The sequence below is a fragment of the Ovis aries genome, chromosome 2, assembly GCF_016772045.2.
Source record: "Ovis aries strain OAR_USU_Benz2616 breed Rambouillet chromosome 2, ARS-UI_Ramb_v3.0, whole genome shotgun sequence".
Classification (NCBI taxonomy): Eukaryota; Metazoa; Chordata; class Mammalia; order Artiodactyla; family Bovidae; genus Ovis; species Ovis aries.
The window spans coordinates 57,970,646-58,259,003 of NC_056055.1; positions in this window are offsets into that span (position 1 = coordinate 57,970,646).

The window sequence follows — 288,358 nt, forward strand, 5'->3', positions numbered from 1 at the left end:
CATAAGAACCACCAGAGCTTGCACTGGGGTTTTATCACCATTTTAAGGAGACTTTCTAAAACAAGCTTCTTTTTCTGAGGAACCTAGACCTGCACCCATATTTGGACCTTGAGGAGTATGCAAATTTGTCCTTCTTTTAGCCAGTGAAGTCTAGTGGAAGAAGAACTTGCTCATTATGCATTCCTCCTTTTGTTGTTATTGTTACAAGTTCAAGCTAGATTCCCCTTTTCAGATTTCTCCTTAGTAAAGAATGGACGTACACCTTGTGACCTAGTCCTATACTCACTTATGAAGTACTGATAGAGAAAATCACATCTAGCCATGCAGACTGATTCGTTAAAGATGCCTTTGTGCCTCAGCCAAATGTGAGACAGAGAACTATAGGATAAGTGCTCTGTGCAAGTTCACAGGAGATTAAAGTGTTAGGATCAATGGAACTTAAATCTGAATCTCAGCTCTACCATTTCCTAACTGTGACATTTTATGCAACTTACTCTTCAAGACTAAGCTTTAGTTTCCCATTCTTTATTTCCTAAAGAAACTTGTTTGAAATTTTTGAGGTAAATTTAACTGCTCATTTTCCTTCTTTTTTTTCTCTTTTTTTAAACCAGGCAATAATATTTAAGACAATGTCTCCAGCAGCACTACTTACTAGGCATGATAAAAAGACCATATTTTTTTTTCATTTTCTCTTTATGTGTCATATCCATTTAATCATATTTTCTATATGTTTTTATTTCAATATTTTCTCAATAAAATATTGATATATCAATTTTACTTCACATTCTAATTTAATGACTTCTGCTTTTATCATATTCTATTTTCTTTAGGCAAGTTTCTTATATTTCACATAACTTCTTGAAATAAGCATTTTAATCCCTTATATCACTGTTTATTTTCAAACAATGAAAATATGTAAAGCTATGCATTTTTATCTCTATGCTAAGTTGGCCACATCTCATAAATTTTGATGTTTAGAATTTAAAGTTTAATTATTTTCTAAAATTATATATTCCTAAATTTATTTTTGTCCCAATAGTTATTTAAGATCATGTTTATTTTATTTTAAAAATGTTTGTTACATTTTCAGTGTTTTATTAAACTTTTTGTTTATTTCTAATTTATAAATTTTAAAACTATCTGTACATATTTTGGTGGCCTACCATATGATCAATTTTGAAATGTTTATAAAATTTTAAGAAAAGTATGTAGTTTCTACTAGTTACAAGAATGTTTGTGTGTATGTGTGCAGATATAAAATTGCTACTCAGTTTTTTAACCTCATTAAACTCTTAAGCAATAATTATGCTAGAATCAATTACTCTTTGTATTTCTATTTTGGCTTTTGAATTATTAATGCTCTGTTGCATGATGAAGTACTATTCTATACAAATTATGAATTATATTTTTTATTATTTACAGTTTTAAACATATATTGTTTTAGGACACAGACTCAAGAATTGTCATTTGCATGTAAGGATTATTCTGTATTCACTTGTCTTTTCAACCATTGCTACCAAAATTCATAATGGTATCTTTTATTTTAAATTTTACTCTTTCATGTTCTAAACCCAAAATAAAACCTTATCCAATGCAAAGCTAATTATTAAAGTTAAAAATGATTGCCTCCTATATAAAACCAGGCTTCCCTGGTAGTTCAGTTGGTAAAGAATCTGCCTGCAATGCAGGAGATCACCTGCAATACAGGAGACCCGGATTGATCCCTAGGTCAGGAAGATCCCTGGGGAAGGAAATTGCAACCCACTCCAGTATTCTTGCCTGGAAAATCCCATGGACAGAGGACCCAGGTGGGCTATAGGCTCACAAGAGTTGGACACATTAACTAAACCATGATCGATTTTTATTTCTATCTACAAACTTCCCTTCCATTTTATGACTTGTATTAAAACAAATCTGGGGTTAGAATCAAATTATAGTTTTAAATTACTTCTCCATACATATGTATTATTTTCAGAGTAATTTCAAAATTAAAACTATATTTGTAATTTTTAATCAAGTCTAACTAGTTTCACTGCTAACCAGACAAATTTAATGCTAACACCTTTTTTTCTCCCCTTGCCTCTGTACAAAAATCTTGGAAATGGTAATGATCCTAGAGATAAGAGTGTACTCTGGCATTATAGAAAGTATTTTCTTTGCATTAGAAAGATAGCTGCCATTTTTCTAGATAGTGTGAAGAAAAGATCTTGCCTTTCCCCAGGAATTGGCAATACATAGCTGATGAAAGATCATCTAATTGCCTTTTAAGATAGCAACTATGCAGCAGAAGACAGCAATGTTTTGTCAGCTCTATTCTGAAGACCTAGTTATAAGTGGGCATCCCTATTTGGAGTATGATGATTGTCACTCAGAGTTGGAATAGTGTTGCAAACTTTCTTCTCTTTTTCCCCTATTTTCAAGAGGGTTTTGTTTAGAATTTTAGAGCCAGGCACCAGTGATTGCTAGCCTGGTGCTAGTTTTTAAGACACAGTTTTAGCCACCTTTCAATTCAAGTTGTTTAGCAGAGTACCTGAAAATTTACCTTCCCTATCCCTCTTCAAGCTTGTGGATGACAAGAAAGCACTTAGACACCCTAGGCCTGAGTCAACTGGGGAAAGCATCCAACTATTAGATAACTAAAATTAAGAATGTGTACTGGTCAAAACTAGCATCTTTGATTTGCAGACAAGTTAGGAGCTTGAAAGAATAAAAGTAAACTTTAAAATCATGTAAGATTTTAAACCATGTCGGAGCTGCTACATGCTCGAAGGACATTAGAATAAAAAGTGGATAAGAAAGTAAATTTAATTCAGGGCAGGTTAGAAATAAGCAAGTTCTGGGTAGTGCAGAATTATTACCGCAAAAGTATTTGGACTGACATCATCTTAACTTTATTAGTCAATAGATACTTGATAAGAAGTATTTTCAGGTGCAGAGTTAGAAATTCATGGCCTATAGTAGTGTTTCAGTATCTTAGCTCAAATTTTCAAAAAGCAGACCCTGAGGTGAGGGTACCTGTGCAAATGATTTATTAAGAAAGTGGTTCCAAGGGAGATCAGTGAGAAAGGGGGACAATAGACCAGGGAAAGAAGCCAAGAAACAATAGAATTTGGGGTAATTTCTGCTAAGTTGCTTCAGTCGTGTCCGACTCTGTGCAACCCCATAGACGGCAGCCCACCAGGCTCCCCTGTCCCTGGGCTTCTCCAGGCAAGAACACTGGAGTGGGTTGCCATTTCCTTCTCCAATGCATGAAAGTGAAAAGTGAAAGTGAAGTTGCTCAGTCGTGTCCGACCCTCAGCGACCCCATGGACTGCAGCCTTCCAGGCTCCTCCGTCCATGGGATTTTCCAGGCAAGAATACTGGAGTGGGGTGCCATTGCCTTCTCCAGGGGTAATTTCTAGACCTACCTTAATTTTACAAGAAGATCTAACATAAATGATTTCATAGTTTGCCCTGCCTCAAGCAAGGAGATAGATTTTTAAACCTGCCATCAGTCAGTCATTTGACTATAGGCTGTCCTTGAAGGGTTGTAATTGTTGAATGAATGACCAGCAGGAAAAGTTTCAGGATTCTAGGCAGTATGCAGTGTAGTCAAAAGGGAACAGTCAATTTTGGGGAGATTAAAAAAAAGTGGGAAAAAATATATGACTAAAAGACAGAAGAGGCACAGAAATAAACCTTATCTTCCTCAAAACTATGCCAGATTATTGACAAACTGCCTTACACTTTCAAAGTAACACTTTATATGCTGATTTCTTCCCTAACTCAAAAACCTGTCCTTAATTCCTAGAATTTGCTTAAAATAATATTAATGTCCCTGTAACAGGATTTTTCAGATCAAATCCATTTACTCTGCAAAATTCCCTTTTTCATGTCTTTTCTTGTAGGCTACCCATATCAAAACATATTCTAAATTGATAGATAAATTTTCTCTCTACTTAGGGCTTTACATCACCAAATCATTGCAGGTTGGAATACCTCATGATATTCATTCACTCATTCAGTAATTCAATGATGAATATTTATTGAATCTCTCTTGTGAGACAAGGACTAAGAATATAACAGGAAATAAGGCTTTCTCCTTATCTTACATTGCTTACAGAGACCTCTCTTCAACAAATTTATATCATGAATTTATTCAAAAGTTTATTGAACACATACTAGGTCAAGATTGGGAAATACAAACTCAATTTATCATGGATATTACTCCTTAAATTGTTATAGATTATTTGGAAGTCTGAGAGTGGTAGCTAAGAGATATTAGACACTTTCAGCTGAATCTCTGACTAACAGATAAATTGATAATAAAAAGACATAGTAGGTAAGGTTAGTATTTTTGACCATCTATTATACGCCAGATTGTGCTAAAAAAGAATCCTTTATTTATATTATGTCACTTGATATTAAAAACCTGTTATTGGAGTATTTTTATCTGCATTCAGTAAATTAGGGAACAAAAACTGAAAAGATAAGTCATTTGCCAACTTCATACTATAAGTGGCTAAAACTCTTCAAACTGAGATATTTGACCACAGCCTATGTTCTTTCTATACCACCATGTTGTATGTTGGGGACTATCTTAAATAATACCCTCCCAGAGAAATATTTTTAATGAATCTTTCTGTTTAAGACTTCCCTAGAACATTTGGGCTGCAATTTCAGAATGGAACCAAGAGAAAAAGTACAGAAAGGAATTTATAAATGAGATAATTAAGGGATTTTTCTTGAACAAAAAGCCTGGGATAAAGAAAAACAAATACCACTAAGAAAACAATTCAGTAATAAGGACAAAATCTTCAGTGCTTTCCCTTCACTCCTGATGAACATTCAGGCTTGAGTACATGAAACTCCAGCAAAGCACTGAACTTCCTGAAGTTCAACCACTACTAATGATTAGTCATACTAATAAATATAGGGTCTGGGTTATCACACTTCCACCATGTGTGGGAGAAAAGTCAATAATATCAGCTTCATATTAACTGCAAGCCCTTTGCCTCTCAAACGTAGCCTAAGGGCAAATGTGATTATGAACTGCAAGAGTGGTGAACTTGGTGTTGGTCCAGGGGTCATCAGACTCAAGATATTCCAGAAACAAATACTGTTTATCAGTTTCTACTGAATATATCCTACCCAGGTCTTAAAAAAAATATGTCAGTACAATACAGCCACCCTTCATGGAGGAAGAGGTCAGGGCGTGTGCCCTTGGAGTTTGGACCGCTTAGTTGTTGAATTTCACAGGCACACTTAAGCTCATTAAAATACACTACTGATCATCCAATATACACTTGGTATGTATGCTTAATATGCACTAGGTACTGTGGGAGACACCATGATATATCCTTTAGAGGCTTTGAATACAACTAGGAAGATCATTGTGAATATCAAAATCCCATATTTTTACAATGGATCCTCATTTTTCATTCATAATGTATGAGTACCACAGAAACTACATACATACATATATATGTGTGTGTGTGTGTGTGTGTGTGTGTGTGTGTGTATAGGCATGGAAACCCACTCCAGTATTCTGGCCTAGAGAACCCCATGGACTGAGGAGCCTCACCAGTTACAGCCCATAGGGTCACAAAGAATCAGACATGACTGAAACAACACGTGCATGCATGCGTATATATATATATATTATATATTCAAGCTGCACAATGTATGTTAAGTGACAAATGCCTCTTAAATGCCTGTTAAATGCCTCTTGAATTGATCCATTTCTTGCCATTTCAATTACCAGAATTTACTCCTGGCAATCACCAATTATTTTTCTTGGATTTCAGTAACAGACATCCTTTTAAGTCTGGAGAAAGATCTTCTGAGAATGACAGTCTTTGCTGGAAAGACATTCCCCATCGTTAGGATAAGTTCAAACTTCACAACATACTTTACAAATCCATCCAAGAGTCCTACCATTGCCTACCTGTTTAGCCTTATCTGGTGGGAATCTCTCTCTCACTCCAGTGTTTCTGAACTCTTCCAGCTCTTTCATCACTGTTCTCTCTGCCACATCTTAGTACATGATGCTCCCTCTTACTAGAACTTCCACCCTTCCCTCCCCTGTCCCTGACATACATATTTTAGGCAACATAGACATTTTCGAGATAACTTGCACTCTTCCATCAGATCTCATCTTGAATGTCGCTTATTCAAGGAGGCTTCTTTGTTTTCTACGCTACATTAAACTGCCTGCAGTGTGCATCCATAATGTTCACACTTTTTCCTGTCAAAGCCATCATCATATTTTATTATTTGTTAATAATGTTTTCTGTTTGTGGTCTAAAGATTGTATCTTACTCAGCGATATAGTAACAGTACAATGCCTGGCACATTTTAGGAATTTGTTCATTAAATATGTTGACAAGCATGGGGTGAATTCAAATTATGAAATGACTAGTTTGGTAAGGGCACCACTTCTCTGATGCTTGAGGGCATTACAGTTGAAATAAGCCCTGAACATGTGACCTTGAGGAGCTGTGACTACATCACTGCAGTTTAGAGTAGTCAGGCAGGATTTTATGTATAACGAAAGGTATTTCTGTTATAAGAGGTCTGCTTATGAACATGAGAAGTGCGGGCCTTTTTCTCTAGTGTGGCATGAGGTTGGGAGGGCTAAAGGGGCATGGAGCATTTGACTGGATTAATGACTATATGCACTATGCCTTGGATGCAGAAGTACCACCTGGAGAGTGACAAGAAGTCTGTGCCATGGTGAACTGTTCTGAGGAGTAACAGACACACTTCTTGGAAACAAGCCCAAGCATCTCTTCCCTCTGTCCTCTGGGTAAGCATCTGATCAACTGAACCAACTGGAACATACCCGCATCCCGCATCCAATCATTTCCTCAGTGTTCATCAATATACACAGGATATCTAGCCAAGCCCTTGACTATTAACTCCCCAAAATTTGAAACCGTAATTATATCTAATTTGTTCTGGATTTGAAGTATCTGGTACATTTCACTGAAGTCTTACAGAAATGTATTTTTCTCTGGGAGTTTCATTGGCTGAAATGGCTGTAATATCACCATTGCTTGATGTGGAAGAGGAATGGAACATAAGTCTTCAAGACACTGAGAAGGAGGAGATACCGACATTCAAAATGGAAGCTTCCCCCATAATACTTAGTTATCTCCTGATGGAGTGAACCATGTGTGCATTTTCTTTTTAATGAGAGAGAAATTGACCTAAGACATCAAGTGTGTAAGGGTTAAATAAAGAACTCATTATTAAATTATAAGGTTTACTTGATTATGAAAATCTATACAACTTTATGACTCTGAGTGTAAACAGAGAAAACAGTCTTCTTTCAGTATTCATATATTATGTCTGTTTGCAGATGCTAAAGTGAATTTGACACAATGGTAAGTAGTTCTAATGATCTATATTGCTGGGAGCTTTTTCTCACCAGAGACTGATTTTCTAGCACCATCAGCAGCAAGCCTAGAAACACATTCCTCTTTTGTTTACTATCCTGTATGCCTGGGATATTGTAATTCGTACAATCTTGAAGACATTAAGCAAAATTTTAGATATTTACCTGGAAAATGAATGGATTATTTTATTCTTCATTGTGAAATAAGACTAAATTATGCTAAATTTCTAGTCACTAAGAAAAGTTGAATTTGAGTAAGAAGGAGAATCATGAGATAACTGGCTTAAAACTCTCAACATTCAAAACACTAAGATCATGGCATACGGTTCCACCACTTCATGGCAAAAAGATGGGGAAAAGATGGAAACAGTTATAGACTTCATTTTCTTGGGTTCCAAAATCACTGCAAATGGTGACTGCAGCCATGGAATTAAAAGACACTTGCTCCCTGGAAGAAAAGCTATGACCAGCCTAGACAGCATATTAAAAAGCAGAGACGTTACTTTGCCAAAAAACATCCATCTAGTCAAGGCTATGGCTTTTCCAGTAGTCGTGTATGGATGTGAGAGTTGGACCATAAAGAAAGCTGAGCACCAAAGAATTGATGCTTTTGAACTGTGATGTTGGAAAAGACTCTTGAGAGTCCCTTGGACTGCAAGGAGATCAACCCAGTCAATCCTACAGGAAATCAGTCCTGAATATTCATTGAAAGGACTGATGCTGAAGCTGAAACTCCAATACTTTGGCCACCTGATGGGAAGAACTGACTCACTGGAAAGGACCCTGGTGCTGGGAAAGATTGGAGGCGGGAGGAGAAGGGGTAGCCAGAGGATGAGATGTCTGGATGGCATCACCGACTTGATAGACACAAGTTTAAGCAAGCTCAGGGATTTGGTGATGGACAGGGAAGCCTGGCATGCTGCAGGCATGGGGTCACAAAGAGTCAGACATGACTGAGTGACGGAACTGAACTGAATGAATATTACTATGTTGTGTTTACAACAGGCCACTGAGGAAGACAGCACTTCCCGATAGGAATTTGAGTAGAGGGGTTTTAGTACTGAGGATCTGTTCCCAAGGAGCTAGAAGGCCTGAAGGCCTCACAGTGAGGCAAGTGACAAAACCGCAACAATAGCAGAAAGCTTTTATTATCCTAGGGCTGGAGAGACAAAACAAGATGTGTTTACCTGAATCAATGAATAGAGGCCACCCCGTGGGTACTGGAACCATAGCAAGAGCTACACACTTGGAACTGCAGTCATGAAGGAGATGACACCCACCTGGAGTAGAGAAAGAAAGACAAACCCCTGCTCCTTCCTTCCTCCAATATTCCACCTCTGGATACATCAGCTAAATCTCAGTTGGAAGCAAATGGACCATGGAGCCTAGGAAATCTAGCTGACATAACCCAGTCCCTTGTAATAAGGAGCAGAGTGAGAAAGAGGTAGGAAATGAATCCTAGAGCAAACAGGAAGATAATCTGAAACTATAGAAGAAGAACACATGAGAAGACAGTGTCATGACAGAAATTCAAAGGTAGGCCTATGACTAAGGGGGGTCTCACCGTAAGTCCAAATAAACTTGAAGTCAGACCACTGATAGTACTGTCACTTTTGGTGGTTCATAAAAATTGGAGAAGGAATGAAATAAAGAGAGAAAGAGCTGGGGAAAGGAGGAGAGAGACTCCTATCATATAGGCCATAGACTCCAAAAGTAATTGGATATTGAATGAATACATCTGAATACATCAGGTATATTAAGAGGTGGAAATTGCTCCATTAAAGTCTTTTAATTAGAGAAGTGACATAAACAGACCTGTGTCTTGGAAAGATCGATCTGATGGCATCACATCTCTAGGAACCAAGGGACCAGGCTTTATCCTCCTGAGGACATATCCCATTCCAGTTACTATGAGAAGAGAACTCAGATCTCTTGGTAGTAGTGGTGAGAAGTTACAGCTTTGGTATAATTCTTTCCATATACCTGGCCCCAAATTAAGTCCAATTGTGGATCTAATGTGGATCTAATGGGCTCCTATCAGTCAATCCCAGAACCATCACACACTCTGAGGGAGATTCCACCTGATAAGAGGCAGTTCTCTACATGCCAGGCTCTGCTTTTTCTGTCCCGTTAGAGAGCCTATAGATTTAGCTCTTATTCGCCTTGGTATCTTAGCATAAGGAAGTAAGAAAGAGCACCACAAAATTCTGCCATCATACCTTAAAATATAACTCAAATTTATGCCAAAAGGTATGCTGTCTCAGAGTTCAGCTCCTAACTTGGTCCTAAATTTGGGGAGATAGTTACCTTGTTTATATTAGCGTAAATTTAAGAAACATGTCTTTCTCCCTAGGGTGTTTGAATAATAAACTTTATATCCTATTATAGCATGATGAGCTTTATCCCCCGAGGAATTTTCAGGGAAGAAGAAATCTCTTTTGGAGTCCAGGGCTTTTAATGTATAAGGCTAGCTCCTTCTACACTTCTTTGGATGAAATTGCAGACCACTTACTGACTTAAATGTGATATTCTCAACTGACATTATAACAACAACATTATATTCATCCACTAAATTTTCATTCTCCACTTTAAATTTATAATATGAAGAAAAATGCAAAAGAATATTCAAAAGCAAATTTAATGTGTTTTTTTTTTTCCCTCCTTGAAGACCAGGTTTTTTTAAAATAACCTTGAAAACTTCAAACAATTTGCTTTCAAGGTGTGAAGAACTTTGGTGGAAGCAGCTGATTTTCTGAAAGCTGTTGCAGACTTTTATAATGGTTTTGAATTCATTTGAAATAAACTAAAAGGGAGGAAAATCCAAATGAGAGGAAAATTTTAAATAATAAATTCAGTGATCATGCATAGTATCCTTAGGTTTTGAGCAAGCATACTGTAAGTTAGAACAGATTGTGCTTTTAATGTTGAGTTGTGTAGTAAATGAATGATTTTTATGACAAAGAGTAACTAGTCTCACTGAATTGTTTGTGATAACTTTCCTCAATTTAGGCCGGTGACATAATACCAAAGACTTGTCCTGAAAGAGCAATTCTATATGGCTAGATATTTAAATTCTTTAGGATTGCTGGGTCATAAGGTAGTTCTATTTGCAATTTTTAAGGAATCTCACACTGTTCTCCATAGTGGCTGTACTAGTTTGCATTCCCACCAACAGTGTAGGAGGGTTCCTTTCTCCACCCTCTCCAGCATTTATTGCTTGCAGATTTTTGGATCGCAGCCATTTTGACTGGTGTGAAGTGGTACCTCATTGTGGTTTTGACTTGCATTTCTCTAATAATGAGTGATGTTGAGCATCTTTTCATGTGTTTGTTAGCCATCCGTATGTCTTCTTTGGAGAAATGTCTATTTAGTTCTTTGGCCCATTTTTTGATTGGGTCGTTTATTTTTCTGGAATTGAGCTGCATAAGTTGCTTGTATACTTTTGAGATTAGTTGTTTGTCAGTTGCTTTATTTGCTATTATTTTCTCCCATTCAGAAGGCTGTCTTTTCACCTTGCTTATATTTTCCTCTGTTGTGCAGAAGCTTTTAATTTTAATTAGATCCCATTTGTTTATTTTTGCTTTTATTTCCAGAATTCTGGGAGGTGGATCATAGAGGATCCTGCTGTGATTTATGTCTGAGACCTTATGTTCAGATGAATGGATAAAGCTGTGGTACATATACACAATGGAGTATTACTCAGCCGTTAAAAGAATTCATTTGAATCAGTTCTGATGAGATGGATGAAACTGGAGCCGATTGTACATGCAAGACAGGGTGGGATGATTTGGGAGAATGACATTCTAACATGTATACTATCATGTGAATTGAATCGCCAGTCTATGTCTGACGCAGGATGCAGCATGCTTGGGGCTGGTGCATGGGGATGACCAGAAAGATGTTATGGGAGGGAGGTGGGAGGGGTTCATGTTTGGGAATGCATAAGAATTAAAGATTTTAAAATTAAAAAAAAAGTAAAAATAAATAAATTCTTTAGGAGTATTAGCTTTAACTTAAGCAGAACAAAAGTTTCCTAGAACTACATCAGTACATGGCACTGGAAGTTGTTCTGGGAATGGGTATCAAATGGGAAGAAAATAAGAGATGAATGGTTGGAGACAGGGTTAGTTCTTTCTTTAGTTGTCAAGTGTTAAACTAAGTCTGCAAAATTTGAATGTCTCATAATTGCACATCAATGATTTATATACTGGCAAGGGCAAAATTAGTATACCCCAAAGAATATGTGAATCTACAGTGTGTTCATGACCATTATTGGCATTTACTTATAATGCAAAATTTGTCAAAATACTTCTGTCCAGTGAAAGTACTAATATTTAGCTATGACAAAAATGCTACAGGTAACTATAAAACATTCAAACTGATTTTTGGGCATACTTGAAAAACAAAATTGGCATTATGCTTATTCTAATAATGTTACTACTCTTGAAGAAATTTTTCAGAACTAACTAATCCACATCTAGTTTATTTTATAACACATTTGTTACTTTTAGCAACATATGATTTTATTTTACCAAAAAAAATTTGACACAACTTTATTACCCATGCCATTTATTAATCTATTTTTCAAATAATTTATGACTACTTGCAAAACTATAGTCTATCTTCAAATAAATAAATTGGTTGGCAATTATCAATACCACTTAAAATAATAGTGTGTGTTTCAAGCACCAGGTATTTATATGAAATTTGGGATGTGGAAAAGAATCTGCCTGTAATGCAGGAAACTGGGGTTTGATCCCTGGGTTGGGAAGATTCCCTGGAGAAGGGAAAGGCTACCCACTCCAGTATTCTGTCCTGGAGAATTCCATGGACTGAATAGTCCATGGGGTTGCAAAGAGTTGGACATGACTGAGCAACTTTCATTTCACTCACTGGGATCTGTCAAGTACCATAGGCAGTGCTGGGGATACTGATATTAATAATGAATAATGGTTGCCTTTCTTGGTGGCTCAGTGGTAAAGAGTCTCTCTGCTAACTCTGGAGACATGGGTTTGATCCCTGGGTCAAGAAGATCCCCTATAGAAGGAAATGGTAACTCACTCCAGTATTCTTGTCTGGGAAATCCCATAGACAGAGGAGCCTGGCAGGCTATAGTTCATGAGGTCTCAAAACAGTTAGACACAACTTAGAGACTAAAGGAAAAAAATAACAACAAGGTCATTACATATTACTACCTCCTTGTATTCAAAAACTTATTTTACTGGTCTGCGCAGGGCTGAAAGATTACTGCATATAGTATAAATAATATAAAAGCAATTTTATAAATAAATTTTATAAATAATATAAAAGCATGGAAATATGTGGGAGGTTAGTCACCTAAAGTGACTAAAGAACAGATGAGGAAACACTTCCCAAAGATATTTCCAGAGCTGAATTTTGAATAATGCATAGGATTTGGCCAAGTCAAGCCAAGGAAATCAGCTCACTTATTGGGCACCACAGGTGCAAAAGGCATGGAGGCAAAAGATAGCTTGATGCTTCTAGGGAATAAGAAAGAATTAGCGCATAGAACAGAGGGTCGAAACGATGACGGAGATCACGAGAATGGACAGTTCACAGAGGAACTCAGGTGAGAAGTTTCAGCTTCTGACCCTTAGAGGAGTGAGGCACTGTCCTGAAGCTGTAGGGCGAGGAATGACATAAACAGGCCAGCACTCTAGAGTCACAATTCTGACAGTAGGAGGAAAAGAAGAAGAAGAGATGGTGGGGAAGTGACTAGAAAATGGGCGATGTGTTTGGATGCTATGAAAGCAATCCAGCAAGAAATGATGGGTGATTCTAAAGGGCTTTCAGAGCAATCTACAAAGAATGCATTGAGAAATGGCAGCTCTATCCAGGAGCATGCAGAGCTTCCCTGAAGAGTACCTTGAAGAATTTGGAACTCATTTAGAAGAGAGTGCAGGCATTTTTGCATCTGTGGCAAGGTTGACTTTCCAAACAAAAGTCCTCGAATAGAAAATTCAGTCCTTGGAATGTGCTTGATACTTATCACCACAGAGATCACTTTCTCTAAACCCTTCAAGAAAGAAACTACTTCATCCTGAAGATCCCTTTATAAGCTCTTCTGTTTCTTAAGGAGATACATGAAGCCCCAGAGGTCACCAGCGGGGGATATTCTCTTTATCTCCATCCAGAATTCCACTGAGTGGCACCTGAGATTGACCCTAGCACAGGAGCAAGAACTAAAGTCAATTGATGCCTGCCCCATCCCACAGGACCATTCCAGTCAAGCTGCTGCACAAACCTACTCTGCAAATATACTGAGTACTGTGATTTGCTGCTTCTCAGAGCCAGGGCTCCTCTGTCAGGCTGGAAGACTCATTAACATTCACATCTTTCCAGATTCATTATCTCGCCCAGATGTTTCGTGACTGCCCCTTTAAAGCATCTCTGTCTATATTTTATTTACATTTGTTTGGCAATATTGATGCTTAATGAATAAATGCACTAAACTGTCAGTACTGGAGACTAATTAAATCTATGTATGAGCCTGAAAAGCTGATTGAAAAATTTGCAGTAACTAAACTGGGTTCAAATAAATACTTTAGTGTAGTGCTTTAATTACACTTTAGTTTGTAATGTAATTTTTGGCTGTTTAAACTATGATTTAGGCTGAGCTAATTACAAATGATTTTCTACTCTGTAATTAATAATAACAAATTGTAATTAGACAGCTGCTCCAGATCAGGGCGACAGTTTGTGCTGGCTCATAATGTTCAGTCTGGCAGAGACACAAGATGCACTTGGGACTGGGACAGCCTGCACCTTTCACAGGTTAATTATTAAAGACCAAGACCAGAGTGTCCTGGTGAATTTCATTATCTCCACTGATGCCCAGGCAAGAGGTCTCTAATTTGTCAGATTAAGGGTCCACAGATACTCTCTGTTCTGAAGCTTCACTTCTGAAAAAAACACTCATGATACCATATCTCCTTTACCTCCTGTAGCTTCTAACTCATTCACCTTTGCTTTTTCCAGAGATTAAATCAGGTGATATGAGTGTGTTTTCCTAAGCCAGACTATTATACTAATAATTACTGTCATATCTTAGATTTTCTTACATTTATATTTGCTGCATAACAAACACTCCCAAACTTTAGGTTGTAAAACAATAACAATTTCATTACGGTCAATGATTCTCTGGGTCAGAATTTGACCTGGGCCAGGACAAGTGAGCATGGCTGGTGTCTGCTCTATGATGTCTGGGGCCTTAGCTGAGAAGACTAGAGTGAGTGATGGAGGGTAGGGTAAGAATCACTGGGGACATCTTCATTCCAAACCTACCCAGGGCCTCCCCTTGTGATCAGTGTTTCTGCAAGATGTGGCAACCTCGGTAAGTTGGACCCCCTATGTAGTAGCTCAGGGCTCTCATGAATGTGTTCTAGAAACAACGCAGAATCTACATCACCTCTCATGACCTAGCCGTGGAAGTCCCATGTCATCACATCTACCTACTCTACTGGTTGAAGTAGTCACAACCCAGATTCAGGGGAGGGGATCAAGATCCCCATCTTTTGGTAGGAGAGTAGTAAAATCACATTGTCACAGATGATGTGGAATAGGAGATGCTACACAGCCATCTTTAGAAAGAGTAATCTACCATAGTGTTGCAGAGTTTACAATTTTTGAATTGGATATTTAAACTGCATGATCTAGGCAGGACAGTAAATACTACCTTCACTCCACCAACTGAGGCCTGTGAAAGGTAAATAATTAGTATTCAGCCTTCTGGTATGTGGTCTGTGTGGGATAGGAACCAAAATCTGACTATTAACCTGAGTCATATAAAAACAAAGCTCTGGTTCTTGGTCTCTGATCATAGACATGAATCTGAGTAATTTATGTCACTCATTTCCACTTCCACGTCTCCATCCAGCTCTTTACCTGGCTGCTTCCTGTCCTCCTTTCATGCCCCTCTTTTACAGGCCCTACCCCTTGACCACATCATTAGAGTTGTAATCATGATGGCCTTCTTCAAATGTCAATTAAGCTGGCAAAATTAATTTGATGAGTGATTCTGGGCAAATTTATTTTGGGAATTGGGAGTAGTGATAACCTCATGTGTCAAATAAACCAGAACAGAACTTCTAAACCTCTCTGCCTTGCTCCTACTCCTCCAGTATCTCTATCACACACACACACACACACACACACACACACACACACACACACACACACACACCCCTCCTTTAAGTGAGACCTCAAATTCTTCTAATAGAGACACAGTTTTTCACAAAATAATGGTGCTCTGTTGGGGGTTATAGAAGAAATCCATCCATTGTCTATTAGGTCTCAGTATTAACATGTATACAATCATGAATAAGTGAAGACTATGTATAATTATGTATGGAGAAGACAATGGCAACCCACTCTAGTACTCTTGCCTGGAAAATCCCATGGATGGAGGAGCCTGGTGGGCTGCAGTCCATGGGGCTGCAAAGAGTCGGACACGGCTAAGAGACTTCTCTTTCACTTTTCACTTTCATGCACTGGAGAAGGAAATGGCAACCCACTCCAGCGTTCTTGCCTGGAGAATCCCAGGGACAGGGAAGCCTGATGGGCTGCCATCTATGGGGTTGCACAGAGTCGGACACAACTGAAATGACTTAGCAGCATGTATAATTATCAAAATGCATGAGGAAAGTGGGTTCATAAATTCAGATAGACACATAGCAATGAGAAGAGGAAAACAGACAGATTTCATGGAGAATTTTGGTCAGATTTGTATCTTATTCTGCCTGAATTGAATATGCTAGACTATAGAGGAAAACACTTTTCATGGGGAAGAGACCAACATCAGTGAGAACAAAAAGGAGAAAGCAAGCACGGCATGTAGAGATGAATGTTTAAACATTATGTATAATGGCAGGAACTGAAAACAGTCCAACTGTTCAATCGTAAGGGAGTGTCTAAATAAATTAATGCCTATCTACTTAACACATTCTAACATGTATACTATCATGTGAATTGAATCGCCAGTCTATGTCTGACGCAGGATACAAAAATAATAATATAATATTCTCTTTGTATTAATATGATATGCATATTGGTGAGGAAAGACATCCAAGCTATATTATTCAACTAAAAATCAGAATATAATGTATATGGAGTATGATTTCATTATGTAAAAGAAGTATAAAAATAGATATGACTGTAAATATTAGGGTACACATCAAATATTATATAAAACATGATTTATTATATATGAAAAGTTTGATGAATACTACTATCCATATATGAAATATTATAAATATTAGGATATAAATAATAAATAGAATTATATTATAAAATTATATACTATTAGATATACATATTATAATATGCTATATATACTGCTTGGTATATGTCATAATATTTATAATAGGATACTTCTTTTTTGAACAATTTTTATTTTATTTAATTAGTTATTTTTGGCTCTGTTGGGTCTCTGTTTCTGCACAGGCTTTTCTCTAGCTGTGGGAAGCAGGAGCTACTCCATAGTCGCAGTGCACAGACTTCTCACTGTGGTGACTTCTCTCGCTGCAGCGCATGGGCTCTGGGGAACAAGGACTTTAACACCTGTGGTTTCCAGGCTTTAGAGCACAGGCTCAGTAGTTGTGGTGCATGGGCTTAGTTGCTCTACAACATGTGGAGTCTCCATGGCCCAGGGATATAACCTGTGTCTCCTGCATTGGCAGGTGGGTTCTTTACCACTGAGCCACCAGGGAAGCCTAAGAGAACAACTCTTCTACTACATCATTTATTACACGCACATATATCCTAGATGATAGTTAGAGATTAGGTCTCTTCTACATACTCTGATTTTTTAAAATTAGCACTTAATATTTTAATAATTGGGGGAGAAAACAAAAGATGATCCTTACATCATTTATTATATGTACATATATCCTAGATGGCAGGTTAGAGATTAGGTCTCTTCTATATACTCTGATTTTTTAAAATTAGCACTTAATATTTTAGTAATTGGGGGAGAAAACAAAAGATGATCCTTCAGAATGGCAGTTTAAATAACATAATTAGAATGCAAGACTTTTCTTAAGAGTATTGTTTTAACTCTTTTTTTATATTGGACCATACCCTGTTAACAATATTATGATAGTTTCAGGTGGACAGCAAAGGGACTCAGCCATACATATACCCATATCCATTCTCCCTTAAATTCCCCTCCCATCCAGACTGCCACATAGCATGAAGCAGAGTTCCCTGTGCTATATAGAGTGGACCTTGTTGGTTATGTATTTTATTAATAAATACAGCAGTATGTGGGCTTCCCAGGTGGCACTAGTGGTTAAAGAACCCTCCTGCTAATGCAGGAGATATAACAGACATGAGTTTGATCCCTAGGTCTGGAAGATCCCCTAGAGGAGGGCATGGCAACCCACTCTAGTATTCTTGCTTGGAGAATCCCACAGACAGAGGAGCCTGACGGGCTACAGTCCATAATGTCACAAAGAGTCAGACATAACTGAAGTGACTTAGCATGCACTAATCCCATGGGCAGAGGAGCCTGGTAGGCTGCAGTCCATGGGGTCGCAAAGAGTCAGACATGACTAAGCGACTTCACTTTGACTTTTCACTTTCCTGCATTGGAGAAGGAAATGGCAACCCACTCCAGTGTTCTTGCCTGGAGAATCCCAGGGATGGGGGAGCCTCATGGGCTGCTTTCTATGGGGTTGCACAGAGTCAGACATGACTGAAGCGACTTAGCAGCAGCGGCAGCACACATAGCAGTGTGTATTGTTGATCCCAAGTTCCTCAACTATTTAAAGAGTGAATGAAAAGGAAGTTGAAACAGTACACATAGCCCCATCATTTGCGTAGTTGAACATAAAACGAAATGAAGATATGGCATAACAGCATACTCAGCTGAAGATTTCATTTCCCAGCTTAAGGAGAACTTTGTATGTTCAAAGAAAAGAAACCAGCGCAAAGCAGGAATGAAGGGTGCAGTACAAAAAATGAAATAATGGCTAGCTTATGTCATTTAGAGAAGTAAGAAGGAATGTGATTGAGGGTTAGAGTGGGACTGGGATTTGGGGAGAAGAAAATGTTTGGTTTTCCTGAACTGAGAAGGACGAATAAACAGGTATAGAGACATTAGGGACAAAGGCAAACGTGGAAGGATGTTCTAATAGTTAACAGAAATAGAAGAAAAAGCTCTGCTTAAAAAGGAACGCCTAGAGGTGCAATATGTTTTTGAGAACATCTTTCTCCAACTTAATTGTATTCATTAGAACACAGGTTGGGCTACTCTAACAAAGTCCCAAACACACAAGATTGAAGTGTACTTCTCTTTCATGACAGTCTTAAGTGTGTAGGTGATTGGCAACTCAAGGATGTAGGGACAACAGGGTCGTAGCATCTTAATGCCCTGCCCTCCCACTGTGCCACACTGATGTTCTCCATAGTCCAAGTTTATTTATCACCATGACCACGTTTCAATCACCAGCTATAGAATGAAACTGCAATAGGGGGGTACAACCTTATTTCTCTTTGAAGAAGTTTCATGAATCTCTTTTAATTGTACTGCATTGGCCAAAACCTATTTGTATGACCATATTTAGCCAAGAGGGAAACTGGAAAAAGCAGTCTTTAATTGGACATCTATGTAAACAAGATGTAAAATTATAAAGGGAGAAAAGGCTACTGAGAGACAATAAGGAGTTCCTGCCACAGCAGCACAGAACATTCAATACAAGGAACAACCAAAAATATTCTACAAGGTTAAGCCTCTGTCTATCATTAAAACACTCTTTAGAATCACTTTATAATCAGAATTGTCTCAGAGTTAAATGTAGGTAAGCCATCTTTAGGTGAAAAATAAACACACACACACCCCATGAATTAATGAATCCCCAAAAGTGCTGGTCCTAAGTTGCATAACAAACTTAGACACATAAATAGTAAATGCAGCAGAAGTATTGAATTATAATTATGTAAAGAACTTGAATTACATATTCCAGCTGATGCTTTATGAGTAAGACCTCAGTTGAAGCCTATATGCTCTCTCTCCTGAGTGTTTGTATGTTACTTTAGAAGTTTCATATCAATTTCTGAATATAAGTTCTCATCTCCATTCATTTCCTTTATTCCTTCACTCTCAGCTCATAACACCCTTTCAAAAATTTAACATTTAACTTTTCCTTAAACTTCTTATCTTCTTTTGTTATGCACATATTTATTGTCTCTCAGTCAAAGGATGGGTTTCATTTTATTTTCTGTCAACATTATTAATGATATTAGCATATCTCTAGATATAAAGGGGCAGGGTTCTCAATTATATTTTGACTATCCACCACTCTCTTCACTTACCAAGTTTTGTAATGGAAATATTTTTTTCTTCAACCTGACTTGCAACTTTGAGATTTTTTTAAAAATTGATGATCTTATTTGGCTCAAACATATTTTGTATATCCCAAATCCTACCAAGTGTTTTAAGCTTCTCAGAAATCCATCCCATCCTGCCTGATCCCTTTGCTGCTGCTGCTGCTCCTGCTCCTGCTGCTGCTAAGTCACTTCAGTCGAGTCCGACTCTGTGCGACCCCATAGATGGCCGCCCACCAGGCTCCCCTGTCCCTGGGATTCTCCAGGCAAGAACACTGGAGTGGGTTGCCATTTCCTTCTCCAATGCATGAAAGTGAAAAGTGAAAGTGAAGTTGCTCAGTCGTGTCCGACTCTTTGCGACCCCATGGACTGCAGCCTACCAGGCTCCTCCGTCCATGGCATTTTCCAGGCAAGAGCACTGGAGAGGGGTGCCATCGCCTTCTCCGGATCCCTTTGCTACCTCTACATATAATAACTAGTCCTAAAATTATGATTCCTTTCAAAGCAGTTCACCTAAATCCATCAATGTTCTACTGTCTACATTTAGAAATCACACTCTTCAACCTTCCAGGCCCTCCATGATTTGTTTGAAGCCAGTCTTTCCCATTTTACTCTAATTCACCATGTTAAGCACTTGGCCATCACTACTCAAAGTTTGTGCCCTAACCAGCAGCATCCACCTCATCTTAGAGACTTACTAAATCAGAATCTGCATTGGAACAAGAAATACCCACTTCCCAGGTGATTGGTGTTCACTGGGTTTAGCAAGGAAATGGCAACCCACTCCAGTACTCTTGCCTGGAAAATTCTGTGGATGGGGGGAGTCTGGTAGGCTTCCGTCCATGGGGTCACAAAGAGTCGGACATGACTGAGTGACTTCACTTTCACTTTCCACAAAATAAGACTTTAGTTGATGTTATTATTATTGATGTCCTTCTGGTCATTTCCCTGTTTCTTTGTTATGTGCCATTACTCTGAGTAGAGTGTTATTCACTCATCTTATCACCCATTTTTTTCCTAAAAGCCAGTTCAACTTTTACCACTAGAAAATCTTAATGCAGTAGATATTTGATTGCTAATAAGATTCTTTCCCAGTATAATGTTAGCATAGAGCATACCTGAGGTTTGGGCTCTCATGATCGGAGAGATTTCTCATTTTGTTGGCTCCTGACACCATGGAAACTAAGTTTGTGTCTGAGATGAACAAGGCAGGCATCAGGAACCAACATCCATTTACTTATACCTTTGACTTTTTAATCTGTCATTTCCTTTGCTTGTTTGCATATCTGGCTATATTTCAAAGTAAAAATAATTTTAATTTTTCCAATTTTGTATTCCAATCAATTTATAGTCAGAGCCCACTCAAGATCTTACTTCTGTTTTTTCTTAAAACTTAAACCTGGCTCTAGACATACTCAGCAATTAATAAATAATTAAATTGTTAACATTGAAATCTAGTGTGAAAAAAGAAAGAAAAAAGCATACTCATTTATGACCTTGTATTCAGTAACATTTATACAGTAAGATGTCAGGTAAAAATATGACTATCATTATTGTTACTGTTTTTATTGTAATTACAATTTAAGACCAAGATGTCATCATCTAGAACAAATGGGTGAAAGCTGACTTTCTATCCTACATTGATAAGTCAAGGCCAAGACCGATGATCTATTAATAATAATCTCCATCCCAAAGAGAATAAGCTTTTAGGGAAAGTCCCTGATTCATTTTACTCGAACTATTTCTATAAGAGGATAAGTATGTTATTTCATTATAGCTGTATAGTGATAGCCACAGCTTGCTTATAAAAGCAGGTAAAATGTCCTGCCTGTTTTTAAAACAAGCAAAAATTATAATTATGCATGGTTTTATGAATAATGCTTTGAACTCACAACTATACAACATACTTTAGTATATTTAGCTGTTAAAAACATTAAATGCTATCACTTTTGAGTAAATTCATATGGTAATAACATCAGACCTCAAATCACAGTCTCTGGGTCCATTCAGTCCCCACCATGTTCTCCCAAACCCACTCCAATCATGCTTTTATGCATGGAAACTACTCTAATAAAAGTCTACATGTTACCAAACTCAATCAAAATCATTAATCTTCATCTTATTAAAATTTTAACATCATCTGACATACTTTATTGTTCCTTCCTTCTTGAGACTCTGTCCTCTGCTGACGTCATAACATTAAGTTATTCTGGTTTTCCTTCTGTTTCACTGGCTTCTCCTTTTAGGCTTCTTTTTGTCACCTCTTTCTTCACTTTCTAGTCTTTAAACATTGAAGTTCCTTGGATTTAGTCCTCAACTTTTTCCTTCTCTATCTGTCTCTATCAGATGAACCTTGCTGTCTCATGATTTTAAATACCACTCATGCAAACATTGCTGACCGTTATATTTACGCATGTATTTCTCCTAAATTCTAGACTTTTGTAGTCAATAGACTACCTGACTTTATTTGAGTTTCTAACAAACATAAAAACTTAACACATTGAAAACAAATTGATTTCCACATCAGTTCTTCTTTTAGCATTTGTCATCTAGTAAAGTGAAAGTGAAGTCGCTCAGTCGTGTCCGACTCTTTGCGACCCGTGGACTGTAGCCCACCAAGCTCCTCCGTGCATGGGATTCTCCAGGGAAGAATACTGGAATGAGTTGCCATTTCCTTCTCCATCTAGTAAAAGGCAACATCAATTACCTGGTCACTCAGGGCAAAAATCTTATAATAAATAATCCATGGCTTCTCTCTTTTTCTCATGCCTACATCATGCATGCATAAATCATATTAGTTCTATATTCAGAATATATCCTAGTACAATTACTTGTAACATCTACCAGTGTGTGCAAGCAGGCTAAGTTGCTTCAGTCATGTCCAACTCTTTGCGACACCATGGACTGTAACCCACCAGGCTTCTCTGTCCAGGGATTCTCCAGGCAAGAATACAGGTGGGTTGCCATGCCCTCTCCAGGGGATCTTCCCAATCCAAATCCACCAGTATCACCTTCTAATTCTATCTCCAGAACTTGCACAATGACCCTTGAATGGTCATCCTGTTTCCATTCTTGCCTTCCTACAGACTGTCCTCCATCTGGTGAGAGGGATTCTATTAAAAACAAGTCAGATAAAAAAGTCAGATCATGTCACACAGTTCAATACTTCCAATGACTTCCCTTCACACTTGCAATATGAAATAACATCACTTCCGTACTACCCTGGGGTTATGGGTCAAGCTATTTGCCTGGCTTGTTCCCTCATTTCCATTGCAATGATGCACTTAGGTGAGATGATAGAAAGCTCAGCGCTACCTCTGGCTAGAATTCATGATGGCAGCACTCATTTCAGGGCAACCATTAGAAGACATGCATTAGGGTAACTACCTCCTCCCAGTTTGCCTGGGATGACCCTGGTTTTAGTATTGAAAGCCTCCTTGTGTTATGGGACACCTCTCAGTCTATGGACACACTAACAGAGTTGCTCACCTTACACCATGTTCATAACCAGTGATTAATAAGTCCACTTTCTCAGAGTGACTCAATTAAGTCACTTTCTCATTTAAATCATGGATTTAGATAGGCTTTGGTGGGCTCTAATCACAATTTTACTGTAGACTACAAACAACCAACTACTCTAGATTATAAACAACTGATTTTCAAACTGATATCATGTATAACAATGTACATTTTTGAAATGAAGTATAGATTTACAATTTTATATTAGTTTTTAGGTGTACAACATAGAGATTCAACATTTTTATAAATTACACTCCATTTAAAGTTATAAAAATTTTGGATTTATTTCCTATGCTGTACAATATATCTTTAATAAAAGTCTTTAAATAAAATAAATATAAAATACATAAGTATAGAGCTATTATTTCCATTATTTTCTACCCATAAGAAGTGCTTTTTGCATTGAAGAAAACCAACAAAGAAATCCTTAGGGGTTGCAATTAAAGATAAGTTTTTTTATGATAATATTTCTGTATTTGTGGCTTATTTTGTCATTTAATTATTTCTGAATTTCATAAATCATATGAATGTCTAGGATACTTGTGTTGTTAATCGATATCCTCATTTTGGGCAATATTTGTGTACATGCTATTTTGTTAAGTGAGTCTTACAATTACTAAATTTTTTCTAGTGAATTTTTTTCATTCATCTTTATTATTTTTGGTTTTTGTCAGAAACATTTTTTTTTTTTCCTATGGTGTCAGGGTGGATTTCTATTTTGTGTGATTTTTTTTAGTCCTTAATCTCTGCTCCTTTCTTTCTTATTCTTTTCCATTTTCATTTCTCTAGAGGGGACATCTATCAACATTGAAAATGGGGCAAAACAGACAAACTATGGGCACATAGTTGATATCATTCAGGCTGACACACTAACAGAGTTGCTCAGTTCATATGATTAATCTCAATTAAGTTGGATGAATCTAATTCAAACTAGATTTAAACTGTTTTCAGTGTTATTAGTTTTGCATTAAAGGCTATAAAAGTCTTTAAACCCATAAGAAGTGCATTCTTGAAAGCAATTAAAGGTTATTTTGGCAGTTTAACAATTGAGCTGAAAAAATACACTGATTCCCCTATTTTCAAATATATAATATTAAATAAAAACAATGCAAATGAGATAATAGATATTTGTTCCCAGACGATGAAAATATTTCTGTATCATTTGTGTAAAATGCCTATTTGTAAAGCATTTATTATTACAATTACATGAATAGAAACCATTGTTTATAATACTGCCTTATAGGTCAAATCAAATTATTCATTTTAGGGAACTTTTTCTTTTAAATTTTATTTTACATAAATCTTCAAAATATTTTTTGGTTGAAAATGGCACCTTAAAACATTTGTTAAACAAAGCATATATGGTCAATCTCTCTTTCCATTTAAATAAGCTGATAAAAAGGTCTAAAGTTGATGATACAATCTATGGTCTTTGCTGATTTTTGCCTTACTGGCTTATCATCTTTAGCCAGTGAATAATTCTTTCATTTTGAGCTCATCTTGTCCCTTATGACCCAATTATTGCTACTGGGTAATGACCCAGTCAGATCTTATTTAGAAGGAAACTTACTCCTAAATAGCATATAGTGATGTCTTTTTGACCTCAAAGAAGTCACAAAGGACACCTGCATTATCATACAGAGTAAAATGGGTCCAGCAAAATTAGGTTCCAGCTGAGAAGAAAGCTTCCTGAAGGCATTTGGTGCCACAGAATCACTGTCTAGATCAAATGTTTCATTGGAAATTGTAATTGGTTTCATTCTTCATTCTCCCAGATGTCATTCATAAGAAATTGTTAGGTTGTCATATTTTCACCACAAGGTAGACTTTTAGCAACCTTGAATCAGCTCTGTTAATTGACTAAACAATGCTCTTTAAATAGTCTCCTTAGATGTTTTTCACTCCTTCATCATTACTCTTTGTGTTCTTATTATTCTGTTTCTGTTTTTCAAATTTTAAAAAGCTAAGACCCAAGCTGGATATTGCAAAAATTGTTTTCTCAGGGCACTGGAGAGAAATGCTCTTTAGTGTAGAATACACAGAGGAAGAAATACTTAACTATTTTTTAGTTATGAGGAAATCACAGCTGGAAAAGGCAGATTACACACACAAAAACTTTGATTTATCTTTCTTTATAATTCAGACAATTCAAGCAAAAAAGCAAGATAAAGTTGAAACCAAGGAGCACCATCTGGTTATTGGAACAGTTGATGTATTTAGAGTGTGAGGAACCTAGCAAAAGTAAAAGCATGGAAGAAAACTAATGTTGGTAGAAGAAAATGGAGAATATTGATGAGCTGGGAGGGATGATCACAGGCCAGGCAAGATCTATATGCAGCAGTAAGACCATGGGTTCCAAAGGGAAACTCAGTGCCAATTCCTTGATTTTTAATGCTACCTGTGGTTTTCTGTTTTCCTTTCTGCCTTGATAAGAACTAACCTACAGCCCTCCCCTGCTCCCACCTTTTAGCACATCCTACTAAAGGAATAAGCAATTAATAGTTAGATGCCATGACTAAATCATGAATCTTTCTGTGGAAAAAGGTGATTATAACTAATTTAACCCTAGTAATTTTCTGTTCATCTTTTTTGTTTGGTTAAAGGTTGTCTTTTCATCCCTAACTCATGATGAGTAAGTGCAAAGTCTCCTACTCTCTTTGCTGACATATGGCTAATTACCCTGAAAGGACAAAACAAATCATAATTATTGGCAAGGTGAAGACATTTCCTTCCACCTCTGATCAAATTCATTTCTCTTCTTCTTCTTATAACCTCATAACTCCAATTCAAGGTGTATGTTTCAAAAGAAGGTCATGCTCTAAAATACAGCTTTGGGCCCATAGATTTTACTCAATTGTCTCATCATGAGCAAGAACACTTCATAAATCCAAGTATTATTGCTGTTACCATTAAATCATGTTGATGGCCTGAGGCAACATTTCTCAAAGTGTTGTCACCCAATCAGCACATTAACATCGTCTGAAAACTTGTTAGAGTACAAATTCTTGACCCCAACCAAGACCTACTGAATTACAAACTCTGGGGTAAGGTCCAACAGTTTGTATTTTAACAAGTCTTCCAGGTGATTCCGATGTACCCTAATGTTTTGACAACTACTGTCTTAAGAAGAAACACATAAAATATTAGACTCAGGCAATGGAGGTTAAGCGTCCGCATTTTCTCTCTTGTCATAAGTCTCACACTTTATATTACCCAGCTCTCTAAGAAGCAGAAATGCATTTAAAAAGTTCCTCAACTTGTCCATTTTGATGAATGATGCAGCAGAGATGAGAAAGCCTTCTTTGTTTCCAAAGCATCCCAAAGTAATGTCCTACTCCCAAAGCATCCTGCTATCTGTATAAATGTTTACTCTAAGTTGTTCTCTAGTTTACTCACTCTAGATGTTGCAAAAAGCTTTGAGATCTGTGCTGATTTTATGTCACATAGAGAAGTCTATTCTAAAGGAGAGATTAATTTGTGAGAGTATAATCTTGCTTCATAGCCTTCAGTTTCAACTTAAATCCAGTAAACAATAAACCTTCATTTTCAACAAAAATCTTGATAAATATGAGCAAGGTACACAAAGTTTTCTATCTTGGGTAAGACAACTGAATGTTCCCTTTTCATTTTAGGGGCAGGAGAATGGAGAACAGCAGGATTCTGGATACTGCAACAATGAATAGCAACGTGAGAAGGAGAAAGTAAATAGAATCTCAAGAGGTTAATCACATTGCTGAAAAGTATTTTCCTTTCCCAAAAAGTAATGAAATGATTTTGTGTGAGGAACCATGAGGTCAAACGGGTTACCAACAGCAAGTTTAGCAGAAGCATCGATAGATGCTCTAAGACAAAGATAAGCCTCGCAACCAGGTCAAGTGTAAAGCTATTGCAAGTGATGGATTTTTAATGGCACCAATGAGGTTGAGCTAAAATCCCAAGCATTGCCCAATGCAAATACACAAATAGACAAAAGGGCCTTTTGCAGGGTAGGAAAGACATTGATGTTTGGGCTTCCTAAGGAGAGGACCTCTTACTGATGATGTGGTCAATTCACAGAGTTCCTTCAATATCAGAAAAATCTGACAACCATTACCTGCAATGTCCAGATGAGCCTAGAAATTCTCTTAACTATCAGTCTATGAGGAGCCTACAGTATGTTTGCATAATCTTTAGTCTATTCAGAGAGGAAAGCACCTTTCCCTCTTTAGTTAAGTCACACTATAAATAACTAGATTATGTTTTGGCAAATTTGTAATTTATCTTTTGAGACTTTATGTTCTTTTTCTGCTAAGGTTGAGAGCGAGTAAATGCAATATTTTTTACAAGCTTTTTGTTCTTTGAACATATCATCTACGTATTATATCAGAAGTGAGTCATAAAGGAAACATAAGTCTTCTAAGTCTTGAATGAAGGTTTGGAAAAAGAGAGGGGCATCAGTGAACCCTGGATCATAACTTTCTAAATATATTGCTGTCTGCCATGAGTACTCAATGTCCTGGGCTAAGGGCACACTGAAAAGAGCTGAGCAAAATTCTACTATGGTGAAATAGATGGCTTTGGGCAGAATTGATGCTAGGATGGTATTTAGTTTAGGTACTGTTGGGAAGAGAAAGATAATTATTTTTAATATTCTGAGACCTTTAACAAATGATATCTTAATCTATTTGGTTTCTTTACTGGCAGGATGAGAGTGTTGCAAGAGCTATTGCAGAGTATGAGATGGTCTTTGGATATAAGGATTACAACTGTAAGTTTCAGTCTTCACTTCAGGGACTATCAGGGAAGTTTGTGTAACCGTTCAGTAGGATCCATCTGAACTTTAATGAGTTCTGCTTAAATTATTTTTCCTATGTCAGTGGAATGTTTAGTTCATAGAGTGTCTGGTATGATATCAAGGTCCTTAACTGGGTTTTGTACTAAACACAATGAAAAAGACAAAGGTATATGCAGAGCAGACACAACTTGACTCTGAATATGAGAGTCCTACGGAACCTCAAGAAATTGTCTGGTGGGCATTTAATATTACAATTCCATTAGCAAAGTAAATCTCTCCTATTAAATTTTCATGGGTGGTATTACAGAGCAGGAAGTAACACTGTTTTAGTCAAAGGTCCAAGAGTTACACTTAGAGGTTAAAGGAAAGCAAAAAAAAAAATAGTGAATTATATTAAATACCTAGAACCCATGTCCTATGTTGACTCCCAGGAAGAAGCTGAGCAGAGATACCAAAGCTTAATGTAAATAGTAGTGCCAGGAACATCTACCTGGAATTGATGAGGTTGACCGTATATATTTATAGTTCATTCGTCTTGAGTGTTTTAAGGGTAAGGAAAGATACTGAATCATTCTCTTTCCTTGGAACATTCTCTTTGATCTGAGTTGAGAGATTTTCTTTGTCTTGGTATATCTTTTGTAAAATGGAGTAGCTTTTGCTCAAAATATCCCTACTGTTCAAAGTCTACAAATGTCCTAGTCAACAGATGGTCTGATGGGAAATATGCCAACAACAGTTCGATCTTCAGGGCCATAAGTTTATTTTTGAGTCTTGTTTTGTTGTTCTTCAAAAGCAATATCAAAATGTTCTGCCAGGTGTTACAACGCCTGTAATTCAGATAAAGGGACAGTCCCCATTTTAACTTCATGTTTTCTCTATTTGCATAAATGGATTATGGTCCAAATGATTTTTACTGGAACTGTTTCAAAATGGCTTTTCTGATGTTTCCTTACTTTGGGGAGCCTTTTGACCCTCATGTTTATTGCAGAAATGAGGTCTCTTTTTGGATCAGATATTAAGTCTGAGATTAATATCTGAGATTCTAACCAATATGTGCACTCAGAGATCTAGGGTCAGGCAACCTTGGATCCTATGCATCCAAAAGAATTCTAGGTTCTCCTACAAATATTTGCTGGTCTTCTCTGGGTTTAGGAAACCTTTAATAATAGCTTAAATTTAACATGGGTTTAAGATTTGACTTCTACAGTCGACTAGAGACACAGCTTATAGGACAGGTATACCATTAAGAGGCAACTGGCATTCTGAGGTCTTAGGAGAGTCACTGGGAAAAGAAGAGAGAGGGCCTGAACAAGAGGAAGAGAAGGGAGATGTCAGTGGGAGCATGGAAGAAAAATCAGAAGGCAAAGGGGAAGAGGAGAGCCAAATGGAGGACAAGGAGAAGAAAGATTTACAGGGGAAATGAGTAGTTTGTTATTCCCCAAGTTTGTCAAACTGCTTGTTTGACTTGAACAAAGAACTTTTAAGCAGAGCAATTTTTCGAATCAGAATTTTGTTTGTTGGCACTTATATACCAATAAGTACCCTTATTTCCTTTATTTTATAAGATGATTCTCAGGTGATCAATTTTATTTCAGTCAACCTTTCCCTGTATAGGTCCATATAGTCAAAGTTATGGTTTTTACAGTAGTCATGTATGGATGTGAGAGTTGGACCATAAAGAAGGCTGAGTGCCAAAAAATTGATGCTTTTGAACTGTGGTGTTGGAGAAGACTCTTGAGAGTCCCTTGGGTTGCAAGGAGACCAAACCAGTCAATCCTAAAGGAAATCAATTCTGAATACTCATCAGAAGGACTGATACTGAAGCTCTAATATTTAGGCCACCAGATATGAAAAGCCAACTCACTGAAAAAGACCCTGTTACTGGGAAAGTTTGAAGACAGCAGGAGAAGGGGATGACAGAGGATGAGATAGTTGGATGGCATCACCAACTCAATGCACATGTGTTCGAGCAAGCTTTGGGAGATGGTGAAGGACATGGAAGCCTGGCGTGCTGCAGTCCATGAGGTTGCAAAGAGTCAGACATGACTATGACTGAACAACAACAAACTTTCCCCAGAGTAGACAGTGAAGGCCCACATCATTCTTGGTGATGTTATGCAGATGATGTTATGCTAACATTGAAACAGATAGACACAAGAAGTAGGATGTAAGGGGAAAACACATAAGAAACAGGAGTTTTTTCCTTGAGGACAAGAGGATTCAGACTTAGATGATTCTCTGAGAGCTAGCAACAGTTAGTCATAAGTGATGCCTGTGCTGTTTGTGTTGGAATGGGGAAGCTGTAGGTGAGCTAAGTAGTTATAAAACATCTTATATGATTGGTTTCAGAAGCATATCTGTCTGTCTGTCATTGCTTTCTGATCTGGAAGTAAGGCAAAAAATAGAGAAGTTGATAGTCATTGATTCAGTCAGTTCAGTTCAGTTGCTCAGTCGTGTCTGACTGTTTGCAATCCCATGAATCGCAGCACACCTAAGTCCTGACCACTCTGGACTGATTGCTACAGATACTGTGATTTGGCTCCTTGAACTAGTTGCTGCCAAGGTTGTAGGTCAGAGTTCTATTGTCATATATTAACTGACTTATAATTTTTATCTTTGTTTTATGCTTTTGAACTGTGGTGTTGGAGAAGACTCTTGAGAGTCCCTTGGATTGCAAGGAGACCAAACCAGGAGAATAGAGAATGAAAACAGGAAGAGAAGAATAGAGAAAGAGAACAGGAATGAAAACAGGAAGTAGGGATAATGAAAGTAATTATTAAATAGCAATAGACTACTAATAGATCATTCTTTGACATGCTTTCTTCCCATTGAAATGACTAGCCACTGACTAAAGGGTGAAGAAAATGACAAGATTGATAATTCTAAATTTTTAGCAGCTCCAGATTAACTCATATTTTATCCCTTATTTTTATGTTATGGACCTCATTCTATCATATACCAGAAAATTCTTAGGACATACACATAGTACAGAGGTGAGAATACATAACAAAGAATGCAACAATGTACTCTTTTCACTATATGCTTATTCAGGGAACCTTTCCCCCACTCCTTCATTCCACTCAAGCATGTGTACGTGAATATACATGAGGATTTTGAGTCGTTTCACCTTCTGAATCCAGTCCCAAGTTTGTATATTCTGTTTTCTCTGGATCTATGATCTCTTATGCTCCCATGCTCTGGAGACAATTTATATCTTGAAGCACCTAGAATTCTTTTCCTAAGTAGCCTCAAGCATGTTTCCAGCGCCTGAGTGGGCACTGTTCCCAGGTCGATTCCCTCAAGGGTGGGGAGGGTTATAGGTGTGAAGAGTAGCCAAAGAGCTATTTGCATATACTAAATAATAGGGCTTGAAAGGGCCAGTCAGAATACCCTCACATGTGCATACAAGGCTCTTTGGCATTTCATTATAAATATGTCTTGCTTTTGTCCCTTGCATATATTCAAATCACTGAAAGGTTCAGAAAATCAAAGACCTCCCCTTGTTTTACACTGTCTCCTTACTTATGATATTGTCTAATAATCAGCAGCATCACCTGAGAGCTTGTTAGAAATGCAGAGGCTCAGGTCCCAACCCAGATCTATTTAATTACTTATCATTCAATTCAATAATCATTTTAATAAGACCTACCCACCCCTCTTTCCAAGGGATTCATATGATCATGAAACTTTAAACACTCCTCCTGAACCTTAGCTTTCTTCTTTCTTATATTTACCTTGGATTGTTGGCCTGTTATATGTTCAGGAAGGGCATGTTTTATGCCATCTTACTTTTCTTTGATATTTCGAATTACCTGACTCTTAATGTTAACTTTTAACATTAAATGAATTAACAAATTAATGTAGAATCTAGACAATGAGTCTATATAAAATCAATACACTTACACTGACTTTCAACATTCATCTGTTAGGAAATTTAAAAATTACCCATCTGAATGTCACAATGCCAACTTCTGCATTGTAAGTAGCTAAGAAGCTGGCTGACCTTGACTAATGCATGACCTTCTGAATAGTTTCCTTGACAGGGTTTGTTGAAATGAGGTGATCTTTAATTTTCCATGTGCTATTCACAATAAAATATGCCTATGAACACCTGACAGTAATCACAACTACTTTCTACCCTAAGAACGTCAGTAGGATACTAATACATAAAAGCAAAGTTCATCTGGAAATGATAAATATGTCTAAGCATTTTTCCCTACCACATAACCAGATTTATGTAGCTCTTTTGTACTAAGTGGGTAATGTAATTTTTTAATATAATAAATACTATGTCTCTCCTTTAGTTTCATGCAGTATTCTAGATGATAAGATGATTTGTTGCTTCACACTGCTGTTGCTCTATAATCAGCTTATTTACCTAGAGTAAAATACTGATTTAAGGTAACAAACCTAAAGTATGCCTCAGTTTTAGCAAATTTCATTAATCTATCAGTTTATTCATGAATTCATTCAATGAGTATTAACCATAATGCTTTTTATTTACAAAATACTACACCAGTCAATGTGGATAATTCAAAGCAAAATACAATGATCCCTGCCCTCAATGGGTCTCCAACTTTTTTCTATACAATTCTGCTAGGATGATTATAATGTTATTGTTTCATATTGAAGAATTCCTGAAAGTAATTATATATATGATGTGTGTTACCACTTTATTGTTTTTATGTTGATCAATTTATGCATTCATTCAATAAACAGTAATGGTTGGAGACATAGTAAATATTAACAAGATGTGTGCACAGATGAACCAGACCAGCAATATTACTAGCCTCATAAAACTTACAGACTTGTGGTAGAGAGACAGGAATTGAATCAAAAAACTGTAAATAAGGAGAAGGAAATGGCAACCCACTCCAGTGTTCTTGCCTGGAGAATCCCAAGGAAGGGGGATCCTGGTGGGCTGCCATCTATGGGGTCGCACAGAGTTGGACATGACTGAAGCGACTTAGCAGCAGCACAGAAAGTGACAAATTCCATGAAAAAACCTATCAAGACAATAGAAATGAAAATCACCAGGGGACATGGGTTCTTTAAGGCAGGGCAGTCATGCTTTATCAGATGAAATAAAATTTAAGGAGGGATATAAATAATAACAGGAAGCCAGTCATATATATATCTGGAAGAAAGATGAGCCAGGCAGAAGAAACAAGTATCAGTTCAGTTCAGTTCATCGCTCAGTTGTGGCTGACTCTTTGCAACCCCACAGACTGCAGCATGCCAGGCCTCCCTGTCTATCACCAGCTCCCAGAGATTACTCAAACACATGTCCATTGAGTGGGTGATGCCATCGAACCATCTCATCCTCTGTCATCCCCTTCTCTTCCCGCCTTCAATCTTTCCCAGCATCAGGGTCTTTTCCAATGAGTCAACTCTTTGCATGAGGTGGCCAAAGTATTGAAGCTTCGGCTTCAGCATCAGTCCTTCCAATTCATGGGGTCACAAAGAGTCGGACATGACTGAGTGACTGAACTGAATTGAACTGAACTGATCATGTTTACTGGCCTACTTGAATCTGTATCTATATACCTTCTCTACTGTTGTCACAAATGGACTGTCTCTGCTCCCAGTACCAACTGTTCCACTTATACACAAACTGGATCTATAGCTTCTTTCTCATTCAAAGATACAGTTTCAGAAACTCTACCTTTCTCTCAGTTCAGTTCAGTCACTCAGTCGTGTCCGACTCTTTGCGACCCCATGAATTGCAGTACGCCGGGCCTCCCTGTCCATCACCAACTCTGGGAGTTCACTCAAACTCATGTCCATCGAGTCCGTGATACCATCCAGCCATCTCATCCTCTGTCATCCCCTTCTCCTCCTGCCCACAATCCCTCCCAGCATCAGAGTCTTCTCCAATGAGTCAACTCTTCGCATGAGGTGGCCAAAGTACTGGAGTTTCAGCTTTAGCATCATTCCTTCCACTGATTCCAAATAGGAAAAGGAGTACGACAAGGCTGTATATTGTCACCCTGATTATTTAACTTCTATGCAGAGTACATCATGAGAAATGCTGGGCTGGAAGAAGCACAAGCTGGAATCAAGATTGACGGGAGAAATAGCAATAACCTCAGATATGCAGATGACACCACCCTTATGGCAGAAAGTGAAGAGGAACTAAAGAGCCTCTTGATGAAAGTGAAAGAGGAGAGTGAAAAAGTTGGCTTAAAACTCAATATTCAGAAGATGAAGATCATGGCATCTGGTCCCATCACTCCATGGGAAATAGATGGGGAAACAGTGGAAACAGTGTCAGACTTTATTTTGGGGGGCTCCAAAATCACTGCCAATGGTGACTGCAGCCATGAAATTAAAGGACGCTTACTCCTTGGAAGGAAAGTTATGATCAACCTAGATAGCATATTCAAAAGCAGAGACATTACTTAGCCAACAAAGGTCCGCCATCTAGTCAAGGCTATGGTTTTTCCAGTGGTCATGTATGGTTGTGAGAGTTGGACTGTGAAGAAAGCTGAGCGCCAAAGAATTGGTGCTTTTGAGCTGTGGTGTTGGAGAAGACTCTTGAGAGTCCCTTGGACTGCAAGGAGATCCAGCCAGTCCACCTTAAAGGAGATCAGCCCCGGGTGTTCTTTGGAAGGACTGATGCTGAAGCTGAAGCTCCAGCACTACCATCAATGTTCCATATGCTTCTGGATTATCTCCTTCTGCACAGCAAAATGCTATGGTATATGCCCTTTCGAAAAATATAAAAATGTAAACAAGCTCTTGACTTCAGCCTTGTCTAACTACTTTTTATATTTATTTGTATAGATAAACTCAAGAGATTTTCTTGGTGTAATCCTTCTACCTTTCTTTTCTTTCCTGAATCTGCTCTAATCGGATCTTATATCCACATTACTTCATCAAAATGCCTCTTGTCAAGATTATGAATAATCCTCACATTGTCAAGACCAATGGCAACTTCTTTGTCCTCTTCTTACTTGACTAAAGGGCAGCCATTTAGGCCACAGGAGATTATGTCTTTGTTCTTAGAACACATATTTTATTTGGGCTCCAGATAGCACTCACTCTTAGGGTTCACTTCTAAACTTATCAGCCTTCCAGCCTTCTTTGCTGGTTTATATGTATTTAACAACCTATAAATTTTGGAGCACCCCAAGGCTCAGTCCTTGCATCTTTTTTTTTTTCTCACTCCACTCACCCCTGAAGTGAACTCAAGTCTTATGACTTTAAATACTGTATATATCCCAGTACCTCCCAATCTGTATTGCCAGACTAATGAACTCTATACTGATATATAATAAATTCAACTGCATTTGAATCTCATAGGTATTTTTTTAACTTGATATATTCAAAAAGACACCATGTTTCTCCCCAGTTCAAACTTATTCCTCTGAAGTCCTCTTCATCTCAGTATAAATGAAAACTTCATCCTTATCATTGAAAATATGGCTCTCAAAAGATATTTACACATAGGTGATGATATGTTAGCTGGAAACGTCATAGCATTTTATGTTTGTGTTTGTTTTGATTTTTGTAAGTTGTTGAATTATGATATTCTTATAATTTTTAGCTGGTTTCATTGAGCTTTTTCAGGCTGACCATCATAGTATTCACATATTTCCCATGCTGACTTTTTACTTCTTTGCAATATTAAAACTCACTTATTTTGTTTTCTGAGTTATCATAATAAAAGTTCTAGAATGATGTTAAATGATAAAATTTTAAAAATTAATTGATTTATAAATTTTGTTTTTTAATTAATCAATTTTAATTGGAGGCTAATTACTTTGAAATACTGTGGTGGGTTTTGCCATGTATTGACATGAATCAGCCACGGGTGTACATGTGTCCCCCCAATCCTGAACCCCCTCCCACCTCCCTCCCGATCCCATCCCTCTGGGCTGTCCCAATGCACCGACTTTGAGAGCCCAGTTTCATGCATCAAACTTGGACTAGTCATCTGTTTCACATATGGCAATATACATGCTTCAGTGATGTTCTCCCAAATCATCCAACCCTTGCCTTCTCCCACAGAGTCCAAAAGTCTGTTCTTTACATCTGTGTCCCTTTTGCTATCTTGTATATAGGGTCATTGTTATCATCTATCTAAATTCCATATATATACATTAATATACTGTAATGATACTTTTCTTTCTGACTTACTTCAATCTGTATAATAGGCTCCAGATTCATTCACCTCATTAGAACTGACTCAAATGCATTCTTTTTTATAGCTGAGTAATATTCTACTGTATATATGTACCACAAATTGCTTATGCATTCATCTGCCAGTGGTCATCTAGGTTGCCTCCATATCCTGGCTATTGTAAACAGTGCTGCAATGAACATTGAGGGTACACATATCTCTTTCAATTCTGGCTTCCTCAGTGTATATGTCCAGCAGTGGGATTGCTGGGTCGTATGCCAGTTCAATTTCCAGTTTTTTAAGGAATCTCCACACTGCTCAACCTCTTGAGAAATCTGTATGCAGGTCAGGAAGCAACAGTTAGAACTGGACATGGAACAACAGACTGGGTTCCAAGTAGAGAAAGGAATATGTCAAGGCTGTATATTGTCACCTTGCTTATTAAGCTTATATGCAGAGTACATCATGAGAAACGCTGGGCTGGATGAAGCACAAGCTGGAATCAAGATTGCTAGGAGAAATATCAATAACCTCAGATATGCAGATGGCACCACCCTTATGGCAGAAAGCAAAGAAGAACTAAAGAACCTCTTGAAAGTGAAAAAGTTGGCTTAAAACTCAACATTCAGAAAACTAAGATCATGGCATCTGGTCCCATCACTTCATGGTAAATAGATGGGGAAACAGTAGCTGACTTTATTTTCTTGGGCTCCAAAATCACTGCCAATGGTGACTGCAGCCATGAAATTAAAAGTTACTTGATCCTTGGAAGGAAAGTTATGAGCAACCTAGACAGCATATTCAAAAGCAGAGATATTACTTTGCCAACAAAGGTCCATCTAGTCAAAGCTATGGTTCCAGTAGTCATGTATGGATGGAAGAGTTGGCCTATAAAGAAGGCTGAGTGCCGAAGAGTTGATGCTTTTGAACTATGGTGTTGGAGAAGACACTTGAGAGTTCCTTGGACTGCAAGGAGATCCAACCAGTCCATCCTGGAGGAAATCAGTCCTGAATATTCATTGGAAGAACTGATGCTAAAGCTGAAACTCCAATACTTTGGCCATCTGATGCAAAGAACTGACTCATTTGAAAAGACCCTGATGCTGGGAAATACTGAAGGTGGGAGGAGGGGACAGCAGGGGATGAGATGGTTGGATACATCCCTGACTCAGTGGACATGACTTTGAGTAAACCCTCGGAGTTGGTGATGGACAGCAAGGCCTGGCATGCTGCAGTCCATGAAGTTGCAGAGTCGGACACGACTGAGCTACTGAACTGTACTTACTGACACTGTTCTCCATAGTGGCTGTACTAGATTGCATCCCCACCAACAGTGTAAGAGGTTTTCCTTTTCTCCACACCCTCTCCAACATTTATTGTTTGTAGACATTTTAATGGCATCCAGTCGACTGGCATGAGATGGTATCCCATTGTGGATTTGATTTGCGTTTTCACTACGAACTAAGCTAGTAGAGGTAATGGAATTCCAGTTGAGCTATTTCAAATCCTAAAAGATGATGCTGTGAAAGTGCTGCACTCAATATGCCAGCAAATTTGGAAAACTCAGCAGTGGCCACAGGACTGGAAAAGGTCAATTTTCATTCCAATCCCAAATAAAGACAATGCCAAAGAATGTTCAAAGTATCACACAACTGCACTCATCTCACATGCCAGTACTCTTGCCTGGAAAATCCCATGGACAGAGGAGCCTGGTAGGCTGAAATCCATGAGGTCACAAAGAGTCGAATACAACTGAGCAACTTCACTTTCACTTTTCACTTTCATGCATTGGAGAAGGAAATGGCAACCTGCTCCAGTGTTCTTGCCTGGAGAATCCCAGGGATGGCAGAGCCTGATGGGCTGCCGTCTATGAGGTTGACAGAGTCGGACACGACTGAAGCAACTTAGCACATGCTAGCAAAGTAATGCTCAAAATTCTCCAAGCCAGACTTCATTAATACATGAAACGTGAACTTTCAGATGTTCAAGCTGGATTTAGAAAAGACAGAGGAACCAGAGATCAAATTGCCAACATCCACTGGATCATCAAAAGAGCAAGAGAGTTCCAGAAAAACATCTATTTCTGCTTTATTGACTATGCCAAAGCCTTTGACTGTGTGGATCACAATCAACTGTGGGAAATTCTGAAAGAGATGGGAATACCAGACCACCTAACCTGCCTCTTGAGAAATCTGTATGCAGATCAGGAAGCAACAGTTAGAGCTGGACATGAAACAAAGACTGGTTCCAAATAGGAAAAGGAGTACGTCAAGTCTGTATATTGTCACCCTGCTTATTTAACTTCTATGCAGAGTACATCATGAGAAATGCTGGGCTGGATGAAACACAAGCTGGAATCAAGATTGCTGGGAGAACTGTCTATAATTTCAGATATGCAGATGACACCACATTTTTGGAAGAAAGTGAAGAGGAACTAAAAAGCCTCTTGATGAAAGTGAAAGAGGAGAGTGAAAAAGTTGGCTTAAAGCTCAACATTCAGAAAACGAAGATCATGGCATCTGGTCCCATCACTTCATGGCAAATTGATGGGGAAACAGTAGCTGACTTTATTTTGGGGGGCTCCAAAATCACTGCCAATGGTGACTGCAGCCATGAAATTAAATGCACTTACTCCTTGAAAGGAAAGTTATGACCAACATAGATAGTATATTCAAAAGCAGAGATATTACTTTGCCAACAAATGTCCATCTAGTCAAAGCTATGGTTTTTCCAGTAGTCATGTATGGATATGAGAGCTGGACTGTGAAGAAAGCTGAGCACTGAAGAATTGATGCTTTTGAATTGTGGTGTTGGAGAAGACTCTTGAGAGTCCCTTGGACTGCAAGGAGATCCCACCAGTTCATTCTAAAGGAAATCAGTCCTGGGTGTTCACTGGAAGGACTGATGGTGAAGCTGAAACTCCAATACTTTGGCCACCTGATACAAAGAGCCGACTCATTTGAAAAGACCGTGATGCTGGGAAACATGGAGGGCAGGTGGAGAAAGGGACGACAGAGGATGAGATGGTTGGATGGCATCACCGACTTAATGGACATGAGTTTGGGTAAACTCTGAGAGTTAGTGATGGACAGGGAGGCCTGGCATGCTGCAGTCCTTGTAGTTGCAAAGTCAGACATGACTGAGTGACTGAACTGAACTGAACAACTACTCCCGAGTTTATTAGTCAACCCTCCATTGCTCCATTTATTCTGCATGTGGATAGGTCAGGGTGTATGAGCACACAGGCACAGAGATTCATTCTCTCTGTGTTCCTTTTTAATATGCCCCCGGGAATTGTACAACACATCAAGGTTGAACATAGGAGTATCACTGAATACAGTGGTGAGACAGACTAGGAAAAGCAAATTTCCTCTCCTGTTGCTTTAACAATAGTTCATTTATTCACTTGGCACGCATGTGGCCACTAAACATTTAGTCAAGACATCACTGTTCGAAACATGGCATGGCCATATGATGGATATTACAAAACTCATTTACACTTCATGATCTTTCTACTTAGATTTTATTCAGGAATAATGCCTTCCATATACAGTATTGTGAAGCTTGGTTTGGATTAAAGTTGTGAAGCTAAGTAACTATGCTCAAATGCTCAATCAGTATCCACAGAATCTACTGCAGAGTTGAGGCCCTATACCCATTAGAAAACAGGAACATAGGTCAAGCAAAAATGGATATCTTTTCCTTCAGGGTCATTTTCCTCTACAGATTTGCTCTGGGAGAATACAATCCTTCGTGAATATATGAAGTATGTAACTAGGCAAATGAAATGGGAAACTATCACTTTTGCACAGTGTCTCCACTCCACAACTTGAGATATACTACATCCCAAATATCAATGTGCAAGTACTGAGCCAGCTACTTCCAACTTTTTGAATTCTGTCTGCATTACCATCAAAGTATATACATCAATCAGTATACGGCTAAGTGAAAAATACTATATTCAAAATACGCATCATATGAAGTTATACAAAAATGCATGTTGTGTGTTAATCATTCACACACTTTTAGCCTTCTCAGATTGGAACCTGCTTCCAATCTTTGATTCCATCTTTCTCATATTAATACGCCTCTAAAACTCAGCGCATACACTTTGTGTAAAGTAGGTGCTTGATAAATATTTGGCTTATAGAAGAGTGACCAAATAAAGCAAAGTAAATAAATAACGATGATAAAATATATATGTATGAGGCATTGTGTCCTTTGAAGGACTTGAAATAAAACAATGAATCTAGGGAATTTTAGTAATATGATTGGGGTTGTAGCTATGAGAGAGTTGTACACACAGAATCAAATTATAAGGCAAGTGGCAGCAGCAGCCTAGCGGGAAAGAACAGTCGTGCTGTCCAGATGCAGAACAAATACGTTTGGGGAAATATGGTAATTGTTATTACTATGAAATTGACAAGAGAATGGGGAACCACCATGACATTTGATTACTACTTAGTCAATATTCAAGTTCATAAAAGAGCGAGCAGATGTTAGCCAAAGCAGATGTGAAAATGTATCTAATAAAATAAAGACTAAAGGGATTTGATTGCTTGCTTGCAACATACATTCATTTGATGGGGGAAAAAAAAAAGAAACCTTCAACCTTAACCAAACAAAAGTGGCACATTTGGTTCATTTCCTTGAATTTTGCTCTATTTCCCTCTAACAAAATTTATCAATTGTCTCAGTTCAGTTCAGTTCAGTTCAGTCGCTCAGTCGTGTCTGACTCTTTGAGACCCATGAATGGCAGCACGCCAGGCCTCCTTGTCCATCACCAACTCCCGGAGTTCACTCAGATTCACGTCCATCCAGTCAGTGATGCCATTCACTATCTCAGACTCTGTCGTCCATTTCTCCTCCTGCCCACAATCCCTCCCATCATCAGACTCTTTTCCAATAAGTCAATTCTGCGCATGAGGTGGACAAAGTACTGGAGTTTCAGCTTTAGCATCAGTCCTTCCAAAGAAATCCCAGGGCTGATCTCCTTCAGAATGGACTGGTTGGATCTCCTTGCAGTCCAACGGACTCTCAAGAGTCTTCTCCAACACCACAGTTCAAAAGCATCAATTCTTCAGTGCTCAGCCTTCTTCACAGTCCAACTCTCACATCCATACATGACCACAGGAAAAAACATAGCCTTGACTAGATGGACCTTAGTCGGGAAAGTAATGTCTCTGCTTTTGAATATGCTATCTAGGTTGGTCATAGCTTTTCTTCCAAGGAGTAAGCGTCTTTTAATTTCATGGCTGCAGTCACCATTGGCAGTGATTTTGGAGCCCACCAAAATAAAGTCTGACACTGTTTCCCCTTCTATTTCCCATGAAGTGATGGGACCGGATGCCATGATCTTCGTTTTCTGAATGTTGAGCTTTAAGCCAACTTTTCACTCTCCACTTTCTCTTTCATCAAGAGGCTTTTTAGTTCCTCTTCACTTTCTGCCATAAGGGTGGTGTCATCTGCATATCTGAGGTTATTGATATTTCTCCCGGCAATCTTGATTCCAGCCAGCGTTTCTTTCAACCAATCTTTCTTCCAACTCAGCATTTCTCATGATGTACTCTACATCGAAGTTAAATAAGCAGGGTGACAATATACAGCCTTGACGTACTCCTTTTCCTATTTGGAACCAGTCTGTTGTTCCATGTCCAGTTCTAACTGTTGCTTCCTGACCTGCATACAGATTCCCATCTCTTTCAGAATTTTCCACAGTTGATTGTAATCCACACAGTCAAAGGCTTTGGTATAGTCAATAAAGCAGAAATAGGTGTTTTTCTGGAACTCTCTTGCTTTTTCCATGATCCAGTGGATGTTGGCAATTTGATCTCTGGTTTTTCTGCCTTTTCTAAAACCAGCTTGAACATCAGGGAGTTCGCGGTTCACGTATTTCTGAAGCCTGGCTTAGAGAATTTTGAGCATTACTTTACTAGCATGTGAGAGGAGTGCAATTGTGCAGTAGTTTAAGCATTCTTTGGCATTGCCTTTCTTTGGGATTGGATGAAAACTGACCTTTTCCAGTCCTGTGGCCACTGCTGAGTTTTCCAAATTTGCTGGTATATTGAGTGCAGCACTTTCACAGCATCGTATTTCAGGATTTGAAACAGCTCAACTGGAATTCCATCACTTCCACTAGCTTTGTTCATAGTGATGCTTTCTAAGGCCCACTTGACTTCACTTTCCAAGATGTCTGGCTCTAGATTAGTGATCACATCGTCATGATTATCTGGGTCATGAAGATCTTTTTTGTACAGTTCTTCCGTGTATTCTTGCCACCTCTTCTTAATATCTTCTGCTTCTGTTAGGTCCATACCATTTCTGTCCTTTATTGAGCCCATCTTTGCATGAAATGTTCCCTTGATATCTCTAATTTTCTTGACGAGATCTCTAGTCTTTCCCATTCTGTTCTTTTCCTCTATTTCTTTGGATTGATCGTTGAAGAAGGCATTCTTCCTTGTCTAACTCAATGAAACTAAGCCATGCCCACAGGGCAACCCAAGACGGGCTGGTCATGGTGAAGAGGTCTGACAAAATGTGGTCCACTGGAGAAGGGAATTGGAAACCACTTCAGTATTCTTGCCTTGAGAACCCCATGAACAGTATGAAAAGGCAAAATGATAGGATACTGAAAGAGGAACTCCCCAGGTCAGTAGGTGCCCAACACGCTACTGGAGATCAGTGGAGAAATAACTCCAGAAAGAATGAAGGGATGGAGCCAAAGCAAAAACAATACCCAGCTATGGATGTGACTGGTGATAGAAGCAAGGTCCGATGCTGTAAAGAGCAATATTGCATAGGAACCTGGAATGTTAGGTCCATGAATCAAGGCAAATTGGAAGTGGTCAAATCAATTGTCTAAGATGATGCAATTGACAAAAGCTTTCACTACTCGTGCAGCTCTGTTGTCCCAAATCACCCTTCTCTTTCTTGTCAGGGCCCAAGTAGGACTTATGTGGGAAATTTTCATTTATAACAGGGAAAAATATCAAATAGGATCAGAGAGCTAAAAATATCAAGGGCTTAAAGTCCAGAAGCCAGAGGGTCACAAAGCATCAGCATTTTCCCCCAAAAGTACAGGTAAGTATAATTTACAGGTAATGCTTGCGAAATACTGGGTTAGAGGTAAAGATTCATGTTCCCAGAAGCTTATAATGGCGACTCGAGACCTAAATTTTCAGCCGTTCCTTGGGACCTACCTTGAGGAAAAGGAAACGGCAACAAATATTTCAATATATCAGTTCTAGTCTAGCAAATTTGATTTCAGATCCAAGCATTGGTCCTACTGAGGACAAAGATAGAAAAGAAGAAGGAGGTGAAGGAGAAGGAGGAGAAGAGAAAGAATAGGAAACCAAACAACCTTGTGCGATTCATGGCTCCATTCTCTGGAAGAAGCTACATTTTCCAGCTTTCTATTTGGCCACAGCTGAAATAGACACTGGTAACCTTGTGCCAAATATTTTTTATTCTGTTTCCTGCTTGTAGGATGTTAGGGACTCATGACTCATGGTCTCCAACAGTCAATATAGCCTAGTTCATGGTTTCTTTGACAGTAAAACAATCTCAAAAGCTTAGTAGACGTCTTACCTGACTGACGGTAGTCAGTTCATGAGCCAGAAGCCTCATTCAGTATTTTCTTTTTTTTTTTGACAGACTTCTTAATTTGCTATATTTGTTTTTTTTTACCCACTTACACTTTTAGTTGGTGGTGATTACGTTGGGCTCACTAGCTTCTATAGAAGAGCTGTATGTTCAGTCTTTTTTCTTTTCTAGCTGTTTTTCCAGTTGAAATCATTTGTCCCACAGTGAGTGGGCAACTACAGTCTCAATTTGATTATTGCAACACATCTCAACTTTAATTTAATTTTATCTCTCAAAGCATTTCTATTTTTAGTTTTACTGTTTGTTGTTGAAAGTGAGTGCCTTCCAATTCCACATATTGCCAAACTTAAGAACACTATCCAATCCCTTTCATTCATGATTACAAATCAGGAGATTCTTTTCTAAGGTCAACTCTTTGTATAATATTTTATGAAAAGTAGCCAACATCCATCAACATATACTACTAATCAACTATACTTCAATAGCATACATTAAAAACAAACAAACAAAAAACACTACTCACATTTCATTTTCCAGTGTCTTTCCCTAGGGCCACGTATTCATTAGTTACCTGATCTGACTTTTCTATCAAAAACTTTATCATATAACTTGCCATTGCAAACCATGAACTATCATCCTTACAGGTTCTGATTAAAGTCTTGCTGTCCACATCCATTTCTAAGACAGTATTTTTTGTTTGTCTTTAGTTATGGCAGCATTCTACTTTGAGTTACCAGTTAACTACCTTAAATTCAAATGATCAGTGTTTCAAACTGTATGGTTTATTTCTCACAGTTTACATTCACTGCCAGTCAGCCAGGTGCTCTGCTTCATGTGATCTTCACTCTTGATGATAAAGCAATCACTCTCTAGATTCCTGTCAGTTGCTGTGCAAAATTACAGTTTCACACACAGAAATCAAATTCGCCAATTTAAAAGTCAATCATGTTCATGTTTTTTGTAATACATTGATCAATATTAGCCAAATGGCTCCACCTACAACAGGGCCAGGAAGTGTAACCTACCATTAGTTGAACAGAACTACAGAGTACCATGCCCCTACAGTCTAATCTCTGCACTACATGCTAAGTTGCTTCAATCATGTCTGTGTCCAACTCTTTGTGACCCTATGGACCATAGCCTGCTAGGTACCTCTGTCCATGGGATTCTCCAGGCAAGAACATTAGAGTGGGCTGCCATTTCTTTCTCTAGGGGCTCTTCCTGACTTAGGGATCGAACCCACAACTCGAATGTCTCTGGCATTGGCAAGTGGATTCTTTACCACTAGTGTCACCTGGGAAGCCTCAGTCTCTGCACTACAGCCAAGGGAATTGATTAAATTTGGTCAGATACGTCATTACACTGCTCAACTCTCCAAAGGCTTCCCACCAGTCAGTAAAAGAGCCAAAGTTCATACAATGGCCTCCACCCTCACACTCCCCATTATTTGACCACTTATTACTTCTCTGCCTCAGCTTCCACTCCTTTTTCTTCTCTCACTCTGCTCCATTCCTACCAGACTCTTTGCTGGTTCTTGTACATGTCAAGCTTCCAACTGGCTCAGGTTTTACACTTGGTGCTCCTTCTACCTGGAATATTCTTTTCCCATGCATGTCCTCTCTAACATCACCTATCAGAGAAGCCTTTCCTGATAACCCTGCATAAAATGACATCCCACACCACTGCTTCTATTCTCCAACTTCCTTATTCTGCTTCATCAATTTCATTGCTGAGCAATACCTGACATAATATATACGTGTTTAATATCTATATTCTCCCAGAAAATATAATGTCTTGAAAGAAAGACTTGTTTGTTTATAAGATCTTCAGTTCAGTTCAGTTCAGTTCAATCACTCAGTCATGTCCGACTCTTTGCGACCCATGAATCGCAGCACGCCAGGCCTCCCTGTCCATCACCAACTCCCAGAGTTTATTCAGACTCATGTCCATCGAGTCAGTGATGCCATCCAGCCATCTCATCCTCTGTCATCCCCTTCTCCTCCTGCCCCCAATCCCTCCCAGCATCAGTCTTTTCCAATAAGGAGCCTAATATAAGGCAACCACCTAGTACATACACAATAAATACTTCATGAATAGATAAATGAATTTATCAGTGAACACAGTGCTGGTCCTAGGGCAGCAAAGCACCAACTATGCTACAATATATGTGAAGTAGTATCAGATTTGGGGAAGAAAATAGAGAAAAGATATGAAGGAAGTTATCAAAGACAAAATTTTCTTCTTCCCAGTGTCTCCTAAAACTCATCTGGGTTTGTAAGAGAAACAAATTTGAAAGAATATTTTTTTTTAATTTAAAAGAATAATTTTTAATTTTTTGAAAGAATATTTTTTATTTAAAAGATTTTTTAGTGAAAGAATAATTTTTTTGTTTAAAAGAATAATTTTTAAAATTTTTTATCTAAAAGAATTTTTTAATTTAAAATAATATAATTTTCTGAGGAAAATACGTGGACCTAAATTTCTTCTTCCCTCTCTTCATCCTCTTGCTCTGACTCCTGAACTTCCATTGGCTTTAGAGGATATCATATATACATTATTAATAATAAAATAGAATGTTTGTACAAAATAGAGAAGAGTTGAAAACTAAGGGGAAAAACAGTGAACACATGAAAATAAAGCACGGAATGAGGAAATATTTTTTGCCTTGAAAATCCATCATGAAACTTTCAACATGTAGTATAGGGAGATCTAGATGAAAAAGTCATCCATCTCCCTAACATACCAGGTGGTATTTCCCCAACTCAACAGAATAGGAAACTAAGTCACAGAGCAGTTTAATTAATTGCTTAGAGTCATAGTCTTATGCACAGCAGAAGCAAACCCAGCAGAAGTAAACTGCTAGAGTTTCTTATCCCTGCTTTGCTTGTTCCTTTCCAGTCCGATAGTACACATATATTAGATATCATTCTAAATTTAGCTCGAGGCAGGAATACGTAAATTGCTCTTGACAACAGAACTTGTGTTTAGAAAACCACCATCACATTCAAACATAATAGATAAAAATATTTCATATAAGTATAAATGTCAAATGCAAATATCCACACAGAAAAGAAATTGGGAGAATGTCTGCAAATGAATAGTTTTATATCTTGGTTTTTCTAAGACAGCAAAAATGACTACAATTTTGTTTATTGTTTATCTTCCTTTCTCCTTCTTGACAAGAGGCTAATTTTCTACTAGGCCAAAAACTGACCATAAATATATACCCATATGAAAGATTCAGAGACTGTTTGGTCTAGTGTTTCTTGAGCTTTTTAATTCACGGTTCCCATTCACATGATCTTTTAAAACATGAACTTTCATAATCATTTCTAATTTTTTGTGGTATCCAAAAAATACACAAATTTAGGTTAAAAATTTACTTTGTATACCATGACCAAGCATGATTTATCCCAAGTATGTAAGGCTGATTTAATGTTCAGAAATAAATTAACATATAACATAATTATCACATTAATAGACTAAAAAAGAAAAGCCACAGGATTGTATCAAAAAATACAGAAAAAGGTTTTGACAAAACCCTACATCCATCGATGATAAAAAATCTTAAAATAATAAACTAGACATCGAGGGGAACTTTCTCAACTTGATAAAGACTATCCACAAAATCTTACAGCTAACATCATACTTTATGATGAGAAACTCAAAACTTTTCTTTCCACTAAAATATGGTAAATGCAATGATGGCCCCTCCCACAACTCCTTTTCAATATCAAACTGATAGTCCTTGCTAGTACCATAAGACAAGGCAAGGAAATAAAAGCTATACAGAGTGAGAAGGAAGACAGAAAACTGTCTCTGTTCACAAATGATATGATTATCTTTGTAGACAATCTGAATGAATCAACAAATAAACTCACAGAACTAATAAGTGATTACAGCAAGATTGCAGGACAAAAATCAATTACTTTCTGATATGTCACAAGTGAGTAAGTAGAACTTCAAATCAAAAACACAATGCCATTCTTGCTATCATACAAAAATATTTGGTTATGAATCTAACAAAATATGTACAAGATCCATAGGAGGAAAGCTACAAAACTCTGATGAATGAAATCAAAGAACTAAATAAATGGTGAAATGGTCCATGTTCATGAACAAGAAGACTCAATAATGTCAAGACGTCACTTCTTCCCAACTTGGTCTATCAATTCAGCTCATTTCCAATGAAAATCCTAGAAAGTTAATTCATGAACATCAACAAACTGATTTTAAAGTTTATAGGGAGAAGCAACTCTTCTTCCATCAAGAAGAGTCAGTTCAGTTCATTTCAGCCTCTCAGTCATGTCGGACTCTTTGCAACCCCATGAATCGCAGCACGCCAGGCCTCCCTGTCCATCACCAACTCCCAGAGTTCAGTCAGACTCACGTCCATCCAGTCAGTGATGCCATCCAGCCATCTCATCCTCTGTTGTCCCCTTTTCCTCCTGCCCCCAATCCCTCCCAGTATCAGAGTCTTTTCCAATGAGTCAACTCTTCGCATGAAGTGGCCAAAGTACTGGAGCTTCAGCTTTAGCATCATTCCTTCCAAAGAAATCCCAGGGCTGATCTCCTTCAGAATGGACTGGTTGGATCTCCTTGCAGTCCAAGGGACTCTCAAGAGTCTTCTCCAACACCACAGTTCAAACGCATCAATTCTTTGGCACTCAGCCTTCTTCACAGTCCAACTCTCACATCCATACATGACTACTGGAAAAACCATAGCCTTGACTAGACAGACCTTAGTCGGCAAAGTAATGTCTCTGCTTTTGAATATGCTATCTAGGTTGGTCATAACTTTTCTTCCAAGGAGTAAGCGTCTTTTAATTTCATAACACAATGTTGAAGAAGAACCAAGCTGGAGGACTGATGCTACCCAACTTCAAGACTTACTATTCAAACATAGTAACTAAGAAAGTGTGGTATTGGCAAAATAACAGACAAATAGATCAGTGGAAGAAAGATCTTGGAAATGGACCCCTGCAAATAGAGTTATTGATCTCTGACAAAGGAGAAAAGACAATACAATGGGATAGTCATAGTCTCATCAACAAATGGTATTAGAACTGGATATCTACATGTTAAAAAGAAAAAAAAAAAAGGTCCAGATAAAAATCTTACCTCCTTCATAAAAATTAACTGAAAATGAATTACAGATTTTAATGTGAAAAACAGAAGTATAAAACTTCTAAAAGTTAACAAAGGAGGAAATCTATATGACCTTGAGTATGGTGATTTTTTTAAAATAAAATATCAAAGACATTATCAATGAAAGAAAAAATTTGATAAGCTGAACTTCATTCAAATTAAAAGTTTCTGCTCTGTGAGAAACAATATCAAAAGAATGAAAAGACAGCACCAGACTAGGAGAAAATATTTGTAAAAGACATATCTGATAAAGGACTGTTACACAAAATATACCAAAACTTTTAAAACTCAACAATAAGAAAACAATAACCCATTTTAAAATGAGTAAAAGGCCTTAAAAACACTTCAAATAAGATGTATAGATGGCAAATAAACATTTTAAAAGATTCTTCACATCATATGTCAAAAGAGAAATGAAAATTAAAACAATGAGATACCACTGCACAGCCATTAGAATGGGCAACATTTGGACAATGACAACCCCAAACGCTGGAAAGGATGTGGAATAACAGAAATTCCTATACACTGCTAGTGGAAGTGCAAAATGATGTAGCAACTGTGGAAGATACATCGGCAGTTTCTTATAAGAGTAGATATACTCATATGACCCAGTAATCATGCACCATGGCATTTATTCAAAAGGGTTTAAAATTTATGTCCACACAAAAACCTATACATGGATGTTTATAGCAGGTTTATTCATAATTGTTAAAACTTGGAAGCAACCAAGATAGTATTCAATAGGTAAATAAACAAACCATGATATATCCAGACAATGAAACAGTATTTGACACTAAAAGGAAATGAGCAATGAAACCAGGAAATGTTATGGAAGAATTTTAAATTTATATTGCTAACTGAAAAAGCCAACATGAAAATGTTTGAACTGTGGTGTTGGAGAAGACTCTTGAGGGTCCTTTGGATTGCAAAGTAATCAAACAAGTCAATTCTAAAGGAAATCAAACTTGAAGACTCACTGGAAGGACTGATGATGAAGCTGAAGCTTCAATACTTTGGCCACCTGATGCAAAGAGCCAACTCATTAGAAGAGACCCTGATCCTGGTAAAGATTGAACACAGGAGGAGACGGGGACAACAGAGGATGAGATGGTTGGATGGCATCACTGACTTGATGGAGATGAGTTTGAGCAAACTCCAGGAGATTGTGAAGGACAGGGAACCCTGGTGTGCTGCAGCCCGTGGGGTCTCAAAGAGTCAGACACGACTGAGTGACTGAACAACAACAATGTGAAAATACTACATACTGCATGATTTTAACTATAAGATATTCTGGAGAAGGAAAAACTATGGTGACACTTCAAAGATTACCAGTTGCCAAGATGGATGAGGTAAATAGGCACAGGACAGAGGCTCTTTAGGGCAGTGAAAATACTCTAGATGACAACATCATGATGGATATATGTTATAATATAGATGTCCAAACCCACAGAACATACTAAACCAAGAGTGAACTGTAAATAAAGTGTGGACTTTGGGTGATTATGACGTGTCATTATAGGTCCATCTTTGATTTTAAAAAAGGTATCATTTTGGTGAATGATGTTGATAATGGGGGAGGCTGTCTATGCCTGTGTGGGTACATGGAAAGTCTCTATCTTCCTCTCAATTTTGCTGTAACCCACCAACTGCATTAAAAATTGTCTTAAAACATAAAAACGATCCTATAAAAATTCAAGTTGTAGATTAGTAGCAATTTTATTATTAACATATAACATATTACTCAATATTATGAGTAATATATAATAGAACCCCAACAAGAGGATATACAATCTTTTCAACCATGCCTAGAACATTCTCAGTGGAGAAGGCAATGGCACCCCACTCCAGTACTCTTGCCTGGAAAATCCCATGAGCAGAGGAGCCTGGTGGGCTGCAGTCCATGGAGTCGCAAAGAGTTGGACAGGACTGAGCGACTTTACTTTCACTTTCACTTTCATGCATTGGAGAAGGAAATGGCAACCCACTCCAGTGTTCTTGCCTGGAGAATCCCAGGGACGGGGGAGCCTGGTGGGCTGCCGTCTATGGGGTCGCACAGAGTCGGACACGACTGAGAGACTTAGCAGCAGCAGCAGAACATTCTCAAAGATTGTCCATATGTTAGTCTGTATAACAAAAAAGGCTTAACATATATAAAAGATTGAAAGTATACTTCCCTGGTGGCTCAGGCAGTAAAGACTCTGCCTGCAATGCAGGAGACCTAGGTTTAATTCCGTAGGTCGGGAAGATCCCTTGGAGAAGGGAATAGCAACCAACTCCAGTATTCTTGCCTAGAGAATTCCATGGACAGAGGAGCCTGGTGGGCTACAGTCCATAGGGTCATAAAGAGTTGGACACGACTGAATGACTAACACTTTCACTTTTACAATGAAACTAAATAAGAAATCAATAGCAGAAGGATTTAGGCTATTCACAAAGAAATGGAAATTAAACAATGGACTCCTAACTAACCAAATAGGTCAATAAATTACAAGGGCAATTAGAAAGCATTCTGAGATGAAAGAAAATGACTGCACAATATACCAAAGCTTTAAGGGATGTAGATAAAGCACTCCTCAGAGGTTACATAGGTAGTGACTAAAGGCTTTGAGCCTAATAATGAACTAAGATGTGAGAATACTTCATTGCAACTAACTGCCCTGTAAACATAGACATGGTCAGCCTTAACCTGCCCTATTTAAAGGAACCCATTATCAGCCTTAATGACTTGAACCACTTCCATCCTTTGAGCCTTTGCAAACTGTTGGTCTTGTCCAACAAAGTCAATCTGCACATAAAGAACCTGAGGTATAGAGAGAATGCCACTTGTCTACTGTCACTCAGATGAGTAGTGATAGAACCAGTGTGTAAAGCCAGGCTCTGAGTGCCCTTTGCATCAAACCGTGCTTAAACCAGTCACATTTCACACATACACTGCCACCAACTTGAAGTTGCTCAGTCGTGTCCGACTTTTTGTGACCCCCATGGACTGTAGCCTACTGGTCTCCTCCGTCCATGGGATTTTGCAGGCAAGAATACTGGAGTGGATTGCTATTTCCTTCTCCAGGAGATCTTCCTGACCCAGGGATTGAACATGGGTCTCTGGCATTGTAGGCAGACACTTTACCATCTGAGCCACCAGGGAATGACTTTGATAATGTTAGTGATGGAACAGAAGAATATTTACTATGTTTATTTCCACAACATAGAGACAAACAAAACTGTGAAGACATTCAGATATAAATCAGGTTCAGCCTTGTAAGTTTATTAAGTCACCATAAGTCTTCTTGTAGGATTGTCCTCCTTTTCTTGGTTTCAGAAATAACTTTCCTTCAGTTGAACTCCTTGGGATGGATACTTGCTAAAGCCATGATTGTATACAGGGCTATAGATAAAATGTGTCCTGAAATTTGTCCAATTGCACTTCTGTGAAATGATCTTTGAAGTTAATCATCCAGCATCATGCCTGAATAAAGACTTAAGAATAAAAATATATGTCTCCTATCACTAATAACTATGATAATTGTGTTTTGAGCATGCACAGTGAATGTAATCCTAAAGTCTATCTAATTCTTTGCTCTTTTCTATAGAGTACAGATGCCATGGTCTGCTATATGAGATTTATCTCTCTTCTTTGAGGAAGGCTCAAAGGATGTATAGTAAACATAGACTAGTTAAATTAGGACAAAGTTGTGTTTTTACCTACATATAAGAAAGAGGGTAAGCAGAAACTATGTGGAGATTGGTGTCAGTCCTTCTAGAATAACCCACTGTGAGTTTCCTATTGCTGCTTTCAGTGCAAAAGCCATGAATGTCTTCTCTCCAGCATATATAAAAGGTCAAAAATGTATTGATTTCTGCTTCTGCCCATGAAAGATAAACAGCTGCAGCAATTTTCCTCCCACAGTAAACAACTAGAAAACTGAATAAATTACATTAAATAACTGTTGTCAGGCATTGGACCTAGCCAACTCAGGACAGCAATCCCTGAGAAAAGGAAGATGAATAAGATGAGCCCAAAGATTATACCACCTTCCTGACTGAAGAGTGTTTCTGACCACAGCACAAAGAGTGGGAGTCCAAAGGAGCCTAGGGTTCTCAATGAGCTGAGGAAGTAGAGGTGGCTAGAATTTGTGGGTCAGTATCTCAGAGAGGAGAAAACTGTACAGAGAGCAAGTTCCCCCTGAAGCCTTAGATAATGGCTACTGATCTGTGAACACGGGAGAGAAACTTACCTGACGCCAGAGTAAGGACGATGGGAAAGGCAGTAGGAAGAGCAATGTCCAGAGCTCACATGAGCCTAGAAGCAGTTCACTCTTGAACCAGCTAGAACTGAAAGACATTGCGATACATGAAGCACTGATAGACTCCTCAGAAAAGTAGCATCTTAGTAGAGACAAAAACACTAGACTAAAGGTTACCTTATGATCACCCTAACAAAGCTTGAAAAAAGGTTTCAAAAACATCTAACTGGTTCAAATTAATTTAGCTATGTACTAAAGCAAAACCCAATAGTCTCTGAAGGAATACAACATAATCCAGCAACCAATAACATAAAATTTACAATATACAAAAATTAACTGCATTTTCCTACCAGCAATGAATAATTAAAATTTTAAATTAACAGACACCTTCGTAAGTCAAATACTACCATTACAACAAAAGTACAGAATATTTTGAGATATGTTTAAAAATACATGTAAGTGCTATTCACTGAAAACTATAAAATAAAAAAACTATAAAATATTGCTGAAAGAAATTAAAGAAAACTAAAATAAATAGAGAGCTATATCGTGTTCTTATATCAGAAGATGTCTGCTGTCCCCAAATTGACATACAGATGCAATTCAATCCCAAAGTCCCAGCTGGCTGTATTGTAGAAACTGTGATTTTAAAATTCTTACATAGATGCAAAGAATCTAGAATAAGCAAAATAATTTTTAAAAGAACTAAATTTGGGAGGTGAGAGAGACGTTCAGGAGGGAGAGGACATATGTACACCTATGGCTAATTCATGTTTATGTATGGCAGAAATCAAACCAGTATTGTAAAGTAATCATCAATCAATAAAAAATAAATACAACTAAAAAAACCACAAAATTATATATATATATACGCATATATATATACATACATATATATATATACACACATATATATACACACACATACATATATGCAGCAATGGAACAGAATAGAGTTAGGAACAGATATACATACATTTGTGTATATATATATATATATATATGTATATATATATATATATAAATACATACAACTAATAAGTCAACTAAAGCACCAAAGCAATCCAGTAGTAAATAGATAACTTCTATCAACAAAAGACATTGGAACAATATGCATTTGAAAACAAACACACACAACAACAAAAACAAAGATACTTATTTTGCACAGTATACAAAAATATTAATAATTTAAAATACATCAAAGACCTAAATATCAAAGCAAAAATAAAATCTTTAGAACAAAAAGACAAAAGGCTCTGAAACATTTTATAATGCAAAGATTTCTTAGTTAAGATATAAAAATCATAAACCATGAAAACACTGATAAATTGGCCTTGATCAAACTATAACCTTAATTTCTTTGAATGTTTTAGGAAACAAAAATCAAGCCAATGACTGACAGTTAATATTTTCAAAATGTACATATGACAAAGGGTTTGTTTGCAGAATATATATGTGTAAAAACCTGTTAAGGGTAATAATAAGAAGACAAATTACACAAGAACAACAAAAGCAGAGGTTTTAACAGACACTTCAACATCAAAGATATGCACATAAGTGAAAAATTGTGAAAGTCCTTTCAGTTCAGTTCAGTTCAGTCGCTCAGTCATGTCCGACTCTTTGCGACCCCATGAATCGCAGCACACCAGGCCTCCCTGTCCATCACCAACTCCCGGAGTTCACTCAGACTCGCGTTCATCCAGTCAGTGATGCCATCCAGCCATCTCATCCTCTGTCGTCCCCTTCTCCTTCTGCCCCCAATCCCTCCCAGCATCAGAGTGTTTTCCAGTGAGTCAACTCTTTGCATGAAGTGGCCAAAGTACTGGAGTTTCAGCTTTAGCATTCAGAATGGACTGGTTGGATCTCCTTGCAGTCCAAGGGACTCTCAAGAGTCTTCTCCAACACCGCAGTTCAAACGCATCAATTCCTTGGCACTCAGCCTTCTTCACAGTCCAACTCTCACATGCATACATGACCACTGGAAAAACCATAGCCTTGACTAGACGGACCTTAGTCAGCAAAGTAATGTCTCTGCTTTTGAATATGCTATCTAGGAGTAAGCGTTTTTTAATTTCATGGCTGCAGTCACCATAATGCAAAATAAAACCACCACAGAACGAAACTACACAGCTACCACATTAAGACCACCATAACAGGGCAGGTGGTATGGTAAAGAATCCACCTGCCAGTGCAGGAGACATGGGTTCGATCCCTGGTCTGGGAAGATCCCACATGCTGTGGAGCAACTAAGACCATCATGAAAGTCACTCAGTTGTGTCTGGCTCTTTGTGACCCTGTGGACTGCAGCATACCAGACTCCCCTGTCCTTCACTATCTCCCAGAGTTTGCTCAAGTTCAAGTCCACTGAATTGGTGAAGCTATCCATCTCATCCTCTGCCACCCTCTTTTCCTTTTGCCCTAAATCTTTCCCAGCATCAGGGTCTTTTCCAGTGAGTTGGCTCTTTGCTCTTCGAGGCCAAAGAACTGGAGCTTCAGCTTCAGTGTCAGTCCTTCCAATGAATATTCAGGGTTGATTTCCTTTAGAATTCACTGGTTTGATCTCCCTGCTGTCTGAGGGACTCTCAAGAATCTTCTCCACAACAATTTGAAGACACATGAGTTTCCAAATACTGAACTTTAGAATGGAATGGACATTCCCACCCTGTTTGACAGCAGTTCTGGACCTGGGAAGACTATTGATGAAAGGGGCCAAGAAGGGTTCTTGACCTTTATAACCAGATGCGACCACTAGAAATAAAAGGGGGAGCTAGGCCAAGAAAATTTGACTTTTTCTTCAAAATTTTATCAATTTGGGAAATCATTATACCTTCCCTAGGGCAGAGGGAGTAAAAAGTAGAGGAAAGTCAGGAGTGTTACACAGAGAAAAGGTGGCATCAGGAATGGGACACAAGCATCCCATACCAAGAGCATCCACTTTGTTATAATCTGTAAGATATCCTACCCCACAGAAGCTCATTTATTAGACCAATTTCATATGTATAAATAATATGTGTGCATAAATATATGTATAAATTTCATATATACAACTCACATGTTTTAATGTTTACATCCAGACAACTCTGCGATCTACACAGATAACATATTTCTTGACAAACAATTCAATCAGACTCCTGATACACCTGCTGCAGGCTCTGATCATCCTTCTGCAGGAAGTCATAGTCAGGAACTTGTGCCACCAATGAAAGCATCTGGGTTCTTTATCACTGTGACTTTGGTGTTTGAGGCCATCTCCTTTTAAAGACCTGATCAAAACAGGAAGGTAGCTGTTGAGTTGGCCAAAAGGTTTGTTCATTATTCAATACAGCTCTTGGTGAAAATGAAAAGGGAGTTTTTTATATTTATTTAAAACGGAATTAACTTTGAGGCCAACCCAATATATCGTGTAGCCTTCAGAGCGCCAGGACAAAGATAAAGGCCAATGGCAGAGTGAGAGCTAAGGCAATTGAGAAATGTCTAGATAATGCTAATATCTTTGTCCCAGCCAATGGAGGGGGATGCCATAAATCAAGGACAATCACTGTTTGAAGATACATAAAGGTGTGATGAAGCATTTAGGAATGGTGACTTATTTTTGAGTTAGCAATTGCAATGCTGGATTTTTCCATCTTGTGGTTCCTTTAAAATTAATACTCTCAAATCTGCTCTCTCTTTTATAACTTCAACTCCTCCTTCCTTGTCATTTGGGAATTGTCTTGGACTACATACAGGCTTTCAGGTGCTTCCTTTGGATCTCAGATCACATGTCTAATTTTCCTAAAGTACAAAGAATTCTTTCTCATTTCTCTTTGCCTTGCAGGTTAGTAAACTATCTCTATAACTCCTTAAAAATGATGTTTGGACCTTTTCTTAAAGAAGAGAGCAACATTTCTACTCTGAATTGATAATAGAAAAATATATTTTTAATTAAATACTTAAGGTTAGAAAAGGATGTCACTTGTTTTTCTAGTGTGAGTGATCACAGAAGATAGCATTTCTGTTGGTATTAGCAGTATAGCTTCTCTCTAAATATCTGAGTTATTTGGGTAACTATTATAAAGACAATTCATCCGTAACTACAAGGAAAAAAAGAAAAGTTGTATCACAAGATCTCTGAATGAATAAGATTGTTGAGACTTTAACATTTCTCGGTTTAAAAATTCATCTTTCAATATATTAGTAAAGACTTCAATATGACCAAGAAAGCTACATTATGTTCAGTAACTTCTAAAATGGGCACAATTTAGTTTGTATAGTCATAGACCACTGAAAGTAGAAAGATTTTATTGGGCCATTCTAGCCACACTCTGTCTCTGATGAAGATCTTCACCAACATCCCTGGCAGGCATTAAGCAATTAATTAGACAGATTACAGTCCACAGCTCCCAATCCATTGCATTAGAAAAGGTAGATATTTTTATCTTACTATTATTTAATCTTTTCTATTAATTTCTAATTTTCCTAATTGTATCTTATGAAACAACAAAAAAAGTAATTCGATTCTTTCATTAACACAAGTGGTATCTCATTTCTCTTAAGCCTTGGCTTCTTCAAGTTAAATATTCTTTGTTTCTTTAACTGCTCAGGAAACTCAAATGGTAGAGTCAATATCAGCTTGATTTGGGGGGGGGGGGTGTAAATTAAGTGTTTTTAATTTTATATTCCTGAAAAAATCTTTTTTTTTTTCAAAGATCTAATTTCTCTGAACCACTTCATTTTATCTTATCACTTTTCATTCTATTTCTTCAAGATAGTAGGGTTTGACTGATACATGCATCTATTTTTCTGGCATTCTTTGCAAACTTTTCTCTTAATTTGGGGATTAATCATTCCAACTTTTTTGATTTTCCCTTAGAGCTGTAACACTACTACACTTTAACTCAGTATCATTATATATATGTGTGTGTATTTATAAACATATATGGTGGAGACAGGGGAGTCTGGTGGGCTGCCATCTATAGGGTCGCACAAAGTCGGACACGACTGAAGCGACTTAGCAGCAGCAGCAGCAGCATGGTGGGAGAGACTGATGACAAATACCTTTTCTGTATTTATATATATATATATGTAGATTAACAAATATCCTTTATATGTTGATATTGATGCAAGTTTGATTTCTGGTCACAGAACTAAATTTATCTTACCTCTTCATAGCAACATTATGTCATTAATATATTATCATTGGTTCAAATATGTCCTCTTTCTATGTTTTATTTCATATTCTCCCCCTCAAAGTCAGCCATTTGTATGTTTGTACTTGGGATCTACCTCCCACAAACTTTATTTTTTGAGTATATGCATATCAATGTATCATTTCTGTTTAGTGTAATTATTTTTAAAAACTTTTAATGTTTAGTGTAATTATTTTTTAAAACTTTTAATTTTATATTGAAGTATAACCATTTAACAATGTTATGATAGTTTTAAGTGCACGTCAGAGTGACTCAGCCACACATATACATGTATCCATTCTCCTCCAAACTCCCCGCCCACCCAGGCTGCCACATAACATTGAGCAGAGTTCCTTGTGCTGTATGGTAGGGCTGCATAATTTTCATTTATTTACTTAAACAGCACTGAGCTATAAGTCATTCAATTTACTGTTAATATATTGATCTATTGTGTCAGACATGACAGCGGCTGAATAACAGCAACATTCACATTAATATATGTATAGTAAGTCTTTGGAATCCTATGGAGTAGACCCTCATAAGAATATTTTACATTTTACACATATTTCTTTTTATTCATTTCTAGTTTGTTTTCATCTCTTTGCTGCTTCAAACAATGCTATCAATAACATTCTCCTACCTGGGCACTATGTACCTGGTAACACTGTATACCTGAGCAAGATATTTTCTCAAGCAGACACTTGACTGCAATTACTGGGCATATGTTCAATATGTACATATTCAATTTCTCTCAATATTGCCAAATTGTGCTTCAAAATAGCTGCACCACAGAAGTGCATGAAGGTTCCCATTTATCGACATCCTCCTTATCCCTTGGTTTATCTTATCCTGGCATTCTTTATTCCTCGCTGGTCACATATTAGTTATTGAAATCACTTTCATAATTGGGGTTTTGTTTTCTGAGTTGTTGGTCATGACTATGATCATACTTTGTCTCCTCAGAAAGCAATTTCCCCCAACCAGTCTCAGGTGGTGACTGACAGCCTGCCTCATTTCTTACTTAATTCCATTTGAAATGTATCACACTATCTTTTCAAGGAAGAGAACAACTGTATAAATGGTGCAATTTCCTGTGATAACACTTCCTAAAAACCTATGAAAAAAGATCTTTAAACTTCTCAAACTCTTGCTAACAGCATTTTTCTCTAAATGATCTTTTATGATTTATCATTTTTTATTGAATGATTCCCTCATGCTTCATTTCCTTCATTGTACATAATGCTATTTGACCACGTGTAACATAAATTCCCCTAGCAAAGAAAAAATAAAGGCAGCAGGAAAATTAATTTTATTTTTCCAGAAATCACTTTGCCGCATCTTATGGAGCAGACGTGTATAAAGTTCACAGGATCTCCAGCCAGTCTGGGGGTCTAGGGCATGTTCCCTTTCTATCTTGGAAGTGAAACAAAGGAAATAGCCCATCTTGTTAAACACTCATTCAGATTCCACTCTCTCTGTGATAGTCTTTCTACAACTGCAGCTAAAAGTGCCAATTGAAACCAACCCTGTCATAGAGACTTGTACAAAATATGAACAGTGCTAAATACCTTAAAGTGAATCGATTTTCACTGAAAGTGTTTTAACCTCCTTTTAGGTCAAGAAATAGCAATTTTCTGAGCTTCCCTGTAACCTGAGAAATAATCCTAAGAGGCAGGTGTGCACTGCATACCTCATTGATAGCATGAAATACATTGAAAATGCCTTTGCACAGGACAGTCCTCAGAACCCCTTTCCCAGCCTTCAGGCTGAGGTGTGCTGTGGTCTAGGGAAGTAGAGTGACTCTTTTATGGTATTCTTTCACATCAGAGACTGCTAACTTGTTACTTTTCTAAAAGACGAAATTGGGTTAGACTCAGGGCAACGCAAGATGTAAGCCTATTTCTAATTTATTAATATAGAATGGACACTGAGTACATTTTACAAATGAGTAAACTGAGGCCCTGAGAGATTTAAGACTTTAGCAAAGATTCACAGTTGGGGTTACAATGGTGCTAGACCTGGGCATAGGGCATAGTCAATAAATGAAGGAGAAAGCACATGGAAAAAGAGGTTTTAGGGGGCAAACATCTGATGGGCACTAGTAGTTACTTCCAAACTGCCTATGTTCTGTCTGGATGACATCTCTGAGCGGAGAGGTCCCAACTATGATCATTTCTATCATGAAAAAGTCACAAGATGATAATTTTTGTCATTAACAATACGTGAGCGCTTTTTGTGCCAGAAACTATGACTATTCCAGATAGTCTATTAGTTTATATAATCCTCACAATTCTATGAATTAATATACCCATTTTCATGACAAAGAAGCTCAGAGAACTTAAGCAAGTGATCCAGGATGGCACACTAAGCAGCAGAGCTCAGTGCATCATCACAGGCAAGTATCAGTGCTGCACGCTTAAGAACTATCCTCTTGGGACTTCTCTGATGGTCCAGCAGTTAAGAATTCGCCTTGCAATGCAGGCATGTCGGTTCGATCGCTGGTTGGGGAATTAAGGTCCCACGTGCCATGGAGCAACTAAGCATGTACGCCATAACTACTGAGCCTACACACCACAACTAGAGAGTCTGTGCACCCCAACAAAAGATCCCACATGATGCAACAAAGATCCTGAATGCCACAACTGAGCCCTGATGCAGCCAAAGAAATAAATTATTTTTAATGTACTCTCTTGTCTCCACAGCCTAAATAACACCACACATAAACCCCTCTTCACGTTTTCTTGGCAGGAGAGGTATTCCTGTCCAAATACAGACAGTATAAATCACAGTTCCTGAAAACATAGCCACCTGGAAGTTTTGCTTTATGATTCAGAATCAACAGCTCCCCTCACCCCCCCCCCCCCCCCCGCCCCCATGTCTAGAGCCACTAAAGTGCATGGTTCAGCTTTTCCTTTCTCAAATTATTTTTTAAAAAAAGGAAGAGCACTGCATATTTTTCTTTGATTTCACTCTTCATTAAATAATATTAAACAACCATTTCAGAATTCATTCAGGACCCGCACTATAGAACAACATCTTGGCTTATTTCTACACTGAGCTCTGAAATATGTTAATTAATAAAAGTCTTCTAGAACTGACACCAGTAGAGAGTGTGAATCACCCGTGGAATGAGATGTCAGCCATATGTAGTCAGGCAGCCCCTTGACCACCCTCCCGCCCCAGTTCTCAGAGGACTTTTGTTCTCTCTGGTACATTACGTCATTTATTTTTCTTCTGAGTGTGATGCATTTACTGATCACTAATATAATTCTTTGTTCCTGGGTCAAGGAAAACTTTATGCTGACATATTGGTTGGGAGAAGGAATGGGAACAATTATTTATTTGGAAGAATGACTCAAACTCTCACTCATGTTTTCATTTATTTTTTCCACTGCTCTAGCCAAAGTTCTGAAATGATACCCTAAGAAGGCCATTGGGGCCAACAGACACAAGTTATCTCTGCTCATTGCTGTCAGTTCTATCTTTCTCCTTTCATTTACTCACCAAAGAATAACTCATTCCTGACCCATATGCAGGAATCCAACAGAATAAGGCATCTGTGTTGCACCTGGGAAAACAGAATGTGAAAAGTAAAGCACTAAGGACGATGAGATACTTATTCTCCAAAGCAACTAGAGAGAGAAAGCCTTGAAAGTCCAAATAAATAATGATTATTTTCATACAGAGGGTGACAGTAGTGTATAGCATTTTTTTTTTTAAGAACAGAAGACACTGCCTATTATCAGTGCAGGCCTACAAAGACCTAGAAGTATGTCTCACTCCACCATGACACAGGTACTGAAAGTCTCTAGAATGATGCTGCATCTCATGTGTAAATCTACCCCTCATGCAACTTCTGAGCACTTAAAGTGAAAAATAGGTAGTACATGGGCCAAATTTGGATAAAACTGGGTTCTGACACAAAGATGCACACTTGGCAATGGCAATATTTGAGGGAACACAGCTGATTCTTTCATCCTTCTGAATTTTTGAAGGAAAACAACACAGTGCTTAAGATTTCATGCACACATTCCAGAATGCATAGGATCAAATCCTGGCCCCACTTTGCATAACTTATTAACCTTGGGAAGGTTATTAAGCCATATTGTTCCTAAGTGTTTCATCTGCAAAATGGTAGAATGATAATAGCAGCTGCCTTCTAGGGTTGATGTGGAAACTAAAGTCACCAAAATGAAAAGCTCACTAAATAGCTAGAATTTATTGAATGGGTAGCAATTCATTAATTATTAGGTAATAATGATGTTTGATGATTTGGAGGGGAATTTTCAAAATTATAGGACCTGATATTTTCATATAAGGGTAAGTGGGTAAATATGGATCACAGACTCTTTCTCCTCAAACTTTTAGCTATGTCATCCATGACTGCAACAAAAACCTCATTAATGGGACTTCCCTGGTGGTCCAGTGGTTAAGAAACCACCTGCCAGTGCTGGGGACACAAGTTTGATCCCTAGTCAGGGAAAATCCCACATGCCTTGGAGCAGGTAAGCCCATGATCTGCAACTGCTGAAGCCCATGCACCCTAGAGCCCATGCTGCACAACAAGAGAAGTCACTGCAATGAGAAGCGTGCACACCTCAACTAGAGAGTAGCCTCTATTTGCCACAACTGGAGAGAGCCCACATGCAGCAAAGCCAAAAACAAACTAATGAATTAATTAAATCTTTACAAAAAATCATTAGCAGCAACTACAAAAAGAGACATTATTTATTCCATAAATGGAAAGAAACAAGCTTCTAGATTGCCATAGTGTATCTCACAATGTTCTCACTTCTCCTTTCTACTACCAAGAAACAGTACTGGCAAACAAGAAAAAAAGTGACCCAGGAAATGAGAAGTGAACTTAGTAGTACCTATATATTTTCATCATCTAACTCAGGACATTGCGCTGAATTTCTGGGGTAAAAAATCACAAAAATGGAAAAACTGAACAAACAGGCTGAATTTTGCTGTCGCGATGAGCATTCTCAGAAGAGACCATAGATGTCAGGCTTTCCCTCTACACAGAAAAATAGACTGCAGATCCTTGACGAGATATTATGAAACCTGGAATGCAAAATTCAGCAGAACTTCACAAGAGAAAGCAAAGCCCAGATCTTCTACCACAGTCTCCACTCTGCTCAAATGAGCTCCTCTGCTACACTACAGATGAAGTAAGAAGTGTCTTACTTTCAAGAGCTGTTGCAGATTATCCTTTTAAACTGGCTTTATTTCCAGGTCTAATTTTTACTTTGTAACATCTACTACTTTGAATTAACAATAGTTCTTTGTGTTGTAGATTTATTTCTTCAACAAATCTAAAACGAAAGGGCATTACAAAGGCCATATCCTTCATATCTAGGAGATATTCTAGGAGGAACTCCAGAGAAAGTTGCTTTAATTCTGAGTACTTCTTTAATCCAGCTGGACTTCTTTTCTTTTCACTTTGTTAACATAATTGCTCAGGATGGTCTGTGCTTTTATTTTAGTTGCTGTAACCAGCTCTGCTCCAAAGCTGGAGACTTCCTGATTTGTGCACATTTGTGACCATGAGGGTAAAAAAGAAAGTCTGATGAAATCAATATGATGCTATTTGTAAGGTCAAGGTATTTGGGGAAGATGGGAAGCCAGAGCACTGGGGATGAGGTGAGTTATCTGAGGAGTCCAGTGCAGCACGAGGCTCTATGGTCTGGGAAGTAAACCAGGGTATACTACCAAGCCTGCAGTTCTGTTCCCAACAGCTGTGAACCCCCCACCCACTGTGCCCAATTCAGAACTGCAAGAGGCTGCAGGGAGCCTTGCTGCTCACAGAGGACTGAAGTCAAGGACAGGCCACAAGTTTCAATGTGGGGGTTATTTTAGGTCGTGGACTACAATGATTTAGCAAGAAATTCAGAAGACACCCTGACAAGTCCAATCTGTTTCTTCATCGACTTTGATATTGGCTGTGTCCCTCAGGCACTAAAGGAAGCAGTCTTTGTTCTCTGCCAGCATTTGCTCTGCCGAAAGCCAAGAGAGGAGATGAAAGTCAGACGAGCAGAAACAGCAAGTCCTGAAGCAACGCTGGTGCTTTCAATCATTCTCACCCTGATTTCTAGCACCCAGCTTCCCTTTCCAGGCCCATTACCACACCCTTCTTCATCAGAGCTGACTTTTGGATGAAAAGTCAGGACTTAAGAGATTGCTTTCCACTCTGAGGATAAGATTCTGCTGATTGGAACTCATTTTCTCCTGCTCTTCAGAGAACACTACAGCTCACCTCCTCATCGTTCCCAATGTAGACATCTTTATCTGTATGAAGCCTCCAGGCTTTCCTTCCTCTGTCTACGCCTGTATGTCCTTCAAGGTCCTACTCAATTCAGGCCCTGTCTCTGTACTGGAGGCAGTCAGCCATGAGTTCAGATTTGGGCTCCATTACTTCCTAGCTGTGAAACCTTGGGCAAGTTACTCAACCTGTCTGGGCCCATTGTTAATACATAAACCTATCACAGTCACCTCATACGGTTGTTATGAAAATTACATGAGAAAATGTGTATTTAGTGCCTGATGCCTCTCTGATTATTCCAGACACATTTATGTCTCATCTGTTGTTATAGATGAAAGCCACTAGTCAGGGAGGATTTTAGCCCTTAAATCATTTAAAAGAGGTCAGTTTTTTTTTTTTTTTTAAGACAAGGATAGACTATGTTCCTTTTTATTTACTATCATCATCATGATAAAACAGCATTAAAAACTACTATCTAATAAACACTTTCACTGTCCCATGTGATGTTTTCAACAGCTTTGTGATAGGTCTTTTGACTATTTGTTGAAAATATTCCCAAACTTGGCAGCTTAAAGCAGCAATGAATTTAATATACCTCCTGAGTTTGTGGCCAAGGAATTTGAACAAGGCTTGGCTGGGCAATTCTCCTGCTCCACAGCTGTCCACCGAGGTCACTCAGGGTTTTGAGTTGGTGGTCAAACTTGTTTGAAGAATCCAAGGTGGCTTCATCCCCATGCCCAGGACATTGGGACAGCTGGAGGAATGAGATCTGTGGGGACAGTCAACTGAGATGCTGACATAGCCTCTCCAGTTTGGTAATTTCAGCACAGTCAGACTTCTTAAATGGCATCTCAGAACTCCCACCAAGTCAGGAAGTAGACGCTGACCATCTTAAAGCCTCTGCTCAGAAACTGGCACATTCTATCATGCTATCATCTGCCATATTCTATCATTTAAAGCAGTCACGGAGCCCACTTAGATTCACAGGCCTCATCTCTTGTTGGGAGGAGTGTTTAAGAATGTGTGGTCCGACATAGACTGGCAATGTGATTCTTACATGATAGTATACATGTTACAATGCCATTCTCCCAAATCATCCCACCCTCTCCCTCTCCGGTGATGACCCAGAGAGATGTTATGGGGAGGGAGGTGGGAGGGGGTTCATGTTTGGGAACGCATGTATACCCGTGGAGGATTCATGTCAACGTATGGCAAAACCAATACAGTATTGTAAAGTAAAATAAAGTAAAAATAAAAATTAAAAAAAAATAAAAAATTAAAAAAAAAAGAATGTGTGGTCCTATTTACTCAAACTGAGTAGCAGTATTATTTTCATATTACAAATACAGTCCAGGTTTCATAGTAGCTGTTTGACTTGCCTGAGGTCACACAACTAGAGGTGAAATAACAGTTCAGAAATGTCTAGCTCTCATTCCTACTCTTAAGTCTTAACCAGTCATTTGTACTAATTTGCTCTTTCTCTCTCTCTCTCTCCCACACACACACACACACACTCCAGCAGAGCTGGAAATGAATGCTCATTCAAACAGTTCTGCTACCTTCATGGAGGAGTGCCGTGGGAATTGTAATTGCACTTGGTTTCCCCACTGCAATTGGAAAGTTGGTTAATGTATTGGCACTAATACAGCGCCTCTTCCCATCACAGCAGAATTGGCTGTTACTGTTATAGTTGGATTATGGCCACTTCTTCCTCCTTTGCAAAATTTAAGTCTGTGATGTTCTCATCAAGGGAAACGATGATGGAGTTACAGCAGGCCAATGATTAAATTTGCTCAGCAACAATCCGTAAATAACCTACACATTCCATTTGATGGCTTTGATTTGGTCCCTCACTTATACAAAAGGGCTGACTTCCAGGTATTGCGATGGAAAATGAGCTGGGTGTGGGTAGGGGGCCAGAGTGGCTGGGAAGCAGGGGGAGGAGAGGGAGAGCCATGTGGGAGCCAGATTTGTCTTAGAACTTCAAGGAAAAGCGATAAGCAGACAGGCATCTTAAGAAACCTCACCTCAAAATTTAATCAGTTGTCCTCTTTCTTGCCCTTTTCAACTGTCTACCACATGTTGCTTCCTGCCTCTGTCCATGCTTTGCCTGTGGCAGGTGGGCTGGGATGGCTCATGTCTCTTCTGCTGGAGTCTGATTGTGGAATCCACACTCTTCTCTCTCTCACTGCAGGTAGTTTCAATGGATGGAGGAGAAGATGAGAGATGCAGTTATTTCTGGATGAGATTCTAGGAATCTTATTATTGTACTATATTGGGGATTCTCCTCAAATTTTTGTTCTTTCATTGTATAGGGTGGTCTGAAACTCTTTTCCAAATTATATAAAGAAAATACATTTATTCCCTTGCTCTAAATGCCACCAAACAGTTACTGAGTGATGAGAAAGAGTGAGAGAACTAAAGAGAGCTAGACTGAGAAAAGGGAATTTATACCATCCAAAAACGTACTGATAGAGAATGCCTGCCAGTTAGCACAGGTTCAATTCTTTCCATAAAATAACAACCGTGGGGGGGAAAAAAAAAAAAAGGACTTCACAAAATCCCTCCATCCACAGTCTCAAATTTTCTTGGTCTTTTAAATAATGCTGTCCTTTTTGTCTGTTGTTTCAAGAAGAGTTAACTCAGGTGAATATACTTTCTTTTAAAGACATAAATTTATTGAGATATACTGTTTTGTTTCATGCCATAAAATTCACCTTTTAAGCGATACACAATTTAACAATTGTTAATGAATTCAGAGTTGTGCAACCATCACCACAGTCTAATAGTAGAAATGTCTATCACAACACTTGCAGTCAGTCTCCATTCACAGCTCCAGCCTCAGACAGCAACTAATCTACTTTTTGTCCTTCCAGATTTGTCTTTCCTGGACATTTGATATAAATGAGATTGTGCAATATGTGATCTCATGTGCCTGGCTTCTCATATTGCATAGTGTTTTTGAGCCTCAACCGACAGGTTCAACATTATGTTTCAGGATTTCACTCTTCTTACTACAAATAGTATTCTATTGTACAGATATATTACATTTTGCATATCCATTCCCCAATCAATGGACTTATGGGTTGTTTCCACTTTTTAGTTATTATGAACACTTATGTGCAAGTCTTTGTGTAGGTAAGAATTTTTAATTCCTTGGGTAGAGACCCAGGAGCAAAAAAATGCTGGTGACATAAATATCTATGTTTAACTTTTTTTTTTTTTAACTTGCCAAACTATTTTCCAAAGTAGCTGCACCGTTCAAATTTCTCTGAATACCCACCACTGATTTTTATTGCCTGATTGTTTTTTTCTTTTTTTTTTTTAGCCACTCGCTGGTATGTAAAGCAGTAGCTCATTATGAGATAAAAATTCTTAAGATTCTCAGATAAGTAGCTTAATATTACTGCCATAAATCAAGAAGATGGAAAATTTTCACGTTTTAATGAAAATATCTGTCTCTTTTTTAAGCACTTAGAGACTGAAAGGAGGATTCTCCAAACTTTGGGAATTAACTTTAATTCTCTCAGCAAAGAGGTCAAAGACTTACGCTTGATGAATAGACTTGGGCCTTACTGCTAGTGTTATTAGGACATGTTAAACAAGTAACATTTGCATAAAGCAGTAAACATACCTCATATATAGGGGAGATATTGCAGTATCTCCTACCACTTCCTACTCAACGTGCCCATAACCCCTTGTGTTATTTTGTCACATGTTATAGAACTCTGACTGTAGACGGACTTCTATTCCAGGTAACTAGTGGTCATTCAGAAAATATTTGAGTAAGCTAAATAAATGCTAGAAGGTAATAGAAGCATTATTTTTAATAGCCAGGACATAGAAGCAACCTAAGTATTCATCAACAGATGAATGGATAAAGATATGGGGTGTGTGTGTGTGTGTGTGTGTGTATATACATGCACACATACATATCACATCTGGAATATTACTCAGCTATAAAAGGGTGAAAATTTCCCATTTGCAACAGCATGAATAGACCCAGAGGGGAGAAGGATTGGGAGAGAGGCAAGATTGGTAAAGGGGATTAAGACTTACAGACTATTGGATATAAAATAAATAAATTATAAGAATATAAGGTATAGCACAGGGAGTGTACCAATATTTTATAAAAACTTTATATGGAGTATAATCTATAAAAATACTAAATCACTGTTATAAATATGAAATTAATATAATACTATAAGTCAACTATACTTCATTATTTTAAAAGGTAATACCTAAAGGCTCCCCTGGTAGTTCAGTCAGTAAATAATCTGCCTGCAGTGCAGGAGACCCAGGTTCAATCCCTGGGTTGGGAAGATCCCCTGGAGAAGGAAACAGCAAACCACTCCAGTATTCCTGCTTGGAAAATCCCATGGACAGAGGATCCTGGTGGGCAACAATCCATGGGATTGAAAAAGTCAAACATGATTTAGCAACTAAACCACCACCACCTAAAGGAAAGACCCCGTAATGAATAAAAAGCAGTATCATTATAATATGAAATCATTAATTAGGAAAATGACTAAAAGACAGATAAAGCTAACCAGCAATGATGGAGACAGGAAGCACTGATTTTAAGCAAACTGCAGAAACAGAGGCTTGAACTATATAATTTGACCTCATGCTGGTAAGATGAAAACAAAAGCACGTTTTTGGTGAACATTCAGCAAGAAAACTAGCAAATGACATAATAGTATCATTAGTAATACTTATCCATCTAACAAGTATTTGTGTCTTGTTAATTTAGGGTGACCAACTGTCCCAGTTTGCTGGAGCTGAGGGGTTCCCCACAATGCAAGATTTACAGCGCTGAAATGAGAGTGTCAGACAGACCGGTTAGTCACCCTACTTGTCATCAAACAAGGAGTTCTGTGAGGAAGGCATATGAGAAATTTTGTGCAAAAGTCTACCCATCTAGGAGTCAAGATATCTGAGGTTTTGTGCTTTAAACTATCCTAGTAACAGGCTCAGACTTAAGAGGTAGCTTGGTCCCTCTGATCTGGAGGAGATTAAGTAGGGTAACTCAAAGAACTCTTCTAACTCTGATATTTTATAATCCTATAGATGCGTATGATTATAAGTACAACTGTTTTCTTTTGCTGATCCAAAGTCAACAGTCAGTAGAATCAGGAAAAAACATATTTAGGTACAGAAATATGACATTCAAAAATTCAGAATTTTTCCACTATAAAGATATTAAGTAATAAATCATCTGTTGCACCCCCATGCTTACTTTCCACCTCTTATAACCCTATAAGAGTGAATGCTGCTGCTAAGTCGCTTCAGTCGTGTCCGACTCTGTGCGACCCCATAGACAGCAGCCCGCCAGACTCCCCCGTCCCTGGGATTCTCCAGGCAAGAATGCTGGAGTGGGTTGCCATTTCCTTCTCCAATGCACGAAAGTGAAAAGTGAAAGTGAAGTCGCTCAGTCGTGTCTGACTCTTTACAACTCCATGGACTGCAGCGTACCAGGCTCCACCATCCATGGGATTTTCCAAGCAAGAGCAATGGAGTGGGGTGCCATTGCCTTCTCCAATAAGAGTGAATAACATTATTCTATTAAAATATATGAATCTTTTTCTGATTCTGGAATTTCTCAAAGAATCCAAATTCTAATTCTGAGAGGCTAACATTTTTCTCATATGATCCAAAACAGACTCTGGCTTTAGTTTCAGAACTTAGCACAGCACTTTATCACAGTCCCTGGCACATTGAAGGAGCCTTGTAAATATTTGTTGAATTCAAATGAACTAATGAATCTTTGACTTTATAGTCAATATGCAAAAAGAGCTGGGGATGTTTTTCTTGTCTGCTCATCTTTTCATTTTTAGAAAGATTTCAATAAGAAGTAACTGACACTGGATTTTTAAGCATTGAGTGGGAAAATGTATTTTAAAATATCTTATAAATAATAATACAATGTACAAATATACCACATTAATGTCTTCTTACTAAAAAAAAAGAGAAAGACACTGAGTTTATAGACACTGGACTATATAGTCCTTCAAACTTCAATGATGTATATGGGAATTCAATGGCACTCTGAATTTTGTATTCTGAGAATCATAACAGTTTTGAGATTATAAAAATCTCTGATTATTTGAATGTACATCTGTAAAAATAAGATTGAAGAAATAAAATACTGATATAGCTCAATTGCATCTAAACTGAAGGACTAATACTGAAGCTGACACTCTAATACTTTGGCCACCTGATGCAAAGAGCTGACTCATTAGAAAAGACCCTGATGCTGGGAAAGACTGAAGGCAGGAGGAGAAGGAGACGACAGAAGATGAGATGGTTGGATGGCATCACAAGTTGATTGATATGAGTTTGAGCAAGCTCCAGGAGATGGTGAAGGACAGGGAAGCCTGGTGTGCTGCAGTCCAAGGGGTAGCAAAGAGTCAGACACCATGGAATAACTGAACAACAACCTAAACCCAGAAGTTTAAGATATGAAATGCAGTTCAAAACAATGATAACCACAGTAAAAACAAGCAAATACACACAAACACACAAACATACAGACACCACCACCACTACCACTCCATCAAGTAATTACTTAGAGATAAATTTGATCCAAACTTGAAAGTCAACTCAGAAGACTTTTTTTTTTTTCAACTTTTTAAGGCAAATGGTACTTATTTTGTCATGTACCCAGGATTTCTTAGCTTTTGCACTATTGGCATTTGGCTGGATAGTTCTTTGTGATTGAGGTATTGCTTATGCATTGCAGGATATTTAGCAGCATCCACAGCTTTACCCACTAGCCACTAACAAACATCTGCAAAGCTCCCTTCTCCCTCCCATGTTGTGACAAACAAAAACCAAAACATCTCTATACATTGCCAAATGTCTCATGGTGGGCAAAATCACCCAGGGTGGGGACCCCTGATCTAATCTGAGGGTATCTGAACTAGCTCTAAGAAATATAACCACTAAGATGTTGAGATATTTTTATAACTATTCTATAATAGTTACCTACATTTATACTTATCATCAAATAATGACATTTTTGCCCTTAAACAAAATTGATACTTTCTGCCTGTCCCACCTTTATCTTATAGAAAAATGTTATTTTTTTGACCTCTGTTCTCAGCTGTAGTTCAAATGCAGCTTTGTTTACCAACGTCACATTTGGAAAGGCAGCCACCTGTAACAAGCAGTCAGTCCTTCTGGTAATGTTTGCTATTTCAAAAGGTTTAGCCTGTCAAGTTTTAAAACTTCTCTTATATTGAAACTCCTCATCATTGTTTGTGAGTTTTGTTCATTATACTTGAAACTTCTGCTAAAAGAGGAACATTTACTCCTCACAATGAGTGAAAGATAAATATTTTTACTTTCAGTGTGTTTAATCCAATATATCATGAGAAACTGAGGCGAGGTGGTTGCAAGAGTTTCTGCAAAGCAATGAAAATTGGTGGAAGCAAACATTTCCTGAAACATTATACAGATCTGTGGCTTTTTCTCTTCCAGTAAACCCCCTCATTCCTATGCATAACTGGTTGATGCCCATTTACCAGAAGGAGTTCAATGAAGTTATTAAGAAAAGTAAGTGTTAGTCACTCAGCCATGTCTGACTGTTTGCAACCCCATGGACTGTAACTCTCCAGGCTCCTCTATCCGTGGAATTTTCCAGGCAAGAATACTGGAGTGGGTTGCCATGACCTCCTTTAGGGGATCTTCCTGACCCAAGGATTGAATCCACATCTCTTACGTCTCTTTCATTGGCAGGTGGATTCTTTACCACTAACACCGCCTGGGAACCCCTATTAAGATAAGATTGTTAAATATAAGTATTGCCTAAAGCATGATATGGCTTCAACTTCACCTACCCAATTATATACTAGACAACTTCTCTCAAAGAATTAATGTCTAAAATTCAACCTTGTCAAAGAGGAAGAAAGTGTCTGTGCCCTCCAATTGTTGCCTCTTTTCTGAATTACTTGTCTCAGTGAATTCAACCCTTATTCCTTCTCATCCAAGATGGAAGCCTCAGAACTATACAGACCCAACGTATTTCTTTTATGCATCTCCATCTTTCCATCCATGAATTTAGTCCAAGTTTAGCTTCTGTAATTTTGAAAAAATTAGTAGTGTCCTGTTATTGGCTGGGTTGTGTCCCCTCCAAATTCATATGCTGAAGCCATTAAACCTCAGTGCCTCGGAATGTGACTGCATTTGGAGAGAGGAGCTTTAAAGAGGTAATTAAGTTAAAATGAGATCTCTAGTAATAGCTGTAACTAATACAACTGGTGTCCTTATAAAAAGACATTAGGACACAAAGGGATGCCAGTGACATGTGCACAGAAGAAAAGGCCATGTATAGATACAGAGAGAAGATGGCCATGTGCAAGCCAAGGAGAGCTGCCTCTGAAGAAACCAAACTTGCCAACACCTTGATCTTGGACTTCTAGCCTCCGGACTGCACAAAATAAATTTCTACTGTTTAAGCTCCTCCGTTTGGAGACTGCAATTGAGGCATGTATGCAATAATCTTTATCCACATCCAAGGCCAGCTTAGAGGCTAAAATACCACTTAGCTTGGCAGGCCAACAACTCCACCATCAGACTTATGCACCTCTGCCACTCTCCTCAAGGTGTCAGCTCTTGGACACCACACTCTAACTGTACTCATGGGTCTCTGGGGATATGTAGTTCCATGACTTCATTGCTCAGCTTCTGTTTCACTTCCTGCTAGAAATACACTCACCATGTCATTCACCATTTGGATATCTACTTCTATTTCTAAGTCCAAGTTGTGCCTTTTTTTTTTTTTTAAGGAAACATCTCAATTCTTCCCCAATAAGGAAAATCACACTTAGATTTTGCCTCATTTTGCTTAAGGTATCCCGACCTCAATGGCACATCCTTGTGCCTTGTCCTGACACAGATGTCTATCCCATTGGACAATAAGCACCTTAACCTCAGGAGTCATGTTTCATTCATCTCTGCAGTCTCCTGTGCTCACTTAATGTGCTGAAAATACACAGAGTGAATGAAAGAATGCAAGAGTACATGAACATAGTAGAGCTTTAGGTGAAGAGAGGGATAAACATTTTTCGGGTAAATATTTACAGAAAATTATTGTGACACCAAATCAGAAGGGTTTTCACACTTGTAAAATACAAGAAAGGCTATTAATATTAATAGCCCTTATTAATATTAATAAGTGAGTTTAATTCATTGCTAGGGAAAAGGAAACACCAAATTTACAAATGTCACCCCTTGGGCCAGATGTCCTCAGGCACACTTTCGTTCTTTGATCACAGTGAAATGGAAATTTCAAAACATCAGGAGAAAGTGACCACCAACCAAAGTGGTTTTTATTAATCCTTCACTATAGCTCTCTAACAAGCTGAATTTCTTTTAACATCCCAGTAAACATGAAAACTCAGGCTGACTTAACTCTCTTGACCTTGGGTGTAATGAAAAAAAGGGTTTTTTGTTTGTTTGTTTTTCAGGCCATCCAACTGGGCATAAGAGGGAGGCTGCTTCAAAGTTTTGTTTTTTTTTTTATTCCTATCCTGGAACATGAACAGTAACATTCTGTACAGATTACCTCCTTTGGAGCACAGGCAAAAAATATTTTTTCTTTGTAAAATGGGAATTTCCATGAAATTTTGTAAATGTGTCATGTTCTTTACTCGTCTCATTATTTCCAATTTATCTTCTTGAAAGAGGCCCACACATCTTAGTGAACTTGCTTAACACTCAGCTTGTTATTTTTATATTCTTAAGAAAAACGACAAGTGGTATTATTACATGGTGAAGTTAAAAGGCCTCCTAGGCAAACAAACCCTCTAGTTTCCTGAAGTTTCACCTCCAGCACACACTGAAGGCACCTGCACAAGGTAGGGGGGAGTGAGTTGATACCAAACTCTGCGCCCGCACTGCCCTCATTCCTGTATTTCTCTCGCTACTCAGGGGACAATAGCGGCTGCGGAGAGGCAGCAGACTCTGGGAGGGCAGATACCCACCACAAGGAAGAGCTGGTTTATGGATCCAACATAGTTCTCAAAATTACACCAAATAAAATCTGAAGGGTCCATGTTTTAGATGTGCAAGAATTGGGCTTTACTAAGACAAAAGGAGAAGTTGTAGCTTCTCAGAATTCCCAAAGATGGTTTTTTAAATATCAATAACCAAGCTTAGAAGACTGAACAGAGTTCATATGAAAACCCTTAGAGCAAAAAGAAAGCATACTCCATGAAACAATCTACCTTCCTCCACCCTAGAAGGAAATGAATGGTCAACCAGCAGGCAGGAAACAAAACCAGATGGAGAGACTGGAATAAAGAGGTTGGTGCTTTTCTTAGGAGCTCCTCACCAACTCCTTTACCAAACTCTTCTTAGACACAAAGAAAGATGGCACTTATATATGAATCTAAAAAAGCAATACAAGTGAACTTATTTACAAAACAGATTCACAGACTTGAAAAACAAACTTATAGTTACCAAAAGGGAAAGCACTGGGAAGGAAGATAAATTGGGAGATTGGGACCGACACGTGTAGGAAAACAAACTTATAGTTACCAAAATGGAAAGCACCAGGAAGGAAGATAAATTGGGAGATTGGGACTGACATGTAAACACTGCTGTTTTTAAAATAGATAATAAGCACCTACTGTATAGCACAGGGGACTCGGCTGGATAGTCCATAGTAACCTAAACAGAAAAAGAACTTAAAAAAAGAATAGATTATGTATAACTGAATCACTTTGCTATACATCTGAAACTAATACCACATTGTAAATCAACTACAGCCCAATACAGAATGAAATATTTTTAATAAAATGATAGCAGAGTGAGAGAGACACCCAGTGCAGGGTTGCAGGCATTAGCGCTGTGCTTCCCAGAGCTTACTCAAGGAAAACTTGATGCCTCCATGAAAATTATGAGTACGGGGCTGGGGGCAGCCTAATGCACAGATCTAGTAATGACTTAGAGAAAGTCTTAAGCAGATCAGCTTGAAGGGGAACTCTACAAAGTCCCTCACACAGAGCCACAGGACATTAGCTGAGAAACCCCAAACTGCCAAAATGCTGATAAGGGGCTCAGGGGACCATAAACTAGGAACATCCTGAGTTTGAACTCAAGATGCAGAGCTCATGGGCCGCATATACTGAAGGCGATAGTAGGAACCAGAGTCAGAGCCCAGGCAGATCTAACCACCTCTCCTGAAAGTTATTGGGTATCAAAGTAGCCCAAGAAGCTACTCCTTAAATGCCCCCTGGGAACAGATCATGTCTGAGAAAGGAAGCTGAAGTAGGACAAATTTTCAAATTTAACAGAATAATTATATTAAAGATACAGAGTTTTAAACCAAAACCATCCAAGTTTTCCTTGGAAAGGACTGATAGTTTCCCAACAGCAATGTGCATGTTGACCTGAAAGCAAATAAAGACTAGTAAAGAAAATTACCTTTTGTACACTTAGGTTGGTGCTGCAAATCTAAATTAGCTGTGTATAAAACTGTACATATACAGGCAGCGAGAGTATGCTCCTTTGGTCTGAGCAAGTTTCACTAGGCATGTCTCAGTAGGTGGTCCTCTAGAGCTCATGTGTCTTGGTTAAGGGTCAATGCCAGAAAGCCTAACATGCAGTCACAGCGCTCCTTGCCCCTAGGATCTCACTTTCTAGCTCAACCTAGACTTCAGGTTTGCTTCTACTATCCCTCTGCTCCAAGTCCAGCTATTATTAGGGCTGAAAGTAGTCCTGGTAACCTAACCAAATGTCATCACTGTGTTCAATGCTTGAACGTTGAGATGGATAAGAAAACAACTCATCTTCAAGAACCTCAAAATTTTCTAGAGCCAAGAGTGGTGAGGATATGAAGCAAACTAGAATCCTCATTCACCTCATTTGGCAGGAGCAGAAGTAGCAATGACTCCAAATATCTGTTTGACAATATTGATCCAGGATGACCTCATCCATAACCTGTGGTCCAGCAAGTCTAGCCCTGGGTATATACCCAACAGAAATATGTATGTGTGTCCCTTGAAAGATCCATACAAGAATATCCAAAGCAATATTGCTTGTGGGAGCCATAGACAGCCTACACATCCATCAAGAATCATAGTGGGAAAATATACAACAATGCAGATGAATAACTTGAAATACGGTAATTTTGGGTGGATCTTATAATGTTGAGTGTAGGATGCCAAACTAAAAAGAGGATCTGTAGTACGATTCCACTTATAGAAAGCACAAACACACAAAATGAATCAAGAAGACAGGGAGTGGCTACCCTTGAGGAGGAGCTGGAAGAAGGCAAGAGAGAGGTTTCTGGGTTGTTATTTCTTTTTCATAAGGTGTTACAGAGGTGTGTGTCCAGTCTGTGAAAATGTATAACATGCATACTTTTATGTTTATATAATATTTTATATTATGTTATATTATATTATATTACATATTTCACTATTATGTTAACACCTATCATATTCCAGCAAAAAGTTTAAAAAAATTAAATTTCCAAAATCCCAATGTAAAGTAGTAGAGGATTCCAGAACTATATCCATGATTTATTAATGCAGAAACCAAGTTTGGTTTTTTCCTGAGATTCCCCCAGTTTCCAACTAAAACTGTCAAAGTTTTCTACAGCCAGTTGCATGAATATACAAAGGTTCTTGGAAGCAAAAATAAGTAGAAAATGTCAGAATACTCATATTGTACTTCCTGCCATCCCCTGTTACTGACTTAAAAAAAAAGTTGAGAACCCCAAACTGAAATTCCCCCTTTCTATCTTCAGTGCTCTAAAATCACAGTCTTAAAAAGCATCATTTCAGAGAGAGACAGGCACCCCAGCAGGTGCCATTTCTAATTCCTCAGGCTACCGTCTGCACTAAGTGCTGAGGGATAAAAGCAGTGATGAGAGCATTCTTTCCCCAATTTCATATTCATGGAATTTGTTGTTACTTAACTTTTCACAAATCATTAAGCTGAAGTACCTCTCCATTTTCCCCCCAAATAGTGTCATTTGACCTGGTATCCAGCTTAATACAGCCTTTGCTTTTGAATAGATTTCCTCACAAGTGGCAATCTCTAATAAGGTCATGTCGAGAGGCAACCCTCTGCCTGCTACCTAGTACCTGGTAACGTGATGAGGGTAATTTCAAATGGCATTCAATCAAAAAAATCTGAAAGTTTTATTATTGAGGTTGGGGACTTTCTCATGTTCAGATGAGGTTCACTGCAGCTTGACTTTGACATTTTCAACTAAGACTTCCAAGGATGAAATTTTTTAAACTGTGCACGTATTCAATGGTCCACATTGCCTTACAGATCAAATAGTTGTGTGTGTTTTTAGAATACTGAATGCAAATTTCTTTTCTTCTTCCAAAGAAATACAGTTGATCACTTGCCACATAGTTATCAAGGTTGAAATCTAAATATAGGAGATAAGTTCAATATTAAACAATGAAGATCAAAACGAGTGTTATTGGGGAAAAAAATACTATTTCTGGGTTGCTGTTAAAAACATGCACCCAAATTTAATTACTGCATATACTGTTATTTCAAGATAGAGCTGCTTGTGTGAGAAATGAGGCCTAGAAGGAATTTGGGAGGCTGGAATGTAGTTGCTTGCCTTTCCAATCTTTTGGCAGTTAAAAGGATAGGGTCTTGACTTAAAAGGAATATATGCTGAAATTCAGTTCAGTTGAGTGGCTCAGTCATGCCCAACTCTTTGTGACTCCACGAACTGCAGCACATCAGGCCTCCCTGTCCATCACCAACTCCTGGAGCTTGCTCAAACTCATGTCCATCAAGTCGGTGATGTCAATCAACCATCTCATCCTCTGTCATCCCCTTCTCCTCCTGCCTTCAATCTTTCCCAGCATCAGGGTCTTTTCCAATGAGTCAGTTCTTCATATCAGGTGGCCAAAGGATTGGAGTTTCAGCTTCCAGCATCAGTCCTTCCAATGAATATTTAGAACTGATTTTCTTTAGGATGGACTGGTTGGATCTCTTGCAGTCCAAGGGACTCTTAAGAGTCTTCTCCAACACCACAGTTCAAAAGCATCATGTCTTCAGTGCTCATGTTTCTCTATGATCCAACTCTCGTATGGACAAGACTACTGGAAAAACCATAACTTTAACGAGACAGACCTATGCTGAAATTAGGTAGTATTACTATGAAGAAAACCAGTGGAAGTAATGGCATTCCAGTTGAGGTATTTTAAATCCTAAAAGATGATGCCATTAAAGTGCTGCACTCAACATGCAAGCAAATTTGGAAAGCTCCGCAGTGGCCACAGGACTGGAAAAGGTCAGTTTCATTCCAGTCCCAAAGAAGGGCAATGCCAAAGAATGTTCAAGATACTATGCAATTGTGTTTATTTCACATGCTGTCAAGGTAATGTCCAAAATCATTCAAACCAGGCTTTAACCTGAACTGAGAACTTCCAGATATACAAGCTGGATTTAGAAAAGGCAAAGGAACCAGAGCTCAAATTGCCAACATCCATTGGATCACAGAAAAAGCAGGGAATTACAAAAAAACACCTACTTCTGCTTCATTGACTATGCTAAAGTCTTTCACTGTGTCGATCACAACAAACTGTGGAAAATTCTTAAACAGATGGGAATACCAGACCATCTTACCTTCTGAGAAACCTGTATGCAGGACAAGAAGCAATAGTTAGAACTGGACATGGAACAACGGACAGGTTCCAAATTGGGAAAGGAGTATGGCAAGGCTGTATATTGTCACCTTGCTTATTTAACTTATATGCAGAGTACATCATGCAAAATCCCAGGCTGGATGAAGCACAAGCTAGAATCAAGATTGCTGGGAGAAATATCAACAACCTCAGATATGCAGATGATACCACTCTAATGGCAGAAAGTGAATAGGAACTAAAGAGCCTCTTGATTAGGGTTTTGAAAGAGGAAAGTGAAAAAATTGCCTTACAACTCAACATTCAAAAATCTAAGATTATGGCATCCTGTCCCATCACTTTAAGCCAAATAGATGGGGGGAAAGTGGAAACAGTGGCAGATTTTATTTTCTTGGGTTTCCAAATCACTGTGGACAGTGAATGCAGCCATGAAATTAAAAGACACTCACTCTTTGGAAGTAAAGCTATGACCAACCTAGACAGCATATTAAAAAGCAGAGACATCACTTTGCTGACAAAGGTCCATCTAGTCAAACTTAGGGTTTTTGCAGTACTCATGTACTGATGGGAGAGTTGACCATAAATAAGACTGAGTAGCAAAGAATTAATGATTTTGAACTGTGGTGCTGGAGAAGACTCTTGAGAGTCCCTCAGACTGCAAGAAGATCAAACCAGTCAATTCTAAAGGAAACCAATCCTGAGTATTCATTGGAAGGACTGATGTTGAAGCTCCAAAACTTTGGCTAACTGATGCATAGAATCAGTTCATTAGAAAAGACTCTGATGATAGGAAATATTGAAGGCAGAAGGAGAAGGGGATGGCAAAGAATTAGATGGTTGGATGGTATCACCATCTCAATGGACTTGAGTTTGAGCAAACTCCGGGTTCAATGAAGGACAAGGAAGCCTGGTTGTAGTTTATGGGTCACAAATAGTTGGACATGACTTAGTGACTGAACTACAACAAAGCACTGAAATAAATAAGCCATAATGCCTTGGTTGAGTTTGGGAAGATGATGATGGATAGTTGCCTTTTCTGAGTATAAAAATGTTATCACTTTTCAAGAAATCAATGGATAATCTAGACAAACCACCTCTGCAGTCCTTTCCCTGCAAATGAAATTTAGGAAGCAGGTGGACATCAGAAGAAGCTCTAATATCAAGGTCAAATAGGTTCTAGAGAGCTCTTCCTTCCATTTGTGCCGGGGGCCAGCGTGAGGAACTCCGCCCATGGCAAAGGTCATGAGGAAGGAGGCTTGGCATACGCAAAGGCATGATCAAGCCTCAGGAAACCCCCTGTTCCCGAGCATCTAACCCCAAAACCAGAGTCTGTTTGATGCTCTCACCTACACCTCTGACTTTACGGGGGCTCTCCCCCATAACCGTTTCTCTCAGAGAAGGAGTAAACTTGCAGCTCCAAGGCAATAAAAATTCCTGGGCGTGACAAGAGTGTTTCAGATTACGGACTCCTCTGAAGGTTATCTAGCCCACCTGTATAGGTTTGTCCGGCCACTGTGATTGTTTACAGCCTCCCAACCTGAGAGGCATGAGATGTTTTAGACTTATTAAAGGCGAATTCTTTTGGGGAGTTAGAAATTATTAGTATAATGGGTTGGTTAGGAATTATATTGGTGAAGGGTTTTTCATTTGTTGTGTCAATAATTGCTGCTAATTCCCTGCTCTGGGTAGGACAAGGATGTCTCAGGTCAAACCTCTCTGCTGACAGACTAGCTTGTGTGACAGGATTATCCATACTCCTGCCACATGATTGTTGACTACCTCTTAACCATAAACAGCACAGAGTTTTGGAGTATTTTGAAAGTCTTAATTAGCATAGGGCTTTTTCTTCTTCTTGAGTCAATGATTGCCGCCAGGCCTCCATATCCTTAGGCACTTGGGAATATATTAATCAATGTATTTGGAATATAGCAAAGGAAATATAGTAGTTTTTGATGTTAGCAATACTAGACTTTTTGAGTTAATGGATTTTCTCTTTTGTAATAGATCACTGTACTTTGTTATAAATCACTGTGTCCTTGCTATGTAAAAATGTAACTCTATCATATCTTAAGACTAAATAGATCTTAAGGGGAGCATTGGTGAAAGGATTTTCATTTGTTGGGCTGATGTTTGCTGCTGAATCTCCATGTTCCCTACCCTTATAATGCATATAACTAACATATAGGAGAAATAAGTATTAACCTTTAAGCATATAGGAGAAATAAGTATTAACCTTTAAGATTAATCATGTTAACCTTGCGTTAAATAAATTCCTTTCTTGATTGTAACTCACTACACCCTCACCCTATAGGAATGTAACTTTATTTGGAGGGTGGTGCCTGGTTTAAGAAAAAACACCCTTGGAAGAAATAAGTTTTTGGTTATCAGAAAGAAAGGATCATAAAATGTCAGCAGGTCTCACTCATGGCTGGAAGATGATGTAATATCCCTAAAGACCTTTTTTTATACATTTATGTGAAGCACCTGATTTTGATAAAGGTCAGGACTGCTGACCCCCATGTGACTCTGTATTCATCCATATGTGTAACAAAAGGTATATAAGCTAACCCAAAAATAAAGACATCGGATCAGTTTCCAGAAAGACTGATTCCCTCATGTCGCTTCTTTCTTGCTCCCGTTTTTCTGGCTGAATTCCCATCTGGAGCATGGATGCTATTCCATGTAATCCAAGTTATTCAGCCTCTTTTTCTCCACTAATTTTCCTACTACACTATCCATTTCTAATCTCTCTATATCTGTGATTAAATATGTATTTTTCCAAAGACGCCGACTCCGTCCCCCCACCTTCGAATCACCCTGGATCCACCGGGGCTGGACCCCGGCACATTTGCCCTGCCCACCTTGCTCCTTTCCACACAAAAGAATGACACTTTTCATTGATCCAAGTCAGTTTTGAGGGTGTTCTTTATCCCTGAATTTTGAGTGTATGCTATTCTGGAATGCCTGATTTCCTCCTTCTTTCTAATCTAGCCTTGCTTTTCCCATGAAACCCAAAATCATATCACAATTAAAAGATGGTGAGAGCAGAAGAGGAAAGGGATAAAGGAAAATGGATGTAGGGAGAAGTGATCAACACTGAGATTCCAGCTTGGAAAGTTTTATCTTGGGAAAACTTTTCCATATGTTCAAGAATAAAATTATAGTCATTTATTTATCTAAGTCTTATTTTACTTTGAAGTCAAGTGGGCCTTAGAAAGCATCACTACAAACAAAGCTAGTGGAGGTGACGAAATTCCAGTTGAGCTATTTCAAATCCTGAAAGATGATGCTGTGAAAGTGCTGCACTCAATATGCCAGCACATTTGGAAAACTCAGCAGTGGCCACAGGACTGGAAAAGGTCAGTTTTCATTCCAATCTCAAAGAAAGGCAATGCCAAAGAATGCTCAAACTACCAAACAGTTGCACTCATCTCACATGCTAGTAAAGTAATGCTCAAAATTCTTCAAGCCAGGCTTCAGCAATACGTGAACCATGAAATTCCTGATGTTCAAGCTGGATTTACAAAAGGCAGAGGAACCAGAGATCAAATTGCCAACATCCGCTGGATCATGGAAAAAGCAAGAGAGTTCCAGAAAAATATCTATTTCTGCTTTATTGACTATGCCAAAGCCTTTGACTATGTGGATCACAATAAACTGTGGAAAATTCTGAAAGAGATGGAAATACCAGACCACCTGACCTGCTTCTTGAGAAATCTGTATGCAGGTCGGGAAGCAAGAATTAGAACTGGACATGGAACAGACTGGTTCCAAACAGGAAAAGGAGTACGTCAAGACTGTATATTGTCACCCTGCTTATTTAACTTATATGCAGAATACATCATGAGAAACGCTGGACTGGAAGAAGCACAAGCTGGAATCAAGATGGCTGTGAGAAATATCAATAACCTCAGATATGCAGATGACACCACCCTTATGGCAGAAAATGAAGAAGAACTAAAAAGCCGCTTGATGAAAGTGAAAGAGGAGAGGGAAAAAGTTGGCTTAAAGCTCAACATTCAGAAAACGAAGATCATGGCATCTGGTCCCATCACTTCATGGCAAATAGATGAGGAAACAGTGGAAACATGGAAACAGTGTCAGACTTTATTTTTTTGGGCTCCAAAATCACTGCAGATGGTGATTGCAGCCAAGAAATTGAAAGACGCTTACTCCTTGGAAGAAAAGTTATGACCAACATAGACAGCATATTCAAAAGCAGAGACATTACTTTGCCGACTAAGGTCCATCTAGTCAAGGCTATGGTTTTTCCTGTGGTCATGTATGGATGTGAGAGTTGGACTATGAAGAAGGCTGAGTGCCAAAGAATTGATGCTTTTGAATTGTGGTGTTGGAGAAGACTCTTGAGGGTCCCTTGGACTGCAAGGAGATCCAACCAGTCCATTCTGAAGGAGATCAGCCCTGGGATTTCTTTGGAAGGAATGATGCTAAAGCTGAAACTCCAGTACTTTGGCCACCTCATGTGAAGAGTTGACTCATTGGAAAAGACTCTGATGCTGGGAGGAATTGGGGGCAGAAGGATAAGGGGACAACAGAGGATGAGATGGCTGGATGGCATCACTGACTGGATGGACGTGAGTCTGAGTGAACTCCGGGAGTTGGTGGTAGACAGGAAGGCCTGGCGTGCTGTGATTCATGGGGTCGCAAAGAGTCAGACACAACTGAGCAACTGAATTGGAACTGGACTATTTTACTTTATCTATGTCTTATCTAGAAAAGTAAGTGTATATCCTCCAGCAACTGGAATGAGCCAGCTCATTTTCTAGTTGCATTTTTTAATTAAAAATTATTATTAGAATCACTTATTTACTTTTAGTATTCATAACCAACATCATAAAAAAACTCAGATTTGAACAGTTAATGGAAATAATTAGAGAACAACTTTAGATTTTTTTTAATTGCTTGCATCCTATTAAGCAAGCGGCAATATTGTGAAATACTGGTGTCTACCACTGCTGTTTGTTTAAAAACCCATGTCACCATTTTGTTTTATTGTTTATGCAGAACGTTTTGACTTTCAGAGAGAAGAGATTTTCACAAATGCCAATAAAAATGCTTTGTGAGGCAAGATTATTTGGAGCTGAAAAACTAAAAGTGTGGCTTAGAGAGACAGTTAAGTATGCCTTAAAGAAAGTAAAATAAGGATTCCATCACCCCAAGCACGGCAACAGTCTCTGGATGATATCTCTCAAAAAGGTGGATTTTAAAATAATTAAGCCTGCATGTGTAATGGAAACCAAATTCTCAGACATGTGGGATCCAGGGCTTTGTTAGAGCAGTGGCCTTGTAATGAACAGATGTTATGTGGTTTTCACAGTTTCATACAGAAAGAAAGACTATGACGCCTCTTGAGAGGAGTCCATCAGCCATTAATCCCTGAGTATGTGTGCCCCCCCTCCCTTTCAAGCACCCACCATAATATTCAAACACATTGTATAGCAAATTTCACAATATAGATCACTTCTTTCCAAAGCACAAATGCATGCTAACAAATATCCATTTGTATCTTCAAATATTTCTACATAATGTTTTCTTCAGTATAAAGATGTGGAATTTCAGAGCACCTAGGAATTTCTTTCCATATTCTTATGTAAAGCCAAGAAGTAAATATTATGACCAACATGATGAAATCTTGAGGTCAACTGACTGTTCTACATCTCATAGCAAAACCGAGACAGAACTAAATTTGACTCAAGTCCCAGTTTTCTTCTGTCAACTCTTGTGCTACCCACTGGGGCCCGTGATAAAAACTTAGATTATGTAAGTGATGGGTTACATTTCTCTTATTTATTGACCAGTGATTCTCTCACCACCCTTTACCCATTCTCATGCCCACAATAAGTGATAACTGACAGTATCATCTCCCCATTGTGTACCAAGTAATTTTTCATATTTTATCCCACTGAATCTTCAAAACAAATCTGTAAGATAGTAACTTTGTTCTCCATCTTATGGGTGAACTAATGCTATAGCATAAAATGATTTAATAAGATAAAAAATTATTGGGCAAGAATTCAAATATTGATATCTGTAATTTGAAAGCCTGTGCTCCTTCATCAGGCTACGGAAAGAGGTTGAATATCTTCCCTTTTCCAAAGAAGTGTTTGTAACACGTTCAGAATAATTCCTGGTAGATATCAAGCTATATGGAAATTTCCTAGCAAGTGGTTCTACAGTTGAGGACACATTCATTCTCACTGTAGAGAAAAGGTCTCAGTAGACTGGTGTTAGGGCTTCCCTGGTAGCTCAGCTGGTAAAGAATCTGCCTGCAATGCAGGAGACCCCAGTCTGATTCCTGGGTTGGGAAGATCCTCTGGAGAAGGGGTAATCTACTCACTCCAATATTTTGGGGCTTCCCTGGTGGCTCAGATGGTAAAGAATCTACTGCAATGTGGGAGTCCTGGGTTGGAAAGATCCCCTGAAGGAGGGCATGACAACCCACTGTAGTACTTTTGCATGAAGAATCCCCATGGACAGAGGAGCCTGATGAGCTACAGTCCATGGAGTCACAAATAGCTGGGCATGACTGAGCAACTAAGCACACACAGAGACTGGTGTTAGGGATTTGAATATGTTAAATGTAGAACTTGTATTCTTCCTCTCCTAAATATTCTAACCTATCTTCAAGAGGATGAAAATATAGTATATATCTCAATATACAGCATCAACTTTGTTATTCTGTTACATACTTTTCTGGTTATCTGCCTACTGTCTATTCTCCTCTTCCTTCTTCCAAATAGAACCCAGTTTTTTCAGCTACCATGTCTCCTTCACACTATCTCAGAAGGATAAATGCACTCATCTCATCTAAGGGGTGGCTGCAAGTGGTCTAAGAATTATTCTACCCTTTGCTAATGATTGGTTAAGGAATGTTCTTGAAACAAAGCCATTGAGACTGATCTTTTAAGAGAAATATTTTTAATTTTAAGGAGAAAGACAGGAAAATGAGGAAGGCATCAATAGCCCCCTGTTGTATACTTCATCAGGACATCGATAGACATTGGATATGCTCAATATTTTTATATAATTATAATTACATGTTGGGAGAATCAGGGGGTTGGGAGTGCTTGGATTACTTATCTCAGAGAAAGAGAGCTTTGATTATTTATCAGTTAGAGTTAATCACTCTCTAAATGCTTTTCTTCCAAAGACAGTTCCTTTGGAGTCAGGACAATATGAGAAGATCTCTTGAGAAAAATCATTCGGGTTTGCCAATGTTGTAGACATCAAAGAAATATAGTAAGACTGAAAATACTATGAAATCAAGTTTCAAGTGTCATTTACTCATTGTGGAACCTGAGCAGATTACTTTTTCTGACCCTGGTGGCTCAGATGATAAAGAATCTGCCCATGTTCAATCTCTGGATGGGAAGATCTCCTGGAGAAGGGAATGGCAACCCACTCCAGTATTCTTTCCTGGAGAATTCCATGGACAGAGGAGTCTGGTGGGCTACAGTCCATGGGGCCACAAAGAGTCAGATATGACTGAGTGACTTTCACTAACACTTTTTAATTTTTGCACATGGTTAACCATCTTCTCTTCAAATTCAGTTTCGTCCTCATCCTATTTGTTCATCATTGTCCTTGTGCTTATGATATCTTTAATCAAACTTGTTATCTAAACCAGGACTTCCACAGCTCCCACCCACTGGCTGGCCTTGAGCCTGGAAAGTAAGACACAGCAATAAACAATACCACAAACAACACTCATGTTCTGCTTTAGTTTACAAAATGCATCACCATACATCCTCAAGTCAGTTATCATAACAGTCCCACAAGACTAGTAGTATCCAACTCACTTTACAGATGATGAAAATGAGACTCAGGATGATTTTCTCAAGACCACTAAGCTAGGAAAGGCAGATCGGGATAAAAGTCTAGTATGCTTGACAAAAATTCTGTCTTCTTCCTGGGAGCTTGGAAGTCAAGACCCCCACTGTGGAGGCTGGTCCTGTGGCAGACACTCACTGGTGCCCTGTCTAGACTGGCTACAGCTGGTTGCTGCAGGCATTCCCCTTGCTTTTGTGAGAGTTAGCTTCAACAGCTAACACACTTGTCCTGGGGATTGGCCTCTGGCAAAATAAACTGCCTTCCATCAGAACATACCTGTGAGGTTATGCTTTCTTCCCCAGAGACAACCAACAGCCATAAAGGATGAATTCTGAGATTGCAATTTTCACCGCCATGCCTGAAGATGGGACTGCTCTGTGGTGTTACTCATATTCCAGAGCTCCCTGTGCAATCAGACTGAGGCTACACTTGAAGGGAACTCACATCTTTGCTTGGCTTCTTTCCCCACCCTACCCTGCTTGGCTCATTCCCTTACAGATTTCCCCGGAGAGCATGCCTTCATAAAACTGTTGCCCAAGCAACTTCATCTCAGGATATGCTCAAGAGAACTCAGTCTCAGGGAAGAAAGGGCTCTATCTTTACATTACCTCGGATTATATCTTAGTTCCGAAACTTATTAGCTGGGTCACCTTGGGAAAATTATGTAACTGTTGTAAGCTTCCATTTCCCCATTTGACATACAAAGATAACAGTAGGATCTACCTCTTAGGATGACTGACAGTCTAAACTGTAGAAATCAATGAAAAAAGCTTCTCTCCATCCCTGGGAAATAGTAAGCACTTAATAAATGTCTATGGGTATTTATCATTATGATTATCAACATCCTCAATCCATGTTAGTCCTTTAGAGATACAACTTCCTTAGCCCTACTGAACAGGGATGCTAGCTGTAGGAAAAAATATGCAAAAGAATGGCATATGCAGTGGTGGCAGCCAGGGGATTACAACAAAATGAGGATAAACAGAATGATATACTTCGAGAAACATCTAGACGTCCTGATTCTGCTTATCCAAATCAATTTAGTAGACATTTATGGAGTGCCATGTGCCAGGAACTATGTTAGTTTCTAGACATCCAAGAAGGGAACCTATTTCTCTCTCGACAAGCTGACACTACAGGAAGGGAAGGTTTTTCATTTTGTGATGTACTAGCAATCCCCTCAAGCACTGCATACATAAATGTATAAATGTTGGCTATTAAGTCATAATGCATTTGAAAGTCTCAGATAATTGCCCAGGAGGTGAAAATAACAGACTTGGGGATAAATCTAGTTGTAATATAATTGTTAGTTATATAAGCTTTTAATGGATTATATTTTTAAGTACTATTACTTGTAAACTTTGGCTTTTAGCAAATTAGGTATCATTTGAACACACTGGCTGAGACCTAATAAGAATCAGAATTATATTTTGCTTGTTATGTAAGTAAATATCTTGTTACATGCCTGTTTAATGCTTGCAAAAACCATTCCAAACAATCTCTTTAGAATAAGAGTCTAATTACACATTTATCATTAAAATTACAGTGAGCTAATTGCCTTGGAGATATCTTTATCTCTCTTGCAGCTTGCTTAATCCTAATGCATGTTTTCAATAATCATTTGTTACTTAATTAACTAATTAACAAACAATACCTGTCCTATGGAAAATCCTAAATTAAACACATGAGGCTCTTTAATTGAATGCTCAGTAACCCAATATAGGCCTTAATATTAGAACTTTTAAATATTGCAAAGATTCTATTGAATCATAGTAGTTTGCTTCTGTTATCTTTGGGGCTTAATTGGTAGAAAAGGGGCAGTTGATAATACACAAGGGGTAGTCAGCACAGCAAGACTCTGATGAAATAGAAAATATCCATGAATAACTGCTGAACAACAGCCAAAGTTGGCCAGTCACACCAACCTGTAACAAAGGCAGACCATTCATTTAGATACAAATGTCCTTGCCCCATGAAATTAAGAAGCAGAGTGTGGAAGGTAAGCACATACAAGTCCCAAAGTTAACAGTTTCTGATGCAAAGCGTCTACATCTGGTATCTTGCCCCCTCTTGCTGCTTCTTTTCTAGATATAGTGTTTCTGACAAACCTAGACAGCATATTAAAAAGCAAAGACATCACCTTATTGACAAAAGTCCATATAGTCAAACCTATGGTCTTCCCAGTGGTCATGTATGTATGTGAGAGTTGGACCATAAAGAAGGCTGAGGACCAAATAACTGATGCTTTCAAGCTGTAGTGCTGGAAAAGACTCTTGACAGTCCTATGGACAGCAAAGAGATCAAATCAGTCAATTCTAAAAGAAACCAACCTTGAATATTCATTGAAAGGACTGATGCTGAATCTCTGATACTTTGGCCACCTGATGCAGACCCAACTCATTGGAAAAGACCCTGATTCTGGGAAAGATTGAAGGCAAAATGAGAGGAGGGTGCAGAGCATGAGATGGTTGGATAGCGGCATCGATTCAGTAGATATGAACTTGGGCAAACTCCGGGAGATAGAGAGGAACAGGGAAGCCTGGTGTGCCGCAGTCCATGGGGTCACAAGGAGTTAGACATTACTTAGTGACTGAACAACAATATAGTGTTTATAGGTGGCCTCAAGAGTATTCCTTTGGACTATATTTGTTTACATGGTTTTCTGAGTCTCCAGTCTAGCCCTTCCTTATTTAACACTGGAAACATTGCTAGAGGGATTTCCCTGGCAGTCCAGTGGTTAAGATTTCACCTTCTAATGCAGAGGATATGGGTTCAAACCCTGGTCCCACATGCCTCATGGCCAAAACAAGAAAACATAAAACAGAAGCAATTATTATAATAAATTCAATAAAGATTTTTAAAGGGTTTACATAAAAAAAACAATAAAAAGAAAGTACTAGAAATCACTTTCTAAGACACAGATCTAATTATTAACCCATGAATTGTTTCCCACCACTTTCTAAGGATTGCTTTCTAGCAGCTGTGATGTCAGCAGCTTTCTGAATCCTCAATCCTGGTTTCTTATTGATTTCCTGATCTCTCCAGCCACCACTTCCCGTACCTTGCTATGCTTTGCTTGGTCGCTCAACTGTGTCCAACTCTTTGAGACCCCCTGGAATTTAGCCCACCAAGCTCCTCTGTCCATAGGGATTCTCCAAGAAAGAATACTGGAGAGAGTTGCCATCCCCTCCTCCAGGGGATCTTCCCAACCCAGAGATCGAACCCAGGTCTTCTGCACTGAAGGTGGATTCTTTACCAACTGAGCCACCAGGGAAACCCAAGAATACTGGAGTGGGTAGCATATCTCTTCTTCTCCAGGGGATCTCCCAACCTAGGAATTGAACTGGAGTCTCCTGCATTTCAGGCATATTTCTTACCAGCTGAGCTATCAGGGAAACCCTTCCTGTACCTTTCGTTCCATTAATATTTACTGTATGCCTTTACCTTAAGTCTTCATGCTCATCTACTTGGTGCATTATTCTGTTCATCTCCCTGCCTGTCCTATTCACCCTCCAATCTTTCAAAGAATTCCCTGCTCTCGAAACCTGTAGTCAAACTTAAAACCACCTCTTTCCATGTTTCCTATATTATCTCCATTATATAGTACATACCAAATTGTACTTGAATCATTTGTATGTGTATCTCCCAACTTAGACTGTGAAGTAACATGTGAACAGTGAAAAGTACACATTACACAGCCCAGGAAATATTGGTTCAAATGTTTGTTTCATCACTAAGCTAAGTTTAGAAGGAAAATATTTAACTTCTTCTATCCCGGTTTTCACATGTGTAAAATGGAGAGAAAACTTGTCCTTCTCTCATAAGGTTATTATAAGGATTAAATGGTAGGTCAGCTGGTGAAGAATTTGCCTGCAATGCAGGAGACCTTGGTTCAATTCCTGGGTCATGGAGATCCCCTGGAGAAGGGTAAGCTACCCAGTAAACTTGGGCTTCCTGGTGGCTCAGTCAGTGAAGAATCCACCTGAAGCACGGGAGACCTGGGTTTGATGCCTTAGTTGGGAAGATCCCCTGGAGGAGGGCGTGGCAACCCACTCCAGTATTCTTGCCTGGAGAATCCCCAAGGACAGAGGAGCCTGGCAGGCTGCAGTACATTGGGTCACAAAGAGCTGAATATGACAGCTATTAAGCATGGCACAGCACAAATGGCATAATGAATATGAAGTGTCAACAATAATGATAAATGATAAGCTACTGTGAGTTCATTTTAATGTTATTGTGTACACTTAATATTGTATTTTTTGTGCCCAGTACAGCTGTGACACACTGCATGTTTATAAACCCCGTAAATGTTGCAGGGGGATTATATGAATAAACTATGTGAATGCTTGAAGCAGAGAGAGAAACACTTTGAAATAATATAGTTTATGTTTCTTGTTTTTCATTTTAAAATTTATTTTAATTGGGGAAAATTGCTTTAGAATTTATGTTCATTTCTGCCATATAGCAATGCAAATCAGCCATAATTATACCTTTATCACCTCCCTCTTGAGCCTCCCTCTCCTTTGTTTTTCATTTTTCTATGATGGTCTAAAGTTGTCTATTTATTCTTCATGGCTCCAACTGATTATGCAACCTATAGGTTTTATTGCTACTGTGAATAAGATATTTTTCCCCAAATACAGGGAATAAACTATAAACCATCATTGGTTTGGCACAACTTTATTTCTATTTCATTTTCAAATCAATTTCCAGATTAAATGGTAATAACATAGACCACTGCAAATGTTCCTCAAATGTATCTATAAGTTCAATGTTTCTGTGATCAAACTCTCAAAAGGGATTGATAAACTAATTTTTGAGTTATAATTGACCTATGTCAATATATTAGTTTCAGATACACAACAAAATGATTTGATGTTTATATATATTGCAAAAATGATCACAATTAGTCTAACATCCATCACCATATGTAATTATAAAATTTCTTTTTCTAATGACGAGAATTTTTAAGACCTATTCTCTTAGCAACTTTCAAGTGTGTAATATAGTATTATTAACTACAGTCACCATGCTCTATTTTGTATCTTCATGACTTGTTTATTTTATAACTGGAAGTTGGTGCCTTTGAACTTCTCCACCCACTTCTCCCATCCCTTACCCCACCACCTCTGGCAAGCATATATACAAGTGTTTATATATATTTGAAATTATGTCCTATAGCAAAGGGATCAGTATGTTTCCATCTGGTCAAGGAGGGAGATCCATGACCATAAAGTAAATCAACAGAGAGGGAAAGACAGGATGAATGCTAAAACGTTCTTTAAAAATTCTAACTTTCCCTTTGTTCAAGCAGAGACCAAACAACAAAACTGTTGGAGGACTACAGATGAGGGCCTGGATTCAGTTCAGTCAAGCAGTTGTGTCCAACTCTTTGAGACTGCATGGACTGTAACATGCCAGGCCTCCCTGTCCATCACCAACTCACGAAGCTTGCTCAAACTCATGTCCATCGAATCAATGATGCCAGTCAACCATCTCATCCTCTATGGTCCCCGTCTCCTCCTGCTTTCAGTCTTTCCCAGCATTAGGGTCTTTTCCAATGAGTCAATTCTTTGCATCAGGTGACCAAAGGATTGGAGTTTCAGCTTCAGCATCAGTCCTTCCAATGAATATTCAGGACTGATTTCCTTTAGGATGGACTGGTTGGATCTCCTTGCAGTCCAAGGGACTCTCAAGAGTCTTCTCCAACACCACAGTTCAAAAGCAGCAATTCTTTGGTGCTCAGCTCTCTTTATAGCCCAACTCTCACATCCATACATGACTACTGGAAATTAGCTTTGACTAGACAGACATTTGTTGTCAAAGAAACGTCTCTGCTTTTTTAATATGCTGTCTAGGTTGGTCATCGGAGAAGGAAATGGCAACCCACTCCAGTGCTCTTGCCCAGAAAATCCCATGGACGGAGGAGCCTGGTGGGCCGCAGTCCACGGGGTCGCTAAGAGTCAGACACGACTGAGCGACTTCACTTTCACTTTTCACTTGCATGCCTTGGAGAAGGAAATAGCAACCCACTCCAGTGTTCTTGCCTGGAGAATCCCAGGGATGGGGGAGCCTCATGGGCTGCTGTCTATGGGGTTGCACAGAGTCGGACACGACTGAAGTGACTTAGCAACTTAGCAGGTTGGTCATAGCTTTTCTTTCAAGGAGCAAGTGTCTTTTACTTTCATGGCTGCAGTCACAATCTGCAGTGATTTGGGAGCCCAAGAAAATAAAGCCTGTCACTGTTTCCATTGTTTTCCCATCTATTTGCCATGAAGTGATGGGACCAGATGCCATGGTCTTTGTTTTTTGAATGTTGAGTTTTAAGCCAGCTTTTTCACTCTCTTCTTTTACTGTCATCAGGAGGCTCTTGAGTTCCTCTTTGCTTTCTGCCATAAGGGTGGTATAATCTGCATATCTGAGGTTATTGATATTTCTCCCAGCAATCTTGATCAGCTTGTGCTTCATTGAGCCTGGCATTTCACATGATGTACTCTGCATATGTGTTAAATAAGCAGGATGACAATATTCAGCCTTGATGAACCCCTTTCCCAATTTGGAACCAGTCTGTTGTCTCATGTCTGATTCTAACTGTGCTTCTTGACCTGAATACAGATTTCTCAGGAGGCAGATAAGGTAGTCTGGTATTCCCATCTCTTTAAGAATTTTCCACATTTGTGTGTGTGTGTGTGTGTGTGTGTGTGTGTGTGTGTGATATCCACACAGTCGAAGGCTTTGGTATAGTCAATAAGGCAGAAGTAGATGTTTTTCTGAAGCTGTCTTTTATGTGATTATGTGATATCAAATACCCTTATGTCTCTATCATTCTCTGACTCCATTTGAAGTTCCTAGCATCCTATATGTTTTACAAAAGAGCATGTGTTCACTGTTCTATTCGGTGTAGCATTCATTCATTCATCCCCTATACTACTCAATATTCAAAGCTATTAAATCATTGTTAAGATTCCAATGAGCCTCTTTTTAGGCTTTCTGAGTGACTCATTTCAGGGAGCAGTAGCCGTAGTGACCCTACAGTTACACTTTGTTTGCATTGTCTATAGTTCAGAAAACCTTTGGAAGGAGTCTGAGCTTCTTCACTGTGTAAAGCAGACACAAGAAATGGTGTATATTAAGACCTTGCCTTTGGCCTATCTCTTTCCTTGTAAAATATTTTCAGAGTCTATTTTCTAGTTTTGATATTGCTGTTTACATTTAGGGGTTTTTTCTGTTGTTTCAGAAAATGGAGATTAAAATCTCCCACGTTTGGCCCAACAATAATTTCACATAACTTTTTAACAAAAATTTAATGGAACTTTTTTTTTATGGTTAGGCTGAAACATTAGAAAATTAACAGCTTAGAAAACATTATCAGTTGGAAATGTCATACTTGGAAAGTGAGGTACAACAGGAAGTGAAAACCTTCCACCTCACACTGAAAGATTTGGGGAGACAGGGCCCTGAGAAATGGCTGTCCATAACAGGCTCCTTCAGGGAAGCACCGTGTCCTACACCAGTCTTCACCACTTTGTAATTAACATCACTATCTATGAGACAAATGATAAAGTCATTGCCCTTCAAAGGAAGGAGGAGTAGCCTCCTTCCCTCTTAATAGTTCAACCCTCAATTATAAAAATAAAAGCCCCACAGACAGTCTGAACTTATTTCAAATTAACTTTATGCTCCAAAGTTTTGCTGCGAATTGTTCATAATTTACCTGTCAGAGATTGTGAAAGACATCATTATAACCCAAATCAAAGAACTTTCTTTTGCTTGTGTTTAGAATGATATCTCCAAGTTTCAGTAATGTTTTTGCTAAATCACATAGGGCGAGAAATAATAATAGGATATCGCTTAATTGAATATGTCATCATGACAGGAGGTACAATACTCCCTTTAAAACACGATGGAGCTTGCTGGCTACCAAGTTGGATTGATTGCCCTCATTATGTACATAGTCTGCATTTCCCTTTCGCCTGCTCCACCCTCAACAGCAGCCCAGCTCCACTGAGCTGTTGAAATCCTGTATTTCAAATTAGCTGTGAGCTTTCCATTCGTAAGCCTTTCTGCACTCAAATTGTTGGTACAATTTCAAATGCCAAGAGACTGAACAGAATTCTGAAAATGTACATTGAAAGCTATTTTTTAAATAATTTAGCATAAGGATCACAGCCTTTTCACCAAGGTAGCAATTAAGTCATCACTGCTGCTGGCCCTATAAAAATTGATAGGGCCTGTTTTTATCACCCATACCTTCTGAACTGCTTTCTTGTACAATCTGACACCAAAGTCAGAAATCACGCAGTGAAAACTAGTACCAGGAAAAGAGAGAAAAGGTCATTAAATAAAACTTATATTTTTTAATATGTTCCACTGGTATTAACCCTGCAGAAAATGACCAGGCAGATAATATTTCAGGTACCTGTGTAATTATCATTGCTAAAGACATTTATCTAATCAAATGTATTTTTTCCTATTCAACCAGGAAAAATACACTAACTTGTATTTCAGGGACATCTCATTTTTCAGGACAGCTCAGCTGGGAAGACCTTTTCTTGCCTATTTTTAAAAATTCTACATTTGCTTATGAGCAATATTTATACACACTAGCCTTTCTGACGTGTCAAATCTCCTGTCTCCCACCCTCCGTTGCCTCCTCCTCTCCTGTGAATGTCTCTGTCCTATTGTATAACAAACTTCCCCTGGAAAACCTGCCTATTATCCTGGCAGGTGTTAAGCTCCTGCTATTCCATGGCAGCAGTTCTCCATTTTGTAAATTCCGTGGCTTTCAGAGAACAGTCAGCAAAGAACATCAGCTGAGGCCTAGAGCCTGGACCTCATGCTTGGGTAACTTCCAGGTTCAGCTTTGCTGTGATATTTACAAACACACAGTTCTCTTGCAGTGCTGGTGCAGGTGAGAGGATGGCTGGGTACAGGGTGTTTACAACAGTTAAAGGCTTGCATTTGACCACAGAGAAAGTTAGATGGGCCCACCTTGCTCAAGAATACCTCCAAAAGGAGTAGCTATCACTTAATGAACACTGACATTTATCTGGAATTGTGGATGCTGCTTTTCTTCTATTTCATCTTGCAGTCCTTATTATAACCCTATAACATATATCTTGTCAGCTCCATTTTTCAGATTGGAAAACCAAGATTCAGAGATGAAAAATTGCATTCCCCAAAACCCTGAAATAGAAGAAAGTGACTTCAATCCACCATGGTACAAACCAATGCTTCTCAAAATTGGATAAGCATAGGAATCACCTGAGGATCTTGTTGAAATGCAGCATTTGAAGGTCTGGGATAAGGCCCAAGATTCTGCATTTCTAACAAGTTCCTGTAGATATCAAGCAGCTGGTCCCTGAGCCACACCTTGCTTAGCAAGAGTATACATTATCTGTTTTTTAATGGAGGAAAACTTTTAGTGGTGAATACAAGAAGACTGGTGCAAGGATGCCATGCACTGGCTCTGTGGGCACATTAAAATCTTGAATCTGTGATGCCAAACAAGGTATAGGCAGCTTGTGTGGGGAGTCTGCCAGCATTCATGTCCGACAGGCATTTTGCTTTCTGCCAGCAAGTTCTTTGGCAGTAGTGTGAAATACACATTTCTTCCTGGCCAGAATTTGAGATATTTTCCTCCCTATTTTGTCCCACTGATTTACAAGTGCCTTTTCTACTTACAGATAACTCAGTGTCTTTAAAGGAGTTGTTATATAAAGAAGGTAAAACAGACAGAGAGTGAATTCAGAAGACCTAGGTGTCATTCCCATTAATGTCATTTTCTAGCTGTATGATATGTAAGAACATTAAATCTCTCTCTGATCAGCTTCTTCCTTTGTAAAGTAGGGAAAATAATTTAATACACATTTACTCTCAGACAGTAAAGTGTCTACTTGCAATGCTGGAAACCCGGGTTTGATCCCTGGGTTGGGATGATTCCCCTGGAGAAGGAAATGGCAACCCACTCCAACACTCTTGCCTGGAAAATCCCATGGATGGAGGGGCCTGGTGGGCTACAGTCCATAGGGTTGCAAAGAGTTGGACATGACTGAGTGACTTCCTTTTCTTTTCACTTTACTCTGTGGTGGGTTTAGGGATACTTTTTAAATTATTAAAAATAATTAATTAGTTAAATAAATAAAAGTGGGCTATGCTTGTACAACCACTTTGCAAAAGTTTGGCGTATCTTCTAAAGCTAAAACTCAGGCCCCATGCCAGAGAGATGCCCCCACAACTTCACCTCTTGGTAGATTCTCAAAGGAAATGAGAGCATGTTGTCCACAGACCCTTTACTTCTGCTTTACTCACGGTAGCCAAAACAACAGAAACAACCCAATGTCCACCAGTATCTGAATGGATAAATAAATTGCCACATAGTCAAATAAATGGTGCTAGCCAGCAGTAAAATAGAACACAATACCACTCTATCCAAAAACTTAGATGAACTTCACGTATATGTCTTTATGTGCTTAGTCGTTCAGTTGTGTCTGTCTCTTTGCGACCCCATGGACTATAACCCACCAGGCTCCTCCTGTTCATGGGATTCTTCAGGCAAGAATACTGGAGTGGGTTGCCATTTCCTTCTCCAGGGGATGGATCTTCCCAACCCAGGATCAAACCCAGGTCTCCCACACTGAAGGCAGATTCTTTACTGACTGAGCCACCAGGGAAGCCTGAATTTCATGTATAAACATGAAAAAAAAAAAAAGAACATTGGTCAAAAGAGTATGTACTATGTAATTCCACTTATATAAAGTTTAAGAACAGGGGGCTTGCCTGGTGGCTCAGACAGTGAAGAATCTGCCTGCAGTGCAGACCTGAGTTTGATCCCTGGGTCAGAAAGATTCCCTGGAGAAAGGAATAGCTTACCTACTCCTGTATTCTTGCCTGGAGAATTCCATGGACAGAGGATCCTGGTGGGCTACAGTCCATGGTGTTGCACAGAGCTGGACATGTCTAAGGGACTAACACAAGAGGCTAATCTGTGTTGATGATATTCAGAATAGCGGTTTCCTCTAAGTTGGGAGTGGGGGTGAGTACTGATGGAGGAAGACATGAAGGAAACTTCTAAGGTAATAGAAATGTTCTGCATCTTGGTTTACACTGTGGTTATCGGGGTGTCTACTATGAAAAGTTAATCACATGGTTTTGACTATGACTTGTATATGATAATGGTGCACCAAAGGCAGGTCCCAGGTTCAGGCAACATGGGGTGCGTCATACATAGAGAATTTACAATAGTAACACTGACTCACTCAGTCATGTCTGACTCTTTGCAACCCCACGGGCCTGTCATGCTCCCCTGTCCATGGGATTTCCCAGGCAAGAATACTGGAGTGGGTTGCCATTTCCTCTCCAGGGAATCTTCCCAACCCAAGGATCAAACCCAGGTCTTCTGCACTGCACGTCAATTCTTTAGCTACTGAGCCAACAGGGAAGTCTGACCAAAAATGAAGTCTTTATTTTTATTCATTCCCATGTCCTTGAAATTCTAAACAATGCCAGTGATAAAATACTTCTTCCTATTGTGGCCAAACAGTTCCCTCAACCTTGCTTTCAATGTGTCACTGGGGCATTTCACTGTAGGCCAGGCAATCTAACAACAAAAGTGATAAAGAAGCCACTATGTATGGACTGAGGAAGACCCTCACTAATTATTGCACATGAAGTACAATAAGAAATAAAATAACTAGCATGAGAAACCTGTATGCAGGTCAGGGAGCAACAGGTAGAACTGGACATGGAACAACAGGCTGGTTCCAAATAGGAAAAGGAGTACATCAAGGCTGTGTATTGTCACCCTGCTTATTGAACTTCTATGCAGAGTACATCATGAGAAATGCTGGACTGGAAGAAACACAAGCTGGAATCAAGATTGCCAGGAGAAATATCAAAGAAATATCAATAACCTTAGATATGCAGATGATACCACCCTTAGGGCAGAAAGTGAAGAGGAGCTAAAAGCCTCTTGATGAAAGTGAAAGTGGAGAGCGAAAAAGTTGGCTTAAAGCTCAACATTCAGAAAACGAAGATCATGGCATCTGGTCCCATCACTTCATGGGAAATAGATGGGAAAACAGTGGAAACAGTGTCAGACTTTATCTTTTGGGGCTCCAAAATCACTGCAGATGGTGATTGCAGCCATGAAATTAAAAGACACTTACTCCTTGGAAGAAACGTTATTACCAACATAGATAGCATATTCAAAAGCAGATACATTAATTTGCCAACTAAGGTCCATCTAAACAAGGCTATAGTTTTTCCTGTGGTCATGTATGGATGTGAAAGTCGGACTGTGAAGAAGGCTGAGCACTGAAGAATTGATGCGTTTTAACTGTGGTGTTGGAGAAGACTCTTGAGAGTCCCTTGGACTGCAAGGAGATCCAACCAGTCCATTCTGAAGATCAGCCCTGGGATTTCTTTGAAGGGAATGATGCTAAAGCTGAAACTCCAGTACTTTGGCCACCTCATGTGAAGAGTTGACTCACTGGAGAAGATTCTGATACTGGGAGGGATTGGGGGCAGGAGGAGAAGAGGACGACCAAGGATGAGATGGCTACATGGCATCACGGACTCGATGGACGTGAGTCTGAGTGAACTCCGGGAGATGGTGATGGACAGGGAGGCCTGGCATGCTGTGATTCGTGGGGTCGCAAAGAGTTGGACACAACTGAGCGACTGAACTGAACTGAACTGATAGAGTTATGATCATCAGAAGAGACTATGTTTTTAATATTTTTAATTGAGATATAATTGACATGTAACAGTGTGTAAATTTCAGATGTATATTGTGTTGATTTTATACATTTACATATCACAAGACAATTGAAATTAAGGTTAGCTACCATATCACATAATTATCATTTATTTTGTGGTGGGAATAATTAAGGTCTTTCTCTTAGAAAGTTTGATGTCTATAACACAGCACTGTTGTCTAAAATCATTATGCTGTGCATGAGATATCCAGGATTTATTTATCCACAGTTGCGAACTGTACCCTGAACAGCATCTCCCCAATTCTCCACCCCCAGATCCTGATAACCACCATTCTACTCTACTTTGCCAAGTTCAGTTTTTTTTTTTAGATTCCACATATAAGTGATATGCTACAGTATCTATCTTTCTCTGACTTATCTTACTAAGCATAATATCCTCAAGGCCTATCATGGGTGTTTTTTTAAACAGTAAAGGATTTATAGATGTTCTAAAAATCAGAGGATTAAAGCTGCACTGAGAGAAGGAAATGGCAACCCACTCCAGTGTTCTTGCCTGGAGAATCCAAGGGATGGGGAAGCCTGGTGGGCTGCCATCTATGGGGTCGCACAGAGTCGGACACGACTGAAGCGATTTAGCAGCAGCAGCAAAGCTGCACTGACATCTCATGTACCACATATCTCCCTGTTTGCTTTTGTTTTAACCATGGAAACAAGGAATATAACTGGGGAGGAGTGTGTCAGGAGAAAGCCTCCCCCTGAATGCATAGCTCCCTTTATACCTGCAGTCTTATTTGAGGAATAAGTCACAGATCCTCATTCCTAAATACCTTATCTTTTGGGGATTAACGATTCTAACAGATGCCATGGGGACACAAAAGAAAAAAGAGGTAAATGTGTGGGGAGAAGAGGTAGGTGAATGGGTTTCTGGGGTCCTACTAACATACTAATATTTAAAGACACATATTGAGAGCTTATCTGAGCAACATTAACCCAAACTTCTCAATAGTTCTCGGAGGTAAGGGCAATTGTTACCTTCATTTTCTTCAGTTGAGGAAACTGAGACAGAGAAGATAAGGAATGATATATTTCCTATAGTCTCTTGACTTGGAAATAGTGAAGGCAGAGTTTGCAGTCAGGTGGTTTGACTCTTGAATCTCTTCTGCTTCGCTACCAGGTAGCTCTAAAGTCTCCAGACAGATGCAACACAAATGCTTGTACAAACCAGCAGAGTTCTTGAACTATTTTTAGTTCAAGATCTCACAGATCCACCTTATGCCATGATCCCTGGATCTAAATCCTGTACCTTGGGGACTTTATCTCTGGAAGAAACCAATAGGGGAGGGGAATGGGAGTGAGGGCCAAGAGAAAAAGGATATTAATATAAGCACACATACAGCTGATTCACTCCATTGCACAGCAGAAACTAATCCAACATTGTAAAGCAGCTATACTCCAGTTGAAAAAAAGGGATGAAGTCAATAACTACCTCCACCCCCCGCCAAAAAAATATACATATAAATCAATGGAAAGTTTTGACAGAGTGTTCTCAACCATTTTGTATTTGCCAATCATTAAACACTTCATCAGCAGAGGTGAATGGATTGAAAGACTGAAATAACACTCAGCAGAACCTCAACAGTTACAACCAATGAGTTTTTCTAATGGTTCATGGCACCTCCGTTTGTGGTTTATCTCACTCATCATTTCCTGTACTGGCTGTAACCATAAAAGACGCAATTTAACAAGAGAAGCCAGATTGCAGAAGCAGGTAGGTGTAGGAACTTTGGAGAAAATCTTGGATTCGAATCTGACCTCCTCTTTTTTTTTTTTTAATAGTTATTTTTATTTTTATTTTTTCATATTTCTTTTCTTTTTTTTTATTTTTAGTTTTTTATTTTTTACATTTTAAAATCTTTAATTCTTACATGCATTCCCAAACATGAACCCCCTCCCACCTCCCTCCCCATAACATCTTTCTGGGTCATCCCCATGCACCAGCCCCAAGCATGCTGCATCCTGCGTCAGACATAGACTGGCGATTCAATTCACATGATAGTATACATGTTAGAATGTCATTCTCCCAAATCATCCCACCCTCTCCCTCTCCCTCTGAGTCCAAAAGTCCTTAAAAATTGACCTCCTCTTGCTTCCTGTACAGGCTGGTGGGGGGTGGGGGGTGGGGTGGAAATGGAGAGAAGCTCTTTGGTGGTACAATCTGCATCTAACAGATGAATAAACCTGGAGATATAGTGCATAATAGAGTGATTATAGACAATGATGCTGTGTTCCAGACTTCAAACTTGCTAAGAGAACAAGTCTTAATTATTCTCACCACCAAAAAGAAACGATAATTATGTGACGTGATAGAGGTGTTAGCTAACACTACAATGGCATTGTGGAAATAATTTAACCTCTCTGTGCCACATGTGTACAACACACACAAGTATGCTTGCTCATGCAGGATATTAGAAGGAATTATTTAATTCATTTATATTTGTAAAACATTTAGATAAATACCTGGCACATTCTAAGCAATATACATTTTTCACAAATAAATGTTACATGTACCATTTTTGAGGGTATCAGCTTTTAATTGATGCTATGCATCTTTCCATTACTTTCAAAAATTATACAGAGTGAAGTAAGCCAGAAAGAAAAACACCAATACAGTATACTAACACATATATATGGAATTTAGGAAGATGGCAATGACGACCCTGTATGCAAGACAGGGAAAGAGACACAGATGTGTATAACGGACCTTTGGACTCAGAGGGAGAGGGAGAGGGTGGGATGATTTGGGAGAATGACATTCTAACATGTATACTATCATGTAAGAATTGAATCGCCAGTCTATGTCTGACGCAGGATGCAGCATGCTTGGGGCTGGTGCATGGGGATGACCCAGAGAGATGTTATGGGGAGGGGAGGTGGGAGGGGGGTTCATGTTTGGGAACGCATGTAAGAATTAAAGATATTAAAATTTAAAAAAATATAAAAATAAAAATTAAAAAAAAATTATATCCCACTCTACATAATCTACATAATCTAATGATAATCCACTCAATACAACATTCCCATGTGATAGAATAAAAATCATAGCAGCAGTATCAAAGCTCAGGAAAAATAATGTTATATACTTATCAAAATCTTAGGGCATATATCAGAGAAGGCAGAGATGCCCTGCTGAGATGAATACAGACCCACAGGCCTACTTGGAGCATTTAGGGGAGATGCTGGGAATAAGCCTTATTGACACTATCCCCACCTCCCTTGCCGGGAGCCAGTGTGAGGAATCCCGCCAGTGACAAGGTCATGAGGAAGGAAGCTGACATACGCAAGGCGTGCTCAGACTTCAGGGACCCCTCTGGAAATTCCTAAGCATGTATCCCAACAAAAATCTGCCGGCTTTTGTGCTCTGCTTTTCCACTCTTCTGGCATTTTCTGGAAAAAGTCAATTCAGGGCTTTAGTCTTCTGCATTTGAAAGAGTGTTTCAATCCAAATACCCCTCTGATGGCTTTCTAGCCTGCCTGCAGGACTCCTACAGCTGCGCGTGTGATTGTTTGAGGCCTCCTGACCGCAGGAGGCACAGGAAGCTTAAAACATCCTAGGAATGTAGGGGCTTCCGAGGAGTCAAAATCTTTAGAATAGGACTGATTAAAGGTTTCATTTGTTGAGTCAATGCTTGCTGCCAAATTTTCATATCTTTTATTTGTAGATATAGTTGGTATATAGAAAAACAAGTAGTAGACCTGGTATTAGCAACATTAGATCTTTGAGTTAAGTACCTTCTTTGTTATATCCCACTGCACCTTTGTTCTGTAGAGATGTAACTTTAATGCTTTAAGGAGATGCAGATTAAAGAAAAACACTTCAGGGGAAACAAAATTAACATTCATTAAGGAAGAGAGCCAAAAAGTGTTAACAAGCCTCTTGGCCAGAAGATAATGTGAATCACCTGAGACCTTTTGTATACAAAATGATATACGGAAAGAATCTGGGTTGCGGACGCTACATAATTTTGTTACCCATTGATCTCCATGTTTTATCAAAAGCATAAAAGGCCTTCTGAACAATAAAGGATGGGACCAGTTTCTCGGACCAGTTTCTTGAACTAGTCTCTCGGCCTGGTTTCTTGGGACTCTGGCTCCCCCATGTCTTTCTCTCTCTTTCTTCTTCTCTCCCTTTCCTTCTCTCTGCTCTTTACTTTAACTTCAGGCTGAATCTCCACCTGGGGCGCGGAGGCTCGCCAGGTCTACTTACTTGCCCTGGCTGTTAAGACCCGCGAGAAAGGGAGCTTAAGGCGAGGCACCCTTAGATATTCAAGCGGGCGCCGGTGGCCCAATGTAGATGGTGCAAATTCCTTGTCTGGAATTTTATTGGCCTTCCGCGTAAACCAAGCTATTCAGCCCTCTTCCTCCACTTAATCTTCTTACTACACTATAGTTTCTTAATCTAATCTTACATTAATAAATAAACAAGTCTTTCCATGCCAATGCCGTCCACCCTTCGAATTCCCTGGATCCACCGGGGCTGGACCCCGGCACTCCCTTCCCCCTGCATGGTTGCCTGGACTGTAAAACCACCCATTCCTATTTCACAGCCACCCTCTGCTGTGCCATACTATTTCTACTTCACCCAAGCCGCAGATCCTAGAGGCATTCTCAGGAGTTTCTCATTCCACTGATCCTCCATTGAACACCTCCACTGAGCATCCCAGAAACGTCCATCTTTTCAGTCTTTGTCCTCCATTGCATTCCTGCTATATTTTCGCTTCAGTCCTCCCCGGCCTAGACTACCTGCCATTAGCACCTACCCTAAGGTGGACCATCATCCACATTATCCATCAGTTACATTCCTGGCTTTTAAAAATCCCATTCCAAGATTCTCTCTTAACATCTGGGTTCCCCGTTCATTAATTCTTCTGCTCATTCATTCAGAAGATATTTATTGAGCACCTACCATGCGCCACGTATTACATGAGGTTTGATGGTTAAAAGGATACAGATAGGACCTTGACCTCATCTGAGACCTCTTGGAATGTGACCTCTTGGAATCTGCCTTCCTAGTGACATTCCTTAGGATATCCAGGCCACAGCCCAGTGGTCTTTGAGCACACAGTGCCACAAGGACTTTGCACACACTCTCTGATGCCAAAAATTCACTTCCATTCCATTTTCACCTGCTAATTTCCTACTCAGCCTTCAGGGACAGTGTTTCTCAGCTCCTGAAACAGAATTCAGATTCCTTCTTCTGTCGACTCCAGCACCTCTAGTTGCTCTTACTACTTTATTTATTATGATACATTGTAATTATATGTCTGTGAGTTGGAGGAGACTATAGTCCAGACACTGTCATCTTTTGGTTTGTTCCTGTCATTCTGCGTGGCACTTCCCGGCTAAGATATGAAAAGGAAGAGTAATTACCAAGTTTGTATTGTAAGCAGTGGAGTACTATGTTGGAAATTACAGGTATTTATCTCCTAGGGATTGGAACTTCTGAAGCCAAGTATCATTTCTGGGTACAGGAATATGTGGCCCCTAAGTTTTCATATTCCTGAGGAACACTTAGGCCAGGTACCTGGGGAGTATTCTCAAGTCTTCACTTAGAGCAGCCAGTCGCTAAGGAGAATGAGGCTGGGAGGAAGGATCCCCTAAATTAGGATGAAGCAGCCTCTCCATCTAATGTCCCCTGGTACAAATAGCTCCAGGAAATGGGCAACAAGTTGAGGCCATGTCCATTTTCACCAAGCAGGTGGCCACACGTGACACAAGCCCTAGAGGCTCCCACTGGCCAAACTGCATGGCAAATATAGAAGGGTCAGTATATTCAAAGAATATAATTAGGTCCTCTGAGTAATAACCAGGTCTCATTTTTACATGGGAAAAAATGCCATATTAAAAAAAAGTAAAAAGACAACTAACTGTAGGCTTTTCTGAAACTATAAGTTGTCACTACAAACAGAAATCACATTAACTGTCCTGGTTTGGGGTATTTTCCCAGGTCCAGGTGACTGATACATTTAAAAAGGGAAACTAGTAAACTCTAGGCTAAGGAGAGAGAGACAGAGAGAGAAGGAGGAGAAGAGAGAGGGGGAGGAAGATGCAGGGAGAGGGAGGAAGACTTGGTGAGGGATGGAAGGACACAGGGAGGGGAGGAGGGAGAAACATTCACAGCTTCAAGGAACAGAGCTTGTGCACCAGTCCCCTGGCCGTCTCCCAGCCATCTCTCTGCAGTCTTGGTTACTCCTATCCAGCCTCCTTTCTCCAAAACAACATAACAAAAGGAAAAAAAAAATAATGTCTTAGGTACTAATACAGGTTTGAGGGTGAGAAAAAGAAAAGATTATCTTCCTCAACACGAGTTTTTAAGTCTGCAAACTCCTGCTAGCAATAAGCAAAATCCTCCAGGGTCACGGGAACAAAACGCAGTGAAGGTCCGTTCTTTCAACCTGTCATGAAAGAATAAGCCTCCAGGCTCTTCCCACATGCCCAAGAGAGAAGGTGGAGACCCACCACCCCAGCTGGCCTGGTTTACCTTGGGGTGTGAAAAAGCAGGCAACTAGAGAAAGTCATTCTTCCAGGGACAGATCCTCTGGGGGGTCTCCGCTCGACCCACACTCCCTTTCCCCCTAATTCCCAAGTATCCCATCTCTCCCACCTCGCCGGCTCACTCCCCACATGTATGGTCAAGTTTCCCTGACCCTGGGTCTTGGCAGAAACTGTCCCAGGAGCACACCTCAGGGTGACTGGGCCACAGGGAGGGCTAGGGGTGTGAAAGGGCAGTAGGGTTCACAAGTCAAGTCATCCCAAATAACTAGGCTGTTCCAACATCTACTAGCCAGCCAGGGAAGCAGGGTGCCCTTTCAAATCAGGTATCCCAGCTCCAGCAGCTGAAATAACTGGTCACGGAAAGCTGCAAGCAAATTGCTTTGACAAGGCTGTTTCCATCGTAAGGGTTCAAGGGTGCTGGCCACTAGGTCAATGGCTGCCAATCAAGCAGACAGAAAAAGCCGCTCATGGAGCCTGTGATTTCTACCTAGGCCGCAATTATCCCCGACTATTCCTGTACCTCAGCAGCTCCTCTGATTAAACCTGCCTCCCTTTTACATCTCTTTCAGAGTGCGCTTCACACACTAATTAGTTGCCCGCTCTCCACTGAGATGTCAGACCCTCTGTCAATTTATCTCTATTTCAGCCTGCTCAGAGTGACTTCCCCAGTTATCAAAATTTAATCATGCCTTCAAAAATGTTGAAAAGTGGTCATTAGAGGCAAAAGGCCACAGGATACAATATTCATTTTTCTCTATCTTCCAGCCATCCAGCTGGCATCTATAATGGATATCCTGGGGGCTGTGAGAACACGTTGATTTATGCAACCTCGGCCCTGCTCTCACTGTGCTCCACCAGGCTGCTGGAGAGAACAGGTTTTAACAAGGTCTGAGGTGGGAGGACATTAATCACGGAGGCATTGTGTGTGGAAGAGGGTGCCGTGTAGTCAAAGAACCCCCTACGGTAGGGCAGTTAGATTTTTTTTTTACCACCTTCTCAGTGATAAAAGAGAGTTTGACAATTGATTAGACCTTTCTGTAACCTTGCAGCCCTGTGAAATGATGAGAGAGAGAGAGAGGAGAGGGAGCGAGTGATTCTCATACCGATGGTTTTAAATGTGCAATAACTTTATGATTCTTGACTGAAACTGGCTATCAAAATCAGTCCCAGCTCAACACCGTCAAAAAAGGAAGATCGTTCTTGGAATAAGAGCCCTTTTGGCTGGATGTGTCAGAGCCAATCAGAGGCCCTGGTGTCCCGCAGTGACTGCTGGCCACCTCATGCAGTGGGTTCTGATAAAAATCACCTCTGATAAATTCACCTCTGCCTACCTGCTTGGCTGGAAAGGTTTTAGCCCCAAATCAACAATGATGCACTGAAATCTATCGGCAACTGGGAACTGCTTTCTTTCCATCTCCCTCCATTTTGCTTCCATGCTGCCCACTTCACAAACATCCTGCTTCTCCTGTCTCCTTTCCACAGTGTTGCCCAGCCTAAGAAAGTGAAAGGTGGATGCGGGGCCCCTCCTCTAGCTGCCTCGCATCCCCTCTGCCCTGACACGTTATGAGCTTGTGATGCCCACAGCCCCTCTCCAGGCTTCTCCCGCTTCTGCTGCTGGAAGCCACGTCTGCCATCACCATGCAGCATGCAAGGTAACGTTTCTGCCGTTTTTACTTATGGTAGAAACACCTTACATTAACAGTGTTTTGATCTTCATTTCTGTCTTTGTGGTAGAGGGAAAACTAATCAAATAAGTCTATAGAGATATCTAAAGAGCACCTGGATAGCATGATAGAGATGGGTCATAAACAAGACCTGCTGGCGAGCCTTTTGCAGCTCTTCTTACCCATGCCCATATGCTCATGCTCCCAAATCTTAATGCCCCCAAAGCCTGACTATTTATTCTCTGGGAATTCAGTTTAGTTTGGGGACAGAAAGAGGACTGCCATATACACGATACTCAGAGGTGTGTCCTGACCTTGGAGTTAAGCCAAAGAAACAACAGCATTGCTTGGATGTTGGAGTGTTAAGGACGGTGGTTCACCTGACATGATACATGATCATAGAACTGATGATGCCTCAACCAGATTTCTCTCCATGTCATTCTTTGTCAAGAAGAAGATCAGGCTTGTGATCAAATCAGAAAAAGGCCAGACTGGGAAAGCAGAAGACAAACGGGAAGAAAGCCAGGTGTGATCCCTTGGTCTGATCCCTTGATCAGCACCCTATTGGGCGCTGATTCTACACCCAACATCAGCTGTCCTTTTATGAAATACATTACGGATACACAGGCAAGAACTCCGGCCTGATAACAATGACTAGGAACACAGAAAAGTAATAAGAAAATATTGCACACAGCTACCTCAAAATGGGGATATTATCCACAATGGATCCTGGCACCATTGTCTTTAGGATCCAATCATGGTGAGCCCTGCTGCCGCTGCTGCTGCTGCTGCTGCTAAGTCACTTCAGTCGTGTCCGACTCTGTGTGACCCCATAGACGGCAACCCACCAGGCTTCCCCGTCCCTGGGGTTCTCAAGGCAAGAACACTGGAGTGGGTTGCCATTTCCTTCTCCAATGCATGAAAGTGGAAAGTGAAAAGTGAATGTGAGGTCGCTCAGTCGTGTCCGACTCCTACACCCCCAGATGCATTTCTTACCCAGCTTGGAGTCTGTCACCAGATTCCTGACATAGAGTTCACTTTTCACCAGACAGCTGCATCCCTCCAGATTCCTTACCAAATCTTTCTTTACAAAATTTTTATTTATTTTGGCTGTACCAGGTTTTGGTTGCAGCATGTGAGATCTAGTTCCCTGGCCAGGGATTGAACCCAGACCCCCTGTACCGGGCAAATGGAGTCTTAGCCACTGACCACCAGGGAAATCCCACCATACTTCTTAATCCTCCATTCACCATGCTTTCTTTAGTAACATGGGGTATCTATCCTTGCTACTTCCGGTTCTCCTATATCTTGAAAATATAAGGCACTGGACAGTGTGGCGAGTATTTATTCTGGGGGTAATTCTTACCCTGAGAAAGGGAAAATACATGTAAGATTACATGTACAAACACCTATGTTTCTCTAATTCAATAAACTAGCAGAATGATTGGCTGCATGCTGTAATCTGTTACTATCTGAATGTAGAGAGATTCTCAGGCTTGTGAATCCAGTGATATTTGAATGGAGAGAGCAACATCATGGAATAAAATGGAAAGATGTTACCATCATATCCAGAATGAAAATGGAGAACATCTTACATAATCTGTAGTATATGTAAAGAAAAACATAAATTTGTAAATGTGAGTGCATATAAGTGGGATTTTTTTAGTAACAGTACCTGATTTTATTTACTCTACCAGAAGGAAATGGCAGCCCGCTCCGGTATTCTTGGCTGGAAAATCCCATGGACCTGGACCCTGGTAGGCTACCATCCATGGGGTTGCAAAGAGTTGGACACGACTCAGCGACTTTACTTTATACTTTGTACCAGAAATATATTTCCACTCTAATCGGATGGTTTTACTGGCTCAGCACATAGAGGAATCAAAAATAATCTACCATTCTCCAATTTATGAATATTACTTTAGAACAGGAGTACTTAACAAAGTAAGTACATGAACTGTGAAATTCCAGATGTTCAAGCTGGATTTAGAAAAGGCAGAGAAACCACAGATCAAATTGCCAATATCCACTGGATCATCGAAAAAGCAAGAGAGTTCTAGAAAAACATCTACTCCTGCTTTATTGACTATGTCAAAGCCTTTGACTGTGTGGATCACAAAAAACTGTGGAAAATTCTTAAAGAGATGGGAATACCAGAGTACTTTACCTGCCTCTTGAGAAATCTGTATGCAGGCCAAGAAGCAACTGTTAGAATTGGACATGAACAACAGACTGGTTCCAAATAGGGAAGGAAGTATGTCAGGGCTGTATATTATCACTCTGCTTATTTAACTTATATGCAGAGTACATCATGAGAAACACTGGGCTGGATAAATTCCAGCACAAGCAGGAATTAAGATTGCTGGGAGAAATACCAATAACCTCAGATATGCAGATGACACCACCCTTATGGCAGAAAGTGAAGATAAACTAAAGAGCCTCTTGATGAAAGTGAAAGAGGAAAGTGAAAAAGTTGGCTTAAAACTCAACTTTCAGAAAACTAAGATCAAGGCATCCGGTCCCATCACTTCATGGCAAACAGATGGGGAAACAGTGAAAACAGTGACAGACTTTATATTTTGGGGCTCCAAAATCACTGCAGATGGTGACTGCAGCCATGAAATTAAAAGACCCTTGCTCTTTGGAAGGAAAGCTATGACCAACCTAGATAGCATATTCAAAAGCAGAGACATTACTTTGCCAACAAATGTCCTTGTAGTCAAAGCTATGGTTTTTCCAGTAGTCATGTATGGATGTGAGAGTTGGACTATAAAGAAAGCTGAGTATTGAAGAATTGATGCTTTTGAACTGTGGTGTTGGAGAAGACTCTTGAGATTCCCTTGGACTGCAAGGAGATCCAATCAGTCCATTCTAAAGGAAATCAGTCCTGAATATTCATTGGAAGGATAGATGCTGAAGCTGAAACTCCAATACTTGGGCCATCTGATGTGAAGAACTGCCTCATTGGAAAAGACCCTGATGCTGGGAAAGATTGATGGTAGGAGGAGGAGGGGATGACAGAGGATGAGATGGTTGGATGGCATCACTGACTCAATGGACATGGGTTTAAATAAACTCTGGGAGTTGGTTATGGACAGGGAGGCCTGGTGTGCTGCAGTCCATGGGGTCACAAAGAGTTGGATATGACCGAGCGACTGAACTGACTGACTGACTGACCGACTTAACCAAGGGTCTATAGACACTCCCTCTGCTAGCCAAGAGGTTTTCTGATATGATTCAGGAGGTCTGAGAATTTTGGTAGAAAAGTACTACTTCCTTACTTTCGCTATCCTCCAGCTATAATCTAATGTTTCATTCAACTATGGATGTAGACCACAGAGCATTGACGGAATCTATGACTGTGTCACCAGTAGAAATCTCAGGTATAATCACATTACAGTTGTCACAGATATCTCAAATCATATATTTGAGATTTTGTTTGTTGCTTTTTTGAAATTATAGCTGTTATTAAACCCGCTGCTAGAGCTTATCATTTAATACATTCATAAAGAAGGCATAATCAATATATTACTCTATCACACATTGGTATTTCAATATGGTAATTGATTCCTTTGGAATTCTCTGCATTCTATTGCTTGTATTCTCAATACTGTTCTGAAAAGGACTCTGTTGGTTCCCTAGACTGTTGAAGTGTCCATGACACCAAAAATAAATAAATAAAAGGAAAGTTAAAAATCTCTTTTGCAAATAAGTTCTGATATTTTCCAATCTCGCTTTTCATTATTTTAGGCAGTAAGAGAGATAGATTCTAGATACTTCTCTCTATAAATGTGTTTTACAAACTTCTGCTTTTCCATTTCATTTATCAGTCAAGCAAACAAGTGGATTTTTTTTCTTTTCTTTTTTTTTTTTTTTGCATCTCATGGCATATATCAGTTCTAAAATTATCAGAAACTCTTAAAGTATCATTACCTAAATGTTAAGATTTTTTAATGAAATCTATGGCTGGCAAAAACAAAAACAGAAAACAAACAAAAAGCATAATAACTAGCTGACTACATAATTTATTGTCTAAACCAGGTTACTCTGAGAGTGACAGAGAGACCATTAATAATTAAGCCAGGACAACAGTTGTAAACTGGAATTGTCCCCAGTGAACCACGCAGTATAGTCACATTAGCAATAATTTAATTTCACCTAATATTAATAACCCATGTGCCTATTTCCATCTTTGAATCATTTAGGTAAGCTTAGATAGCATATTAAAAAGCAGAGACATTGCCAACAAAGGTCTGTCTAGTCAAGGCTATGGTTTTTCCAGTGGTCTTGTATGAGTGTGAGAGTTGGACTATAAAGAAAGCTGAGTGCTGAAGAATTGATGCTTTTGAACTATGGTGTTGGAGAAGACTCTTGAGAGTCCCTTGGACTGCAAGGAGATCCAACCAGTCCATCCTAAAGGAGACCAGTCATGGGTGTTCATTGGAAGGACTGATGCTGAGGCTGAAACTCCAATACTTTGGCCACCTCATGTGAAGAGTTGACTTATTGGGAAAGACTCTGATGCTGGGAGGGATTGGGGGCAGGAGGAGAAGGGGATGACAGAGGATGAGATGGCTGGATGGCATCACCAACTCGATGCACATGAGTTTGAGTAAGCGCAGGGATTTGGTGATGGACAGGGAGGCCTGGCGTGCTGCAATTCATGGGGTTGCAAAGAGTCAGACATGACTGAGCAACTGAACTAAACTGAACTCATCTTAAAAAATACAATGAGAAGAAGAGAGAAAAGTCCCCTAATAAGCCCCATAGAGCTCTCATGTGAGTAAGCTTTAACTGTAGAATTCCACATCTGAGGTATGTGAAGTCAAGAAGACAGAGCAGTATCTATGTCTTAGGATTCAGTGGCTAAATTTTAATTTAGAAAATCCTATGGTGCCCCTCAATTCAGAGGAAGGTACACAGGATAATTTTTTTAGCACTTTCCATCAAGGATTCTTTCATATGACCAAGGGACTTTTGAAAGTTCCTTGGACTACAAGGAAATCAAACCAGTCAATTCAAAAGGAAATCAGTCCTGAATATTCATTGGAAGGACTGATATTCACTGGAAGGACTGAAGCTGAAACTCCAACACTCTGGCCACCTGATGTGAAGAGCCAACTCACTGGAAAAGACAGTGATGCTGGGAAAGGTGGAAGGCAGGAGGAAAAGGGGATGACAGAGGACGATGGAATCAACTGAATGGACATCGCTCTGGGAGATGGTGCAGGATAGGGAAGCCTGGCATGCTGAGGCCCATGGGGCTTCAAAGAGTCGGACACCACTGAGTGACCGAAAAACAACAAATAAAAGTGTCCTTCACAGTGGCTTAAATATAATAATTCTAGTATGCCATTTTATCACCATAATGTATGCAAATAAATAAGACTACTGAGTCTTGTGGGACATAGCTAAAACAATGCTGAGTGGAAGATGTATAACAGTAAATGCCTGCATCAGGAAAGAAGGAAAATTTCAAATCAGTAATCTAGCCTCTCTTCTCAATAATCTAGACAAGAATAAAGTAAACCCAAAGGAACAGGAAAGGAAGTAGTAACTTTAAGAGCAGAAATCAAAACAATTTTAAAATAGAAAAGCAACAAAGAAAATTAATGAAACAAACAGCTGGCTCTTGGAAGAATATCATTAACATCTAGCAAGACTGACAAAGACAAAAAGGGAAGACAAATTAACAGTTTCAAAAATGAGATGAGGATATCACTATAGATCTTACACACATCAAAAAGGCAATAAAAGCACTATAAATAATTCAACATACATTAATTTGATAATTTAGATGAAATGGACTGATCCTTCACAAAATATAATATAATAACTCACTCAATATGAAATAAATAATGTGAATGGCACTGTAACTATTAAGAACTTAATTTAGAATTGTTAAACTCTCCAAAAAATAAATCTCCAAGTCCAAATGATTTACAAGAGAATTCTATCGAAATATTAAAGAGGAATTAATACCAGTTATTATAAGAAAACATTTCCCAATTCATTTTATGAAGCTAAAAATATCTTGATATCAAGACAGACAAAAAATTACACAAAAAAGAAAACTATAGACCAATATCCCTCATTAATACAGATGCAAGAATTCTTAACAAAGTATTAGCAAGTAGAATTTAACAATATATAAAACAAATTATATACCATGACCAAGTGAGATTCATTCCAGGAATGCAAAGTTGGTTCAATATTCAAAAACCAATCAATTTAATACACCACAAAAACAGATTAACAAAAAAAAATTTACAAGATCATAATCATCATTGTAGAGAAAGCACTTGACAAAAATTCAGTAAGGAAAAAACTCTCAGAAAAATAAGAATAGAAGAGGATTTTCTCAATTTAATAAAAGACTATTTACAAAAGCCTACAGCTAACATTATGCCTAATGGTGAAGGGCTGAGTGATTCTTCCCTAAAGTGAAGAACAAGGTTTATTTAACATACCCCTGAAAGTTTTAGCCAGTGATATAAGGCAAAAAGGAAAATAAATGACATGAAGATTGTAAAGCAGCAAAACTGTGTTTATTTGTGGATAAAATGATTGTCCAGGTAGAAAATTTCAAGAAATCTCAAAAACAAAGAAATAATGAAACTCCTGTAACTGACAAGTGGATTTAGCAAGGTCACAGAATGTAAGCTAAATGTAAATATATCAACAGGTTTATATACACTAAAAATGAAAATGTGACAACAAATTAAAAACGCAGTATCATTTATAATCACTTACAAAAATAAAATGCTTAAATGTAAATCTAACAAAATACAAGTGGAACACATATGCTAAAAACTACAGAATGCAGATGAAATAAATTCAAGATTTAAACAAACAGAGAGACACAGAATGTTCATAAATTGGAGGAATCAACATGGTAAAGATGGTCAATTGCATAGCATTATATTGTAATAGGTATTACAAGCAATCTAGAAATTAACTTTAAAGTATAGAGGAGGATGTGCATAACACATGCAAATAAGACATATTTTTATATAAGGGACTCAAGCATCCTTAGATTTTGGTATTTGTGGGAGTCCTGTCTTCCAGGGACACCAAAGGATGACTTCACTGTTTTAAATGATGCCTAGTAAAACCTCAGCAAGCTTCCGTGTGTGTGAGCTAATTTAGAACAAAATTATTCTAAAATTTATGTACAAAGGCCAAGAAATCGAAATAAAGTGGGAGGAATTAGTCTACCTGATTACAAGAATTATTATATTACCATAATGATCAAGACTGCACAGTACTGGCAGAGGTACAGACACACGGATGGATGGAAGAGAACAAAACACCCAGAAAAAGATCCACACAAATATGCTCAACTAATTTTGACAAAGGTGCAGAAACAATGCAATGGAGGAAAGATTACCTTTTCAGCAAATGGTGCTGGAGCAATTAGACAGCATAGGCAAAGAATGAACCTAAACAGAAGTCTTACACCTTATAAAAAATTAACTCAAAATGAATTATAGGCTTAAACGAAAACTGAAAATCTTAAAAAAAATAATAGGAGAAAATATTCAGGATATAGAGCTAGGCAAAGAGTTCTAAGACTTTACACCAAAAACATAAAAAGAAAATTTAATGTATGTTTACTTAAAATATGTTTATACTTTATCACAATTAAAATTTTTCACTCTCTGAAAGACCCTGAGAAGAGAGGAAAAAAGACAAATTACAGAATGATAGAAAGTATCTGGAATAAACACTCTCGAAACTCAGTAGTAAAAAAAGAAAAAATCTAGAAAATGGGCAAAAACATGAATAAAGGCGATGGAAAATAAGCACATGAAAAGATGTTCCTGTGATTACCCGTTGCATGAATGTTCAGTCATGCCCATTTCCTTGCAACCCCATGGATTGTAGCCCATCAGGCTCCTCTGTCCATGGAATTTTCCAGGAAAGAATACTAGAGTGGGTTGCCATTTCCTTCTCCAGGGGATCTTACTCACCCGGGATCAAACACACATCTCTTGCGTCTCTTACAGTGGCAGGCAGATTCTTTACCACTGCACCACCTGGGAAGGCGATTACCCGTTGGCAAAGTGCAAATTAAAACTAAAATGAGCTACCACTACAAATCTATTTGAATGGCTAACCTAAAATATTGTGACAGTACCAAATGCTAACAATAGATGAGGAGAAACTGGATCACACGTAAATTGCTAATGGAATTATAAAATTTTAACAGCTACCCTGGAAAACAGGTTACCATTTCTTACAAAACTATGCAGTTACCATACAAACTACCAGTTGTACTCATGGGCATTTATCCCAGAGAAATGAAGAGTAAAACTGACATAACATCTTTAAACAAGTACTTAGAGCAGTTTTATTCATAATGCATGTGTGCTGAGTTGCCCAGTCACTTCTGACTCTTTGCCATCCTGTGGACTGTAGCCTGATAGGCTCCTCTATCCATGGGATTCTCCAGGCAAGAACACTGGAATGGGTATCCCATCCCTTCTCCAGGGAACCTTCCCAACCCAGGAACTGAACCAGGGTTTCCTGCAGTACAGATGGATTCTTTACCCACTGATCTACCAGGGAAGCCTTTATTATGCCTTTCTATGGATGAATGGTTAAACAAATGTGGTATATACACACTATGTAATCCCACTCAACAATCTAAAGGAACAGACTATTGATATGAACAATATCCTTCAGGAATCTCCTGAGAATTGTGCTATGTGAAAAAAAATACAAATGGAGAAAAGATGAGCAGTTGCCAGAATATTAAGGAGGGGGTGAAGGCAGGAGAGCAATGGGTGTGGCTATAAAATGGTAACACAAGGGATTCTTGTTGTGATAGAAATGTTCCTGTCTTAACCCATATTATGTCGATATTTTGACAGTCATATTGTACTATGGTTTTGCAAAATGTTACCATTGGGATGTTACAATTAAACATCTATTTGAAGGCATCATGGAAGTGCATAGGGTCAGAACTCAGGATCAGATCCTGCGGAAAGAAGAAATCACTGAGGAAAGTCAAACTTACTGTATGCCACTTTTCTTTTAGGGAGTTTTCTGTTCATTTTGGAATAGTAAAGATTCTAAGAAGCCAGCTTAGCCTTATGCCATCTCACAGAGCAAAGAGACAAAAAGTGGAGTTTAGAATTATGAATGTAGGAAGGACCTAACTCACCAAGATCTTGAAAAGAAGGCAGATGCAGAAATGTGAGCTGGATACCATTTTCCCCTTGAAAATCTGCCAATAAGTTGCACAGAGAAAAAGACTAAGACCCCGGGCAGAAATCAGCTGAAAAATTGCTGAGTTTGGAACAGCCTTGCAGTATTAGCGATACAAAAATGGAAGTCCAAGACCACTAAAGAGACTAGGACACAGCCTCAGTTGGGAGACCTGGAGAACTACACCACAGAGGTGAGGATAAACCAGATGCAGACAGAGCCTTACAAAGACTGGAAAATCAGTCTCAAGTCAGCTCAGTCTCTGCCTGGACTCAGACAATTATCCCTTCCACCACTTATAAGAAGAGAAAATAAATTCTTTGGAGGAAGAAACACTATCCAGACCACTCATACTTTCCACAATCAATGACAAGCATTCAATTAAAAATCTTCCTGGCATAAATAGATATAGAATAAGCAAAGAGAAATACAGAAACAGACGTACAAGTAACCCAATATATTGGAATTATAGACGTTAAAATAATTGTAATTGTCAACAACAAAAAAAAAGGCAAAATGGAAAATATCACAAGAAAACCAGAATCCATATGAAAGAATAAAATTTAACTCAATAATTTAAAAATAGAGTAACTGAAAATAACACAAAAGATAACTTGAAAAGCAGATTGGACTCAGCATAAGAGAAATAGTTAACTGAAGTAAGAAATATTCAGATTAAAGCATTGAAAGTCAGAAGAATGGAAAGCACATAAAAGAGCATATGTGTGACACTGTGTTAAGAGTCTAATATGTGTATCACTAGAGTTCCAAGCAAAGAGAGAGAGGGTAGGAGAGAAACAAAATCTGATGAGACGAAAAGTATCTTCTAAAACTGATGAAATATATCAAATTACATGTTTGAGAAATGATAGCTGGATAAATACAAAGAACATCACGTTAGGCTCATCACAAACACCTAGAAATTAAAGACAAAAAAGAAAACCCACAGAATGAGTACATTATCATTACAAGAATAAGGAGCCTAATAGTTGATTTATTTTTTCAATGAATGCAAAAACAAATCAATAAAATATCTTTACAATGCCAACCTAGAATTCTAAACTCAGTAAAAATAGTCTCAAGGATAAAAGAGGAATATAGTCATTTTCAGGCAAATAGAAACTAGAAGATTCACATAAATGAAATATAGATGGAGTTGTTCTGGAGCAAGGGAAATTATTTCAGACTGAAATAGAGATGCAGGAAGAAATCAAGTGCAACATGGTATGTATAGATAAAATATAGGTGAATCTAAATTCTTATTTTTCTAATTAATAATAATCTCTTGCATGGTTAGATAGCATCACTGATTCAATGGACATGAATCTGAGCAAACCCCAGGAGATAGTGAAGGACAGGGAAGCCTGTCATGCTGCAGTCCATGGGGTCGCAAAGAGTTGGACACAACTTAGAGACTGAACAACATTTTAATGTAAAGGTATGACAAATTAAAAAATCAAGTCAGAAAAAATTTTAATGTAAAAGTATGACAACAATAAAAAAAAAAAACAAGTTTGAAAACAACACTGGGATATGTTGTTTTCAAAACACGGTCACAAATACTTTGATGCTCCTCTATCAAGAGCTATGAACTATATTCCATTCCCTTGAGTCTAGGTGGACTTGCTATCATTTAAGTCAATAAAGTATGGAAGATACAACAGTCTGACTTTCAAGGTTAGATCATAAAAGGCCATGCAACTTCTGCCTTGCTTTCTTGTTCTTTGATCCCTGAGTCACTATATAGAGTCTTGACTACTCTTAAACCACCATGTTGGAAAGTCTGAATTGGGCCTATAAATAATAATCACATCTGATTTCATCCTTCAGTTATCTCAACCCAGATACCTCACTATTGAGTGAAGAAGCCATCTGTTCAGGTCAACTGGCAATTCAAGTCATCAGCTGATCCTCCAGACGTCATGGAGTAGAAACAAGCCATCCCTACTGAGTCTTTTCTAAATTCTGACTCAGAGAATCTAAAGTATAACAAATTGGCTATTGCTTAATGCTAGTAAATGTTAGGGTTATTTTTTTTTTTACACTGTTAAGGACAATGATACAGAATTCAAGTCATCTAATGTACTAGAACTGCTTGAGAAATAGTAAAAGAACTAATTTATATTGGAATCTGATAGGTAATCTCTAAAAATACAGAGACTTATATACAATTAAGCTGCATAAACAAATATTTCTCATTAATTCTTCATAAATTGCACTTTCTAAGTTTTTGTTTTGGTTTTGAAGGTACCCTTGAGAATAGTCATGGGATAAATCATCGCAATATTTTAAGGAAACTGTCAGCACAATTACCTATGCTGCCTACATATCTGTCACCATCACCCAGCGCACATACTCTCTCACCACTGAAAGCTGTAACAAGCTCGAATGACATTAGCAGAAAGGAAATCCCTAATGGCCAGTGCATTTTTTTTTCTTTTAGATCCTATGGAAAGAGAAGATCCTGAAACAAATATTGGAAAATCTCTTATCAGTTTTAGCTCCAACAAAGTAGAATGCTCAACATATTACATCTGAATTCTAGCTCCATCTCTGCCATAACTCAGCTATGTGACCTGGGGCGGGGGGTGGTGGTGGTAATCACTTAAAATGTAAATTTAGCTTTATAGAATTGAGAATTTTACAACCTAAAGAGATGAACTTTTCCAAACCCATTATACAATGTAAACCATAAAATCAAGAGGTTACACAAGACCATCTCTAAACCTCTCCAGATTTTAAAATTCAGTAGGAAAACATTTGCCTTTGCAAATAATATAGGTTCTAGTCCATAGATATAAAACATTGAGAATTATAGTTCGGTACTTAAACAAAAAGGACTTTTTTCCCTTTTATCAATGACTCTCTCTCTGTTACTCCTCTGCATTCTCTCCCCTACCCGACTACTACAAATACATATGAAAGCTATAATTTTCATTAAAAGATTCATGTAGATTCATAGCTGAAGTTATACACATTCCAAAGTGAAAGTGCAAACAGACAATTAACCCACAAAATAGAACTCATACAATATTTGTTTCTAGTTTCTAATTGTATGTCAGCACAGTCTCAATGTGGCAATACTGGGTAACATCAGCTTGAAAGAAGATTGGTACAAGCAAGAAAAAGCACGCATTACTACCTCTCATTCTCTGCATCCAAAGCATTGCAGATATAGAGATTCAAAATTAACTAGAAAACGTCCAGTGTTGACTAAGCTTAGGTGGAAACTAAGAATACTAAAGCACAACCATTTGAGTAAATTCCATTCTTTGAAAATGTGCAACTCAACAGAATGTTGAAGTGTCTTCCTGATTCATTTTTGTCCAAGGTGTACACATAGCTTGCCAACAGGAGCTGTGAGGCCGGGGTGAGTGGGGGCTTGGACAGAGAACAGGCTGAGAAACTACTGGATGATTCTTTAACCCCTTGCCCATAATGAGGGTATAAAAATTGTCAGGATCATGTCAAGAGCTTCACTAGTGCTGTGAGAGGCGAACTCAGTAAGTGAATATTGAATTAGGGAACAACATGTATTTTAAAGTTTACTGGCAAGGGAGAGGATAAAACCATGGGTCATATGGAGTTGAAGTTGAATGAATGGAATGAAGTCGTGTTGGGCTATTCATGATTCAGTACAGAGAAGACTGCTTAAAAAGAATCTCAGAAGATGGAAGTCAAAGGATTTCTAAAGGTCCCAGGAAGGAACCCAACACAAGAGAGATAGATCAATAAAACAGTAATAACATACCCCAGCAACTGGAAGCAGCATGTTTTCCAATACACCGATGATAAAAAGTTTTCATAACTGTCTGAGAAGGCACAGTATATACTTGACTGACTGAGAGTCCTATCAGTCAAGTTATAAACTTTCTGTTGTTCCCTAAGTCTCCTCTTTTTAGCCACTTAAGCACAAAGGGATCAGAACCCACAGGTAACAAGCTCGGGAAAGAAGAGTAGAGAAAAGACAGAGCCCTAGCTAGGACTGGGGCAAAAGTAACTTTAAAGCAAGTTTGGATTTTTTATTATTATATGGGCTTGATGTTTAACAACTTACAAGCAATGAAAAAAGTCATGAGACCACTGGGTTTTCACCCACGGCAGGATAGGAACTTTCCACACTGAATACATTATTAAAGAGCAGTGAAAGTAAAAAATTAAGTTGTCTAATGATTATAACCTAAAATTCAGCTTGTTCAGCCTAATGTCATTAATTATCTGCACATTCTAAGCCTTTTGCCAAAATTATCCAAATGATTGTCAATTCTGCCTTACTTTACTCGAGACAACCATGAACTAAAGACTTTATTATTTCATTTTTTTATTTCTAGAAGATTTTTCATTGTAAGTATTTTAAATAAGTCTTACAAGAATAGTGAATTAAAAGTGGAAGAAATTGAGCATAGAAAGCATGTCTTACCTTTAAGGATTGATGACTTCCTATTTAATACTTTTTATCAATATATGTCATCTACTATTTGCTGAGTATTACTTTAGGCTTTGAAAAGCAGAAAGATTTTTTTTGTGCTCAAAAAGCTGCCCATCTATTTCTAAAATCATTGTTTAACAATGTGCTGGTCTTGCCACATGAAAATAAGGCACTGACTACTTGGTGTCAGTTGCTTCAGTGGCTTTATGCTTAGACATCTTCTCTGGACCATCTAACCACCATAGGAAACAGCAAGATGTACTACACAAAGATGAGATGGAATCCCAGCCACCACCCATAGCCAGGGGTTTGAATAGGAAAGGAAATCTTCACCCACACTGAAGCAACACAACATAGAAAAGTCAGGATCCATGAAAGTCTGCCTGATCACTACATGGATTTTACTTAAATTCTCCAGTGCATTTTTCCTCAAACCACTGTAATTATCTTAAGAGAAAGGATCCTGGGTATTAATGCTTCCTTGTGAGCAAACAGAATGCTTTGACTAAACACATATTGCACTGAAAAACTAAAGCTATTTTGACTACAGAAAAATAAGACAACTGGAGGGATATCTATCTGTATCTCCTTAATACTTATATGTACAATAGTATTTCCCAGTTTGTACCTTCTATTTTATTATTTCTAAAGAAAAAACTTGTATCAAAATACCTTCATTTTCATTAAATAAGTAGGTGAGAATTCCCTGGAAATCAGTGACAGCTACTTAAGATAACTGCATTTTACATCTATAATGAAAAATGTATCTCATTAATTTGCCAAGAAAATGCACTGGGTCATAGCAAACACCCTCTCCCAACAACACAAGAGAAGACCCTACACATGGACATCACCAGATGGTCAACACTGAAATCAGACTGATTATATTCTATGCAGCCAAAGATGGAGAAGCTCTATACAGTCAACAAAAACAAGACCAGGAGCTGACTGTGGCTCAGATCATGAACTCCTTACTACCAAATTCAGACTTAAATTGAAGAAAGTAGAGAAAACCGCTAGACCATTCAGGTATGACCTAAATCAAATCCCTTATGATTATACAGTGGAAGTGAGAAATAGATTTAAGGGCCTAGATCTGATAGATAGAGTGCCTGATGAACTATGGAATGAGGTTCATGACATTGTACAGAAGACTGGGATCAAGACCATCTCCATGGAAAAGAAATGCAAAAAAGCAAAATGGCTGTCTGGGGATGCCTTACAAATAGCTGTGAAAAGAAGAGAGGTGAAAAGCAAAGGAGAAAAGGAAAGATATAAGCATCTGAATGTAGAGTTCCAAAGAATAGCAAGAAGAGATAAGGAAGCATTCTTCGGAGAGCAATGCAAAGAAATAGAGGAAAACAACAGAATGGGAAAGACTAGAGATCTCTTCAAGAAAATTAGAGATACCAAGGGAACATTTCATGCAAAGATGGGCTCGATAAAGGACAGAAATGGTCTGGACCTAACAGAAGCAGAAGATATTAAGAAGAGGTGGCAAGAATACACAGAAGAACTGTAAAAAATAGATCTTCACGACCCAGATAATCATGATGATGTGATCACTAATCTAGAGCTAGACATCTTGGAAAGTGAAGTCAAGTGGGCCTTAGAAAGCATCACTACAAACAAAGCTAGTGGAGGTGATGGAATTCCAGTTGAGCTGTTTCAAATCCTGAAAGATGATGCTGTGAAAGTGCTACACTCAATATGCCAGCAAATTTGGAAAAATCAGCAGTGGCCACGGGACTGGAAAAGGTCAGTTTTCATTCCAATTCCAAAGAAAGGCAATGCCAAAGAATACTCAAACTACCGCACAATTGCACTCATCTCACATGCTAGTAAAGTAATGCTCAAAATTCTCTAATCCAGGCTTCAGCAATACGTGAACTGTGAACTCCCTGATGTTCAAGCTGGATTTAGAAAAGGCAGAGGAACCAGAGATCAAATTGCCAACATCTGCTGGATCATGGAAAAAGCAAGAGAGTTCCAGAAAAACATCTATTTCTGCTTTATTGACTATGCCAAAGCCTTTGACTGTGTGGATCACAATAAACTGTGGAAAATTCTGAAAGAGATGGGAATACCAGATCACCTAATCTGCCTCTTGAGAAACCTGTAGGCAGGTCAGGAAGCAACAGTGAGAAATGGACATGGAACAACAGACTGGTTCCAAATAGGAAAAGGAGTACATCAAGGCCGTATATTGTCACCCTGCTTATTTAACTTCTATGCAGAATACATCATGAGAAATGCTGGACTGGAAGAAACACAAGCTGGAATCAAGATTGCCGGGAGAAATATCAATCACCTCAGATATGCAGATGACACCATCCTTATGGCAGAAAGTGAAGAGGAGCTAAAAAGCCTCTTGATGAAAGTGAAAGAGGAGAGCGAAAAAGTTGGCTTAAAGCTCAACATTCAGAAAATGAAGATCATGGCATCCGGTCGGTCCCATCAACTCATGGGAAATAGATGGGGAAACAGTGGAAACAGTGTCAGACTTCATTTTTCTGGGCTCCAAAATCACTGCAGATGGTGATTGCAGCCATGAAATTAAAAGACACTTACTCCTTGGAAGGAAAGTTATGACCAACCTAGATAGTATATTCAAAAGCAGAGACATTACTTTGCCGACTAAGGTCCGTCTAGTCAAGGCTATGGTTTTCCTGTGGTCATGTATGGATGTGAGAGTTGGACTGTGAAGAAGGCTGAGTACCAAAGAATTGATGCTTTTGAATTGTGGTGTTGGAGAAGACTCTTGAGAGTCCCTTGGGCTGCAAGGAGATCCAACCAGTCCATTCTGAAGGAGATCAACTCTGGGATTTCTTTGGAAGGAATGATGCTAAAGCTGAAACTCCAATACTTTGGCCACCTCATGCGAAGAGTTGACTCTTTGGAAAAGACTATTTGCTGGGAGAGATTGGGGGCAGGAGGAGAAGAGGACGACCAAGGATGAGATGGCTGGATGGCATCACAGACTCGATGGACATGAGTCTGAGTTAACTCTGGGAGATGGTGATGGACAGGGAGGCCTGGCATGCTGCGATTCATGGGGTCGCAAAGAGTTGGACATGACTGAGTGACTGAACTGAACTGAGTTCAACTGCTTAAGTTTCTCAATGTCTAGTGGCTTGGACTATTTTCCCTCTTGTCTCCACCAAAAGAAATGCATTTCAAAAAAGCACATCACCGTAGAATTCCATTGGCATGGAGAGCACATAGTGGGTAGTCGTTTAATGCTCGCTGATCTATGAAGAGCACTGTGTTAGTCTACAAACACAAACAATACAGTAAAAGTGACTTGCACACTCCACACAGGAGTGAAAAAAATCAATTTTGATTCTCCATTTGCTTGTGCAATTACATGTATTTTTATTAAGCTGATTGCTTCCTGAAGTATTTTTTCTTGATGGTGGTTATGAAAGAACATCCTGCATGGAGTTAGCCCACGGTCTACTGAGATCATATTTATGCTGTGGATAAACAAACACACACTTTTCTCTATTTTTAAACACTACCCATGAATGGAGTCAGGCCAATTTATATATGTTGAAGGCTCATTTGAAAGTATCTCACAAAACTGCACCATTAGTAACAATGTGAGCCCAATACTTTGCTCCACATATTGATACATGGTGACATTACAATAGAAAATGTGTAACCGGAACTTAGCTGGCATTAAAAAGGTTTTATTTGGGTTTGAATTGTGATTTTGATCTGAGTAACAGTTCAGCAGACTGAAATTGCCAGGTGTACATTTCAGATACACCTTGCCTGCATCCTCCTCCACCAGCTTGGAAATTGGGTGAGCTCTTTCTGGGTAAACAAAAACAGAAGGATACAACTTCAGTGCCTACCCCACTCCCAACTGAGATAAAAGGATACTCGAGTCCTGTCAAGAGAGACAGGATAACAACATCACCTGCAACAAAGGCAACCCTCAAGAAAGAAAGATAAAAGAAGCCACGTGTTCTGGAGTAACCCACGCACAGCAAAATTATGGCCCTCCTCTATTTATACACATGGGTACAGTTTTCATACACTATTATGGCCTCATATTATATATCTTTAAATCATCCTGCAAAAGTTTCTGCCTCTGCCTAATGCAGGCTCTAATTTAGGATGAACAACTACTCTCATAAAGAAAAACTGCTGCTGCTGCTGTTTATTAGGCTGCAGAAAGGTCTCACTGACTAATGTCCCAGGATTAAATGAATGTGGAATAATAAGAGCTGATTTATTTGTGCTCTGCTAGGATAAAGCTGCCACTGATTTTACAAGAAACTATTCATCTGAGGCCCACTATAGCTAGTAAATTGTGGCTGTTGCTGAAATTAGTCTCCAGGCCTTCGTGTAATCTACAGTGTGAAGTAGCAGTGTGGTAATAAAGCCATTGCGGGCACTTGGTTTATTTAAAAGGTCCCTCTTTTATCCCCATCTTCAGGGATTCTAAAAGTCAACCTTCCGAGATCACTTTTAGAAATTCACCTGTCCCTTGTCCACAAACTGCATTTCCAGCCATAGAATTTAAAGCTGGGATTAAAAGTATATAGCCCACAATAAATAAATACCAAACCAGCTATTTCTCTCACCTCAGATTTTTCTTTCTGGCCCAGAGTCCAAGGACAGCATTTCTCAGGCTCTGGGCATGTACACGGTGGCAGTCAAAATGTGGCAGTCCCCAGACAAAACGAATATCATATGTTTGGATCTTCTGCACTCCAAAACTATTTCCCTGATAATTTCCTGATAGTCATTCTGTGCAGGACCTTGGTCTTGACATCTCTTTTAAATGAAACATTGAAATAAACCAATGAGAAATTACAGCCAACAGAAATCAGCTAAAAAAAAAAAAAAAGCATGCTAGCTGAAGCCATGTCACGATGAATGCTGCAGAGAACTTTGGGGAAAGTAGTGTGAGCTCACTCTGTCATGTCTGACGCTTTGCGACCCCATGGACTGTCCCACACCAGGCTCCTCTGTCTATGGAATTTCCCAGATGAGAATGCTGGAGTGGGTTGCCATTTCCTCCTCCATTAACTGCCCTCTCCCTTCTAGGATAACAGCTTTTCAAAAACAAAAATGTTTTAGACATTGCTGTCTAATTAACTCTGGCTCACCATAGTTATTCAATCGTTGAACTAAAACACACACACACAGACACACACACACACACACACACACACACACACACACAGAAAAACAGTATATTAACCTAAGAGTCAAGCAAAATAAACAACTTCTCCTCTGAAGAACAGTTCCTTCATGTTATAATTAATGTTAATATCGGAAATCATTGGCAAGTTGCCCTTCGTTTTATCTACCTTTGCTTGTCAGACTGTTTCTGGAAAGATGATGATCTGGAAGCTTTATCATCAAGATGATGAAAATAGTAATAGAAGCAACTATGGTAAGAGCTAATCCAAATTGTACCTACTGAAGGCCTGGCATTGCTTAAAGCATTTTTGTAGTCCTCATTGGCCCTTCATAACAATCTTACTGGGAAAAGGCCATTGCTATTTCCATCTTACAAATAAGGAGACTGGAGTACAAAAAGTCAGGAAATGTGTTCAAGCTTCCTTAGTTTGTAAGTGGAAGAAATAGGATTTGAACCTAGAAGTCCTGGCTCTGTGCTCCTAACCTATAAGCTACAAAAAAAAAAAAAAAAAAAAACCTATGGAAAAAATAAGTATGTGTAGCTTTTGCAGGATTTCTGAGGACTTATTTATTCCAGCAGGAGCCAGGACATTTGGTCAACTTTATTCAATGCCACTAAAATACAAGAGTTTAATACTCACCCTACCAAAGCAAGTACCACTGTATCTAAATTCTCCTAATTTCACTTTCTCTGTTTGCAAAATTGTCACCTGAATGTCTCTCTATACTTTCTTTCTCTCAAGTACTATTTAATGAGAAATAGGATTTTTGCCTATCCTGGTTTCCGTGGCATCTTTCCTAACTCACCTTCTTCTCTTCAAATTGCTCATTTGGTACCATGATCCAGGACCTGGTAGTATGAAAGATTTTTGTATGATTAAATAGGCACTGGCCCAGTCACATGCTAAATGATTTGGCTGATGAAAAAGAAGTGGATGGAAAAACCCCACATCCCAATCCTATTTTGTGGCTATATCCCCTTAACATACTACATCTTGACTCAAGTCACCACGTTTTCAGGAAAGACAGACCACCTGTGCTCACTCCAGCTACAGAGTTTTCCCTTAGCTAAATCAGCAGGGACATAGGGTTCAATGTGATTTTCTCCAAGGCACAGGATAAATTCATCTTTTACCCTTCATGGTTGAGAACATCTATTAATGTTATGTTGGTTCACACTGGTTTGTGTTCAGTGCTATGATTTCATTATCAGCTTTGGAAGGATGGGATCAGGGGAGCAAGTGGAATCCACTTAGCAGTTGCTAAGAAGTTTGGCCTCGAGGTGCAAAGTGTTTGCTGTGCTCTGTGACAGACCCCCTCTAACACCAGCTCAGACTTCTGTAGACAACACTTCTCACCCCACCGCAGAATTTGTCTCTTGGCTTTGGCTAGTGAGACCAGGCTAGAAGTTAATAGTTTTGTGTCTATTCTTATTTTCCATTTTTTCTCATCAAGTCTGTCTTATTCATAAAAGAGTTTATATTCTGAGACCTAGATTTTCTAAAACTTCTCCATAATTTCAGAATCACAAAATGAGCATTGTATTCTAGATAAAAGCTATTGCCTAGGTCCTGACTACTCCAAATGCCCTTAAAGCAGCAGCATTGGCATCAACTGGGAATTTGTTTAGAAATATACAATGTAAAGCTCCATCCTATTCATATTAAGTCAGTTCAGTTCAGTCATTCAGTTGTGTCCAGCTCTTTGCGATCCCATGGACTGTAGCACGACAGGCTTCCTTGTCCGTCACCAACTCCCAAAGCTCGCTCAAACGCATGTCCATAGAGTCAGTGATGCTATCCAACCATCTCAACTTCTGTCATCCCTTTCTCCTCCTGCCGTCGATCTTTCCCAGCATCAGGGTCTTTTCAAAGGAATCAGTTCTTCACATCAGGTGGTCAAAGTATTGAAGTTTCAGCTTCAGTATCAGTCCTTCCAATGAATATTCAGGACTGATTTCCTTTAGGATGGACTGGTTGGATCTCCATCCAGTCCAAGGGACTCTCAAGAGTCTTCTCCAATGCCACAGTTCAAAAGCAGCAATTCTTTGGCACTCATCTTTCTTTTTAGTCCAACTCTCACATTCCTAGTGGCTCAGACGGTAAAGTGTCTGTCTGCAATGCAGGAGACCTAGGTTCGATCCCTCGGCTGGGAAGATCCCCTGGAGAAGGAAATGGCACCCCACTCCAGTATTCTTGCCTGGAAAATCCCATGGACCATGGAGCCTGGTAGGCTACCGTCCATGGGGTTGCAAAAGAGTCAGACACGACTGAGCGACTTCACTCACTCACATTCATACATGACTACTGGAAAAACCATAGCTTTGACTAGATGGACCTTTGTTGGCAAAGTAATGTCTCTGCTTTTCTTCCAAGGAGCAAGTGTCTTTTAATTTCATGACTTCAGTAATTTTTGGAGTCCAAAAAAATAAATTCTGTCACTGTTTCCCCATCGATTTGCCGTGAAGCAATAGGACCGGATGCCTTGATCTTAGTTTTCTGAATGTTTAGTTTTAAGCCAACTTTTTCACTCTCCTCTTTCACTTTCACCAAGAGGCTCTTTAGTTCTTTGCTTTCTGCTATAAAGGTGGTATCACCTACATATCTGAAGTTATTGGTATTTCTCCCAGCAATTTTGATTCCAGCTTGTGCTTCATCCAGCCCGGCATTTCACATGATGTACTCTGCATAGAAGTTAAATAAGCAGGGTGACAATATACAGCCTTGACATACTCCTTTCCCAATTTAGAACCAGCCTGTTGTTCCATGTCCAGTTCTAACTGTTGCCTCTTGACCTGCATACAGATTTCTCCAGAGACAGGTTATGTGGTCTGGTATTGCCATCTCTTTAAGACTTTTCCAGAGTTTGTTGTGATCCACACAGTCAAAGGCTTTAGTGTAGTAAATAAAGCAGAAGTTTTTCTGGAACTCTCTTCCTTTTTCAATGATCCAACAGATGTTAGCAATTTGATCTCTGGTACATATTAAATCAGAAAGTTCACTTTAACAAGATCTCCCAGAGCACACAAAGCTTAAGAAGCTCTGTGGAGGTGATGGGAGGTTTTAAGTCCCTCCTAAGAGACTGAGCATGCCAGTGCTTTACACAAGCAACAGCATCAGTTCTTTAGTAAAGCTGCCTGTTGACCTGGAAATGCTCAGATTTCTAAATGATATAGGCAGCACACAAAGAGTTGCCTCTTTCAGAAGTATTACCACCAAAATTTCAGATGGTCTTCCACAGAAGAAGTAAAAAGAAAGAAAGGAAGCATTATATTCTTTATAATCTATTCTGAGGACACCAGCTCATACATCATCAATTATTTTTAAAAAGCAGCAGCAGAAATAAATTTAATGTTTTTAAAAAACAAAAGAAAATCAGCAGCAGAACTTCCTCAGACTTTGCCTTCTAATGCAGGGAGAACAGGTTCCATCCCTGATCAGGGAGCTAATATCCCACGTCCCTCATGGAAAAAGTACCAAACATAAAACAGAAGCCACATTGTGACAAATCGAATAAAGACTTTTAAAAAATGAATCAGTTCTAATGAGGTGGATGAAACTGGAGCCTATTATACAGAGTGAAGTAAGCCAGAAAGAAAAACACCAATACAGTATACTAACGCATATATATGGAATTTAGAAAGATGGTAACATAACCCTGTATGCGAGACAGCAAAAGAGACACAGATGTATGGAACAGTCTTTTGGACTCTGTGCGAGAAGGCGAGGGTGGGATGATTTGGGAGAATGGCTTTGAAACATGTATATTATCATATGTGAAACGAATTGCCAGTCCAGGTTGGATGCATGATAACCGGTGCTCAGGGCTGGTGCACTGGGATGATCCAGAGGGATGGGATGGGCAGGCAGATGGGAGGGGGGTTCAGGATGGGGAACACATGTACACCCATGGCAGGTTCATGTCAATGTATGGCAAAACCAATACAATATTGTAAAGTAATTAGCCTCCAATTAAAATAAATTTTAAAAAAATTTTAATGGTCTACATCAAAACATTTTTTAAATAAAAATCAATGGTCATAATAACTTAAAGGAGCAAGATAACACCTTCATTTTTTCCCTTTCATCACAGCAAATGTGTCACAGCCAAGCATCCTTAAAAGCCCCCTACATTCTAGGCAGAAAGACCTTGGACTCCAACCACTGCTGCTTTTGAGGTTAAGGGTTTCCAAGGTACCTGTTACTTCACTGAAACTAAACCCTATGAACATGCTCCTCCCTCTCTCTTTTGAAAGGGTTACATGCACAGCACATTATTCTCTTGGTGATACTTTATATTTCTGCTGAGTCTTCATTTATTATCCTTTGATCATCTTTCTAAAAGTCATTTTGAGCTAGTACACCTCTCCTAGGTTTCTCATTTAGCTGTGCTAAGCTTAGTTGCTCGGTTGTGTCCAACTCTTTATAACCCCATGGACTGTACCCTGCCAGGCTCCTCTGTCCATGGTGGTTCTCCAGGCAAGCATACTGGAGTGCGTTGCCATGCCCTCTTCCAGGGAATCTTCCCAACCCAGGGATGGAACCCAGGTCTCCTGCATTGCAGGTAGTTTCTTCACCATCTGTGCCACCAGAAAAGCCCTCTCATGTAGCTATTCCAATCTTTTAAGCAAGCTCTTAAGATATTGCACAGAAAAAATTCTATCATTAAGGAAAGCCATAAAGCTTTCATAGAGTCAAAACTAAGGAAAAGACAAGTGCCTTCTTTGAGGTTGGTATTAGGGTTAATCATAGAATGCTATAATATAAAAGTTTGTCTTAAAGCCTCCAAGCCAGAAAATACCTTAGATAAACAAACTTATAATTCAGGATTTCCATAATGCCTCTTGAAAACTAATCCGTTTTTAAGACATAATCTTAGCATATTCAATATTCAATTTATTCAAAAAAGTTCTACTGAGTACTACACACATGAATGGCTTAATACTTATTTTACTCTTAATAATAAAGCATAGTGGTTACAGGTACAATCTTTGCATTAAGGAACAACCTAAGATTAAGATAGACCTTTCATCCTAACATTTCTAACCTATCACCTCCCTAACCCAGGGCCAGTTATAAGAGAAGCCTGTTTTGCCAATAAGATTGGGAATAGGAATCAGTCAGTTAAACAAAAAAATGTGATCAAAGCAAGCAATATACTTTGGATTATATTTTAAACATTTTCTTCTATCTTATTTTGAATAAATAAATGCAAATTCCATTTTCAATCTTTATCATAGAACATGGCTATTTCTTGGAATAAGAGTCCATAGACTGGAGCTCCTCATTGATTTTTTTGCATAACTCACATACCTAATGTATCATATACAATTCTCAATTTCTAAATATGATAAAGAGCTTCAGTTCAGTTCAGTTCAGTTGCTCAGTTGTATCCGACTCTTTGTGACCCCATGAATTGCAGCACACCAGGCCTCCTTGTCCATCACTAACTCCCGGAGTTCACTCAACTCACGTCCATTGAGTTGGTGATGCCATCCAGCCATCTCATCCACTGTCGTCCCCTTCTCTTCCTGCCTCCAATCCCTCCCAGAGTCAGAGTCTTTTCCAAAGAGTCAACTCTTCGCATGAGGTGGCCAAAGTATGGGAGTTTCAGCTTTAGCATCAGTCCTTCCAAAAAACACCCAGGACTGATCTCCTTTAGAATGGACTGGTTGGATCTCCAAGGGACTCTCAAGAGTCTTCTCCAATACCACAATTCAAAAGCATCAATTCTTCAGTGCTCAGCTTTCTTCACAGTCCATCTCTCACATCCATACATGACTACTGGAAAAACCATAGCCCAGAAAACAAAGATCATGGCATCTGGTCCCATCACTTCATGGGAAGATGGGGAAACAGTAGAAACAGTGTCAGACTTTATTTTGGGGGGCTCCAAAATCACTGCAGATGGTGATTGCAGCCATGAAATTAAAAGACGCTTACTCCTTGGAAGAAAAGTTATGACCAACCTAGATAGTATATTCAAAAGCAGAGACATTATTTGCTGACTAAGTCCGTCTAGTCAAGGCTATGGATTTTCCAGTGGTCATGTATGGATGTGAGAGTTGGACTGTGAAGAAAGCTGAGTGCTGAAGAATTGACGCTTTTGAATTGTGGTGTTGGAGACTCTTGAGAGTCCCTTGGACAGCAAGGAGATCCAACCAGTCTATTCTGAAGGAGATCAACCCTGGGATTTCTTTGGAAGGAATGATGCTAAAGCTGAAACTCCAGTACTTTGGCCACCTCATGCAAAGAGTTGACTCATTGGAAAAGACTCTGATGCTGGGAGGGATTGGGGGCAGGAGGAGAAGGGGACGACCGAGGATGAGATGGCTGGATGGCATCACGGACTCGATGGACGTGAGTCTGAGTGAACTCCAGGAGTTGGTGATAGACAGGGAGGCCTGGCATGCTATGATTCATGGGATCGCAAAGAGTCAGACACGGCTGAGAGACTGAACTGAACTAAACTGAACTGACTAGATGGACCCTTGTCGGCAAAGTAATGTCTCTGCTTTTGAATATATTATCTAGGTTGGTCATAACTTTCCTTCCAAGGAGTAAGTGTCTTTTAATTTCATGGCTGCAGTCACCATCTGCAGTGATTTTGGAGACCCCCAAAATAAAGTCTGACACTGTTTCCACTGTTTCCCCATCTATTTCCCATGAAGTGATGGGACCAGATGCCATGGTCTTAGTTTTCTGAATGTTGAGCTTTAAGCCAACTTTTCACTCTCCTCTTTCACTTTCATCCTAGAGCTTAACATCTGATGATTAAGCTGAACCTAGGAAATTTCTACATTTTTATTTCTCTTCCAAAATTTCAATAAATTTTACCTATATCTAATATAAATTCATGGGGTGGCAAAGAGTCAGACACGACTGAGCGACTGAACTGAACTGAACTGAATATAATTATGTTTTAACTACTCACATAAAAATTTGAAATTTCCAGCATAGTTTTCATAGAAATAATAATCATGCACTTGCATGCTAACATTTCATCATTCCACATAACATAACTGAATGACAATACCTCCTCCAGACATAGCAATAGGGACCCCTGTTCTGAACCAATGCTTCAGAAATCCACATTTGATCCTGTTCTTGCCATGCTCCTCTCAATGGAACTAAAGTACCATGTCTGTCCACAGACCACACCAGTCTTTCCCAACCATATTCCAGGTACAAAGCCTGGAAATTCCCTGGTCAAACAGCATGAAAAAAAGTTTGGGTGTGAGCAAAGTTTGGAAGCATGGTTTTAAGTTGTTCATAAACTACCTCAGACCCCTAATGGTGTGGGACAGATTTGCAGTTAGAAGAAATAGCATTCCCAAAGAATGCATGTAAGAATTAAAGATTTTAAAATTTAAAAAAAATAATAAAATAAAATAAAATAAAAACAAAAAATAAAAAGAAGAGATGGCAGAAGGCTGCAGGGCAAGCTGGCGAGAGTGGGACTTCTTTACATCACCATGCTTTGAAACACCAAAGAGATAAAGACCTCCAGGTCTTTATGAAGATTTATTTACCAAGTAAGGATAGAACATACTGTCTTTAAGAGTTTGCTAGTTTAAATTATACCTTTAAATATTTAGACACAAAGGATATGGATCTCCCTTTGTACACTTATGCATGACCCCATTAATTTTAGGGTCAGGTTTGATTATAAGAAGACACATAAATAGTGTGGGAAACACACACAGACAACTCGTGGGAGGTCCACAGTGCTGCTTGTGGGAGCAATTGTGACCAGAGCAGGTACCAGAGCATCCTTGAAGTCACAGACATTCAGAAGTCACAGGCACCCACATGAGCTCTACAGATGGAATTTGCAGTTCAGGATAATCTAGAAAAGTAGTGAGGAAGAAGTTGTTTAAAAGAGCTTCTACTATACTTAAACTCATTAAACCTCAATCTTAGACCTCTGAAATTAAAATAATCAACTCTAACATGTTTATTGAGAGAAATAAGCAGATCAATCCATAGAGTGCTTAAAATGAGGGCCATATATATATATAATACATAGTAACAAGCACATTTTTTTTTCCTTTCTGTTTTTCCACTAATTTTTCTAGTTATAATATTAATAGTAATGCCAGATAATTATACACCCATCAGTTTGTGCTTTTGAGGATCCTCTCATTATCCCATTTTAACAGAGTAGGAACTTTAGGCATGGAGAAGATAACTTGCCCCACATACACAGGGCTAGTTAAATAGTGGCCAGAATCCAAGCCTGGGCATTCTGGCTTTACAGTCCCTGTTCTTTGATGAGCCCCTCCTTGTGTCTTTTATCTCTCTCTTACTTCATAATAATACCCTCTTCTATTTTTTATACCTCCTTGCAGTGGTATTGTACCTTAGATGAGCCTATTTAGAAAAACATGCTGGCTACATCAAGTGAATTAGTTAGTTATATGGTACAAGTGCTTCAAAAAATTTCAAGTTTTGCAGCATATATGGTGGATATACACATTTTTCTGACCCCTTCCTATACCCTAGCCTTCCCCAGGTCATACAATTTGTAAAAGATGACATTTAACTTCCAAGTCATTATGACTTCAAGGATATTTCCAGTCACTGTTTTTATATCCATCAGTTATTTTATGTTTACATTATAGGTGTGTGTTTCTCTTTTTATCTCTAGGTGAGCAATTCTTCATCACTGGAGCTTTAACTTGTTCCTTTCAGCTAACTTCTAACATTTATTATGGCAAAGCCTGAATTGCTTATGACACCCACCTAAGTCAAGGTTATCATGGAGCTTCTATAGCACATTATTCCCGAATATGAGAATTACAAATAAATGGATAAAATTTACTGATTCTAAGGTGCTCTCTCATGTATATATCCCCAAAGTAGGCCTGCACTCAGACAATCAAGAAGATATTTTCACTCCAATGAAAGAAAAGTTAAAAAACATCAGTGTGATTAAATTAATTTTCACTATCAATATCTAATTCAGATATTTCAACTTTGCGGTCCCTGAGTTAAAATAAGTATAACAGCTAACTAACTAGCTTACAGCATTTGAAACCTCTCATCAACTTATAAAAACCAGCGGATTTCACATTAAAAACCCGACTTCCAATTTCTCTTGAAAACTGTAAAATCTTTTCACTCACCCCAGATTTGCGCATGGTGATCATTGGCTGGAGTGGGGCAGCCACAAGAACTCTCCACTGTCACCGCTGTTCCCTAGAGTCTTATACCTTCTGGCTCAGTTATCCAGTTATCTAACTGCATCCATCAGGCTTTGAGTATGAAACTCCTAAGCCTGAAGGCTTGGTAGAGAATAGACAAAATTAAAGTTGATGTTTCAAGAAACTCCTTCATCATCTATAGATGTAGAAGCTAGCCAAGAATTTTTGATGATCAAATTACATGCGTTGAAATTAGATTAGATTATACCAACCTCACTGCCCTTTATTCTTTTTAAGTCATAAGGTTTTCTGTTAGATCATAGCAAGAAGTTACATTAATCTGACAAGATTTATTATTTACATTGATTGCTTCAATACAACTCATTCCTGTGGAGTTCCCCAGCTCATGACTCTATTCTCTTTCAGTAAGTAAAGATGATGTGTGATAGTTTTTGGAGTTGCCCAGAGCTCCCAGAGTGAGCACATTCTTCCTTTACATGATCCTAGTAATTCAAATGAGTTACTTCCATCATTATTTCAGCATTTGAAACAGATTTTACACAGGTGAGCAAAACTCAAGCAAACTTGTCATGAATGTAACATGCCATGCCTAAAGTTTATTTGAATTACAAATTATTTAAGTGACTACAAAATCTGAACAAATAGAGGCTGTGACTTTCTAATAGTAATACTGAACAGAAGAGGAAATGTAGTATTTTATTCTGTGATCATTAATCATATTCATAAATCAATTAAAATGTGTATTCTTAGAATCACTGACTTCTAGCCTCAGCTCTAAAAATTATATTTAAGTCACTTAACAAAACAATATCCCATATGGGAATTTTCTGACAGGAATTTTAGTCTGTGGAGTGGATCCCTTTTATAAATACGTGTTATAATTACAGTATTTTATTTTGAGATATAACATACAATAACTTGCTTGAGTATAATACAAAGAATAGAATGGGTGAGACACAATTCTACAAAAAATGCATTTTAATATGTTTATCCTCTAAACAGCCTTCCTCTTCTAATTAAGAAACAATTAAAAACCCAGCATTCTGGTTTTCACTGGATTATTTAGACAGATCGCTTATTACTATCACTAATTCTGCTTGAAGCCTGCTAGAATGCTGAGCAAAACATGCTACCAATAATATTTTTTTTTGTCTCCAGGATGCTAAAACAAAGAATGCATTCAGTACTCTGATTCAGTCGGTTTCATCTAAACAGCTGTCAACAAGAATCCAATCTGACCTTCTGTGGAAAGAACAAGGTGATTGGCTGAATTTTCCATCTTTTTATCAAGAAAACAAACCTGGGGGGAGGGTATGGGGAGTGGAGATTATGTCTGTTTAACCCATTAGGAAGTGAGTTTGGCAAGGTAAGGTAGAAAAACAGCTAACTAATTTTTACTCCATTTCAAGATACTAAGTAAACCATCAAACGACCAAATGGAAAGGCAAAAGCTCAGCCTTGTCCAGAGAATCCTGACTGTCTCTCCACCCTGTCCTATCTCCAGTTGTTAATGTGCAAACCTACCCACCCAACAGGGTGCCAGCTCCTTACGAAGAGTCCACTTGCCTTCAGAATATGAAAATCACATTTTCTAAAAATGCAGACCTTCACTTCAGGCACATATTCAACTATGAAGTGGAACCAAATGAAGAAAATAGGGCTGTGCAAAGGCAGATTGGGCTTATTTTCATACCTACACATGCCTCCAGAATTTTTTTCGTAATGCACAAGACCATTAAGCCCTGGGAGTCTTTTTACTGCCTCTTTGGATGTTGATCACACAGGATTTGGTTTCATACTAGGTAAAATAACTTGCCTGGATGAATAAAATAGATCTGAGGATACAAGCTAGAATACTGGTTTGGAAGAACAGGTCCTAGACAACCTGGAACTCAAAAACTCTTGTGTTAACTGTTACATGATTAATTTGGGAAGATAAAATGTGTGTGTGCATGCACACACACACACACACACACACACACACACACACACACACACATAAACATGCACACAAAGTATAAGAACTGTCCTAAATCTCACAATCAGCAAAGGTCCAATCTCCCACATGCTCTCTAATACAACACAACATGAAATAGTAAAGAAGAAATTTAATCAATGTAAATATGATGCTGAAAATAAAACTTAACTGGGAAAGAGAAAGCTGTTAGGTATGGTAGAAGCTAAATTTCTATAAGAAGGAGCACAGTGCAGAATACAATGGCTTAACCAACACAGAAGACTTCTTTCTTGCTCACATAGTAGTTTAGAGATTGGCAGGCAGTCCAAAGTAGTGAGAGTCATCCTCAATATGTGGCTTCTGTCCTTGGGTTCAAAATGACAATACCAGAAACTGTTTCCCAAAACAGCAAAATAGAAAATAAATCAGCAGTTAAAACTTCCTTATTAACAACATGACATAGAAGTTTGCCCATTGCTTCTGTCCATTCCACCAGTTAAAGCTTAGTGCGTGGCCATTGTATCAGTAGCTGCAATAGACACTTGGAAAAAACTGGTAGTCATTAAATGTTAATTATATTCAAAAAATAACTTCGTGGAGGAGGCCCTGCATCCATCAGGCTAGAAGAGGCTTTAGTTTCTAGCTCTGCCAAGATAGGGTGGTGGGAATTCTCTTATTCAAATTTAGAAGGGAAAATAGATATTGGAAGATGATTAACATAATCTGCTATACCAATAAATCCTCATATTCCTTCAGTCTCTTCTTCAAATTGCTAAAGGCACAGATACATTAGCATATATTCAGAGATATAAACCTTTGCTCTTTAAGCCACTGACATCTGGGGCTTACACGTTACCAAGAGAAACCTCACCTTGCCTGACTGATGCAAGCCCTCTCTCACACAGTAACTTTTGGGTTTAATGAATACTTAATAACTACCTGTTATATGCCAGGCACTCTGCTCATTTCATCTACACTAATCCTCTTGTACAAATGAGAAACTGAGGCAAATCTCCACAGAAAGTAGTTGCTGGATTTAAATGCTGAGCTCTGAGATTTTCCTCGTGGCCCAGTGGCTAAGATGAGGTGCTCCCAATGCAAGGAGCCAGGTCAATCCCTGGCCGGGGAACTAGATCCTACATGCTGCAACTAAAGATTTTAAATGCTGCAACTAAGACCAAGCACAACCAAATAAATAAATACATATGTTTAAATGTTTTTTAAAAATATCTGAACTGTGTTTCTAACATTCACTCCATCATTCCCACAATGCCACTTATTCAACCATGAAATCCTTTTTAATCAGTCTCAGATCCCCTCCTCCCATTTAGTCTCCAGAAACATCTACAGTTTCCCAATACTCCTATGCATTAGAGATATTTCCTTCTCCAAATTGGCACACCCTCACAAACTCTAACCTTTTAAAATCACTCTCCTCAGAAAGCACAGGAAGAGTTCAAAAGTAGGAGTTAAAAGAACAGTTTTCCTTTTAGTAATGTCTTTCCTCCCAGACAAGAGCAACAAAGGCAGCAGTCTGAATGATCGGCTCTCCTGGACTCCTTATTAGCTGTCTACGGCGATCTGCGGCCCAGGTTGGCCGCACGCTGCCACCGTCACTATAGAAGCACTCGTTTTCCCATTATGCGGCTGAGCAGGTGCCGGATGCAGAGCTGGACGGTGACCCAATTTACCACGCAGCAACAACAGAACCGCACCTCAGCTGGAGAGAAGACATTTCAGCTTTGCTCCTTTCAAAAATATTTGTATAGATAAATGGAGGGTTTTTGTGGGCACAAAGAGAATAGATTGTCCTCCTGACGCACATATGTAACTTCGATTCTGCCAGCAGTTATCATCATAATAAGTGAGGTTTATAGAAGGTTCTTTATCCAGAAGGATCCCAAAGAGAGTCACAAAAACTTCACAAATTGCAGGCAAAAAGCCGTCTTTCAGATCTACATGGAGAATCTCATGGTTAATATTCTGCTTTCCCCGCACAAAGCCTCCAGGTGTCAATGAGAGATTACCCACACATCAGGAGAATGAAATATTGGAGTCAAAACCTACCATGGGGCCAGGAAGAGGGGAATTTTTCTCTTGATACATCTAAAAACTGGGTTTCTGCCCACCTGGGGTATTGGAAATGACAGCTACTTAACAGTCACCTGCAAGCATGGCACACAAGGTTCAACGTTAAGAGTGAAACCCAACACTGCTACACCCGCTGGAAAATTTCATGGGGAGCTCAAGCAGAAAGAACTGGAATTTGGCCTCTTTCCTCTTGCCAGACATGCCACAGTCTCGCTCATTCCATTTTTAATAATGTGCACAAATTGAGTTGGAATAAAAACCAACAACTCAACTGTGAAATAATTCCTAAAACCAAAACAGCTCTGGTAATGACTGAATTGAGGGAGGTTCTAGTTGTTGGTTTATGATTTGGGTTTGGTTTCCTACTAGCCTCATAACTATGACTTGAATTAGAGAGAATTTAAATCTTGAAGATCTGTCTAAAGAATTAAGTCACATCCTCCTAAGGCACTTTGGGGAAATTCAGACTGAACTGGGTCATGTCTTAATTCAATTCTTTGAGGAAGGTACTATAGTATCCCCATTTCCCAGATGCAGAAACTGAGGCTTTTACTCACACAGCTGATAGATGGCAGGGTCAGGATTCAAACTGGTTTCCTTTAAGTTGAGCCCAAGATCTTAATGACTTCCAGTATTATGTGGAAAAGTATATATCTTAATACATACTAAATACATATCTTTTATAAAAATATATACAATTGAAAGATATAATGTGTGTTTAAAACCAGCCAATCCCTTGTGGCCCAACTATACTTCATTCTGCTGTGCTAAGTCACTTCAGTCATATCTGACTCTCTGTGACTTATGGACTTATAGCCCACCAAACAGTCTTATGGACTGTATAGCCCACCAAACTCCTCTGTCCCTGGGACTCTCCAGGTAAGAATACTGGAGTGGGTTGGCATTCTCTTCTCCAGGGGATCTTCCTGACCCAGGGATCGAACCTGTTTCTCTTATGTCTCTTGTACTGGCAGGCAGGTTCTTTACCACTAGCGCCACCTGGGAAGCCGCTATACTTCATTCAGTACATGTTAGTAGTTACTCCGTGTTTTATTCTGTGTTGTGTGAATTTGTGTGTTCAACCAACAAATTAGAATTTCTAAAGGCTGACCTGGTCTAATTATGACTAAATTGGGCTTCTCAGGTGGCACTAGGGGTAAAGAACCCACCTGCCAATGCAGGTGATGCCTGAGATAAGGGTTCAGTCCCAGGGTCAGGAAGATCCCATGGAGGAGAGCAGGGCAATCTCTACTCCAGTATTCTTGCCTGGAGAATCCCATGGACAGAGGAGACTGGCAGGCTACAGTCCACAGGGTAGAGAAGAGTTGGATACGACTGAAGCAACTTAGCACACACACACATGACCAAATCATATCAGTAACTTAGAGTCTTCTAAGAAAAACTAATTTCATATTTGAAGTTTTATATTAGATAATATAAAAACTAGAAAGCAAAAGAACTATATTATAGAGACTATATGAAAAGAACTAAATTGTATAGGTAATAATGAATATATTAATATCCTCAGCTATTTGGAGAATCAGCCTGGGGTGGAAAAGTTGGAATGTAAAAATTAATCTGGACCTTGAAGAATGAATACAAGAGGCAGAGTGACAGTTATCTAGAGCTATTGTTACCCGGCTGCCTTGGCTCCTGGGCCCGTGTATCTATGTACTTGTCTGGCTCCCATCTGCCTCCTCCTTCTACCCTCTCATCAGTAACTGCCTGCACCAAAGCCAAAAACCCTGATGTAACTAGAGGACAATCCTGGACAGTATGAAAGTAGCCTAAATTCCTTTTCCTCTCAAGTCTAATTAAATCTAATTTTTCAGATCTAAAAGAGATAGATCCAAACATTTGAAGTGCTGTGTTGAAACACTGAACTGACTTCTAATTCAAGATGGCAACCTGACAATCCTTACTGAAATGTTTTCTCATCCTCTTATAAATTACCACTGAGATGACTATAGAGGGAGGGGGGGTCATGTTTGGGAACGAATGTAAGAATTAAAGATTTTAAAATTAAAAAATAAAAATAAAAAATAAATAAAAAAAAACAATAGTGATAATGTGCTTCTGCTTTGAAAGTCATCTCAGAAATCTGAACTAAATGAAGGCTTCCTAAGCAAAGCATCAGTGGCAAATATATACATATATAATGTGTGTATATATATATATGAGGCTTCAATATATATACATGAGGCTTATATATATGTACATATACAAACATATCATATATATATTAGTAAATGTGACTACTGTGCATGAAAAAAATCTCTAGATGTAAAACAAAAACAACTAAATTATGAGCAAGATTGAAAACAAGGAATTAATAACATTATTTACAGCATTAGTGACAGAATAATGGAGATATGTGGGGCTTTTACAAATCAATAAGAAATTAGCAATACCCCACTGTAACAAATGAACAAGGAAATAACTGTATTTTAAAATGTTAAGCCTCATTAATAATCAGAGAAATGATTATTAAACAATGATATGCTATTTTCACCTGTCATACTGTTATTGAAAATATGTTCAAGTGTATGATATTATAATTGGAAGCATAAACTTCTAGAATCTTTGGGCATGGATGTTTGGAAATAATGAATAAACATTTCTTTATGCCATGTAACCTAAAACTTTAATTTGTATGAGTTTATCACAAAGAAATAACCAAGAACATTTGTAAAATATACTCCAAGAAGGTCCAAAAAAGTTCTTTTCATAACAAGGTAAAACAAGTGTCCAGAAATAGGGAACTTAGAGATCAAATTGCCAACATCCACTGGATCATGGAAAAAGGAAGAAGTTCCAGAAAAATATCTATTTCTGCTTTATTGACTATGCCAAAGCCTTTGACTGTGTGGATCACAATAAACTGTGGAAAATTCTGAAAGAGATGGGAATACCAGACTACCTGACCTGCCTCTTCAGAAACCTATATGCATGTCAGGAAGCAATAGTTAGAACTTGACATGGAACAAAATAATGGTGCCAAATAGGAAAAGGGGTACGTCAAGGCTATATATTGTCACCCGGCTTATTTAACTTATATGCAGAGTACATCATGAGAAACACTGGGCTGGAAGTAGCACAAGCTGGAATCAAGATTGCCGGGAGAAATATCAATAACCTCAGATCTGCAGATGACACCACCATTATGGCAGAAAGTGAAGAGGAACTAAAAAGCCTCTTGATGAAAGTGAAAGAGAGTGAAAAAGTTGGCTTAAAGCTCAACATTCAGAAAACGAAGATCATGGCATCCGGTCCCATCACTTCATGGGAAATAGATGGGAAACAGTGGAAACAGTGTCAGACTTTGTTTGGGCTCCAAAATCACTGCAGATGGTGACTGCAGCCATGAAATTAAAGGACGCTTACTCCTTGGAAGAAAAGTTATGACCAACCTAGATAGCATATTCAAAAGCAGAGACATTTCTTTGCCAACAAAGGTCCATTTAGACAAGGCTATGGTTTTTCCAGTGGTCATATATGGATGTGAAGGCTGGACTGTGAAGAAAGCTGATCACCAAAGAACTGATGTTTTTGAACTGTGGTGTTGGAGAAGACTCTTGAGAGTCCCTTGGACTGCAAGGAGATCCAACCAGTCCATTCTAAAGGAGATCAGTCCTGGGATTTCTTTAGAAGGACTGATGCTAAAGCTGAAACTCCAATACTTTGGCCACCTCATGCGAAGAGTTGACTCATTGGAAAAGATTCTGATGCTTGGAGGGATTGGGGGCAGGAGGAGAAGGGGACGACAGAGGATGAAATAGCTGGATGGCATCACCGACTCGATGGACGTGAGTTTGGGTAAACTCCGGGAGTTGGTGATGGACAGGGAGGCCTGGCATGCTGCAATTCATGGGGTCGCAAAGAGTCAGACACGACTGAGCAACTGAACTGAAAAAGTAAGTAATAGTAAATCTGTTTAAAACAATATTGAACAGTCTTTTAACCCATTGCTATATAGTAGTAGATTTTCAGAATAAAAAAATACTTAATGATGTTCATTTTGTACACATAGCATGATTCCATCTTGTTCTTGAAATATCATACACACAAAATTAAAGAGACCAAGAAAAATGTTAATATCTCTGGATGGTGAGATTACAGATTATTTTCTACAGTAAGCATATGTTTTACTCTTGTTATAAGGAGAAAAAAATGTCATTAAGTAAAAACCATCTAAAACTCTTTCAAAAAATTACAGAGAAAGAAACGCTTCCAAACTCATTCTATGAGGCCACCATCATCCTGATACCAAAACAAGACAAAGAAAACACAAAGAAAAAAAAAAAAACACTACAGTCCAATATCACTGATAAACATAAATGCAAAAATCCTCAACAAAATTTTAGCAAACAGAATTCAGCAACACATCAAAAAGCTCATTCACCAGAGTCAAGTTGGCTTTATTCCAGGAATACAAGAATTTTTCAGTATATACAAATCAATCAATGTGACATACCATATTAACAAACTGAAAGATAAAAACCATATGATAATCTCAATAGAGGCAGAAAAAGCCTTTTACAAAATTCCGCACCCATTTATGATTAAAATGCTTCAAAAACTGGGCATAGAGGAAGGGCATACTACCTCAACATAGAAAAGGCCATATATGATAAGCCTACAGCAAACATTATTTTCAATGGTGAAAACCTGAAAGCATTACCCCTAAGGAACAAGACAAGGGTGTCCACTTTCACCACTGTTACTAACATAATTTTGGAAGTCCTAGCTACAGCAATCAGAGAAGAAAAAGAAATAAAAGGAATCCAGAAGTAAAAGAAGTAAAAAAAAAAAAAAAGTAAAGCTCTCACTGCTTGCAGATGAATGATATTGTACATAGAAAACCCTAAAGATAATATCACAAAATTACTAGAACTAATCAGTGAATTTATCAAAGTTGCAGGATACAAAACCAACACACAGAAATCACTTGCATTTCTCTACGCTAACAATGAAAAATCAGAAAGAGAAATTAAGGAATCAATTCCATTTACCATTGCAACAAAAAGAATTAAATATGTAGGAATAAACTTACTAAGGAGACAAAAGATTCATGGGGTCGCAAAGAGTTGGACACAACTAAGCAACTGAGCTGAACAGAACTGAAGGAGACAAAAGAACAGTACACAGAAAATTATAAGACATTAATGAAAGAAATCAAAGATGATATTAACAGATGGAGAGATATTCCATGTTCCTGGGTAGGAAGAATAAATATTGTGAAAATGACTATACTACCAAATGCGATCTACAGATTCAATGAGATTCTTATCAAATTACCAATGGCATTTTTCATAGAACTAGAACAAAAAAATTCACAGTTCATATGGAAACACAAAAGATCCCGAATAACCAGTCTTGAGAAAGAAGAATGGAGCTGGAAGAATCAACCTTCCTGACTTCAGATTATATTACAAAGCTACAGTCATCAAGACAGTATGGTACTGGCACAAAAACAGAAATCTAAACCAATGGAACAAAATAAAAAGCCCAGAAATAAACCCATGCACCTATGGGTACCTTATTTTTGACAAAGGAGGCAAAAATATACAATGGGGCAAAGACAGCCTCTTCAATAAATGGTGCTGAGAAAACTGGACAGCTAATGTAAAAGAATGAAACTAGAACATTTAATACCATACACAAAGATAAACTCAAATGGATTAGAGACCTAAATGTAAGACCAGAAACTATAAAACTCTTAGAGGAAAGCAGAGGCAGAACACTCAATGACATAAATCAAAGCAAGATCCTCTATGACCCACCTCCTAGAGTAAGGGGAAAAAAAACAAAAGTAAATAAGTGGGACCTGACTAAACTTACAAACTTTTGCAGAGCAAAGAAAACTATAAGCAAGGTGAAAAGACAATCCTCAGAATGAGAGAAAATAGGAGCAAATGAAACAACTGACAAAGGATTAATTTCCAAAATATGCAAGCAGCTCGTACAACCCAATACCAGAAAAACAACCCAATCAAAAAGTGGGAAAAAGATCTATACAGACATTTCTCCAAAGACATATAGATGACTAACAAACACATGAAAAGATGCTCAACATTGCTCATTATTAGAGAAATGCAAATCAAAACTACAATGAGATATCACCTCACACCACTCAGAATGTCCATCATCAAAAATTCTATAAACAATAAATGCAGGATAGGGTGTGGACAAAAGGGAATGTTCTTGCTGTTGGTAGGAATGTAAATGGATACAGCCACTATGGAAGACAGTATGGGGATTCCTTAAAATATTAGGAATAAAACCACCATGTGACCCAGCAATCCCACTCCTAGGCATATACCCCAAGGAAACCAAAACTGAAAGACACATGTATCCCATTGTTTACTGCAGCACTATTTACAATAGTTAGAACAGAACTGACCTAGATGTCCATCAACAGATGAATGGATAAAGAATTTATGGTACATATACACAATGGAATATTACTCAGCCATAAAAAGGAGTGGATTTGAGTCAGTTCTAAAGAAGTGGATGAACATAGAGCCTATTATACAGAGTGAAGTAAGTCAGAAAGAGGAAGAAAAATATCATATTCTAACGCATATATACAGAATCTAGAAAAATGGTGCTGAAGAATTTATTTACAGGGCAGCAGTGGAGAAACAGACATAGAGAATATACGTATGGACATGGGAAGAGGGGAGGAGAGGGTGAGATGCATGGAAAGAGTAACATGGAAATTTACATTACCATATGCAAAATAGATAGCCAACGGGAATTTGCCATGTGGCTCAGGAAACTCTAACGGGGTTCTGTATCAACCTAGAGGGGTGGGATGGGAAGGGAGGTTCAAAAGAGAGGGGATATATGTATACCTATGACTGATGCATGCCGAGGGTTGACAGAAAACAATAAAATTCTGTAAAATAATTACCCTTCAATAAAAAATAAATTGATTAACAAAAAGAAAAAAAAAAACAGCACTGACCTATGTAATTCTGTTAGAAATGAATGGTCAACTATAACCTTGCTCCAAAGAAGCACGAAATTTTTGAAGTCCTTACTCTGACAAAGCTGCAGGTGGCCTGACTTTCCAAAGGAAAGTTATTGATAGAAAATCCAAGTCATTATAGGAAATCAATTTCCAAGAGCAATATTATCTCTAAGGCCAAATATTTTGGTATGAACCAAGCCCAAACTAGAGGGGTTATTCATTCAGTGTTATCTGAGTGTTATTGCTTCAGACTCTCAGCCTTATCCACTACTCTAAGACAATGTATGCCCAGCACCAGATGAATGTTTGGACATTAAGTGGGACGACAGTGTTAAAAGGGTGGTCAGATGGTGCAGTGGCAAAATGTTCCCTCTAAGAAGAGGAGGGGCATAAACTGAACATTTCAGGAATAGCTTTTTACTCAGTTGCTTCATTTTATTTTCTCAAAAGAAACCTCTCCTTTTAAAACTTCTCCACAGAAGTAACTTTTGCAATTTTTTCCTATTAGAAAGGCCCTGCAGACTTCAGATATTAAACATTAACCTCATCTGTAATGAAATCTCTAGATTGGATCTTCAGGAAATGTCTTACATTTATTTCCTTTATTCTTAATGAATAAAATGTCCATTTTTCATGGCTGGATTGTCAACTTTCTCTTTGAGAAATTTTTGTTTTTCTTCACAATTTTGGTAGACTTCAAAATAAATAAGCTCGATGGTTGAGTTTAATATTCTATTTACTACACACCCATGCATACAACAATCACTATTAAAAACTCATTACCTGAAAAAATGAACTAGAAATGAGTTGAAGCCACCTCCACAGCCAAAACTGCTGATAAGAGACACCTACTGGTGGTTTTTAAAAATTACAACAGCTGGGTCTGGAAAAAATCTTGTCTGTGGATAACTAGTTTGGTGGTGGTGGTGGTGGTGATTCAGTTACCAAGTCATGTCTGACACCTGTGACCCCATAAACTGAAGCCTATCAGGCTCCTCTGTCCATGAGATTTCCCAAGCAAGAATACTGGAGTGGGTTGCCACTTCCTTCTCCAACTGGTTTGCTCTAGGTCAAAAGGCAGAAGTAAGTTTTCATGGAGATGGACTTTGGACTGATTCTTAGGTTAAGTTGCTGTTGCTGTTAAGTCGCTTCAGTCGTGTCCAACTCTGTGCGACCCCATAGACGGCAGCCCACCAGGCTCCCCCATCCCTGGGATTCTCTAGCCAAGAACACTGGAGTGGGTTGCCATTTCCTTCTCCAATGCATGAAAGTGAAAAGTGAAAGGGAAGTTGCTCAGTCGTGTCCGACTCTGTGTGACCCCACGGACTGCAGCCCACCAGGCTCCTCCGTCCGTGGGATTTTCCAGGCAAGAGTACTGGAGTGGGGTGCCATCGCCTTCTCCGTAGGTTAAGTTAGTTAAGGTAAAATCTTGCACATTTCTACAAAAATGGAAGTTCACTGTAACAACTGTAATTTTTCCACCATCCAAATAGAAGGCAAAAGAAAGCAGACATTTAAAAATACATTTCATTACTTAGGACTAGCAAAAATTTGTTCAACAGTGATATCACTCTTTCTGAAGATCAGCATTTGGGTTAGATTCACTATAATGTAAATTCAGAACTTAGAACCAGCTCTACAAATATCCTCACTAGAGCTATTACAGACTTTCATTTTGTACTTGTGATTTATGAAATGTATCCATCCTTTTTGCACCTGATTTCAAATTAGGTTGTACCTCTTCACAGTTCTAATCTCACCGCCAACTGGTTATATATGGCACTTTTTTCCAATGCTGATCTCATTTTCCATCCATTCCCAAGTGTTTTTCCACTTCAGCCTCCTATTGAAACTCTCATTTTATTGAGTTTATTTGTATATCTGAAACCCCATTCCCCATGCATGTTTTCTCTAAAGAAAACTGAGTAACCCAGTGAAACCTGAGGTTCAGACAGAAATGATCTTCAATACCAGAGTATTTTTTCCCATATTCTTTTCCTTATGGTATAGTATAGAATACTGGATGTAGTTCTCTGTTTTATATAGAGAACTTGTTATCTCTTTTATATATAGCAGTTTGTATCTGTTAATCCCAGTTTATCCCCTCAACCCTCTCTTTGTTAACCATAAGTTTGTTTTCTACGTCTGTGAGACTGTTTATGTTTTGTGAATAAGTTCATTTGTATCATGTTTTAGATTCCACATGTAAGTGATATCGTACAGTATGTGTCTTTGTCTCTCTGGTGTATTCCACTAGTATGCTAACCTCTAGTTCCAACTACGTTGCTGCAAATAGCATTGTTTCATTCTGCTTATGATTGAGTAATATTCTAGAGTGTGTGTGTGTGTGTGTGTGTGTGTGTGTGTGTGTGTGTCCTGCGTCGCAGGCAGATTCTTTACCATCTGAGTCACCAGGGAAGCCTTATATGTGTGTATATACACACAAACTGCATCTGTTTTATCGATTCGTCCGTTTATAGACATTTAATTTGCTTCCATGTCTTACCTATTGTAAATAGTGCTATCACGAACACTGTGGTGCATGTATCTTTTCAAAGCATGGTTTTCTCCAGATATGTGTCCCAAACTGGATGATATGGCAACTGTATGTTCAGCTTGTTAAGAAGTCTCCATACTGTTTTCCATAATGGCTGCCTCCATTTACATCCTACAAATACCGTACAAGAGTTCTCCTTTCTCTGCACCCACTCCAACATTTTTAATGGTGGCCATTCTGACTGGTGTGAGGTGATATCTCATTATAGTTTTGATTTGCATTTCTCTAACAATTAGTGATGGTGAACATCTTTTCATGGCCCTACTGGCCATCTGTATGCCTTCTTTGGAGAGATGTGTATTTAGGTCTTCTGCCCATTTTTTATTAGGTTGTTTATTTGCATTTTTTGTTATTGAGCTGTATGAGCTGTTTGTGTACTTTGGAAATTTAGCCCTTATCAATTGTATCATTGACTAACATTTTCTCTCTGTCCACAAGTTGTCTTTTCATTGTGTTTATGGCTTCTTTTGCTGTACAAAAGTTTTTAAGTTTGATTAGTTGATTATTTCTGCTTTTATTTCTATTACTTTGGGAGACTGACCTGAGAAAACATTGCTGCAATTTATGCCACAGAAGGCTTTCCCTATGTTCTCTTCTACAACTTTATTGTGTCATGTCTTATGTTTAAGTCTTTAAGCCATTTTGAGTTTATTTCTGTGTATGGTGACAGGGTGTATTCTAACTTCATTGATTTACATGTAGCTGTCCAGTTTTCCCAACACCACCTGCTCAAGACACTATCTTTTCTCCATTGTATATTTTTGCCTCCTTTGTTGGAGATTAATTACCCACAGGTGTGTGAGTTTCTTTCTGGGCTCTCTGCTCTTTGAACACAAGAGTCTTGACTTCAAGACTTTTAAGTGAGCCCATCTGAACTCAGCTACAACAAGGATTGAATAGCATCATTCAGGACTAAAACAGCACAGATATGAATAGAAGTCTGTGCTTCTGTGTGTGTGTGTGTGTGTGTGTGTGTGTGTGTGTGTGTGTGTGTGTGTGTGTAATACAAAAAATACATTTAAGTTTGATGTTAACATCAATCCCTTTTCACAAGGAAATTAGAAAACCACGTTAGGCAGTTCTAATGAGATCCAGATCTTCCAGAAACCTCCCCCAGGTTCAGTTCCATCCATTGATTCCTTTCTGTGCCAGTACTGTGTGCTGGAATAATGGCTTCCTTGCATTAGGGGTTATACTCCTTGCTAGAGAAATTATCAGTATTGGTCTTTAATTATCAAAAGTTTAGGATATCAGTGTAGATCCTTTATCTGCTTTCATACTACAGTTGAGCCACTAATGTTTGTAAGCTGACAATATACAGTTGTGCATAATATGAAAATTCCATGGATTGCCTTTTTTTCAATCCACACTTCCAATACACACTCTATAAAACACTTGCTATGCCTATCTCACTACTCTGGATAGCTTTTTCCACCACTGGGCACTACACATGTACTGAAGTCAGACCAGAGATACTTTCTAATATGAGCCCATCAATACCTCTAAGTCTCCCTCCCTGCGCAGATACCATATTCTTGCTATGTGGTCTCTTATCATTTGAGATGGGATTCTGAGAAAATCATATTCTGAGGAAGGAGATAGTAAGTCATGTGGTAACTTGTGGTAATTATGGTGTGACTCAGTAATCATTTCCTTGAGATAGAGAGATTTGTCAAATGTGATCACAATCTAAAAGAAAGAAAGCTGGCTAATTGGAAGTTGGGTCTTTGCATTTGCATTCTACTCTGCCTTCCAAAACCCGCAACGGCAACCCCAGAAGAAGCTTCATGTTTTGTGATAGACAGACAAGCATGCACACAGCTCAGGGCCCTGAGGCATCTATAAATCCTGAAAAGCCCTGACAGGACAACAGCACACCTGCCATCAGCTGCATCAGACTCTCCTAAGGCAAGATGAAGCCACGGCCTGAAGACACTATCTCCCTCACCCATCCTACCCCAGGGTTATCGTGGCTGCAGCCTTCTCAACACACACAAGGCATGGCAACAACAGTAGATGGAAAAAACAAAACAGTGAGGCAATATTACTTTTTTCTGTATCATTTCTCTCCCTGGTTGTAAGGAACTCATTCATTAGCTTCTACCAAAATGCAGGAAGAAGATAGGTAATGCAGTAGCTATATTGCATTTGTGTGACCAATTACATGGACGGGACATGCTTTCTGTGCAGAAAAATCTATGTACATGCTTTTCACAATATGCATATTTGCATTAACCTAAAACATAGTCTGTACGAAATGTATTTACCAAGATCTGAGTTGAAAGGTCAATTTAACCTCGTGGGCCAAGTAAAAGGGATATCATGTTGTTTACCAGTTTCCCATTCTTTCCTCTAATCCCCATAAAATAATGTTTTCTCCTAGAGTTTTCACACACTACCTTCAAGTTTCTCACAACGACCGACTAATAAACTATATAATCAGAAATGATGGTAAAATTAAGACCATCAGCCTAGTGAATCCTATATAACACACAGATCCAAAGGACACTCCAAGACAAGAGAACTTTTAACTTCAGGCCATCTCAAGGACCACCAATAAGATAAAAGTCTTTCACTGGTTGAACCCGCCTGCTTGAGTGACATTATTCCCTACAAATACAATTAAAAGCTTCAGTTCCTTTTTCCAGTTACTTGTCTCACATTTCATAAATCTCTATACTGCACTATCAGTCTCAAAAATCTTTAAAAATTGGCCATCTGATCTGTCCTATTAATAAGTGGAAATTATGAATTCATTGAAAATACAGCTCTAAAAATATCAAGAACACTATTACATTTGTTCATTTAAGATATTTTATTAGGAGTATATATCAAGAATACTATATATTAGGGAAGGATTTCTTTAAAACCCTATGAAATCATATGTATATGAAATACGCCTTATATGCTTATATGTATATACTTACACATATGTATTTAAATCACATCACAGACATCTAAACTAAGAAAGGACAAGGCGAATATCTAGAGACAATTTCATAACATATAACAGGAAAACATTAATGCTCAGAATACATGAGTATACTTTTTGTTTCTTTGATTAGTTACCCTTTCTTTGTGTACCGTATTACTAAGAATTTAAAGCAAGACAAAGTCACATCTGCCTTCTAATACAAGTCTTGAGGCTTTACACAAAATTCTACGTGAGCAGCCAACCCAGATGAATAACTATTTTGAAGGGAAAAAAAGGATCATTTAGTAACTACAGAGTATGGTTTTCCACTTAATCACTAGTATTTGCATGGCTATCAATAAAAGTCTTGAAATTATTTTCATGCTCAGAGTACATAAAGTTCCGTTAACAAATTAGAAGATAACCAAAATCTACTGAAATAATAAGGAGCGTCCCCAGTGACTCAGTGGTAAAGCATCTTCCTGCAATGCGGGATACACAGGAGACGCAGGTTCAGTCCCTGGGAATGGAAGATTCCCTGGAAGAGGGCATGGCAACCCACTCCAGTATTCTTGGTAGGACTATCCCAGGGACAGAGGAGCCTAGCAGGCTATTGTCTACGGTGTCACAAAGCGCTGGACACAACTGAAGTGACTGAGCATGCAATGGAACGGCAAACAAAGAAAATAATCGATATAGAGAAAAAGATGCCAAAATAGCTAAGAAAATGTTTTCTAAAAGACATTCAACCTCACAAACTAAAAGGAAAATAGAAATTAAAGTAATTTATATTAATGCCACAATTTTAGCAATAAATCAAATCTCTGCAACTATCAAGTGCTGGTAAGAATGCAGAGATGTGGAAGTCCTTGCAAAATGCTAGCGGAATTAATAAAAAGAAGATGAGAGGGACTTGATGAACAATTTGACCAATTAGGAAAATTTTAAGTATGCATGTTGTTTTAAAAAAAATGAGTACACATATACTACGACCCATTCAATACAGTTTAGAAAAAGTGAGAACTTGCTCAAAAAAGATAAAAAACCCTTTTACTGTGGTACTATTTATAATTGCAATAAAACTAAAAACAATCTAAAAGTTAATGGTTATGGGAATTTTACATAAAATATTGTTATATGCTAGACTAATATGCATGAAATAAAATGAATAATTTTATATGTTTATATCTCAAAAACATGTTGAGTCAAAAAGGAAATAACAATATTAAGTATAAGGTCATTTATGTAAATATATGAAAACATAAAAACAGAGTCTTGCTCACATAACTGTTCCTGATATTTATTGCTACAGAAAAAAACCAACCCAAAACTTAGATGGCTTGAAACAATATCATTTATTTTGCTATACTATAGACATAACTGTGTTTCCCTAAAAGCCGTATGCTGAAGTTCTAATTCTCAATGTGACTATATTTGGAGTTAGGAAGAAATTAGGACTAAATAAGGCCAGAAGGTAGGATCCTAATCTGACAGGAGGGTTCCAGAGAGTTTACCGGCTCTCTCCACAAGGAGGCCATCTACAAGCCAGGAAGACAGCTCTCACCAGAACCCAACTGTGCTGGCTCCCTGATCTTGGGCTTCCAGCCTCCAAAGCTGTGAGAAAATTAATTTCCATTGGTTAAGCCACCCAGTCTGTGGTATTTTGTTATGGCAGCCCAAGCTGACTGACACAGCTCACCAAGTGCAAGCTGGGTAGGCCTTGAAGGGGACATCTCATTTCCACTCCACTCAGCATCAGCTTGGAGAAGGCAATGGCACCCCACTCCAGTACTCCTGCCTGGAAAATCCCATGGACGGAGGCGCCTGGAAGGCTGCAGTCCATGGGGTCGCTGAGGGTCGACTTCACGACTGAGCAACTTCACTTTCACTTTTCACTTTCATGTATTGGAGAAGGAAATGGCAACCCACTCCAGTGTTCTTGCCTGGAGAATCCCAGGGACGGGGGAGCCTGATGGGCTGCCGTCTATGGGGTCACACAGAGTCGGACATGACTGAAGTAACTCAGCAGCAGCAGCAGCAGCAGCAGCAGCAGCCGGGAGGCTCAGAGGCTGGAGGTGCTAATCATCTGAAGACTCAGTCACTCACCTGTCTGCCACCTGGTGATGGAAGAGCTGGGGCTGCTTGGGGACATCTCTACCTCTATGTGGTCTATAGATGTGAGCTCTTTAACTCAGCCTGGTACCTTCAGCTTTTTTTTTTTTTTTTTTTTTTTGGTGGGGGGGGGGGGAAGGTGTGAAGGAGGAAGTTGAGCAACACAATTTATTATCTTAGAGTTCTGAATTCCCTAAGTCTGACACAGGTCATAAGTCACAACATGCTTCACTTAGAGTAATGGCAAGGATGAGTCCTCCTGGAGGCTCTGGGGAAGGATCCATTTTCTTGCCTTTTCTAGCTTCTGAAGGCCACCTACACTTCCTGGCTCATAACACCCCCTCATGTTACTCCAATCTCATATTCATCATCACATTTCCTCCTTCTTCCTCTGACTTCTGCTGCCACTCACTTATAAGGACCTCTTTGATTACACTGAGCCCACCCAGATTATCAAGGATAATCACATCTGCCAAATCTCTTTACCCATGTACCATAAAATTCACAAGATCTGGTGAAAAAAAAAAAAAAACATGGATGTATTTGGGGAGTCATTATTCTTTAGCTGAACTTCTTACCCATCAACTCAGAGCTCTCATCCCATAAGGGAGAAAGTCAGGTGGAAACTGCATAATTTTTGATGACCTTGCTCGACGTTGAAGTCATGCATTGTCCCATCCACTCTATTCTAATTGTCAGCAGTGAAGACAGCCAGCCTTTATTCAAATGTAAGGAGTATGGAACATTTTGCTGTTGTGTTGCTGTTGTTTAGTCAGTCAGTCATGTCCGACTCTTTGTGACCCCATGAACTGCAGCTCACCAGGCTCCTCTATGCATGAGATTCTCCAGACAAGAATACTGGAATAGGTGGGTTGCCATTTCCTACTCCAGGGGATCTTCCTGACCCAGGGATCGAACCTGCATTGCCTGCAAGTCTCCTGCATTGCAGGTGGATTCTCTACCACTGAGCCACTGAGAATAACCCAGTAAAAAAAAAAGATGAAACATTGCATCTTTTTTTGTTTGAGTATAGTTGCTTTACAATGCTGTGTTACTTTCTGCTGTACAGTGAAGTGAATCAGCTATATGTATACATATATCCCCTCCCTCTTGGACCTCCTTCGCATTGTATCCTCATAGGAGAAATATAAAAATTTTGCATATATTTTAAAACCATCAGTATACGTGTGTGCCAAGGAGGAGGTGTCTATATGTGTGTGTTTTGTATACATGCATAAACAAGATACCTTTAAAGATGAACTGGGCACACACTGAATTCTTGATAGTGATTGTGCCAGTGGAGGAAATGAACAGAACCTGCAAAATAACCCAAGTTTTTTCACATTAATCTTTAATATCTTAATATTTTAGTTGAAAGTTAAGAATTTTAGTGATGCATATTAATAAGTATCAGTCTGAGGAGGTCTGGAATAATGCAGCTGGTGGGTTAATTGCATTGACAGACCCAATTAAAGGTCTCCCTACATTCATACCTTTTAAACTAACATTTAATACCCCTCCCATCAAGAGGCAGAGTCTGTTTCTCCAGTCCTTGAACTGGACTGGCCTTGTAACTTGGTTTGTTTAATATGAAACAATGGGTTTAATGTGCTAGTTTTGAGACATGGTTTTAGGAGACCTTGCACACTTCTGCCTTCTTTCAGATGCCTGCATTCAATCACAAGAACAATCCTGAACTAGCTTATTAGGGGATGACAGGCCACAGAAAGCCTAGGTGAGTCAGCCCAGCTGTGGCTGTTATAGACCAGCTGATCCTTGCCCCTTATCAAGCTGATAAACCAGCTGACCACTGTGAAAACAGGACCACAGACCCAAAATAGAGTTTCTTATGCTAAGTTCCATGCCATCAAACCAAGACTTAATTACAGTTTCGGTTCTCCCAGAAATGGAATGGGAAATCAGTCAATCAGGTAATACCTGATGAGCACTAGTTATGTAAGTGACCTGATTGACCTCTGCCATCTCCTAAAAGCCACTAAACTTATAATAACCAACTTGCTTTTCTGTCTTGTAGAACTTCCTTGTTCCTGCTCTCTTCTGCTATTAAGGTCTTTCATTTTATTCAGCTCCTCAGAGTTCCTTTCTATCTGCTAGATTGCATGCTGCCCAATTCAAATCAATTTTGTTAAAATATGCTCTTAAAGTGCCTCAGTTTATCTTTTAACACCATACATGCATGAACATCCCATGTAACCCCTGTACTTCTTAGAAATAATAAAGGTTGTAAGCAATCAAATTTTGAATTGATATGTTACGCAGTAATACAACATGATATAAAATACTTGTTACTGTTCTCTAAGCTTTTCTATATTTTACATTTATTTATTATTACTTTTCCAAAATTGAATGGAAAAAAAGTGGAATAGAAAGAAAATTGAAGATGCATTGATGAAAGGTTCAAAACCTAAAATGACAATTGGTTTCTTATTTTGACTGCCACAAATAACAAAATTTCACAGGTACTTATAATGCTTTTTGTATTTAGAAGGAGGCCTTTGGGGGTAATTAAAATACTACTATTGAGTATAGCAAAACAACCAAAGCACATTAATATAACAAGAAAATTGCACACTAAAAAATGCATACTTGTTGATATGTTACTTTGATCCAAGAAACACAAAATAGTTACAGTAATTAATCTTCATTTATTCCCTGGGATGAAATGAGTATTTCATCCAATAATAGGCAATTGCTATTTTTATTTTGCCTATTAAATAATGGCAGTTTAAAACAAAACAAAAAAAATAGTAATGAAAGATCAATGAAGTAAGGAGTTCCTAAATTTTCTTAGCCCAAATCACTCACATTTTCCCAAGGAGATTCAATAATGGGAATCTTTTTACTCATTGTTATGGATTGAATATTTGTGACCCCTAACCCTGCCCCACAAATTCATATGCTGAAGCCCTAATCCCCAACGATGCCAATGTGATGGTATTTGGAGGAGAATATTTGGGAGATAGTTAGGTCATGAGGGTGGTGCTCTCATGAATAGGATTAGTTCCCTTATAAGAAGTGAAAATACCCAGAGCCTCCCTCTCTCTGCTGTGTGAGGATACAGCAAGAAGACTACCATACATTAATTAGGAAGAGATTCCTTCATCAGAATGCACCCATGCTGGCATCTTGATCTCAAACTTTCTAGCATCAAGAATTGTGAGAAATAAACCCCTAGTGTTTAAATGCCCCAGTCGATGGTATTAGTATACCACCTGAACTGACTAAGACACTCATCCAGTAACCTCTTTACATACTAATCCTTAAAAAATGACAGAACTATGTGAAGAAATTTATATTATATTTATAGTTTGGTGATTTATTTTTAAAAAACTACATGGACATTTTCAATATTGAAAGAGATTTTAATTGTTCATTTCACTACTAATGAGACAGTATGTGTTTATAATTTTGCACAACTACTGCAGTTTCACTTAATTTTATCCTTTTCAATAGATATCTTTCTGTTAATAACTAAAAATAATTATATTGCTTGGTGCAACTCTTCCTATCAAGAGACTCAGCAATGAGAAGGAAAATCTTTCATCAGACCAGGTGTCCTAACATTTGGTTTGAAAAAATATAAGAGTGTATACCTACATGCACACACTGACCTGGAAGTCATTTTTTCAAGGGTATCTGTAAGGCTCATCACATCAAGCAGATCAAAATTAATTGTCAAGGGAGGCAGCTATTATTGTTCTGTCTTCTTGGACCAATACACATAAAGACAATGGTTGAAAATCAATAATGTCACTAGGTCAAGGGCACTTGACAGTATAGAACCAATAAATGCTCTTCGTCCATATTTACACAGAGCTGATCTTCAAAAAAAAAAAGTGATTTCCAAAGTCATAATCTCTACTCATGTGAAAATGGCAAGGCTTTTGTGGAAGTTACTACCCAGTACATATTTCTGCTGTCAGACTACTTCTGTCACTGCATTTAAACCATGAAGCGCATTTGCTGCTGATTCGACTATTATGGCAGGAAAATGACCTGTAAAGTTCTTTTGAGGAGCCTGGCATTTTGCATATATTATAAAAATACAAAGAGGAGGAAAATGTGTTAAAAATGAAGTTTATGAAAAGTCATCTAACTGAACTTTTCATTTCATAGAATACAGAGACTGCCTGATTTGTCAGACTGAAAAGCGGGGCTGTGGGGGTGGGGGAGAAACCTGTCAAGGCAAAAAAAAAAAATCTCCATATTCTCATATTTTCAAGGGCAGTTGTCAACCTTTTTTTCTATCTACAAAATCTTGATGGTAAGTGACAAAGTAGAAAATGTGTCAAACTATATTATTTGACCTCTTTTTGGTGGTTCAGATGTGCAAAGAACTTAATAGATTGGAACATATGCTTTACTTGGGAGTGGGGGTGAAGAGTGATAAATGTGTGTGGACTGAGCTTTGAGAGCAATCTGACTTGAAAGTGATGACAAAAGCCTCAATTTTTTATAAGTTCTCTAAAGGAAGAGACCTTGGTTTCTGGGAAGGAGGTTAGAATTATGTCCCTCAAAGGTAGCGGTGAATATCTATGCTTAACTCACAAGCAATCAAATACTTGACTAAGAGACAAAATTTCTGAGTCTGTACCTGGTGCCAGAATATTTATCAACACCAAGTGTCTCTCATCACTGATACCATAAAATGAAAAAAAATCACTTGGGTGCTGAAAGGTGCTGGTATTTTCCACATCAAGACATTTTGCCAAGAGGTTGCACAGGCATAAAGGTCAGGAAGAGCCTTGTTCCTATTCTCAGTTTTCCTAAATTGGGGGATCAGAGGAAGGGAAAGCAATTAACCATTTCACTTTTGATCATTAATAAATGTGTCATTAAAGGGGTAGGGGTGTGTGTGTGTGTGTGTGTGTGTGTGTGTGTGCGCGCACACGCACACGCACCAGTTGACTGATCAGAAATCAAACCCACGGTCGTGTTTCCTGACCCAGAATGGGAATTTTTATTCCTTAATCATATCCCCCTGGCTGCTTCACTGACCAGCTTCAGTGTGAGATTCAAGGCAAGCACATTATTTACAAGAATTAAAGAGCTTGGGGAGTTGGATGGCGGAAGGAGGACATTTTTTTTCACAGCAGCAATCACAAGCATCAATACAGCTAAAAGTCAGTCTGCATTTCCATCAAAACCTCCTGATTTGCAGCCATTTATAACTTGGCTATAAAAATCACTCCTAGGCTGCAATTCGGCAAATAGTGCCTCAGCTGAGGGGAAAATTGTCCCCTCTTGGTAGCTGTTGGCCTGTTTGGATTTACCTTTTGTTTTAGTGATTTGAGGGAAATACACAGTTATTTGAAAGATGCTCTTTAAATGTAACCCTCAGGAGGAGAAAATGTTCGCACTTTAAAGTATTCATTTGTATTTCCACCTCTGGCAAAAGGAGTGACTTTGACTATACAATTTAATCCTGTTGTGGTCCCAATTATTTTTGGCATTTTCAGAAAGCGAAGACAATGGGCAAAGCCTTCCATTCAGAGGCAGTTAGTCAGCAGAAAGGCTTTAAATGCTTGTGAGGTTTGTATTCCCCGAGCCACCTCGAAGGACAGGCTGTTGACTGTTGTCTCAGAAGTAATTTCCTCCTATAAAGACCGAATCAGTATGATAGCACTGAAGAGCTCAGTATTTTTAATTGCCTCAAGGTGCTTATTTGCAGGGAAGGGATAAGCTCCGGAGGATCAAATAAGGAAGGAAAACTTGGCTCAGCCTCCCAGGTGAATCCGATCCTTTTCTCCTCTCATCACTTTCACATCTGTGATTTTCCTCTTTGCCCACAACCCACCCCCCACTCCCCGTGCCAAGAAAGGGACGTGCTCTTCTCTACCATTAAGGAGAGGTGATGACTAGGGCCCAAGTCAGATGATCCTGATCTGTTTCTGGAGCCCTGTTTGCCCTTGCCTTTGCACTTAAGAGGTCCGGCAGCTGGCAGCATTCTCTGCAGCCCCAGGCAAAGCCACCTGGCCAGCTGGGGTGCTCCTGAATGGAAAACCAGTAAGACTGAAAGTGCACTGGGGAAGAACAAGCCCTCGGTGCTTAAGTCACAGGAGGAAGAATGTGACAGTTGGCACTAGCATCTTGACTCTAAAGAGTAGCTGGGGTTACTGCTGGGAGATCTGTGGAATTCCTCGACACAGGGGCAGGTGGTCCTGGAACTCAACTTTCTGGGAGTGGAAAGATATTCATGTTATCCCCTCTCATTCATCAACTTGGGGTATATACTCCTTTAGGCTCTTGAAACTCAACATTTTATCTTTTTAAAATGTCCCTGGGAGAGGGGACTACTTCCATTTTGCCAATGAAGGAAAGCACAGATAGAAAAGCCAGCTGATGTGTTCTCTGAGCCAATGATGGAATTACATCTCCCATGTCCCCATTTGGGACTTTAGCCATTCTGGCCTGGGGAATGGGGAGGAAGGCCAAAATCCTCTTTAAATCATTTGTAAGTTCTCATAAAAAATAAAAGAAGACATTTTAAATCTTTGCACATGGAGTCCAGCACTCAGAGCATGACACAGGCCCCTGCCCTGGGACTCACACATTCGAGAGCTCATTCTGGAATGCCTCCTATAGTTATGGGCACATGCCCACCCAGAATCTCTGCCCTGCCCCCTTCAAGACCATTAACCCAGTATCTCCCAGCCAAGCAATTTCCAACTGCTCCAGACTTTCCCTCATCTGTCTTGCAGCATGAGGGAAGCAAACACATACATCCTTGGGGCCAAGCTGTGGAACAGGAATGGCTGTTTTCTGGAGATGTGGATAAAGCTTGGCCATGCAGGACGGCGTGTCCACACATGTGTGCAAACCCCTCTGCAGAGCAGGACAAGGCAAGATGGGGAGTGAAGAAGGGCTGGGGTGTACAGGGCTGTTCCTCTGTCACAGCACTGTGTTGTACACACAAGTCCAAGAATTCTCAATTCAAAGTTGGTCTTCTAGGGTGTTATGAAAGTACGTGTGCCAAAGTAGAAGAGAGATTGATATGAAAACATTTTACTCATCAATTTATGAGTCTGATACAAAACTTTATATTACTTATGTAGACCTATGGTATATGGGCCTCCACTTGGACACTTACTTTAGAATCTTTGAAGGTTTAGATGGACCTGAGGCAAAACCACACAAAGGATGAGCTGATCTGTGCCCAGAGTTGCCATGAACATATGTATATATGAGTCTCATTCTGCTTCACTTTTTTTTCATTCAGTTGAATTCATATGCATATACTCTACAATGATAATTGCCCAGAAGCATACCTGTCATCTTATTTCACTTTTATTAGTTTCTAGTTCCTCTGTATCTTTCTTTTCCTGCTCACTCACATTTCCTTTTTTTCTTAAATTTTAAATTACCATCAGAATACTATCAAGTGGTTATCCTTCATTCACATTTTTATTTATCCCTCCCATACTCTCTCTGGTTCATTCTGAAATTCTAAGATTCTTTAAAACTTTTCCAGTGGTATTATTCTATTTCCACAAGTCATAATTAAATTTATGCTGCTCCATGATTATATCAAAATGAAAACTAACCATAAGCACATACACTAACATGAAGCCTGTAAGAGGCTTTTGTTTTTTCACTCTTTTTCCTTGCTGGCCCATTTCCAAATGCAGGGTTTTGCCAAGTTATTTTAGTTTCAGGCTATTGAGCTTTTAATTATTGTATGTCCTTTCCAATCCAAGAATGCTTACTTACAGAATTGCATCTAGAAGACAAAAATCTAGCTTCCTAACCTCTCCACAGACAAAATCAGATTCCACTTGGATTAAAGATTAAGCCTATTGTGAATCCTGTTTATAACATCCTGACAAAACCTTTAAAACACTTTGTCAGGTGGAACTATAGACCCTGAGAGAAAGGAAAGAGAGCAGTGGCTGGGATGAGGGGACACAGGATGGAGGCCAAAAATACACTAGAGGGCAGGACAAGCAGAGAGCTGGGGCTCAGGGCACACAGGGAAGCCAAACACAGCAGTAGGGAGGTGTCCATCCCCAGCTAGGGGTCATTCCAAAACCAGATGTAAGGGAAATGCAGCCAAACAAAGCTAGACAAGTGGGAGGACAGCAGAAGCAGTCAGATGAACTGGCACACTTCTATGTGGAAGCCAAGAAGAAAGCAGAACCTCAGTTTCCACCACTGGGACATCCCTGGAACTTCAAAAGCAGTGGGCCCAGATGGATCCCCAGTCATGGAATCCACATGCTGCAACTAAAAGACCCCATATGCCACAATTAAGATCCAGCACTGTCTAAATATTTTTTCTTTTTAATTTTCAGCAGAGAGCAAAAGACACTAATTCCTCATATCTCTATAACACTTGACAGGTTACAAAGCACTTTCATGTAGAATATGAAGTTTAATCCTCATGCATGATAAATTATGGATTATTAACCCCATTTACAGGTGAAAAAAAACTGAAGCTTACAGAGTTTCCTTGTCTGACACAGTGTAAACCTAAAGGAGGGACAGGCAGTTCTTGAGGCTGGGTCTTCTGATGCTCAGTGCAAAGGCATGCTCTTCTATGACACCGCAAGGCTTCTAACTCAGCATGCACACCACACATGGGTTATGATGACAGCTCTCGGCTCACAGAGTGATGTTCAGACTTTCTGGATGCCCTTTTGTTACTTGCTGCAATTGGGGTTGGAGGAGTGAGAAGAACCTTAATACTCCTTCTGGTTGTCATTTCCCCAACAGCCATTTATGGCAGTTCCATGAGTCTGACCTCTGGCAGGACCCTAGACACATCATGCCAGCATTGAATTTATGACAATCCTAACTACTGCCATCCAATCTGCTAACCTGTGCAGAGCACAGACATCAGGAAATATGTCTCTCTGTAAATACAATACAGGGGAACTTATTTGTTGTGGCAGCAAGGAGCAGAAAAGGACATTGCTCTCAGGGCCCCAAGGGGAGAAAAAAGATGATGTATGATGTAAGGTAAGGTATTAATCATGTCTGACACCTCTGGATAATCAGCTGCAGTTATCCTTGGGAACAACTGCTTTTCAAGGATGGAATGAGAGAATAATAAATGGGGAGGGACTTATCAAATGAGATGGCCTAACCTGATAAGATACTGAACTCTACAGCTCGGCATCCTTCCTGGAAATCTGGCTGGCAATTAAATTCAAGAGTTGGAGGGCTGTCAAGCGGTTGTTAATGTTTTGTTTAACATTCGTCTCATCTGCACCAGAGTCATCCCAGTAGAAACTCAAAGTCTGAGTTCAGGAGACCTACCATCAGTCAAAATTATTATCCTCAAGATCTGTAGCTTTGTGAAACATTTCTTGTGTTTCCTAGAAAAGGCTGCCATCATGGGCACATCTCCAAGCCAGCTCAGGCAGCGGTGGAGCTTATTTCTGCCTGGGTAGAGATTACCGCACTGAAGAATGCCTGACAAATGATGAAACACAAGCTCCCAGATGGCAACCTCGTGCCACACAAAGGACACAACAAAACGTGATCCATGAAGAGTCTAGTCAAACTGCAACTACATCTATCATTTAGAATTAATGCCAAAGTCCACCTATACTCACACATCTGAAAACCTTACTTACCCAACCCTCTTGAACTTGAAAGGATTAAAATATATTTAAAGTAGAGTCAGGTCTTTCACAGAATTCATTTCCTTTGCTACGAATCAGTTGTGATTTTTATTTTTAATAAAAAATGATCTAGAACTCTGTAGTCCTCTACATTTCACCAAGAGTTTTTGTCATTTCAATTTTCACAACAATGCATTTTATTTCAACAAGCCCTGACTGATCACCTGCTTTGTGTCAGTCTCTCTTCCAGGCACCAGGAAATGCAAAGATGAGGAAGTTAAGAAAGCTGTCTTGAAATACCCAGAGTGTAAAGAGAAAGGCAAATGCGTAAGTAGTTTATCATGTTATAAGGGCTGTGACAAAGATATGGGCATAATAATACGTGAACACAGATGGGGTCAAGTGACTTTGCAAGGTCATATCTTTGAAATGTGGTAGAGGATAGAAAGGAACCATGACTTCTAACTTAAATCTGGAACAATTTCTACTGTACCAAAGCTATCTTCTTATGTCAACCATACTCTTAGCCTTTCATTGAACTTCCTTTCAGTGACTTATAAATCATGATTTATAAAAATTGTTCATTTGCTCTCTTTTGCACCTGTCCCTCAGAGTCCTTTCTCCACTTAAATCCAAACACTGATTTTATTTCTCAGTCTTAGCCACTAAGTCCCAGTGGCCATGCTTGACTTTTTTTGCCCTTCAGGTTTTAACAAGATTCAGCAGCTTCACTGAATCAAGAAATCCTCTTCTTCTCACTTGCTCTCTACCTTCTATGCACTATATTCTATTTGGGCTCTACCAGGTGTCACCCTTCTTGAACAAGCACAGCTCAGCCACAGAAACAGAATTCTTTAAGGCAATCACCATAAAGGAGGTTATACATTCATTCTAATAGTGCTGTGATTGTTCAGAGTCATATCATATTAGGAACTTTTCTTTTAGAACTACATTTGGCATTTGCAATTCCTTTTGCTTTGAATAGTTGTAATGGTGGCAAAACTTCAGCCTTCTGATATTGGCTATGATTTTTGCAGAAAATCAAAGATACAGCTAGTTAAGATAATTCTATTTGTACTCAAAACAAGTTATTACCTTAATTAATTGATATTTGCTCTCAATAGTGGTTCATACATGGACTCGATGAGTAATTCTGATATTTTTTGAGCAACATTACTATGACTGGAACAGAAATATAACCTTCTATGGTGATTTATTTATGGATGTACATCAGCCCAAGTGAGGCTTCCCAGGTGGCTCAGTAGTAAAGAATCCAACTACCAATACAGGTTCAATCCCTGGGTTGGGAAGATCCCCTGGAGGAGGAAATGACAATCCACTCCAGTATTCTTGCCTGTAAAATCCCATGGACAGAGGTGCCTGGAAGGCTACAGTCCATGGGGTTGCAAAGAGTTGGACACAACTGAGCACACACACACACACACAGAAACCTAATTATTAATATTTATTAGTAATATAAATAGAACATTAAGATTTCTCTCCTTACATTTTTGATTGTATTGCTTTCAACTGTAAAAAATGTACTGAAAGAAATGTATAAGTTTCTAAGATATGTTTTTCAAGTAACACCTATTTGGAAATATGAAATCTATTCTGTTTGTCAAAGTATGTGTTATTATCTTAGATTAATGCTTTATGTACAACATTTATGATATCCCTAGAAGTCTGAGGGACATCTTGGAGCCAAGAATGCTAAAAATTGGGAGATTGCTTCTTAGGAACAAACCCAAGTCTCCACTGTACCCTGCCCACCCTGAAGCTATCAACACAAGATGCTCTGTTTTATTTCTTTTTCACACTGGCATTCTGGTTACATTTTGTTTAAAGATAAAGTTTGCTGCTAAATCAATTTTGAAAGGCACTACTTTGCATATAAATACTGCTTTTTTTGCCACCCACGTATCTCATGTAGTTACACTTTTTACTTATTTATTTCACTTTATTTTACTTTGCTAAGTTACTTCCCTGGGGCTAATGCTGATTTAAAAGTGATGAGAATGTTCTGGGTTTCAACCAGATTAAACATGTAAAGATTCAAATGCAAAAACGTCTGTTCTGATACTGAAGAGTGACAGAAATCAGTTTAACATCTCACTGAAGATTAAGAATTTCAGTAAAAGGCATTCAGGTTATATGGTAAAGGTATAGCAAAATAGTTTCATGATTAAAAGATGATTCAAGCCCAAACACCAACTAGACTAGCAATGAGGTTCTTAAAGTCTTCTGGATACTACTTACACACCTACTAGATTGGACAAAATTCAGAATTCTGTCAACAACAAATACGGAGCAATAGAAACTCTCATTCTCTGCTGGTAGGAATGCAAAATGGTACATCCATTTTGGAAGACAGTTTGGTGGTGTTTTGTTAAACTAAGCCTGCTTTCACCATACAATCAAGCAAACATGCTTCTTGGCATTTTCCCAAAGTTGAAAACTTCCATCCATATGAAAATCTACACACCAATGTTTATATCCGCTTTACTGATATATGGCAAAACATGGAAGAAGCCAAGATGTCCTTCAGAAGGTGAATGGATAAAACAACTGTGGTACATCCAAAATGGAATACTCAGTTCAGTCACTCAGTCATGTCCGACCTTTGCGACCCCATGAACCGCAGCACGCCAGGCCTCCCTATCCATCTCCAACTCCCGGAGTTCACTCAGACTCACGTCCATCAAGTCAGTGATGCCATCCAGCCATCTCATCCTCTGTCGTCCCCTTTTCCTCCTGCCCTCAATCCCCCTCAGCATCAGAATCCTTTCCAATGAGTCAACTCTTCGCATGAGGTGGCCAAAGTACTGGAGTTTCAGCTTTAGCATCAATGTTGATTCTGGATTATAGTAAAAGTTGTGTTTTGAAATCTTTAGTTGAAAGATAATAAAAAGGACTAGGAATATTGATAGGATTATTGTGAGCCATGTTGATGTGTCTAGTTGTGGCATATCACCAAGGAGAGTATTATGCTCTCAATCTCTAACTTAAAAGGCGAGTGCTGATATAGCTTCTTAATGATTTTATAGTATTGATGCAGATCATTTTTCAAAGTATTTTAGTGGGCCTAGTTCAAGAACAATGGGCATGAAAGTATGATTCGATCTGCAGATCTCTGAACACTGACCATAATATAAGCCTGGTCAGGTTGATATGAGGGTTATTTGATCTAGACGACCCGGGATTGCATCTGTTTTTAGTCCTAAGGAAGGCACAGTTCATGAGTCCAATACATCTTCAGAGGAAATTAATATTTGTATTGTTATCTCTATAGGTACCACAATTCAGTTATCTACTTCTAGTAGTCGTAGTTTGCCTGGCTTTAATTCCAATGTTGGAATTATAGGGGAATCGAAGCTTAAGTCTTCATAGTCTGTGTACTCATAACTTCAGTATCATTGATGTCCTATAGTTTTTACTGTAAGGGATGGATTATTAATCTCATCTATTATATATAGAATTCTTAGAGATGGAATTTTTTTATTTAATTAAAATTAAAATAATGGCTGCCAGAATAGTTCAAATTGTTTCCACCTCTTGTGCATCTATTGTGCTAGTATGGGTTAGCTTTGTTGTTAATATTAGTGAAATAATGTAAAGTACTAGCGAGCTAATTAAAAAGACGATTATTAGTGTATGGTCATGAAAATGCAGTAATTCTTCTATAACGGGTGATGTTGCATCTTGAAAGCCTAGTTGTATGGGGTATGCCATATGAGATGTACAGGGCTTTCACCTATAACTTAACTTCAACAAAGTTATATAATGTTTTACTGCTGCTGCTGCTAAGTCACTTCAGTCGTGCCCGACTCTGTGCGACCCCATAGACAGCAGCCCACCAGGCTCCCCCGTCCCCGGGATTCTCCAGGCAAGAACACTCTCATTAATTGAGAAAGACATAGTGGCTATGAAGTTGGCTTGAAACCAATAACAAGGGGTTTGATTCCTTCCTTTCTTATTTTAGGTTGACATATGTAGGCTCTTCAAATGTATGTAACGGTGGGGGGCATCCGTTTAATCACTCTAAATTTGTTGTGGTTAAATCTATAATCAGGACTTCTCGTTTAGATGCGAATGCTTCTCAGATAATGAAAATTATTAGTATAACTGCTGTTAGGGAGATGAATGAGCCTATGGATGAAATGGTGTTTCATATTGTGTATGCATCTGGGTAATCAGAGTATCGTCATGGTATACCAGATAGTCCTAAGAAATGTTGTGGGAAGAAAGTTATATTTACACCTACAAATATGATTGCAAAGTGGATTTTGGCTCATGTGGTATTGAGGGTATAGCCTGAGAATAATGGAAATCAAAGCACAAATCCTCCTATAATAGCAAATACACCCCCTCTTGATAATACGTAATGGAAATGTGCGACTACATAGTATGTGTCGTAGAGAACAATATCAAGGAAAGAATTGACTAGAACAATTCTGGTCAAGCCTCCTACTGTAAAAAGGAAGATGAAGCCCAGGGCTCATATCATAGCAGAAGATCATTTGATATTGCCCCCATGAAGTGTTGCCAGTCAACTAAAGACATTTACTCCAGTTGGGATAGCAATAATTATGGTAGCTGATGTGAAGTAGGCCCGTGTATCAACGTCTGTTCCGACTGTGAACATGTGGTGAGCCCATACAATAAATCCTAGGAACCCAATTGATATTATAGCTCAAACTATTCCTATATACCCCAATGGTTCTTTTTTTCCTGAATAATAAGTCACGATGTGAGAAGTTATTCCAAATCCGGGTAGAATAAGAATATATAGTTTAGGGTGTCCAAAGAATGAGAATAAGTGTTGGTACAGGAATATTATTCACTGTTAAACAAGTTAGCAAGCCGGGGAAAGACATGGAGGAAATTAAATGCATGCTACTAAGTGATAGAAGCCAATCCAAAAAGGCTACATACAACACAATTTCAACTATATGACAATTCTCTAAGAATATGGAAACAGTAAAAATATCAGAGCTTCCCAGGGGTTGGAAGAAGAGAAGAATGAATAGATAGAGCACAGATGATTTTCAGGGAAGCAAAAAATAAAAAACTTTGTTTAATATCATAATGATAGATATATATTACTACGCATTTGTCCAAATACATACAATCTACAATGTGCATACACACTAAGTCACTTCAATCATATTTGACTCTCTGTGACTCTGTGGCCTGTAGCCCTCTAGGCTCCTCTGTCCATGGGGTTCTGCAGGCAAGAATACGGGAGTGATGGCCATGCCCTCTTCCAGAGGGTATTCCTGATCCAAGAATCAGATCTGCTTCTCTATGTCTCCTGCGTTGGCAGTCAGGTTCTTTACCACTATTGTCACCTGGGAAGCCCAACATCAAGAGGGAATTGTAATGTAAAGCATGATTACAATGTGTCAATATAAGTTCATCAGTTCTAACAAATGTACGTCTCTGGTGGGGGACATTGATAATGCAGAGGCTATGCATGTGAGCAGGCAGGGAGTATGTGAGAAATTAATGCATCATCCCCTCAAACTTCCTGTGAACCTAAAAGTGCTCTAGAAAGATAAAGTCTTAATAAAAAAAAATCATAGTAACACCTCCATCTCTGGAGGAATTCAAAATATGTGATAAAATCCAACAGCTCTTCCTGGGGATGAGGAGTGGGGGAAAGGGACCACTTAGACCATTAGGAATAGGAGGGAATATCCTTAATCTGCTAAAATGAATCTCCCCAAATCCTCCAGCAAGCTTAATGGTAGAAACATTTGAATTAATTCTTTTGAAATCACATTTCTATTTAACATCAATTTAACTGGTCAGTTCAGTAAAAAAAAGAATAACAAATAAGGAATAACAATTGAAAAGAAATAAGTCTGTATTCACTCATTGGTCAAGCTCATTAATCATAGTGTTCAGATTCTAGATTTCCTTCCTGAAGCCAATATTAAAAATCATCATCTGTTTAATCTCAGCAGTGGGTACCCAAGACTCCATTATATAAATCACTATACTTTATGTTTGGGGTCATTTTTAATTTAAAATTTAATATGTTTTAACTTGAAGGAAGTTTAAGAAAAATACTTGCATCTTACTTAAGCAAAAATAACTACCAGAGTATACCACTCTTTAACATATCCAAATACAACTAAGGGAGAGAAATAATTTTTAATCAGTAATTCTTTAAATGAACATTTAGTAATAGTAATAAAGATCAACTAAAAGAGCATGTGCCACAGATTAAAATAATGCCTAAGAACATTCCCAAGAAAAAGATCAATTTCATGTTTCATGAACTGTCCCTTTGGCCTATGGTTTGTGACATAAAAGCCTAGAACAGAGCTGTCCACATTTGAATATGTGGATTCAGCTGGCTTTAAGATACAGAAAGCATGGCTTGTTTTCAGTAAGATTAAAGACAAGTTTTCATTTTTTTGTGGACACTAAAAAATGCAAATAAAGCTAAATCTCTTACAAAGCACTTGGGTCATTAGAATTAAAATATGAAGAAAAGAATAATCTATGAGTTAGCTAACTGCTTTTTCTTCTTAGCAGTCATATATAATTTTATATATACACATGTGGAATATGGAAATGTTTTACTAATAGACAAAACACCTTACAAATACATTACTACCTCACTGACTTCTAGAGCTTCTGTGGTTCACAGTCTAAACTGGAGTGGCTCCTCCATGATGTGTGGCAGGTCCTTGAAAGGAAACTTGGCATGCCCCATTCCCACAGCTAATCGCGTTACCACAGTCTCCAAATCTACAGCTAATCATGTCACCACAGTCTCCAAAGAGAGCACTACCTAAGTGATGCAATCCTGAATGAAGGGAAACATTAACCTCCAGCCCGAGGAAAGGTCAAACCCTCATGTCTGAAACACTATCTAAGTTATCAAATTATTATTGGAAGAAATGTGGCCTTCTGCTGCTTCGAACCAGAGATGATTACAATGGGGTAGACATCTGAGTGAGTGATGCTATACCCTCATTTTACATGACTTGGCTTGCTGCCAATGTTTGTAGTAGTCAGATTTAATTTTCATGACACTATGAAATGTGTGCGGCATGTAAAATATTAATGTAGCACATAATTGGGCCATCTGAAATATCCAAGTTTATGTACACTGATAAATACTGACTTGGTGAAATGCTCTGTCATTCATAGACCACCCCCCCAAAAAAAATTAAATTTTACTATCTATTCTCATTCTAACTTGCTCAAACTTCCTCTGATGTTTCTGTTCTATTGATGCATATTAGAAGAACCCAGCCAGTTTATAAGAACAAATGCTCTTCTTAGCCATAACCATAGAGCGGATCTAATAATATAGGACTAGACATATTAAAACACCTTATTAGGAAACAGCAATAAAGCTTTCCCTATACTGTAGTTTCTTTGATCCAAAGGTCATCTATCTAAGGGAGCCTACTCTCTTCACCCAGTCTGTGTGGATTTATAACTGACCTGTGAGTTTACACTAGATTTTCTCAAATTTGTGAATAAATAACTATTTCATAGAGCCAGAAGAAAGGGAATGATCATAAATAACAGGGTAGTAACAAGAAACTTTCATCAAGTAAGTAAATTTCCCAACCCTTTCTCACTCTCTGGTCTGAGAATTGTAAACATGCAAGAATCAATTTCAGAACCCTAAAATCTATAAAGAAAAAAAAACACAATATTGTGGTAGGGCCTTGACAATTTCTGAGGTTTTCACTTGGATGTGGCTCTTCTTATAGGGTTAAAATTTTCTCATTGATCCTTGATTGGCTTAAGATTTATCTTTTCTATTGTTTTGTTTTCTGCTATCCTCTTTACACACACTTAGAGCCACATCTTGGTAGGCTTTTTACTTGGTGCTTGGGAATTCCATCTAGAAATGTCTCCCCATCCAGTCAGTGTCTTCACAGCACATGGGGACACTTGGAGTCCCTGCGCACAGAGCACACTTTACACAAGCTTCCATCCCGCCGTGCTCAGTTTTCAATTGTGTCCATCTGTTTGTGACCCCATGGACTGTAGCCCCCAGACTCCTCTGTCCATGGAATTTTCCAGGCAAGAATACTATATTTCCTATTCCAGAAGATCTTCCGAACCCAGGGATCCATCCCGTATCTCTTGCGTTGCCTGCATTGGCAGGCAGGTTCCTTCCCACTCCGCCACCTGGGAAGCTTCGATTAGCAATACATACATGCTGTGTAAGAAAATGCCAAAGAATTTTCAAACTATTGCACAATTGCATTCATCTCACACGCTAGCAAAGTAATGCTCAAAATTCTCCAAGCCAGGCTTCAACAGTACATGAACTGTGAATTTCCAGATGTTCAAGCTGGATTTATAAACGGCAGAGGAACCAGAGATCAAATTGCCAACATCTGTTGCATCACATAAAAAGCAAGAAAATTCCAGAAAAATGTCTACTCCTGCTTCAGTGACTATGCTAAAGCCTTTGACTGTGTGGATCACAATAAACTGTGGAAAACTCTTAAAGATATGGGAATACCAGACTACCTTACCTGTCTCCAGAGAAATCTGTATGCAGGTCAAGAAGTAACAGTTAGGACTGGGCATGGAACAAGAGATTGGTTCCAAATAGGGAAAGGAGTATATCAAGGCTGTATCTTGTCACCCTGCTTATTTAACTTATATGCAGAGTACATCATTAGAAATGCTGGGCTGGATGAAGCACAAGCTGGAATCAAGATTGCTAGGAGAAATATCAATAACCTCAGATACGCAGATGACACTACCCTAATGGCAGAAAGAAAAGAGGAACTAAAGAGCCTCTTGATGAAAGTGAAAGAGGAGAGTGAAAAAGCTTGCTTAAAGCTCAACATTCAAAAAATGAAGATAATAGCATCTGGTCCCAACACTTCATGGCAAATAGATTGGGAAAAATTGGAAACAGTAACAGACTTTATTTTCTTGGGCTCCAAAATCACTGCAGATGGTGACTGCAGCCATGAAATTAAAAGATGCTTGCTCCTTGAAGAAAAACTATGACCAACCTTGACAGCATATTAAAAAGCAGAGATATTACTTTGTCAACAAAGGTCTGTCTAATTAGTCAAAGGTATGGTTTTTCCAGTAGTCATGTATGGATGTGAGAGTTGGACCATAAGGAAAGGTGAGCACCGAATTGTTGATGCTTTGGAATGTGGTGTCAGAGAAGACTCTTGAGAGTCCCTTGGACTGCAAGGAAATCAAACCAGTCCATCCTAAAGGAAATCAGCCCTGAATATTCATTGGAAGGACTGATGCTGGCTGAAACTCCAATCCTTTGGCCACCTGATGTGAAGAACTGACTCACTGGAAAAGACCCTGATGCTAGGAAAGATTGAAGGCAGGAGGAGAAGGGGATGACAGAGGATGAGATAGTTGGATGGTATCACTGACTCAATAGATATGAGTTTGAGCAAGCTCGGGGCGTTGGTGATGGGCAGGGAAGCCTGGTGTGCTGCAGTCCATGTGGTCACAAAGAGTCAGACGTGACTGAACGACTAAACTGAAGTTAAGAAAAATCAGAGTGAAGGGTCGAGTTCTCAGAAATAGGCCCCCTATAGTTACGCATCAGTTCAGTTCAGTTCAGTCGCTCAGTCGAGTCTGACTCTTTGCGATCCCATGAGTCGCAGCATGCCAGGCCTCCCTGTCCATCACCAACTCCCAGAGTTCACTCAGATTCACGTCCATCAAGTCAGTGATGCCATCCAGCCATCTCATCCTCTGTCATCCCCTTCTCCTCCTGCCCCCAATCCCTCCCAGCATCAAAGTCTTTTCCAATGAGTCAACTCTTCGCATGAGGTGGCCAAAGTACTGGAGCTTCAGCTTTAGCATCATTCCTTCCAGAGAAATCCCAGGGCTGATCTCCTTCAGAATGGACTGGTTGGATCTCCTTGCAGTCCAAGGGACTCTCAAGAGTCTTCTCCAATATGCATAGTCCCATGTAAATAAATATAAAATTGTATAAGTTCTCACTGGCAGCATGGCATAATCAACAAACAGTGGTTCTAGACTTTCAAAACATAAATTCCAATACCAGGCTTACCATTTATGAGCTGACAACCTGCCAAAAACACTTTCCTCTTGAGTTTTCCAAAGAGATATTTTCAACCTTCTCCATATCCTCAATATCATAACAGCAAAACTCCCTTCCCTCTCAGACAAGACCCTGTCTCAGACTTCTTAGAGGAAACAGACCCCTCAGCTTCCTGCCCTGCCCCTCCACTAAGTCACTAAAAGATGTACTTTTTCTATCTCTGCTTTCCTGTTGCAATGGAAGATGCTGTGACCTTTGGTAAAAGTACATGACCTTGGCCATGAGACCTATTTACATCCTCTTCTTTTGAGAACTTCCTCTATCAACTACTGTCTTTTTATGTATGTCTTCAAACCTTTCTCTTAAGTATTTTCACATTAGAATGGTGTCACTCAGACTCTTCCTTCTTTACCGAAATACATCACAAATATCTCCATCTATTTATTTTTTCCATTTCACAATCCTATTTCTCAAAAAAGAGATGTCAACCCTCATACCTTACCATCCTCCTCAATTCATTATAACCTAGATTTCTCTCCTATCACTCCTCTGATAGTGTTTCATCTAATCATTGACCAAAAAAACCAAAGGACATAGCATTAGATACTGTGGGTTTTCTATTTCTGCATCTTCCATGACATCATTTCTGGTCTCTATATTTCTCAGCTCTCTTCACAGAAATTACTTCCTCCTCCTCTTAGGTATCAGTGTCCCTGTTACCAAACATCACCATGTCCATGTGCCCGACACACAGCAAGGCCAAACAATACTAAAACATTGGCATCTGAATCAGAGAGAGGTTTAGTACAGGATCATGCAAGGAGATGGGTGGTTCATCCTTTAAGAATCCCAAAGTTGCTGAAAGCTTCCAGCAAAGCCCTTTTAAAAGCAAAAAGATGAGGGAGGGGTGTGGTTGGTTGTTGCAAACTCCCTGATAAAAGATCCTTTGTTCTTGAAGTCAGGTCATGTTCAGTTAATGATATTCCTGTAAATCTCTACCAAACGAATGTTATTCTGTCCTGATAAGAAAGGGCAAGGTCCCAAGGTACAGTTTTCATCCTCCAAAGTTCCAGTCCTGGCTAAGACAATGCAGAGCTCAGTTGGTGGCTCCATCAGGGCCAGGACCCCAGATTCTGCCCAGCTGTCATCGCTGAGGGAGCCAGGCGCCCAACCCAACTGTCCCTCACATGCCTCAGGCCGCCCAAAATAGGGAGATCAGGTCCCACAGACTGTCACACAGGCAGACTGTCATTGCTATTAGATCTCAGAGACCAGGATAGGGGAGAGGTTCACCAAGGCCACAGGGCCTAGGCCAAGGTGAGTAGGTGGCCTTGGTGAGGACTCTGAAGCCGTATGGAACACAGCCCTAAACCTGTTCTCTGGGCCCCCCAGCTTACCTGCTGGCCCAAGGCTTAGATGATCTAAAGGGCCTTGGGAAGAAGGCCGGCATCCATCTCTTACCTCTCTCTCCGTCTCACGACCACCTTCAGTATTGTCTGAATTCCCTCACTAACAGTCAGCTGCTTGTGGGTGGGGCCCACTGCGGTGCTGTCTAAGGGCTGAGCAGGACCACTAATAGTCACTCAATGACAGTTGGTTGCCAGGAGGTGGGGCCCACTGAGTGAAAGTCACTCATTCATATTCGACTCTTTTCAACCCCATGGACTATATAGTCCATGAAATTCTCCAGGCCAGAATACTGGAGTGGGTTAGCTAACACACTATTGGAACACAGTGATGTCCACATGTTTACTTATTAATATATTGTCTGTTGCTGCTTCTGTTCCCTTCTCCAGGGGCTCTTCCCAACCTGATCTTCAACCAGGGATCGAACCCAGGTCTCCCACATTGCAGGCGGATTCTTTACCAGCTGAGTCACCAGGAAATCCAAGAATACTAGAGTGGGTAGCCTATCCCTTCTCCAGTGAATCTTGGAGTCATACTGGGGTCTCCTGCATTGCAGGTGGATTCTTTACCAGCTGAGCTCTCAGGGAAGACCAAAGAGTGAAAAGGATCCATTTTCTAGTAACAGGGTGCAAGAAAATGATGTAGAGCAATGGCTGCTGCGCTAAGGGGCTGAGCTCACTGCACTCTGTTACATCCCCTGAGCTCCCATTCCCAGTCCTCAGCAACTCTTCTTCCCCCTACTCTTTATGGAATATTCAATCATATTTCATATATGTTGAGAACTAACAAATCTCGTGGCAAGCTTGAATTGCTCTCCTGAATACCTAAATTTAATATGCCCACTTGTCCACTGAATAACTCCACCAGGATATTAATATTTTTATTTGTATTTTTTCCCCACTTCAGTCTCCCAACCTGCTCTTCCAATTAATGCTGTCCTCAGTCGGAACACAGTTATCTACACCAAGGTCCATAGATGTCTTAAATCTGCCTACTTCTTTTCACTTTCATTAACTCTTTATTCTTTCAAATTGCGACCAATGCTTGATTGGCTTATTATAACAGCCCCTTGTCTTTTGATTTTCACTTCCTTTCAACCCAGAGTTCAGCAAACTACACTGTAATGGCCAAATCTGACCTCTAACTTTGTAAATACAGTTTTATTGGAACACAGTGATGTCCACATGTTTACTTATTAATATATTGTCTGTTGCTGCTTCTGTGCTACAATAACAGCAGCAAGATGAAGACCATGTGACTCACAAAGCTGAAAATATTTAGCTTAGAAAAACTTTGCCATATCTGGCTGTAAGTCATTCTTTACCGCTTTCAAAATAGAAATAAATAATTCCTCTGTCCAAAATGGCTCCCCAATTCTTAGTAAGCAAAACTCAACTTTCTTAGTACATCAACTAATGTGATTCAAAATTGTTGTCTGAATGTACAAAGGTACATACAAAAATGTACGTTTTCAGATTCATCTCTCACCATCCCCATGAGACCCCATTCTCAAACTTCATGGAAGATATCGTGTTTGCCCTAGGCCTCAAACACGTGCATGTGGTGGTCCTTTTCTCTTTAAGTCTTGCCTCACTCCCTCCTCCTTTACCTGGCTGTCTCTTATTTTCTTTTTAGTATTTAAATCAGAAGTTACTTCTTCAAGGAAATCCTCCCTAACTGCTCTATTTATGCTCCCATAATTCCCTGTGCTTCCCTCATGTTCTCATTCTAGAATAATGGCCTCTTTCCTTCTTTGTCTTCGTCCCTTAACTACTATCGACTGAAACTATAACTCGTGCACCCTTGTATCTCTAGCAACTGTCCCAGTGTCTGGCAAGAAGGCTGTATTTAAGAAACATTTGCTGACTAACTGAATAAATGAATGAATGGTACTTATCACCTCTGAACTTTTTCTCAACTGTGAAATGGAGATCATAAAATCTAATGTATAAGGTTATTTGATGATTAAATAAAATATCACATATACACCCCCAGAGTATGCCTATTACCTATCATTACTCAGCACTTAATAGTTTGCTAGCTATCTATCCTATAAATGAGCCAGAGTTTCCATTGGCTTATTAAAATATAAGGATAAACAGCCTCTGTGTTTAAGAAACTTACAAACTGATAGGTGGGGAGAAATCACCACAGCACAATTTATGATGATGCCTTGACACATTCAAATAAAATACTATGCAGCAAGGTGACTACTTTTAAATAATATGTTATAGCCAGATCATCACGTTTTAAAGTGTATTGGGTTAATACTGAATCACTACCTTCTAGAGTTATAGCAATAAAAATAAAAATGATGGTGAGGTTAATTTACAAATAGCAGTGGTAGCTTTAAGAGTAATTTTAAGAACTATGTAAATTTAACTTATATGCAGAGTACATCATAAGAAACACTGGGCTGCAAGAAACACAAGCTGGAATCAAGGTTGCCAGGAGAAATATCAATAATCTCAGACATGCAGATGACACCACCATTATGGCAAAAAGTGAAGAGAACTATAAGAGCCTCTTGATGAAAGTGAAAGAGGAGAGTGAAAAAGTTGGCTTAAAGCTCAACATTCAGAAAACTACGATCATGGCATCCGGTCCCATCACTTCATGGCATATAGATGGGGAAACAGTGGCTGACTTTATTTTTCTGGGTTCCCAAATCACTGCAGATGGTGATTGCAGCCGTGAAATTTAAAAATGCTTACTCCTTGAAAGGAAAGTTATGACCAGCCTAGACAGCATATTAAAAAGCAGAGACATTACTTTGCCAACAAAGGTCCATCTAGTCAAGGCTATGGTTTTTCCAGTGGTCATGTATGGATGTGAGAGTTGGACTAAGAAGAAAGCTGAGTGCCAAAGAATTGATGCTTTTGAAGTGTGGTTTTGGAGAAGACTCTTGAGAGTCTCTTGGACTGCAAGGAGATCCAACCCGTCTATCCTAAAGGAGATCAGTCCTTGGTGTTCATTGGTAGGACTGATGTTGAAGCTAAAACGCCAATCCTTTGACCACCTGATGCGGAGAGCTGACTGATTTGAAAAGACCCTGATGCTGGGAGGGATTGGGAGCAGAAGGAGAAGGGGACGACAGAGGATGAGATGGCTGGATGGCATCACCGACTCAATGGACATGGGTCTGGGTGGACTCCGGGAGTTGGTGATGGACAGGGAGGCCTGGCATGCTGCAGTTCATGGGATCACAAAGAGCTGGACATGACTAAGTGACTGAACTGAACAAGATTTTCACAACTATTTTTATTGAAATTATGAAAAACAAAATATACAGTGGGCTAAACTGTGCCTTTCCAAAAGACACAAATCACAAGTACCCCAAAAAAGAAATGTCAATGACTCTTATGTTAAAAGAAATTTCAAGTTTAAGAACAGCAATTCTGAATTTAGATGGAACAAGGCTGGAATCTTTCTTATTGACTTGGATGACTGCTGAACTTCTGAGCTTGAATCTCATCATTTGCAGAAATGAAATAATAATATAATAAGAGCTGGGATGTTTGTAACCTCAAGAAACAGAAACACCCACCCAAATTAGATTAAACAATTAGAAACACAACATCATATTCAGCTATGTCTACAGGGAAAGGAAGAAACAGCCTCTTCTTGGGCTTCTTTATTTAGGATCACAGAATCTTTCCAGAAACTCCAAGCCAACTCTTCTTCATGTCTCATTGTCCAGGATTGAGTAACCCTCACATTGCTGAACTAGTTATTACTTGTTGTAATGGAATTATTCTTATATCAATCAAGCCCATCCCTAAAGATAGAGATAGGATAGTTTTCCTGAGATGTAGGTTGCAAAGAAGAAAGGTGGATACTTTTAAAAGCTGCAGTTCTAGTAGGAAGTAAGGAAGGGAAATAGAGACTTGACAGATGTTCAGCAGTATCTCCTATGAAATTAACTTTATGCATTTGACACAGAGATGAAATGAAAAAAAAAATGCACCTAAAGTATTTTGTATAAGACTTAGTATATATCAGTTCAGTTACTCAGTGTCTGACTCTTTGCAGTCCTATGGACTGCAGCATGCCAGGCTTCCCTGTCCATCACCAACTCCCAGAGCTTGCTCAAACTCATGTCCATTGAGTCGGTGATGCCATCCGAACATCTCATCCTCTCAACCCCTTCTGCTCCCACCTTCAGTCTTTCCCAGCATCAGGGTCTTTTCCAGTGAGTCAATTCTTCACATCAGGCAGCCAAAGGATTGGAGTTTCAGCTTCAGCATCAGTCCTTCCAATGAATATTCAGGACTGATTTCCTTTAGGATAGACTGGTTTGATCTCCTTGCAGTCCAAGGGACTCTCAATAGTCTTCTTCAACACCACAGTTTGAAAGCATCAATTCTTCAGTGCTCAGCTTTGTTTATAGTTCAACCCTCACATCCATACATGGCTACTGGAAAAACCATAGCTTTGACTGGATAATTGATAAATTCTTGATAAATTCTCAGTAAATACTGGCTACCTAAAATTTTTCATTATTCAAAGACTTGATCTCTGTATCATTCATGAGTTAGATTTCCCTCAGGCCTCTTATATCTCAGAAAAGAAAAAATATATGTTAACTCTAATAATAATGATAGTAACAGTACTTATGTATAGAGACAATGTGAAAGTATATATACTAAAATATTAAAAATAGTTTTCTCTAAGAGGTCAGATCATAAATGGTTTTAATATACAATTTTATTTTTGCTACCTTGATTTCAAGCATTCTATACTGAAAATATAGAATGGAATGAAAAATGGAATAAAAAATGTTTTTAAAATGTTCATTTTCCCTTCCTCACAGATCCTAAAGTTGTGTGTATTAACAATTGGTCAGCTTATCAAAATGTTAATATATGTTTATCTCCTCCTGATTTTCATTTCCTATGTTTCAAGCAAATAGCCAGGCATTTAGTATTTCCTTGCTCTGGTGATATTTTTTATGTGAAGCAAAAGCTGCTTGAAGATAAAACTCTTCCTATCCTTTGTAAAATATAAAATTCTTTTCAGAGATTGTTTGTCTTCTAGATAAACCTCTGGAGACAGTGAGGGAAAGACGAATGTCTTTCAGAATTACTAGAAAAGATAAAATAATGTTAATCTCTTGGATTGTTGAGAAAGACAAAAGTGTAAGTCCCATGACAGCAGAGATGCACTATGGTAGCTTCTTGGAAGGTGTCCCAGAAGGAAATGGCTTCATGATGGAAGAAGGACTCTAGACACAGCTACCAGCCTCAGAATAAGAATCTATGCCTTAGGCTTGATCCTCTGAAACCACAGGGAACTGTGCCTTCACATCAGGAGACATAGTAGCATCCTGATGTTGGCTAGTATATATAGCCCAATAACTGATGAAAGGAAGGTCTGCTGATATTCTGGCCCCAAATACAACACTGAAATATAACCATATTTCTGCGTGGGAAGTGTTAATACCAGTAACATCTGAGATGGAACTTCATCTTAGACAAATGAGAGCTCAGAGTCACATTTAAGTTGATTTAAATTAAAAAGACGAAATTAGGTATTACATAACTGGTTTTGTGAACTAAAAGGGATTCCTTTCATTTAAACTTTTGTAACCTGGTTATAGAAGTATGGAGGTGGGGAAAAAACTGATCATCAGGTATACAACCCACTTGCCTTATGGATAAGAATGCTGATTGAGAAGGAGGTCATATCTTGCCCATAACTGCACAGTTTATTAGTGGCATTGCCAGGGCTGAAGCTCAGGTATCCTGACTCCCATTCCAGAGTACTCAGCATTACATTCAAATGCCTCAGACCTGACAAAGATAAGTTATAACAGAAAATGTGTGCATTCTCTTAATGTGTACACTTTTTTTTTTTTTTTTGGCTAACAGATTACTTACTACTCAAATAAGTGCTCAAATTAGATCTATAATTGTCTGTTCTATGCTTTTGATGACAAAAGCATTTTCTCACTGTGTGGATGTGGAGACATCAGAAGATCTCATCACAAAGATGTCATAGGAAGGAAAGGATATCACTGAATGCTTTTCATTCTGTCGCCAGTTCACTTTCCCCTCCCAGCATCAAATGGCCTCTTAGGAGATGTAGCTGCTCACAGGCTGAAACCACAGGAGCCAGACGCCTTTGCCTTCTATTCTGGGATCTGACACACAGACTGCCTCGGTGGCCTTGGTCAATCCCTTCACTTTCCTGCTTGGTTCATCCTGGACTTTACAGTAATACAGGCTGCAGAGGGGTGGTCAAGGGATAAGAGGTATCAAGAAGGGTTACATACCATCTCCCTTTTGTCCTTTAGGTAAATACATTCTTCAGTGTTTAAATTAGAATTATCAGACAGGGATATTTGTCCCATTTTCAGGCTTTTGAGTAATCATTTTTTATGCACAATAAGAGTCCAAGACTTTGGTATTGGAAGGCTTTGTATATCTCAACAACCATTCAGATGTGTTCTACATGATGGCACACCACATCTTTGATTCATATGTTGATTGTATGGGATCTGTTGTATGGCAAACAGTGCACATTTATCTGTGTTGTTCCAGAAGGCAGAGATAAGAGGAAGAGATTCAAGTTATTAAGCAGCAGAATTTCTTCAATATAGGTGTCTGACATTTACAACAATATTTACCATAGTATGTTTCTCAAAACACTATCCCCTAAGTCTTATTTGGAAAATACTGCATAGCATAGCACTCTTCTAGAAAATCACAATGTTCATGAAAATATGAAGGGCTCTAAGAAGTTGTATATAAGAAAAAAAAAATCCTGCATTACTTTGTCAAAGTCTATAACTTTGAAAACTTCTTTGGCCATAGAATGCATTTTTCCTCAAAAGTGAGTGAACCTTATCGATAAACTGGTACTCTAAAAATGCAATTCTGGGTTGAAAAGGACTCTCTCAAAAAGGAAGGAATTTTTGTCAGTAGAGTTTCATGTGAATGATTATATAACCAATTGCCAGGAAGTTTCTGGGGATTTCTACATTGGATAGGATAATGGAATAAGAGGCTTCTAAGATCTCTTTCAACTCCCAAGCTTCAGTGAATCTACTCCACTCTCAATCAGTAGCATTATTCAGTATCTTTTGTACCTCTTATTCCTCTTGTTAGACACAAAGAGTTGTATCTTTTTTTGTCTACTATTAGACACAGATCCACGAATTGTACTAGAAAGGCTCCTTAGGTTCCCTATTTCATTTCATCTGTGTGATAACTCTGAAAGGAAGGTATTATAATCCCCAATTTATAGATGAAAAAGAAACTGAGTGTCAAAGAGTTTAAATAAATTGCCCAAGTGACATATCAAGGATTGCAACCAAAGTCCAAGAGTTTTCTACTATGTAGCACACTTCCCTAAACGATACCCGTCACAAAGGAGACCATGGCAGATATGAGTGGACCTGGAGTCCTGATGACTCAGAGATATGAAGTGATACTGTTGGCATTAGCCTTGTACTCATTAGTGATAATGTAAAAACAAGGCACTATCGTGGCGCTAACTACCTTTGCCAACTCTTATTTGTCATCTCTGCTGCTGCTGCTGCTGCTGCTGCTGCTAAGTTGCTTCAGTCATGTCCGACTCTGTGCAACCCCATAGAAGGCAGCCCACCAGGCTCCACCATCCCTGGGATTCTCCAGGCAAGAACACTGGAGTGGGTTGCCATTGCCTTCTCCAATGCATGAAAGTGAAAAGTGAAAGTGAAGTCACTGAGTCGTGTCTGACTCTTAGCGACCCCATGGACTGCAGCATACCAGGCTCCTCCATCCATGGGATTTTCCAGGCAAGAGTACTGGAGTGAGGTGCCATTGCCTTCTCCTATTTGTCATCTCTAGAGTTTAGCAAAGAGCAGTTCACTTATTTTGGATCCACAGCCTTTGCACTGGCTGTTACCTCTTTCTGGAATGTTTTTCACAGAGCTGGCTGTTGCTCATCCATAGAGTCTCAAATCTCATGATGTCGCTGCAGACCAGCTTTTCCTGCTTCCCTGTTTTACTTCCTTCCAGGCATATGGAAGGGCTGTCCTTCCTGGGTTCATTAGGATTAGGTACAGCCACGGGCGCAGGGCTTGCCTGTTAACTGTGGACAGCAGTGATGTGTCACTTTCGGATTGGAGTGTTTAGTTGCAGACCCTCCGGGGTTTTTTGTGTTCCTCATAACAACCAACGATGTTCAAGATAGTAGTAGTTGCTGCAACCCGGACAACAGAAAGATTGGGAGGAGCAGGGTCCCTTGCTGACCCATGATGGGAATGAAAATGAAACTGGAATCTGGAGGTTACTGCATAACCTAGCACAGTGCTTCTCAAAATATAGGTGCATAAAAATCACCTGAAAGTCTCCTTCCCCAGAGATAAAAATTCAAAAGAGCTTGCAACGTTAGATCAAATTTCTAGTAGATCTTTAAAAATGTGGATTTCTGAAGTTTCTAGATGATGCTAGTGCTCCCAGGCCACACTTCAAGTAGCACTGACCTGCCAATTCTGACTCTCATAACCTCTAAAGTTGTTATGTCTCTGTTCTCCAGTCAGGTACCATTTCATCACCATCTTCATTTGCTCCATGTATTATAGCTGCACACAACTATTATTATCTGTTTGTTAGCTTACATATTGTCTACCTCCTCCATTATGACATAAACTCCATGCACATTGAAACTTTGTCTTCTTTTTTTAACTGTGTATCACCCATATGCTAAACAGGGACTAGAATTGTGAAATGAATAAATGAATCAGTCAATCAAGAAGTGGGCTTTGAATGTCTACTGCGCATTTTAACTTCTATTCAGGCTCTAATCTCCCAAGTACTTTCTTTTGATAGTAAAACATGGGATGGAATAAACATATGAACAGATTGGGCCAAATGAAGCCTCAACTCCATTCATCAACTTACAGAAGCAGAACCAATTTGAAAAGGCCACTAATTTAGGTTGCTTAGACTCTGAGTGTAAAATACTGCTCTCCTTTGCCCCAACTACAGAGCCATGAGGGCAAGTATATCCACAGAAGTAAGGACTGCAGGAAAGTTGGATTTCTCTTTTCATATTTTCCTTCCTCAGCTCTCCCTGGGGGAGGCAAGCCTCTGAGGACACAGTGCTGAGACTCAGAACAAGAGCCGCCCCTCAGAACCGTGTCCCCTGGTAGCCTGATGTGTATTTAAATTACAGGAAATATTCATGAGCTTGATCGAAGCGACTTCAACCTATTATCATCACATATTCCCTTGTGGGAAATACATTCCTCCTGGGAACTGGGGAAGATGGCAAAGGAGAAACCAGGGTCAAGAAGAGCCAGCATGTGGGCAGTCCTTACCACTTATGGGCCCACAAACAGCACTTCTTTCCAACATCTGGCACAGAGAGAATAGCATAAAAAGGCACAGGGTGGGCAACACAAAAAAGCCCAGAGCACGCTCACTGCTTACTCCTGGAGGTCTCTGAATCATTTCCTAGAATTAATGAGGAAAAATAATTTGAGTACCTACTACTCATAGGAAATATTTTCTAAAATTGGAATTAGAGATAACTTAAAGTTAGACACAGATTTGCATACAACGATATGTTTAGGGTTTTGCTTTAAAATATTCCATTTCTCTTTAATCACCTCCCCACCAAAAAAAAAGGAAAAAAAAAAAAAACCCCCAAGGGAGCAAAAGAGATAGAACAAACAGGACTGGCCCTGAGTTGATAACTGTTAATGCAAAGCAGATACTGAGGGTCAACTATAAAATTCTTTCTACACTTGTGTATGTCTGGACATTTTCCATAACAAAAAGTTTTTTGACAGAGAGATTCTTATCCAGTGTACCACAAAGAAAAAAATCCCAATGTAACCTGTTAGGTGGGAAAAAAAGCAGACAGTACATGGCAAAGGCAGCCTTGTGGGGTTCCTGGGATGGAAACACATGGATATGATATGTTTTAACATCATTTACACTCTAAATGATAAGACAGTGTAATGGAGCAAAGTATAGTCTTAATCTGCAGTCTTAACGGCAGAGTTTGAACTTGAACTTTGGAAAGATACATGGCAAGTGTGTTGTTCCTGAATTCTCACCTAAGATAATTAATAATGTAAACATTATTACAAAGATTTCATGTCAACTGCAAATTTTATTAGAACTAACATAAACCTAGATGGTGACTTTATATTTTTAAATTTTAAAAATGTTTAAATTGAAAAAAATCATGAAAATGTAACAGATAAACAGATGTTGCAATTTAGTTTCATGATACCACATGCTTGCCTACCATGCCTTCAAATTGTCCAGGCTTTACCCCTCAGTGGAACTAGAGAGTTGCCGTAAATTTATAAGCTACCCTTCATAACTCCTTTGTGCCTGGGGAAGAGAGCCAGAATGGGAAAGAAAGAGGCTGGTGCTAGGACCAGACAGACTCAGAATGGGATTCTAGCTCTATTTCTTCCTAGCTGTGTGACCTTGAATGGCTTATTTTACCTCCTTAAATCTCAGCTGTAAAACGGGGAATGATATTACCTCTTCATATCATTGAATCCTGGTAAAGTATTGATCAGAGAAGAATCTATGGTCTGGGAGGAGAGGAGATTATTCAGGAGAAACTTTGCAGGGCAGCCTGTCCTTAGGGGGACAGGGGGTGAGAAGGAGACAAAATAAGGAAAGAAAACAGGAAAACAGAAGGGTAGTTTACATTTGCATTCTTTTATCTCCAGAGGAAGAATAGACAAGATCAAAAAGACAAGACCCTGTCACATTAAAGTTCTTGGTTTAGTCTGTACTGAACATACTCCAACACCCAGGTGCCCTGGCAAGATGCCTCTGATGCACAGTAATTGCATTATAATGAGGCACCCTGTGAAAATAAAATAAGCTATAATTAGAGGTGGCACCAGAGTCTATTTACCTCCACCTGGAAAAGAATCTGGGGAGAAGTTTGTGAATGTTATAAAGACAAACAAAATGAGTTATCTAGTAAAATGTTAAAATTAGGCTATACATCTAGGAGAGAGCTTTATCTGCCATTTACCTGTAACTACTTCTACTGACAATGTTTAGTCAGCGTTGGGGAATAAATTTATGTTCTAGTGTCAAGTCTGTGCCACTGGCATTACTTAGAAGGAAATGCCAAAAATAAGCAACCAGGATCTGGAGAAAGAGGTTTCTCTCTCTCCTGGTGCCCTGCAAAGGATTCAGAACAATCTAGAGGGCTGGATGAAAACAGGGATAGATCAGGACACCAACAGTTTCAGTTCCACAGAGCTGTTATGAAAATTAAATTTAATTAAACTTAATTTTAAAAAGTATGTCACAGGGTCACTACCACCATCATCAATGTCACTGTCATCATTGTCACTGGCGCTACTGCTGCCTTCTCAATCCAGGTAGTCTTTCTTCTGCCCAGATACTCTATTTTTTACCTTCGACATTAATGCCAACCTCAGCACCTCCTCACAGGCTGCAAACGTAATGAAACACACCCCAAACAGTCAGGAACAATGGAGAACTACCAAAGACATGGCAAATGAGAGACTTTACATCACATTACTGAGAATGAAGTCTGCAGATTCATTCAGACAAATCTGTTTTCCCCAGTCTGGTTTCTTCCGCCTATTCAGCTGCCTCCTCCTTTGCCTTTCCCTAAACTGGGTCCAGCCTTCCCAGTTTTATTCCCATTCCCGAGGCGCCTTGGTATTTCTCTTTCCTTCCCTTCTCTTAGGAACCTCCACTGCTTCCCTCCTTTATTATGCAGAGCAAGCCCTCATTTGCCCAAACTTCTGAATCTAATTTGCATCTGATTTCTTTGCTATCCAGCAGCAAAGAAAAGGTTTCCAGCAATAAGAGACTCTCTTCGAATTACAATACTTTAAAATAGAATGCTTCTCAACAGCAGCACTATTTACAATAGCCAAGACATGGAAGCAACTTAAATGTCCACTGACAGATGAATGGAAAAAGATGTGGTGTAATAGATAATATATGGGATTCAATATATTCCATATACATATATATACGGAATAGTACTCAGCCATAAAAAGAATCTGGTAATGCCACTTGCAGCAATGTGGATGGGCCTAGAAATTATCATAATAATTGAAGTCATTACTAAATGCTGCTGCTAAGTCGCTTCAGTCATGTCCGACTCTGTGTGACCCCATAGACAGAAGCCCACCAGGCTTCCCCATCCCTGGGATTCTCCAGGCAAGAACACTGGAGTGGGTTGCCATTTCCTTCTCCAACGCATGAAAGTGAAAAGTGAAAGTGAAGTTGCTCAGTCGTGTCCGACTCTCAGTGACCCCATGGACTGCAGCCTACCAGACTCCTCCATCCATGGGGTTGTCCAGGCAAGAGTGCTAAACTGGGTTGCCATTGCCTTCTCCACATTACTAAATGAAGTAATATCATGTATCATTTATATGTGGAATCTAAAAAAAGAGATATAAATGAACTTATTTACAAGATAGAAGTAGACTCACAGACATAGAAAACAAACTTGCCGTTTCCAGGAGGGAAAAAGAGTAGGGGGGAGGGATAAATTGGGAGTTTGGGATTAACAGATACACACTATTGCATACAAAAGAAACAAGAAGGTCTTACTGCATACCACTAAAAAGGGAACTATTTTCAATATCTTGTAAGAGCCTATAATGGAAAAGAATCTGAAAATTTGAATATATATAAAATGTATATATTATATAAGAATATGTCACATGTATGTACTGAATCACTTTGCTCTATACCGAAACAACTCTATAAATCAACTACACTTCAATAAAAAATAATAAAATAGTATGTTTAGTTTCATCATGTCATTGTATTAATTCTAATCTCATTCCACTAATCACTCAAGCTTAGAGAAGATTCTTTCACTCTTCTGTCCTCTCCTCGTAACTACTTATTCAGAAAACTTTGATCTCCAATCCTATTCTAAGCGGTGTTCTAGGCCTGTTACGGCTTTCTCATGCTGTCTGTGTCAGTCTTCAACCATCAGTCCTGTGGATTAACTTTCTCTCCATGCAGGGTGTCAATTATCTAGTCCAGAGATTGAATCTCTGTCTTTAATTGTTGTGAGAAAAGCCAAGGCAAGAAAACTTGATAATGGAATTAAGATACTGCCAAACTTGAAACTATGCACCAAGTAAAGGCTTACCATTTTCTGTTCCTCAATGATGATCAATAACTTGATGGCCTGCAACTGAATTTCTAAATACCAACACTCATGTAAACCAGTAGACACATTCACTTAAGCGTGCAAAACAGAAAAGGCAATCATGAGGGCCCAAGTTGAGGTTGAGGAGGGCCGGCTCTTCTGAGTAAATACATAAATAAGTACTAGCCTGTAATCTATGCTAATGGATCTTATATATCTAATCTATGCCATTAATAATGGCATTTATTGAACTTTATTTTATTTATCATCAAAACACAATATTCTTTCCCATGGAATCTCCGTGTCTTCTTACTTTCCCACTAAAAAAGATTCAATTCTAAACACAAGAGGAAGAAAAGGAAAAATGAGAACAGACATAATCCAGTCAAAAAACTTGGATTTATGGAGTTCAACCTTGAAAATAATTTTTTTTTTAAACATCAAGCATGTGAATTAAAGCTCCCACCAGGCGGCTATAATTTATATAGCAAGCACTTGGCAGGTAATCCGAGCACACTGTGATATGGGTAGCAAGGAGATAGTCCCGCAGAAAACCAGACTCTCTTTGTGACAGGCCAGGGGGTAAGAAGTACGCTTACTTTGCAGCTATAACAGGGAGCTTCCTATTTAATGGACCTTCAAGAATAAAAGGAACAAGAAAAACCTAAGAAGAAAACGTGCATCCAGCCAGAATGTGAGCACGAGCCCGTGAAACTAAAAAGCAAAGGGAGCTGGCCCCAAATAGTGACCTCCACACGGTGACAAAACTGCAGGCAAGTGAAGTGCAAGGGAGAGAAAGTGCAATCCGAAAGAAGGCTCTGGTTGTTTCAAGCTAATTATTTCATCTGACTATTCATTTTTCAAACAATTCATTGTTTTTGTTAGAAATAGGATAAATACATTTATCTTCAAAGTATGCTTATATTTTTATTTCTTGTTCGACTCCAAGCAATAAGGATTAATATTCTGTTTCTGAAGACTGATACTATATTTCACAGCTAGTCTTGAGTCAAACCACACTGCCCTTAAAAAAAAAAAAAAAAAACACTACTTCACAAAGAAAAAAGGTAAAACTCTCATCCTTGCTTTATAAAGGAGCATAAGGCAAGTTTCTCTCTCACTCTACTCTCAATAGATAGACACCCAAGTATAGGAACACTGGGGAATCCCTGAAATTGAGGATGAGACTCAAATGATACCAGCTGATTTCATGCAGGCAGTAACAATCATAAGCAGCAACTCTGAACCTGCAGCCTATTTTCTGTTTCTATGATGACCTGGCTTGATAATGAATTCTTCTTGACTAGCATTTTTCCCCTATTCATAAGCGTGGTCTCTAAGACCATGAAGTTACTCTCTCCTGTTCTGTTCAGTATTCTTTCACAGGACATGAGCTCTTTGGAGCACTGACGCCATGTAATTCTCCAGGTTTGGGATTTTTCTCTTCCCTTCTGCTCATTGCTTTTCTTGGAGGAAGCCAGCTGAAGTTTCTAGAGAATCAACGGCAAGAATCAACCATTAAAACAAGGGAAGCGCACCAAACAAGGAGTCAAAGCTGTAGGTTCTGGGCTGCGCTTTAGGATCAACATAGCTGCATTACATGTAGGGTGCCAATCTGCACCACTGAAGGGGTAAAGGCTCTTAGCCTCAAACAAGAAAAAAAGGCAACAGCAAAGTTATTATCACAAATCAGATGGCATAAACTGGCAGCCCTGCACTCTTCCTGCTGTAGTGCATTTGGCCAACAAATATGCTAATTTTTTTAATCAGGAGTTTTCAAGTAATACTGCAGATTTACAGATTCTCTTGAAAATTTGCCAAATCAGTAAAAATGCAGATTTACTGAGTCTCTTGAGAATCGGTCAGATCTTATGAAATAAACCTACATTTGTGCTTGTTGAGAATTGTTGTTTGTCAAGAGAGTACAGGCTCTCCAATTTGCTGCATCCTCATCACTCAGAGATGATTCATCTATACTTATCTTAACTCACTTCCCTCCTTAGGTTACCTGCCTGGAAGGTGAATTAAGGCATTTCTGTTGGCTGCCTCTAATCTAGAAGAGTCCAAGGTAGGTAAGGAGGTGCTGCAAGGTAACAAAGAACATGGAGTAACAACAGACACACATCAAAAGTTGAAGGCTTGAATGTGTAGGCACATTTACAAACGGATCACAGCTCCCATTAGTTAGGCAATCTCCCCCTCACTGCTGGATATACAATAGATAAATAAATAGCACGAATACGTGTGTGATATATATTTAGATTGCACATTAGACTTTAAAATCTGTGCCTAACTGAATGCATTAGCCTGTGTTTTCTGTTTATGTCTCCGCAATGCCATGGAAACACAGTGCAGCATCCTAATGGGTCTCTCCTGGCAATAAATAAACAAAGTCTTTGTCTATTCATGTTTCAATTTCTTTTTTTTATGTAATTTACAATTTCAAAAAAAGAAAACAGCTTAGTGGTTTTTTGTTGTTTTTTTTTTTCCCCTTACTGCCCCTTCCAGTTTCCTCTCTTGCAAAGTACATCTGTAAGAAATGCAAAATGCACCTTCTAGTGGTTGCTGAAATCCACACCAGCATCGTCAGCACTCAGAAAATAGGATTCTCCCAGTCAGACTCATCTTTGCTCTTTATCAAATGCCATGATAATTAAACTTTGTAATGAGGTTCTTCAAGCATTTCAGTCTAACCCAAAGAGCACTTAATATAGTTATTTTAAGTTGAAAGCTGATACAAAACAGACATAAAAGCTGGTAGGGTTTGCTCCCCTCCTTCAGACTAAAATGCAATATGCAGTCCATTTTCATAGAGATAGCAACGAATCAGTCACAGCCCTTAAATGGCTCCGCTATGACAGCCACACGCTGTCGCCTCCCTGGCTCCACAGCTGGCAGGAGCAGACAAGTCACTCACCCCACCGCCATTGTCCTAATGTGCAAGGGCAAGGTGAAACACAAGCTCCAAGTGCCAGGGGTACCACGTCTCACAGGGCGGCTCTCTCCTGTCTGGCACCTGCTGTCCCCTAGCCAGCTGTAACCCAAGACTTCAAAAGGTTGATTATTATCTGCATGGAGAAGTGGGCAGATTTAATTAGGTTGCTCAACTCTGAAGAATCCCCTGAACCCAGGTGCAGTGGCCTCAGTCACAGGGGAAGAAGAGGTGGACAGACCAAGCACCTCTCTGGCAACTGGGCACGTGGGTTCCTGCAGGGACCTTTGATCACTGACTTTACAGCTTCCCCTTACAGGGTCTGACAATTCAGCTGGCAGTGTTCACTGCCCTGGAATCCTCCAGCTACATCCCAACCACAGACCACGTGCGGTAAACCTCAGGGCCAGGATCTGGCAAGCAATGACTATTTTCATTAGTCATGAAAAGCAGTCCATGGACCAGATTTCAAACCATTCAGAAAATAGATCTGTCATCGCAGCTGTCCAAGGAGAGACTTTTTTCATCTAGAATTGCCAGGTGCTGAACTTTTAGTCATAAGGTAAAGTATCCATAGAAATGCCTTCCTTAGGTAGTAATCAAGTGTTTAAAGCCTTTATTTTTCTAAAGTGGCATATAAGAACCTATACAACCAAACTATATCGCCATGTCTTTTGCAAAATAACAATAATATTAAAATATAACATTACTAGGTATTTATCATGTGCTTCTGAGTAGTTTCTATTATTATCCCCTTATCACCAATGAACTAAAGTTTAAAGAGGTGAGTAACAAGTCCAAGGTCAGAATGCTAACAGCCAAGCTGAGATGAGAACTAGGTCACCTAACTGGAAAGCCTGTATTTCTTCCACCTCCATTTTTGAGTATATACTATGATCCCTGCACAAGGCTGGGATGTTTCCTCCCTAGGATCTCAACTTGTGAATACCTGTGATTCATTGAATCCCCAGATGAAAACTCCATCAGTACTCATTTTTCCTTTCTGTCTTGGGTTCTAAGAGAAAGAGTTCAAGGACTGCCTAGTTTCATTTAAAAGGGATGCCAGTTTATGACAATTTTGTGTCACTGTTTTGTATGTGCTGTTCATACTATTTCTAGGCTCTGCTACTATTAGATGATCTCTCTTAAGCTCTTTTTGCTTTGCATCATGTTTACCTTAGAAACAACTCCAAGTCATTTACAAATGAGCAAGGTATAAACACAAGTAGTTTTGCTTTATTGTTATACATGTATTCTGGAAAGAGCTCTCATCCTGTTGCAGAAACCAGTAATTGCGAAATCAAGCACCACAGTCAGGTTTGTTATGCTGGTGGGCCCAGAGGAGTTAACACTCCAAGCTCTGAACCCCAAACAAAGGGGCTAGAGTTTTTATAGAGACTGTAGTGGGCAGCCCCACTCCAGTACTCTTGCCTGGAAAATCCCATGGATGGAGGAGCCTGGTGGGCTGCAGTCCATGGGGTCGCTAAGAGTCAGACACGACTGAGCGACTTCACTTTCATTTTTCACTTTCATGCATTGGAGAAGGAAATGGCAACCCACTGAAGCATTCTTGCCTGGAGAATCCCAGGGACAGGGGAGCCTGGTGGGCTTCCATCTATGGGGTCGCACAGAGTCGGACACAACTGAAGCGACTTAGCAGCAGCAGCAGCATAGTGGGCAACACTGGCTGTTAATAGGCTGGTTTAACCTAAGGGGTTTCACAAACGCAGGAACAGCAGTCAAGATGGGGAGGCGGATGCCTGACCTTTACACGGACAGGCACGATTAAGCAGGTTTGTGGGGGCTGGGCAGTTGCAAAGAGCAAGACAAGAGTGAATGAGATAAGCTCCAGTTCCTAGTATTGTAAGTCCCCACTTTCTGAGCCTATGTGACCCATGTGATCCAGACTTTGCAAGGAGCAAGTTGAGTTACAGAGGAAGAAGGAGCAGGAAGTTATGTAAAATCTTCACTTTTCCTCTTCATCCCCTACTCTTGATGCTCTTATCACTTGTAGAAAGCATTATTTCATGTTTTGGTAGGACATTCAGAGCTCCCCATCATTTGGAGGGCTATATCGAGCTATCAGCATTTGTAACTTTATGGATTTAATCCAAAAGGTCATGAACTGGGTAATTGTATTGAGACTACAAGGGCCAAACAAGAGCGCCACAAAGAGCATGAAGAGAGGACCTGTTAAAGGGAGAAGCCACGATGCCCAGCTCCAGATATTGCTCCAATTACCCCAGGAATTAGCTAGTTTCTCTCTCCTATTTATGATTTGTTCCCTTAGCTGTTGGGCCATGTCCCTGACTATTTCTGAATGGTCTACATAAAAGCAGCATTTTTCATTCAAGAAGAGGCAGAGTCCTCTCTTTTCAGCTGTCAGTAGGTCTAGCCCTCTCCTATCCTGTAAAACCTCTTCAGCCAGGGAGTCTAGCTGGTCCTATAACAAAAAGCACAGCAATAATACTGATTAGGGATAGAGGCCAGGGTTGACAATGAAAATGCATCAATATTTCAATAGCTGAATCCTCAAGCTTCCATTGTGTGTTGACCAGTCAGCTGCCAGAGCATGGCTGGAGCAAGGCTGAAGAATCCTCAAGCTTCTGCCGTGTGTTGACTAGTCAGCTTCTGAAGTGACTAGAGCAGGGCTCAGCATCCTTCGTGGGTGAGAGCTGTTGTCTTGGGAACCGGACCTTGAGGATGTTTTGGGGTCCCGAACTGCTTTCCGGGTATCCTCATCACAGGAAACCGCTGCCTTCTTGACTCAGGTGTGGGGGATCCAAGGGATGGCTCCTGTAACTTTAACAGAAGTTGGAGTTGCCAAGACAACTGTGTGGGGGCCTGTCCAAATGGGCTGAAGTGTTTTTTGTTTTTAAACTTTAACCCATATCTCAACTCCTGGCTGATAGGGATGAACCCAATTGCCCAAAGGAATGGGTGCCCTTTCTAAGGTTTCTTGGATGATACGGCAGAAGACTTTTCCAGGGCCCGGAGATGTCAGGACATCTCCAGGTCAGCTAGTTGTTGGTGGTCTCCCTTGAGCTTTTTTATCATTGTAGGTGGTCTCCCACATAAGATCTCAAAGGGAGAGTAGCCTGAGGACCTCGGGGTGCATTTATGGAGGGAGATGAGTCCACAGAACGATAAGGCAGCTTGTTTCAGCATTGTCTGGATGTTGGCCAGGGGATATTTTTATCATACTACTACTTGGAGAAACAAACCTAACAAGACAGTTAAAGATAATATGGCCCAAAGATTAATGGAAGTAGGAAAGCTGCTGAGGCGCTAGCTAGGAGAACCAGGTCCAGACATGGCTTCAGAACATTAGTGTTTCTCTAGGTATGGGAAGATGCAAGAATTTGGACTCATAAAAATCTTTACCTGAAAATATCTAACTATCTGAAGGCCTGTTTTTCTGGGTTTTTCCCAGAGCACAGAGTGCCTTATTTTTTTGTCTCTACCTTGAACTCCTTTCAAGGGGGTGTTGAAGGTCAGCATCTTGTAATGGTCATGATTTAATCTTTGTAGAGACAGCTGGCAAGGGCCAACTTCCAGTCAGCAGGGCCCCTTCATAGTCACATATGTGACCATGTTTGGGGGGCATTTCATGGTTATTGTGTCCCATGGTGCTAGGAAGGCTCATTCCCTGGTTTAACAAAGATTCCATTGACAGGCCACTCAATGTGTTGTCACTAGACCAGCCCTTGTAAGTAGCAAAAGTCTCTGGACCATACCTGTCTTGCCTCCTCATCCAGGAAAATATTTCCTCTTGTTGCTTCTTCCCATATCTAGAGTTACGTTATTATAATTATTGATTTCAAATGGAACTGCATATCAGCATTTTATCACAGGCTCAGTCACACATTTGGTAACTTAAGAAATAATCTTCTGAAGCAAGCTTCATTGAAAATAATATAGCTAGCAGTTATTAGTAAGGTCACAAGCAAGAATTTAAGTCGAGAACTTTCATTGTGTGTAGCCTGGTATACCCCAGGTCATCTGACTCAGTCAAATGATTATAGCCAAGTGTTAATGTCCTGGTTGTACATCATGAAGCATCTGACCTTTATCCAAAGATTGGTTATTGAAATAAGCTTTAGAAACAATCTTAGAGTGTCCATTTTAATAACTTAATTAAACCTTTTAGCAATTTAACATAACAAGGAACTATTTCAGAAGTGAGTCTTAGTAAGCACAGACTTTAATTAACAAAACTAGTACTTAATATTCAGTGAAACATTATTTTTTTTTTGAGAACTCATTGTGAGGGCATTAACACTGTAGCCAGAGGAGGCTTTAACCCATCAAATAAAAATGACATCTTTCAGGGAGCCAGGAAAAGCCAAGTGGCCAACTTGGATTTCCCATAGCCCTGACTCTTTGATTTTTAGCTGTTGTTTACCCACTTTTAATTTCCTGATTTAGGAGTAGACTATTGCCATGTTTTAAGGACATCAAGATAGCAAAAGTCTAGCTGGGAGGGGTTATATTTTGTAGAAGCAGAATGAGCTTTGTCTACATGTACTGTAATCTTAAATAATGCACTTACTTTAAAAAATTACCAAAAAGATTTTTAAAACAAATATAAATCATTTAAAGGCAAAGAAATTCATAATCTGTTATCAAAAGCTGCATTCTAAGAAAACTTTGTTCTCTAAACAGAAAGAAGACCAAATTCCTGTCTGGTACCAGCTTACTGTTAATAACAAAATTTGTTTATCTGCCTAATCTTAGAGAATCTTTTCCATAAATTTTGAAGAACTAGCAGTGTTGTTCTAAAGGCATGAGAGTCAAACCATAGAAGGCATGTTTAAAATCTGATTCTATTCCAATTGACAAAGAAACCTGGTCATAGTGCTTTAATATGATAACTAAAATTATAATTGATTCATTTTATCGGGGCATATCAGGTCTTTATGAATTTCACATAATTCTAGGATATCTATATTAGTAACACCAGCCATACAGTATAACCTGAAAAGATTTATCACCCCTTAAGCAGTATTTAACTCATGTAATTTAACATGTCCAATGAACCCATAGCTTAATAGCTCTTTGGGATGTCTCAGGGGCCCTATGAAGTATCCAAAGTTAGCTAGAAGTCAAGTTATTTAGGAAGCTTTGTTAATAAACATCAAAAGGGTTTGTAACACTCAGTCAGGTAGGATTATATAAGTTACTATGAAATAGTTATTTACTTAGCCAAAGTTAACAAAATATTTCAAAGGTAAATATAGAACAGATCAATTAAGAGGTAAAGAAACTTAACTCTATTATTAGAAGCAGTTCAACATCTGAAGAAAGTATGTCCTCTTAACAGAGAGAAAGGCTGAATTCAAGTTTTGTACCAGCTTACTTTAAACTCAGTTCAGTTCAGTTCATTTCAGTCGCTCAGTCATGTCCGACTCTTTGTGACCCCATGAACTGCAGCACGCCAGGCCTCCCTGTCCATCACCATCTCCTGGAGTTCACTCAGACTCAAGTCCATCAAGTCCATGATGCCATCCAGCCATCTCATCCTCGGTCGTCCCCTTCTCCTCCTGCCCCAAATCCCTCCCAGCATCAGAGTCTTTTCCAATGAATCACCTTTTCGCATGAGGTGGCCAAAGTACTGGAGCTTCAGCTTTAGCATCAGTCCTTCCAAAGAAATCCCAGGGCTGATCTCCTTCAGAATGGACTGGTTGGATCTCCTTGCAGTCCAAGGGACTCTCAAGAGTCTTCTCCAACACCACAATTCAAAAGCATCAATTCTTCGGCACTCAGCCTTCTTCACAGTCCAACTCTCACATCCATACATGACTACTGGAAAAAACATAGCCTTGACTAGACGGACCTTACTCGGCAAAGTAATGTCTCTGCTTTTGAATATACTATTTAGGTTAGTCATAACTTTTCTTCCAAGGAGTAAGCATCTTTTAATTTCATGGCTGCAGTCACCATCTGCAGTTATTCTGGAGCCCAAACAAATAAAGTCTGACACTGTTTCCACTGTTTCCCCATCTATTTGCCATGAAGTGATGGGACCAGATGCCATGATCTTCATTTTCTGAATGTTAAGCTTTAAGCCACCTTTTTGCTCTCCTCTTTCACTTTCATCAAGAGGCTTTTTAGTTCTTCTTCACTTTCTGCCATAAGGGTGGTGTCATCTGCATATCTGAGGTTATTGATATTTCTCGCAGCAATCTTGATTCCAGCTTGTGTTTCTTCCAGTCCAGCGTTTCTCATGATGTACTCTTCATATAAGTTAAATAAGCAGGGTGACAATATACAGCCTTGACGTACTCCTTTTCCTATTTGGAACCAGTCTGTTGTTCCATGTTCAGTTCTAACTATTGCTTCCTGACCTGCATACAGATTTCTCAAGAGGCAGGTTAGGTGGTCTGGTATTCCCATCTCTTTCAGAATTTTCCACAGTTTATTGTGATCCACACCATCAAAGGCTTTGGCATAGTCAATAAAGCAGAAATAGATGTTTTTCTGGAACTCTCTTGCTTTCTCCATGATCCAGCGGATGTTGGCTTAGGTAAACTTAATTAAATTTATTTTAAACTTAGTCCTAACTATGCACAAAACTTTTCCAGGGTCCACTTTCCACAAACCTTTTAATCACTTTCTGTAATAGCCACTTGTAAGTCAGACCTACTTCATTTTCCCTTTATAAAATGTAATTTTATTTTTTATATTTTTTAATTAAAAACATACTTCCTTATTAGATTAGAAAACAAACATTAATACTAGATATTTAATATTGAATATTTCTCAGTTGACATGAATCTGAAATTTATTTAGGTTAATTTTTCTTGTGTTTAGAATTGTTTGATTTGTAAACACTTCCTTTTCTTTAGGCCAATTAAATTAGAACTCATTTACAACTTCAACAATATTATTAGAAACAACCAAAAGACATATACTGAGACATACGTAAATACAGACAGACTGACAGAGATCTTATAGTTTTCTGTTTGAGATTTTAAATATCTCTTTCACCCCTCTTTTTCTCTTTGCTTGAAGTCCTAATTTGCCCATGGCTGAGATCTCAGACAAAGTTGGCTGTGTATTTCAAGGACATGGAAAGGGTTAACTTCAAGCTTTTTCCTAGGCAGGCCTTTTAACAAGCTAGCTGTTTTTAATTGCATATGCAAAAAGAATTGGTTTTGCAGTTTCCAAAAAGAAAAGGTTCTCTCACTGTTCAGTCAGCAATCACGCACTCATAATCATTCAGAGGCTATCACAATGCCTCCCTTCTCCCAAGTCCCCAGTTCTCCCTATCTGATGCTCCTTTCCTGGGAGCTCCAAGGAGATAATCAATCTCCTCTTCTACCCTTTGGGGTAGGACCTGACTGGGGACTGGCCCCAGGGCCTTACCTGATCCTGTGGCCATTCCTGGTGAGTTGGTCCATCCCTCCAATGAGTACAGTTGGGCCTCGGCTGTCTGGAGAGTCAGAACACTGGTCTGACTCTGAATACTGTTAGTGGTGTGCATCGTCGTTCGTCTCGGGGTTCCTTCGCTGTAGCCCAGCCAAGCCACCAGTCCCATGCCTCAAGGGGCTGGCATGGTTGGAATCTCACTAGGGCCGTGCCGAAACCAGTAATCAAGGAACCAAGCACCACACTAGGAGAGTTGGAGAACTCAGTTTATTACACTCGCGGCCCCAGAGGAGTTAACACCCCATGCTCTGAATCCCAAACAAAGGGGTTAGAGTTTTTAAAGACAGACTACAGTGGGCAACACTGACTGTTAATAGGCTGCTTTAACCTAAGGGGTTTCACTAAGGGGTTTCACACACGCAGGAACAGCAGTCAAGATGGGGAGGGGGACGCCTGGCCTTTACATGGACAGGCATGATTAAGCAGGTTTGCAGGGCAAACCTTTGGGCAGTTGCAAAAAACAAGATAAGTGTGAGTGAGATAAGCTCCAGTTCCTAATATTGTAAGTCCCCACTTTCTGAGACGATGTGACCTATGTAATCCAGACTTTGCAAGGAGCAAGTTGAGTTATAGAGGAAGAAGGAGCAGGAGGTTATGTAAAATTTTAACTTTTTCTCTTCAACATAATTATGCATTAAACACAATAGGGTTGGGGAGAATAAGACAGGGCCAGATGATTCAAAAGCTCTGAAGTATTGTACCAAATGCCCTATTCCAAACAACAGTGATACCAGTACAGTGCTAGCTCAGTTGCCTTTCACGTAACTGAGGCATGTACCTTAGCTCACCTTTCTTTTGCATATTTACTTTTTGGGCTTCTATATTCTCCTTCAAGATGTCAGCCTTTGGCAATGCTCTATTCTACCAAAGACTAACTTCACTCAAACCCCAAATATAATTCAACTATAATGGTCTTTGTCAATCTATATTTTTAGAGGGGGATGTGGAAGGGTGTTAATACAGACAGGATTATTTTCACAGCTTTTTCATCTGTATTTGCAACTTTTCCTGAGAGTTTAATTTTGAGAAAGTAAAACCAGACACTTTTTCACTAAAGGAAAGAGCATCTATGTATCAAGGGTTTTTTCCCCCTTAAATTCTTAACACATTCCTAAAGATTTTACTTTTATTGAGAAAAAGCTTGCTCTTTGCTTCAAAATATTAACATACTAGGGAATATCCCATATAAGCCAACTAGACTTTTGAGTTATTCTGGATTCAGGGACATATCTACATTTTATGGAACTTGAAGCTTCTAGACTTTTGAGATCCTTCTTTAAGAAAAAGAATACAAAATTATAAATGTAAAATTTGGTTGAAAATGGCCATTTATAATACCAGGCAAATAAATCACAAGAATTTATAAGTTTTTAATTCCTGATAATTGCCAGTAACTTCACAGATCTAGAAAAATTATATAATTTTACTAATTAACAGTCTGGACCACTTCTATAATACTGTGCTAATTATATTTGTTTGTGTCCACTTTCTCTTTGCATGCCAAAAAATTTAATCTTTTCTTTAGAGAAAATAAAGTTCAGTCCCTCTTCAAGCAAGATTGGCCAAAATTTTATTTTCCTTATTGAAAGTTTAGAAATATTTTTTCAGTCCCATAATTTGTTATTGTAATATCTTATATATGTTCAGTATTCTTGCCAACTTTGGGGAAATATAAAATGTTTTTATCCATGTAGGATGAAGGGCTCTTCAGGTTTCAGGTACAATGATGACTCAAATACTCTTGGAATTTTAAACATCCATTAATAAGTTAGTTGTCATCTCTCTAGAGCCCAGATTACGAGTATCATATTATCTTTGTCAATGATCACCTTTTGTGTTGCAGGAAATTTAAACATTTCTCCAATGTTTCATATTATTTCTTCCTGGATTATCAAACAACTCAAGAGCCAAGTCATTAATTAAGAAAATTTATCTCTAGCTCTCATTGAATTGTTCCTGTCAGTATTTTCTAGATCAGATCCACCAAACCTCATTGGTTCTTTACAAAGGCACTAACTCCCAAACTTCAGCTATTGCACATTTCAAAGAAAAGTCTAACAGGGAAGAGCATGAGAGGGAGGAGAGACAGAGAGAAAACTTAATTTATGAAGGTTAAACTATGTACCTTGTTTTACTAAGTCCTATAAAAACACACCATCATGTGAACACAAAACTTCTTAACTTTAGAATAAATTTGTCTCTGCTGACATCATTTCTTTATTTACATAAGAAACCTAAGTTGTAGTCAAAAACTTATATCAAAAAAGTGAACTAACAATAAATCAACACATGCCATATTGCCATAGTTATGTCCTTTACTAAGACAAAAACTATAAGAAATAAATCTTAATGCCAACTACTAATTAGCTCATTAACAAGAACAATAAATATAAAATCAAGATTTTGGCTAGTTAGCTAAGCAGGTTGAGAGGGTTCATTCAGCAATCTGGGTTCTCTTTGAAACTCAGATTAGCCCTTTAACTGAACTGCACAACTATTAAATTAACTTGTGTGAGTTTAATAATATAAATTAGAACAGGGGATAGACTTGACTAAAACCTGAGCAGATAGTTTTGTGGGTAGTAGAATCTGACATATTGGGAAAATCTCTCTCCCTCTCGACTGTCTGGACTGAATTTGCTGCTTTATTAATTTTTTAAAATTAATAAACTGTAGACATGCTAGAAATCAACTATAAGAAGAAAACTAGAAAATTCACAAATATATGAAGATTAAACAACATGCTAGTGAGTAACCAAGGGGTTACAGAAGAAATCAAAGGAGGAATCAAAAAACACATTGAGACAAACAAAAATGGAAATACAATGTATCAAAATTTATGGTATGAAACAAAATTAGTTCTAAGGGGGAAGTTCATAGAAATAAATGCCTACCCCAAGAAACTAGGAAAATCTAAATAAATAACCTAAATTTTACACCTTAAGGAACTAGAAAAATAAGAACAAATAAAGCTCAAAATTGGTAAAAGAAAAGACAAAAAAGGTTGAAGTGACTTAGCAGCAGCAGCAGCAATAAATTAAAGAGACTAAAAAGATAACAGAAAAGATCAATAAATTAATATTTTTTGAAAAGATAAGCAAAACTGATAAATCTTTCACTAGACTCACCAAGGGAACAAAGAAAGAACTCAAAATAAAAAAATGAAAGAGGAGATATTGCAACTGATTACCACAAAAATACAGAGGATCATAAAAGATTACTATGAACAATTATACATCAACAAATTTGATAAGCTAGAAGAAATAAATTCCTAGGAAAATGCAACCTTCCATAATTGATTCAAGAAGAAATAGAAAATCTGAACAGACCAGTTACTAGTAAGTAGATTGGATCAGTAATCAAAAGCCACCTAACAAACAAAGTCCAGGACCAGATGGCTTCACTGGCAAATACCAAACATTCAAAGAATTAATACTAATCCTTTCAAACTCTGCCCCTGCAAAAAGAAGATGGAATGCTTCCAAATACATTTCACAAGGCCAATATTACCCTGATATCAAAAACAGACAAGGATGTCACTAGAAAAGAAAATGACAGACCTACCAATATCCTCGGTGAACACAGGTACAAAAATTCTCTACAAAATTCTCTAGAAAATCAAATTCAATAATACATTAAAAGATCATACATCATGATCAAGTTGCATTTATCCTTGGGATGGAAGGATGGCTCAATATCTATAAGTCAATCAATATGATCACCAAATTAATAAAATGGAGGATAAAGATAATATAATCACCTCAATAGATAAAGAAAAAGCACTGGACAATATTCAACATTGATTTATGATAAAAACTCTCAGCAAAGTCAGTATAGAGGGAATGGACCTAAACATAAGAAAAGCCATACATGACAAGCTTCAAGCTAGCATCATTCTCAGTGGTGAGAAGCGGGAAGTTTTTCCTCTAAGAAAAGCAACAAAACAAGAATACTTACTTTCACCACTTTTATTCAATGTAATATTAGAAGCCCTAGCTAAGGTAATTAGGGAAGAAAATGAAATAAAAGGAATCCAAAGTGGAAAGGAAGAAGTTGAACTGTCACTATTGGCGGTTGACATAATATTATATATAAAAAATTATAAAGACTTCACCAAAAACTGTTAGAACTAATAAAATAATTCAGTAAAGTTGCAGGATAAAAAATCAGTATGCAAAAATCTGTTCTATTTCTATACACAAATTTTTAAAATTATCAGAAAGAGAAATTAAGAAAAAATTGCATTTATACGTACATCAGAAAGAATAGAATACTTAGGAATAAATTTAACCAGGGACATGAAATACCTTCACACTTAAAACTATAACCCATTATTGAAAGAAATTAAAGACAATACAAATAAATGGATAGTCCATACCCATGGTATAGAAGAATGAATATTGTAAAATGACTATACTACCCAAAGCAATCTACAGATGAATGCAATCCCTATCAAAATTCCAATAACCTTTTTCACAAAACTAGAACAAACAATATTAAAATTTATATGGACCCACAAATGACCACAAATAGCCAAAATGATCTTGAGAAAGAGGAACTAAGTTGGAAGCATCACACTTCCTGATTTTAAATTATATTACAAAATTTTAGTAAACAGTACAGTTTTGGCACAAAAACAGAAACAAAGATTAATGGAACGAAGAGACAGTTTAGGGAAAAAAAGCCCCACACATACACAGTCAAATGATGTACAATAAAAGAGTCAAGAATAAACAATGGGTAAGGTCTCTTCAACAAATGGTGTTGGGAAAACTGAAAAGCCACATGCCAAAGAATGAAACTCAACCACAATCATATATTATATATCAAAATTTACTCAAAATGTAGTAAACCCTTGAACATAACACCAGAAAACACAAAACTCTTAGAAGAATACACAGGCAGTAAGCTTTTTGATATAGATCTTAGCAATACTTTTTTAATCTGACATAAAAACAAAAGTAGTAGAAGAAAAAATAAACAAGTGAGTAAACATCAAACTAAAAAGCTTTTGCACAGCAAAGGAAACCATCAACAAAATGAAAAGTCAACCTACAAAATGAGAGAAAATATTTGCAAGCCATATATCTGATGAAGTTAATACCCTCCCCCATATATTAAGAACTCATGCAACTCAACAGGAAATAATCTGATTTAAAAATTGGCAGAGGATCTGAACAGATATTTTTCCAAAGACACACAGCTAGGCAACAGGTACAATAAAAAATGCTTAACATTTTTAACTATCAGGGAAATGAAAATCAAAACCACAATGATATATCACTTCACTTCTGCTAAAATTATTACCAAAAACACACACAAAAAAAATAACTAAGTATTGGTTGGTAAGGATGTGAATAAAATGGAACTCTTATGGAACTCTTATACAATGTTGGCAGGTATGTAAATTGGAACAGCTACTATGGAAAACAGTATGAAAGTTTCTCAAAAAAAGAAAAATAGAACTATCACAACACAAGGGAAGACCCTACACATGGACATCACCAGATGGTTGACACTGAAATCAGATTGATTATATTTTTTGCAGCCAAAGATGGAGACACTCTATACAGTCAGCAAAAACAAGACCAGGAGCTGACTGGGACTCGGATCATAAACTCCTTATTGCCAAATACAGACTGAAATTTAAGAAAGTGGAGAAAACCACTAGACCATTCAGATATTATCTAAATCAAATCCATTGTGACTATACAGTGGAAGTGAGAAATAGATTTAAAGGACTAGATCTGATAGACAGAGTGCCTGATGAACTATGGATGGAAGTTTGTGACACTGTACAGGAGGCAGTGATCAAGACCATCCCCAAGAAAAAGAAATGCAAAAAAGCAAAATAGGTGTTTGAGGAGGCCTTACAAATAGCTGTGAAAAGAAGGGAAGCAAAAGGCAAAAGAGAAAAGGAAAGATATACCCATTTTAATACAGAGTTCCAAAGAATAGCAAGGAGAGATAAGAAAGTCTTCCTCAGTGATCCATGCAAAGAAATAGAGGAAAACAACAGAATGGGAAATACTAGAGATCTCTTCAAGAAAATTAGAGATACCAAGGGAACATTTCATGCAAAGATGGGCTCAATAAAGGACAGAAATGGTAGGGACCTAATAGAAGCAGAAGAAATTAAAGACATGGTAAGAATAAACAGAAGAACTGTACAAAAAAGATCTTCATGACCAAGATAATCAAGATGGTGTGATACTCACCTAGAGCCAGACATCCTGGAATGTGAACTCAAGTGGGCCTTAGGAAGCATCAGTATGAACAAATCTAGTGGAGGTTATGGAATTCCAATTGAGCTATTTCAAATCCTGAAAGATAATGCTGTGAAAGTGCTGCACTCAATATGCCAGCAAATTTGGAAAATTCAGCAGTGTCCACAGGACTGGAAAATGTCAGTTTTCATTCCAATCCCAAAGAAAGGCAATGCCAAAGAATGCTCAAACTACTGCACAAATGCATTCATCTCACACGCTAGTAAAGTAACGCTCAAAATTCTCCAAGCCAGGCTTCAGCAATACGTGAACTGTGAACTTCCTGATGTTCAAGCTGGTTTTAGAAAAGGCAGAGGAACCAGAGATCAAATTGCCAACATCTGCTGGATCTTGGAAAAAGCAGGAGAATTCCAGGAAAACATTTATTTTTGCTTTGTTGACTATGCCAAAGCCTTTGACAGTGTGGATCATAATAAACTGTGGAAAATTCTGAAAGAGATGGGAATACCAGACCACCTGATCCGCCTCTTAAGAAACATGTATGCAGGTCAGGAAGCAACAGTTAGAACTGGACATGGAACAACAGACTGGTTCCAAATAGGAAAAGGAGTACATCAAGGCTGTATATTGTCACCCTGCTTATTTAACTTATATGCAGAGTACATCATGAGAAATGCTGGACTGGAGGAAGCACAAGCTGGAATCAAGATTGCCGGGAGAAATATCAATCACCTCAGATATGGAGATGATACCACCCTTATGGCAGAAAGTGAAGAGGAACTAAAGAGCCTCTTGATGAAAGTGAAAGAGGAGAGTGAAAAAGTTGGCTTAAAGCTCAACATTCAGAAAACAAAGATCATGGCATCTGGTCCCATCACTTCATGGCAAATAGATGGAGAAACAGTGGGAACAGTGTCAGACTTTATTTTTCTGGGCTCCAAAATCACTGCAGATGGTGATTACAGCCATGAAATTAAAAGACGCTTGCTACTTGGAAGGAAAGTTATGACCAACCTAGATAGCACATTCAAAACAGAGACATTACTTTGCCAACAAAGGTCCATTTAGTCAAGGCTATGGTTTTTCCAGTAGTCATGTATGGATGTGAGAGTTGGACTGTGAAGAAAGCTGAGTGCCGAAGAATTGATGCTTTTGAACTGTGGTGTTGGAGAAGACTCTTGAGAGTCCCTTGGACTGCAAGGAGATCCAACCAGTCCATCCTAAAGGAAATCAGTCCTGGGTGTTCACTGGAAGGACTGATGTTGAAACTGAAACTTCAATCCTTTGGCCACCTGATGCTAAGAGCTGACTCATTTAAAAAGACCCTGATGCTGAGAAAGATTGAGAGCAGGAGGAGAAGGGGATGGCAGAGAATGAGATGGTTGGATGGCATCACTGACTCGATGGATGTGAGTCTGAGTGAACTCTGGGAGTTGGTGATGGACAGGGAGGCCTGATGTGCTGCAGTTCATGAGGTCACAAAGAGTTGGACACGACTGAGTGACTGAACTGAACCTAACTGATGATCTAGCAATTCCACTTCTGGGTATTTATCTGAAGAAAATGAAAACAGTAACTCACAGAGAAACATACTCCCAGTTCATTGCAGTGCTGTTTACAATGGGCAGTATACAGAAACAATCTAAGTATCCACTGATGGATGAATGGATAAAGAAATTGTGGTATGTACATATATATAGTGGAATAGTATTCAGCCATTAAAGAGAATGGAATTTTGCCATTTGCAACAACATGGATAGCACTTGAGGGCATTATGCTAAGTTAAGTAAGCCAGACAGAGAAAGACAAATACTATGTGATCTCATTTATAACTGGAATGTAAAATAATAAAAATGAAAACTATAACAAAGACAAGTTCTTAGAGAACAGACTGATATTTGACATTGGTGGTGGGTGGAAGGTGATGTGAGAGAAATGAGTGAAGGGGTTAAAATGGACAAACTTGTAGTATCAGATAAGTAAGTCATGGGAATGTGATATACATCATGGTGACTATAGTTAATACTACTGCTGCTGCTAAGTCACTTCAGTCGTGTCCGACTCTGTACGACCCTATAGACGGCAGCCCACCAGGCTCCCCTGTCCCTGGGATTCTCCAGGCAAGAACACTGGAGTGGGTTGACATTTCCTTCTCCAATACATGAAAGTGAAAAGGAAAGTGAAGTCGCTCAGTCGTGTCTGACTCTTAGCCACCCCATGGACTGAAGTCCGCCAGGCTCCTCTGTCCATTGTATTTTCCAGGCAAAAGAGTACTGGAGTGGGGTGCCATTGCCTTCTCCGGTTAATAATACAGTTATTGCCTATTTGAAAGCTACCAAGAGAGTAGACCTTCAAGTTCTCATTGTAATAAAAAAGAAAATTGTAGCTATGTAAAGTGATGGATGTTAACTAGATTTTGTGGTGATTATTTCACAGTATATATAAATATTGAATCATTATATTATACACCTGAAATTGATATAATGCTATGTACCCTTTATTCCTCAATAATAAAAATGCAAAATAAAAATCTTAAGCAGTTTGGAAAAAGCAAAAAAGACCAAAAAAAGTATTTATATTTAAGAGTTGATTATTTTATCAGGGAAAAGTCACCAATTAAAAATTCTAAGCAAAAGAAACATGAATAGCAAGCTTCAAATGAGGATGGTAACCCAAGTTCTGCAGAATGAGACTATTTTGAGCAGCAGGCCCTGCTGTGAGGTGAAGTGGTCTGGGGTAGTCATATGAATTCAAGAAGACTTTGGGTATCTCTGGACCAAATGCAGATGGAACCCGTTATTCTAGTAGTTAAGGGAACCATTGAAAGTGAAAGTGAATGTCGCTCAGTTGTATCTGATTCTTTGCGACCCCCATGGACTAGACAGTTCATGGAATTCTCTAGGCCAGAATACTGGAGTGAATAGCCTTTCTCCAGGGGATCTTCCCAACACAGGCATCAAACCCAGGTCTCCCACTTTGCAGGCAGATACTTTGCCAGCTTAGCAACCAGGAAAGCCAAAGGATACTGGCATGGGTAGCTTATCCCTTCCCCAGCCGCTCTTCCTGACCCAGCAATCGAACCAAGGTCTCCTGCTTTGTAGGCAGATTCTTTACCAGCTGAGCTACCAGGGAAGCCCATTAAATGATAACAAAATTGTTTCAGTTTTGTTTTCCAGGAATGTTTTCTGCCTGTAATAAAATAGGCATAATGAAAGCAATAAAATCTTGGAACACAGGTTCTTTATAGTTTACTAAGACTTTACTATTCAAACTGTAGTCCACAACCAAGCAATGCCTGGGAGCTTGTAAGAAATGCAGAGTCCCAGGCCCCACTTCAGACCTTCTAAATCATACACATATGTACATTGGTGATTCATATGCCCATTAAAAATGGTAAAGCCCTAGTCTTTTTCCAATAGTAATGGCCAGTGGGACTTCCAAGTCAATGACAGTTAACTTGAATTAGAAGTGTTTTTATCAGATTGTGAAAATAATATATGCTCATTGTAAAAACAACAACAAAAACACAAAGATACTGCAAAATGTCACAAAATTCTGAAGTGAAAATCACCTAGAGAGCTGTCACCAGATAAACAGTCACCAACTGATGCAGATCTTTCCAGCCACTTTCTATATGTACCACAAATTAAAAATAAGGTAATCTATATGTGCTGGAAGACATCCTTCCATGTCAATTAATAAATCTCTAACCCATCATTTTAATTTTCAAGTATTATCCTATTTAATACAGTGAAATGTATTTCAAAAATCTCTTATTTTTGGACAAAGAATGTACATATACTATTTCTTTAAAATAAATTCCCAAAGTAAAATTTCAGAGTCAAATGCTAGACACATTCAAATATTTATGTGCTCTGCAAGACAGCCTTCCAAAAATGTGAGTTGTATCAATTTCTGCAATCTTTGTCAGTCTGATAGTGAGATAACTGTATCTTATTGTTGTCAAATGCCTTTAAATCATATTCTAAATTTAAGTGCTATAGAGGTGTCTTCATTATGTGTTTTCAATATTAATTAAAAACATAAAAGTGTTCAATAATTCATATTCTTTATATTTTCACATTAAGTAATATTTAACTGTGTACCTATTCAGAAAATTGGTAACTTGAAAGATAAAACCATAGGATGTGATTCAGTCTAGATTTTCCAAAATGAAAAGTTTGATTATTAAGTTATCATATCACTCTCAGTTCTCTTTCTACCTATGTGTACCTTTCAAGTTTTCTTTGTGAATATCTCTTTCCATGCCCACTAGTTAGTTATATGCAATTCTATCCCCCAAATAGATTTAGCATTTGTGTTCTCACTCTAGGTTGAATACGTTCCAGGTCATTGCGTTATCTACATGTTGACAGTATCTGCATCTCTAGCCCAGATTGGAACAGTCCTCCTAGCTTTATTTCTTAGTTAGCAACAATCTTCTCTATATTTTAACACTATGTTTTTTTTTTCAAGACCCAGCACAAAGATCACTACTTCTTGAAACTCTGCCTGAGCACCTGGCAGATTCTTTGATTCCACTCTGCACTGCCCAGGTCTCCATCACTGCCTCACTGCAGAGTATGACTGTGTATGAGCAGGTAATCGTTGAGTCATGTGCCCTCTTTGGAAAAGGCAATGGCACCCCACTCCAGTACTCTTGCCTGGAAAATCCCATGGACGGAGGAGCCTGGTGGGCTGCAGTCCATGGGGTCGTGAAGAGTTGGACACAACTGAGCAACTTTACTTTCACTTTTCACTTTCATGCATTGGAGAAGAAGTTCTTGCCTGGAGAATCCTGGGGACGGGGGAGCCCGGTGGGCTGCCATCTATGGGGTCGTGCAGAGTCGGACATGACTGAAGCGACTTAGCAGCAGCAGTGCCCTCTTCTAATGGGCAGAGCTTATTTTCTCACCTCATGTCTTCTCGAGTACCAACACTAAACCTGGCACAAAGTAAATAATCCAAACCACTGATGAGCAATCTATAAATGAAGTTAGAAACTGCTTCCTAGTCACCCTCACTCCAAGTTAACAAGAAAAAAACTGAGGCCAAACAAATTATACAAACAAAAGAAAGAACAAAACTCTGGGTAAAAACATTTTAGAACATTTAGAAAAAAAATATCATTTGCTAACTAAATAATTTTCTTAATGAAAGTGCTTAATTTCTGATAAAGAATATAAATGGAGAACATATTTTCAGAGAATAGAAGAATGCCAAAATTTTCTACCTATAGTTCCCCATAGCTAAGGCTGAGTAAAATCAAGCATTTTTCTTTTCTTTCTTTTCTTCCATTTTTCAAAAACACCAACCATTATTTAAAATTTTCTGCCTATCACTCAAAGAAACAGAGACAGTTGTTCATTCTGAGTTAGGTTTTTGCTTATCTGACCAGCAGAGTCAAGATAATAAATCACTCAACCCCTAGGAAATAAAGAAATGCTTAATGCATTTGTGCAGTTACCAAAGAGGGGGCAGAGAAAGAAAAAAACTCTCAGGATTCAATTCATTTTCAAATACTGCACAGTACTTACAAAAAGGCTGCATGAAGATCATATATAGGTGAAGCAGATGGAAAGGAAACAAACCAGAGAAGTGGCATTTCCACTGGAGAAAAATATATGGTCCATTTTTCAAATATCCCACAAGAAGAACCTTGTCTTTTATCCTTCCTGTAAACAAATGCTGTACATTCTGCCCAACCCCATCAGAAACTCTCTGGCAGTTGGCTGGTAGCACCTTTTGCTTAACTAGTTGCTCAGAGAGCAGTAAAGAATCTGCCTGCAATGCAAGAGATACAGATTCGATCCCTGGGTTGGGAATATCTCTTGGAGAGGGAAATGGCAACCCAACTCCCAATGCCTGGGAAATCCCATGGACAGAGGAGCCCAATGGGCTCCAGTTCAGAGGGTTGCAAGAGTTGGACACAGCTTAGCGACCAAACCACTCTCACCACCCTTTGCACTTATGATGGTTGTTGTTGCTGATCAACCTGAAGACAACCAATAACAACCCCAGGCATCTCTTACAGGCTTTTCTTGATGCAGAAGCCATAAGCAGCCAGGCCAAAGGTCCACTGCTCTGCTATGGAGCACCAGGTGGGATGTGGGGGAGTTTAGGAAAGGACAACACAGTTCTAGCAACACTCATATCACTATTCTAATTTGACAAAGGCCAGAAAATGCACTAGGCTTTGCTTCCAAGAGTCCTTCAAGAAAAGAACTAAGGTAAAGCTATTGAGTAATTTAAAGTTTCTTATCTGAGGTGAGGGAAGAACTGCTTCACTGAGTACTCATCACACAGAACAACCTACACTGTAATATTGCTTAAGTATCAGAGTATGAGGAGAAGGCAAAGGCACCCCACTCCAGTATTCTTGCCTGGAAAATCCCATGGACGGGGAGCCTGGTAGGCTGCAGTCCATGGGGTCGCGAACAGTCGGACACGACTGAGCTACTTCACTTTCACTTTTCATTTTCATGCATTGGAAAAGGAAATGGCAGCCCACTCCAGTGTTCTTGCCTGGAGAATCCCAGGGACAGGGGAGCCTGGTGGGCTACCATCTCTGGGGTCGCACAGAGTCAGACACGACTGAAGTGACTTAGCTGTAGCAGCATCAGAGTATAAATTGTCCAAAAAACTTAGAAATACAGCTGACACTTACAAGAAAATATTTACTCTGAATGAGAGTAAAATAGTTTTTCCTGCCCTACTCCAGACCTGCTGTGTGATCTTAAGCAAAATACTTAACACTTCTGTGTCTCAGGTAGCCTGTCTGGGGAAAATAGCTTTTGTCTCAGCTTCAGCCTAAGAACTAGTGAGGATTTCCCACTCCAGAATCAAAGAGGTTACACACAAGATACAAATTATACATTATAGCAAGGAAACATATGTGAAGCTCCTAGCATTGTGCCTGGCACAGTTATTCAATAAATATTATTTACATCCTCTTTCTTCACCAGAGAAAATTAAACATCTTTTGTGTTCAGTTAAGACAAAATAAGTTAGAATAAAATTAAGAATTTTCTCCCCAAAGACATGATATCATTCTTCCTCTCATTTTTACCTTTTTCTAATATATATCTGTGCACATGCAACACTCATCACTATAGAAATAATTAAAGGATTGATGTATGCACCTACATGTGGAGATTAGCAGCATATTATAGAGGAGTCTATTTTGAAGTCATGTTAGAAATTCTGTCACCTCTGAGCAGGAACTTCAGATGGAAGACCCAGAATTACCCTACGTGGTAGGACTTGGGTCTAGGTATGCTGCAGTTTTGCCTCAGCTTGCCTGACATCCAAGCATATGACAACATTTTTGCTTCTTTTACAAGATTTCCTGGAGCTTGCACTCCCTTCATGATCTTGGCAGAGATTTTGCTGCTGAAATAACATACAGAATCCTCACCAAAACCGTGTGCTGCTGAAATGCCAGAAAACTGCCGGCGTGGGCAAGATCTGAGAGTGACAGTCACCACCTCCTACCTGGCCAACCTTGTCTTCCCATAGTTTCCCAAAGTGTTCTTGGAGGGAGTGTTATTTTTCCGCCTAAAGTAAAAATGCTTCTTCAATTCCCTGAATTATTTCTAGAATATTTTCTTACCTTCTATCTATGAGCAATGTCTATAAATGACCTTGCTCAAAAATGGACTGGTTTCAGAAAAATTCTTAGAGACTACCCCATCCAAATCAGAAACCCTGAATGTAACTTACTTTCATGTCTTTAATGTTAAAATTAAAATGCCCCTCATACTAATGTTAACCAAGTGCTTTTAGTCTTTGAAATCCAGGACCAAAAGACTGTCTGATCTATTCAGCCAACATCAATTTCACATTAAGAACAGGAAGTTGAGTCTTTTTTACTTTTCACTAACATCAGTCAGTGTTAGTGGTGGCACCAGTGATAAAGAACTCGCCTGGCAACGCAGGAGACATAAGAGAAGCAGGTTTGATCCCTGGGTAGGGAAGATCCCCTCGAGGAGGGCATGGCAACCCCATCCAGTATTCTTGCCTGGAGAACCCCTAGACAGAGGAGCCTGGTGGACTACAGTCCATAGGGTCGCAAAGAGTCAGACACAACTGAAGTGACTTAGCATGCAACGTCAGTCAGCACATGAATGCCTGACCCATACTTAAGAAACTCAAAACTTAACAGAATCATATTCCTTCTAAAGATATTGAATTAAGGTTTCCACCAGCAGATATTTACTGAGCACTTTCTATGTGCCCAAGGGCTGTTCTTAATGCTGGGGATCTGGCTGTGTATATGACACTCTCTGCTTTTCAGGAAACTACCATTTCGGTGAGCAGAGATAGACAATAAATCATAAATAAATAACACACCAAAGTGGTCTTTATTCCAGATGGGATCAGAGAAGGAACGACATGTGAGTAGATTCCTAAAAGGAACAAGAAAGCAAAACTTTAGATATCCAGGAAGAGGCATTCCAAGGAGAGATTCTGCAGCAGAAGCCAACTTAGCGTACTTCCCGGAAGCAAGAGGTCAGGGATCTAAAGCACAGTGAAGGGAGATCAGTGAGAGAGGGGGAAATCAGAGAAACACTCAGGGCCACAACACGCAGGGCCAGTAAGGCCTCAACATGCAGGGCCAGTAAGGCCGCAACAGTGACTTTGAAAGAAATTCTGAGTGAGATGGGAAGAGAGGGCTCAGAAAAGAAGAATGAAACAATATGACATATATTCTTAAGGATAACCCCATCTGGTGTGTGGAAAACATATCTCAAAACTGAGAGTTGAATTAAAAAGAGCAGTTAAGGCATGTGCTTCATAGGAAAGTCCGGATGGAGGGGGTGAGAAACGATCACATTTGGAATGTGTTTCAATGTATTTCACATCCCACCAAATGTGGAATATGAAAAAAAAAAAGTGAGAAATTAAGAATGACCCCCCAAGAACCTTGGAAGCTAGAATAGAGCTGCCTTTCACCAAGAAGTAGAGTAGGCTGGGATTGGGGCAGGAGAATCACAAGCTCAGGTTTGAGTATGTCATATCCGAGCTGCCTATTACAGATGTAAGTAGTTAAACACGTGAGAATGACATGCAGAGGAGATTTCCAGGTTGTAAAGGTAAACTGAATAGCACGTGTTGGCTCTGGAATATATCATAATCCAACTATGCTGGCCAGCTATTTCTATATTAATGCTTTGTAACAAACCACTCCAAAACTAGATGGCCACCAACAAAAAAACAGTTATTTTTCTGGTTTATAGGTCTGTAGGTTGGCAGGGAAGACTATCTTAGGCTGCAGTGTGGTTGCACTGGGTTAGGTTTTTATAGGTCTGTAGGTTGGCAGGGAAGACCATCTCAGGCTGCAGTGTGGTTGTACTGGGTTAGGTTTAGCTTTGCTCTGAGTGTCTCATTCCTAGATTTATAGTGCAGGAGCCAAAGACAGATGGGGCATGCCCTTATCAAGATGATAACATGAACCAGAGACAGCCAGAGGAAACATATAATCCTTTTAAGGGTTTTTCACAGAACCAGGTACACTATCACTTCTGCCCATATTCTACTGCCCAATGCAAGTCACTTAGTGAAACCCAATATGAATGGGACAGGGTAGCATACTTGACATATAATCACAGGAAATACAAAATCACACAGCAAAGGATATGTATATTTCTAATACAGGGAAGGCCTGAAGAATTGGAACATGATCCAATTCACCTTTCAACTCATATTGTACCCTTAGCTATACCTACGGCTCATGACAAAAGACCTTTTTAAGATTCTGTAAACTCTCAACTCAAAGAGTTTCCTCAAATGTCTATTTTTGAAAATCATTTTACAAATATATTTGAGGCAATTATACTTGGATTTTTTCACTAACAGGAAAATAGGTTGGCATTTTCTAATAACATGGTACACATCATATATTAAAAGTCATTTCTTTAAAAAAATATCTTGATCATTGCTTCTCAAACTATTGGGGAGTGGGGCAGCGGGGACAGACACTAGTTCTTCATTTCAACAAACCAGAGATCTATATATCTATTTTTAAATACAGTAAAATTAATTGCTAAGTTTGACTTTTTCAAAAAGAAAAGTTATACAAATTTCAAGTGCATGCTTTTTGGAAAATACTTGGTCACATTGCTGTAAAAGTGTCTAAATAAATACTTATTCTTAATTTTTGCACCTACCTTGCTGAAGATAACAGCATATAGAACAGCATCAGCCCATGGACCACACTTTGTAAAGCACTGTCCTAGATGATTCCATCATAATCAGGTCCCTTTCCCGCCAAATCTTATCATTACTGAATAATAGCAGTTTGAACACAAAACTAAGTTGCTAAAAATCTGAAATTGGATTTGACTTGTACCCAAGTTTACTCAACTACTAATTCAATTTGTTAGGCTTGTTTGGTCCCCAGGATTCCATGCTTCACTTAATAAGTAAAAAAGGAAAAAAAAAAAAAATAGGGCTTTGTCAAATAGCCATACCCTAACTTTGTGATTTTTACTATGTATTTCTTGATTCTCATGGCAATGCCTTTTAGAATTTCCATCCATGCTGTACACACACAAATTACTAAAATCTCCTGGCCACATCCTGAGGCTACCTTAATTGACTGTTATCAAGCTGTGCTTTTTAAATGTTCCAGCATTTGATCTTTTTAAAATGCTTCTGAGATTTAACTGGTGTCAAACTGGCTGGGCTAATTTCCTGCGATGTCTTTAGATCCTTTTTTAAAAGTAATTGGGTGTTGAATTAGGGCTTTTTTCTTTCTTTCTTGAGGGATCAGTACTAAATTTAGTTAAGTTCTGACCAACAAAAACTAAAAAATTCTATTCTGTCCTATTAATTTCCTGCACCTTGACTTGCCATCTCTCCAGCTGTACACTACCCTAGAGTCCAGAAAAAAATTAAGCCATGCTTGTTGAGCCTTACTGAAAGGGGGCCGAGTGGACCTAGAGACATCTCAGTTAAGTTCAGTTGCTGAGTCATGTCCGACTCTTTGCGACCCCGTGGACCGCAGCACACCAGGCCTCCCTGTCTATCACCAACTCCCAGAGTTTACCCAAAATCATGTCCCTTGAGTTGGTGATGCCATCCAGCCATCTCATCCTCTGTTGTCCCCTTCTCCTCTCACCTTAAATCTTTCCCAGCATCAGGGTCTTTTCAAAGGAGTCAGCTCTTTGCAACAGGTGGCCAAAGGATTGGAGTTTCAGCTTCAACATCAGTCCTTCCAATGAATATTCAGACTGATTTCCTTTAGGATGGACTGGTTGGATCTCCTTGCAGTCCAAGGGACTCTCAAGAGTCTTCTCCAACACCACAGTTCAAAAGCATCAATTTTTCAGTGCTCAGCTTTCTTTATAGTCCAACTCTCACATCCATACATGATCACTGGAAAACCATAGCCTTGACTAGATAGACCTTTGTTGGCAAAGTAATGTCTCTGCTTTTTAATATGCTGTCTAGGTTGGTCATAACTTTCCTTCCAAGGAGTAAGAATCTTTTTATTTCATGGCTGCAGTCACCACCTGCAGTGATTTTGGAGCCCAAAATAATAAAGTCTGACACTGTTTCCACTGTTTCTCCATCTATTTGCCATGAAGTGATGGGACCAGATGCCATGATCTTCATTTTCTGAATGTTGAGCTTTAAGCCAACTTTTTCACTCTCCTCTTTCACTTTCATCAAGAGGCTCTTTAGTTCCTCTTCGCTTTCTGCCATAAGGGTGGTGTCATCTGCATATCTGAGGTTACTGATATTTCTCCTAGCAATCTTGATTCCAGCTTGTGCTTCTTCCAGCCCAGTGTTTCTCATTTTGTACTCCTCAAGAGGCATCTAGATGATGCAAATATCAGATTTGAAAATGGGATTTGCTGAATCTTGCCTGAATAAAGAACAGCATCCAGGAGTCCTTCACGTGGTAAAAGAGTAGTGAGATTAATATTAATGATGAAACAATAACACCTTTCCAGAAATGTTCTCAGAAGAACATGGACAATGCGCATCCGACATACCATCATCAGCTGAGCCATTTGGACCCTATACTGCTGAAGCAACACTAAGAAGCACTCAAGACTTGAGGCAAATTTCTCAACTGATCCTAAGTTTTAATTGTTGTTGTTGTTACTATTATTATTATAATCATCATCATAGTTGCTAATTTAAAGTCAAATAAAACTCATAAATATTGAATCACTTCTATTGTCTCTTGGAAATTCTTTCTTCTCAAATGGTAATGAATAGCCTAAACTCAACTTCTTTGGAGCAAGATACTGTTTATTTGAGATCACATTTATGCAATGCCAACATATCAATTGCTTACTCAAAGCTATTGAAGAAAACATAAAATCAGTCTGCAGCTGAGCCAAACTGTCCAGTCAATTCAGACAAAAGAGTCCATCCTATAAACAATGGCAATACAACCTTTATAACATGATGTTGTCATTCATTATACTACTCTTGCTGCCTCATTCAGGGCAATATCTAATTTACATTTTATCTCCCAGAGAACCTTGCATTAACAGGAGCTCAGGTAAATTCTAAACAAATTATTTAAAAATTCACTGGCCTTTTTAAAAGGTGTTTAAAATATTTAACCAAAATAGTGCACTTGTAGTTAGAAATCACCTTAAGAAAATGTTTAGACATTTTGTAGAATCAAAATGCTAAGTAGTTATATTCAGTTCTTGGCTTTACATGAAATGATAACAATTGCAAACATCAACTCCTCCATCTTAGCTTAGTCAGATTTGCCTCAGAGACTAGGCAAAGAGACTAAGGCTTTCCTCCTCATCTGCCTCATCACTCAAATTTTCTAGCTCCTAACACAAGGAAGACGTGCTAAACTCTATGGATCCCTTACATTTAGATGAACTAGGAAATGCTGGTTTATAAATTCTGCTCCATGATGTTTTGTGTTAGATATCACAGAGAAACTCAGAAAAACTGATACACCATATTTTAAAGTATAATTTTACAATCTGAATAAAATATTAGGTAAAAAAAGAGCAGACTATACTCAAAATATAAAATAGAAACAATAACCAAATTTGGTTGTGATGGCACTATATGTTTACATATATATAAGTTGAGACTGCTCAGTTCAGTTCAATCACTCAGTCGTGTCCGACTCTTTGGAACCCCATGAACCGCAGCATGCCAGGCCTCCCTGTCCAACACAAACTCCTAGAGTTTACTCAAACTCATGTCCACTGAGTCAGTAATGCCATTGAACCATCTCATCCTCTATCAACCCCATTTTCTCCAGCTTTCAATCTTTCCCAGCATCAGGGTCTTTTCCAGTGAGTCAGTTCTTCACATCAGGTAGCCAAGGACTGGAGTTTCAGCTTTAGCATCAGTCCTTCCAAAGGAACTCAGGACTGATTTCCTTTAGGATGGACTGGTTGGATCTCCTTGTAGTCCAAGGGACTCTCAAGAGTCTTCTTCAACACCACAGTTCCAAAGCATCAATTCTTCAGTGCTCAGTTTTCTTTATAGTCCAACTCTCACATCCATACATCAGTTCAGTTCAGTCACTCAGTCGTGTCTGACTCTTTGCGACCCCATGGACCACAGCACGCCAAGCCTCCCTGTCCATCACCAACTCCCAGAGTTTACTCAAACTCATGTCCATTGAGTCAGTAATGCCATCCAACTATCTCATCCTCTCATTCCCTTCTCCTCCCACCTTCAGTCTTTCCCAGCATCAGGGTCTTTTCAAAGGAGTCAGTTCTTTGCATCAGGTGGCTAAAGGATTGAATCTTTAGCTTCAGCAACAGTTCTTCCAATGAATATCTAGGACTGATTTCTTTTAGGATGGACTGGTTCCAACCAGTCTCCTTGCAGTCCAGGGGATTCTCAAGAGTCTTCTCCAACACCACACTTCAAAAGCATCAGTTCTTCAGTGCTCAGCTTTCTTTATAGTCCAACACTCACATCCATACATGACTACTGTAAAAACCATAGCTTTGACTAGACGGACCTTTGTTGGCAAAGTAATGTCTCTGCTTTTCAATATGCAGACCTCTACTAATAGAATATATTAATGGAAGCAACTATAGATCTTTTCTTAAGAAAAGATCCCAGTAAGTCTAAGAATGTTACTGTATTAGTCTACCCAGGCTGTAATTACAGAATACCACAGACTAGGTGGCTTAATCAACAGAAATACATTTTCTCACAATCTCGCAGGCTAGAAATCCAAGATCAAAGTGTCATCAGTGATGGCTTGTAGTGAGACCTCTAGCTGACTTTACATGGTCACCTTCTATGACCTATTCTCTGTGAGCACAAAGAAAGTGAGATCTATTGTGCTTCTTGCTCTTCTAGTAAGGATATCAGTCATATCTAATTCAGGCTCCATCCTGATAACCTCATCTAATGTTACCTCCCTAAAGCCCCTATCTCCAAATACAGTTACACTGGGATATTATAGACTGAGTTGTGCCCCTTCCACACCAAATGCATATGTATTCATACCAATAAGCTAAGCTAAGTCACTTCAGTCGTGTCCGACTCTGTGCGACCCCATAGATGGCAGCCCACCAGGCTCTGCCGTCCCTGGGATTCTCCAGGCAAAAACACTAGAGTGGGTTGCCATTTCCTTCTCCAATGCATGAAAGTGAAAAGTGAAAGTGAAGTCGCTTAGTCGTGTCTGACCCTCAGCGACCCCATGGACTGCAGCCCACCAGGCTCCTCCATCCATGGGATTTTCCAGGCAAGGCTACTGGAGTGGGGTGCCATTGCCTTCTCCATTCATACCCATAACATTTGTAAATCTCAAAATGTAAAAACAATCAGCATATTTAACAAATGACATTAAGAAAACTGTTTTAGTCCACATCAAATTCTAAACAAATTAAAATTAAATCACAGGAAAGAAGGAATAGTGTTTATCACAACTAAGGTAATTAAAATAAAAGGATAAATTAGAAAAGATAAAATGGGTAAGATTAAGAACATTAAAACATCTGTGTAATAAAAAAAATGCAGCAACATTTAAATAAAAAGGAAAGTAACAGATAGGTGGAAATGTCACAGATAGGAAAAGAGATAGCAAAAGAATAGAGAGAAATGTATTTTTATATATTATATACTGATATACAATGTATAAAGACCAATAAATTATTTAAGTTGCTAAGATTTCATTAGAGAAATACTTATGAAAATAAAATATACCATATATGAAAAAAAATGTATCCCATTTGTCAAAAAAAAAGAAAAAGTCATAATAAATAACATTTCTACCTAATAAATAACCAGTTTTTTAAGAAATCTAATGCTGGGGAAAATGCAGGAATCATGTTCTAAACATTACTACAAACTACGCAAATTTTAAGTTTTTAAAAGAAACATTTGGGAAATACATATGAAAAGTGTTGGAAATTATTCCCATCAATTGAACTCAATGATCCATTCTTCGAAAAATATTGTTATTAAAAACACCAAAAAGGGGACCCTGGGGTGCGGCAGGGAGTGGGGAAACCAGGCCCAGGTCCTGGGGGGAGGAGGGCAGCTGTGCCTCTGCCCAGAGCATGACTCCTTCTCTCAAGGCCTTCAGGATGTGCGTCAGCTTCCTCAAGGAGTACCCGTTCCAGCCCCCCAAGGTGAAATTCACCAAAAAAAAAATAAAAAATAAAAACACCAAAAAGCTACACAATGATGTGCCCTACCTCTGAAGGGGACACTTCCGGCACCTGTCTGCTGCTGCTGCTGCTGCTAAGTCACTTCAGTCATGTCCGACTCTGTGCAATCCCATAGACGGCAGCCCACCAGGCTCTGCCGTCCCTGGGATTCTCCAGGCAAGAATACTGGAGTGGGTTGCCATTTCCTTCTCCAATGCATGGAAGTGAAAAGTGAAAGTGAAGTTGTTCAGTCGTGTCCAACTCGTCGCAACCCCATGGACTGCAGCCTACCAGGCTCCTCTGTCTGTGGGATTTTCCAGGCAAGAGTACTGGAGTGAGTTGCCATTGCCCTAGCCACTTGTAATACTTAGTTTCATGTACCAGCTTGACTAGACCATAGAATGTACAGATATTTGGTCAAATATTAATCTGGCTATTTCTGTGACAGTGTTCTTGGGTGAGATTAAGATTTAAATCAATAGACTAAGTCTTTAGATTGCCCTCTGGAATGTGGGTGGGCTTTGTCCAATCAGTTGAAGGCCTGAATAAAATAAAAGGACTTATTCTTTCTGGTGTAAGAAGAAATTCCCTGTTTAATAGGCTTTGAACTGGAACACTGGCCTTTTTCCTGCTTTTGGACTTGAACTGGAAAATCAGCTCTTCCTGGTCTCAAGACTGGTACAACACCACTGGTCTTCCTGATTTTCAGGCCTTAGGACTCAGAACTAAGTGTCAGCTCTCCTGGGGCTCCACCTTGGTGACCCACCCTGCAGATCTTGGGACTTGTTCATCTCTAAAATTCTGTCAGCCAATTTCTTACAGTAAATCATAGATAACAGGTAGATACATAGACAGTTAATCTTACATTCATTCTGTTCCTAGAGAACCCTAACTAATACACCACCATCTCTACTCCTTCTTTGCCAGACAAAGTTCATGGTGGTTTGGGGAGCAATGCACCCAGCCCTAGAAAAAAAGTTTGTCCACGCCAATCATGACAATCCTGTTGTTCTTTATAGAGCTGAGACTTATTTGGACATATCACACGACTTTGGATATTAAAACCTCGAGTAAACTCTGTTGAAAGCTTCTGAGAAGGACTTTTCTCTTGAAAAGAGAGAACCATGATGAAAGGCTCATTTTTCCTCCCACTCTATTCTATCCAGTTTGGAGACTACCCTGTAATGATATGATATTCAAAGCAGCAGCACTCATCTTGTGATCATGAGGAAAACAATCACCAAAAAAAAAAAAAAAAACTGACTCAGGTCCAAAGTAACCTACTGGTCTATTATGTAAATAGCAAATTTCAATATAATAGAGCTTAAGTCATAACTAATGAGGCTTTCTCTTAACTTCAGATAAAATATCCTAAATTTTATCATATACTTACTTCACTTGCTTATTTTTAGTGTCCAAAAAAATATGGTAATTATATGAACTATGGGAGAAGAATAATACAAACTAAGCAAAAGATATTAAGAAGAGGTGGCAAGAATACACAGAAGAACTATACAAAAAAGATCTTCATGACCCAGATAACCAAGATGGTGTAATCACTGGACTAGAGCCAGACACCCTAGAATGTGAAGTCAAGTGGGCCTTAGAAAGCATCATTGCGAACAATGGAATTGATGGAACTCCAGATGAGCTATTTCAAATCCTAAAAGATGATACTGTTATAGCGCTGCACTCAATATGCCAGCAAATTTGGAAAACTCAGCAGTGGCCACAGGACTGGAAAAGGTCAGTTTTCATTCCAACCAATCCTGAAGAAAGGCAATGCCAAAGAATGCTCAAACTACTGCACAATTGTACTCATCTCACACACTAGCAAAGTAATGCTCAAAATTCTCCAGGCCAGGCTTCAACAGTACGTGAACCGTGAATTTCAAGATGTTCAAGATGGATTTAGAAAAGGCAGAGGAGCCAGAGATCAAATCGCCAACATCCATCAGATCATTGAAAAAGCAAGAGAGTTCCAGAAAAACATCTACTTCTGCTTTATTGACTATGTTAAAGCTTTTGACAGTGCAGATCACAACAAACTGTGGAAAATTTTTAAAGAGATAGATATACTGGACCACCTTACCTGCCTCCTGAGAAATCTGTATGCAGATCAAGAAGCAACAGTTAGAACCGGACAGGGAACAGACTGGTTCCAAAACTGGGGAAAGGAGTACGTCAAAGCTTTATATTGTCGCCCTGCTTATTTAACTTCTATGCAGAGTACATCATGCGAAATGCCAGGCCAGATGATGCACAAGCTACAATCAAGATTGCCAGGAGAAATATCAATAACCTCAGATATGCAGATGACACCATCCTTATGGCAGAAAGCAAAGAAGAACTAAAGAGCCTCTTGATGAAAGTGAAAGAGGAGAGTGAAAAAGTTGGCTTAAAGCTCAACATTCAGAAAACTAAGATCATGGCATCTGGTCCCATCACTTCATGGCAAATAGATGTGGAAACAATGGAAACAGTGACGGACTTTATTTTTTTGGACTCCAAAATCACCACATTTGGTGACTGCAGCCATGAAATTAAAAGACACTTGGTCCTTGGAAGGAAAGTTATGACCAACCTAGACAGCATATTAAAGAACAGAGACATTACTTTGCCAATAAAGGTCCATCTAATCAAAGTTATGGTTTTTCCAGTAATCATGTATGGATGTGAGAGTTGGACTGTGAAGAAAGCTGAGCACTGAAGAAGTGATGCTTTTGAACTGTGGTGTTGAAGAAGACTCTTGAGAGTCCCTTGGTCTGCAAGGAGATCCAAACAGTCAATCCTAAAGGAGATCAGTCCTGGATATTTACTAGACGCACTGATGGTGAAGCTGAAGCTCCAATCCTTGGCCACCTGATGTGAAGAGATGACTCACTGGAAAAGACCCTGATTGTCAGGGGACATTCAACTGTAAGGGATCCAATGTTTTCTTCCTTTGTGTGTCGTTTATCAAGGACTCTCTGTTCCTCATCAGGTCCTGGAAAACAGGAACGAGCAGAGCTGCATGCAGTTCTCAGGACTGAGGTCATGGGAAAGGGCACCTTCTTGGATTCCCTTTAGTGACTCCCTTCATTGACTCTCTTCAGTGACCTTGTACTTAAAGGACTATCCATTTTGTTGCAACTGCTGAAATTTCGTTCTTTTTAATGGCTGAGTAATCATTTTATTGAATATATATAAGGATGCGTTTCTGCAAATAAAGTACCCTTGTTTCACTCGAGACTTAGGTCCCCTGCATCCTGTTTCTCATCAACTCCAACCCCCAGGTCCTGGTCTATGAAGACCTGATGTTATGAGGGAAAATTGAAGGTGGGAAGAGAAGGGAACGAGAAAGGATGAGATGGTTGCATGGCATCACTGACTGAATGGATTTAGTTTGACCAAGCTCCAGGTGTTGGTGACAGACAGGGAGGCCTGGAGTGCTGCAGTCCATGGGATTGCAAAGAGTCGGATACAACTGAGTGACTGAATTGATAACTGATCACATGGCAGCTCAGTGGGACATTATCCAGGCATTATAAAGGGTAAATAATAAAAACCATGCAGCAACATGGCAAAATGCCTCTCAAGTAAAAGATGTTTACAAAATGATGCTAAATATTGCTCAATAAAAATAAAATAGGAAAAGCACTGCAAACACATAATGCAACCATAAGTCAAGTGTAAAAAGACAAAACTGCATAGCATTATAAACTGTATCAGTTAAATACAATTTGTTAAATGTATATATTTTGAATATAATTCCTATACCATCAAAGCAAATGATAATATGGTTTGGATACACATCAACCTCATGACAAGAGAGTCTTTGTGGAGAGTTTGAAGAGACTGGATCAGAGGTAGGGTTTCAAGCAAACATGAGCATTAACATTCATTCATTTTAAGTGATAGACACTTAAGTCTGTTATTTTTATTTTGTAATTTTCTCTATTAAATATTTAGTAAGCTAAATATAATGAAATAGTTAAGCAAGCATGGATAACTTTTATGTATTATTGCAAAGAAAGACTTGGTAATTTCATTTCCTAACATTAAAAAAACTTAATTACAAGCTAATATTTTTAAACTATTATTCAAAATACATGTCAAAAGTGTTTTGTTCTTTTCTGTGTCTAGACAGACTTCCTTTGTTTCTTTAATCTACACGGACTGAACAATATGGTCACGTATAGCTTACATACTGTATGTCTAACCTCAGAAGGAGAAGGAGGGGATGAGAGAGTAAATTTCTTGACCTCCAATGTGAAATTTCCTAGGAAAGAAATTCAATTAGACTGACTGGATCAGCAGTCTTAAGATGAACCCATACACTGTGGCAAAAAACTCTGGGATCACACAAAAATAATTAGAAGAGGTAATATTCTTGAAAATGTTGCTTCTTTTATTCCTTTCTGGTGAGTCACAGAGCTTTACAAAGGCTCTGACAAGAACTGCAACAAAAAAAAACTTAGTAATGTTGTTTAAAAAGAATGTCCAAATATTATGTGACCATGGAAATATTTTCGAGGGACAACTATTATCTGCAGACACTTTGGGAATCACTGCACTTTATTGTTTGCATAAACCTACATTTCAGGTCAGAAGCACTATGCTTCTGTAAGAAATAAAATTTTTAAGAAAACAACTGTACCACAAATCATTTTTGTTAATAATTGCTCTCTACCACATGTAGAAAGCTCTTTAAAGTAAAATTGCCCAAATAATTTTTCTACTGAATTTGTAGGAACGTAGGATAATCTTAATTTAATATAAACCTTGCTATACCTTTCTTTTTCTAGTAGCAGTTCTCTTATTGTTGGCAAAATTATAAAGAACACAGACATGAATTTCCATCCACTGTACCAGTAAACAGGATTCAGAAGGGATCTAATGCAGGAACTAGAATCAGGCAGCAATTTCTCATTGAAATTGATATAGAGTTTAGACTTCAGGGTGCCTATTGGTATTAACCGGAGATTCTACTGTAAAATAACAATGTCCTTTTAGTGCTTTCATCTGCTGTCAAGTTTATATTTAAAACTTATATAGAGCTTCCACATCTTCCAAGTGATGAATTAGTGGAGACTTTAGCTTTGCTTTGCACGGGTAGCCAACCAATACATTTAGCTCTTTATTCCTAGGGGGAGTCTCCAGTCACTAACTTTATTACAACACTTTATTGAAAATGTGTAATTTTATCTCCAAGTTTCAAATTGTGTTTTATTAGTAAAAATTATTTGCTGTTCCCTGGAAAGTTATTTGAAGCCTGAGATAATTATAGAATGATAGAACTATCAAGCACATCCAGAGGTCACATAGTCCATGTTCTACTCTCAAAACAGATCCCTGCCTTAGCTAAGCAAGGTATATTTCTAGCTACTGAGCCTTAGAGGAAATGATAATATATTTTCCAAATGTAGTTTAAACCCATGTTTGAAAATATTGACCAATCAGTACGGCCTGTCTTTATACTGAGTAAATAGAAGCCCTGCAATCTGATAGGAGACTCTTTTCCACACCCTAATCTTTCTTTCTACCAATCTTTCTAAGGGTTTGGGAGTTCATACTACTAATTCAGTTCTCAGAGTATCCAGTCTTTTCTTTCTTGAATCAAAGTCACTCATCTAAAACCTAATTATTACAGCTATCTTTGGGCACCAATAATGCTACCATTCTCCTGAATACCTAGACTTAAACTTGAAAGTCATATTGGACACCTTCCTTTCCCTTCAGCCACACATCCCTTCAGTAATGGTCTCATGATGTCTATTCCCAAAGTATCTCCCGGTTACCATTTTTTTCCATTTCTACTGACATTGCCCCATTACAGTCCAGCTCCCCATTGCTTCTCATTTCCTTCTCACCCTTATAAAGCTTTCTAATTGGGGCTTACTTCAGCGGCAGATTGAATTCAGATGTATATAACACAAAACAGCCATATATGCAGCATCTTTGAAAAGAGTGGGAATTCTTTTTCTCTCACCTGACAATAAGATTGGCAGTAGTCACTGCAAGATGGTGAAACAGTTCCATGAGGTCATGAGAAACCCAAGATACTGCTGGCTTTCCTTACTTGTATTCTTAGAGTATTTTTGTGTATGTGTTAGTCGCTCAGTCATGTCCGACTCTGCGACCCCACGAACTGCAGCCCACCAGGCTTCTCTTTTCATGGAATGCTCCAAGCAAGAATACAGGAGTGGATTGCCATTCCCTTCTCCATAGAGTATTTTTAGAGCGGTTGTATTGCCTTAGGCTGTCTCCTAATTTTAAAGCACATTCGCAGAACACCCACCCTATGATTTCAGCTTACATTACATTGGCCAAAACAAGACAGTGCTGCCACTTGCTTCAAATAAGGATGGCAAATGTGGTTGCATTTTTTAAATTGTTAGTTTCCTGTCCAGGCTGCTGTGTCACCATCCATAACAAAACTAGAGTCCTGGAAGCAAGAAAGCAATGACTGTCAGGTAGAATATAGGAGACTCTGCAATAGCACCCTTGTCTTCAGACTTGCCGGGGTTATCATGGATCTGACTGCCAGACTGATTTTCTCAGTTGTGCTCAGAAGAGTTCCTGATCACTCCTATTCTACCTCCCCTTATTGAAACTCTAAAGATAGCAACACAGACAGGAATTTTATTTCACACATCTCTATGCTAAACTCTTGAAGCATATTACCTCATTTAATATCAACACATTCCCTGGAAGATATATTTTATTATCCCCATTCTACCAAGAAGACACTTGAGACTCAGTCTAAGAAAATGCTCAAGTTCATATGCTAATAAATAAGTCAAGAGTCAACTTCAGGACCTTGGCCAAGAAGAGGCAACACATGTGTTCTTATTGTGTGTCAGGGTAATGACCTCTACTCAGAGAAGGCACTGGCACCCCACTCCAGTACTCTTGCCTGGAAAATCCCATGGATGGAAGAGCCTGGTAGGCTGCAGTCCACGAGGTCGCAAAGAGTTGGACACAACTGAGCGACTTCACTTTCACTTTTCACCTTCATGCATTGGAGAAGGCAATGGCAACCCACTCCAGTGTTCTTGCCTGGAGAATCCCAGGGACGGAGGAGCCTGGTGGGCTGCCATCTGTGGGGTCGCACAGAGTCGGACACGACTGAAGTGACTTAGCAGGAGCAGCAACAGCAGCAGCAGCAGCAATGACCTCTACTAAAGTACCAAGCTTGTGGTCTGAAATTTTCTATGGTTATTTTTATTCCAAGGAGCTTATTGTATGGATCTTCCTAGTCCCTATATCTAGAAAAGGCATCACCATCATAAATTGAATGTCCTCTTTAAAAAAAAAAAAGACAAATACCTCTATAACTCTAAATATTTAATGGTATATCTGGAGATTCTGCTTTGAAGACATTTTTAATTCTGTTAACCTTTGTTTAGTCTACTTCTATGACTCATCATTTTATGGATTAAAGAGTTTTGGAATACCATTTTAAATAGCACTCTTAGTTTTCAAGAATAATACCATGAAGATTTTTTTTCTACATTTTATTAAGAAAATTTTAAAACTTACTGAAAAGTAGAGCAGAGTATAATGAATCATGTACGCTCATTGTCCATATTTAACTATTCTTAACATTTTGTAACATCTGCTTTAAGTATTGCTTTGATGGTGTAGTAAAAAGTAAATAAATATGACATTTCCTTACCTATATATGTCAGTATGCATTGCTTAAAAATATAATAAAAAAAACCACTAAGGACATCGTCCTATATAATCATAATACCACATCACATCTACAAAATTCACAAGAAATTCTTAATCAAATCTAATGCCCAGGTTGTGCTAAACTTTCACTGTTTCTCAAAGATATTGATTTGATCAAACTAGGATCCAAACAAGTACCACATGGATTTTGCTTTGCATTTTATGTCTCTTAAGACTTTTAATCTAGAAAATTCCTCTCCTTTTCCCCACTCATTCTCCTCACAACAATAACTTTTTGAAAAGATTAGGCTACCTGTCCTTTAGAATGTCCTGTTTTTACAAATATATAATTGCTTCCTTTTTTAACTATGTGTCCTGTGCACTAGAGTTTAGGTCTAAAGTCTTCATTCAATTCAGGTTACACATCTTTGGCAGCAATGCATGAAGACAGTGTTTATTATAAAATAGACTGACAAAGCCAGAGATCGTCTGCTGTGATACACTGAGCAAAATGTTTGTATGCTCCTTCTTTAAGGGTCTATAGAGATAAATTAGGAGTTTGAGATTAATAGATACACAGTACTATATATAAAATAGATAAACAAGGGCCTACTGTATAGCACAGGGAACTATATTCAGTATCTTGTAATAACCTATGATGGAGAAGAATCTGAAAAAGAATATATATATAGCGGAATCACCTTGCCATCCGCCTGAACCTGACACAACATTGTAAGGCAACTGTAATTCAATTTTAAAAAAGAGTCTATGGCAATAATAGCAGGGAACACGTGGCTGTGATTGCAAATGTTTTAATTTAATTAGGGAATTGTTTCTATCTTTTTCCTATGTGAACAGAATTTCTGAGAATATGTGCGTATTTTCCAAGCATTGCAGTATACCGTAGATCTCAATCTTATCTGTTCTCCTCTGTAACAAGTTACCTCAAAGAAAAATAAAAGAAAAAAAAAGGGAAAGAAAACAAACTTCCCATCAAGTATTATCTTCCCACGTGATCATTTATGACAGCTTGGGAATGAAGTTGAGCCTAAACTGCCAACAGCTATATTTCCATAAGTGAAGGCCCCACACTGATTGCCAGTGGTACAACAGTACAATAAAAAAGGAACGCAATGTGAACTGCTCACACAACACAAAGCAGCTTTTCCAGTTTGCTTTATTTAGTCTCTCTGACAGTGTTGTGGAAACAACAGTTCAATTCTGGTTGAAAGGGCTCTGTTATTACAACACAATGCAGTTTTTTTCATAGTGACTTGTGTATAAACGGTGGGCCACAATCTTTTAAAAACATACTACCCACATTCCAGATACAGCATTAATAACATCCAAGTGAGAAACATTTAATGGCTAACCACAAATGAAAGTCTGACTTGTGACAATGGGCTGGCAGACGATGGTGGGGCACAATGGCTTTCTGACTACATAAGGCTTTCTGTCTCATAATCACTGTGTATCAGAGAGGTTGGTGTTCATATTGTGACCTCACATGTATTTCAGAATGTTTTGCTCATACTAGTTACTTGGGATATCACTGCTACTAACAAATTGTAACAGTTAACATCAACCTAGTGGTTACTGTATGCTTGGCTACTTACTTAAGTATTGATACTGTGCAAGCATTATCTCACATTTCATTTAATCCTCAAAAAAAGACAAGGAAATTACTCTATAAATATTATACTCTTTTTGCTATAAAGAAATTAGGACTTGTGAACTCATAGAAACAGAGTAGAATAGTGGTAACCAGGGGTTGGGTAGTGGGGGAAATGGAAATATATTAGTCAGAGTACTACTACTTTTCATTTATAACATGAACAATTTCCAAGGATCTAAGGTATAGCATGCTGACTGTAGTTAAAAATACTGTATTCTACACTATTGATACTATGTATAAAATAGATAATCAATTACAACCTACTATATAGCTCAGGGAACTCTATTTAATGCCATGTGGTGACCTAAATGGAAAAGAAATCCAAAGAATAGGGGATACATGTAAACATAAAGTTGATTCACTTTGGTGTATACCAGAAACATATCATATTGTAAAGGAACTATACTCCAATAAAAATTAATTAAAGAAAAGAAAATTCTAATCACTATCCCCCTCTGTTAAAAAAAATACTGTATTATATTCTTGGAAGTTTTTAAGAAAGTAGATCTTATAAGTTCTCACCAAAGAAAAAAAAGAGTAAATACATTGAGTGAGGGTGATTAATATATTAATTTGGTTATGGTGAATATTTTATAATGTATAGATATCACATATCATCACATTATATATTTTAAATGTATACAATCCTATTTGCCAATTATATCTGAATAAAGTTTCAGGGAAAAAAGTAGGACTTGAAAAGTAATAGTCAAACCAGTCCAATTCCCAAAACTATGCTGTTGAAACTTCTCAGAGTTTCTCTCCTAAGTGATACCATGGAAGAGATGATGAACACAGTTTCTGGTTCAAGAAAGTATCACCTATGAATTCTCCTGAGACCAGAGAGAAAATGAGTCAGCCTCTTTTCCATACTCACTTATTTGACCTTGTCATCCAGAGGCCATCATCCCCATGCCCAGAGACTGCAGATGGACAAAGTAAGTACTCATTGCTAAGGTGGTGTAATCAGGCTATTTTCATCAGCTTTCCAGACTAGAACAGCCTAAAGTGAGCACACTTTCTCTTGACAGAATCACCATGGATGCTTCCACACTAGGTAAAGTTCACCTCTCCCTGACCTCAACACCTTTCAGAGTCAACATCTAAGTTCATGTACCACAAAGGAGGAAAGGAACACTGGCGCATCTGAACAGATGTTAATACAAAAGCAAAAATGTAACTTCTGTTTCCAATCATTTGATGACTGAAACAACCAAAAATTTCATATCTGTGGAAAAACATGTAAGCTACAGATAAAATGTAACAAATATCTTCTTAAATACATGCCTGAATTCAGACACACACACAATTATGTAAGAAAAAGCCCCAGAAAAAAACACAAAGTACTGATTACCAGAGCCTAAATATCTAGATGGTTTGGGATGGGACACGAGATTAGATACCAGTTTAATTAACCAGAGAACTTGCATTTTAGAAGCCATATAAATAGGATATAAATTTTAGGTCATGAAAAAGTAGGGAGCTGTAGCTGAGAATTCCATCTAAAACCAGAAGCTTAGAACTCACAAGAAGTGAGGTCTACCAACAAACCCAAAGAGATGACAGTAAAGTTTGTTTCATGCTAAACTCTCAGTGGAAAAACAAGTCTACTCTGAGAATTCATAATCATCCATGTGTGTTTTGGGTATGAATTTCCACTCCATGTGAATTAATACCTCTTGTTAAAACTTGTTCTAACTCCAGTTAAGATTTAAGAAACCCAGACGAAAGATGGAGAAGAGGTGGGCAACTAGTGCTCAGAGTCTGGCAAACTATCTTCCTGCTTGCAACCAAGCAGAGATCCTAGTCAGCAGCTCTGCCCATCTGCAAAGCTGATTTGGTGACCCCACCTGGCTAGCTCAATTGGCAATTCTACTGATTAGGGCAATCAGCCAACAGTCCATGCCATCCACAGGACATGTTCTGTGGGCCTGCCTGGGAAGGGAAGCAAATGTGCAGCCCTGCCAATCTACTGAGCATAACCTCAGTCTCACCCAACCAGAAATCCTAGCCAAACAACCTGGAATATCCTACAGCCCTTCACAAGCAGCAGACCAAGATAGAATCTCTGCCCAACTGTTGAACATATCCTTTGGCCCTGGGTAGTCTCAAAACCCAACTGATGGTACCAACAACTTCTGAGCCCAGCCTACAGTCCTGCCTGATTGCTGAATACAGCCTGTAGCTTTGCCTATGCAGCAGGGAAGCTTTGTCCGTGGGAAGGGTGGAGGGGGGTTGGTTGGGGAGGTGGGGGTTGGAAGGTGGTCCAGATAGTGACCTCCTCCCCATCCCATGGCATAATCTACAGTGCCATCCAACCCAACCAGGAACGCTAGATAAGGATCCAGCCTGACAGCAGAGCATCAGATCTATGAAATACAATTGGAGGCCCTGCCTGGACAGACAGCCAGGCCAGCCACCTTACCAATAGCACAGTGCATCTGAGCCAGCAGCCTACCAAATCACAAAGCCCAGCATGAGAACCCATGTAACTTCAAAGCAAAACCTGTGGCCTCATCTGATTATACAGCACAACTTGAGGCCTCAAACAACCATGAAACCCTGCCTGCTACTACTCCTGAACACACAGTCCACCCAGCTGCACCCCTTGGTCAGGGAGCACAGCTTGAGGCACCACTCAACCAGGAGAGACTGCAGAGCTCTAACAGCTGTACTCAATCACAGAATCCAACCAGGGGCACTGCTGTAACAGGGAACAGTCTGCAAATTCACTCAACCAGAAGTGATTTCAGAGTCCGCCTAGTGTCCCCATTTAACCTCAGAGCACAATCAGTAGCTCTGCCCAAACTGGGAGCTTACCCAGTGGTCTCACTTAAATGAGGAACCTGCCAAGAGAACCTCCCCAACCTCAGAGCACAGGCAGTAAGTAGCCTGGCCCAACCAGAGGCCCTCCTAGCAAGCCCTGCCTACCCATAGACACTACTAACTGACCCATCCATTACTTCAAGTTGATCTGTTGGATGAAGGTCTTTCACTGCCAGTACAAACATGTAAATTCTAGAAAAGGAGACCATTTAATTATATGTGGGAATACCGATATAAGGATAGAATGATCACAAAAAATAAGGTAAACATGATACCGTCAAATGAAATTATAATTAAGTCCCAATGACTGACCCTAAAGAAATGGATATTTGCAACCTGTTTGACAAAGACTTCAAATAGTCCTCTTTAAGAAGTTTGGTTAACTATAAGTTTACACAGAGAGACAACTAAATGAAATTGGGAAAATAAGAAAGAAATTATTTTAAAAAAGGATTTCATGAGCTGAGAACTACAATGACTGAACTAAAAAATTCAGTAGAGAGCTCCAACAGCAGACTTAACTACGCAGAAGAAAGAATCAGTAAATTCTAATATAGGTCATTTAAAAATTATCAATCAGAGGACCAAAAAGAAAAAAAGAAGAGTGAGAAACTGTGAAGAAAGCCTCCTGAGCCTTATGGAACATCACAAAAAATTAATATATGCATTATATGAGTCCCTGAAGAAGAGAAAGAGAAAGGGACAGAAAGTCTATTTAAAGGAATAAAGACTGAAAAAATCCCAAACATGGGATGAAAAACCGATTCCTAAGGCCCAAAAGATCCCAAATATGTTGAATCCACGGAGAAGGCAATGGCACCCCACTCCAGTACTCTTGCCTGGAAAATCCCATGGACAGAGGAGCCTGGTAGGCTGCAGTCCACTGGGTCGCTGAGTCAGACTCGACTGAGTGACTTCACTTTCACTTTTCATTTTCCTGCATTGGAGAAGGAAATGGCAACCCACTCCAGTGTTCTTGCCTGGAGAATCCCAGGGACTGGTGGGCTGCTGTCTATGGGGTTGCACAGAGTCAGACATGACTGAAGCAACTTAGCAGTAGCAGTAGCATGTTGAACCCAAAAAGGCTACAACAAGACATTATAATTAGATTTAATTATTTAAAGTCAAACACGAAGGGGAAATACTAAGAACAGCAAGAGAAAAGCAACTTGTCACTTATAAGGGAGTCACCCCAACTCCATAAGACTATGAGAGACTTCTCAGAAGAAACTTCCCAAGAGATAGTGGATGACATATTCAAAATACTGGGAAAAAAATAGCTCCACCTGGCAAACACTATACCTGGCAAATTTGTCCTTCAGAAATCTTTCTTATTCCAATGTCTCTATCTGCTAGCCTATAACAAATCACTCTTCTGACTTTGCATACATTTTTGTCAATCCTCACATTTTATTTCATAAACTGTGTTCATAAGCAATGTATAATATTTATGCATATCTTTAAATTTTACCTAAATGCTATTTTAATATAATTTTTTTCACTCAATCTTATTCCTTAGATTTTTGTCAAATTGATATGCAGAGTTAATTCATTCCTTTTACCTGCTAAACAGGATTGAACTGTATGGTTATACCACAAATTCATTCTCACATTAATTGAGATTTAGATTATTTCTAATATTTCTGACATCACCAAAGAGCTGTAAGCAAGATCCTTGTCATAACTACTTGCAGAGCTATATGAAAGTTTTGCTAGGGTTGTTGTTGTTTAGTCACCAAGTCCTGTCCGACCCTCTGCGACCCCATGAACTGTGGCACGCCAGGCTTCCCTGTCCTTCACTATCTCCCTGAGTCTGCTCAAACTCATGTCCATCGAGTCAGCTAGGGTTGAGCAGGTATTATTTTATTTTTCCCAATTTGTGCAGAAAAGGGCACTAAGGCTTAGTTGAATAATATGTCTAATTTACATAGATGTTGCATGAAAAAGCCTGGATTCAAATTAACGTCTGATGCCTTCAAATTCCATTCCTTTTCCTTCTTTTTTTTTTTTTTAACAGTAAGCAACAGTCTTTCTCTACAAAATGCAAAACAATGCTGAGACTCCCATTTGTGTCTGATTCACTCTATACAGAGATACTAGGGAATCAATACTAGACGTGCTGTGTTTTAGAATTATGGTAGCAAAATAAAATAAAACCTCTATGAAACTAAAAGTTCAGTCATGGCTAATTTCAAAAGAGACACAGCCAAGCATATTTACAAATAATCAAAGTATCATTCTGTCTCTAGCTGTATGAGAGATTAAAGACAAACCACTGAGTACTATGATGGTTAATTCTATTGTCAATTTGACTGGACCATGGAAGCACCCAGACAGTTGGTCAAATGTTATTCGGGGTGTTTCTCTGAAGGTGTCATGGATAAGAGTAACATTTAAACCAGCAGCCTAAGTAAAGCAGAGTGCCCTCATTTTGTGAGTGGGCCTCATCCAATCAGTTGAAGGTCTGAATGACACAAGTAAGGGAGATTTTCTCCTGTTTCACTGTCTTGGGCTGAGACATACTTTTGTTTGTTTGTTTCTTTTCCCTGTCTTTGGACTGGAATCACATAATAGCTCTCCTGAGTTTCCAGCTTGCCAAGTACAAATGTTGGTACTTGTCAGCCTTCACAATCGCATGAGCCAATTTCTTACAGTAAATTATTTAAGATACATGTATATATCTTCTTTCTTTGGAGAACCCTAATTCAAGCACCATTGCTTTTAGGGTTAAAGCTGATGAGTGACTACAGCTAGATGTCTGAAATCAATAAAAAGGAGTTGAAGGCAAAGGAGATGTAAGAATTTCACTTACATTCAAAGATCTTCTCTCCTCAAAGTGTGAAAACTACCTAATGTCACTAAATTCATAGCAAATCTTGCTTTAAAATAACTATAGAGAGGAGAAAGAGAAGCAAATTTAAGAACCAGCATCATGCTTTAGTTCTATAGAACTTTATTAAATATTGTTCCACTCCAGTTTTCATAAGAAAGGAACACTTGCTGGATAAACATAGTAGGTTAGATCAGGAGAGCCTTTTCCATCCATATTTAACATGAAGTGACAAGAAGATAGGCTTTCCAAAAACAGAGGATTGGTGAGCATCCAATTCATTCACCACCCTCCAGGAGCCTGGCTGCTGCCCAGTTTCGGATAGCAAGCGTGCAAATAAGGTAAGACAATGGGAGTTACCCCTGACCCTGGGGAAGAGAGAGTGCAGACTGACCACTATTATAACAGCTATGAGATAAATGGATAAGAAATGAAAGTGCAAAAGATCTTATAGGAATTACAATCTGGAGCAAATCCTGTAGCATTTGGGATTCTTAGCAGAACAAATGGGTGACATTTAATCTGTGTCTATATTAGAAAGTCTTAACTCAAAAAAAAATTAACTTTTAACTTAATGCTGCATTTAAGCAGTGCACATACACAAAAAAACGTTTGGGGGTTATTGTTATTTTTGTTTTAAATATTATTTTTGTTCCTGTTGTGATTTGGTGAAAACAAATGGCAGTCTGACAATTAACAGCTATTTCTGAATATGACTTTTATTGAAAGAGAAACACTTCCCAGACTGGAAAATAATACATTTATAGCATGGAAAACTATATATTGAGTTGGCCAAAAAACTGTATATTGGGTTTTTCCATAAGATGGCAAGAAAAACCTGAATGAACTTTTTGGCCAACCCAATAAAATAATGGGCTTGAAAGAAAAGGATTTGTATCTCTGTTTTGGCACTTCCTATTTGTAGTGTCAGCTTCCCTGGTTCAGTTGGTAAAAAATCTGCCTGTGACACTGGAGACTCGGGTTTGATCCCTGGGCCGGGAAGATCTCCTGGAGAAGGAAAGGGCAATCCACTCCAGTACTCTTGCCTGGGAAATTCCACTGACAGAGGAGCCTGGCAGGCTACAGTCCCTGGGGTCACAGGAGTCCAACAAGAGTTAGTGACTAAACCACACCACACCATTTGTATCACCATGGCCAATAATAGCACTAAAAAGAAGGTACCATTTATCGGGAACTTACTGTTGGCAGCTCAGTACTATACATACATCACATTAATTCTTATGACAACCCTTTGAGCTAACCGATATGACAATCCTATAGGCTCCTAAATCGCTGTGGATGGTGACTACAGCCATAAAATTGAAAGACACTTGCTCCTTGGAAGAAAAGCTATGACCGACCTAGAAGCATATTAAAAAGCAGTGACATCATTTTGCCAACAAAGGTCTGAGTAGTCAAAGCTCTGGTTTTTGCAGTCATCATGTATGGATATGAGAGTTGAATCATAAAGAAGGCTAAGCACCAAAGAATTGATGCTTTTTAACTGTGGTGCTGGAGCAGACTCTTGAGAGTCTCTTAGACTGCAAGGAGATCAAACCAGTCAGTCCTAAAGGAAATCAACCCTGACTATTCATTGGAAGGACTGATGCTGAAGCTGAAGCTCCAAACCTTTGGCTATCTGATGAGAGCAGCCAACTCATTGGAAAAGACTCTGATGCTGGGAAAGATTGAAGGAAGGAGGTTAAGTGGGCAACAGAGAATGAGATGGCTGGATGGCATCATTGACTCAATGGACATGAGTTTGAGCAAACTCTGGGAGACAGTGAAGGACAGGGAGGCCTGGAGGGCTGCAGTCCATGGGGTCACGAAGAGTCAGACATGACTGAGCAACTGAACAACTGAGTTAGATACTATGATTTGCTTTGTAATTATAAATAAGGAAACTGAAATTCACAAAAATCAAATGCATTTCTTTCCCAAGATCACTTAGCTTTTCAGACCTTGGGTTTCTTATCCATAAGGTTTAGGAATTGGACTAAACAACCCCATAAAATTTCTTTCAGCTCTAACACCTACAGTTTTCTTTGAGAGGCTCTTAGAAAAGAAGGACTCTATCATTATTAACATTCAAAGTTAAAGAAATATTCACAGTACACCAAGTAAGATCTAGGATATAATTACGACTTTATAACATTTGCACTTATTCAGGGTTACAGTCGTGATTCACTTACAGCAGAATTCTCTTAGAAAAGAGTACTGGAGTATTGTCTATAGCTATTTTTTTTTTAATGTTTTGCTTTGGGTGTTCAGCAAACAGAACTAGTGGTTTTGTTAATATTTCTTTTTTTTTTTTTTTCTGAGTAGATTTGGGGACCTTCATTAGGAAAGCTTTGGCCTTGATTCATTTGTTATTGTCACTCTCCACTACATTTAAGTCCACTAGGACCCAGCTAACAAGGTGCTGGATTTATTTGGGAACATGGAGTACTGAACAATGACCTGAATGTGATACATAATCCTTGAGGAATGGAGGAGAGAGAGCCATTGAAAACCAAAACCAATGTCAACATTCTGTGAAAAGAGTGATAAAAGTGCAAATCTGAAGTTGTCTGGAAAACCAAAAGGTAGAGTCATAAAACCAAAAGGGAAAACAAAATATGTTTCCCAGAACTTGATGTCCATATGATGGAAAGACAAAAAACCAAAAACTTCAGAAAGTAGTGAGAAATGATAGATACATAAAAAAGGAACTAGAACAAAAATGAGTAACAGAGAAGCTCTAATTTCAGACGATGTTGTAATTCCAGCACCACCCCATCCGTGGGACCATGATACATTACATACTATGTATCAAAAAGAAAAAAAAGAAAAGAAAATTTGAAAATAGCATCTGAATTAGATTTATAAACTACTATATATCTTAAAGAGAAATAAAGAAAATATTATTTAATTATACTATTGAATGTATTATTTATAACATATTGCTTTCTCAGTTTTTAAAACTCTTTTGCAAAAATGTAATTCTAACATTTTATTTACCAGTACAATTTTCAGAGTCATTCTAATCTACCTCCACCATGGCTAAATAACAAAGAAAATAATATCACTCAATTTGCAAATACAGTAGTCCCCCTTTATCTGTGGGGATACATTCCAAGACCCCCCAGTGGATTCCTGAACTGCGGATAATACTGAAATCTATCTAAAGTAGGTTTTATTCTATATGTACATACCAATGATAAAGTTTAATTTGTAAATTAGGCACAAAAAGAGATTAACAAAACTAGTAATAAAACAGAACAAATATAACAATATACTGTAATAAAAGTCATGTGAATGTGATCTCTCTCTCTGTCAAAATATCTTACTGTACTGTACCCACACTTTTTCTTCTTCTTGTGATGATATAAAGTTTATATCCTGTCTGGGATAAAAAGGGACAGCTCAAAATTCCATCAAGCTACACAGAGCATTGTGTATAACTTAAAACCCATGAATTGTTTATTTCTGGAATTTTTCATTTAATCTTTTGAACAGGGACTGACCATGGGTAACTGAAATCACAGAAAACGAAATGCTGGGGAGGGGAGGCAGCTACTGTATACTGAATACACATTGCTAAGCATCTTGTAAGCATTGGGAATAAAAAGATGAAATTTCACATTACTGCTTTCAAGTAATTCCCAATCTGTCTAAATAGGGGAGATAGATAATTATAAATTGTTAATTTCAACACAATTTTAAAAGTGCTGTGATAGATGGGACATGGTATCATAACCAAGTGTGGTAGTAAGAGTGCTGAAAGAGGTAGAGACAATCTGCTACTTTACTTTTTCTTTTAAGCTTTGTAAAGACATTAGGATCTTTACAGCTCTCCATCATGTGCTAAGCATTTCCCTACATGGTTTACATGTATTAACCTCCCCCCAGTCTATGAGGCAGGGACAAGTATTAGTTCTGCTTTATTTAAATGAGGAAACTGAGGCACAGAAAGCCAAAATGCCCCAGAGCACACAGCAAGTAAATAGTGGTGACAAGGTCCTAACTCATGGCACACCCACAGTCTGTGTGCCTAACCACTGCTCCATACTGCCACCCCTGCCTTCTCTGTGGCTTTTTGGTGACCAAGGGGATTAATGATGTTCATTAACTGCATGACACCACTACCATTAGGCGGTGGGGGTCTGTGAACCTTCCTTTTGAATATGGGCAGGTTTTGTGACCACTCTGACCAACAGAATATAGCAGAAGTGACATGTGCCAGTTTCCAGATCTTAGGAGACTGCTGCTGCTGCTAAGCCGCTTCAGTCGTGTCCAACTTTGTGCAGCCCCACAGACAGCAGCCCACGAGGCTCCCTCCCCCTTCCCTGGGATCCTCCAGGCAAGAACACTGGAGTGGGTTGCCATTTCCTTATCCGTGCATGACAGTGAAAAGTGAAAATGAAGTCACTCAGTCGTGCCCGACTCCTAGCGATCCCATGGACTGCAGCCTACCAGGCTCCTCTGTCCATGGGATTTGCCAGGCAAGAGTACTGGAGTGGGGTGCCACTGTCTTCTCCCTTAGGAGGCTAGAAGCTTCCAGTTCCTCTCTTCTGGGATTTTCACTACTAAGATGTTTTATAGTCAAAGGCAAAATGTTTTAAGGAATATATTCAAGAGTAGTGAGCCCTAAGATGTCATTAAGAGATGAGTAGGTAGAGAATTCTTCAAGAGATGGGAATATCAGACCACCTGACCTGCCTCTTAAGAAACCTGTATGCAGGTCAGGAAGCAACAGTTAGAACTGGACATGGAACAACAGACTGGTTCCAAATAGAAAAAGGAGTACGTCAAGGCTGTATATTGTCACCCTGCTTATTTAACTTCTATGCAGAGTACATCATGAGAAACGCTGCACTGGAAGAAACACAAGCTGAAATCAAGATTGCCGGGAGAAATATCAATAACCTCAGATATGCAGACGACACCCTTATGGCAGAAAGTGAAGAAGAACTAAAAAGCCTCTTGATGAAAGTGAAAGTGGAGAGTGAAAAAGTTGGCTTAAAGCTCAACATTCAGAAAACGAAGATCATGGCATCTGGTCCCATCACTTCATGGCAAATAGATGGTGAAACAGTGGAAACAGTGTCAGATTTATTTTTCTGGGCTCCAAAATCACTGCAGATGGTGACTGCAGCCATGAAATTAAAAGACGCTTACTCCTGGAAAGGAAAGTTATGACCAACCTAGATAGCATATTCAAAAGCAGAGACATTACTTTGCCAACAAAGGTCCATCTAGTCAAGGCTATGGTTTTTCCAGTAGTCATGTATGGATGTGAGAGTTGGACTGTGAAGAAAGCTGAGTGCCGAAGAATTGATGCTTTTGAACTGTGGTGTTGGAGAAGACTCTTGAGAGTCCCTTGGACTGCAAGGAGATCCAACCAGTCCATTCTGAAGGAGATCAACCCTGGGATTTCTTTGGAAGGAATGATGCTAAAGCTGAAACTCCAGTACCTCATGCGAAGAGTTGACTCATGGAAACGACTCTGATGCTGGGAGGGATTGGGGCCAGGAAGAGAAGGGGACGACAGAGGATGAGATGGCTGGATGGCATCACTGACTCGATGGACATGAGTCTGAGTGAACTCCAGGAGTTGGTGATAGACCAGGAGGCCTGGCGTGCTGCGATTCATGGGGTCGCAAAGTCAGACACGACTGAGCAACTGAACTGAACTGAACTGAACTGATGCCCTGTTGAAGAGACCACAATGAGAGATGCTGCATTTTTACGAGACCAGGTGGTGAAAGGGAGGAAACAGCTGAGCCCAGCTTTCCAGTGAGCTCCTCCAGGGCAATAAGAAAAGCTTTCTTAATTCCTCCAGATAATCCCTACCTTTTGCTGTCTGTCACTGAGTGATCCCCATTGGTGTAAAGTGGATCAGAAGCTGATCACTACCCAAAATGCTAACCCTCAAAATCACGACATGTTTTTTAAAAAATGTCATTTTAAATGACTGAGGTTTGGAGTTGTTAGTAATAAATAGTCAGGAGAGAGACACTGGCTTGGAAGTGAACATAACGTAGGACATGAGGGAGATATGGAAGAAAGGCAGGACACTGGGATCTGGTGCCCCACTCTTCCCACTAATAAAAGAGGAGTCTCTGGAATCAGTCAGGGATTTAAGAGAAAGAGTGCATTTAAGAGAAAGAGATCACCAGAGAAAGCATATCTTTGCATCTAGTGGTTATTCTAATCTAAACTTTTCCACCTGTGAGTCTTTCCTATTGTCCTTAAGCCTTCAATAAAGTTTTAGAAAATGCTGTTGCTAGATTAGAGCAAAGAAAAAGTACAGAAGGACAGGGAAGAAATAAGCAAATAGTCACACCCTAAACTCCATATTTGTTGTTCAGTCTCTCAGTTGTGTCCAGCTTTTTGCGACCCCATGGACTGCAGCACGCCAGGCTTCCCTCTCCTTTACCATCTCCTGGAACTTGCTCAAACTCATATCCACTGAATCAGTGATGCCATCCAAATAGCATGAGGCAAATGGCCTATGGATCTTAAGTCTGACTGCCCAGGGTCAAATTCCAGGTCTACAAATTCCTTGATTTATCTCCTTGGACAAATTACTAAAACCCTTTGGGCCTCAGGTGGCCCATCTATAAAATTAGAGTTAGTACTGACTCCTTTATGCCTTCTATCTCTGTCATCAGGGGAGAACAGGGAGCCTCAGAATCCTTTCTTGTCTTTGCCCTCAACACTGATAGCCTTACTACGGATATTTGCCTTGAGTATCAACTTGGTTTGAGAAGGGAGAGAAGGGCTTAGAAACCCAGAGAGTGACTCAAATGCCACCAGACAATAAGCATTTTAGATATACAGCATGTCATGAGAAAATAACAGGGGTAAGAGGATGCAGCGTGTCTTTGGAGAACCATGAATAGATCAAAATGCATTATATCTGGTGTGCAGAGTAGAAGGTATGGGGAGTGGAGTAGATAGAAGAATATGAGCTGGAGAGAGAGACAAAAGCCAGGTCATGAAAAGCCTTTCTCTCCCACACCAAATAGTTTGGACTTTGTCACAAGAGCAAGAGGGGAGTAATTAATAAAGTCTGAAGTGGTAGACACTTTATGCTTATCACACACTAACATTTAAAGTTCATAGAAATTCACAAGGCAAATAGGGAAGGTACTTTTATTCCATCACAAATAAAGAAACTGAAGGCTAGAGGTATAGCCACTAAGCACTGATTTGTAGTCTCCTTGGGCCCAGGCAGCCTGAGGCAGAAAATAAAATGTTGGTGGTAGGAGCAACTTAGCATATACACATGTTAAGAGAAGGTTACTTGATAAGTCCTTTTTCTTCACAACCCTGGAATTTCACTGTAGGAAAAATAAACAATAAATATATTCCAGGCAATCCAGCTCATATACCTAAGTTTACCTCCCACGCTACAGTAATAAAACCAAACACAAGTGGGTGGTCAATTACCTATGCCAAGCTTTTCCAAATGATTCTTTTCAGCAAAACACATCTGTCTTGCAACCTTTGCTCCACCAGACAATATCCCCATTGTTCATATAAATAAACAGCAAATGACTTCGATGGGTAAATCACACATCAGGGTTAAGGGTGTAAAAACTTACATTACATCCTAACAATAAGGTATCACAAATTGGGTTCATGATCAGCTTATCTTGGCCTCTGTTGGCAATATGAAGGAAATTCACATTCTTTCCTGAGCAAAGAGACTTCCAAATCCAAGTCTACTTTGCTCTGAATTTTTGTGTTTCAATTTTATCTACAACGCTTTACTCAAAACTATTAAGGAATAAAAGAAAGTCTCTCTACAATCATTAACCTTTAAAGTTTCTAACCCAGAGAGAGCTCACTCTCAAGACTTGGAATGCTTTACCAGTTAGGAATATTGGAATTTTTCACTAATATGAGGCCTGTGCTTTCAACAGTATCCCGTTATTTTTTAGATATTAAAGCTCACCGAAAACTGGAACCTTTGCTAACATTAACGACACAGGAGGAAACAGTAGTATTCAGAGGCTCTCTCATCTAAGGGAGAGAGAATTTTTAAAAAAGACATCTACCTCTGTTATTCGCTGGTTGTCAGAAATCCAGTAGATGAAAGGAAATGGAGTTTTAGACCATTCCAGACTGTCTTTATTTTAAGACTTTCACCATAACAAAACAAAAAAAGAAAAAAAAAAAAAACACCATTTTTACTTTTCTAGTGTGTCTCAGAAAATGAGCATTTTGTAATTACTACTTTCTTTTTGGGAAAAGGTGCCATTATTTTGCCATTCCTCCCAGACGCTCCATCTCTCTCACCAAACCCTCTTGCCACCACCACTATGGATTTCTTAAGTCCTTAGATACTTCCTTAAGTTTTATAGACCCCTGCACTCCATCCTTATTGCCTGACTTAAACAATCTAAACCTGATTTGACTTCTGTCTGTTCAATTCATTCTCCACTCAAATAATCAGCATTGTCCTTCTAAACAGTAAACCTCATTATAAACCTTCCCATCTCAACATTCCTCTAAAATGATTCTAAAATTCTTCAAGATACATGTTAAATTCCTTAATATGGTCCCCTCTTACCGCCTATGACTTAGCTGTAATTCTAGCCCCAGGGTAAAGGGTGGGGTGATGCAGTCCACAACTGAAAGAAATCACTCCTCACATGAAGCCAGCAGAGGTGGTCTGGAAGCAAATCCAACCAACTATTTAGGTTGAAGTCTTTTATGTTCCAGGCCTTAAGAGAGAAGACAGGCAGGTCCTTCAGCAGGCCTGAAGTCCTGAGTCTGGAATTCTGGGGTATCACATAGGGTTACATGAAGTGAATATTATGGGTGCCTCTCCAGAATGTTTTCCTACTGGAGAGTATTTCTTCAGTTCTCAATTTATTCTTTCTCCTTTTGGGAAACAACTTTGATCCTTGAGCTGGATTGACCCCCTAGAAGGCTCTGATTGGTCTAAAGCAAGCTAGGCCATGGGGAATAGGTCAGGGAGGGGTATATAACTGAGCCCTAATCCAAATAGCCCAGAGCATTCCTCTGGCCCTAAAACTGCTTCAGAGGAGGCACATAATCTAAGATGTGCCAATCACCATGAAGCTCTGGGCTTTGATAAATGTAGGGAAACATCCCATCTCTTCCGGCTGTAAAGAAGGAAGCCTGTGACCTGCAGCTGCTGGCAGCTACTTTGCCACTATGGTAAAGTCAGACGAAGGATAAATTCAATACATGTGTGGGTGGAGAGCAAGGCAGAACACTCAAACAATCACAGAAAAATGGAGCTTCACTCCTGAGGTCACTGAGGACACTTAGCTTGTTTATTACATTAGCCAATAAATTCTCTTTACTGTTTAAACCCAGACCTACCACCCAAACCATCCTAACTGATCCTATACCCTCTCCAACACAGTCCCTTACTCCTTGTAAATTCTTTCCTCTTCCCACCCCCATTTCACCTATTTTATCTCTGGGTCTACAGGAGAGGTTGTCGGAATTTAACTTCTTCCTCTGAGCCAGTAGGGACTTAGAAGTGAATTTATGCTTCCAACTCTGTGGACAGGAGGTAGGGGGCTCTTCTGGCACCCTGATCTCAAGGTTAAATAGCTTGGAGACAATTAGACATTTCTTCTCCAGATTTTCAGCACAGCTCTCATGCTAAAAATGTTTAATCTTTTGCCAACTTGAATTGCACTCCCGAAGGTCCCCTCTGTTAATTTGACTTCAGTTTGCAGCAAGACCTGGGAAAGCCAGAAAGAGAGCAGTGGGGGAAGGGGGAACTCATCCTTCTACAGTGCACACTGAATTGCTCGTGGTGTCCTGAAAAGATTTCTGTCTTTCCATATACCCTCCTTCTGCCCAGAATCCCCACATCAGGACTCAGGCCTTACAGATGTTGGCCCACCTTTTAAGAGTTAGCAAAAAAAAAAAAAAAATAGAGGTTATAAAGCCAGGAGTACAACTGAGCATCCTCTCCATCACACTTCCCATTATGGTACAGACTTCTGTCCCAGCTCTTGTCATTCCTTTTCACACCTACTTATGTTCAATTCTGACTCCCTTACCAGACCTAGACGATAAACGCCACTTGAAAGCAAAGTCCCTGTCATACAGTAAAGGCTCCAAATTTTTTTTTACATTGTATCTCATCCATGAGCTAAAATACAGAAACGACCAGCTTTAGACTTCTTCTATAATTGAAGTCTCCAGTGAATCTTATAGACAGCAGGAGAAGGAAAAAGAGCTTTGAAGAAGGGAAGGTCTGAACCTTTATGGGAATGAAAAAAAGAACTTTTCACTCATGCCAGAGACACCAGACCCTTGTGCTCAATCATTCAGACTCAGCAAACCATCCAGTAGACCTCTTGCCAAATCCCAGTTAATGAATTACTAGCCTTAACTACCTAACCCAATTAATTACTTCACCAACACAATGCTGCTGCTGCTGCTGCGTGCTACCTCATTTAAGAGTAACAAACCCTATCCCTACTGGGAACTCTTCATAAACCCTGACTTTTTTAAGAGGGTGCTTTGATGGCTACTGTTCTCTCTCAGTCAGAAAGAAATAAATTCAGTCTTTATCTTTCAGATTTGAGTTCGAGGTCTTAGGGACTATGATTCCTTTTAAAAGTTACAGTCTTACTTAGAGACCTGACAACATACCCAATCTATAATGAACATGTTAACTTTCAGGTGGGTGAAATAAACTTTCTCCCACCTAGAGTTCTTACACAATTCCCACATTCCCAGCCCTCCATGAGTCTCTCTGCAAGTATTTTATTTCCTATTTTACCCATTCAATAAAACAAAAATGAAATAGGTTCCCTTCTTTTCCACTCAATAAAGCTCAATGCCAATTGCTTAAAGTTATGAGTTACTAAAGAGATCTTAAGATAAATAAGAAGAACCATATGGATCTAAGACACAAGTTATCCAAAATACAACCACTTAATTGCCCAGGTGCCCAACAACATTAAGGAGAGATGGTTCCAAAGTGTCTTGAGTTATATGAGATTTAAGTTTCCATGTAGAACTTCAAATAAAACTTCTGTATAGATTTCCAGCAACAAATTAATATTTTCTAACAGGAATTTTTTCATTTTACTCTGTTATATTAATTCTTAAAGAGATTTTACTGGTATTTTTCTTCTAATATACTCTCCTTTGTAATTTCACTGAAGCTAATCATGTAATATAGTAGCACTTTTTAATATATTTTTTAAAAATTCAATGCAGGGCTTCAACGAGTCCCAAAAAGTGACGATGAAATCCAGCCTATGTGTTTGGCACTGACATTTCACTTAAGCTGGGTGTGGCAGATGGGGAAGTGGGCTGCAGTCTGTTTTAGCTAACTGGTAATAAAGAGGTTCCATCTCAGGAATCTTCCTTTTTATCCTCTTGCTGATGGTGAGAATAGTGTGAGAAAACACGAGCACATCAACCATCATACAGGAACCACACAGTAAACATTTTGTTCAAAACTAAAATTCAGTGTAAGAAAAATAAATATTGCGATAGCTCTTTGCCCCTAAAATCTCTCCCCCTAGCTCCAGTGGCACTATCCTTACTTGCTCTCTTGTGGCTGGGTGAGATGGAGCAGAAGAAGAGGTGCCAGTTCTAGAATATTTAATTACCCCCTGAGACTCTCCAGAACCTTGTTTATCTTCCCATGTGGAGACTAACTGATCTGTCAGACTGGACCCCTGAATAAGTAAAGCTGAACAAAACTTTCTAAGGATCTGTAATGAACACAAAACGTGAGCAAGAAATAAATCTTGTTATTTTAAGCCACAGAGAGTACCAGGTTATTTCTTACTCCAGTAGAACAGAAGTCTATCTTGACTGATTCAAATGTAATATAATCCCTCCAAGGAATCGAAGCCATTTGGGTACTAAAATACATCTTGATAAAGTGACTTAACCTAAAAGTAATCTTCCTGGATACTAATAATATGCTAAGCAGAGATTATATGTCACACAAGTCTCATAATTAAGAAATTTCAAGATATGGGGAGATATTACTTTGCTCAAAGGATACAAACTTCCACTTATAAGATTAACAAATTGGGGGATCTAATACAGCGCATGGTGATTGCAGCTTATAATACTGTATTATGGGGCTTCCCTGGTGGCTAAATAGTAAAGAATCTGCCTGCCAGTACAGGAGACACAGATTTGATCCCTGGTTTGGGAAGATCCCCTGGAGAAAGATATGGCAACCCACTCCAGTATTCTTGCCTGGGAAAACCCAAGGACAGAGGAGCCCAGCGAGCCACAATCCATGGGGTTGCAAAAGAGTCTGACGCAACTGAGTAACTAACAAAAACACTGTCATATTATAATAATACCAATAATACTGTATCATATGCATGAATGCTCTAAGACTGCTGCTGCTGCTGCTAAGTCGCTTCAGTCGTGTCCGATTCTGTGCAGCCCCATAGACGGCAGCCCACCAGGCTCCCCCGTCCCTGGGATTCTCCAGGCAAGAATACCAGAGTGGGTTGCCATTTCCTTCTCCAATGCATGAAAGTGAAAGTGAAGTCACTCAGTCGTGTCCGACTCTTGGTGACCCCCTGGACTGCAACTCACCAGGCTCCTCTGTCTGTGGGATTTTCCAGGCCAGAATACTGGAGTGGGGTGCCATTGCCTTCTCCAAATGCTCTAAGACAGTAGACCTCAAATGTTCTTACCACAAAAAAAGAAAAAAAATGGTAACTACATGACCAGATGGAGGTGGTAGCTAACACTATGATGGTAATCATTTTGCAATTTATACATGCATCAAATCTACTTGTTGTAAACCTTAAACTTACCCAAGGTTATGTGTCAATTGGATTTCAATAAAGCTGGGGGAGGGGAAGAAATTTTAAGTAAATATAGCATGAAAATGGTTTCTCACGTCACCTTAAGTTAAAATCTCAACTGACAAACTAAACTCTAAAATTAGAGGCCAAAGTGAAGCGAAGAGAGCTCACATCTCTACCATACACTTCCTGCTTTAGCCCTAGTAGGGGCCAGAGCTGCCAGCATAATGACTGCTGTTACCCCAGATGCTGTTGCTGATAATTATAACCAGGCCTTTCCCTCCTCTTTTCTCGTTTCCTTCTTAGCATGAGTCAACAAACTTTAAGCTCTGTAAGGGGCCCTGATCTTTCTTTTGTTCTTGGCAGAAGGAGGAATACTTTTAGAAAATTACCTTACTATTTTCCAGGGGGGTCATTATTGGCCACAGAACGAGAAGACTGTGTGTCCCTGAGGGCTCAGATACCCAGTTACTGAATCCGAGCTCTCTGACTCCAAACCACAGAAGCCTCACCATTCTGTATTAGCTCTGGTTGCAGAAGCAATTTAGAGAAGGCAATGGCAACCCACTCCAGTACTCTTGCCTGGAAAATCCCATGGATGGAGGAGCCTGGTAGGCTGCAGTCCATGGGGTTGCGAAAAGTTGAACACGACTGAGCAACTTCACTTTCACTTTTCACCTCATGCATTGGAGAAGGAAATGGCAACCCACCCTGGTGTTCTTGCCTGGAGAATCCCAGGGACAGGGGAGCCTGGTGGACTGCTGTCTATGGGGTCGCACAGAGTCAGACACGACTAAAGCGACTTAGCAGCAGCAGAAGCAATTCAGGATCACACCTCCCTTCTTAGGCTACCTGGGCCTCAGTTCCTGGGGAGCAAATAGGGCTTAGATTTTTAGAGTTAAAAATAAAATCACATCCAGGTTGGGAGTCCTAAATCTTCACTTCAGCTGATGGGTACACTACCACAGACTTCCTGGAGATCAGCTAAGTTCTTATGACAGAAATGTAGTGCACTGTCTCTCTGCGGGGGACAGTACAGTCATGAAGTCAACTTCTTCAACTTGAAAAACACAGTCCATGCCACTGATGCTATGTGCTTGGACACCATCAGTGTCTCAAAGAGAGAAAGAATATGCAAATGTTCTCCATAGATTTGTACCTTAGACTCCTGGAGTCCTTCCAGAGAGGACCCCTCCCCACCCCTCCTCCCCTTCTTATAATTGAAGCAGCACTCTGAATGCAAACTCACCCTTTTCCAGTCTTCGTTTACATTTTCTCAAAGAATAGTCCTAATAATTCCTAAATTGAGCTTGCCTTCTTTTACCATCGTGGCAAAGTGCAATTACAGTTTAAAGGGAATATTTATGTCTATTAGTTAACAACATCATTGCAACTTACGGCTCACACATCAACACTTAATTAGTGTAAGCATAAGTGACATAATTGCTACAAGGCATGCATTTGCTAGTAATGTGAGGTAATTTCATGCACTGTGCACATTTTAAATATCTGCTTTATACTCTGTCAAGCTGAATTTTTAAATCAATAAGGGATATTTACATGGATCAGAAAATGGTCTTCTTCCCTATTATAGACAAATATACTGTTTTGGCCTTTTGAAGCATTTAATACCCTACAGGATTTTTAAAAGCAAAAAAAAAAAAGGTTAAAAATGGGCTGAAGACCCTGCCTTCAGGAATAAAGAGAACCTCTTAATGTGTATAGGCTCATCCACATTAATTATATGTGTTGTCCTCCTTCATTTACAACTATTTACCAGGCATTTAAATGTCTCTCTGAGCATCACAACTTGTAGCTTAGAAATATTTTTATTAAATACAGTGCTTCTATAAAATGAGGCGTTCCAAAGCTCCCCTCAAAAATCACAAGTACTCCTAAGAAATTAGGAAGAGAGGCCTTTCTAAAATGCACATTTTTTTCAAAGCAGACAATTCTCCAGCAGCTGCTCCTATGCTTCCTTGTCAAGTCCAAACCCCAGGCTGAGATAGCACCAGCCCCTCCTGATGGGGCTCCCATCTACCTTCTAACCCTCCAATCACTCTGAGGATGGGGCTGTTTCCTCTCCCAGGCTATGATCTCTTCCTGCCTGGGGTCCCCGCTCTCCTTCCAGTGTCAGCTCATCACAGGTCCCGACTGCACGCTCCTTTCTCACCGCTCATGGCAAGGATTACACGGTTGGTGACTCAGGCCTCTGTCTCCTGCACTAGATATCCGACAAGACTCAAATGATGAATTGGATTCCACTTAGTTAATCTCCATGTAACTATGGTGAAGACAGTTTCCAACAGAGACAGGGCAGTGTAGTCAGCAAGAACCTGGGCTTCAAGAGGAAAACAGTCCAAAATTTAAGGTGATTTTTGTGAAAATGCCTCTCTGTGCCTCAGGTTCCTCATATGTAAAATGGGGAGAAATGGCCTAAATGCCAGTCTCATAGACTGGCTGACCCAAGTTGCAGACTCTGGACTCTGGACATGGATTTTTCCCACTTGGCTAGTTTTCTGCCAACCAAGACTACCTGTCCACCTGATTCTCATCTACAGGCTTGTCCTACCTCACACTCTCTTTCCCCACATCTCAGCCCCAGAGAGCAACTAGGCCCCCTACTGCTTCTGGAGCAAAGTTCCATTCACAGCAACACTATACTTCTAAATTACCTTTGTACCCCCAGGAAAGCAATCAACACTCCATCTAAAGAAGGAAGTGGCCTAGATTTAAGCTCTACCTCAGCTTCTATGTAAGTTATTTAGCAACTACTTAAAGTACCAACTATAGACATGCCTTGGAGATATGGAGGGTTGGGCTCCAGAGTGCCACCATCATGCAAATGTCAAATAAAGTTAGTCGCATGGATTTTTGGTTTCCCAGTGCATGTAAAGGTTGAGTTTACACTACATGTAGTCTCTTTGGTCTATTAAGTGTATAATAGCATTATAACATCTCTTTGATCTATTGTATAATGCATTTTTTATGTCTAAAAAAAGTATGTATCTTAGTTTAAAAAATACTTTATTGTTAATAAATGCTAACCATCACCTGAGCCTTCAGCAAGCCATAATATTTTTGCTGGTGAAGGGTCTTGCCTCAGTGTCTATGGCTGCTGATTGTTGCTGAAGTTTGGGGTGGCTCTGACATTTTTTTTATTTTGACCACACTCCATGGCTTATAGGATCTCAGTTCCCTGATCAGGGACTGAACCCAGGACACAGCAGTGAAAGCACCAAATCCTAACCACTAGACCACCAGGGAACTCCCAGGCAATTTCTTAAAATAAGACAACCATGAAGTTTGGCTGCATCAACTGACTCTTCCTTTCACAAACAGATTTCTCTATAGCAGGCAATGTTATTTGATAGCATTTTACCCATGATAGAATTTCTTTCAAAATTGGAGTCAATCTTCTCAACCCTGCCACTGCTTTATCAAATAAGTTTATGGAATATTCTAAATTCTTTGTTGTCATTTCAAGAATCTTTATACCATCTTAACCAGGAGTAGATTCCATCTCAAGAAACTACTCTCTTTGTTCATCCACTAGAAGCAACTCCTCATCCGTTAGTTTTATCATGAGACTGCAGCAATTCAGCCCCATCTTCAGGCTCCACTTCTAATTCTCAGTGTCTTGCTCTTTCTAGTACATTTGTAGTTCCTCCCTCCACTGAAGTCTTGAAGCCCTCAAAGTCATCCATGTGGATTGGAATCAACTTCTTCCAAACTCCTCTTAGTATTGATATTTGGACCTCTTCCCATGAATCACAAGTGTTCTTAAAGGCTTCTAGAAGGGAAAATCCTTTCCAGAAAGTTTTCAATTTCCTTTGTCCACATCCATCAGAAGAATCGCTATCTATGGCAGCTATGGCCTTACAAAATGTATTTCTTAAATAATGAGACTTGAAGGTCAAAATGACTCCTTGATCCATTGGCTAAAGAATGAATGTTATTTTGGCAGGCATGAAAACATTAATCTCTTGGTATATTTCCATCAGAGCGATTGGGTGACCAAGTGCATTGTCAATGAGCTGTAGTATTTTGAAAGGAACCTTGTTTTCTGGGCAGTAAGTCTTTAAGAGTTGGGCTTAAAATATTCAGTAAACCATAATGTCAGTAGTGTTAGTCACTTAGTCATGTCAGACTCTTTGCAACCCCATGGACTATAGCTTACCAGACTCTCTGTCCATGGAATTTTCCAGGCAAGAATACTAGAGCAGTTAGCCATTCCCTTCTCCAGGGGATCTTCCTGACCCAGATATTCCCAGGGATATCTTGACCCAGGGATCAAAGCTAGGTTTCCCACACTGAGGGCAGATTCTTTACCATCTGAGTCACCAGGAAAGCCTAATGTCAACAGATGTGCCATCCTCCAGGCTTTATTGTTCTGTTTATAGAACAAAACCAGAGTAAATTGAGCATAATTCTTAAAGGCGCTGGGATTTTCAGAAAGGTAAATGAATACTGGCTTCAATTTCCTCTGAAGCTTTGAAGCCAGGAATAGACTTCTCCTCTCTAGCTATCAAAGTCCTGGATATCATCTTCTTCCAAGAGAAGGCTGTTTTGTGTACATTGGCAATGTGTTTAGTGTAGCCGCCCTCATTAATTATCTCAGATCTTCTGGATAATTTGCTGGAGCTTCTGCATCAGCACTTTCTGCTCCATCCTGTAACTTTTTTTCCACTAGAGGATAATTGCTTTATAATGTTATGCTGTTTTCAGCCATATATCAACATGAATCAGCCACAGGTATACATATGTATACATACATCCTGTACTTTTCTGTTGTGGAGAAAGTTTCTTTCCTTAAACCTCATGAATCAACCTCTGTTAGCTTCAGAGCTTTTCTTCTGAAGCTTCCTCACTTATCTCAGCCTTCATAAAATTGAAGGGAGTTACAGCCTTGCTCTGGATTTAGATTTTGGCTTAAGGGAATGTTGTGGCTTGTCTGACCTTCTATCCAGACCATATCAGCAACAATACTATTTTATTTTCTCATAATTCACATGTTCACTATAGAAGCAATTTTAATTCCCTGCAAGAACTTTTCCTTTGCATTCATAACTTGGCTTAAATGTTTGGTGCAAGAGGCCTAGCTTTCAGCCTGTCTCGGTTTTTGACATGCATTCCTCACTAAGCATAATGATTTCTAGCTTTATGTTTGGGAATGCATGTAAGAATTAAAGATTTTAAAATTAAAAAAATAAAAAACTAAAAAAAATAAATAAATAAAATAAAGTGAGAGACATGTGACTCTGCATTTTACCTGAATGCTTAAAGGCCACCGTAGGATTATTAATAGGCCTAATTTCAATATTGCCATGTCTCAGGAAGTAGGGAGGCCTGAGGAGAGGGAGAGAGACAGGCAACAATGGTCAGATGGTGGAGCAGTCAGAACACACACAACATTCATCAATTCAGTTTATTGTCACATATGGACGTGGCCCGTGGTACCTCAAAACAGCTACAACAATAACAGAGATCATGGATCACAGGTCACCATAACAAATACAATAATAATAGAAAGTGTGAAAATAGTGAAAGAACTAGCAAAATGTGACACAGGGACACAAAGCGAGCAAACACTACTGGGAAAATGGCATCAACAGACTTACTTGCCACCAGGTTGCCACTATCTTCAATTTGTAGAAAATGCAGTTATCTGTGAAGCATAATATAATAAAATGCAACAAAATTATGTACTCCTGTTTGTTTATTGAGGATGCAGTGGTGAGTAAAAGTCACCTTACAAAGTGCAAATGATTCCAGCTGAGCCTGGGGCAGGTCTTGAACCTGTCCGAGGCTGTTTCTTTAACATGGAGACAATAACTACCACCCACTAATAGGCCTATGATGAGGATAAAAAGAGAAAGTGGGGATATATTATAAACTGTAAAATGTGATGCAAATCAGGATTATATCTTATCCCTTCTCAACTGTTTTCCAGTTTGAAGTCCATATGAACCTAGCAGTGAACGTTGCTTTGCTAAATGATCTTTCCTCTACAGTTTCTATCTCCGGAGCAGGCAGTATTCCCCATAAGTTCAGATCTTCCTGCTTGACAGGCTAATGTGCTGCTGCCATCCCCCTGATATTAGTCTAATTCTGATTTGAGGCTACAGAAGTGACAAGTGAAGCTATTTTAGAGGTGCCTGGGGTCGTAAAACATTTTGAAAATTATTTTGCTGTCGAAGTCACGTCAGAATAGATCTGCATGAAGATTCTGCGGTTCTGAACTGAACATGAGGTGCCTTTCTGCTTATGCTCTGGAGAGAGCTGGCATGATGAACAGTGCCATCATCAGTCACTTTTGCTGAAAACCAGAGAGGCCCACTCTGGGCCCACAGAGCCGGAGCCCTGGGGATTTGCTCAGCAGCTCTGAGGAAGCTTTGCAACCAAGAGTGCCTAGAGGATCCAGGAATAGGACATAAAAAGTCTCTTGCTACCAAACGACACACTTTTTTAAGTGTCAGAAATGAATGTCTTTTTTCAACAGGAGAGATCCAGCAGCATCAAGGGGTATTATCCATCTTGTACTTTCTCAAAGAATGATTGAGAAAACTTGTAAAAATCAGAATTGAAATTCTGTAGCTATTTATTCTTTTCTCTCTGTGCATTAAGCTGAGCTTTCCTCTTTAAATAATGATAGTTATAAGTCCAGTGAATATGGGAGGACATCGACCAAAAAAAAACAAAAAGATAACTAACCATAGCTTTGAACTATGAGCTTTCAAATAGAGGAAGCCAGGAGGTATCTATCATAGAGGTGTGTCACTTATGACCATAGATGGGAGAAGAGCATACAGAGAAAGCAGGAGATGGGGCCAGAGTCTGTACTACAAACCTCAAGCCCATGAAGTTAACAACTTCACTTTCATCTATGTATCTTTACAGGGTAGGAGATGTATATATACAAAAGATAAGCTCCACCTCCAAAATACTGAAATGACTGAAAAGACAAAGGTAATTTCTAAATGTTATCTTCTAAGCCTCACAAACCAGGGTGTGACATCCTTCAGGATTAGAGCCCTATGTTATCCACTTCTGTATCCATCACATCACATGGTGCTCTATTCACAGAACATCATCCACAGGTGCATGTGGAATGAATGAACAGATAACTATGAGGGAAATAGGAGAAAGAAAGAGGAAGGAAATGAAGGAGATAGAAATGAACAAAGAAAAGACAAATTGCATAGAGAATAATTAGCACATAAAATTCATGGATAACAATTAGAAAATATGATAGCTTGTTCAGCTTAAGTTGCTTAGCAGATAAAAAGCAACAAGGTGAGTCAAGTGCTTCATCAAAGGAAGAGAAAATTACTGCAACTTGTTCTTGTTCCTGTACCTTGTCTATCTTCCTTCCCAACTGTAGACCCTCTCTGGACACAAAGAAATGGAAACAAAAGTACCTTTCAGATAAAATTCCTCTTGCATTTGATTAAGTCATCTCAATGGCCTGGTTCCTGCAACCTTCTATAGACCCATAATTCTAGAACACAGTGGCTGAGATTATTCTGCCTATTGCCATCACTTAATTCTATGCACAAAGGTCATTCAAACATAGCGCCACCATCACAGAAGTCTGCCCCACTAATGCACTAGAAGGAGTCAAAGTGGTCTATCAGATTCAGCAGCTTTCAGACAAAGAATATTATTTTTAATGCACTGTGGAAAAGTAAGCATCAATGGTGCTTTTGACCTTAATTATTTGTGATAATAACTAGCTGAATAGAACCACATGGTTCTCAGAGCTGAAAGAGCATATTTCCACAAACCTCCATCAAGTAACTATTATTGATGAATCTAAACTTTTTAAATAAATATTTCAGAATATGGCAGAACCATGGTGTCAGTAGGAGACACACTCAGAATGTCCTCCTGCATAGGGGCTATTATTTTCCTAGTTATACAAATGAAAGAGGTTTTATCCCCTTCTCAGCAGCCTGATCTATTTATGTCACAGACCTCCACTCAAAGATTTAATAGCTAAGAAACTGTTACTCATGTCTTCTCTCAAACACATGAACAATTCTTGCCCTCCATTTACCTCATGTATATCAGATTATATCTGCCCACATCTTCAAAAGCTCTATATCTAGGCCCTAGGGAAAATCTGCATTTGAACAAGGATGGGTCTAGATCTGGTATAGACTAGAAACTCTTAAGTTTCAATAAGTATAGATAAACTTTAAAATAGGGCCAGCCCTTCTTGTATAACTCATCTGACCAGTTGGGCTTACCACTGGGTTTTCAAAACTCAGATTTACAATCACAATAAACATCTGTCAAGTTGCTTATAGACAAAATCAGACAACTATTTTATAAAAGTAACAACATGGTAACAATAAAAATAACAATACTTATACCTATTTTACCTGTAACTTGTGGGTATCTTTAGGCTCTTCAGTGGTGAAAATAAATACAACAGAATTTAAACTAGAAATTATTTCTAGAAGACAAAGGCTTAGGTCAAATGTACTTTATCTCTGATGGATCCAGAATCCTTAAAAACAAACGCTGGATATTTTGTTCTCTTCGTTTAGCCATGCCATGCTTCAGTAAATAGCGAGTGCTCTATAATCCTCACTGGCCATTAGTGCATAAAGAATAAAACGTTCTAGCCAAGCTTTTCAGGAAAATTGAGAAATGAAGCCAAGTTACAAAAGGAGAGCTACTGAATCACACAGAGCCCACCTTCAGATTGGCTCTCTCACAGTTCTGCACTTCACTCCTGCAGGCCTGATTCAGATGAAATTATCACTGCCGGGCAACTGCTCTTGCCTTCAAACAGCTTCCAGGAGAGTGAACCAAAATATGCTTCATCTACAAAACACTTAAGTAGATACATAATCAGACTGACATCAAACCTTTTACCAGCCAGCCTGAATGCTAGAAGATAAAGATGCATTCAAAGTTGCACAAGATTCTGGACCTAAAATTCTATGGTAATACTAAATAACACTCAAAGCACAGAGAAAAATATAAAGGTGTATTTGGATTCTGTGTAGAATGTTGATAAACCAGCACTGTTCATGAATCTGACAAAAAATGAACATGTACTACAAACACAAAATGAAGCTGAAACTGAAAAAGGGAAGACACAGGATTCCAAAAGAAAAAAGTTACCCCAAGAGTACAAGACACTTTGTGGGCTAACAGCTTTGAAGTTGTAAGCAGATTAAAAGAACAACCAGCCCAGATACAATAGGGAGTCAGTATGTTCTAGGAGGGTTTTCTTTGAGAAGAAAGTATTGCTTATGCACAAAATGAGATTAGATAATTTTGGTAACAGTATAAAAAGTCACTTTTATTTCAATAACCACTGGGCGAAAGAATGCAATAAGATAATAAATTCATTTATTAAAAGTCAACAAAATGGCAAAGACAGAAGAAAGAAGAGCTATCCAAAAAAGCCATTGTTTAAATACGAGTCATGTTAAAAATGAAGCAAAACTGTAATAAAAGCAAATCCATTTGACTTTGACACTAGAAACATTCTTCCTCAAATGGCAATAATGTTATAATGTTGGACATAAAAAGAAGGAAATGCAATCCAACACCTTTATTTGAATTTGCGGTGAATAATATGTACATAGCCATAAAAACAAATAATATTTATTGGTTTTCAGCCTTCAGTAAAAGCTAAAGACCAAGCTCATAATAATTATGGTTTCAGAAAGGAAGGTAAATGTTTCACCATGACTATGTAAAATTAAAAGAAGAGCTGCCAGAAATTGGGAAGTGAACGTGCAAAAGAGGTAATAGAAGGAAGAGCAGGAATATAAGTACGTATACACACACACACACACACACACACACACACACACACAGATATATATATGAAATTAATCACAGGAGGGAGTAAAAAAGAGCAGTGTATAAAAGCAGTTGGTTTGGGAGAGTGAAAATGAGGTTGAGGAATAATAAGGAGAAAAAATTCTGTTTTTCATTTCAAACTCACCTCTGCTTACAAAAACTAAACAATACATATATCAAATAGTCACGCTGTACACCTTAAATGGGGAATTCCCTGGTGGCCTAGTATGAACTTGAGCAAACTCCAGGAGATGGTGAGGGATAGGGAGGCCTGGGGTCCATGGGGTCTCTAAGAGTCAGACATGACTGGGTGACTGAACAACAGTAGCACCTTAAAGAGGTGCAATTTATCAATTATACTTCAATAAAGCTGGGAAATAAGTGAACACATATACACTGCATATTTCTTTTAAATAAATGATTTAAATAACACAATTAACATGAAAAGAAAAAGCACAGCATGACCTCAAATATATGTTTATGTTGGGTGTACATGTGCTTAAGAAAAAGTCCCAAAAGATATAGGACAACTCATTCGTGTGTGTACATCTAGAAAATGGATTACTTGTGGTTTGTCACTCCCTTCTTTACATCTTTAAAGACTCTTTTTTTTTTTTACAATGAGTACATATCTTAAAAATAGAAAAAAATTTTTACTCTCAAAATTAAATTTTAAAACTGTTCTTAATCCTATAATTAGTCAATAATAAAATACCAATATACTGCTTCTAGATTTAATATTTTAAAATATTTTAATATTTGAATATATTAAAGTGGAATTATTACACTATATATTAATGTTTTATATAAATGGGATTATACAGAATGTAACTTTTTTAAAACTATTCACCACTCATTTATTTACAACACATTCATGTCTCCATGTATCACAAACTAGCCAGAATGTTATTTTGCCCAACATGTCTGCTTTACCCAGAGGAGAAGATACTGAAGCCAAGAACCAGGTTTTAATAATCCTATAACCCCAATTTCTTACACATCAAAGACATGTAGTGTGAATCAATCAATCTGAGAAAAAGTTCACCATACTTTCCTGCTGTGTGCATAGTTACCAAACATTTCCCTTCATAAACACTGCGTTTGTGCACACAACAAAAGAAGCAGGGCAGCTATTTAACAACACAAGTCCCTGATGTTGTTTCATCTTCCCTTTCTGACCACCTGGACAGCTAAAAGGGCATTTCTTTCCTGCTTGATCATTCCACCTTTGCTAAAAGGTAACTTTCCAGCAGAAGGGCTTCTGTGGGTGTTAAAGGAGGCTCCAGCAGAGGGGACAGCCCTTCCCAACAAAGATCTCTGAGATTGTAGGAGAGTCTCTTTCCAAGAAGAGGTCCCCTTCCCTTCTGCTGTCAGGGGCCCATTGTGTGAGATTCACTCTACAATATTCCTCGTTTTCGCAATGAGGTAACAGAACAGTCCCCCAATTTTAGCGAATGCTCACTCCCCAAATGCCTGCCCTCCTGACAGCAGCAGAGCGGACAGGCACTGTACTAGGCTCCCCTGAGTGACAATTACATCAGAAGAAAAGAGCTCAGGAGCTAGGAAAGAAAGAACGTAGGGAAGAAACAATGTCAGACGTCACAGTTTCTTCTACAGTAAACTGTCAAATGACTCCAAAACTGTACCAACTTTCCTATTAAAATCAAAAACACTGCATGGTTCTTTGCTTATAAAGCAAATTAGGACTAAATTTCCTACCCAGTTCTCAAGACTACTCAGAAAAGAATATGGGGCATTTTTAAAATATCATAAGAAACTGCCTATTTTAACTCTGGTTTCAGGAACTGCAGTTGAGGCAAAGAAAATTTTAAAGGTGGTCAAAATATTTGTAAGTCAACATTTTACTGAAATGCAAACTTGGAGATCAATGCACAACCTACCAGATAAGGAAGAAAATACTACCAGCATTTCAGAAGCTACACTTTCATGACCCTATCCAGCCAAAGGTAAATACCATTGCTGAAAATTTATCACTATAGATCAGTTTTGCTTCGTTTTGAAAATTATGTAAATAAAATATAGAAAAGTACTCTGTAAATAGTAGCTATCACTGAATCATGAGTATGAAAACATTTTGCCTAATCAGGAAAAAATAAGGACTTATTCCCTCACCCCAAATAAACTCTAAACAAACTTTATGAGTAATGATCGAACCTGCATCCATCCACCTTGAAGATGGAAAAATGGGACTCAAAGAGAAGTTACGTAACAAGCAAAGATCACATTCTCAGCTGAGTAAGGAGCTAAATTGTGGAGTGGAGCTAGATGTTCTCACACCAAAACAGATACTCTTTTCTCTATATCACACGGCCAGATGAATAAGTATGATATTACACTTCTAAAAATCATCACCCCACTTATGGTTCAAAAAATTTAGGATACTGAGTTGAGCAAATACTTGGTTGTCTTTCTTTGGAATGCATCATCTATTGGTGGCATCACAAGGCAAGATCTTACCTGGCATGTGTGCAATCCTGCATACAGGTATAGGTCATCTTTATATTATACATTTTCTCCTATAATAAGAGTTTCGAGTCATTGGGCTATAACCAAGAAATTACTTTATTTCTTATCATCACTCTTTCCAAGTTCACCATTGTTGAGTTTTCCCTCCCCAGTGCTTAAGGACATTGAGGCACATCCATAGTTTTCTAGGTACTTATAAAAACCCAGGGAAGCCTGACGCGCTGCAGTTCACGGGGTTGCAAGAGTTGGACATGACTAAGTGACTGAACAACAATAATAAAAACCCAGTCTAGTTAATATTTCATCTCATATTTAATACAAAACTAACTACTTATATTGCAGACTAGATCAGCGGTTCAAGGAACCTAATAAGGAGAGGAGGACATGATCTGCTTTCATATTCTTCCTTCTCCACCAGGTCCCTGAACTGCAGAATGGGAAAATGTGGTGCACTTCTGGTAACTCCTTTCCCTTCTTTCCCCTTGATCTCAGTCCTTAAGGTTGAGTCCTAGGAGGAGAAATAAAGAAGGCAAAAATATTCTTATGTAATGGGTCACCTGCCAGCAATGAGGAGGCATCGCTGGTCTCCCTCTGATGCAGCCTGGTTCTGTGAAATAACGATGGCCCATGCCAATACGGTAGCATACGCCAATGTGGGGTTCACATAAATCAGGGTTCTCAACAGCAGCGCTATTTCAGTTTTGACTTGGATACCTCTTTGTTGCATAGCCTGCCCTGTACATTGTTGGATGGTTAGTAGCATCTTTGGCCTCTACCCATTAGGTACAGAAGTGCTTCCTCTCAACTGTTACAACTAAAATTTCTAATTGTATCCTAGAGGACCCACTTACTCTTGTTGAGAATCATTAACAAAGATAGTATGTGTATGATTTAAGCAGCCCAACCAATGATGCTTACCTTCAAATCCTTCCCTGGGTTGTGTTATCCACTAGCTTGCCTAGATGTCACCTGGGCAGTCCAAGGATATCTGATGTATCCTTTAACCTCTATAGTCCTTTATGTGTAGCCATGCTAACAGTTGTGGTTCTCTTTTGATCTTTCCCAAACAGGTGAAAGTTAAGTAAAAATGCAGTCTTTAAAAATTCCAAACAACAAGGCAACTTCCTCTGTATTCATATGTGCTTAGTCGCTCAGCCAACTCTTTGCGACCCCATGAGCTATAGCCTGCCAGGCTCCTCTGCCCATGAGGCTTCTCCAGACAAGAATACTGAGCAGGTTGCCATGCCCTTGTCCTTTCCCCATTGCTCTGGGTTGGCCCAGAATTTGCACACTAAAGCCCTGATACCTATGTCATACAGACTATGACTATATTTAGATATAAGGTATATAAAGAGATAAATTAAGTTAAAATGAGGTCATTAGGGTGGGCCCCAATCTAGTGAGACTGGTGTCCTTGTAAGAAGAGGAAATTTGGAAATAGGTACAGTACAGAGAAAAGGCCATGTGAAGACACGGGAAGAAGACAGCCATCTACAGGTCAGTAAGAGAGACCTCAGAAGAAATACACCCTGCCAACGCTTAATCTCAACTTTCAGCCTCTAAAAACTACGAGACAATAAATTTCCATTGTGTAAGCCACTCAATCTGCAGTACTCTGTTATGACAGTGCTAGGGAACTAATACACACAGTCTTATTCTTACAACTTGGGCTGAGGAGATGGCTGAATGAGAAGGGCAGGTTGCTTCTTATTAAGTTCTGGAGAGGTTTCTAGTCCAGTGTTGGGTGTCTCCATTTAAATAAGGGATACTTGGACCCTCTTCAACACTGAGCCACATTACCAATTCCAGAGTAACAGAAAAAAAAAATCCCACTCACTAACATGTTACATATGCATCTATTTGGATTTTAACAGCACGCAAAAATAAAGCCAGACTTTCAACACTACAAAGAGAAAAATAGCTCCTCTGTTGTCCACTGCTGCCATACATCTCACCTATGTGAACCGTGAAGGTTCTATGATGCAGTGACATGTCTGCCTGGTGATTTCATGGATGATATACCAGAAACATGGCCAACTTGTGGAATTATCTATTTGCATTGCTGGCTGGGAAATTGTTTTCAAACGCTGGTCAAGGTCTGGATGGCATCCTTCTAAGCCAGCATAAATCACTACCTGAGTGCTCTTAATGATTCTAGGACAGGAAATGATCTTGGCAATCACCTAACCTAATCCCTCATCTGATGTTTCAATGACTTCTTTTTACCTATGACCATGTTAGCCTATAGACAAAGCAGAATGCTTAAGCAATATAATGCTAGGATTCCATATGCATAAGCCCTATCTGGAGGGTAAATGAAGCCATATGCATATTCATACGTAAAATCCTATTTTTAAAGAAGCTGGTCTTCAAGTTTCCTGGCTGAAAAGGAAAACACTGTTGACATTCCTAGCTACTTCCCTCAGCATTTTGCTGGTCTATGCTTCATCACATGACTGGGATCAATGAGGTGTAAATAGAACATAGAGTAAAAAGAGGACATCACAAAAATCTGGTTGATCAATCTTAGCCGGAAACAAATACTTAACTGGATATTTCACCCTGGGCAAGTTCACTGGCAAGTTGATTTTCAGTTTCTTCGTCTTAAAACAAGGAGATAAAAGTAGACTCATAAATGTTGCTTTAAGTTTCAAAATTCCTCATATCTCACTATATGTAGATGGAGAATATACTCTCCATCCTAGCCTTTCCTGCTTATATAATGTTGACTCTGCATCCTTCTGATAAGTTTCTTCATACTCCTAAGTCTCTACAACTATCTTACATAGACCTTTCCTCTCCAGGTGATCCTTTGAAATATCCTTGAAGTTGCAGCCAACTGTCACAGGGTCTGCAGGGGGGTTGGGTAGTATGTTAGTTTTCTCCCACTCTAACAAACTGCCACAAACACAATCACTGAAAACAACACAAATCTATTATCTCACAGTTGTACAGGTCAGAAGTTTAAGCTAACTCAACTGCTTTTTCTCATCAAGGTTTCACAAGACCAAAATCAAGACGTTGGCTAGTTTACACCCTTTCTGACTACGCAAAAAAATTTTTTTGCCTTGTAACTTGATACATAGGTTCTAGGAATTAAGACATGGACATTTAGGGGAGCCATGATTCTCCTGAGGTGGCGAGAATGAAAAGGAGATTGGAGGCACAGAAAACACTTTCTCCATAGTACTGATCTGCCTAGGGGTTTTTCTTTTCTTTAATTCAACCAGACACTTAAAATATTAACTCACATATAATGTGCACTATTACATGCATGGTACTTTACTTGTATTTAAATGTATTAACTCATTTAATCCTCATAAAGTTAAATCCTATTGTTATCCCCATCTGACACTGGAGGCAACTGAGGCTCAAATTTTAAATACCTTGTCCACACAGTTTGTTAAGTAGAACAGCCGCGATTTAAGCCCAGTTTCTGTGACTCCCCGAATTATACCCCTTGACATTTTATAGCTGAGAAGTCAGAGGCTCACAGAACTCTTTTAGCTTCCCCAAAGACACGTAGATGGTTAATGAAAGTGTCCAGAATGAAATCGGATCCACACAAGTCTGTATATCTGGCTCTACTGGGCTAGTGGCCCACATGAGCCCGATGCCCTAAAGTCAGAGTTGATCTAACCATACATGTGTCCTTACTTCACTAGCTTTTATTAGTCTTTTCTCCACATCTCTGAAAGTACAGGTTCTTTCATGGCCAAAGCAGCTTTTAAAATATCAGCAGATTTTTTAGTACTATAAATGCTATACTTCATAATGCTAAAATATAAATTCGATAGAACCAGGATTTGGAGCTTGGACCCCCATAATCAACTTCCAGCACAGTAGGTAGGAAAGAGGGTAGCTCTCTGGGCCAAAAGGATGTGGAAGAAGGATAACTCACCAAGAACTGTGTATGAATGACTAGAGTCTGTAATATCCACTCTCTGTTTTATGTTTCTTGCTCAAGCATGTAAATATGCAGGTGGTCCTAAAACTGCTATAGCCCACTGTGTAACTGGTGATACACAATACTAAAGGTTTATTCATGTTCCCAGGGCTGGATATTAGTATAGAGAACAATTAATAGCTCTTTTCATAATTCAGTGATGGAGCATTTTGAAATTTTACTGAAGTTTCTTCCAAGTATGGATGTTGAGATCGTGGTCAATTCTGTGAAGAGTATGCTTTCAGACAAATTTAGAAAGCTCAGGAAGCTACTGTGTAAGACTCACTTATTCGATATCTTTAAAGAATAAAATATTGGCATAAATTAAGAGTTCACAATTAATATTTGACATAAATTATTTGTGATTATTCTCATATAGTTAATAAGTTAAAAATAATCTTTACATAGATTTCCTCATATAATCACCCAAAGCAGTTCTTTTGAGATAGGTGTTATTATGTCCAACATACACATGAAACTAGGGTCTAGAAAGTGATAAATAGCTTACCCCAAATCAGACAATGGAAGAGGCAGAATCCAGAATTCCAAACTGCATCTCTTTGATGCTAGAGCCCACATCCTTAGTAATTTCACTGATGCTTAATCAATATCTTCTTCAAAGCCAAAAATTTTAAACAAGCTTCAAATTTTTTTTTAATCTCAAATTCCTATCTTTTGAAGCAATGGCTCTCGAACATAATTTAACAATTGTAGTAATATATCTAAAGGTGTGGATAACAGTCTTCTGTTTACTTCCAGGTTTGGGACCATTTTCTAGTAGGGATTGCTAAAAAGTTGATGACTCCGTAAAATGGAATGCTTCTGCATGTTAAAGACTTTAAATACTTCTATTTTCTAATCGCTTAACATTCATATGCCTCTTTGCACTCAGTCACCCGGTCATGTCTTGACTCTTTGCAGTCGCATGAACTGCCAGCCAGGACTCCTCTGTCGATGGAATTTTCTGGGCAACAATACTGGAGCGGATTGCCATTTCCTACTCAAAGGATCTTCCCTCTTGCATCTCCTGAGTTGGCAGATGGGTTCTTTGTCACCAGCACCACCTGGGAAACCCATCCTTCTTTACCTAATCTTTTCAAAATGTCTTGTCATATTCTTTTTAATTTGCCAAACAGAACTAAGATTCACTGCAACCAAACATGCCAGGAGGTCAGACAGAGAAATTTGATGAAGAAATATGGTTTAGCCAAACTTTAACTGCTCCAAAGAATAAGGTGTGATGAACTATTAATTATAAAATGCTGATATCATTGCTCTGTTATATCTAGAATGACAGCATTAGGATAAAGTTAAATAGTATACTTCAAATCAGCTACCTTAGCAGGAACTAAGAGATCTGTCCAAAGTTTAGTTACCTGAGACATTCTGTTTATTCATATTTATGCACAAATGTGTATGTGTTCTGATTTTATAATAGAATCTGCTTAGCAAAGATCTCTCTCTCAATTTACCACTAAAATACCTTTTTAAAGTGGAAAAATATAAAGATCTCATGAGTGCATCAAAATTAAAATGGAGCCGTAGACTACTGGCAGAATCTTAGGAGACATTTCACTTATTAATAGCAATGAATGGAAAATTTCCAATGGTAGCTGACCTAGACTGGCAGAAGTAAAGTTGACTTGCAGAAGTGGAGAAGGCTTTATTTCTTCCCCATAGTCTATCTGGTTTAGAACCCCGAACCCAGATATACCAGGATATGAATGGATTGGTGTCAGTCTGCTCAAATGATGGGCTTTGAGGCTAGTGTACTGTTATTCCTTCCCCATCATCAGCAAAAGTCTCTGCTGTAGCCATTCAGTATTTGTTATTCCTCTAAAACAAGACAGAAGTTAAAGGAAGATCAGAAGGTTAGGCCCAAAGAAGGGAAGAAGAGGTCCCAGCATGAAAGGGCTGGGTCAGACAGAGCACAGGTGAAGACAACAAAATCTAAGGCTTGCTGGAGAAAGGGGAGGAGACGAGATGGAAGATCTGATAATGGACTGCTGCTGCTAAGTCACTTCAGTCGAGTCCGACTCTGTGCGACCCCATAGACGGCAGCCCACCAGGCTCCCCCGTCCCTGGGATTCTCCAGGCAAGAACACTGGAGTGGGTTGCCATTTCTTTCTCCAATGCATGGAAGTGAAAAGTGAAAGGGAAGTCGCTCAGTATCTATCCACTAAACTGACACTTTTCAATTAATCAGTTTTTCCTTTCAAGAATGAAAAAAATTTTGCCTCCCATTCACCTTCTTGGAAGAGGGGGAGATACAGTGGAATAAAGTTGTGGCCTCATGAAAAAGGAGTACAAGAAAAAAAAAAAGCTAACCCAGCAAACAATTAAAGTTTATAGCAACTGCTTCAAAATTAACTTTAAAAGTCAGTATTCTATAAATAATATGATTAAGGAATCGGATAAGTTTGGCAACATAGTAAAGAAATGAGTACATCAAGAAAATTAGAAATTCTAGGTAATACAGAGTACACTCAAGAAAGTTACAGTATACATATGTTGCAATCAAAAACACATGTCACAGTTTTGAGCAATTAATGCTGCTGCTGCTAAGTCACTTCATTCGTGTCCGACTCTTTGCGACCCCACAGACTGCAGCCTACCAGGCTCCTCCATCCATGGGATTTTCCAGGCAAGAGTACTGGAGTGGGGTGCCATTGCCTTCTCCATGAGCAACTAATAGCAGATAAGAATTCATTTGACCTTCTGAGGAATTTTCTCCTTCAAGCAACACTGTTTCAGTGGCATAGGGTGTCATCTCTTTCTCTAGGAATGGAATTATGCTAACTGGTTCCAAACTGCAAAATATTTACATGAACAAAATACTTGAAATCCTATTTAGTGGTTTTCAATGTGCAGAATTAACCTAGAGAGTAATTACAGAAGACCTAATTATAGACACACATTGTAAAAACTGACAATGGAAGAGCAATGGCTTAACTGACAGAATTAGAGATACGTGGTAGAGAATGGAGGGGCTGAAATATTTTGGTCTTAAGAAGTGGGGGATTATTGTGTCAATTACAGCTCAGCAAAGCTGGAAAAAAAGTGGAAGATTCAAAGGAATTCTAATTGTGGTGGATTAAAAGACAAAATAAATTCTTTACAGCAGTACCCCATAAAATAATATAAAATGTAATTAATAAAACAATATATAAATTTAAAAACACAGAATAGTATCAAAAGTTGGAAGAAGACAGGAAACATAGGAGGAGATGATATAAATAAGAAAGATCCCTCATCTGTGGCATGTAGTCAATGGTTAGTGCATTAAAGCTTTACTTCAATGTAGAGTTTTTATCTCATCTTAGAAATGTGCAATAAGCATTATTAAGTTGGAAATTTAAGTTGCTTTTAGCATGTCACAGCTCTAAATAATGCCGTGATGAAAATTTTTGGACATAAGTATGTGTATCATTTTTATTATTTCTTCAGGATTTTTTTTTTAGAAATTATCAGACTAAAGGAATATGACCCTCATGGTCATATTACCAACTGAGAGAAAATTATATTTATACCTGCATATGGCTACTATGGAAAGACTAAAGACAATTTTTTTATGCTTTTTAAACTTTTTTTTTTTTTTGAGATATTTGACTCACATACAGCTGTAGGAAATAACAGAGAGATTTCGCACATTCTTTACCCAGTTTCCCTCAGCGGTAATACATTGCAAAACTACAGGACAATATAAAAACCAATCAACACTGATACAATTTACTGACATTCACTTTCAGTTGCACCCCTGCATACGTGTGTGTGTGTGTGTGTGTGTATGTGTGTACTCAGTTTCATGCAATTTTATCACAGATGTAGGTTCAGGGAAGCACCACTACTGTTAAGACACAGAACATCCCACCACAACAAGGATTCCTCGTGTTACCCTTTATATAATTACACTCACCTCCCTCTCTCCTTCCTTTTACCTAACTCCTGACAACCACCAATTTGTTCCCTGTTGCTATCATGATGCCATCCCTGGTGGCTAAATCAGTAAAGAATCTACCCACAATGTGAGAGACCCAAGTTCGATCCCTGGTCAGGGAAGATTCCCTGGAGGAGGAAATGGCAACCCACTCTAGTATTCTTGCCTGGAGAATCCCAAGATAGAGGAGCTTGGAGGGCTACAGTCCATAGGGTTGCAAAGAGTCGGACATGACTCAAGCGACTTAGCACGCACACAAGCATTGCTATCATGCTGCCATGTTAAAAATGTTATATAAATACAATCATATAGTATTTAACCTCTCGGGTCTGACTTTTTACACTCAGCATAATTCCCATGGAGATCTATCCAAGTTATTGCATGAACTGTTTTCCCCTTATCCCTGAATAATATTCCATGATACAGCTATAAATCAGTTTATTTAACCACTAACCCATTGACTAAGAGCCAATACGAAACACTTATTAGAGTGTTTGAACTTGTTCACTTTGTGAAAAAAAGATTTGTCAACCTGCCTTTTACTTTGGCCAAGTAAAAGAAGTTCAAAAGAATGGAAGTAAGTTCAAAAGAATGGAAGGAGAAACTGCTAAAGCATTCGTTGAATGTTTATCATTTAGTTTTCTAAGTAACCCTAGACTTGATATTATACCTATTATACTATTAACAAAAACAAGGCCCACAAAGTTTAAATGAACTCCCACAGCTCCTAACTAGTTGATCTATGATTGAAACCTAAGTTTTCCCACCTTAAATCTATTCCGTCTGGCCTCCATTACACCACACTGACTATGATGTCACAGGAAGACACCAATAGGACACGCTGGATAAGAGATAGTACTCATCTTGGACGAGTAGTAAAGTCAACACAACTGAGCTGGGAGAACAAAAATTCAATTGCCTTCCTGCCCGGTTATCTTGACCACTGTGATTTTTCTGTCCCGATTCTTTTGCCTAACCTCCTTGAAACCCAGATTTTATGCCCAAAGTTCTCCTACTCCTAAAAAGGCAAAAAATACAAATCAAAAAAAAAAGAAGAATACAATGAATAAAGATGTTAGAATCAAAGGGGGTTATTGTGGCAAAAATGGTAGACCAAAGACATCTCTGTTAACTCGTGCTCCTGGAAGGAATTAAGCACTTGAGGATAAAATAGTCACCCTTCTACTCCTCCCACGTGCTGCCATGGTAGTGCTCCATCTTTCTTTTGTCACAAGCATCCAGATAAATCACTGAAACCACTACCTCTCCCATCAAGTTGATTTCAAATGACACGAGAGCACTGAGCTGGGGTCGCAGGCCTGTCCCTCTACTAGCTTCCTCTGTGTGGCCATGCCGCCACCCACCCTCGGAGGAGACTGCACCTTGCTTACTAGACAGAGATAAATTCCTCACTGGCATGCTCATCAGACACTAAGCCAGACCCATCTCTTTCCCCCTCTCCTTTCCTTCCTCACTCCGGTTATTTATAGAGATCACAGGTGAATCGGGGGAAATTATTACAGAGCAATGACTGCTGAAAGGCTGGAAGCTAAGGAAGATGGATTATCGTGGCTCTGACATGATTTGTATGGATTTCCAAAATTAAGCTGTTCGCTTTAGAGTGACCACCTTCCCCCGCCCTGGGCTTCGCAGCTGCCCTGGTGATAACCTTCATCTGCACTTGTGAGCCCAGAAAGCTGAGCACGTTTCCCATTACCTTTCAAGCGAGTGTGTAGGGTTCTTCTGGCCCCTTAGTAATAGCAGGGCTGTGAGTGAACAGAGTGATAAACACCTACTGTGAGGGATGTAGCATGAACAGATCTCATCACCTGCCATTAGCTCCCAATGAATAATGCAACACATTCTCCATGGCAGGTGTCAGGGGTGGGAGGGAGACTTGCTCCCGTGAATGCTCCGGTGAGCGTTTCAGCACAAAGTAAGAGATGAGAGCAACAGATACATGTGACAAAATTACACAAGCTATTGTATCTTAAAAGAAAGGGGAACTTTTTACTTTCACAAATACCTGACAGGTTTTCTTTCTTTCTTTCTCTACCCTTATAGTTAGGGTAGGGTAATGCTGCCTTTTCTTAAATTTTTACCTTTCTAATATGGACCCCTTGCAAAGGGGTAGTTTCTCTTTGATTGCATTGCTCAGATAATAGCACATTTTTCTGTCAGTTCCAACACTTTCTATGCTTTGTATATCTTGGTCTTGATTTGCATAGGTGAACCTCTACTGAATTTTTATTAAACTTTATAGGTTTGTGTTAAATAGACATATCAAATATGAGCAAATGCAATCATTTCTGCATATATTTATAGCTCCATGTGCATACACACATACACACACACATTAAAAGTGGTAATTTTTGGCCCAAGGAATGGATAGCTAACAGGTTTGTTGCCTTTGAGAATCTGTCCAAAGGGAATAATATAATATCAGACCAGCAGAATCTAAGACAAAAATGGGATCCATTATCGGTTAATCACAGCACACAAATTCATCTATCTGAGAGCCACAAATTGAGGTAATTTGTAGCCTCAGATCCCAACATGGGGAAAACTTCTGACTAAATTTGGTCAACTTTGCTCAAGACTAGCAGTTTCAGAGCATCAGAAATAGTTTTGCCCTTTTCAGCCAGCTGTCTTATAGCTTCCAATATGACCAGACATGAGAATTAAATTCCAGGACTAATTAGCCATGACCCTTACCCCTAAATTTCACATTTTCTGAGGCCAAAATGCCAAATCTTCTTGTTGTATTGACCTTCACCATTTTAAGTGAGAAGGAACTTTTTTTTTAAGTCCTCTGGGTAATATTTTGCTAGAGATTTTTTAAATGTGGTACATACCACTACCACTAAAATAGTCACCGAAGAACACATAGCAACAAACTTTTGCCACACCTAATTCTGTACCTGCCCTTATCAATGGAGCAAATGAAGCCCCCAGACTTCCCCTGCCACTGCCACAGTAACGAAGGGGAAAGGTCTGGGACAAACCAAGCACCATGGGAAATTAAAGCACACCTTGCCTTTGAGTCTGATAGCCATTTTTCTTTTCAGAGTAGAAGAGAATAGTGCCACTTTTAGGTATCATATAAAGTTATAAATCTAAGATTTTCATATTAACTCCCCTCTATAACTTATTTTGGTTGTTGACACATAATCAAAAAGCTATTTCTTGGGTGAAATAGTTACCACTTAAACATTTGGGGAAAAGAAATAATAAATCACCTAGTAATCTCCTGAAAGTAGGGTTTCAAATACAGAAATTCTAAATTCTATATGGATTTCATGAAGGAAAGTAACAACAAAAATTAAGGTTTTGGTATGTAAAGTAATATATTAAACTATAAGACTTCAAAGACTATAGAAAAATAAAGATAACAAAATAAAAATTATACTGTGTTCATTCACCTGTTGATATTTTAGTGCATATCATTTTGAATTTATATGTGTGTGTGTGTGTATACACACAGTCTTTTAAAAATAATTATACTAGGAAAAATACTTTCATCATATCTCTAATTCACTGGAGAATACCTTTCTTTTCAATAATTATTCATAATTTTTTAATTCAGTTTATTTAAATTAAAAAATGAAAATAAATAGTTCACCCACTTCTACCACCACCAACCCCTTAACTGTGGCAACACCAATCTGTTCTCTGTAAGCTTGGTTTCTAATTATTGTTTTTATTTCACACATAGAGATCATATAGCATTTACCTTTCTCTCTAATGCCCACTGTATGTCATTTTGGCCACTATTTTTCAGAATCAACATCTTGAAAAGGGTGATTACACTTAGCTGACACCAATGGAGCTACTCCAGAGAAATGGGTACATACAGTCAACAGCTAGGGGCGTATTTCTTCTACCTGGTTAACCCCAGAAACTGGGGTCCATGTGCTGCCTTCAACTGCCCAGTAATATCTAGCTTAGTCTTGACCTCCATGCCTCCCAGGCCCTTGTAAGAAAATATATCAGAATCCATTGATTCATTTGACAATATCTTTGAAGCACATAAGATGTGCCAGGAATGCAGCTAAGTGCTGGGGCTGATCATGTCCCTGCCCAAAGGAGGACTACATTCCAGTAGGGAAAACAGGCAGTAAATAATTAACCAAATAAATAAACAAGTATGTAAGCATTGTGATCATCGCTATAAAGGCAATAAAAATGAATTGCTAATGAAGAGCCAGGAAAGGAGGCTACAGTAGTGAAATCTATCAGAGAAGACCTTGTAGGAGTGGGCATTTGACCAGACAGTAAGGAAGATACACAACAGACTGGTTCCAAATAGGAAAAGGAGTACGTCAAGGCTGTATATTGTCACCCTGCTTATTTAACTTATGCAGAGTACATCATGAGAAACACTGGGCTGGAGGAAGCACAAGCTGGAATCAAGATTGCCGGGAGAAATATCAATAACCTCAGACATGCAAATGACACCACCCTTATGGCAGAAAGTGAAGAGGAACTAAAAAGCCTCTTGATGAAAGTGAAAGAGGAAAGTGAAAAAGTTGTCTTAAAGCTCAACATTCAGAAAACTACAATTATGGCATCTGGTCCCATCACTTCATGGCAAATAGATGGGGAAACAGTGGGAACAGTGGCTGACTTTATTTTTCTGGGCTCCAAAATCCCTGCAGATGGTGATTACAGCCATGAAATTAAAAGACGCTTGCTCCTTGGAAGAAAAGTTATGACCAACCTAGATAGCATATTCAAAAGCAGAGACATTTCTTTGCCAACAAAGGTCCATCTAGTCAAGGCTATGGTTTTTCCAGTAGTCATGTATGGATATGACAGCTGGACTGTGAAGAAAGCTGAGTGCTAAAGAATTGATGCTTTTGAACTGTGTTGTTGGAGAAGACTCTTGAGAGTCCCTTGGACTGCAAGGAGATCCAACCAGTTCATCCTAAAGGAAATCAGCACTGAATATTCATTGGAAGGACTGATGCTGAAGCTGAAACTCCAATACTCGGGCCACCTGATGCAAAGAACTGACTCACTGGAAAAGAGTCTGATGCTGGGAAAGATTGAAGGTGGGAGAAAGGGACGAGAGGATGAGATGGTTGGATGGCATTACCGACTCAATGGACATGAGTTTGAGTAAACTTTGGGAGCTGGTGATGGACAAGGAAGCCTGGAGTGCTACAGTCTATGAGGTCACAAAGAGTCAGACATGACTGAGTGACTGAACTGAACTGAACGAAGGCACATGATAAGCACTAATCAATTCAGAAAACCATAAACCAGTAATTTATGAAATTACTCATAAATCTTTCGTGCATCAATTTTATGTGGAACAACCCATTCATTTAATATCTCTTAGAAATGAGAACTAGATGGCTGGGAGTGGTTGGAATTCTGGTAAAAAGTGTCATTGGTAATGTCTAAATATCCTTCCTCCTGACTGTGGTTCCAGTCAATGTCCAAATTGGTTTTCAGCCTTCTAATCAATTCTATAAACCATATGTAGTAGGAAGGTTCTAAAATGGATCCTAATGACCGCCACCTTCTCATATTAATGTCCCTGGGCAATTCCTTTCCCTCATATACAGGTTAAACCTTGGGACTTACTTCTAATGAGCAAAAATGGCAAAAGCAATGGGATATTACTTTCTAAATTATGTTATGTAAGATCATGACTTCCATCTTTCTCCCACACTCTGTCTCTCTGTCTGCCTCTCTGCACTTCCTCACTCCAATGGAGCAAGCTGCCACCTTGTAATCTGCCCAACAGAGAGGCCCACATGGCAGGAAACTGAGGGGGGCCACAGCCAGCTGAGAATCTGAGGCCCTCGACCCAACAGTCCTTCAAGAGCTGGATATTGCTAACAGCCATGCAGCTGAGGTTGAAAGCAGACTCTTCCCCATCTGAGTCTTAGGATTTCTGTGTGCCTGGCCAGCACCTTGAACACAACACTGCAAAGAGATCTTGAGCCAGAGAATCTTGCTAAACCCTTCTCAGGGCCACCGAATCTGCGAAAGAAACAATGCAGTGGCTCCCTGGAGCAAGTTATCTACTCCACATGTTGCATTTGAGGATGCAGGCTGAAGAAACAGTGGCTACTGGGGTATATTCTCCGTACATCAAAACCTGAAAGACCAAGCCCAGACACACAAGTACATTTCAACCTTTGGCTAATATCATGATTGCTAACATTTCATTGGATGAAACAAGTCACGTGTCCAGCCCAAAGTCAAGAGGTAGGAATGTACAACCTGTCTACCATAGGCCATGGCAAAGTTATGGACACATATAGCTACTCCAAGGCCATAAATTATTAGGGTTAATTCTTCAATCCACCACACATCCAATAACTTTTCTTAAATTATCTAAGATTGCTTTCTGTTTGTTTACAACCAAGAATTCTAACTGATACAATGTATCAGAGTAAAAAGAAGCCAGCAATGGGGAAAAACTATAAACAGTCTGTGGGCCCAACAATAATGACCATTTAAACCATGGCATATTCATGAATGACGTCAATAATGTGAAATTTTTTAAAATACATTTAATGTACAGTATTATGCTAGTTTCAGGTGTACTACATAGTGATCAGAGGCTAATAGAGTTCTGCCAAGAGAGCGCACTGGTCATAGCAAACACCCTCTTCCATCAACACAAGAGAGGACTCTGCACAGGGACATCACCAGATGGTTGACACCGAAATGAGATTGATTATATCCTTTGCAGCCAAAGATTGAGAAGCTCTATACAGTCAGCAAAAACAAGACCGGGAGATGACTGTGGCTCAGATCATGAATTCCTTATCGCCAAATTCAGACTGAAATCGACGAAAGTGAAGAAAACCACTAGACCATTCAGGTATTACTTAATGAAATCCCTTATGGAATCCCTTATACAGTAGAAGTGAGAAATATATTTAAGGACTAGATCTGATAGACAGAGTGTCTGATGAACTATGGATGGAGGTTCGTGACATTCTAAAGGAGACAGGAATCAAGACCATCCCCAAGAAAATGAAATGAAAAAAAGCAAAATGGCTGTCTGAGGAGGCCTTACAAATAGCTGTCAAAAGAAGGGAAGCAAAAAGCAAAGGAGAAAAGGAAAGATATACCCATTTGAATGCAGAGTTCCAAAGAATAGCAAGGAGAGATCAGAAAGCCTTCCTCAGTGATCAATGCAAAGAAATAGAGGAAAACAACAGAATGGGAGAGACTAGAGATCTCTTTAAGAATGCTAGAGATACCAAGGGAACATTTTATGCAAATATGGGCTCAATAAAGGACAGAAGTGGTATGGACCTAACAGAAGCAGAAGATATTAAGAAGAGGTGGCAAGAATACACAGGAGAACTGTACAAAAAAGATCTTCATGACCCAGATAATCAATGGTGTGATCACTCACCTACAGCCAAACATCCTGGAATGTGAAGTCAAGTGGGCCATAGGAAGCATCACTACAAACAAAGCTAGTGGAGGTGATAGAATTCCAGTTGAGCTGTTTCAAATCCTGAAAGATGATGCTGTGAAAGTGCTGCACTCAATATGCCAGCAAATTTGGAAAACTCAGCAGTGGCCACAGGACTGGAAAAGGTCAGTTTTCATTCCAATCCCAAAGAAAGGCAATGCCAAAGAATGTTCAAACTACCGCACAATTGCACTCATCTCACACGCTAGTAAAGTAATGCTTAAAATTCTCCAAGCCAGGCTTCAGTAATACGTGAACCGTGAACTTCCACGTATTCAAGCGGGTTTTAGAAAAGGCAGAGGAACCAGAGATCAAATTGCCAACATCTGCTGGATCATCAAAAGAGCAAGAGAGTTCCAGCAAAACATCTATTTCTGCTTTATTGACTATGCCAAAGCCTTTGACTGTGTGGATCAGGATAAGCTATGGAAAATTCTTCAAGAGTTGGGAATACCAGACCACCTGACCTGCCTCTTGAGAAATCTGTATGCAGGTCAGGAAGCAACAGTTAGAACTGGACATGGAACAACAGATTGCTTCCAAATAGGAAAAAGAGTACGTCAAGGCTGTATATTGTCACCCTACTTATTTAACTTATATGCAGAGTACATCATGAGAAACACTGGGCTGGAAGAAGCACAAGCTGGAATCAAGATTGCTGGGAGAAGTAACAATAACCTCAGATATGCAAATGACACCACCCTTATGGCAGAAAGTGAAGAACTAAAGAGCCTCTTGATGAAAGTAAAAGAGGAGAGTAAGAAAGTTGGCTTAAAGCTCAACATTCAGAAAACGAAGATCACGGCATCTGGTTCCATCACTTCAGGGCAAATAGATGGGGAAATAGTGGGAACAGTGGCTGACTTCATTTTTCTGGGCTCCAAAATCACTGCAAATGGTGATTGCAGCCATGAAATCAAAAGACGCTTACTCCTTGGAAGGAAAGTTATGACCAACCTAGATAGCATATTCAAAAGAAGAGACATTACTTTGCCAACAAAGGTCCATCTAGTCAAGGCTATGGTTTTTCCAGTGGTCATTTATGGATGTGAGAGTTGGACTATAAAGAAAGCTGAGTGCCGAAGAATTGATGCTTTTGAACTGTGGTGTTGGAAAAGACTCTTGAGAGTTCCTCAGACAGCAAGGAGATCCAATCATTCCATGCTAAAGGAGATCAGTCCTGGGTGTTCATTGGAAGAACTGATTTTGAAGGTGAAACTCCAATACTTTGGCCACCTGATGCGGAGAGCTGACTCATTGAAAAAGACCCTGATGCTGGGAAAGATTGAAGGCAGGAGGAGAAGGGGATGACAGAGGATGAGATGGCTGGATGGCATCACTGACTCAATGGACATGGGTTTGGGTGGACTCTGGGAGTTGGTGATGGACAGGGAGGCCTGGTGTGCTGTGGTTCATGATGTCACACAGAGTTTGACACAACTGAGCAACTCTACTGACTGACATAACGATCTGACATTCACACATTTTATAAAATGATCACAATAACTCTAGTAACCAACTATCACCATACAAAGTTGTTACAATACTATGGACAGTATTCCTTATACTATAGATATGACATCCCCTGCCATGATTTATTTATAACTAGAGGTTTCTATCTCTTAATTCCTTTCATCTATTTTACACCCTCCACCTATCTCTCCTCTAGCCACCTCCTATTTTGTCTTCTGTACCTACAATCTGTTTTCATTTGGGGAATTTTTTTGGCTGCACTCCATCACATGTAGAACTGCCCCCAAGCAGACATCAAACCCATGCCCAGTGCAGTGGACATGTGAAGTCTTAACCACTGGACCACCAAGGAAATCCTATTGTCATTTTGTCTTGTTTTGTTTGTTTTAATGTGTATTTTAAACTAAGGAATTTCTACATACACACACCAGTCACATATACACTTTACTCCCATAGTAACAGTTCCAGGTTGGTCAGGTTTAAGGACACTAGCCATACTGCTAGTAAAAAGAGTATATAAATGTGTCAGCAGAGGAGCTAAAAGTCAAGTACACATGTAAGGGTACAGAAGGGATCTCTTTTTTATTGGACCAGCATTTTTCTGTGGGAAAGTAAGACTTATGAGACTGAGAATCTGGTGCCCTAACTAAAAATAAAGGAATTATGAAACCAACTAAGGGAAGATCACGCTGAAAGACAGAAGATTAAGCTGTAACAGAAAGTGAGGTAGTGAAGAAAAATCTGATCCATACTGGATGTTTATGAGCTAAGCTGAAAACAGAGATGTCTCAGAAGCTTAACTACTTGAACAGAGGCCACCAAGCTAACTTTCTCTAAGTGGGACTGGCTTGGAAAATGGTACAATGGTACAATCTGGGTCATGATTTTATACATCAATTTAAAAATAATAACAGAAACAGATATCTGTGGTTTTGTACCAATAGGTTAAAATCAAAATGTGTATCTTACTTGTTTAATTATCCCCAGATCTTAACACTGTTGTTTGCTTTTGCTAGGGATCAAAGATCTGTTTCTAATAATCAATTTTAGTGAAGAAATTTCTTAAGAGAGCAGCATTTGGGCTTTAGTGAATACACAGGGGAAGAAAGAAGTCATGTGAGTTAAAACAGGGCTGTAGGGAAGAAATAAACCATATCAGTTGAATCATGTTCCCCCGAAGATCTGTTCAAATCCTAACCCCCAGCACATCTGAATGTGACCTTACTTAAAATAGTTTTTGCATATACAATAAAGATGTTACAATGAAGTTATACTAGATTAGGACAGACACAGAGAGGGACAGAGACAGGGGAGGTCATAGGATGATGGAGGAAGAGACTGCAGTGATGCAGCCACAAGCTGAAGGATGCCAAGGATTGCCAGCAATTACCAGAAGCCAGGAAAAAGGACACAGAACAGATTCTTTCTCAGGGCCACCAGAAGGAACCAACATCGTCAACCTCTTGATTTTGGGCTTCTAACCTCCAGCACTGTGAGAGAACATATTTCAGTTGTTTTAAGCCACCAAGGTAATGGTAATTCCTTATGGCAGCACTAGGAAACTTAATAATACACCAACTGCATTTCACTCAATCTTTGATTGTATTACAAAGTGCTTAACAAATAACAACAACAACAACAACAAAAAAAAAAAACCACTAACTTTTATAAAGGGTTACATTGAAAGAATCCATGTAGACTGGAGAATGTCACATCAACATGAGTACCTCTTATTTGAATGAGGTCACACCCACCACAGATACCCTGTGCTACAGGAGGGTTGAAGTCTATTAGCACAGGAGCACACAGAGCACAGACAAGGTCCAGGCGCCTTGTTTTCAAGGCCCTATGAGATGAGCAATGCACCATCCATAATGCTTGGTGAATGTGGCCTTGATGAGTGGTATTCAGGGAGCCTAGAAAATAAAACCAGGCCAGCCTTTCAGCAACTTTGAGCAGCTGTTGGGAAGCCAACAAGATTGGGCCATCTGAACATGCCCTCACCAAGTTCATTAGGACATGCCAGTACACATTATTATAACTGAAAAGCATAAGCCAGAAAAGACTCTTTAGGGAATAGGTTGTTATCACCATGCTGTTCAATAACATAGCTTCTCACAGATGCTGTTAACTATATCACTATCCTTGGACAAATCTGAACTACAATGACCCTCTTTTCCAATTATAACAATCACATCTTTGCATGCAATTTTTCTTGAAATGTGATGAATTCACAAGTTTGTCAAAAGCCTAGTCTCAAAAATGAAAGCATTTCTTTTAGCAAACACTAAGTATAATTTTACAGGGAATTTCCCAGTATTAGGAAGAAGGAATACAACATTTTTAAAGTAATTATTTGATGCCATTTATTGCTATTGGGGGAGGGGGGCACTTTGTAAATTACCAGGGAACAAAACTGCATGTTCTCTTAAATTTGAGCGAAATGTAATGTTTTTAAGAGTCAGTCTTTCTAAAAAGATATATAAAGGGTTTAAGGGTATATAGGGAAAAAAAAACTAAAAGAACAAGAGGAAAAATAAATTTTTTAAATCAAGTGTATTTTGGTATTTCTGTTCAGTTCAGATCAGTTTCTCAGTCATGTCTGATCTTTGTGACCCAATAGACCCCAGCACGCCAGGCCTCCCTGTCCATCACCAAATCCCAGAGTTTACCCAAACTCATGTCCATTGAGTAAGTGATGCCATCCAACCATCTCATCTTCTGTCATCACCTTCTCCTCCTGCCCTCAATCTTTCCCAGCATCAGGGTCTTTTTAAATGAGTGACCTCTTCACCTCAGGTGGCCAAAGTATTGGAGTTTCAGCTTCAACATCAGTCCCTCCGATGAACACTCAGGACTGATCTCCTTTAGGATGGTCTGTTTGGACCTCCTTGCTGTCCAAGGGACTCTCAGGAGTCTTTTCCAACGCCACAGTTCAAAAGCATCAATTCTTTGGTGCTCAGCTTTCCTTATAGTCCAACTCTCACATCCATACATGACTACTGGATAAACCATAGCCTTAACTAGATGTACTTTTGTGGGCAAAGCAATGTCTCTGCTTTTTAATATGCTATCTAGGTTAGTCAAAACTTTAAAAGAGGAGTAAGCCTCTTTTAATTTCATGGCTGCAGTCACCATCTGCAGTGATTTTGGAGCCCAAAATAATAAAGTCAGCCACTGTTTCTACTGTTTCCCCATCTATTTGCCATGAAGTGATGGGACCAGATCCCATGATCTTAGTTTTCCAAATGTTGAGCTTTAAGCCAACTTTTTCACTCTCCTCTTTCACTTTCATCAAGAGGCTCTTTAGTTCTTCACTTTCTACCCTAAGGGTGGCATCATCTGCATATCTGAGGTTATTGATATTTCTCCCAGAAATCTTGATTCCAGCTTGTGCTTCTTCCAGCCCAGTGTTTCTCATGATGTACTCTGCATATAAGTTAAATAAGCAGGGTGACAATACACAACCTTGACATACTCCTTTCCCAATTTGGCACCAGTCTGTTGTTCTGTGTCCAGTTCTAACTGTTGCTTCCTGACCTGCATACAGATTTCTCAACAGGTAGGTCAGGTGGTCTGGTATTCCCATCTCTTTCAGAATTTTTCAGTTTGTTGTGATCCACACAATCAAAGCCTTTGGCATAGTCAATAAAGCAGAAATAGATGTTTTTGTGGAACTCTCTTGCTTTTTCAATTATCCAATGGATGTTGGCAATTTGATCTCCGGTTCCTCTAAATCCAGCTTGAACATCTGGAAGTTCACGGTTCCTGTATTGCTGAAGCCTGGCTTGGAGAATTTTGAGCACTACTTTACTAGCCTGTGAGATTAGTGCAATTGTGCAGTAGTTTGAGCATTCTTTGGCATTGCCTTTCTTTGGGATTGGAATGAAAGTGACCTTTTCCAGTCCTGTGGCCACTGCTGAGTTTTCCAGATTTGCTGGCATACTGAGTGTGGCACTTTCACAGCATCATCTTTTAGGATTTAAAATAGCCCGACTGGAATTCCATCACCTCCACTAGCTTTGTTCGTAGCGATGCTTTCCAAGGCCCACTTGACTTCACATTCTGGGATGTCTGGCTCTAGGTCATAACATTCCTTCCAAGGAGCAAGCCTCTTTTAATTTCATAGCTACAGTCACCATCTGCAGTGATTTTGGAGCCCCCAAAATAAAGTCAGCTACTGTTTCCACTGTTTTCACTGTGAGTGATCACACCATCGTGATTATCTGGGTCATGAAGATTTTTGTACAGTTCTTCTGTGTATTCTTGCCACCTCTTCTTACCATTTCTATCCTTTATTGAGCCCATCTTTGCATAAAATGATCTCTTGGTATCTCTAATTTTCTTGAAGAGATCTCTAGTCTTTCCCATTCTATTGTTTTTTCTCTATTTCTTTGCACTGATCACTGAAGAAGGCTCTCTTTTCTCTCCTTGCTATTCTTTGGAACTCTGCATTCAAATGGGTATATCTTTTCCTTACTCCTTTGCTTTTTACATTTCTATATTCTGAAGTAAATTAAAACTCCCATTTTCAATCATTGGTGAAATGCAAATCAAAACTACAATGAGATATCATCTCACATTGGTCAGAATGGCTGTTATAAAAAAATATACAAACAATAAACGCTAGAGAGAGCGTGCAGAAAAAGGGAACCCTCATACACTGTTAGTGGGAACATAAATTGGTGCAACCGCTATGAAAACAGTATGGAGGTTCCTCAAGAAATGAAGAATAGAGTTGCCATATCAACTAGCAATCCAACTCCTGGGCATATATCCAAAGAAAACTATAGTTTGAATGGATACATGTAACCCTATGTTATCACTATTCACAATACCCAAGACATGGAAATAACCTAAATGCCCACTGACAGATGAAGGGATAAAGAAAATAAGTACATATATACAATGGAATGCCACTCAGCTATAAAAACAATGAAATAATGCCATTTGCTGCAACATGGATGGATCTAGATATCATCATACTAAATGAAGTAAGTCAGAAAGAGAAAGACAAATACCACATGACATCACTTATCTGTGAAATTTAGAATACGACACAAATGAACGTATTTACAAAATAAAAATAGCCTCACAGACTTACAGAACAGATGTGAGGTTCCCAAGGGGGAGGGATGGTAGAGGAGGGATGCAATGGGAGTTTAGGATTAGCAGATGGAAATTATTCTCTATAGAAAGGATAAACAACAAGGTCCTACTGTCTTGCACAGGGAACTATATTTAATATCCTGTGATGAACCATAATGGAAAAGAATATGAAAAAGAATGAATATATAACTGAATCACTTTGCTGTATAGCAGAAGTTAACACAAGAATGTAAATAAACTATACTTCAGTAAAATAAATTTTTAAAATTAAAAAAGCTTTCAACTTTAAGAACGTCAAAGAAATGTTGCATTTTAAACATATATTTCACTTTTATATAAATGATGCCAAATAAATTGCTGAGATATCAAATCTATGTAGAATCATTCCTTTCCTAATGAAGAGGATTCATTTCTGTGATATTCCTTTTTGTCAGTAAATCTGTTAACCAAAAGCAAAACAACAAAAGAACCAGAGAGTTGCCTTCTGCAATACAGATAACAGGAAAAATAAAGGGATTTATTTACCAGTACATAAAATATTGTTAAATGTGACAGTACTCATCAAATATATATGTAGGTATCTTGAGGCTAGAGAATAGCATGCCACCGTTTAAAAAAAAAAAAGCTAAAAAAGAAACATGTACTCTAGAGCAAATGCTTGAGTATCCACAAATGCAGATTAAGGTTGACTTTCCAAAAGAACATTTCTCTGGATTCTAGGATCCTACAGTACGGTAAATATCTGTATGTATATATATGTATATATCCTAAATTCTACAATTTGGTAGTATTTAAGACAACTTCCAGCTAGCCTACATACATAAGCTTTTTATATTCTGGAAAGTTCATCTAAAAGTAAAGCAATATAGGGACTATCTTCCATAGCAAATGGGTAGATGCAGCCAACACTTACTTGTCTATCTAAATTCTACCCATCAATTCATGTGCTTACAGCATTGGTCCCTCAGAAGACATGCCCTTAAAATGCATCATTACTTGTCTGGCCTGGGTTGAGATTGTTTGGTTGTACCTGAGTTGGGTCCTTTATCCCAGTAGGACAGTGAGTTTCTTCCCAGGGGACTTGGAATTAAGCCCACAATGTAATAAACATGGTTTGGCTGGTTTCTTAAATGAACAAGATATAAGCTTAAGAGCAACAAGAATTATTTCTTGCTATGTATATTAAGTAATTGGAAAAATAGAAGATTGAAAATAAGAAGGGAAAGCAGGAGATGCATGCAAAGAAAGAAAAATCAGAGAAAATCTTATCTGGCATTCACATTTCTGATTCCAGTTTGTTTCTGAGGACCAGCTGCAATCTGTATTACAAAATGATCTTTAAAAAAGTTTCCACCTTTTATTTAAGATATTTGATAGGATTTTATTATTTTCAATTAGAGAATGCCAAGAATATAGAAATTGGTAGCAAGATGAGTCAAAAGAAAGAGTGACATGGTAGAATTTCAACAATCCCAGGTTGAGTCACCCACAATTCTTGCCATGCCTTATAATACAAGAAAAACTAGACCTATGAGTATCAGAGTAAAATAATTTAAAAATATATAAAGAACAACAACCAAAAAGAAGACCTTAAAAGCAGTCGAAGATAAGAGACACTTTACCTTTAAAGAAGCAACAATATGATTGACAGCTGACTTATCTGGAAATAATACAAGCCCCAGGATAATGGAATGGTGGCTTTTTTTTAAAGTTTTGAAAGAAAAAAATTGCCAACCTCGAATTTAAAACACACTGAGGAAGGGAGGGAAGAAAACTCTTCTTAATATGCCAACAAATGTGGAAGCACTTCAGGATTCTGAAGCTATCACCCCATTACCACACAGATTGCTTATCAATGATAAAGGGAAAATAGTACCCATATAATAAGAGATCTGGCGATCACCATCTCAAGCAAATGGTCAACCTGAGAATCACTAATATTAAGCAACCCCACCTTATGTGCCTCTCAATGTACTACAATATCACCTATAATATCATAATATCATAATATCAAGGATACTATGAAGTATCCTTATAAAAGAAAATACTAACCTGAATAAAAATCAAGTCTCTAGACATAACTAACAAGTTACTAGAATTTCACAAGTTAGAGGAACAATTAAATGAGATCATGTAGGGAAAAGCAATCAAACAAATTCAAAACAAAGGGCAACCTTACTACTACTAGCCTGGATTCTTGAAAAGTCCATGTCATTTTTTTTTTTTAAGTAGGAAATGGTTCTAGACTAAAGAATAATCATAGCCAGTATGTGTAACTTGGTTGAAACATCATTCTGTTAAAAAAAAAAAAAATCTATAAAAGGTATACTTGGGAAAATTGGAGAAATTTTGGACTGAATATCAGAATATGTTGAATTATTTTAATGTTCTTACGTGTGATGATATCATTGTATATTGTAGCAGAATTCTTTGTTTTTAGGATATATCTGCTGAAATATTTAGGATAACATGTCATGATGTCTAAAATATACTTTCCAATGATGCAGGAAACATAGATTGAGTTGCTGAAATCTAGGTGAAGAATATATTTAAATCTATTTTGCTATTCTTTCCCTTCATTAAATGTTTAAACCTTTCCCTACTTAAAAAAGAACAGGGGGAAAATAATTTTTTAGCTCCTTTTAAAGAAACTTAACCACAGGTAATTATTTGATATAAATGGCAAAATCCAATACAAAATGTTTGGGACTGGGGGAGGCATTTATTCATTCTCATTAGTAGAATAAATGCAATTTCAGATATGAAACCTTTCTGTCCCATCTCTTGGCTCTGTTTACACTGAGGTAAGCTTACAAGGTGAATGGAAATCACTAGAAATTTCCCATTTACATCCTACCTGTTTAGCAGTCCTGACAAAAAGAATGCCTCTTTCAAGTAATTCCAGCAAAATCCCTCAGCCTAGTTTATATCACACCTCTGATATAAACCATTGTATTAAAAGGTCAAAAATGCCAAGGGGCAAGATTTGAGACATGTGCCTAACCTTTACAATCATGGGTGGGGTTAGCTCTACTGACTGAAAGTGATTAAGGGTGGTTATTCACAGGTTAACAGAAGGAAAATATGGTAAATCTGGTTATTATAATCAGAAAGGTTTTTTTTTTGGGGGGGGGGCAGGGGGAGGCGGGTAGATATATGAGTAAAATAATGACCATCTGCAGATTCTTTCTTCTTTAATGGGAGTTTGAGGAGTGCAGAGATTTGGACTATACCCGACATCCAAGTAGGGATTAACCTCCAACAAGGTAGGCCCAGAGAGGGAAGACTGGTAACAGAAAATTGTTTTAGCACATGTATCAAATAGGCAGATTTCAACTAAAAGACACAGAAGAACTGAATAAAATATGTGCAAAGGAAATTTCTAATGCTGACATCTTTGAGGCACCCGCGAATGCAAAGTCTCTTCCACATATGGCCTTAAAACCTGCCTCTCATCACCTGGTTTTTGGGGTCTTCTCTACAGAGACTCTTCTCTTAGAGCCCCACTGCCTTTCCAGGTGGCCCTTTTGGCAAACCCCCTTATATGTTCCTTCCAGGGACGGGCAGCTCCTTCTCCTGGATGGCTCCATCTAGCTCAGGCAAAACGTCCATGCATTAATGGCACCAGAAGGTCCATGAGAGCCACACACTGCCACCATGCTATCTTTCCTTGCTCGGCTGTCAGAGTAGCTTGTTAGCCAAAGCCCTTGGCCTTTCCATTTCTCAGAAAAGGGTCAAATCCTAGTCTCTTCTGCTTTTCCAACCTCATGGGGACCAACAACAAGAGATCCATGCTCCTTTCAAAATCCTCTCCGTTGGTGTAAACTGAGGGGCAAGTTCCCCCCACCATGAGTAAACAAAATGCCATAGATCCTCCAAAAGCTTTTCTAAAAATACTCTCTCTCTTCACTTTAATATCAACCTTTTTTTCTCATAAAGGAATGTTGAGTGAGAGTTTATAAAACTGAATTTTGTGATACCTCTTTCACAAATTGGGCCATAGTGACTTAGCAGGACCCTCCCTCCTTAGGAATGATAATTTGCCATCTATTACTTTTCCTGAGATGTCAAGAATCCCATATTAACATCCTATTACATTTGACTGGTTTAGCCCAATAACACTTTATCCTGAGAATAATATCTTACCAACCAAACAATGGTGGAGCTATGGTTTTCAGGGAGAAAGGCCATCTGGTAGATAACTGTGTATCTCAAAGCAGAATTCACATTTTTACCTAGGACAGTACCTATTTACATTCAAACAACTGGGGGAAATGGAAACCATACTAGGAAGTTTTATTGTCTTGGAGGGTGTTTGAAAGTAAATAGGTGCTGTTAACATTTGAATTTTTGTACACAGGCCACTAGACTCTAAGCTGCTAAGCGGCTAAGCATTTCTGTGTTTCTTAACTGCCGTATTTCCAGGACCTGGCATGCAGCCCAAGGTCTATAAAAACTTATTGATTGGCTGACTACAGACCAGTTACTTCATTATACAAGAGTTTGTTCTCAAAGAATTCATTAATGCCAATATCCTTGCATATGTGATTGCATAATATAAACATGAACAATGCATTCTATACATTTTAACTCCTGTTCTCAGAATGTTCTTGCCATGCTGTGTCATTTGTCAAGAGTTAAATTTTAAGAGTTTCTGCATAAATACAATTTAAGTCTGCAATCCAATTAACACATTAAAAGTTGACAGATTTTTTGCTAAAAAAATAACCATTTGTCATGTATTCTGTGCCCTGATATTATCCCCACAGATATATAAGGCTAAAAAAGGCCACCTATTACTGGAGAGATGTATCTAAAAAATCTCTCAGGCTGCCTGTAATAATCTCCATTATGTATAATGACCATTTTGATAATAGTCTTTAGAAGAGGTAATGGCCCTGCTGAACGGTTATTACCTGTCTGTTCATGCTGGAAGCAAGATGCAGAAGCCAGAGGGGACAGTCAAATGGTCCTTGTGGTGTATTCTGAGGAAATAAGAAATATTTAACAGAATGCAAGAAACAGACAAGCGAGCGCCTTTTGCGGCAGAACTAGCCGCCTCTCTGCCACAAGCCTTCCTGAATTTCATAATTTAAAGCAAATGCTCCCAATAATGGATCTGCTCTCAGCCTTCAGACCAATTTCATCTGAAGCATCACTAGCTGGTCTATTAAGACAAAGGGGAAACGGCAACTGAACATTATCATATTCCTTCCTGTATTATCGTTAGAGGGTAGACTCTGGATGACAGTGACTCTAGTGGGGATAAGGCATTGTTTCTGACCAGCCCTGAAAAGGAATACCTATCTGTGGCTTAGGTCAAACTGAGGGACCATATTTGATCCAGCCTCAGCCACAACTGTAACTGGAAAACATACTACCCCACCTCTCCGTGAAAGGTAATTTCAGAATCTCAATAGCTTCATGCTCATGGGGCAAACATCAGGCCCCAT